This window comes from Manis javanica, chromosome 4 (assembly GCF_040802235.1).
Source record: "Manis javanica isolate MJ-LG chromosome 4, MJ_LKY, whole genome shotgun sequence".
Classification (NCBI taxonomy): Eukaryota; Metazoa; Chordata; class Mammalia; order Pholidota; family Manidae; genus Manis; species Manis javanica.
Window position 1 is genome coordinate 70,398,734 of NC_133159.1, and position 288,358 is coordinate 70,687,091.

The 288,358-nt window shown below is 37.4% G+C and overlaps 1 protein-coding gene and 1 long non-coding RNA gene across 10 annotated transcripts; both read right to left on the reverse strand.

Annotated features, from left to right (window-relative positions):
• Positions 1-90,351: 90,351 nt before the first annotated feature.
• Positions 90,352-237,323, reverse strand: TTLL7 (tubulin tyrosine ligase like 7). Of its 9 annotated transcripts, XM_073234194.1 has the most exons (26): positions 236,629-236,968; positions 236,245-236,381; positions 176,102-176,172; positions 175,763-175,894; positions 171,507-171,628; positions 170,560-170,627; positions 169,009-169,167; positions 165,776-165,992; positions 162,084-162,248; positions 157,328-157,486; positions 152,600-152,694; positions 147,957-148,104; positions 147,800-147,873; positions 146,552-146,687; positions 138,784-138,870; positions 135,084-135,279; positions 131,453-131,658; positions 130,317-130,451; positions 128,440-128,520; positions 123,822-123,867; positions 113,040-113,155; positions 109,545-109,705; positions 103,083-103,256; positions 95,317-95,379; positions 92,856-92,973; positions 90,352-90,644 (listed from the first exon to the last, which is right to left on the reverse strand). In XM_073234194.1, exons 3-26 carry the CDS (start codon positions 176,124-176,126, stop codon positions 90,627-90,629), a joined length of 2,901 nt encoding a protein of 966 aa, XP_073090295.1. In that variant the 5' UTR covers positions 176,127-176,172; positions 236,245-236,381; positions 236,629-236,968; the 3' UTR covers positions 90,352-90,626. The 9 variants fall into 9 exon arrangements, with proteins under 9 accessions (XP_073090295.1, XP_073090296.1, XP_073090294.1 ...); XM_073234195.1 differs by lacking the exons at positions 236,245-236,381; positions 236,629-236,968 and adding an exon at positions 237,053-237,322; XM_073234193.1 differs by lacking the exon at positions 236,245-236,381.
• A 14,929-nt stretch (positions 237,324-252,252) lies between these two features.
• LOC140848703 (uncharacterized) lies at positions 252,253-259,588 on the reverse strand. Its single transcript, XR_012129810.1, has 3 exons — positions 259,461-259,588; positions 255,436-255,529; positions 252,253-252,523 (listed from the first exon to the last, which is right to left on the reverse strand). It is a non-coding gene; the product is annotated as an uncharacterized lncRNA (long non-coding RNA).
• Positions 259,589-288,358: the final 28,770 nt, after the last annotated feature.

Here is a 288,358-nt window from a genome sequence, read left to right on the forward strand (position 1 = left end):
CCTCAGGACAACTGCCATTTTTATCTTAGATTCTGCAGGTCCTCAGTGAACAAAAGGGGGGAAATCAGCTTTGAATAGATTCCTTACGCTCTTGTCAAAAGTAATCCAACTCTGAATATCTATATCCCAAAATATCATCACGCGGGCAGTTTTTATTAACCTGAAGAATTAATAGAGCAGAATATTTAAAATGGGGTTTCAGTTATTGATTCTCCAATTAGATCTTGTGTTCCCTAGGTACTGTGTAGAATACGGTTTGTGCGCCATCTTCCGCGCTCGCCCTTGCTCTCTCTCTTTCTCCTGGTGTCTCTGTTCCTCATGAGCAGGCATGCTTTGAATACACATGTGGTTCATAATGACCAGAGCTGGGAGGCGAGGCTGCATTAGTAGGTTCTGATTAGGCTTTTGAAAAATATCCCCGAGCCCCAAATTCAGTCTTTTCTAAGCTTATCACCCTCACTTTCCTTCCTTCTACACAAAATAATTTTTATTTTGGAGTTGGTTATCATAATACGTGTCAGCTTAGTCAGAGAGCAGGGCCCGCGTGCTTGTTAACAGCACCCTGATGTTAACAATGAACTAATTACTTTTACTACTGATGTGCTCTGGGGCATTACTTTCTTTCTGTATGCTTTCCTACTGAACTACTGTCATTACTCAATCAGAGAACTGAGGAAAGCAAAGCAAAAAAAAAAGTGAATGCCTTTTTCTCCACAGGGCTTCAGCCAGAGTTCCATATCCTTGGTCTGTTTTTCTCCGCTTTCTTTAATTGTGCATTTCTGGGAAAGTGGGAATGCCTTCTGATACATTTTTACTTATTTATGAAAAATAGTATAAAATCATGCAAGGCTCCTGGGATACTCTATCACATTTACAACTGTGATGCCCCAGTGAACTGCTTAAGCACGGATCAGCTGCAGACCGAGAAGTTAACTCTTTCTTCTTTACAGAAGCTGCGTCAAAGTGGCAAAACAGTTTGTGGTGTACTCCCTTTTCGATAAAAGTGCCTCTGGAAAGGAGAAGTATGTGCGTTTCTTCATTTGCACAATAGTATTTCTAGTTTTATTGGAGTTGGGGGCAAGAAAGGGAGTAGAGCAATGAGAAAGGACCACATTAGCCCAGGGAAAGCTATGATCAGAGAGCATTTACAGTGGAATATCATTTGCAGCAAAGTGTTATTTTGCCTGAAGATAGAATTTGCTCACACAACTGATTTTCTGTGATTGTTTTTATATAAAATACCCACCCTAGACCCATTCGCACATCTACCCAAACAACAATATTTCATTTTCATGTCAAAAGAAGTTGGCATAGAAAATTCGGAACAAAACATGGAACCTGAGGCATTGAAACGATAAATAATGACAGGATCTCTCAGCCAGTCTTAATAAAGGAGATTAAAGCAGCATGTAACATAAGATGTATATTAATAAAACAAGTGGTGAAAAATAGTAAATGGATTACCTAATAATAGATTCATATCTTTACATTTCAATTAGTCTTTTGCCGATGCTATTTTTTTCAACACTCACAAATACATTGCAGCCATAGAAAAATGATGATTATCAAGCCACAGTGTTCTTGAAAATATGACTGTTTCAGTTGTTTTAAAAGAAGTTATCTTTCTACTCCATACTTTTCATTCAAAGCTACCTCAATTAGCGCAAGAATCAATCACTGTATGTTCAGATGCTGCTCCGTTTCCCAGAGCTGTCAGAGCCCACGATCTGCCTCGGAGGGTTGGAATTCTGATAAAAAATCAGAACTCTAAAGGCTGGGCTAAGAAATCTTGGAGCAGGAGTCAATAAAAATTAGAATAGTCTTTATTGGTTCACAGACCAGTGTTTAGGATCAGAAAGAAATCATCTTCCTATTAATAATGCAGCTTGAACTTTGTTGCTAAAATATTTCTTTAAGTGTGAGTCAGAGATTCCCATTTTGATTCTTTTGTTCTCCCAATAGTTCTTTTCATCCTAAGATGTTGAACGTTTAGCTGTTTTCCAGTAGAAAAGAAACTGCTAATAGAATAGGTCTTTGTTCCTGCTTCTTTATGGAGTTGAGCAATAGCAATGTGAAAAGAAGCAGTAGAAGTAAGGAAGCCGAAGGATGGCATCATTCGGCTATTATGCTGTATTCCCTTTACCACATAATCTGTAAGTCTGGTTTAGTTTGTATTCTGATGTAAAACTGTAATTTTATGTTGCAATGTCAAAATTGTGGGAAGCTGTTTCTTTTATAAAGGGAAACATCTTGAAGGTAGGATTTATAAAAGAGTACAACAAACAGTAAGCAATAAAAATTGTACCAAAGTAAATGAATCTGAAAGGATTATATTAAGCTATGACACTAGGCATCTTTCAGTACTTTTAAACAGAGTCACAAAACTAAATGTGAGCCAGATCTAGCGAAAGAACAAAACCCGTAAACTATCTGAAAATTTAAAATCAAAGCATTACCAAAAGTATGATGACTTTGTATTTTTAAAGAGGTTAAAAAGACTCTGGTTCAAAAACAGATATTTAAGGATTCTACAGTATATTTCAGTGAGAAAGGGAGAAGGGCAGGGTGTGAAAGCAAGAATATTTGGGAGCAAACTGTGATTTTATTATTTAGCCTCTGTGGATTTATTTCCTGTATTATATAGATGGTAGACTTGATTTAGACATAAATTTTTTTATCTTGGTAAAAGTTAAATAGGGTTTGAGCAATACAAAATTTCAAATGTTTTTTTTTTTAAAGATTTTCTCAGGAGTTTCTTTACAAGTTTATGTCTGAATTATTCAGTCTCAATTTGGACTTCACATGATTAAATACATGTTTTTGCTAGTAATAAAACAATACTACAAAATATTCCCATGTATCATATATAAGAGTTTTTTAAATTGCATATGATTCAGGCAGAATTGGTCTAGAAGCCAAAATGAGAGAAGAGAGAAGCGATTATCTCTATGGGTTTAATTTCTTATGTGGCCAAAAGCAGGGCCACACACTATTTTCTCCTTGACAGGATAACGGTTGTTAATGACTCAGGGAGAGTAAATAAGGAGAGTGTTTTGAAAAGACTGAGATTAGCGTAAGTCCTCACAAACTGAATGATGCAGACATTAATCAGTTCCACACAAGTCGTTCCCACATATTCGTCCATGTTATGAATGGAAAATATAAGATATAATTACAATGTTGGCTGAGCTTAACTGAAACTATACTATTTTGAGTTACCAGCAAATTCCACTCCTTGCTATACAACCCCTCAACCCTCACAAAGAGGGTATCTTTTCCTAGTTCTAATTTTAACTTGAAAAATCACATCTCAGGAAACCCAATATCCTTTTTAAGATTAAGAATAACCAAGGAGATGTATAATATATTCAGCTCATAGCAGAGTGAATCATTGAGGCAACTTCCAAGATATGAAAATGTATCTCTTAAAGCTTAGACTAAGTTTTGTCAGAAAAGCAGTATTAAAAATAGCAAGCTAATTATATAACTGTGGGAGGGAAAACTGAGGCATTAGCAAACAATGAATGAAAGACAAAAATACATCTAAAAGCCATCTTTATGAATATATACAGAAATGAATTGCATCGGTACAAGAATATAAGTTTCCAGCCAATGAGTAATTCACAAAAGATAGGTGCATTCTCTTTGGAATTAGTTTAGCACAATTTACTAATAAATCATTGGAATTGCCTAGCACCTTTTGTTAAAACATCATCCTATTTCTTATCATGACGATGGATTTAGAAGAGTGGGTATCATAAGCATAATTTTGCAGAATGACAAAGCTAAGGCCTATGTTTAATGCTTTAATTTTTTTAACATCAAATCAGACCTTTTATTTTTTTTTAATACCCCAAATCCCCATCTAACACAAAACATAAAGTAGCTGTTTTCTAAGCATCTATTGAATGAGTAACCAGTCTAATAACTGTGCAGGCAAGAATATGTTAAAAAAAGAAAAAGAATTCTCAAAGCCCATTCAAAATTCTGTTTCAATTATTTTAATTATGGATGCTACCAGCAATCAAAAACATCTCAGATTGTCAATGGTATTCATTACTCAGCAAATATTAATTGACCACCACCATGTGACAGGTATGCTGATACAAAGATATATACAATAGTTTCTGCCCTCAAGAAACTCACAGTCCAGTGGGCTACAAGACAATATCCCTGAAATTATGAAATGATGTAAATATAATAATAGAAACAGCCTTATAATATTACAGTAGTTCTAAGGAAGAGTACCAAAAATAGAAGAATGGTGTGGGAGAAATTCAGAGGCAGCTTCCTGGAAAAACTTATCCAGGTAAAGAGAGAAAGGATTCCAGCCAGAGTGGGTTGTATCAGGGTCCCCAAGACTACTCCCATGTTTATGATTCTTTAAGAGGATGTATGGACTCAGCATATACTCACAGCTAGGATTTACTGCAGTGAAAGGCTAAAAAGTAAAATTGGCCAGGGGAAAAGATGCATGGGGTCCAGGCAAAACCACAAATTAGCTTCTAAGAGTCTTCTTTCATGCGAGTCACAGAGGACAGGTTTAATTCTCCCATTAGAGTTCTGACATATGAAATGTTGCCAACAAGAGAAGCTTGGTAGAGATGCAGAGCCCAGTGGATAGTCCTGTGGGCATCCTATATCTAGAACATAACAAAATTCCAGTCTCTCAGAAGGAAAATAAGTGTTCAGCATAAACAATATTACTTGCACAAACAATTTAATCAGTCTTATCAGTTCTAGGAATGGTTGGAACTTTCCCAAAATGCAAGTTTCTAGACTCCTGCCAAAAGAAAACTTTGTAATCAGCCCTTTCAAATAGAAGCAGTTAGGCCTTTTTGCACAAAGGGTTAATATGAATAACTTCAGGCAAGCAAAAAAGAGCTAGTCTTTTAAAAGTGAAAGTAAGTTCAATTAAATATTAGGCTAGCACCAGAATTGTCCTGGGTATGGACATATGAGACAATAGTTCCATTGTTGCTGGAGAGGATGAGAGAAGAAGGAGTTGGTTGAGGCTAGATTATGGAACGTTTTGAATTTCTAAAAAGTTTAAGCTTTATCCAGGAGTGGTAGTGAGCTAATGAAGAGTTTTAAGTGGGAGCAGGACAAGGCCAAAATCCATCTGGAAAAATTTAATTTTTTTTAGTTGATAAGGATCTTGACAGAGAAACTGGTTCTGTCTTGCCCTGTGTATCAAGGCAATATATTATGCGGTACAAATGAATTGCATCAGTACAAGAATATAAGTTTCCAGCCAATGAGTAATCCACAAAAGATAGATGCATTTTCTTTGGAATTAATGTAGCACACTTTACATTAAGCCCCAGATACCCATAACCTAATCCCAGATCTGCCACCTACTCACTGTGTGATCTTGGACAAGTTAACCATCCATGACTCAATTTTCTCATCTCTGGATGATAATAATAAGCAACTACATGGTCATTTATGTGAGCATTAAATGAGCTACCTATATTTCATCAATCAGAGGCATTGTCAAATATAAGATCAATCAGAAAAAAAGAATATATTACAAATTAAACTATGACTTAATCCTTTCTTACCACTTCAAATTTTCATTTTAGCTATGATTTAGGTACAGCTTTTCTCCAATATTACAATTATACATACATAAAAAAGAAAATACAATAGAACGAACTGGTTGTTGCTTTGCAAGAAAATGTTAGATTATCAGCAGTCCTCCTATAACATTTGCTTCACTAATGTTATATTTTACTGTCTTTTCTTGGTTTTCTGACCATACGCTGCTCTTTTGGTTTATGTGCAGAATCATAATATAATAATTTTTCCAATATTTTAACACTGAAACAGAACATAGGTACCAAAAACAAACAGGACTCAACTGAAACAAGGGCAATATGAACAGTTATGACCAAGTTTGTACCTACACAGTTGATGACAACTGGGCCATGATTTCTGCCTGGCTGATGGCAATTATAAGGTGCCATAGTTTATAGGGCATATTCCATTTTCAGAGAGGTCAAAATGGGGGGAAAATGTGTATTTTTAAAAAATGAAGTTCAATAATAGAAGAGGTGAATTATTGTGAACCTGCTAAAGCTTAAGCTCCAGGGCCTTCTCAATTGCCCAGGCCCTTTGCAATGACCTACCAAAGGGCCTGAAGATACATTCACATACTCACATAGTTTTAAAATTTTTGTTTAATTATCAAGCAAAAATAAAAATAGTTTAAAAACAATGATCTAAGTTCTTACTTAAAAAAGCTAGAAAAAGAAGAGCAGTTAAGCTAGAAGTAAATAGAAAAAGCAGGTAAACCACAGAGAAAAATCAACAGTCGAAGTTGGCTCCTTGAAGAGATTTATAGAACTGAAAAATCTCTAGTAAGACTGGTAAAGAACAAAAATGAGAGGAAATGTGAATGTCCTCATGTCAAGATGAATCATTGTTATTAAGAATGAAAAATGGGACAGCGCTCAGCAAGTATTTAAAAAAAATAAGAGAGTATTATGAGTAAGACTATGCCAATAAATTTGACAACTTAGATGAAATGGAAAATTCCTTGAAAATTACAGCTTGACCAAAACTGGCATAGGAGTAAAAAGAAAGTCTAATATAGTCCTATATGTAGTAGACAGACTCTAATAATTATCCAACCATTATCCCCATCCCCTAGTACCCATACACATATGCAATTCCCATCCCTTGAGAATGAGTGGGACCTGTGACATGCTTCTAATAATAACATCAGGCAAAGTTGATGAGATGTCACTTTCATATTATGTTACATAAAATTGTAATTCTTGTCTTTCCAGGGACTCTGTCTATAGACGCTCTCCCTTTGCTGGCTTTGATGAAGTTGCCATATAGAGAGACTCACATGTCAAGGAGCTAAGGAGAACCTCCAACCAATGGGCAGCAAGAAAATGAGACCCATATTCCCTGAAAGGAGCTAAATCCGTTAATAATCACAAACTGAGAAACTACAAACTGAGAAAAAGTATTTGTAACGTATATCTTTGAAAAAGGCAAGTAAATATATAGAAACGTGGAAGCAGATCTTTCCACAGCTGAGCCACAGATGACATCTCGGTCCTGACCACCATTTCAATTACACCCTTGTAAGATACTCTGAAGCAGAGAATTCAGCTAAGCCATGCTCCTTTCACTGTTATATTGGAAGCCCTAACTTGTGCAATAAAGGGAGATAAATACATAAAAGATGTAAACATTGAAGAAAAATAACCAAACTGGAATTATTGACAGCTAATATGATTGTGTACATAGAGAACCCTGCAGAATCTACAAAAAATGAAAAATGAATTTTTTAAGGTTACAGAACACAAAGTCAATATTTAAAGGTCCACATTATTTCTATATACTAGCAATGAAGATTTGGAGCGTGGAATTTAAAAAATACAGTTTACAATATGACCAAAAAATATCAAACGCCTAGGAAAAAATTTAATGAAATGTGCAAGAGCTCTAAAACAAATATTACCAAACACAGCTGAGAAAAGTTAATGAAGATGTAAGTAGATGTAGAGGTGTATAATATTCATGGATTGGGAGACTCAGTCGTGTTTCTATGTCCATTCTTCCCAAATTTGTCTGTATCTTCAATGTGATCCTTATCAAAATTCCAGCAAGCTTTTCTGAAGCAATTTGCAAATTAATCTGAACACATATGTGAAATATAACCTATCTAGGGTAGTATAATAAATCTTGAAAAGAAGAGTAAGTTGGAACACTTATATTGCCTGATTCCAGGACTTAATGTAAACCACAATAATAAAGACAGTGTGGTACTAACATAGGATAACAAATCAGTGGAAAAGTGATTCAAGAAATAGATCCTCATCACATATAAGGTCAGTTAATTTTTCACCATAGTATCAAGTTAATAGGAAAAAGAGATCTTTTTAACACATGATGTTGGAACAACTAGACAGCTATATGAAAATACAGCAATAAACCTGAATCCCTATTTCCTGTCATATGCAATAATTAATTCTAAATGGATCATATATCTAAACAAAAACTCAGAGCCATTAAGTTTCTAAAAGAAAACACAGATGCAAGAAAATGTTTTTGTAACCTTGAGTTAGGCAATGATTTATTGGACAGGACATAAAAAGCAATAACTACAAAAGAAAAAAATTGGTAAATTTTCATCAAAATGAAAATTTTCTGCTTATCAAAAGACATTAAGAAAATGAATAGGCAAACCACAAACTGAGAAAAAGTATTTGTAATGTATATCTTTGAAAAAGGCAAGTAAATATATATAGAGAATATATAAAGAACTCCTACAAATCAAGAATAAAAAGACAACTAAATTTTAAAAGGGCAAAAGACTAGAACACTGCACAAAAGAAGATAAGCCAATGGCCAATAAGCACCCATCCATATTCAACATAAGGGAAAATGTAAATTAAGTCTACCATATGATACCACTTCACACCCTCTATAGTGGATAAAATTTGAAAGATTGAAAATGCTAAATGTTATTGAGGATGTGGAATAATTAGAATCCTCACACTGGTGGGAATGTAAAATGGCACAACCACTTTCAAGAACTGTATTGGCAGCTCCTTACAAAGTTAAATATACATTCAACCTACAGACCTGGAATTCCATCATAGGTATTTACCAAGAAGATATGAAATATTCCACAAAAACACTTGTACTAGACTGTAAATAACCCAAAATCTGGAAACAGCTGAAATGTTCTTAAACGAAATAATGGATAAACAAATTTTATATTCATAAAATGGAATACTACTCAGTAATAAATAACAAGGTACAAATTCAAACAAGAGCAAAAATGAATTTCAAAAACATTAAGATAAGGAAAAGAATCCTCATTTAAAAATGTACTGCATGTTTTCATTCATATGAATTCTAATAACCGGCAAAACCAGTCCATGGCCAGAAGTGACTGAATTGTGAGGGTGGAAATCGAATGAGAGGCATGAGGAAAGTTACAGTGGCAAAAATGTTTTATTTGTTTGCTGTGGGTAGGCTTATAGGCTTGTAAAGAATTGTAAAAACTCATCAAATGAAAAATTATGTGCATTTTATTGTGTTAATTATGTCAATTAAAATTTTTAAATTCCAATTCAATAATCATATGTTGAAAACCTAATATTTAAAAGGTACTGTATTATACTGTGAAAATACCACATTTTTGAAATGGAGAGGAGCATAGATAGGTACACACCCTTAGCCAGGTAACACTATTATTACCAACATTTGTTAGTTACCAAAGTTTTAACAAACCCGTATATTCACAATTAATGCACAATGAGGACATATTTTTGCTTTTAACACTCATAAGAAAAAAACAACTAGATTTATTTCTACAGAATAAATATAAGCACCTGACAAGAAATTAGTTTCCTTGAAATGAAAACTCCAGTGCATTCAAGCAGGTAGAAAATATCAGAAGTAAATAAGAGGTCAACAGAAGAGGGAGGATAAGGTCGATCAGACAGTAGCCCTTTGGCTACAACACTCGGTGTCATACAGTCATAGTCATAAAGCTATTTGCTTTATAATCATTGTCAGTCATTGCTCCCAACAAGTTTTCCATCCCAGAAATCCAACTATCATTCACTCAGCAAGTAAAATGGTGGGAAAGCCTATTGAATATACTTTCAAAACACTGCATTAGGTAATCTCATGATTTTCACATTTAGTTATTGCAGTGAGTAGGAGAGACTTAAGTTATCTTGATCAGTTTTAATGTGTATTTTGTGAATTTTTTGCTGTTGCTTGCTAACCTAAATATTTGGTTTTAAAATGGAATCAGCTTATTTAAATGTTTTCTGAGATCAAGCCAGGAATGATCCTTACCAGACCACCTTTGCATTTGTTTAAACATCTTTGCCACGCACCTCCTCCCCATTCATCTTTTTAAGCCTTTCTGTGGTTGAGGAAATACTGTGCATTATTTTATAACCCACCTTTAAAACCATGGGGACACATCACTTGGTAAACAATATATAGATGCTCATAAACATTTGTTGAATGAATGAACAAATGTTATTATCATAAAAAGCCCATGTTTCATAATGTGCTGGCCCAAATCCAGGACTGAACATCTAGTTCAGCTTGGATCATGGGTTTTGCTGTTCAGTCTCCTAAATCTTGAGTCCTGGGTTCTAATATTATGAGATTAAGAGATTACGGGCATATTTCTTAATTTTTCTAAGTCACGGTTTTATCCTTTGTAAAAATAAAAACTATGGGGATAAAAACTATGCACACTTAATATAGTTGCAGTAAAAAATCATGTGCACAAAGCATTTTTAGCTGACCTATAAAAATCTCTCAACAAATACTTATTGCTATTATTTTTAAGATGTTTTCCATTGCTGTTTTTTATATTATTGTTATAGCATAATAGCTAAGAGCACAAATCTCTGGAGAAAATCCTCTGGACCTCAGAGAGTTTTACACCTGTAAAACTTTACAGTTTGCACATCTGTAAGATGACCAGTGCTGATGATGACAAAACCCACTCCATAGGGTGTAATGAGGATCAAATAAGTTAACAGGTGGCATGCCTAGAAGAGTAAAAACATCAGTGGGGCTAGCTGTTCATGCTGGTGGTGGTAGCATTAAACAATATAACCTAATGGGTAAGTATGCATTCAGTGTTATATGGGTTTCCATCCCAGCTCTGCCCATTACTTACAATGTGTTCCTGAGGAAGTTAATTAACCATTCTGTGCCTCAGTTTCCTCATATGCAAAGAGAAAATAATAATAGTACCCATCACATGAAATTATAGTTAGGATCAAATGAGATAATGCATGGAAAGCACTTAGATTAGGGCCCTGCAGAGAATAAGCAAATGATGAGTGCTGGTGATTACTGTTGTGATGCGGTAGTTATCATCAACATCATCATCCCCGCTGAAGGAACTCATGTTTACAGTCTGAAAATATAAACAAAAGCCCCTTCTAGAAGGAACACATAGGCATGAGCCTCAAATAGCATCTCTTTTGAACCTAGCAGTTCACTGTTTCAAGCTCCTAATTCTCTGAGCTGTTCTCTCATTTTCCTATCCATCTAGAAGTTCAAAGTCTCCCACCATCAAAGGCAGCCCTCCCTCATTAGCTTCAGAGGCCACTTTCTCGCTAATTCAGCTGTGTCTTTAAAACCAAAAATGTAATCACTACAAATCCTGCCCCACAAAGATCAAGAAATGTGAGTTCTGTTCCTAAAATTGCCACGAAATTGAACATCCGTGGCTGACTCATCAGTTCTCTGAGTTTGCACATTGCCCCCCAAAATGTACGTCTACAAACTACCCTGTGAACTTACATACACCCAAGCCTTCAGGTAAAAGCTAAACACAATTAGGGTACCAAGCAAATATTCTACAATAATGTCATTAAAGGGGTAAGATATCTCTCTGGAACCTCTTTGATAAGGCACCAATCCCGTTCGTGAGGGTTGCACCTTTATGACCTAAGCCAAAGCCTCCACCTCCTAATACCATCACCTTGGGGGTTAGGATTTCAAAATATAAATTTTATATGATAATTATTAAAATTCCAAGGAAGTGCATCAGGGATGTAATGTAGTAGACCCTCAACATCACTGGCCAAAGCTGGCCATTGCAAATCCATGTCCCTTAACTGTCCAATGGGCAAGGATTAGTCAATAGTCCTCAGGGAAAAATGTAATTAGAAGTCCCTAAAGCTGAGCTGGAAGAGAGATTAGAGATCATCTGGTTCAAAAGCTCATTTTCTAAGAACAGAAAATGAGAATAAAAGCTGTTAAATAACTTGGCCTAAGCCATAAATTAACTTTGAGTAAATTTAGCAGTTAAATAACAGTGACAGTAGTAAGACAAATATCTTACATCCAGAAAGCCCTTGACAATTTGGAGAGCATGTTTGGACCCACCAGCTTATTGATTCTCATGGTAACTAGATCTAGATGAGTAAGAAGGAGAGGATTATCTACATTTTACAAGTAAGGAAACAGGCTTTGAGTGGTGGGATGATTTAACTGAAGTATTACAATCTGTATGTAGGAAAGCACAGATCAGAGGCCAGTTCCCTCTGGATTCCCATCCCCTGCTTTTTCCACTCTCCTGGACTATATCAAGTCATCTAATAAGAGAAAAGCTATGTCCTATGGTCTGATGTGTCCCCTCAAAATTCATATTCTGAAATCCTAACCCCCCAAGGTGATGTTATTAGAAGGTGAGGGCTTTGGGAGGTGCTTAGGTCACAAAGGTGGAGCCTTCAGGAGTGGCACTGGTGCCTTACAAGGAGGCTCCAGAGAGATGCCATAGTCCCCCCACCACGGGAAACACAGTGAGAAGGGGCTGGCTGTGAGTCAAGAAGGCCCCTACCAGAATACGACCTTGCTGGGGCCTTAATCAGAGACTTCTCAGAACCGTGAGAAATAAATTTCTGTTGTTTATATGCCACTTGGTCTGTAGTATTTTGTTGGAGAAGCCCATTACAACTAAGACATTATGTCTTAAGTGTGTGACTTTACTATTTGTTTTGTGGTAGAAAAAATGTAAAATATTTCTTATGAATTTTCCTAGAATTATAGAGACCGGAGGATCTTTGAGACTTCATTCCATACTCCTGTATCAAAGCAAATGCCGCATAGGTCATAGGTGGCAGACCAGTCATCTATTTGAAGATAAAGTGCCTCTCAAATCTTCAAGGAATATAGTTTCAGCTACCTTCATCTACAATAGTTTTTACAATATAATTTGACCAAATTGGCAAGTCTTTTATGCTTTGCTAGTGTTTCACGGAGTTAATGGAAACCAAGATTTCTTTTGTATTCTAATGCAGAATAAATCAATGATTCTAAAGGCAGTGTTAAGTATGTTAAATATCAATATATTAAATTTAGAAAAAGCAAAAATAATTAGTGGTTTACATACTTACAAAAGGTCCTGGTTACCTTAATCCTATCAGTGAAACTCGTCTTCCAGACTACAGTGATTTGCTCAATGGTGGACATGTGACCCAGATTGGGCCAATCAACAGGAGATGGTTTCTAGGGCTTCCTGTAAAAGTTAGGTGTTTTCCCTTACTGCTGGCTGTAGAGTAAGAAAAGCATATTGCTTCAAGAGCTGTTAATAGCCGCTTTGAGTCTGTCAGCCTTGGGCTAAAGCCAACATTGGAAATTAGGAAAATAACAATGAAACCACTTATTTAGTGAAATGGTTGATGCCTGGTATACAATCTTGCTTAAAACACATACTATTGATTCACTTTTAAGTTACTTGAACCAATAAAGAATAGTAAGAATTAACTTTTATAGCTTAAAACCCTTAACTTTTTAACCACTTGGACACTAAAAATCAGGTTTGAATGCAGTGCATGCAGCACGTGTGTGTGTGTGTGCGTGTGTGTGTGTGTATATGTGTGTGTGAGTGTTTAGCAGGCAGCAGGTGCTGGCCCTTTCATGAGACAGGAGACAGAGGCAGGGATGATGCCTTTCTCTGGCCTCACAGAGCACTGACATGTGCCATTACTAAAATAATAGATCTTGTGGTCTACCTGGAAAGAGATAGTCAATGACACACTGGCAGGACCCAAGGGGAACAGGAATGTTGCTCTCCTTTCTAAGGAGTTCTCTCCTTCACTTACTCAATAGTCCAGTAATATAAAAGATGTAGAAAATCCAAGCTTTTATTACAGGGCCTTCAGGAGTTAGTGGATCAGGTTATTGAACCTGACCTTACCATGATTTTGAGACAAAAAAACCAATACTGGTCACTCACACCCATATCTAATGACTGCTAAGGTTGAAATTACCTCTGAATTCAGTAGTTGTCCTTTTACTGCATTAGGAAGGCCACCATCATGCCCAGATGACCTCTCCAAGGAAGTGCAGAGAGATGCAAGCTCCAGCAACTGCCACACTCCTGTCTTTAACCCCTGAAGGAGGTGTGCCATGCTCAAAGTGACCAGCAGACGGGTCTGCATCAGAGGCAAGTAGTCACGGTCTTAAAGGCTAAAGGCAGGTACAAAGACCAAATTCTAGGTCATTTTATTAGCTTTCTACCCTATCCTAAGCCCCTTGCTCCTTTCCTGAGAGATCAGTAATCCAAGAACCACTGCCAGAGAGCTGGGCATGGCAGGAAACTGGTGTTTCCCATTACCTGCTTCCAGTATTTCCCCTTGTTGCTAGGCTTTATTAGTCAGAGTCCCATGACCCATATCCCGGAAAACCCAGGCTTTCCCTTGATCTGCTGTCAGCATTGTCTGTCTCCCCTGCTGAGTACTGAATTCCCACTGCTCTAACACAAATCCCTGCAAGTTATTGGGTAGGTTTGTTTAGCAATAAACCTAAGGAGATGGCCCCATATTACAAATATGATTGTCATATGTCCTTGTCTCTATCCAAACACAAGGATGAGGCATTCCACAGGTATGTGACCCCAACTTGGAGCCATCAAGCTTTCCATTCACCCTATAGAGGGTCCTAAATATTTTCTAAAGAATGGATAGTTCTCCTTCTACCAGAAAACCCAGTTATCCATGTGTGCACTACCTGTCTGAGAACATTACCAGTTCCAATGACCCAGCAGCTCCAAAAAGATACAGACTTTACAAAATAAGACATCCAGGACACCCGTAATCTCATCGGTATTTGATGATGAATAAAAGAGACTATCAAGTTTTCCACCACCTGGAGTTCACGGAACTACATCTTAAATGGTCACTCAGACTAAGAAGACATGGCCTAGTGATGTGCTGACATGCTAAAGTCTGGCAGGCATCTTGTGAGCCAGAGGTTTTATCAAGTATCTAATGCCACCACCTCTAGAGCCACTCTAACATATGTATATTTGGAAACACTGAGATAGACTTCTGGAATAAAATCTATCCACCAATAGTTCTGGGGAGTTAGTTCTGCCCCAAATGTCATTAGCTGTGTAGTAAGCAACCTCCAGACAACCAAAACACCCAGCCACTCCAGGGTTCACGGCTTTCTGCCTTCCAGCCACTTACTCTCCATTGTTTTATACATTTTTCTCCAGGAATTTTGTGTTTTCTGGCTTGGCCCAAAGGCAACTACTGGATCCTGGGGAAGGAAGATCTTATTTTCTTTATCTCCAAAGTCATACACTGTCCAATATGGTGAGGTAGGCCTAGCAAAGCTCAGGACCAGGGACCTCTGTTTCTAATTGATTTGGTGTCCTTCTGGATATCTAGCTGCTAAAAAATCCCATATTGCCACCTAGTTTATCTCATTGCAGGGTATTGAACTGTAGCAGGTGAGATTGTCCTGGAATCTAAGGGGGTTGGGGTCATCATTTTTTGAGCAATTTTCCTTTTCCATTTCACAAGTATCAGGTACCCCAAAATAGTGAATAAGAGCCCTATTTTGGAAGCAAGAATATGAGAGAGATTTCACTGCCACCAATCTGTTGCTGCAATCCTTGTTTAATGGAGAGATTTTCTACTTCCTTGGACTGTTGTGCCATAAAAAATTTCACTGCAGCTCCTAGAAAGTCTCCAAGCTCATAAGAGAACTGTTTAAAATTTTCCAAGTTTTGATTTATCCATGTGTTACAAACCACCCTCAGACTAACAATCAATTATTATAAATTGGCAGTGAGCAGCTCTACTGCCCAACTCCTGCAGACAGTGAACCTGGCCACATCCTTGGCTTATATAACCCATGGCACTTCTCAAACCACAACACTCCCTTAAATGGCAACTAAAGCTAACAGTCATATGACCCCCCTTCCTTTCCTTTCATATTACATACAGTAGGAAATAACACGTCCTCAGAAATGACCTTTAGAAAATCCTTAAGTAAGCCAAGCAATGGGATCGTCATTTAACAGAAGTTCCTGAATAAGATGTTTCATGAGAGAGGGCCTGGCTTTCCTCTGAACCCATACACACCACTAAGCCCCAGAAAAAAGCTGAGAAGGGATGTGTGTGGTTTTTTGTCAGTGCTCCTGGTTTCCCAAGTACAGTTCCTTTTTTCCCATAGCAGCCTCCTCCTACTCTGCTTACCACATTCTATTTAGAATGGGAGTACTAAGGAAGGAAGCAGTAGTGGCGGTCCATTCAGGCTGCTAAAACAAAGCACTAGGTGGCTTATAAATAATAGAAACTTATTTCTCACAGTACCAGAGGCTGGAAGTATGAGATCAGGATGCCAGCATGGTCAAGTTCTGGTGAGAACCTTCTTCTAGGTTGTGGACCACTGTAACTCCAGGGGTTGGGGATGGGGAATATGTTCCCAGCCTGGGGGCAAATAACCTTTGAAGCCAAAATCAGTCAAAGGAAGAAATAAAATGGGAGAAACCCATTTATTGCCTACAAGCGGTCATCCACTTCTGCTCGTCTGTCTCTCATGATCCAGCTGCAAAAAGGGACCCCACCCAACCTCTCTGGTCCAGATATGCCCTTGCTCCCCTTCCCCTTGTAATCACCTATTGAAATGGAGATGGACTACTTCTTTCCACCCACTGGAAACACCTATTGATATGGAGATGAACTAAGGCCAGGTGAGAGATTCTGAAAATTTTGCAATTTTACCCACAGCCACTGACTTCTCATTATATCCTCACCATTAGAGCTTAAAGCAACAAGAAATAAATTCTCATGACTGTTATACGGGTACTAATCCCAATCATGGATACCTGATTGGGACCTCATGACCTCATCTCATCTGGATTATCTCCCTCCCTCTCAAAGCCCCCACCTCTTAATGTCATCACATTGGGAGGGCATAGAGATTCAACATATGAATTCTGGGGGACATGTTTAGTCCATACCAACAGGATACACAGACATGTCTTGACAAGCTTTAATAATCGGTCCTTTGGAAAGTGTGTAGCTCAGAAAGCTAGACCTAGGGATTTGATTCCTACATTCACATCATTTCCTGTCAGCTCTTAACTCAATGTAAATCAGGGAAACCTCAGCCCATTTATACCTCTGAGTTAGTGCAGTGCTCTCAACAGCTACACTATTTTGTCTCCTATTTGCCCTAAACATATCCTTTTTTTCTTTCTATAATATATAGAAGATAGTATCACCTCTTATTCAATGTGTTCCCTAACATTGAAAAGATAGTTCCAATCTAATTTTTAACTGTAGTTGCTATGGGTATGTATTTCTAACTATTGTGTCTAGTTTAAAGGGTAGATTTATCTTTATAGGGAACATTTTCTTGATTGGGGCCTTCAATCAGGCTGCCTCTTACCAATGAATAAAATCCATGGCTATTTTTCCAGTAGAAAGTAGATGCTAAGAGGGGCATAATGAGTATCAGACATGGATACATTTACATATTTAGTGGATACATTAAGGCCTTGGCAATGAACAATATATAAATAATTGTACTAATATGTGAACGCCAACTTGGAGTGAATCATAAATTCTCTCTGTAACTTAAGCCCAGAGCAGTTTGGCACAATGGAAAAAGAAATCACACTCTTCTTTATCTTCTTCCTATCATTTTCTTGCAAACAGCATATTCACTGATATGTTTGGAGAGCTCAGTTATTAGGATGAAATCTTAGGAGGAGCAGTAAGCTCTAAGATGTAAATATTAATTGGTAGCTGCAACAATATTTCCAGCAAGAAATAATCTTCTTCTCATGTTCCAAAATAAAACTAGAATGTCTTGTTATTGCAGTTAACCAAATTCAAATAGTTACTATACTAGACAGTTATGTACTAGACAGTTATGTGCAACATTTTGTAGGCCATAAAAAAGAAGCAACCTACTGTTTCTGTTCTTAAAAGAACTTCATATCTGATCCAGAAAATAGTAAAGGCATGCAAACATTAGCACATGATCGATTTCTTAAAAGGGGGGATCACAAGTGCTTGAGACCAACAAAAAGTGTTATAGGCTTTATGGAAATGGAAACTTCAAAACAGGACTTGAGAAATTAGGTAAGATACCCAAAAGGAGCACTCTGGGAAGAGCTTAAATAGATGGGTGATGAATAAGTAAATTCATTGATCAATAAAGTTATGTATTAACAACTGGGCTAAGAAATTCCTGAATGAGAGAATAATCAATTGTTGCTGAATATGCAGAATTTTACGGCTGTTTCATTTGGAAGGATGTTGCCCTCTGCAGGAACATTTGATGTTACCATCTGGCAAGATGCGTCTGGAACTCTGAAATCGAGTACAAGTGGTTTAAGTTAAGAAAGAGCTGTGATATTAAAAGTAAGAGACTTTTGAATAGAACAATAAGATATATCACCAATTTTACAGAGATAAAGAACCTTTCACATGTGCAGGAAATACAGGCTCTGCAAATACAGGAGCAAGATTCTACTTATTTATTAATTTGACATGCATTCATTAGGTACCAACTGTCCATTAGGTACCAACTGTCCATCCCTTATTTTACTAATTACTACAAAGATCTGAAAGAAGGTATGGAAGGGGTCCTTGCCCAACAGGTTGCTTAATATCTAAGAAGGGAAATAGGTTGTGTAAAAATAAAGTGGAGAAAATTTCTGGACAGAATATGGGAAATTGAGAAATGCAGATGCTATGTGTAGTTTTTGTCAACAGCATGGAGCAGTGACCATGCCTAAAGACTTGTTCCAACATGGACAGACACCAACAAATGGCCAATTAAATTCCAGATGGTGCCATAAAACTATGTAAGTCCCTAGGAATTTGATGCCAGGAAAAGCGAGAAAATAAAGAATGGCAAATCATGACTGGTTTGGTTTAAATGTGAAATGACTGAGAAAAACATGAAGTGATTGGGGTCATCTAGAACTGACTAGAAAAAATTTCCACCATCAGAAAGTATAGAAAACCTGACATAGATGTTATGTTCTGCATACAAAAATAAAGTTGTATCTTGAGGCTGCCTGATATTATAGACTGAAAATATCAAATCTGCTACAAGAGTTCATTCTGTAGATAATGAAGAGGTATGGAAAAATTTTAAGCAGAAGAGTGACATAAGCAGATTTATGTACCATAAAGAAAGGTGTGTGGAGGATGTAGACAGAGAGGAAATTGATGGTGGAAGCATACTGCATAGTAGGCTGTAGTAGTCTCACTCAGGGATCCTCAAACCCTAATGCACAGACAAATTCTCTAAGGGGATTGTAAAAATGCAAATTCTGATTTTCCTGGAGCTGAGGGAGTCATTGCATTCTGCACTTCTAACAACTTCCCAACTGAGGTTGATGCTGCAGTCCATGGATCATGTTTTGACTATCAAGGATCTAGGTGACAGGTGACCCAAACATGAACTAAGCAGTGACAGGGGAAAAGCAGAAGAGAAGACTTGGTTGAGAAGCATCAGAAAGTAAAAATGACAAGAGTCCATGACTGATTAATCAGAGTAAGAGGAAACGTTCTTGAGGACTGCAAGATTTTTTGGCTTGGGCAATAGGGAGGATGATGGCACCATGGGCTGAGTCCTTGGTAAATAGAGGTTTATGGGGAAACTCCACAAGACCCTTCACATGTATTTCTACCAAGTTATTGAGAAGTGCCCCTATGGTGTGAGGTTGCTTATTGAGGTCTTTGCCCACTGAGGCAGAGTTCTTTGTAAAGCACTGGCTGCCTGCTTAGCACAGTGGGCTTCCGCACTGCAGGAAGCCATTTAAGTTTGGGATCCATTTCTCTTTGCTAAGTGCATTCAGGCTGCTTGTTCTCATCTCACGTTGTTAGTGGTTTGCCCTGAACAAACTGAAAATATGCCATTAGGGAGATTAACAGGCATAGAACTCCAAAAATCCAACAAAGGCACTTTAGTGCAGTGTGAGAATTACAAAGTGAATTCTTCCCTAAGTAAGGCAGAAACCATGGCAAACAGGTGTTTTAAGATTCCCCAAGTAATAGTCCAGCAAGGACCCTGGGACCCAGTAACCATCATCACTTGCTGTGTGAGTTTGGCTCTCCACCTGAAAAAGGGAGTAAGAAAGAGATCAGGGGAGGCCTCTGCTTTCACTGATGCCCAAGAGTCATGACAGGTGAAGTAGAAAGTCAAGAGTGGTCCATTCAGTTGCCAAAAAGCATCCATGGAGGTGAACTATTAAAAATAGCCATGCAATTTCATTTCTCATTTCAGATTCTTATTGAATTGAGACCAGATTAGACTCAAGCCTTCATCTGTGCTCAGTGAGTGCATCTGGAGGAGACGGAGGGATGAAGGAGAGAAGGGAAGGCGGGTGGGAGAGGGCCTGGTATTGTGTTTCTGTGAACTGGTTTCCTTAATGCGTAGGGGTAGCACTTAGCGCAGTTCATGGCTTCCCCAGGAAACCATTCTAAGTGGGCCACGTGCCCAATGGTTTCTATCCCAGTTAAGTAAATAAATGAAATATGCTAATTAGCACCCTATTAGCTCACAGCAGGGAGTAATCCATGGCATTTTGATTGGAAAGAATTCTGTCATCCAAAAGGCTGGTCTGTAACAGAATGCAAACTGGCCCAGTTTACTCCCACCCTTCCTCGTGGCAGTTGTCCATATGTCTGAGAAGCAGACCTCACAACTGTGTGCAATTCTGAGAGTGTCACTCTGCTCCAGGAAAGCTCCTCCAGGCCTCCGCAGAATCTGGCACTCTGCCGCACTCTGAGCATGGATTTATACAATCCAGGAATGTGAACCAGAGCTCCAAAGCACCAAGTGGGTTTGGGAGGATCTTTAGGGGGAAGCTCTTATTTCTTTCAGTATGAATGCATCCCCACTTTTATTCTCTGGCTCTCCCAGACTCCAGTCTAGAATGCATTTCTTTAACTCAGGTATGCAGGCATGCTGCCATTGAGTAGTTCAGCTGAAGGAGGCCTTCTTATTGAAATGGTAGAGCTTCATGCTTTAGCTGGGGAAAGGTAAGCTCATAAATTCCCCTCTATATTTCTATTGTTTCAGCTGTAGGGAAATACTGCCCAACTCCTGTTTCCCTATTACTATTTAAATGCCTAGATTTAAATCTTACCTCCCCACCCCAATACTTTCCAGAAAGAATGGATTTGGGGGGCAGTATGGACACTGAGAGAAAAAGCTTAATACAAGAAGAGCATGTTTTCCAATTTGCTCTTTTAAAACATCCTAGTTTCCAAGAGCTTTGGGTGTTTAAAGGGATTAAACATCATGATACATCTGTCAGGTTGCCTCAGAATTGATCAGAAATCTCCATCAGAGTGGGGCTATACTCACTGAAGCTTAGTTATATCATGGATGGGTTTCTAACACATTTTCTTTTCTTGATACCAAAGGTTACAGGGATCACCTGGTATTTGTTGATGGCTGTTTAATCAAAGGAATGAGGAGAACAAGATGTTTAATCATCTGAATGTTACAGAGGTAAGTTTCAATGGGTTTGTTTTCTCAAGTTTACTTCTCCTTTTGCATGGGGACCTCCAAAAGCAAAATAGACATTGAATGCCCTTGACAATGCCACGTGGAAACACTTTTCTCTGCATGCTCTTCCATTTCCTTTCCAACAATAAAGTGATTATACTTAAAGTTAAAATATATTAACAGAATGTATTGGTAACAAGTATGTTACTTTTTTTTTCCATACTAGTTTTTCTTTTACCAAGGAAGAGAATCTATTTATCTTGATTAGATACAAGTTCAAAACAAATGCTGAACACCAGCTGTTGTATTGGAGCATCATAAAATTCAACTTTAAATAAAATCTTTAAGAAAGCAAGCCCATGGAAAGCCTCGAGTGGAATGTGTGTCTCACTCACTACCATTACTAAACCACATTGATTGACCTGAAAGAAATCATTAGGTACCATGCAACACTGATGTCTATTTAGAATTTGATTTTTTAATCCTGTATGGGAAACTAAAGCACATGATCTAAATGAGTCAAATGGCAAGAAAAAAATCATCCCTAAAAGCCATCTGTGATTTAGCATATGGGCTTCTGGGACCCAACATCTTGGTTCTATACGTGTGTCAGAAGAAAAGGGAAAAAAAGAAAAGAATAAAAGGAAGAAAATGGGGCTCTGTCTTTAAATATATAAAACAGGGGGTGATTTTCTCCAATGAAAGTCATTTCAAGAAGGAAGATATTTATGAGAAGGTAGCAGTCAGCTGGACCTCACAGCAACTCAACCCAGGACTGATCCCAAGAGCAGTCACAAAACTTTAATAAGTCAGCCAAGACCAGACTCTGCTAATGGAAAAATGTGTTCCTGAAACGGTGCTCTGTAAATCCAGGCATATTCTGTATGCAGCACAGGCTCTGCCATTTTGGCAAATCTATCTTGAACTGGAAAACAGCTCAGTGAGGAATTAAGAGAGAAAGAATATGAGTTAAAAGGAAGAAGCCTGGAGGTGGAAACAGTCACTGATATTACTAGGCAAGTGTGAGTGACTGTTGAGACCTTTTTTGGCACCACCTTGCCCCTCACCCAGGCGGCAAACACTTTGCTGCTTGGTAAAAGACAAAATGTCGGTCTTGCATTTATCAGATACTCTGTATTTGCCCTGAATACTTAGATTAATATAACCTGACCAAGTTATGTCACTAGAGGGATAATGCCTAAATGCTTTCACATATTCTGGGTTGCTGGAGGAAATTTTTCCTTGAAATTCACGTGTTCCAAATATCTGTGTTACTTTGAGCTTAGAATCTAAAGGGAAAATTTGTAACTTGGCACTGAGAATAAAAGACAGGAATAAACTATTGATACTTTAAATTAGAAATGGTGGCAAGGCCACTCAAGATGACAATTACCTGCCACTGCAGCCCCTTCTGATGGATTACAAGTAAACACTGCTTGCTGTTGGTAATTCCACCTGCTAATTACTTGGAGATTCAGATACTCAACAACTGACCTGAATGTTTTTCTGAGTTTGAGGACCAATTAGGAAGGGGTGGGGGTCAATTTTAAAAAGCCAGACAGTGAAGTTGACAGTCAGTCAGAAGCTGTTGAAATTCTATTAAAAATATTCTTGCAGCATAATGAAGCTTTTCAGGAAGTCACTCTCCCCAGACTTTTGCCTTTGCCAACAGTTACAACAATAAGGAAAACTTTATTAGTGGTGTGGCAATTCTTTTTTTAGTGCTGACTATAAAAACACCCACTGAGCAGTTTGCAGGCTCTGCCAAATAGCAAGTGCACAGTGAATTTCAGATAAGAGAAGACTTTGGATTCCAGCCCTAAAGTAATACTTGTGAGGTGCATGTACATCTTTCTGGATAGAAGAAAGCACACGTGTATGTGTGTGCAGATGTGTGTGTGTGCGCATGCACGTGCATTAGGGAAGCAAGAAAGATGATAGGAAACAGATGAAGAAATGCTGAGACAACTATTGCTATTCTGTTTGCTTCTTTCTTTCCTACTTCCTCTCAGTCATCCCAGCGGGATAGCATCTAGTGAAGTCCTGGGGCCTCTCCCCTGAAAATGGTAAACATTAGTGCTGCTGCTGCTGATCCTGGCTGTGACAGAACTGACCCCTGAAGGAATTCCCACTGATGGAGGAGCAGTACTAGTGGGAAGTAGAGCTGAAGGACCCAGATGGTGAGTGATTGCCAAAGGTCACACAAGTCACCATTCAGGGTAAGACTAATTAGTTCATAATTAGTTCATTCATTCAACTGACATTTTCTGAGTGCCTATTATGTGCTAGATGGTTAAGAAATATGGCCCATATATATATTTTAAACACAGTCATAGCTGCTATGGAATTCATTCACTAGACAGAGAAAAAAGTACAGTTCCCAAGCTCTAGGAAACTCACAGTTTTAGGAATAATGATTATCTTTATATTTTTACTTTGTACTTTCACAAAAGCTCTTTTATTGTATCCTCCCTACACCCTGTATAAGGTGAGAATTATTATCCCATAAATTTATAATTGAGGAAAATGAACCTTGACCTTGCTTAAGGTGCATAGCTAGTAAGGAATAGTGCCAAAACTTAAACTCAGGTGTCTTGTCTCTCAAGTGTCTGGGACCATCATCCCTGCTGTCTGGATCTTGGCAGACTTGTGAGTTTTGATGCAACAAAATTCAACTGAAATTAATGCCTGAGATTTCTAAGACTGCAGTAGAAGCTGTCCATATTACATGCCAACCTGTACCCCAAAGATTCAAGAAGAGACACAGAAAAGACAAGAAAGATCAAATTAATAACTTAACTTTACAACTTAAGAAACTAGAAAAGGAGAACAAACTAAAGCAATATCTAGTAGAAGGAAGGAAATAATAAAGATAAACTAAAATAAATGTGAAGATGCTCAAATTATTAAAATCAAAAATGAAAGTAAGGACATCACTACTGATTATACTGAAACAAAAAGGATATAAGAGAATACTATGAGCAAAAGTACAACAATGAAATGGATAACCTAGATGAAATAGAAACACAAAACCTACCAAGACTAAACCACAAAGAATTAGAAAATCCCTAAAGACCTATAACTAGTAAAGAGATTTAATCAGTAATCAAAAATCTCTTGACAAGAAAAAAAGCCCTCGGACCAAGGATTTCATTGGTGAAGTCTACACCATTCTAAAAAGAACTAACATCAGTCCTCAAATTTTCCCAAAAAATTGAACAGGAGGGCACAGTCTTTAACTAATTTATGAGGCCAGCATTATCCTGAGGCCACAGCCAGACAAAGACACAAGAAAAGAAAACTACAGATCAATACCCCTTATAAACACTGATGTAAAAATCCTCAACAAAATACTAGCAAATCAAATTCAGCAGCATGGTAAAAGGATTATACACCATGAGCAAGTGGGATTTGTATCTTAGAATGCAAGGATTGTCCAACATAAGAAAATTCATCAATGTCATAAATCACATTAACAGAATAAAGGGAAAAAACGTGATTATCTCAGATGACACAGAAATTCAATGCCCTTTCATGATGCAAACACTAAATAAAACTAAGAGTAGAAGGAAATACCTCAACATAATAAAAGTCATACATGAAAAACCCATAGTGAATATCATACCCAAAGGTGAAAGATGGAAACAGTTTCCTTTAAGATTAGGAACAAGGCAAGATGCCTGCTTTCACCACTTCTGTTCAACATAATACTAGAGGTCTTAGCCAGAGCAATGAGACAAGAAAAAGAAACAAAAGACATCCATATTGCAGAGGAAGACATAAAATGATCTCTTCACTGACGATGTGATCTTATATGTAGATCACACACAGACACACACACACACACACACACACACACACACACACACAACCTGTTAGAACTACTAAATACATTCAGCAAAGGAACAGGATAGTTGACACACAAAAATCAGTTGCATTTCTATACACTAACAATAAACAATCTAAAAAAGTAAGAAAACAGTCCCATTTTACAAAAACAAAATACTTAAGAATTAACCAAGTTAAGGAGGCAAAAGACTTGTACAAAGACAACTGTAAAACATTTCTGAAAGAAATTAAAGAAGACATAAATAAATGGAAAGATATTCCATTTTCTTGAATTGGGAGGCTTAATATTATTAAAACGTCACTACTACTCAAAGCAATCCCAAATTTAACATAATCCCTATCAAGATCCAAATGGTGTTTTTTGTAGAAATAGAAAAATTCACCTTAAAATTCCTATGTAATCTCAAGGGACTGTCCCCAAATAGCCAAAATAATCCTGAATAAAACAAGTGTCAGCTGGAGGACTGACACTTGTGAATTTTAAAACTTACTACAAAGCTACAATAATCAAAATAGTTTGGTACTGGCAAAAAGATGGAAATACAGACCAATGGAATAGAATAGAATAGATTCTATAAATATACCCTCACATATATGGTCAAATGATTTTCAACAAGGGTGCCATGACTCTTGTTCAATGGGGAAAACACAGTGTTTTCAACAAATTGTGCTGGGAAAACTGGCTATCCACAACAAAAGAATGAAGATGGGCCCTTACATAACTCCATATAAAAAAAATTAACTCAAAATGGACTATGACCTAAATATAATATCTAAAATCATAAAACATGTAGGAGAAAATATAGGGCAAAATCTTCATGACATTGGATTTTGTAATGATTTTTTGTATATGACCAAAGGCACAGGAAATGAAAGAAAAAATAGACAAATTGGCCTTTATGAAAATTAAAACTTTTGTGCATCAAAAGACACTAACAAAGTAAAAAAGGCAACACACAGAAAGGGACATAAGGCCACAGTCAAGCCACCAGCTAGTGCTGTAGTCATCTGAAAGCTTGACTGGGGATAAAGGATGTGTTTCCAAGAAGGCTCACTCACATGGCTAGCGGCCTCAGTTCCTGTTGTCTAATGTCAGGAGGCATCAGTTTCCTGCCATGTGGGTCTCTCCATGGGGCTTTCTGAGTCATCTTTACAAATGGCAGCTGTCTTCCTCCAAAACAAGTGATCCAAAAGCAAGCAGGAAGCCACATGCTTTCCATGACTAAGGCTTGGCAGTCCCACATTTTGACTGCTACCACATTCCATTTCTTAGACTCAAGTCACTAAGTCTGGTGCTCACTTAAGGGGAGGGGAAATCAGCTTCCATCTTTTTGAAAGGAGAATTACCAATGATTTATGGGTATCATCATAGCAACCCTATTATGATTACAGTAGTATAATTTGTTTCTTTCTTAACCAATTTTATGTATTATATTTATTGTAGTTTTATAATACAAAATTTGAAAAGATAAATTTCTATTTAAGTAGTTGTAAATATTATCTCAGTATTTCAATCCATACAACTAAGAGGAAAGAATATTTGAAGGAGCAAGCCTAAAGTGCAAGCCTCAAATGCACTTCCCAAGGCATTCTCATGATGTCCATCAGTCCAGGCAGACCTCCACCTCAGTCTAGCTGTCTTTGGAATTGCCTTAAGTTGCACAAAACCCTGTGACTTTAGCTTTTCTCTGTTCTTGCAATAAACATATGAAACCTGTTAGTATAGATTTTATATGTAAGTCTGTTTCAAGGACACTGTATATTGTGTCTCTCGGTTCCTTCTATAGAAGATTACATTGGGCAAATATCTTTTAGAATTCACTGCCATGACAAAATTGCTCCCTTGAAGAATAAGTGTGCTTAGTCATCTCTGAGTTATAAAGCTTGACATGTTTCCTTTCTTTATTCTAGCTACAGGGAAACTCACAGTAGTGTACTGTCTTTTGTAATTAACATAGGTCTTTTCTTTTATGTGATCTTGATTTTACAATATTGTAACTTTATTTTACATCAGCCCTTTATTCAAAACCATGAAAAGCAATTGTTTAGAAAGAGGTAGGCAGGAACAATAGCTACTATTTTAGCATGTGTTGCTTATATGTTAAACACTGGCAAGATCCGTATGTATGTAGTGAGGTCTCAGTGAAAGGGGAATTTTTATTTTCCCTTTAAGCAACATAAGTGCAATTTTGGAGTAGTTGAAAGTTATCAGTTTCTCCAGATAGAGACCTTTGGGACATCTTTCTGGAGGTGGAAGTTTGGAATGATTACCAGGAAAACTTACAATTGCTAATGCAAACCAAGTTCCTATACATAGATTGTGGGAGAAAAAAACCTGTGACATCGCCATAAATCTTAATGATGATGTTACAGACTGAGATATTGTGTTTTATTACTACAATATAAAGTAGATTGAGATTTAACTATCCTTATCTTTGCAGATGTAGAGAAGTGTGTTTCTAAAATATGGATTTAGGCTGGATTTTAGGCCCACTCGCGGTATTACTTAAGTTGAAAAATCCCTACTTTTTGAGCAATATACCCTTAACCTTTATAACTGTCTTGCCAGAACAATGGAGTTCAGACTATATTTCTGGGTGGTAGTAGGAACTTCACCTGAAGGAGAGAGTGTAAGCATTTCTGTTGGCCATACGATATAGCCCACCTCTGCCACGTAGGTAATACATGAGAGCTAGCACAGCAAACCATGCATTCCCTTGGAAACAAGGAGCATGAGAGTTGGATTCTGCAGATATGCTCAAAGAGTTGAGTGCATTCTGTGATCTTTACTCCTTGATAACTTCCCTTCCTGCCATTATTTCTGGCAAATAGTTTTGATGAATAATGTCTGACAAAGGTATGCAGGTGAAGTGTTCAATTTGCCACAAAGATGAGAATTTTACTAACTGTTCGAACATAAGTTTTATGTCTGTTCAAGGATACAACAAAACAAACCAAGGGTAAAGATCACCAAAAAGTTGGGATTGGCAGGTCTTTCAACATTAGGAAGGACTTTATAATATCACTGCAGGTTGGAAGGATAGATCAACATTCTTATAAATGGTATCTACAAGAAACTAGGGCCCAGGGTATGTCATAGCCCATCTGGCTCACATCTTAGAAGGCTAATTTGCAGGAATACACCTACTCTTCACTAATTGGACTACGTGAGTATTATCTCATTTAATATTCATAACAACCATATTATTTTGCAGACTGAGGAACCAGAAGCCCAGAAAAGTTAGGAAAAAAGCTTCCCAAGTTTTCACATCTAAGAAATTATTATCCAGTTGGTGTTTGGACCCAGGCAATCTGACTCTAGAACACATGTGCTTAATAACCTTCAACTCTCTGAGTGTTATTTTCTTATTCTTCTCTGTATTCAATTAAACTTTACTACATAAGGTTCATAGCAATTTTGAGTTTGGTGAGGGTGGTTAGTGGTAAGGGAGTAACTGAGTCCATGTTTAGACCAAAGTAAAACTGGAAGGAAGAAAAGCCTTGGGAGAAATTGCCAGCTGCCTACCTCCAACATCCATTTTCCCCTCCTCCTCAACAATAGAATCACCATATAACCATGTGCCCAGCTAAGAAGATGACATTTCTCAGTTTCCTTTGCAGAGATCTGTGGTTGTATGATCGATTTTTGGTCAATAAGATTTATGCAGATGTATCCTTATGTGCACAGGGGCATGCCCATCTTTATTCCTTCTTCCTTCCTTCTACTTAAAACTTAGAGAAGATAGCATGAGCAATCACAGACCATTAGATGGATGAAAGCTGTAGACTTGGAGAATGGAGCAGAAAAACAGGAACGCAGCAGTCTAATGACACAGTGGAGGAGTCAGATCTACCTTAGAAAGCCTACTTGCTTTAATATGAACATTTACATTTGTTTTATTTAAGCCAGTATTGCTTTGGGATTTACTCTTACATGCAGCCAGGGACTACCCAGAGCTGTTGCTCCTGGTGGTATTGTTTTTTTTATTGCCAAAAGCACCTGGCTGAGTAAGAGGTACAGGGGTTAAAATCTAGCCAGCACTCCCCTCAACAAATCACAAATCCTGATACAAGGCTGAGCTCACTTGGCTAACGATGACACCATTTTCTAATTCTTCCAAAAGCCTAGTCTGCTCATGAAGCCATAGCCCTATTTGGAGGGGACACATTTTGCTAATTCACACAAACACACTATGTGGCTGAGCTGTGACCTCCTTCTAACTAACTCAAGCCCAGGAAAGTGAGTTATGTAAGGGCATAAAGTTATAGGAAATATCTGGAGCAGAAATCTTTCAGAGAAATAGTTAACTACAGGGTTAATTTGTAGAACTTGTATTTCTCTGACATTCCCAGAAAGAACTTAGGGAAAAGGAATCCAACGGAAAATTGGACTTCCTATAATTGATAGGATGAAGATTTAGGGTAACTTATGAAAGGGAATATGATTTTGCTTTCTAATCATGGACCGTTGTGCATTCATTATCTCATTCAATCCTCAGAACTACTTTATAATTATTATTGTCCCTGTTTTACAGAAGACAGAACAGACTGAGAGCAAATAAGCTGTTCAAGGTTGCAGCTCATAAGAGGCAAAGCCAAGATTCTAACCCAGCTATGTCTGACTCCCAAACCTGCGCACTTAACCACCACTCTGAACTTCAGCCTTGCTCTGCTTAAGTTGTTACACGTCCAAATTAGTGAAGTCCTAGATTTGGTCAAGCTTGTGGAAACTTAAATACACATCATAATGGGCCCAGCTGATGTGTCAGAATCCTGCTTTCTTGACGAAAGTGGTTGCTTCACTTCCTCAGTTATGTCTGTTTCTGAAAGAGTGCTCTTCAGATGGGTGAAGCAGCTGGGATTCCCGCCAGCAGGACACGGCCCTCTCTGCTTCGAGTCAGACCCAGAACTCTCTGTGGGAAAGGGCAAGGCTTCTTTGATGAAATCTCTCCTCTGCAAATACAGCTACCTCCCCTCTGGTGCTCCACTGGAGCTCATCTTGGGATCACCCTACCCAAAGTTATTTTAAGGCAGTATTAATGTTTTATGACTCATTTCCTTGTTTCCTGGTGGGGAAAAAAAAAACACAGCCCAGGCATACAGTCTCAGATGCTGCAAACAGCTCAAGTGTAATTTGGAAAAGTATATTTTATTGTGAGTGGGAGGATGTGTGAGAATTAGGAGAATTATTTTGTTGGAGTAATATCTGTTTCTTATCCTCCCCTTTATCCTGGCGCCCGTGCTCCCACCTGCAACCACACATACATACACACCTGGGCTCCTGCAGACCTCTGTGCTGACATTTCCTATACGACTCTAAAATATACCCTAGAGAGATGAAGTTTTGTTATTGAGCAATTTTTGCCTCCAAAAGTTGATTCAGGGTCACTTCAGGGATGTGTCCGTGAGATGATGCCTTTACTTCTCTTTGGTCTCTCCAGATCTTCTTCAGCCTCAGCTGTGTGTGTGTGTGTGTGTGTGTGTGTGTGTGTGTGTGTGTGTGTGTGTGTGTGTGTGTGTGTGTGTCCATTTGAAATAATATGTGTGTGTGTGTGTGTGTGTGTCCATTTGAAATAATATGTATTTCTCCCTCTAAATGAAAGCTGATGATAACTAAAAGGAAAAGGAATGTTAATGAAATTGCCATAACCTAGGTGAGGTCAGAAATGCATGCTTTTGCTTATGGTTTAAGAGAAGGACATGAGCTCTCACATTTCCCTATGAGTGGCACAAAGGACTCAGGTCGGATCCGGGGGCTCTCACATCTGACCCACTTACAGGCAATCCAGTCATTCCTTAGGCTTGTTCCTGAAACTACTCCTCTCACAAGAAGGAGGAGGTGGGGGAGGGAGGCAGGGTGCAGAGGACTGGGGTGAAGAGGAGGAAGAGGAGGAAATCAATGGAAAAGATTTAATAAAATAAATCCTGGACTCACTCCACCTGCTCCACCTGAGGGTTGAAAGCAGGTGACCATAGTGAAAACTGTGAGCACAATTACACTTCAGATTCAAAAGGCATTTTATAGAGCAGAGATCTGCCACCATTTTAAATTTGCATATTGGCAAATTTGTATAAATTTCTACAGACTGGTGCAAGTTTAAACATATATCCTAAAAAAAAGTATTTCCTTATCTCATGTTAGAAAAGAACAGTTTGGGGGCTAAGGGACATGAACTGCCTTTCTGAACCCCCAGTACTTAGTCCCCCTTTTCTAATGTCAACGGTTGTTGAGTGATGACTTTATGGTAATCACATTATCTAGCATTTCGTTTACTCAACAAATAGTACATATCTGTGATGCAGGCACTATTCTTCTCCCATTTAGGGGATGAGGAAACTGAGCACTGAGATGTTCAGTAACTTATCCAAGGCCAGATGGATTTAAACCAGCACTCAATTTCGGAACCAAACCTTATACTCCCAGATGCTTTGACTCGATTTGTGTGGCAGGAGATTAAGGGAAGGAGGGCAGTCAGGGTAGCCCTTGGAGACGTGTCAGGGAAGGGACTAGAATTGTTGGAGGGTCTCTTGTGATACACATTCTGTGTACAATAGATGAGAGTATAATTTTCATGATGTGCTATCTTAGTATAGTTGTTTAAAAAGTTGTGCACTTTCTTTATAATAACCTTATAATAAACAATTGCACATTTTCCCATAGACCAAAGTATAAAATTATAAGCTCATGAATGATCAAAAACAAGTTGTAGATTGCTACCGAACAAGGCATCATAATGTTCAATAAACCGAAGCTATTACATTACTGTTGTTCTTGTTCTTATTATGCAGACATAGCATCGCAATGTCTTTAGAACAAAAGTGGTTTCACAGACCTCTTCTTACCAAACCACAGAACAGGTTCAAGGATATTCCTAAATTAATCTATCTCTTTCTTTAATCACTAAACATTTTCTGAGCGTTTTCTCTGGGCGTGGTACTATTCTAAGCTCTGGAAATACCGAGAGAAGGACGTAAAGTCCCTCCACTCTAGAGATCCTACATTCTAAAGAGGAGACAGGCTTTAAACAAATAACAAATGTTGTTTGTGTGTATGAGAGAAATAAAGAGGACTAAAGGTCAGAGAGCAGTGATGCTAATTAGTTGGCATGCATTTAGACAGGTTATCAGGGAAGACCTCCCCAAAAAAGTGACATTTGAGCAGAGACCAGAATAACATAGCTTTCTGGGGGTATGAGCATCCAGGCATGGATAACAATGGGTGCAAAAGTCTTGAGGTGGAACCTTCACTTCTGTGTGGTGGAGAAACAGAAAAGAGGTCCATGGGATCACAACACAGTGAATAAGGGAGAGAATAAGGAAATGGAGCTGCAGAATGGGCAAGGCCAGGATGCGCAGGCTCCCCTAGGCCACAGGATGCAAGGCCCCAGCAGCCCTGGACAGCACTGAGAGAAGAGTGTCATGAATTATCCAACATGTTTTAAAGAATCACTCCACCCTGGCTGTTGTGTCAAAAATAGACCATAATACCTAATGAGATTAATGAGGAGAAACAGCCTCTCAGTGGTTTGGAGGTAACCATGGAACTGAATGTCAGCTATGGTGACTGCCAGTGTCTCCACCCTCAGCATCCACAGAACCTGAGGCAGGACAATCCACACTTCTCCCTCAGGGAAAAATCATACGGTGGCGCCGTATGAATTGAACAAGAATGTGAACTTAAATCATGAACGTGAATTTAAAATTTAAATGTTTTTATCAAAGCCATCATGGTACAAAGTAACAGACTTCTGTTCTGGCCAAAGGCACGCCTAAGAATCCCAAACTCTCACCCTCCCTATGAGATCAAGGAGACAGCATCACTGGAATGGTCCAACTGTAGGGGGAGCTAGTGATGATTTATTTGCCTTGGGTTAGGGCCAGGAGAGACAGAGGATCAGGGAGGCTGGCAGAAACAAGAAAGCCAAGGTAATAGGAAGCTAAATGGGCCAAAGGAAACTAAGAGGAAATCAATACTGTAGCCCTACTAGGTGCCAGGCACTACACAGGTATGATCTCATTTAATTGGAACAATGTTGGGAGCAAACCTGTGGGCCTTTAGGCAGACTCGGTCACAAAAGCCTTAAAACAACAGCAACATTTGAGTAAAGTCTTTCCTGTAAAGTCAGCAACAATGAATCCATCCACGCATTAGAAACAAGTTTTCCCCTATTACCAAGAAATGCATTTAGTGAACTCCTAGGTTAGAGCTAGTGGTTAGGCTGCCTCGCAACATGTGCTTTTTCTGTCCTTTGTTAATCAAGAAACACCCTCTGCCCCAGGGGAGAGCCCCTCCCTTAAAACCTCCCTCCCAAGGGCCCCACCCCCAAAATGGCGAACTCCCCGCTTCTCTTCCGGGTCCTCCGTTCCCGCCGGCGCCAACCAAGACCCAATCACCCCTCTACACCTCCCCGCCGGCGCCACCTAAGGTCCAATTATCTCCTGGCCCACTCCTTACTTGCTAACCTGTATAAATTGAGCCTGCAAACAATAAACTGTGCCAGCTTGATCAGACATCCTGTCTTGCTGGTCATTCTTTGTGTCCCTTGCTTGTTTCATTTCTGCAGGGTCTCCGGCTACACTCCACGTTCGTCCCGCAGGTCGGGGCAGAACAAGCCTGTGAGGAACTGAGGCTGAGAAAGTTCAATAACCAGTGCAGCCATACAGCTAAAGAGTGACAGTGCAGACACTAAGCTTGGGCTCTTTTTCTTTTTCTCCAAAGTTTGTGCTTTTTTTATGCAACATCTAGTTGTGCTGATGGTATTGGCACAGTGGCAGTGAGAAGATTGTCCTAAATAAATGTGAAAATAAATCTTAGGCTATCATTACCCAAGCTTTATAAGCAGTCCAGCCGTGGCTGGACTGAGCTGTGCTACAGAAATCTCAATGCACACATAGAAAGCAACATCTAGTTTATGGTGCGCTTACCTGCTGGATTGGGGGGTGCAGTGTGGACGGGGCAGTATCCCAAAACTGTTTTACAGGGCTTAAAAAATAAAAAAAATGGAATTTGTGGAGAGAAAAAGTTCTCTCACACTGAGCTCTCTATTTCATTCAGAAAACACATATTATCAGTTTTAACCAATATGCTTATTAAACCTCTATCTGGTTTGGAATCCTACAGAAAACTAAATTGCAAAAATGTTTTAAAAATATAGTTAGCTGTCTGAGTCACCTCCATGAATATCATCATCACAGGTGAATATGTCCTTCTATACCTTTATTTAACAAATGTTTATTGAGCATTAATTATGTGTGAGGCACTATGGTAATTTAGTGAAGAAACTCTGAAATCCTGCTTGTGTTCCTTCTGAAGCAACCAAGTCCACCTGACCCATCACTGATTCTTAACCAAAAATACCTGATGGAAAGATCCCCACGTAAATTATAAATAAAATCAACTGGCCTTGGAATTTGGAAATTTACACTATATGAAAACATATGACATACAGATTATTGCTCTTCATTTTTCAGTAGTCTTGCATCTTGTTCACATTTTCTTAAGTCTGGTTATTGTTAAATAGCATTCTCAGCACATTGTGGCATATTAATTTCCTTTGGCAAAATGTCAACTGGAATAATTGATTTTTATGTGTGGTTGGCATGTATGTGTATAGAGTTTGCTCAAGTTCCCTGGTGTGTTCTGAAACTCAGATGGGCCTGGGTGTGGGGAGATCAGAATCTCTGTGCACTAAGGTCGCCCATCAGGCTTGGCACCTTCTGGCTCCACCACTGACTCCAGAATTAACACTTGGAGGCCCTCCAAGGAATGGTTCTTTATGGCAGGTACCCAGTTGGGCCTCAAGTCAAGCTGCTGATTGTACAAGCCAGAAGAGAGCACGGTTTTATCTCGAAGGCCATCACTATTAGCCCAGGGTGTGCACCCTTCTTGGAGCTCTGCATGTCACAGGCAGTAATCCTGCTGCCTGAGGACAATTAAATCAGGCCGAGGAACCCCAAGTGCCAAACTGGGCCACAGCACATCAGTCAGGGACATCCCTGCACCAGCAAGACACTGAGACCGAGAACTCTGCGACCAGCCCCCAACAAAGCTGACGGTGTGCTGTAGCAGAGTAAAAGATGAAATCACAGGGTTAAGGTTTAGAACTGGAAGGGAGCTACATCAACCTTTCATTTTAGACGAAACAGCCACCCAGAGAAAGTAGGTGCTTCCTCTGAAGACATTCTGCTGTTAAAATTGCAAAGCCAGTCCTGGACCCCACGCCCCGAGCATCCCAGCTCCAACTGTGCCCCTAGAGCCATCATATACAAGTTTCCCCGGCCATGCGTGTTTCCAGAGCATTGGTCTGCACGGACTTTCAGAGAAGTTCCCCTCACATGATAGCTGATAACATTTTAGGCCTCCACATAGGAGTTTCTCTTCCTCCAATTATTTATTTTTTAATAATCTCAAACTTACAGAAAAGTTGTACATACAGGAAAAGAACTGTTTTCCCTAAACTATTTGAGAGTAGGTTGCTACCCCTAAATAGTTTAGTTTATATGTGCTATAAACAAATATAAATCTCCTGTATTATTAAAAACAACATACAGTGTATATCTCCTTCGCTATCAAATAAAATCATCAAAATTAGGAAATTGACATCACTCCATTACTCCCATCTAATCCACAGATTTCACTCAAGTTTCCTCACTTTCCCCAAAGTGTCCTTTATCACAAAAGAGTCTGTTCAGAATCACACAGTATATTGAGTTGTCATAGTCTCACTCAATGCAGAATGATTCCTTGGTGTTTTCTTAACTTTCACAACCCCAACATTTTTGAGGATGGCAGGGTACCTTTTGTAAGGTGTTCCTCACTTTACCTTATTTGCTGTTTCCCCATTATCAGAGTCAGCTTCTTACACTTTTGGCAAGAATACGACAGAAATGATGTTGTGTAGGCGTCTCATTGCATCTTATCAAGCTGCACATGATTTTTATTTTTCCTACTTCTTCCCTACTTCCAGCACTGATTACTTATTAAAGTGGTTTCTGCCAGGCTTCTCCACTGAGCAGTTACTTTCTTCCTTTTGTAATTAGCAAGTATTTTGTGAGGAATGACCCAACGTAGGTTGCTGTCCCACTCCTCATCCAACTTTCAATGTATTTATTCTGTTATTTATAACAGTCTGAGTACATGGGTTCCTATTTTATTCAAAAGGTTATAATCTGTCATTATTGTTATTCATTTTGATGCTCAGATTGCCCCAGGATGGCCAGTAGGAGCCCAGTCAAGTTGGGTCCTGTGTCCTTTTGGCATGTTTGCATCATTGTTTTGGAGCATTTCATGATTTCTACAACACTGGGATTTTGCAAACTCATTTTGTGATTTCCCTGTCCCTATGGAATGAGCCAAGGACTTGGTGTCTGATTTGCTCATTGCTATTAGTTTGTCTCTGCTCTCAGGCCCCTCAGTGTACAGAGCTGGGAAATACATATGCACCAAAAAAAACCCCCAAAAAAACAAAAAAAACACCCACTCCTATATTCACTCCTGTATCTCTCTCTACATATTGTAAATCACTGGTTCACACTGAAACCTCTAGTCCTCATATAACACTACAGCGTTCATTCTTGTTTTCTCATTTCCATATGTGAAATTCCCTACAGCAGTGAAAAATCTGCCTCATGTTTTTCTAATACATTTACTTATTTGATCAATCTCTACCCACTACTGCTGTCTCCTGTGAGCCTGAGCTCTGCCTCCTGCACTGGGACCCTCTGCGGGCAGCCCTGCTCCCCTCACTTAGGCTCCAGCACCCCAGCTGGGGCTGGGATGCACCTGCATGGACGCCTTCCTCCCTCCTGCCACTGACCAAACACCCCTACTGAGCTCAGTCCTTCCAAAAGACGTGGTGGAGAATTATTCAGGGGGGAAACAAAAAAGAAAGATTAAGAAAGGAAAATGAAGCTGTCCTTTTTGTCCACATGACCAGCACCCATAACCTTCTCCAGCCTCATATTACTCCACTTCCTCCATTATCCTCAACACTCTCTTCTTATTAGTAAAGTGACATGAGTCACATTGTATCAGGTGTGCACATTTGCCTTTCTCATGAGTCCTGACTTACTTGGGACAGAGGTTAGAGCCTACTCCTCTTTTATAGCCACAATCCAGCATACTTGCCATAGGGACCATACACACACACACACACACACACACACACACACACACACATAATATGTAAATATTATATGCATATATATTTGTTGAATAAATTAATGAAAGATTACATAAAATAATGGATGAAAACTTAAGTTATAGCCATCTCTTCATCTATACAGGCATTTTAATGTCTCCTAGAGACTAAATGCTTTCGACAGCCAAATGAATAAATAGCTAAATGGTATGGTAGGTATAAATAGATTGTAAGTGTCTAAATCCATTTAGGCTGCTGTAACAGAACTACCATAGACTGGTTGGCTCATAAACATCAGACATTTATTTTTCAATTCTAGAGGCTTGTAAGTCCAAGGTTAAGGGGCCAGCAGATTCGATGCCTGTGAGAACTTCCTCCCTGGCTTGTAGATGGCCACCTTCTTGCTGTCTTCTTGCATGCCAGAAAGAGAAAGGGAGCCCTCTGGGGTTCCTATATAAAGGCACTAATCCCATTCATGAAACCTCCACCCTCATGACTCAATCCCCACCCAAAGGCCCCACCTCCTAATACCATCACACTGGGAGTTAGGATTTCAACATATGAATTTGGGAGAAAACAAACATTCAGTCTATAGTAGTAGGAGTGATATTTTTATAAAGGGATGGGGTATTAGGAGTATCATTGGCATTGGACTTTTCATTTGGTGGGAACTCTCTGCTTTGCCTTCTGGAGGAGCTCATCCCATAATAAACACAGGAAGTGCTTATGCTGCTTGAAGCACACTCAACAACACGGCGCTTTACCTGGTGCTTTACCTTCATTATTTTCTGCCTGTCCATGAGTTACCTGCCTTCTAGGACTAGGCCTGCCCTCACATCATCCATTCCACGAATCTTTTCTCAGTGATTCCAGTCCTTAAGGACTCCATCCCTTTAAATTTCTATTGTGCTAATACCCAGTACCACAAAGCCAGTAGCACATTTTAATTTAAATGATCTCCCCAAATAGGTTGTGAATCTATTGAAATCAGCAACTGTGCCTTTTACTTTCTTGTTATCTTCCACAGTGTCTAGAGAAATATTAAGTGCCTAATAAATATTTAATTGATTGATTAGTTGATTGATTAACATCTGATAAACGATAATAGTGGTTCTAGTAGTCAGTATTTTCCAACCTTTTGTTTTAATAAGTACCACTTCTTTGAATAATTTCAGCCGGCTCTGGGACATACGGGCTGTCCCTGGTTGTCTGGTACCTGGCCCTGAGTATGAAAGCCCAATAAGGGAGGTGACTGGGGTGTGGACTTAATGAGCTGCTCAACAAGGGGAACTGACTTCTCTCTATCATGCCCTCAAAACCAGGTCAAGATGGCATTTTTTAAAAAAATGTATTATGCTCAAAAGAAATGAGCTATCAAGCTGGGAAAAGATATGGAGGAGTCTTAAATACACACTGCTAAGTGAAAGAAACCAATCTGAAAATTCTACTTAATGTATGATTCCAACTATAGGACATTCTGGAAATGACAAAATTATGGAGACAGTACAAAATGATGGAGGTTTCCAAGGGTTAATGGGGAGAGAGGGATGACCAGGTAAAGCACAGAGAATTTTAAGTGCAGGGAAACTATTCTGTATTATATTATAATGATGGGGACATGTCATTATACATTTGTCCAACCCCACAGAATGCCTGACTCCAGGAGTGAACCCTACTGTAAACTACAGACTTTGGGCAATAATGATGTGTCAGAGTAGGTTCACTCATTATAACAGATAAAATCACTCCTTGGAGGATGTTGATAGTAGGGCCTGTGCATGTGTAGGTATATGAGAACTCTGTATTTCCCACTCATTTTTTCTGTGATGTGAAACTGCTCTAAAAGATAAAATTTACTAATTAAAAAAAGAGAAAGAACATACTAACATCATTTAGAAAAAGAAAACTAAAGGAGTGCTTTCCTCTGGAAATCAAGAAAGGAAGATTGGTGACACTTATGAAACTATATTCAATGAAGTAAGAAGATGGATAATGGATCCCCATTATTATTAAAAGACAATCTAGTAAACAAACTTAGACTGACAGAATATTTACTGAAGGCATGCTATGTCAACCACTACAAGAATCAATCAAATAATGAGAACTTTTCTCATATAATCTCATTTAATCTTTATTCTTTAATGAAATGCATCATTAACCCATCTTAAAATGAGGAAACTGAGGCTCAAAATAGTAAGGTGACTTGTCCAGTTTGATTAATTCAAGTGAATAAGTTGTCTCCCACTCCTATGGGCCAAGCAGTGTGCTGAACTCAGAGAAGTTTCCATCATGTGTAAGAACTATCTCCTGTAAAGAAATAACTGACAATTTCAAGAGAAGGCAGCCTTCTAATCCACTAGCCATATGGCATTCAGGGCATAGGAAATGGAAACGTGCAGAGAACAATTAACTTCACTTGGAAGGCCAAGAATGCTCCACAGAGGAGAGAGCATTAGGGCTGGGATTTGAAAGTTGAATACAATTTCTAATAAGCATAAAAATGTGGACAGAGTACTTCTGATGAGAATGATGGCAAAGGCAAAGAGGTGTAAAGAGTAGGAACCATTGTGCATGAAGTAAAAGCCCTAAAGAGGGACATAGCACAGGAGAAGGTTGGAGGAGCACCTAAGGGCCATGACAGTCTTGCCAAGGAGCGTGGACTTAACCTTGAAAACAATAAGAAGCCACTGGATCCTTTGAGGAAGAAGATTGCACAATTCAATCTACAGTTTGGGAATATCATCTCATATCAATGTGGGACTGGCAGTTACAATGACCTGGAGTTGGAGATAAGGAGACTCTAAGGAGGCAAGGATTACCCATGGAAGACAAAGGCAGAGCAGGGCTTGAGGAAAAGTGAGGTAATTAAGTTAGAAGTATTGAAGTTTTATTAAGTTAGAAAGAGTACATTAAAATCTTCAAATTAATTCTTCCCCATACACAAAAGTAAACTCAAAATGGATCAAAGACCTGAATGTAACTCATGAAACCATAAAACTCTTAGAAGAAAACATAGGCAAAAATCTACTGAATATAAACATGAGCAACTTCTTCCTGAATGCACCTCCTCAAGCAAGGGAAACAAAAGCAAAAATGAACGCATAGGACTACATCAAACTAAAAAGCTTCTTTACAGAAAAGGACACCACCAACAGAAAAAAAAAGGCCTCCTACAGTATGGGAAAATATATTTGTAAATGACAAATCTGACAAAGTGTTAACATCCAAAATATATAAAGAACTCACATGCCTCAACACCCAAAAAGCAACTAACCTGATTAAAAAATGGGCAGAGGATATGAAGAGACAATTCTCCAAAGAAGAAATTCAGATGGCCAGCAGACACATGAAAAGATGCTCCACATCACTAATCATCAGGGAAATGCAAATTAAAATCACAATGAGATATCACTTCACACCAGTAAGGATGGCTGGCATCGAAAAGACTAAGAACAACAAATGCTGGCAAGGATGTGTAGAAAGGGGAACGAACCCTCCTACACTGCCGGTGGGAATGTAAGCTAGTTCATTCCATTGTGGAAAGCAGTATGGAGGTTCCTCAAAAAACTAAAAATAGAAATACCACCATTTGACCCAGGTGTAAGATAAATTCTAGCCGAAATAAGCAGGCGAAGAAAGGCCACAAAGGGCCAGGTAGTTTATTTGAATGCAAATACCCGGGTGAGATTTCCCCAGCCTATAGAAATGGAGGCTGGGGAATCCACACATAAATAGACAGGCAGCAAGTTTTTAAGAAGGTAGGGGGAGGCAGAGCTTAGATTTACAGTGGCACGAGGATTGGCTAGCCCAAGGCACATTTTTCAGGTTGGGAGGGGGCAGCAGCCGGGGACTCTAGCACATCATCAGTGTCTGATGTGCTTGCTCCTCCCATCAGTGCCCCCAGCCTTACACCAGGAATCCCACTCCTTGGAATTTACCCAAAGAATACAACTTCTCAGATTCAAAAAGACATATCTACCCTTATGTTTATCACAGTACTATTTACAATAGCCAAGATATGGGAGCAACCTAAGTGTCCATCGGTAGATGAATGGATAAAGAAGATGTGGTCACATACACAATGAAATACTATTCAGTCATAAGAAAGAAACAAATCCTACCATTTGCAACAACATGGATGGAGCTGGAGGATTTTATGCTCAGTGAAATAAGCCAGGTGGAGAAAGACAAGTGCCGAATGATTTCCCTCATTTATGGAGTATAACAACGAAGCAAAACTGAAGGAACAAAACAGCAGCAAACTCACAGACTCCAAGAAAGGACTAGCAGTTACCAAAGGGGAGGGCTGTGGGAGAGTGGGTGGGGAGGTAGGAAGAAGGGGATTGAGGGGTATTATGTTTAGTACACATGGTGTGAGGAGTCATGGGGAAGACAGTGTGGCGCAGAGAAGGCAAGTGGTGAATCTGTGGCATCTTACTACACTGATGGACAGTGACTGCAATGCGGTATGGGTGGGGACTTGATAATATGCGTAAATGTAGTAACCACATTGTTTCTTCATGTGAAACTTTCCTAAGAGTAGAGTATATATCAATAATAACTTAATAAAAATAAATAAGTAAATAAATAAATAAATAACACACCCACCAGCCATTAAAGTTGACAATCACCAGGGCAAACAGAAGACACCATAAGAGGACAAAAACAAGGCAGTAAACCGATGCCAAGAAGTTGTCCGCCCATTCCCAAGAGACATGAATATTCCTCCCCTTCCTTTTGATGCCCAACCTCCTTAAAGATGCCCTAATGGATGACTTCCCAGCTCTCATGAGCTGAGAAGCTGATTCGTGAGCCATGCTCCTGCTTCACCATTCCTTGTCCACTAAATAAAGCTTGCACTGCTTGATGCTAATATATATATATATATATATATATATATATATTACTTCTGTATCTAGAATGTCATCTTTCAGTGAGGTCACTTCCAACCACCCTATTTGAAACTGCAGCTCCACTCCAGACTTTTGGTCCCCATAATCTTCCTTGTTCCTTCTTTTCTCTATAAAACGTATCAGTGTAATTCCTAATGTTTCATATCATTTACAAATATGATTGTTATTGGTTATTGTCTGCTTTTCCCCACTGGACTATAAGTTTCATAAAGAAAGACATGTTTTTTTTTTAGTTTGTTTATTAATCATTTCAAATGCCTAAAGCACTCCCTAAGACACAGTAGGTGTACAACACACAATGTTGAGTGAGTGAATAAATACACGTGTGCACTGGCACCCTCCCAGAGTGCTTCAAGGTAGGCAAACTGGTATAGCATAAACTAGAGACAATTTCAAGGGTACCTAGAGATAAAATATTCTCTATCAAAATATTTACATGTGTATCTAAGAGGAAATAACTTTAAAAGGGTTCTATAATAAGTACATAACATACAACATCAATCAAGAAGACCTTTATTTATATGTACTAAAACTTTCTGTGGTGGTGAATATAATTACAGGTTGGGCAGGAGACTGATTATAAGGAAGGATACCTAAAGGACAGAAATCCATGACAAGGCTTGATAAGCAATATTTGTCACTTTATCATGCCAGGTACCATTGCAGATTTATTTTTTGCATATTTTACCTCAGTCTTTGTAAGAGCAGGTGAGCATTCTAAGGTACTTATATTTCCATTTAACAAATGAGGAAACAAAGACCCAGAAAGGCAACTGGCTTGTCCAACGATAGTCAGAACAAGTCTGCCTGATTTCAATGCCTGTGTGCTTCCCATTATGCCAAGAACATTGTAAGGATAACAAGGAAAAGAAGATTTTATTAAGCAGTTATTCTAGACGAGACACTGGGCTACTCACTTTACAATAACCCTATAAGATGGTTTAACATTAATTTACCCATTTTACAGATGGAAAATACAGCACAGAAAGTTGAAGTAAATGCTAGATAGTCTGAGGACTGAAACTCAAACCCAGACCTGATGGCCTCTGAAAGCCCACGCTCATAACCACTGCGCCATATGGCCAAGTGGAAAACAGCAATGCCGCCAGACGGAACAAGCTGAAGTTTTGCTCATACAGGGGAAAGGGAACTAGTAAAAATCGGCTTCCACAAGGCAAGTGCAAAGAGATAAACATTTAGCAAATTAATGCAGTAGTTTGAAGGGTAGTTTGAGCAGATGCCATGTGGAAGTTACCAGAGAAAACATCAGTTCTTTAAGCCAAATGGTATTTTGAGAGTATGAAGAGAATGTAATTACAAGATTTTTTAACCATAAAAACAAATCCATGTACATAAACATTTAGCTAGAAGGAGAAGAGGACATATTGCTGAGAATATTACATTAAACATGTCTTTTACTAATTAATAAGATATTGGTCATCATGAAATTTCAAGCGCTCAATTCAGTGATTATATTGGGATTTGACACACAATTACTGATGTTAATGTTTATACAGAAAGATGGATCTTCCCACTCACTTCTCCCAGAGGAGGGTCCTGCTAGTCCAAGACAGAAGCAGAGAATGTCTCATACTGACAGTTTAGGGCCCTCCAACGCAGAGAACAGAGCCAAGAACTGTGCAAGAAGTGGAATCTGAAGGCAGCTGAAATCAGTTGCCAAAACAAGGATGCCGCGGCAGAGATCAACAGCCGCTGACAGCAGATGCGGCGGTTTTCATGGGGGCCATCTTGCCTTCGTGCTGTTATCTGCATATTGGGATGTACGAAATCCAAAGGGCAGGTGGCAAAGGGAAAGAACTTTCCTAGAATTTACAAAGAACTCTGACATATATGAATTATTTTAATAGACTATGAATAATTCAGAGACCGTAAGTAAAGCTAATCCATCTCTGTTACCTTGGCTCACAGTGTGGAGCCTGACAAGTTGCTTAGCAAAACTCTGTTGACTAAAGAATGACTGGTCTCATCGCTCAACAGATCGGCGATGATTCTCTTACTAAGGTGTGGCTTGGACGTGCCAAGGGACAAAAGCCAACTATTTAAATCATAGAGCATCCCTAACTACTTCTATATAGTCCATTTCTTTCCTGCCATATTAGGAGATGATTTAAAGAAGCACAATTCACTAGTCTGACAGGGAGATTGGCCTATACTGGGTTTCAGTGTCCCATACACTGTTATGTACAAAAGTGTATGTTTGTACATAACAGTGTAGGGAAGAAAGGACACAGTTACACTGACTGTTATGAAAACTGAAAGCACAGAGAGAGAGAGAGAGAGAGAGAGAGGAAAACCCTTTAATGAAGAGCAAACTTTGTTGTTAGACAGTGAGACACAATCTCATCCCACATGTTCCAGCCTGCTTACTTTGAGGAATGGAAAGAACAAATGCTTTTCTCATTCTACTGCGTTTATTTCACCATCAGTCAACATCTCTGCCATTGCACTCTTGAATACCATGCTCAGAGGGAAGCCTCTGCCTCTCTGAACTGCATACAAAATCTTAAAGTCAGATGTGAAGATAAACCAGAAACAATGATGGGACCAAAACAAACCAGCAGAGAAATACTTGATGGAGTGGAACCCAACAAACCTGTTTTGTGGTTTGCATTTTGCTAGTTGTTTGCAAGTTGATCTTAGGAACGTTGAAAGTGCAAAATAGTATAAACTACCAGTACATGAAACATAATTGGTACTTGGTGAATATCTGTTAAGTTAAGTACTTCTAGCTGAATGTCAGATATGAAGATTCAGCATCATTGTCACAAAAGCTCCACCTCTGCTCACCTGGCTTCCGTCGCGCCACACTTTGCTGACTCTCATTTTTCCTCCCTACCTGGTCTCCTTCATTGGCATTTTCTTCCTCTGTCCACTCACAGAGGCTGTATGCCCCCAAAACACTGAGTTTAGCTTCTCAATCTTCTTACTTCACACATTCCTTGTGAATATGCTGATCAGGTTAATCTGGCCTTAACCATAGCCAACAAGGTGTTGATTCCTACATCTCCATCCCCAGTCTGGACTCTCCTTGAGCTTCAAACTCCAAAACATTTCCTGTATCTGCCGGTCCCTCTGTCCTCTCTCGGGCTGCCACGTCCTCATCACCTCGCTCCTGGACGACTGCCACGTCCCTTGTCCTCTACCTCCAGCCTTGCCTTTTCAAATCCATTTCACCCATGTGGCTAAACCCAAATTAGGTCATACTAGTCACTCACTTCATAACTTTTAATATTCCACCCCCAACCGCTACCTAGAGGATCAAACTTCACATATTCAGGATGGCATACAAGCAACTCCAGGATTTGCCCCTGCCTACTTTTCTACCCTGATCTCTTCCACTCTTTAGCTCTTTAGTCACTAGAAATTCCAGCTTATTGTTCCTCCCTGCTGTTTCATGCTTCCCAGGCTTTGCCTTCATTGTTCCCTTTCAGAGATTCAGTTCCAGTGGCCCCTCATCCAGGAAACCCTTCCTGACCCTCGCTCACCCCTGCAGACTGGGTCAGGTGCCCCTTATCCCAAGCCACCCTGTGTGCTGCACATGGCTGTCACTGAGTTACCACACTGCATTACAATCATCTGTGAACAATTCTTTCTCCTCCAACAGAATTTCCACTGAGAAAGGAATAAGACCATACTTTACTGAGCTTTGGGTACTCAGTGCATAAGATAATATCTGGTACAGAGGGTAAAAACCTAAACAAACATTTGTTGAATTAAACTGAACTGATGGTTGCAGATGTGTGAATTAATTAGCATCTCAACAATCTCTGAGTGCATAACTACTCAGAACACAATCAATTATTCCATTTCCTCAATTCTCCCGAGGAGGAAGCCTATTCCGCTCGGCGTCATTCAGAGGCACAACTGCTTAAATGATATCACCAAACTGGGTCTCAAGTACTGAGAAAAGTTCCGTTTTCCTTCAGCTGTGAAGGTTTTGAGATATGCAAAACAGTGCTAGAATCCTAGTCCCTTGGCCTGCCACATTTAGGATCAGGGCATCTGTTGTTATAAATCTGATGCCTAATTAAAACATACTCTAAGTAATTGTGTCACAGGCCAGAAGAACAAGTCTGCCACCGGTAGGTTTCCCATTAACCTCGCTGGAATTTCCATTTCTCTGTCTTTACACTGTGTGCAGAAATAAATTGCTGATTTTGTTGATGCAAGCACCTTCTCAAACAACTTAAAACTACTTCAAACAACAACAGCTACGTGAGAAGGAAAAAGATGAAATGTAGTTTGTGGGAAGTAAATTCTTGATTATGTTGGAATTAAAGGGTATAGGCTTTGCTGCACTCTCAGGAGTTACAGAGGAGAAGCACAGCAGTGTTTTACTCCCCTGTCAGATGCAGAACCGGCAATTTACTGTGCAAAATAAACAGATGGAGGAAAATAGAAAGGTGGTATCTCTGCTTTTTAACTATATTCCTCAAGGGTCATCATGAAAAGAGAAGAAATAATTATAGCAACAGAGTGGGTGTTCTCTTGCCTCTTAGAAATCTTTATAGGCCAGTTGTTTACTGCTAACTTTTGGTGAACGACTTGTTTAAGTATATCAAAGCTTTATGGCCTGAGTGGGAGCCATTACATATGGAAGCTGACCTGACTATTACTTATAAGGAGGCCAGAGACTAGTATTCAAGAAATAACAATGCTACCACTGCAAAGAGAGACCAAGATTGTCCTAGGAGATCATTTTAAATAATCAAGGCACTAGTTTTCTGCCACTTTAGTATGCAGGGCCAATATACGTGGTGACCTCATTGAAAGAAAGAAAAAAAAGCAAAGAACCTCTATTCCGAGAATTGGAGAGTGGGCACATATTTATGAGGTTCGAAACAAGTTGCAGCCAGTGTCTGTGGCTCACTTTGAGGTCACTGAATGGATATGCAATAAAACACAAAACTGCTGAACCTGTACTTAAAGAGTGGCTGGCATTTGGCTATTTGTTGAGCTGTTAATAGATGAACTAATGGTGGCACAAGCTGTAAGGTCCAGGTTTTCTTAGTTTCTTCATAAGGGTACTCAAAGCTGGTCATTTATTTTTCCCCCCAGTCAAGAACCTCATTCAAGATGTTATCATTTCAGACCAGGGCTATATCTCCTAACTGGACCTCATACCTAAGCACTCTCCCTTTTCTAGTCTCTTAGTTACAATCTTACCATAGTTGTCTCTTTAAATATTATTTATGTAGTGTGAACTTACACCCACTTCCATTCTTTTGAGAAACTGTTGCTTTCCTATTCTAACCATGTGTTTCCAGGTGAGAGGAAGATGCTGCTAATCACACATATCCTCTCCTACCCACAGGGGTAAGTCCCTGACCCACAGAGACAAATCACAGCATTTCCTTCCCTTTGCCACAGTTAGGGCACATGCTCAAACCTTTCACTCATAAGGAATCAGCAGAATTTGGAGACTTCTGCCCAGGTGGATTTACTGTGACACAAAAGAGGTTCTCCTTCCGAGATCTTTGCTAGGACAGGCCCCTGGAAATGTGGCTCAAGCTAGGAGTCATGGTGTGTGGCAGGGCAGAGAGCATGAAACCAGGTTGCATCTGTGGGCATTTCTATGTTGACACTTACGGTAAATTGCCTGAAGAAATCACAGAAGATAGAGACCAGAATCTTTAAGGATCCAGTAATTTTGTGAGATTTTTTTTCTCATTTACATTTTTTTATTTATATACACAATTTTACATTCATAATTTTGTATTCTTTTTCTTAAAATGGTCCTCTCAAATTCCATAAATGGCAGACTACCATTTCAGAGCAGAGAGAGACGTCTATTACTCCTCAGAGCCTCCTCCAGGACCCAGACCACTCCTCACAATGCCCTTTAAGGCGAGCATCCTGGGCTCTGTCCCCCTTGCCTCCTCGTTGCTCCTTCTGCGTCCCGTGCTCTCCAGCCTGGTGGCCTTTGCACACCCTCTCCACCTTGGAATGCCATCTGGATCAGCCAAAGGCCAAACCTTCAGGCCATGCTAAAACCCCACCTACTCCCTGAGGTCAACCCAAACTAATGTACCAGAATTTTGATGTCTTTCCATGCTCTTTGTAGGAACTGGGTAAATATTTGTTTAATGAAATTGAATTGGATTAGAATGCTCATCACAATATGCCTTGCATTAGTTACCTGCATTCCAATTTTTCCTTCTTCTTTATGAACTTCCAGATGTCAGGACTCCATTTGCTCCAGTTTACATCTCTACAGCCCCTATTACCACTTTGTACATACGGAGAGCTCAAACAAATAACTAAACTGAATCGGACAGGTGTGCTATTAAATGGTTATTGATTAACTGAAGGGTGATGATTTCTTTTCTGGAAGATATTTCCTGATATGAGACCCAGTGTCCTGCCATAGTGGCAACTGTTCGCATTTCTCAGATTTCCCCTTTTTAGCTCAAGGAACCACATAGTGGGGTAACAAGCATGACAGCCTTGTACTTCCTAGAGTGGGAACTGAAGTCCTGTTCAAATGATTTCCCTTTCGTGTACGATTCCAGCCAATAATTACAGCTCATTATGCTCCCTGAGAGTCCCTGCTGGGGTTGGCTGTTGGTTCATAATATCCCCCTGGCAATCAATATCTTAACTTACTTACAACTCTCATTAAACAAACCTTGTGGGAAGGTATGCAAAAAAGACATAGCCAGAGAACCAAAGGAGCAGACAGGTAAAGCAAGTCACTTTTACAAATTCTCTTAAGAACTAAAAACTCTCTAAGTAAATGAATAGTAGGGCTACATGATTCATAGTGGTTAATCTATTTCTACTCAAGGTGTATGTGAGAGGAAAATAACGAAGATTGTAAATTGCACACAGGCCTGGATGGCTCAGTTCAGATTCAAGACATACCACTTGGGGTTATCTGGGGGTGATTTGTTAACCATCTTTAGGGCTTTTGCTCAGAGAAAAAAATTGTTCTTCAGGCAATTTTTAAGTGCAGATCTATATGGCAGGGCCTTTCCTGTATTGTATGGACCTGTCACAAGGATGCTGTTTGCACCAGAATACTTCCTTTCTGAGATGGGAATTTGAGAAGGTTTTTTACTTTTGTGAGCTCATGTTGCCAGCATGAGGGAGGCATGCATCCTTCTTTCCTACCCAGCTTCCAGTATCCCACTTACAATGCAGAGAGAGTAGCACAGACAGGCAGGGGAGTAGCTAGAATCCACAGGCAGAAAGAAAAAAAAGAAGCATTCCATTTTGGGCTCGACCTCTGCCTGGTCCAGGAAGATTGAGTTTGCTATCAGTGTCTGAACAAGCTCCCAGGGGTTGCCGAGCTCTCCCGTTCAAGGCTCCCCTTTATCATGGGGTAAAGAATTTATTAGTGAGAAATTTCAATTTCAGACCTTAAAATTGTCTGGCTTGACTGCGACCTCTGTCCATACCATGTATTTGTAACACACGTTGTATCACTGTTTGAACATTTTCTTTCCAGATCCTTTCCATGTTTGTTTATGAAGGGACTTTCTTTTAAAATAAAGGAATCATTACTTCATCTGGGTTTTATATTGAGCATCCCAAAGGATTCTTAACGTGCTCATAGTTCCTAATGGAGTTGGTGGAGAATCACCGCAGAGAGTGTGGAGTGCCCAAGTGCCGGTCAGTCTGTCCAGGGCTGAGTGCATTATAACGTCCTCCTAGGTACAGCACACATGGATCACTGTATGTTTACTAAGCTGCCATAAAAAGGTGCCACAGACTGAATGGCTTAAAACAACAGAAATTTGTTGTCTCACAGTTGTGGAGGGTAGAAGTCTGAGATCAAGGTGCCATCAGGACCATCTCCTTCTGACAGTGGTGAGAGAGAATCTGATCTGGGCCTCTCCTCTAGCTTCTGGTGATGCTGGCAATTTTAGGTGTTCCTTGGCTGCTGGATCCCTGATTTCATCTTTGCATGGCTTTTTTCCTGTGTGGGTGTCTCTACAACCAAATTTCTCCTTTTTATAAGGACACCAATCATATGGAACTAGAGCTCACACTAATGACCTCATCTTAGCTAATTACATCTAAAATGACCCTATTCCAAATAAGGTCACATTCTGAGGTACTTGGGCTTAGGACTTCAACATATGAGTTTGGGAAGGAGATACAATTCAACCCATAACACTCATGAAGGAGACATCAGGAGGCCTTTGGAAAAATCCTGTCCCATGAGTCAAGAGTTCATGGCATTTATCAAATGATAGTCTTGAGTTTCTCAGAAGAGCTGAGGATATGCTTAGATAACAAATTGCTTAACATAATAAAGGTTTATTTCTTACTTATATAAGTCAGATGTGGATCTGGTAGCCTTTTTTCTGTGGTGAGGCTGGAGGAAAATATTTCCTCCATCAGTGACTCGAGGATACAGCCTGCTTTCATTTTGCATCTCCGTCATCTCATCTTCTTTTCCAGCCTTGCAAAAGACAAGAAAGTACATGGACATCTCACCCTTGCTCTTAGCTGCTTTGGATTAGAAGTGACACTTACCACTTCTACTCAGTTAACAGATCAGAATTAGTCTTATGACCTTAACTCAACAGCAAAGAAGGTTGGAGAAGGTAGAAAAATGCATGGGTGTTTGGTGAGCACAAACTTCCCTTGCCCTATCTTCCTTCACCTAGAACATCACAGGTTTAATAAACCGATTATAGGAGAGGTAGGATAGAAAAAGCATCAATTTAAAACCCTGGGCTTTGAGTGAGACTCGATTTGATACTAGCTCCACCACTTACTAGCTCAGTTAACTTGACTAATTCCCTTCATCTCTCTGTCCCTCAATCTCTACCTTATAAAATGGGGATAATAATACTGCCTATTTCATAATCTTGTTCTGAGGATTAAATATGTTGTGAGTTTTTGTGCAGTGTTTCTAGAGTATGGTACCACAAGAATTGAGCCATTTCATTTGTAAAAGATAATTTACAGATAATGAAGCAAAAAAAGGGGGAAGGGTTACTTTGGGGAAAGGTGTTCCTAGCCCTGGGCAAGTCCCCACCACCACCCCTATGAAAACAATGAAACTGAAATAAATCAAGGGAAAGAGTAGGTTGGGAGAAAGGCTTTTATTCCTTACAGTCACTACCCAGGCTCAGCACTGTCCATCTCCTCCCACTGCAGCTTGCTCTATGCCACCCTGGCACGCTCTCTGCTTCCCACCTGCCCCTTCTGGGAGGAACTCCATAGGCTGGTCCTTGGTGACTGGCAGATGTCAGACCGATTACATAACAGAAATGGAGGGAAGGAGAAAATAGCCATTTTCTCTTCACCCCTTGCCCTGGAGGCTATGGGAGGCTACAGCAGTGAATACCTATTGATATGTAAATGGACTAAGGCCAGGTGGAAGATTCTGGAAATTCTGCCATTTTCAAATACTTTGAAAATGTTATTGATCTTAGTCCTGAGTAATTGTATGTCTTGGTGCTTAGTAAAATTTCTAATAAGAATAGAGAAGGCTGGCTTTTTGGTGGCCCAAATGAGAAAGAGAAGTCATAATTGATGTCATCATTGTCAATCATCTCATTTGTAAGAGGGAGTCAGGCCATATAGCTGGGAGCATGGAACTGTTCATGCCTTATACAGATGAGAGGTCTTCCACATTTATGGCAAAATTTCACTGGAAAAGTTATAAGAAAGAATGCAGATAATAATCCAATTCTTATAATACATCATCCCTAGTGGGAAAAAAAAATGAGACTTTGAGTCTTTGTTGGAAAAGTCTCTCATTTTTGTAAATTTTTTAAATTGAGGTAAAATTCACATAACAGAATTTATCACTTTAATATGTACAAGTGAGTGGCATTTGATACATCCAAAATGTTGTACAACCATCACCTCTGCCTACTTCCAAACTTTTCATAGCCCTAAAGGAAACCTTATAACCATTAAGTGGTCCCTTCCCATCCTCTGTTTCCTCTGAGTCCTTCAAAATCAACCACCTGTTTACCATTCCCATGGATTTACCTATTCTAGATATTTCATATAAATGGGATCATACCATATGTGACCTCTTGTGTCTGACTTCTTTCACTTTGGCATAATGTTTTCGAGGTTCATCCATGTTGTAACATGTATGGATCAGTACTTTATTCCTCTTCATGAGTGTATAATGTTCTATTGTATGAAAAACACATTCTGTTTTTCCATTCGTCAGTAGATGGCCTTTTGGGTTGTTTGCATCTTGGTTAGTGTGAATGGTGCTGCTATGAATGTTCACATACAAGATTTTGTTTGAATATCTTTTTTCAATCTTCTAAGTGGGAGTAGAATTACTAAGTCATATGGTAATCTATATTTAACTTTTGAAGGAAATGCCAAGCTGTTTAAAGGAAATGTCAAGTGAGTGAACCATTTTACATGCTTACTAGCACTGTCCAAGTGTTCCAATTTCTCCATATCCTTATCAACAATTGCTATTTTCTGTATTTTTTTTAATTGCAGCCATCCTAGTGGGTGTAAAATGGTGACTCATTATGGTTTTTGATTTGTATTTCTCTAATGTTACTGATGTTGAGTGTACTTATTAGACAATTATATATTGTCTTTAGAGAAATGTCTATTCAACTCCTTTGCCCATTTTTAATTGGATTTTTTGTCTTTTGACTGTGGAGTTATAAGATGTTTTTATATATTCTGGATACAAGGTTGTCATCAGATATATGATTTGCAAATATTTTCTTCCATTCTGCTTGTTGCATTTTCACTTTCTTGACAGTGTCCTCTGATGCACAAGAAGTTTTAATTTTGATGAAGTCTAATTTACCTACTTTTTCTTGTTGCTTATGTTTTTGGTATATCTGAAAAAGCCTCTTGAAAGATATCTACTTTTTAAAGTTTGACACAAACTAATTAAAAAAGAAAGCTAATTTATTAATCAAGACACAGAAAGAATAAAGGAGTATTCTATGATCATCTCCATTCATCTTTGATCAAGACTTGACTAAAATTAGTTTCCAATATAATATATTTTCCCCAAAAATGTATCTACCTTTAGAATGTCTTTATGGTTATGTGTAGAATCAGACAAGTTTGAGAAATATGCAGAATCCAATAAGACATCATTTAGTATCCATAAGTTCTGTGGCCCAGAGAGGTGTAAAGAGTATGAAAAAGATCCAGAAGTTAATCAGGAAATCAAGAAAATAAAGAGGAAAGTATTGCCTGTTAGTTATATCCTGGTTGGGGGTGTTGTAGACTGGCAATATAACCAAATCAGGTGAAGCAATTAGGTAAAAATGTATCTTGAACCCAGGAGATAGGGGTTGCAAAACAAACCTCACCTGAAGGATGTGGCTTGAAGTCCTTGTTTCCGAGCAACTACTCATTGCTTCTAGTATCCATATTTGAGATAAAAAGAATAATTCTGGACATGAGAAGCCTGATTCCACATCTGAGATGAAAAAAACTATTCCCATACTGAGTGTCTTTCCCAATCCAGGATGGTTTAGTATTAATTATAAAGATGATGAAGTATTAATATTTTGTGTCAAATTCAAGAATAGGTTTTAATCATTGGGACAATCTGTGTATATTCAGTATTTAAAGTGTTTGTAATGAGTTAGAATCAGCATATTAGAGATTCTGACAGATTAACCTTGTGTTTCTAATTTAAAACATGTAATTGACTTGTGATTTCAGGGTAAAGGCGTGAGATTTTTATTTCACTAAGTTTGTAAGTAGAATGTTTAAGAGAACTAGATTTACTATATTTATAAGTTAAATAATTTATTAAACTGAAATGACTTATTTAAATTCTTAAGACAGTTTTGTTCATTAGAGACAAACTTGTCTGGTCAAGTACCTAAAGTGCTCAAAAAGAAAACTGAATATGTTACATTTATAGCTGTAGTTGAAAATGCCCAGTTGTAAATGAGACTGATTGTTTAAAGAGAAATTAGTTCAAGCTGATCAAACATTTAATTCCTCCTCAAAGTTATGGTTCTTAATATTAAAAAATTTACATTTTTAACAACTACAACAATAATGATATTTATAAAATGAACTTCAAGATTTAGGAAAATATAGGGGGTTTAAATTAATTTTAATTCAATACTGATATAAATTAGAAGTAACCCTGATTGTGCAATATACTGGATTTTGAAATCCTAAAATTCCACAGGTAATGAGGGTAGTTTCTAATATAGACTCTCTAGCAATAAGACTAATGGATATTATAAAATAACTCCTCATTGACCTGTTTTGATTACATTATTTAGAGAGAGCCAGAACTTTCTGGATAGCAAACCATTGCTAAAGATGGTTCTCACCCTAAGTTACATTTGATGTGAATCATAGGACTTGAGTGCTTTTGATCACACACACAAAAAAAATCAAACAGGAAAAGAAGGGGAAAAATGGTCAAAACCTATCCACAAGTCACTGAACAGATTGGAGTTACACAGGGTGCTCACATGCCATCACTTCAATTCCATTGTTCTATCAAGGAGCAGTCCTTCTGCGATGAGAGAAATGAAATTAATGAGCAAAGGTAAACATAAGATAGACTGGGTGTGGACAATTTCACACAAATTAGGTAAAGGCCTAACATTTTTTTTTATTAAGTGAAAAATCAGTCTCCTTCCAAGTTATTAAAAGGAAAAGCTGCTTAGAGTGAAGTATTGTTCTCTGAGTTCTGCTCATGGAGAAATATAATTGCTGAAACAAACACATGTCTCTGGAATACTGGTGACCAGACTACATCTCCCAGCAGGAACAAGGTCTTGACATTCAGGATGGCTGAGCGCAACATCCTTTTAAACTGCTTGCGTACGACTTTGAGGTTTTGAAATGGAAAACCTTTAAAGACCTCAAGGAGTGAATAACTGATAGGTTTCTCTAGTGAAAAATGAAGGGCCATCAGATGGCTTAAAAGTACAACTTTAGAGTCAGATAGCTTATGTTCAGTCTTAGCTCAACCACTTATTAAGTGAATGACCTTGGACAAATCATGTAAGCAGAGGAGGTAATAATTCTCTTAGGGTTGTGAAATACCATGAAAAGCTTAGCACCATGATCAGCAAGTAAGAACCCCTCAATAAGTTACACCAATGCTTTCACTACATCGTTAGATATAGGAATTTTCAGTAAAATGACCTGAGTCCACCATTTACATGGCTGCAATTTTTTTCTGTCTTCAGCCTCTGGCTGAGAAATACGCATTAGTGTTTTATATTAAGTTCATGTTTTTCATACTGCTTAAAGCAAGTTGTCTTCAAGAATCAAGAATGATACACTGTCATCTGTTAAACATTTGAAGAAAGAGACTTGAACACTGAAGGCTTTTATTAAAACGTCTCTAGATATGAAATAACATTGTTCTCATTGAATGGTCATAAATTGAGAAGTATGAGGAAAAGCAGTTTGCACAGCTGTGAACATCTAGTTATTATAAACCAAAATTTGACTGATAAAAACTTCATTCATACATAAAGCAAATAAGAAGCTATTAAAATATGTTATCATTTGGGAATGTTAGACAGGATTTTATTGCTCTCCTAGTTTGTCTTTCAGTACTTTGCTGTCATTTAAATCAATGCTCACACATTGGGACTGATCAGTTCAAAACAGAGGTAAAATGGCCATAGCCATCCTCGTATGTTGTTAGGTAAATCTGGGCACCTGGGGATGACTGTGTGGATCAGTGTCATCTAGGCTCTCTGAAGCCACTGTGAAAAACAAGACTTCTGGGAAACTGGCACAAGGTTCCTGTCTAACTACTTACATTTCCTTGAAGGCATTCCTCTTGTAGAAAACAGGTCTGCTCAATAAACATTTATCATAAAGAAACCTAAACTTTATTTACTGGCAAACGACATTTTTCAAAACAATGTGTTCCTATGGTTTCAGTAAGTAGCAATTTTTACAGAATTTATAAGGAACTGGGATTTCATTTTTTAATTAATTTAAGGAGTATTTTAATTAAAGAAATTGGGATTTCATTTTTTAATCAGAGTAAGGAAGGGGGAAGACTATTATGAATAAAGGAATTTTATATAGATATGGACCAGTTGTTCACTAGGAGGAAAAAAATTAAATTAGGAGAAGAAACCCTCAGATGCTCAGGACATTTAGATGATGAGAATAACTAAAGAAGGTTTTGGAACCTTTATGCTTGGAGGTCTTCCAAAGGATAATCCATACCTACCTGGGGTGATTAGGTCCTCAGAACCAGATGTCATCACAAAGCCCCAATTAATCGAGATATTCTGTTTTTGACAGATATACTCTTGGGGTTCTGTGACAAAATACTGAAATTTATAGTTGAGGAGTGCATCTTTGATTATTAAGCACAGAAATATCTGCCCAAATTAGCCTGACCCACAATGTGGACTTTGATCTCAAAATGGTTGAACCCTGAAAATACTGTCATCATCTTTAAAAGCCCCAAGAACTGGAGACAGCTTTATAAGGAGTATAATTAGAATGAAAGCATCTTTCACAGGTCTTGTGGCATAGGCTTTCCTGAACGTGAGAAAGAAGACTTCGTCATCCCCAGCAATGAAAGAGTCTTCCCTCACACTCCTATTTACCTAGTTAAAAAAAAACAAAAAATTCTTAAAACTAAGGCACACGTAGGGCTCAAAAATTGGAGCACTTAAGAGGATTTATTTAAATCTCCCAAATAACAGCTTGAAAACAAATCCTCTTAAATGCTCCATTTCCCTATTCTTGTCAAAAATTTTTGTTTGACCCTTTCCCTTTTATTAAACTCCATAACTATTTATTATACTGCCAAATTATGTGCATGGTTGTCAGGAATCACCTGTAGCTATTGGCAGTTAGAAAGCAAAGCCTTGAGATTTGCCACCATGGTAAAGCTGGATTATGAAGATTTCATTCATCAGAGAAATAAACTGAGAGAATGTTTTTGAAATGCCATAAATATACCCACTCTTCTTCATATCTTTTTCCCCATTAGCATCACCTGCAAAAATTATTTACTCTATGAGGGGGGTGTCAAAACCCACTTTTAAACAGAATATATACTGCAAAACCCAGTGGATTTTGCTTGTCCCTGAGGTTGGCAAGGAAGGCCAGCCAGGTCTTATTTGCAAGATCCCAGGAGTCAGAAAAGCTTAGAAATACTGAGATTGATACTTGACTTCCAGGGCTAAAATCCCTAAACTGTCCAGGAACAAGGCTTCCCACAGACACCAAGCAGTGCGCCTGGGTAGGCACTATAAGGGGATGGGGGAGATGATGCTGATGGTCTGATGGGGAAAACAAGCCTTCCTAGGAACAGAAGGTGGATGTGTAACACTTGACCCAGAGATATGGTTGTGGGCATAGGGGGTGGGGTCATAGTGAATGAATGGCTGAGTATCTATCAGTGTGGTGACCTCATATTACCTTTAAAGGAACATACTTAAACTAAATACTAAATCACATGGAAGAGCCAAGCCACCAGAAGCAAAAAGAGAAGAAGATAGTATTTTTCCATTTCTGTGAGGAGACCACCACAGCAGAACTGAACAAGTGGAACTAAGACACTTGAATGTCTCAAATAATAACACAACAGATACCTCGGCATAATGTGGCTGCTGCTGAGAGCATTGGAGCAGAAACAGCAAAGTGCGATATGAAATCAGTGGTATCAAAGGACTTGATAAGAGACCACAGGACAGTTCTTCCACTGATAGGAAGGATTTAGGGGAACGAGGGTTTCAGTGACTTTACTGGTGGTTACTAAACCAGAGATTATTGCTGTGTATCATAATGGTGACCCTTTTGTGCTTGCAGATATGAATCCATAGAAAGCAAGTGTAAGTGGTATCCTGACCAATCTGAGCACTGCAAGGTCAGTCCCTGCCGCCTACTTTCCTGTAGGGTAATGCTCTTCAACATGATTTATGCCCACCTTGTCTCTTTACCTGCCCCTGGTATGATTCTGCACAGCCTCCTTGCTCCTGGTGGTCTCTCATCCGGCACTTGGCCAGCACCCTGGCCAGAGGGGTCAAGCCCAGCTAGCTCCTTCAAGTTCCTAAATGGTCAAGAGAAACTCACAGAAGCCTACTAAGCCAATCAGTAGTATGATGGTAGGCAATATTTCCATTCCTTCCCTTCCTGGCAGTATTTCATTCCTATCTCTCACCAATTCCTTTAATTCAAATCAGCATGTTCACTTCATATGCAGATGTGTGCCTGTAGACAATAAACCAGTCTCCCTTTTCTTCAGTTTCACTTACAAATCTAAAAGGCTCTTGGATATCCTTCCCTTGGTTTGGTGGGTGGGGGAAAGGGGTGTTCCAAGAACGGACTGTGCACTAAACTGACAACTTCTATGGTTATTCTCCTGTCTCCCTTATAAAATGGTAGTGAGTTAATCTGGCTACCTCTTAAGTAGGTTCTTCAAGGTTATTTGGAGGCTGTTGTTAGAATATAAGGCCTACTATTCTCAGTTTAAGGGGTTTAGCTATATATCTGAGGCACAGAAACAGTTCAATTTGACATCATGTTATACCCAGTAAACACCTCAGTAGAGGGTGTCAAATGGGGCAGCAAAAATGCTTCTATTCCAAGGACCAATGTCACAATCTTAAGACCATGTTACTGCCATTCTATTGCTACAAAATATAATAGCAGTATTATTTTTTATCCCCATTTTATGGACAACAGAAATGAAACTTGGAGATGTGAAGCAGCCTGTCCAAGATCACATAACTAATAAATAAGGGACAAAGATAACATTCTAACTCAGCTCTCTCTTGAGCTGAACTTTACAATTTGACCTCTTATTTGACATACTATCAACAGTATCCCATATTTTTCCCACTTTACAGTGAATTTCTTATTGGATTAAACCAGTATCCATGTGTTGACATGTCTGAATATTTTGCGTTGCTAAAAACTAAAATTCATAGTTTTAGCATCTCAAGTAGATGTTATTTGGACACTGACCTAAACATATAGCTAAATCCTCTATATCTAAGAAACTAATCATTCGTAAATTAATTCTTCATATTCTAACTCTTTCATTGTTTTGTTAAAATTGAAAAATCTCTAATTATGTAAGGAGGGCCCAGAGTCAGTAAGTACGATAGTTCTTATGTAAAATTCACACCTCGAGGCTATCTCATGTTGTTCATCATCTAATAAACAGCAGGCCAATTACAGGCCAATTAGGTAATGGGGAAAAGTCATTAGTGAAACTGGGTCTAGCATATCTGGCTTTCCAGGCAAACACCCTGCAAGAGAAAAAACAATCAATCTGCCCCAGTCCAAATTTAAAGAAATTGCAATTCTATTTATTCATTGTATCATGTCCAATCATCCCAAATACTGGTGAATTTAACACTCTGTCTAGGAATATCCCTGAATAAGGACACATAGGTTTGATAAACTTTCTATAGGGTAGACAACTTGGAATTCTTTTTTTCACATTTTCAAATACTTCATTTTTTAGAGAATTTTTAGGATAATAGGAAAACTGAAAGGAAGTTACAAAGATTTCTCATATATCCCTGTTCCCACACACGCATAGCCTCCCCCATTACCAACATAATTCACTGTACATTTGTTACAGCTAATGAACCTCCATCAACATAGCCTAATCCCTCAAACTCTGTAGTTTACATTAAGGTTCACTCTGGGTGTTGTATATCCTATGTATCTAGACAAATGCATAATGATATGTATTCATAATTATAGTGTCACACGGTGTTGTTTCCTGTCCTAAAGATCCTCTGTCCTCCATCTATTATCCTTTCCGCCCACCCCAGTTCCTACAACCACTGATCTTTTTACTGTCTCCATAGTTTTGTCTTTTCCAGGATGTCATAGAGTTTTAATCGTACAGTATGTAGACTTTCACTTGGAATATGCATTTTAGGTTCCTTCAAGTCTTTTAATAGTTTGATAGTTCATTTTTTTCTCATTGAATAATATTCCATATCTGGATATAGTACAGTTTATCCATTCACCTACTGAAGGACATATCGGTTGCTTCCAGTTTGGGATAGTTATGAAAAAGCTGGTATAAACAGCCATGTATATGTTTTTGTGTGGATATAACTTTTCAGGTCCTTTGGGTAAATACCAAGGAGCATGATTTCATGGATCATATGGTAAGAATATATTTAATTTTGTAATTAACTGCCAAATTATTCCAAAGTGGCCGTACCATTTTCCAATCCCACCAGCTATTAGTGAGCGTTGCTGTTGCTCCACAGTCTCTTCAGCATTTGGTGTTACCAGTGTTCCAGATTTTGGCCATTCTAATAGGTACGCAGTGGTATCTCATTGTTAATTTAATTTGCATTTCCCGGATGACATATGATGTGGAACATCTTTTCATATGTTTATTTGTTATCTGAATATGACAGTCATCTGTTAAGGTCTTTGGCCCATTTTTTAATCCAGTTGCTTGTTTTCTAACTGTTGAATTTTAAGAGTTCTTTATATATTTTGGCTAACAGTCCTTTATCAGAGGTGACTTTTGTGAGCATTTTCTCGCAGTCTTTTCCCCTCATTCTTTTGACTAACTTTTAATTTTGTCCCTAGTATACTTCAGTTAAAAGTCAGATGTCAACTGGATGCACCAGAAAAAGTCTTGTCTTCATTATCAAAAATGTCAGGCATGGGCTAGACCTTTGAGGACTATGTGGTAGTCAAGATGCTGAGATTGTTGCCAGTTCATGCCAAAATGAAGACAAAACCCCTGAGCTTAGTTGACATGGGGAAGTTCAGGTATAGATGTGAAATTAATAAATAAAATTAAAATCTCCAGGAATAAATCTCTGTGGATTCTAAAAAATGGAAATAAAGTTACTCTTTTCAAGACCAAGAAACAAGTACAAAGTTTATTTAAATGGATGGGATCTGAGGCCTATATGATATAAGAATTGCCAGTAACCTAAATGAAATAATTGGCACATCCAAAATGGATATATCATTTCAAAGCAAAGAAAAAGAGTTACAGAAGGAATGCATAGGTGGTGCTCATCAAATATTGTTGTGAGACAGAATGCCAGGCCAACACACATACAGTAATTTTGACAGGTTTATCTATATTGAAGAGAATAGTGCAACCATAAGGTCATATAATTAAAGATCTGTGTCATACATAACTTTCCTTGTTCTGATTCTATGCTCATCAAGAAATAGTCTGAAATCCTAACTTCTTATGGAGTTTTCCGATAGGAAGAGACTTCATCTGTCCAGCAAGTGTTCAGTATTTTTGTAAATTTATTAATCAAATTTTTAGTTTATATATCAGTCTAGCTCCATTTAGGGCTCTTTGGATGAAGACAATAAAAATTAACATTGGTAATCTGCTTAAAATATGAATTCCAGAAAAGAACATCTGATCAGCCAACTATAGTCACCTAAGTGCTTCTGGCCATAAGGATGAGATGAAGGATATGACAGAAGGAGCCTCTTCATCTACTGAAGTAGAAGAGCAGGTACCAGAATTCACTGTACCACCAAGACAATTTGCAGTAAGAGAGAGACAATCTCCCCTCCATCTGAAAAATACTTAGGACTGGTAGGAAGGTGAAAGGTAGGAAGGTTTTGGCCTGATAACCAAATTAACCACCACAAGTTCCGTGAGTTTTTGTAACAGGATTCAGGAGGCCCAAGTCTGTTGACATTTGAGACAAAGAGAAATTTAAGTTTTAAATCTGCAAGGGTGAGGGCCAGGGACTGAACCGGGGCAATTTCACAAAGAATGCCACTTTATGAGTTTTTGGGTGAAGAGACTACATAGGTCATCCAGTTTAACTCCAGCTCAACCTTCCCATCCATTACTGGGATTCTATTGTACGTGATGTCTGAAAAAGATTGTCTAACCTGGTGGTTTCCAAACAGCTTTATATCAAAATTTCCTGAGAAGCTTAAAAACAGTACAACTTCTAGACTGTCAATGCTGGAAGGAATTCTGGGATGGGCTTAGGGATCTATATATTTATGCAACCTCTCCAGGTCACTCTAATACAATCCACTCCACCTTCAGACTATACTTAGTTTCAGAAAGCTCTTCCTTCTATTGCCTCAAAATATACTAAATTATGTATTTATACCCACTGGTACAAATTTTAATCCTTGGGAGTACAATGAATGATGACTCTCCCCTCTTCTCCCTAACTGCTTTCAGATATGTAAACACAATGATTATGTCCTATTATGTATTTTTCCACTTCCAAACTAGGCCAGTCATTCCCAGTTTTTCCAATTTTTCCCTTCATAAAAGATATGAGTCCCTTTATTCTCCAGGTTGCCCTTCTCCAATGCTTTTCAAGTTGATTTCATTACTTTTAGATCTTTCAGGTGATCCTTAATCAGTTCAAATACTATAATTTCATTTTTGCAAATAAGATCACATTAGCTTGTGGGTGGCCCTATCTCATCCTGCTCATTGACTAAGCTTTCCAAATCATTTTTTAAAATGAACATTGTTGCCAAGCTAGTTTCCTACCCCTTCCCTAGTTCTGCATCACTGTACTTTGTTTAGTTTTTATTTGGACCCATATGCATGATCTTAGAGTTAACTGATATAAACTTGTCTCTTAGATATGCCTTCTGTGTGTCAATATCTTTATACATACTATTATTTTATCCTCCAAATGTAGGTGGGTGCAGAGTTTCTCACAGGAGAGCCTTTGAGGCACAGCAAGAATCTACTTGGAGATGAGTTCTTACATAAGCATTTGCTGAACATGTTACACCAGACTAAGAAAACTTCCGATGGAGGCCAGTGAAACGTGGAGAATGCATCTTCTAATTCACTTCTTGGTATCTCCATCTCTCAAATATATGATATTCTTCCCGGCCTCATCTTAGAAGCAAATTTGAAAATCATACCTTTTATATTTTTAAGTAAAAGAATGTTATACAGAACAGATTTGAAGACAGGAATATTACAAACTTGCTAGCAGATTAATATTGATTAAGTCATGAGAAATATTTGGATTAAATTGCCTAACTTATTATGATACTACCTAATTTTACTTCCATACAGTCTTTTAAATTCTCAATACAAGTTTATCATAACACAGCTAGTGAAAGTCAAAATAAAATAATACATTTCCAAGATCTTCCCATAAAATTGCTTTGGCAAAGAAAAGATTAGATCAACATGTTTTGTTTTTAGTAAATCTGTCCATCCAGTAAATAGCTGTCTTATAATTTTTCCTGGAATTGACATGAATTTCTAGACTTTATCTTTGGGTTTAATACATTGAAATTTCCATAATAGCAGTAAAAACCATAATTGCTTTGTGTCCTGAGAGCCATACAACAGTGCGTAGGATCCAGTAAGCACTCAATAAAAGTTGGTTGGTTGGTTGGTTTGGTGAATTCACTGTTTTCCCATTTTTGAAAAATAAAAATTGCATTTACTGCTTCTAGTCTTCTGATACCTATACAATTCCTCAAGATGTTCTGTGCTTCAGATGTGCCAGAAATAACATCTAGTTACAGAAAGGATCAACTTTGAATAGACTCTGAAGTGATAATAGCAAATTCCTGTTCCTCACAACCAGTAAATTATGTCTGTAGCTCTCATACTCTGTGATCCTATAATAAATTTTGTGCCATGAATATCTAAAGGAGCTCTGACATTAATTCTAACATTGACAACATATGTAGGACTACGTGCTAGTATATGTCTATTTTTAACTGGAACTGAGACCTGACACTAATCCTTTGGCTTGGGGCACTGAACTTCTCTTTATTGCCATCCAGAGACTGGATCCTGCTCTGATATTCCTGTTACTGACTTTATACAGCAATATGGTGTGCCAGTTACACACTATTGGCATGTCCTGTCTGCCACCCCGCAGGGCCTCCTAACCTCATCAGTCCTAGATAGAATCAGATTTGCTACCCTCTCTTATATCTAGTTACCTTGCTTGCCTGTCTGGCTGTACCATGGATAGGAGTAGCTCTTCTGCAAATTTTTATGTATTCTTAGTTACCTTAACTCCCATTCACCCAGTATCTATACACCTAGCGTGTCCCATGAGCATGGGAACAATGACATTTAGAGTTTCATCACTTGTACTAGGAGACTCAACATCATTTGGAATATCTAGGTTTCCTTATAATCTCTGTCTCCTTGGCTCTGTTTTCCCTGTATAATTTCAGTTCTACCATGTTTAGTTTGAAGGTTAGTTTTTTTGACAGATAACACAGAAGCAAAACAGTTGAGGAGTTCTAAAGGTTTTTTAAGTCTTTCAGTATTTCACTATCAGTCTTTAACAATTAAATTAAACCTCACTATTTTATGTTCTAATCTGGTTGACACTGTTGTTATAAGTCTAGTCCACTCTCTCTTAATACTGTTATTACATGTCTTCTTTCGTACATATCCTTTTAATTCATTTATTCGAAAAATATTTCTGGGAGCCTTCTACTTGCCAGATCCTATTCTAAATGCTGATACATTATGAACAAAACAAGGACAAAGATCTATTCTTTGGAGCCTACATTCTAGTCTGAAGAGAAGGAAAATCAACAAATAATTCTAAACATGCTGTCAAGTGGTGAAAAGTGCTATAATGAAAAATAAGCCAATGTAAGAGGGATAACGAATAAGAGTGGAAGGCCTCTCAAGGTCACATTTCAGTAGCATGAAGTGAAAGAGGAAACAGTATGGATATTTAGGGGGAGAATTTAATAGGCAGAGAGAATAATAAAGGCAAAGCCTTGAGGTGGGACTGCCTGGCTTGTTCGCTTCAGTAGGTGAAGTAGAGTGAGCCAAGTGGGGAAATAACATGGAATACTGAAAAATAGAAAAAAATATTGGAAAAAGAAAAAGAAAAGCAAACAGATGGGAAAAGTAGAAAACAACAAGATGTAAGATGTAATCCAACCATATCAATAATTACATTAATTACATTTGGTCTAAACCAATTAGAAATCAGCGTTTGTTAGTCTGGTTAAAAAAGCTAGACCTGACTATATGCTAACTATAAGAAGCAGCTGTCTATAAGAATCTTTAAACATAAATATCCAGAAAGATGGAAAGTAATTGGAGATGACCCAAGAATGGACTAACAGTTGCCAAAGGGAAAGGGACTTGGGAACGTGGGTGGGGAGGGAGGGATAAGGGGAATAGGGGTAGTACAATTAGCACACATAATGTAGGGGGGGCACACGGGGAAGGCAGTATAGCACAGAGAAGACAAGTAGTAACTCTATAGCATCTTACTACATTGATGGACAGTGACCGTAATGGGGTATGTGGTGGGGACTTGATAATGGGGGGAATCAAGTAACCACCATGTTGCTCATGTAAGTGTATATTAATGATACCCAAATTAAAAAAAATACAGGGGGAAAATTCTCAGAATAAAAGAAACTTGGAGTCTAAAAAAAAAAAAGAGTAATAGGAGATGGCAAAAAAATTTTCATTTAATCTCTAACCATTAGAAATTTGTATGGCTATATTAGTATCAGACAAAGGAAACATCAAAATAAGAAGTATTACCAGGCATAATGAGGGATATTTTATACTATTAAAAAGGTAAATTCATAAGAAAGACATAACAATCACTTTTTTGTTGTGGTAAAATACATATAACATAAAATATTCCGTTTAACCACTTTCACGTGTACAGGTCAGTGGCTCTAAGTATATCTACATTGTTGTGCAAGCATGACCACCATACCACTCCAGAACTATTTCATCTTCCCAAACTAAAACTCTACCTCCATTAAACAGTAATATCCTCCCCACTGCTACCCCTCCATGGCAACCACTATTCTACTTGCTGTTTCTGTGAAACTGACTACTCTGGGTACCTCATATATGTGAAATCATACAATACTTTTCCCTTTGTGTTTGGCTTAGCAAAAAGTCCTCAGATCTCATTCACATTATATAGCATGCATCAGAATCTTATTCCTTTTTAAGGGTGAATACTATTCCATTGTGTATATATAACATATTTTGTTTATCCATTCATCTGTCAATGGACATTTGAGTTGATTCCACTTATGGGGCATTGTAAATAATGCTGCTATAAACATAGCTGTACAAATATCTGTTCAATTCTCTGCTTTCAGGTCTTTTGGGTATATACCCAGAAATGGAAGTGCTGGGTCACATGGTAATTCTATGTTTATTTTTTTGAAAAAAAAGAGACACGCTGTTTTCCACAGTGGTTGAACCATTTTACATTCCAACCAGCAATGCACAAGGGTTCTAATTTCTTCACATTTTTATCAACACTTACTATTTTCCTTTTTTTAAGTAACAACTGTCCTAATGAATGTGAATTAGTATTGCAGTGTGGTTTTGATTAATATTTTTCTAAAAGTAAGTGATGTTCAATATCTTTACATGTGCTTTTTGACCATTTGTAACTTCTTTGAAGAAATACATATTCAATTCTTTAGCCCATTTTTTAATTGTGTTGTTTGTATTTTGTTGTTGAGTTGTAGTTCTTTATTAGTCCTTTTTCAGCTTTTTGATTTGAAACATTTTTCCCACTTTAGTTTCTTTTTCACTCTACTGAACTTGTCTTTCAATACACATATAACAATCTTAATGAACTTCAAAATACATGAAGCAAAAACTGAGTGAACTAAAAGGATAAATGGACAAATTCACAATTGTCATTGGTTCTTTTATCAGCCTCTTTAAGTAATTGATGGAACAATTAGACAAAAATGTCTGTCATGATGATGAATATTTGACAACCAAAGCTAACATAATTCACATTTTAAAAATAGTAAATAACTGCAGACTAAAATTTTATAGACTATGTTATCTAAGCACAACAGAAGTAATTCAGAAATCAGATACAAAAAGAAATCTACAAAATACCAAAATATTTTTAAATTAAGTAAACAGTAATTAAAACAGACTTTAATTGAATATTTAATTAAAACTCAACAAAAATACAACGTATCAAAATTTGTGTGATAACTAAAGCACAACTAAAGCAGTACTACAGGGAAATTCATAGGTTTAAATACATATATTAGGAAGGAAAAAAGGTGTAAAAGTAGTGATCTAAGCTTCTTCCTTAAAAAGCTAGAAAAGATGTGCAAATGAAAACCAAGGTAAGGAGAGAGAAGGTAATAATAAATAAGAAATATCAAAGAAACAGAAAACAAACAGTAGAGAAGTTTAACAAAAACAAAAGATGGTTGTTTGAAAAAATTAAAATAACTGACAAATTCTAGTGGGCTGAACAAGAATCAAGACAGAAAACACAAATTTGTAAGCAGGGCATTACTCCAGATCCTACAGACATTAAAACTATATTAAGGGCCACTCCACTTCTAGTTTAGATATAGAAAGTTGCAAGAGTACACCCCTAGGATTAATGCCACACTGTTTGAAATAGCCAAGATACTGAAGCAACCTAACTGTCCATCAATAGATGACTGAATAAAGAAGATGTGGTACATATACATAATGGAATATTACTCAGCGATAAAAAGAAAAAAATCCTGCCATTTGCAACAACATGGATGGAGCTAGAGGGTATTAAGCTCAGTGAAACAAGCCAGGCAGAGAAAGACAAATACCATATGATTTCACTTACTTGTGGAATATAAAAACAAAGCAAAACAGAAGGAACGAAACAGCATTGGACTCACAGACACTGAGAAGTGACTAGTGGTTACCAAAGGGGACAGGAGTGGGAAGGGGCAGAGGAAGGGGGATGGGTACTGTTGAATCACTGCAATGTATATTTGATAAACTTAAAAAAGAACAGATTGAAAAAATGGGGGCTGAGGATTTGTAAGTTTTGGATTATTGCTATCAAAGTTATTTTTCCTGCAGACATTTTAATAATAGAAAAGAAATTTAAAATATTGCAATAAACATTACTTAACAAATCAAAAAAAAAAAAACCTTTCAAGAGAACATCACTCTGACTGTACCTGTACCAACCAAAACAAGGCAGATCGGACAAACTACAAATCAGTGTTATAAAACCAATCAAAAGAACCACAAATGAACTGAACACCAGAAATTAAGGAGCCATGTTACATCGGAAAGAAAGAATTCCAGGTGCTCTCACCCCAGGCAGAAATGTGAAAGGTGAAGAATGTACCACAAGTGAAATTAGGTTTACAAGGTAATAAACAAAAGCAGCTGTATTTCTGTATTTTAGCAGCAATAAATTGGAAAGTAAAACTTGTCCACTTAAAAAGCACCAAAAAATGTATAATACTTAGCAATAATATATTTAATCAAAAATATGCAAGACATATATTGAAAATTCAGATCATTCTGAGAAATACTAAAGAACTGCTAAATAAATTAAATGGACAAAGGTAAACCATGTTCATAGAGTAGAAGACTCACTAATACTAAGATGTTAATTTTATCCAAATTTGTGTATAGATTCAATGTAATCCCAATCAAAATCTCAAAACATTTTGCAAAAATTGATATATATGTGTGTGATACATACGCACACACACACATATATCCTCAAATTCATATGGTAATATATGGGACTTAAAACAGCCAAGCAAAGCAAAATAAAGCTGAATTGATAACATTACTTGATTTCTAGAGTTGAATATAAAGTTACAATAATTACATGAGATGCATGTAGTATTATGATAAAGGTAGACTAAAAAAAACTATGGAAAAAAATGTGTCAGTATATTTATAATATCAAGAGATTTTTGACCAGAATACCAAGGTGATTCAATGCAGAAGGGAAAATGCTTTCAACAAATGACACTGAAACAATAGGACATCCTTATGGAAAAATTAATGAACTTCAACCCCTATTTCATTCAATACACAAAATTTAATTTGAAATGGATAATAGACCTAAATATAAAAGCTAAATCTCTAAATCACTGGAATAGCTAAAATTAAAACACAGTATCATATATTGGCAAGCATTTGCAGCAACTGGAATTCTCATACCCTACTGGCAGGAGTATAAAAAGCTCCAACCATTTTAAAAAATGAGCATTTTCTTTTACAGTTAAACATACATCTCCCCTGTTACCTAGCAGTTCCTCTCCTACCCAAGAGAAAAATGCATATGCCAACAAAAATACTTGCACAAGAATGTTCATAGTTGTTTTATAATAGCCAAAAAATGAAAACAACACAAATATCCATCAACATGGGAATAGAGTTAAAACAACAACAAAAATCATGGCATATTCATACAATGACTTATCATGCAGCAATAACAAAAGAGTAGATTATTGATATAAACAACAATCAGATGAATCTCAAAAATATGTTGAGCAAAAAAAACTGAACTCATACTGTATTATCCTATATATACAAAATTCAGAAACAGGTAGAATAAGTCTAGGCATGAAAAATCAGAAGAATGACTGCCTAGGGGTTAGGGAATATTCATATAGATAGAGAGTGAGAGAGAGAGATGATAAATAGATGTAGATAGATGATAGGTATACACACACACACACACACACACACACACACACACACACACACACATATACCTCTCAGTGAGAGAAAGAGTTAAAAAAGGAGAGAAGATGAGAGACAGAACAGGGAATGAGAAAGTGCAGATTGAATGTAATAATTATTCTTTTATTCTTTTGGGAAGTTCTGCTATAAAGAGAATTAGAAAAATGGAATATAAAAAAAACCATGGGTTCAAGTTGAGGTTGTGTTTTGAAGTTGAGTGATATTTCGGCATTTTAGTCTGATGATTCCGTAAAGAGTATATGAAGATGCAGAAGAAAAGGACGCAAATGCAGAAGTGACGTTCTTGAGAAGATGAGATGGGGAACAGCCAGCATATAAATGGAGGGGTCTTCAGAAACATCTTTAAACAACCATCTTGGTTTCTTTAAACACCCCAACTTAAAAGGGATAACCTACTTAAATGTTTACTGCAGTACTAGCATATACTCAATCATCAAAAAAAGAAAAAGAAAAAAAATTTTAAACCTACTGTTACTGTTCCTTTTTCTTTGATTACAGATTACACTCCGTGGGTGATTGCACAACAATTTATACTTCCCCCAGCATGCAAAGAAAGCAGACTTTATACTAAGGAAGGATGATGAATTTGGGTTAAGGGATTGTGACAGAAGGTTTTAGAAACTGATAACTTTAATAGCTATTCTCAAAAGGCAAGCACAGCATAAAGGGGAAATGTAAAAATCTTCTTGGATCAATCCAGGTTCAAGAGCTGAATTAAGGGCACAGTAGTGTAACTGCTGATCACCCTTTCCTTATTCTGAACAAATTAAAAGTGCTGCAAATATCCTAAGTTGCCCATGATTTCTGCAAGCCTCACTGCTTCAGAATTAATACCACTAATACTCTGTTCTCACCACATTCAGGGCTATCTCTATCTCTCTCTCTCTCTATCACACACACACACACACACACACACACACACACACACACACACACACACACACAGCCTGTGTTCAACATTGACAGACACCCACAGCTTGAGATTAATAGCCAGGAATTAGAAGGGCAGAAACCTTTGATAAAAGCCACATGTGAAGGCCAATGTGGGTTTTTAATCCTGGGGACAACAAGCATTAACTAATTTTTCCAGCTGGAGTGCGCTGTCCTTTAGTCTCTAGCTTTGCTCCTAATTGTTCCTGCAGGTAGTAGGTTAACATGTAATGTACTTAGAGAAGGAAGCAGTTGAATGTGACATAGATACTGAAAGAAAGGGCTCAATAAAAGAGCAGCGTGTGCTCTAATCTGGCCTTTTACAGCATCCACTATCAAAGAGCTTTGGGGGTTTAAGGGGATTAAATACCATAACCCATCTGTTAGGTCATTATGTAAGGAAACACTCCTGCTGTTTTCAAGGGAGGATGTCCTACTGTATATTATTATTATTAAGCATTTACAGGGTACTATAGGCTTGCAAAGCACTTTCAAGGCATTTTTATTTGTTGTTCCTCACAAAATGCTATCAACTCTAAGAATAATTTACCAATGAAGAAACCGAGGTGCAGGAAGATGATGGCAAACGTCTCAGTCACCCAGAGAGTAACAGGAGCGCTGAGGGGAATGCAGAGTCTGAAGGAACGGGGAATACCTTCTATATCTCTCCACCTGAAAATGTGCCAAAAGTTTTTGTTTGCTTTTAAAAGCCAAGACCAATTCCCTTGTGTTTTTCTACAATCTTTTACATTATTACATAACAAATACTTATGGGTTATTTTCTGTGGACACAGGCTGTATCTTCAAAACAGTTACATCATGATTGACACTGTTCCATACCGGAGGAGAAGGCGGCTGGATTCCAGCACGGGCATGTGTAAAGATGGACTGAGATACAGGAGCTATCACTTCCCAAACTGGAGACCCCAAATCTAAAGCATAATGAGGGAAAAATGAAATATTACATGTCCACTCATCCATGTTGCTTGTAATCTGCTAGAAATAATTAAGAATTCCAATAAACCCTAAATAGGAAACTTAGTATACAGTGAAAAAAAGTAAGATGCTCACTGGAAAATAGCAGAGCTGACTAATACGTGCTCCCTGGCGAGCTCTAATATGGCACAATAACATGGGTACTGTTACCTGGAACAACTGATTTCCTGTGATTTTCCCTCCTATTCAGGGCAGAATTCTGGGAGTCATTTTATGAGCCTTACTATTGAAAGATTACAGTTTTCCTTTGAAGGAACATTAATCCCATTTAAAGTAAAGGAATGAAGAGCATTGACATATTTAGAGCTTAATATTAGAAAATATATTCCTCAGTTGTGTAAAACTGCACAAATATATTGATCAAACCAGAAAATTCAATCAAGAGACTTTGTTTTGTATCTTTTAAAGTTGTATCTTCCCCCATTCTTTAATCTTGAGTTGGTAAAGATTAGCAATATTCACTTATTATCTGCTGAGCACCTATTATATGCCAGAAATAATTTCTTTCCTACAGGAGTCCACAGCCTGATAGAAGAGATAAGGTACATTCACATATAACTATATCACAAGGTAGAAGGTCATAGTTTCATAAGTGTATTGTAGGTAAATTTTTCTGGAGCTTGAGGAAAGTTCCAGTTCTGTAGAGAATGATCATCTAATCTGCTGGGGAAGGCAGGCAGGATCCTGTAAGGAGGAGGAGGGAGGTGGAAATGCTTATGTGATAGATTTCTACTGGGGTGGCCCTCCAGGGACATGTAGGAATTGGGCAAACAGCAAAATAGGAAGCAGAACATTCCAGGAAAAAGTAGTGAGAGACACATGTAAAATGGCAAAGAAGTTATTTGTAGGTGAGCCAAATGGTGGCTGGTAGTAGTTCATAGTTACTACGACAGCCTGAATGGTTAGTCTAGATCATAGCTGTGTGTCAAAGGAAGTAGGAGAGAAGGCAAGAACAGACTAGTTCACGAATTTTCTTAATCATCAGACTTAAGAGATTCTCACTGAGGTGGTCTGGGGTACAGCCTTTGAATCTATGTAACTATGATCATCCACAGGTGATTCAGGCACTCAGCCAGTGGCTAGTGGAACCACTGGCTACTTTAAATCTTCTCCCATTCAGGTTGTTTGTTCATTTCATACCCACTCCCACTGCTCTACTTAGGGTCCTGGGTACCTCTCACCCGGAGGATTGCAACTGCCTCCTGCCTCATTTCATTGCTGCTAGAATCACGTTTCTACAATGTGCATGTGCTCCTCACTGCCCTACTTCAAAACCATTTATGGCTATATTATGGCTACCTATACATTTTAAAAGGACGTGGTGTATACTAGGTTAGTTAAAACCTGCCCTAACCCACTGTTCCTGCTTTACCTGCTTCCAGCACAAATGCTCGCATGAACACACACGTGCATACACACTCCCAACATTTCCTAAAGCCCATCTGGCCTCTGCTGGAATACTCTATGTGCCTCTTCTCCTCCAGCAAAAATACTAATGGCATTTAGCATTTTGTTCCTGGGAATTTATTCTAAAAAAATCATCTGAAATATTAAAATGTGTCTCTTCAGCCCCATCTCTTGTCATTTCCCACCTCACTCCCTAACTTGATGTCAGAAACTGGTGGAGTTTTCACTGTTTCTCGGCCTTTGCAAATAGTCTTCCTCTGCTTGATGGCTTCCTGTGGGCTGATTTTTTCCCTTTGCTTTTCATTTCTCTGTAATCCATCCTTACAGGACCAGTTCAAATGTCTCTCCCCTGACGAGTCGTCTTCATTCCGCTAGGCAGGTAGCTATTCCCTAGAGCAGCCTTCCGCAGCACATGACCATATCCCTATTATCACACTTAACGCATTGCTACAATGGCTTACAAGTCTGTCACTCTAAACCCTTGTCCAGCTGTGTGCTTCATCATTAGCACTGAACCCTCCAACATTTGTGAATAAACTAATGAATATTTGTGCATATGTGTATAAACAAAACAGTACTTGTGAATAAACCAGGGGTGCTTTGAGGGGTGTTGCAGAAGTAGATGTATAGTCATCCCCCTAGTTTGCCGAGGATACGTTCTAAGGCCCCCAGCAGGTGCCTGAACCATGCACAGTACCACACCCTATGTATACTTTAGATGTATATAGTACCAAACCCTATATATGTTTTCCCTTACATATACCCATGATAAAGTTTAATTTATCAACTAGGCACAAAGATTAACAATAGTAATAAAATAGAACAATTATAACATATTCTATAATAAAAGTTATGTGAATGTGGTCTAAGTATCTTATTGTGCTGTACTCACCATTCTTGTGATAATGGGAGATAATAAAATGCCTATGTGATGAGATGAAGTAAGGGGACTGATGTAGGCATTTCAACGTAGTTAGGCTACTATTAACCTTGTAATAATCCTCAAAAGGAGGATCATCTGCTTTCAACCCACACTTGACCACAGCTAACTGAAACAGCAGAAAGTCAAACCATGGATGAGGGAACCTACTGCCTAGGCTTGTTTCCTGTTAAATATTAATGGTAAAGCTACAAGACATGTCCAGGCGAAGGCAAGAATAGGTGATGGTGAAGATGATCTTGCCAAAATAAATCAGAAAACATAGGATGAGAAAGAGGTTAAAGGAGAATGTTGACAAATTCAATGTGTGGCTTGAGAGAAAGAAAAGAAACAGTCAATGCTAGGTTTTTAAATTTTAAAATAGATTTGTGAAACTGATAGCAGAGACAAAAGTATGAAAGCTAAAGTTTCTCCTTGCAAGAAACAGGTTTTTTGCAAAAAAAAGGAATTTTTTTTTTTAATTCAAAAATCATGGTTTGGGGAGTTGGACAAGGGATAAAAAAGCAAAGCACACGGGAAGAGGTCTGGATTCCAGGCCTAGATGCTTTAGACATACAGGTCAGCTCCTTCATCCCTCTCTGTAGGCTGGGAAACTGAACCTTTCCGTGCTCTGCCCAGGATTCTGTGGCTCTCAGCTCTCATGCTATTGAAATGCAGTGTGGGCTACTATTAGTCACTGTATGACTGCATAGGATCAATAGATGTGTAACCAGTTTATTGAAAAGGATGAACGTAATGAGTACAAACAGGAAGCAGCTGTATTTTCCTCCTACTACTGCCTTTCTACATGTCACGTTCCCCTTTCCCATACCTTAATGACATTTTAGGCCATTCTCATAGCTTTCCAGTCATTTTCAACAGCAACAAAAAATCAGTCTCATTTCAGTAATCATGACTCACTTCCAGGTACTAGAATGTTCTGTTGAATTTAAGACTTTAATCTCACATCTCATTCAAAGCTTCTTCTCTACCCAAACATGGGCTCAGGGCCAACATGAGTCCATGCTCCCGGAGAGGAGAATCTGGGCCTGGTCTGTTCTTTACCTCTCTCTCTCTCCCACCACCTACTTTTGGATTTTCTAAAGTCAGAGCCAGGGAAGGAGTCCCTAGAGAAAGGGAGAGAATATTCTCATGCTTATAGCTCTGCATGGGCTATTACTGACTTACATGCCACCTGTATGTTCACGTTAGCTTTTTTGCAGGCTGCATTTGTGGGACTTCAGAGCCCCTATCTCAATAATGTGGGCACTGTGCACCTAACTTCTTATGATTCACACACGTGCACATGCACACACACACACACACACACACACACACACACACACACACACACACAAAAATGGTCCCATCAAAGCAGGTAGAGCCTGGTTACCTCAAGCACTTGCTACAGAAAAATAGTTATGTTTTTCCTGACACCAGGTGATGAGAGCAGAGGATGTCTTAATGCTGCACCTTTTCTCTGCACAGGTGGCTCTGTGGGCCCCATAAAATCTGGATGAACCCATCACTCAATAATTAATAGCCTCCTTTGTCTCCAGGATATCAGCCTTGTTAAACCAGAAATGAAAAGAGAGAAAGAAAAGAAACAGTCAATGCTAGGTTTTTAAATTTTAAAATAGATTTGTGAAACTGATAGCAGAGACAAAAGTATGAAAGCTAAAGTTTCTCCTTGCAAGAAACAGGTTTTTTGCAAAAAACGGAAGTTTTTTTTTTTAATTCAAAAATCATGGTTTGGGGAGTTGGACAAGGGGTAAAAAAGCAAAGCACTAAAGGAGCTCGGCAAATATAGTTTCTGCCATAAACAACTAATTAGAAAGAACAAAAGAAAGCCAGGTTACTGCACCCTGGGGTATACAGCTTCGGAAGACTGGGAGAGGCATGCCAATAATGAAGAACATGGCTAGGAGAGACAGTGAGGCCAGGGCAGGGGCCTGAGCCTAGAGGAAAAGCAGTGCTCACAGAAACTGCCCAGGGTTTGCCAGAGCAAAAGCTGTGTTTTCCCAGCACCAGAAAGACATAGGGAACTACCTACCTCATTGTTTCATGTCTATTCTAAGAGCCTCCAGTGGACCACCACCCATCATGTGTGCTGAGCAATTCCACCAACTGTGTCCTTTCCATCCCCATCCAAGAACTGACTCTCCACTGTAGCTTGCTTAGCACCTAGTAACCACACCTACATGTTCAGCTCCACTTGAATCATCCTTTGTGGATAATCTACCTCCTTCTCCTGACCCTTTAGTGGCTCAGGACACTTGAAAGTCCCCAGCAGAGTGCCCTGGACTCTTAGGGTCAAGAATCACTGTAGGAGAGGTCACCAGCCTCCAGCCTCTATACATGGGTTACACTGAGTGATTACTTTTCCCCAGGGCCCCAAGTACCCTCTATGCCAAAACACCACACTTATACATTGCTTCTCTCAGGATAAGGTCAAACACACCTTAAAACAATATACCAAGGCTTATCCAGTAGACAAGCATAAAAACAACAAAATAACACCTGCCAAATTGGAAAAAGAATAAGGCAAGATAAGTTTTCTTCCTACATCCTGTAAGTTATTTACATCACCTATTGTAACCCCTTTATCAAGTTGAACAGGTAAGAAAATGGGTTCTCCTGGGTGGCTGGGCTTAATACCAGTTTTTTCCTTGGACTTCTATATTAAGAGCAGGATAAAAAGAATGCTTTATTCTTTTCTAGAAACTACAAGTTACATCAGAAAGGTTCCTTGCCTTATCAAACAAAAGAAAACCAAAAATAAGGAGGATATGTAAAAGTGGTCTGGTTATGAGGAATGCCAAAGTCAGAAGAACACACGTATTTAAAGATGCTAAGCACTAAGTTTAGTAATATTCAATTTTCAAAATAAAATACCTACAATTTTCTAGGTCATAGAAAAACATGTCTAGTGCAACCCATATTTATCTATTCACAAACAAGTATTTCATTCAGCCTTAGAGAAATTTTCCAGGACTTATGAAATGTATTTGTATTTGCCATTTCAGAACCTATCAATGCTGACCTCAACAATTCCAAGTCCCAACTCCTTCCTGCCATCGCTTTCCATATCAGTAGGCGAACACATAGGTAAAAAACCTCCAATATTTAGTTTCTTACAGTCCTTAGAGGGATGACTACAGTATATATATATTCTATTCATGCCTATAGTTACAAAGTAACTTTGTAAGCTGCTATTACTCAATAAAAAATTGTTTTCTCTGTTTTGTCAACATTTTAACATTTTCTAAGAACTTTGGTGTGTTAGGAGCTGAAGATACAAAGATAAATGAGAAACAAGCCTTGCCTTTAGGGAGTTCATAATCTCTTTTATTTAGTGTATTTATATGGTGTTCTCCTTTTCTATTCAATTTATCTAGATAAATGGGGTGTGCATGTTAAACTTCACCTTCATATTCTGCCACTGTTTGAGGGAAAACCTGATCCACTTTGCCTCTCTTTGTAGCTCTCCGCATGAATGTCAGAAGCCTATTTTTCTGGTTCTCTCACTTCCTCCACTTCTAACTTCCTTATATATCTTCTCTCTTCCTGAGTGAGTTAAGTGAAAGTATATTTTATTTGTTCAATTTATTAGATTTGTATGTTCCCTGATCTTAAGCCTTAATTTTTATTCTTTAAATTTTTCTTTACTACTAATGTAGTCTTTATGTGCTTTTCTCCCTTTATATGTCAGTAGAACTTGACAGAAAAACAAATTGTCTTCTGAGATGATAATTTCAAGATATTCATAAATATAAATATATCTTTAGATTTTATCCTAGAACAGATTACTATGAAATTCAGTGGTAAGAATAAAAACCCATAAATAATAAAGGGATGATTATATTCATTTCTCATTTCTACTGATTGTCTGATAGCAAAAGTCTCATTCTAAGATTATCATTAGGCTTGACCCAATTTCTTTATGTTCATAATGTGTGGACAAGGATAAAGTGATTAATTTGGGAGCAATAATAAATACCCTTTAAAAAATTAGGAAATGCACAAATTATAAACATAAAGAAAAATTCTGTAATACCTAGAAAATAACATAAATGAATCTCACTCAGTCACCCTTTCACTTTATTTCCTGACCCTATGTAATTAACTCCCCAGTACAAAATGAAATCGGTTTTACAAGTATATTTATTGCATTCTATTTTATGAAACTCCAGCATCCTAAAACCAATCCGACTATTCATCTTATTCATTCTTGTTTGGAATTCTTTATTATTAACCCTTAGCCTTAGTCTTAACTCAAAGTACTGAGCAAATACATTACCAGCTGGTTTCTCCTGAAAACATCGCCTCCCTCCAATCCACTTTATGAACACCCAGCTACAGCCGGCTGTAGATCGCTGCAGCTCCCTGTCTCTCTAATGCTGCACATGTCTGAGTTCTCTCTGTGGGGACCTCTGATCCTTTGTTCTGACAGCTGCCTTCTATGTTGTGTGATAAGAGAAATTTTAAAGCTCTTTTGTCACATGTCTGCATTTGGAGTTTAAACTGAAAATGGATGGCGCTGCTTGCACTGCTACCTAGAGTATCTGTTTGTCTGAAACATTCCTGCCCTCTCCTTCTCACCACAGTAGTCCTTACTGACTTCATGCTCAACTCATGCAGTGAGACTAAAGTAATTCAGTTCAGTGGAAATTTTGGAATGCATATGCTTTATGAACCACTTCATGTGACACACAATCTGATAGGTGTTTGAAAAGACAGGAAACTTGTTTTAATTACTTAGTAACAATTTAATAGGAAGAAAATATGTGAATAATCACAAAACAGTTTTGATGCAACTTCAGAAATTCACATAAACCTTGATATAAGGACTGATGCAGTTATCATTGGGAATGTTAGAGGCAGGTGGAGATTCGGGAAGATTTTAGGCAAAGGCATTTTACAAAAGGAAAAGCAGGGAGATCACAGCAGTGCTTCTCCCAAGAATTGCATGAAGCAAATGCTATTAAACAAGGAGGCTCAGAAAGTTATCTAAAAGGTAGAACAAGTATTAGATTTAGAATTGATACTCAGAACATTCAGACTCGAGTCTACACTCACCACACTACTGCCTCAGAACAGAATGCAATTTACTGTTCATATTACCCATACTTAGCAATGCAAGATACCTCTTAATCCCACGTTGGTACTTGTGCTTCCCATAAAATGTTCACCCTACTTCAAACGGTTCCTTTCCCATTGCTCCATTGAAACTGTGTTCATGATGGTCACAAAAAGCCCCATTTTGACCAATCCACCTTTCTTCTCTGATTCAGCATCTATGCAGCTTTCATCTCCTTGAAATAATCTATCCTCCTTGAAATAATTTATCTGATTCAGCATCTATGTAGCTTTCATCTCCTTGAAATAATTTATCCTCTCAGCTCCTCTGACCCACCATAATCCCAAGTGTTCCTTTGACCCCAGTGGCTGCTCTTTTTCAGTCTTTCTTGCTACCTTCTCCTCTCCCTCACCACCTCTATTGCCAAGAGTACCCAGGTGTAGCTGTGCATCTTTTTACTCTCTAACTCCAAAGTGAATTCATTTCACCTCAGTTCTGAGTATCTCTGACTCTGTATACCAAAATGACAGAGAAGTGATCAACAGTGTGGACTCAGGAGCCAGGCTTCCAGGATTCTAACTCCAGCTCCACTGACTAAGCCAGGCTAGATGATCTTGGGTTAGTTGCTTAACATCCCCATGACTTAATTCTCTCATCCACAAATGGAGATGATAAAAATAGCTGTTTTTATATACAACTGCCTTCCCAATATCTCCACTTGGGTATCAAATTTAACATGACCCAAACAATTCTATACTCCCTTCTTTCCCACACAAACATATTCTTCCCCATGTCAATAAATGGCACCATCATACACACAGACGTTCAAGTAAAAAATTTTTAAAACATCCTTGATTCTTTCCCTTTATTAACCACTAACACCATCAAGTCTCATCTGCTATACCTCCCAAATATATCCTGAATCTCTCTGGTTTTCTTCATCTCCTCTTTCCCACAATAATCAAAGCTATCACCTTCTCTTACGTGGACGCATGAATAGCCTGCCAACTGACCTTGTATTTACCCTTGCCATCCTACAATCTATTTTCCACATTTCCACATAGGAGTAAGAGTTATCTTTCTTAAAAGGTATAATAGCCTCTCCTTAAAACCTTGCAGTGGCTTTGCACTGAATTTAAAATCCAGACTCCACACCATGGCCTAGAAAGGCCCAAGCTAACAGCTCCCTCCTCTCCATCCACATGTGTACCACCTTCCTGACTCATCACAGGCCAGCCACTGGCCTTCCTCTCTTCCTACAGTATTGTACACCGTTCAAGGACCTTTGAGCTTCAGTGGAATGTTCTTCCTCTGGCAGAGATATTTTACCAACTGGGTCTCTAATACTACAAGAATAACAGGAGCATAGCACGTGCTTGGTAAATACCTGTTTGATTGATTGATGGTTCTTTGAATCTGTAAGTCAAGCTTTCATTCATTTAATTTGTATTTTTAATTTTTTTAGAACTTTCTGTGCAAAGAAATCCTGAAGTGAAATTGTTTTAAATGTGTAGAATAATCCTAAATTACAGTTTTAAAATTGGGATTTTTGCATTATAAGGATATATGTATATATTCTATATATAAGGATATATGTGTGCACATGCACACACCCACATATCTGATCTAGGGATGCTTTTTAAAAAAGTAGGTGGCTCACTGAATATAGGAAATGCATTATATTCTGAGTTAACTATGTCAAGTGTAGAATTAGATGCAGGGTCTTAGATATAAATACTTTTTTTCAAAACTAGGAATGAAAGGACAAGGGCACTACCAGACCTCAAGGTTACCATGACACAGGGCAAGGCCTACTTGTGGCATTAACATTCCTAACATATGCCTGTCAACATTCCTCACAGTAAGCTACAGAAACCATGCAAATTTTAATTTTTCTGAATCCACAAGTTCTTCCTTAAAGAATTCTACAAAATAGTCTTTTAAAAATCAATGCTTTAGATGTATTTTAATTTTTTTCTGAATTTAAAATTACATGGAAATAACTTCCCTAAAAGCATGGTACTAATGCATTTATTTGTACCCACACCTTGTTTTTTTTCTTATTTTGCCCTCGCAGTGGTAAACGACCCCCCAGAGGTTGACAGGTATCTCAAGATCCATAAAACATGAATTTAATAAGCATAATAAATCATTTGTCACTGGCACTTTTAAGATTCGGCCTTATCGAATTTTAACTGATATGTTTTGCAGGTATGCCTGCTGTTATATGGAAGCAATATAAGCTCAATATTTAGTTACTGCAACCTAAAGACACTCTTTTACTGAAGTACCAAAACCTTTAGAGGCAATATTGTCCTTAGAATAATTCAGGTAAAGCAAAGCCACAAAACCCAGCAAATACTCTAATTGAAGTTAATCGTAATTAATTCTTTGAAAGTGAAAAACTTATTTGTGAAATCTTCACACCTCCATTTCTATGGTCAGGTTTTAGTTGTTTCTATTCAGAGTTGCCATTACATTTAATAGTACTAAAATCTTCCTAAAGAAATTTCCAGACATAACAGTTCTCTCGAAGTTGAGTAGTATACACCTTAATTATTTCTAAACCATATAAAAATTAAAAATCCACCACTCATACATTTAACATTACTGCAGTTTTACTTAACCTCATTGTACCAGATGGAGAAAATGTATCCATTTGAAGCCCATTTCTGACAGGAAAAACAATGTCAATGTTCAGAAACTCATAAACATGGAAAATAAGTGAAATCCTAATGAACACACTGTGCCCAGGAAATACCTGAAGACAAAAATATGATCTCTATGGAATGCAGCATCAACTGCCAAAACCCTAACTAATCACCACACTTCGTCTATCAAGTTCAGAGGCAGGTAAAGTAATAGGTTCCTAAAAAAAGAATGCCACAGTGCTTCCTCCTACAACATAAAATGGCCTCAGAATTATGTTTTTGCAAAGTGTGCTTATGTCGCTCTCTCTTGGTGAAAAAGTAGTACTGTTCAAATTGATTGCCACTGATTTTGTAAACTTTTTAAGGTTTTCTTGTTAAGAGAAACAGTCTATTTTGATACAGCATTTTCACTGCCATTTGCACAAATTAAAGTGCTAATTGCTAACCTTAGAACAGCTAGAACTACTTTAAATAATTCTGAGTTTCTAAATTGATGTGAATTAAAAGTCAGAGCACACACTCAAATGTTTTCATGTATGGACTCCCAGGAAATTTCACTTTGTAATAAAGTACCAAAGAAAATGAGTAGGAGGGTACTAACTATATAAGAAATTCAGCTTTGAAAACCTGATTCACTGAAAGAAGGTGAAAATATGTGCAGTCTCCTAAGTGGTCTACAATATCTGCAGAAACAAACTATGATCCATTTGAAAAGAAAATTTACTGGATAGACATAAGTATTAGCAGAAATCCAAATGTTAAAAAACAAACTGAGTGATTAGCAATTTTAAAACCAGAACCAGTGGTTTGCTAGAGCCCATTGATGCCAGCTTGCAAGAGCTTATTATGTTCAGTGACATAATTACAAAAGTTGAAACTGGTCATTGTGGAAGTATTTACACTATAGAAATTGGAAACATTATAAATCAGGTTGTGTGTGTGTGTGTGACTGGTTGTTAAACATTTACTAGCACACCATTAGAAATGCCAAAGAGCATATCAAAAAGACCTTTCTGTTTCATCAATGACAACTGATATGTAATTAGCAAGTTATCCTAATTGCAGTGAATTATAACCACTACATAAAGGACTTCTTGAGGGAAATCATTACATACTAAACATTGTATAAGTGATACTGTGAAATTTAGTGTAGTATTTTGAAACAAAAGGGCATCTTTTCCTATCTTGAAACAAAAGAGCATTTTCCCCCCTCTCCTTAATCCACTTATAAATCAAACAATATATAGTATTTTATTGTCAGAATAGATACTGCTCAAGATTAACACTTCCTCATTTTCTCTCCTCCAAATCAAGAGTCATCTAGATATGCGCTTCAGTCATAGTTTTGACCAGTTGTCCATGGTTGTCAAATTGAGCTGAGTAATCTTTGGGAAATGTTTAACTTATCAAAATACCACACTCAACCAAAGTGAAAGAATCTTCTGCATGATTTTGTATTTTAAATATTAGACTGAGTAAAGTGGATGTTCAGTGGTATGACTGAAGACATAAAAGATGTAAGCAAAAGTTTGTTAGACTAACACTGGAAAATGATGTTCCACAGCCAAGCCCCTCATGAGTTCATTGGAAAGCAAGACCCTGGGACTTTCCAGCCTTCCTTTCCCTTGGGAGACTTACAATAAGTTTAGGGAAATAACCTCATGAAACAACTCTTAGGAGTTTAAAATCTTGGAGCAGGACCTCTTACCCGCAAGTCATGAAAACTTAACATCTAAAGGATCACAGTATTCTGCAGCTCCCATGTGTCAAAGGCATGGCAATGAACTACTAATGCCCGGGCCAGCATTAGGTGCCTTCGCTGTGCCAGGGGATTATCAAGTGAATGGCTGGTTGATTATTATTCCAGTTCTGCTATGCCCAGGACCACTTGAAGATGTTATATCTCAAGGTGACTATTATATTGAAAAGAATATAGCATTAATTATTTAATGATTACATATAAATAATGGAAAGAGACTAATTGAGCAATAGTTCAGTAAATAGCTCCAACAATGTCACTAACAGTGACAGCACAGCTGAGTAATTGATAAACACTAACAAACATGAAGGGCAGAAATAGTGCCATTTAAATTAATCTTTCCATGTATTTCTTCATAATGAAAACCAATAAAAATAGCATATTTTAGATGAGAGGATGTTAGAGAAAATACAATCATTGAAGCAGCAAGAGCTGTCTATCGTTAAAACCTCAGAAGGGAGGGATAGCTAGTGATGTAAGATTGTTTCTAATATTATTGACAGACAGGAAGATCATCATATCGCTAACACAGAAAGAAAGAATTATCACACTGCAAAGAACAATCAATGCAAATGCAATTTTCGATGTTACAAGTCATTAAGTTGAAGATATATGAGAATCAGTTTTAAATACAACATATAATCAGAATCTGTGGAGATAGCATATAATAAAAGTAACTTTTTAAGAACTGTACCAAATCAATAAGGTATTTATTTAATAAAAATAAAAACCTGACCTCTGGAATGAAAATAACACTTCATCTCATTGACAACTTCAGAAATACACTAATCAATCTTCATAACCAACCTCTCGGTACTATTATTATTATGCCATGTAGCAGAAAAGGAAAATGAGAAACAGGGTATTAAGAAACTTACTCAAGATCAGACCATTTGCAAGTGGTGATGGTGGGATTCAAATCTTGGCAGTCTAGCTCCTGAGTCCTGTCTCTTAGCAACTACATTACATACCTCTCATCTTTTAGATTAAAGATAAAACTAGAAAATCCAGGAGTCCTTTCTCAAAAGAAAGTTTATCTTGAGCTGTTTTTTGCCTCTATCTACTATATAGTCTACAATATTAAACATGAGTTCTTTCTGTTAAGCAATTATTCATTATATCTGATGCCTATAAGGGTCATTTCATCGGGGACCAAGCTATGCACTCACATTATATAGAGGTATTCTGTGTTAACAGTAATAGAACATTTCACAGAATTTTGTATATACATCTGTTACTTATCCTTATTCCATGTTTAGATGACTTGTTTCTGTACTAAAATGTGAACTTGTGGAAAATAAGGATGTTATTTTATTGATAGTTTATTTCTCTGGTATCTAGCATACTTCCTGACACACAGCTGACACTCAATGCATGTTTTTCTAAATGAAATTACATGCCAGAGCCAAGGAAATCAGGTTCAAAAGGAACTTCAGCCTGTATATTAAGCAACCATTTTTTACATTAAATATACAGTTTTTCTCAACAATGAAAAAATCTTTAGACAATTCCTTGACTTTTCTCCTTTATTCCTCATAAAAAATGTGTCTAAAAGTCTGAAGGTTCTTCCTCAGAAATGTCTTTTAAACCTGGATTATTTTCACCCTGTGTAAATTTAGGCCCTCATCCTAACCTGCCCAAATTCCAGTCAAGTGCTCTAACCACTTTCCTGCTATCAAGCCTAGTCTTCCTCCCCTTACAAAGCTAACACAGCCAAATCCATAAAAGATGCCACTTCCTCACAACCTGATTTTTTAAAAGTCCATTGATTCCACTGTGTAAAGGATAAAAATCCAAACTCCTAAGCATGGCATCTAAGGTTTTTGTGATCTGGCCTCAACCTGCCTCTCTCTGTTCACTCAACCCCCAAAGTCATGTTGAGCCACACTGAGCTTCCCTCTTCCCTGAGTGAGTTAGGCCCTCTCTTCCTCCGACTTTCCCTATATCTGGGACCCTCTTCTTCACTGCTGACATCTTGCTCCCCTGTCAAGACCCAGCTTAGCTCCTCCCTTGTGACCCTGTTCCAGTTCTCACCCAGGATATCCATGATTTCTCCCGTATTCTCCAAGCCCCTCAGATCTCCACTGTACCACTTGTTTGCACCAGTGTAATCTAGTAGTGATTAGGTGTCTCCCCACCCAGAACGTGAGCTCTTTATTTAAGAACTTGGCAGGTAGCAGGCCTGGTGTTGTTTGTGGTGCTAACAACATTCATCAAGTCCTGTTGAGCAAAACCAGAAGCAGCCAATAAAAGCTTTCATTTATTATGATTTTTGTCTATACCTTCTTGTTTCAGAAAAGGCATGTGCCTAATAATTCTGTCATGTTCATACTTTGTATTTCCTAAGAACAAATACTAAAGACTGGACCTTGCACATTGTTCGGTTGCCTCTTCTATTCAATGCCTATTCAGAGATCTCAGTGACTAGAGGAACTGCTGGGGAACTGAACTACCACACTGTCCCTTGTGCAAAACTTCCTCCTTGTTCAAAGACAAAGAACCAGCTAGAGAACAAGGTCAGAAAACGTGTAATGGGAGAACCCAGAGCATGCCCCAGGACTCCATACTGGCTTTGGGAGCTCCCAATCCTAAAATACACCAACAGAATTGTGTTTTATCTGGGGATGGTGGGTGTCATGTGGAAATAAAAATAACAACAAATATCTATTGGGAGGTACATGTCCGGCTCAGAGTCTTACACAGAATATCCCAGTGAATGCTCTGCAACCCCTACACTATGAAGAGGACACTGAGGCTCAGAGTCATTGAAACCCAGGTTATCTGGGATCTGAGGCCACCATTTTAGCCTACATCTTACTTTATACAGAATAACAAAATCTAGGGATTTGGGTTTTGTTTTGTCTAAAATTCCTGACTGTGTAAGTAACTTTTAACTTACTTTGTGATGTTGAGACTGAATTTAGTGGGTACACGAAAGGTTTTTATTGGATGCATGAGCATAATTATCTCCTGGTAACAAACCAAAACTCTCATATGGACAAAGCTGGTATTTATTTTTGGAAGCAAAGACCCTGTCTCTTCCACATAGTTCGTTGCTTCCTATTCCAGCATATTTTTTATTACAGAAGAAAATTAAACAATGAAGTACACAAGTGATAAAAAGCTAAGTAGAGACTCCAATCTTTATAAGAAGCTTCGTTTTATTTTCCTGAAGACTTTGGGTTGCTCAGCAAGATGTTATAGGACTGTGGGATCTTTTAGAAATCTGTAATTCCCCCATCTAATAATTAAGTACCAAGATCAGATCTGCAAACATGGAAATTTCTACCAGGTGTAGGAAGAAGCAAGATCAATACTAGAACACTTCAGGTATAGAAGTGGGCTTCTCATGGCTTACCTGGACTCACATTCTTAAGAGATTCTGAGTAGCCACAGAATTTAGAGAAGTTGGAACTGTTTAAGGATTCTATGACTTATGGGCCAAACGCTAACAAATACTGCAAAAGTGTAAATAAAAATGCAGTAGTGGAATCTGCCTATGCTCTTTCCATACATTTATGATAAGAACTCAATGTTTTGGCTTACATAACCAAAATAGGCAAAGATTATTTAGTATTCTTATTGTGAGAGTAATATGGCAATGCTTCATGTGGGAAAAAGTGGAACTGAACAAGATGAGATGTAGAAACTTGGAAACAAAAAAAATTCAAAAGTAAATTTAAGGAATCTTCCACTGAGGAATTTAAGGTCAGAATGCAAAATCCAGGTAATTTCTAAGGAATCTGGTTATTCTTTATTTGTAGTAAATGTTTCATGACAAGTCTATTACTTCAGTTTGGGAAGTCAAAAACAATGGAACTAGCTAAACATTTTTTTTAATCCCTTTAATTTCTTCTCCAAATTTGAGTTTTCCTTGTACTTTTTACATTATGATGTAGAACATTTACTGAACGAATACCAAGTTGAGCTAAAACAGTATCAGGTTTTGATGATCTACCTATTTTTAGCCTAAGGACTAAGTGATTTTCTGAATTCACATTTTCATCTTTTTAATGAAAATGAGGTAATAAACTGGTATGTATTTTCCTAGATTGTCTGAAGCTTTATATACTCTAGGTTTTTCACATAGACTATGCTCTATATTTCTCCCCTATATCAGATATACTTTAATCATGCAGATATAAGTTGCCTTATTCTAATACCAGCAACAGCATATCTGTAATAGAGAAGAGCTTCATTAAATTTATATAGTTTTCTTATTATCCTTGAATGTCAATTTAGTACTCACAGTATATCTATTTGCACCAGTTCTTAGGACAAGATCTGAAACTTGCTTATTCTCAAAGTAGGTTTCTATTACTGTATCAAATATGATATGGTATTTATACTGTACATAGGCTGTCTTGTTATAAAGTTATAAAAATGGTGTCATTTCTGTACAAATCCAGACACTACTTTCTAAGCCAAAATTTAAGTATTTTTGGTAACTACAATCAGTTTAGGCCATTATAATACCACTTAGTACATAGCTCCCTAAATATACTGAAATGTAGTATATGTTATATAATTTTAAAGAGAGAAATTAATTTGGCAGTATTTCACATTCAACAAAACAGAACTGTTACAAAACTTCTTAAGGCTTTCAAAGTGTCTAACACACTGCTTAAGGAAAACTTAAACATACACACAAAAAACTGGCTCAATGAATTTTGTCACTTACAAATAATACAAAATTTTAATAAATTTCAGCTCTGAAGGAAATTTTTTGGCCACAAACAGACTATTTTGTTTGTGTAAGAAGATACTAATGGCCAACAGGTCCTAGATATATTGTGGTATACAAAGCTTCTGTCTGTTGATGGGTGATCTTAGACTCTCATTAAAGAAAAATTTTATCATGTTAGACCTACTAAACAATAAGATCTTCTCAAAAGGCTTGGACCACATTCTGATAACATTCTTAAGCATGTTCCATTACATTGCATATCACAATTATGTTGCGAATATCCAATATAACTCATGTTTACCATTAAAGCTATCTTATGGCCATCCTTCCTGGACTAAGCCATTCCTGTTGAAACCCTGGTTCAAATATTCCTCTGGAAATGACCAAAGTCTAGGCAACAAGTCCAAGTAAATTATTGCACTAGATTTGCCAGTGTTCATATCACCAGTGCATATTTGATAAATAAAAGATTAAATAAAAACCTGATAAATTGGTGAAAGAATTGGTTTAATTTGGTGTTTTCCAAAGTTGGTCATTAGAAGACTAACCCTGGGAAATGTATTTTGATAAAAGGTACAAGGATGATATTAGTTTAGTAACTGATGCATGTTCTAGTCCCTGGCTGGAGTCTCTCAGTGCATCTTAGGATGCTAAACACTCTGAGAGGTCCTGGAAGTAAACAAACACTTTCCAGTATTTATACCTGTTTTCCAAACGTACCTGACCATGGTGACAGGTATTGTTGTCACCATATTCTACATGTATGTGAAAAATCATTAAGAGATAACTCCAAGATCTATTTTCTTACTCTCTACAAAACAGTTAAATATTAATTTTAAGGCACTATATGACATTTCCCAGCATTTGAAATTATTTCAGGATGATATATTTTATCATTTAAAAAGACTTTTAGCCATTTAATTGAATGAAATTAGATATATATAAATCACAAATACATCTTACAAATTATTGGATAGGGAGATAAGAGACTACCCACAGGGGTCTCATCTTTATGTTTCACTGAAAAAAAAATTAAAAGTTCAACTTTTAAAGGCTTTATAGAATATTTTAACTTTATTAGAATAACTCATTTTTTAAATATACATTTAGAACTTAACATTTATACTATTTGGTAGTCAATTCCAGAAAGTAAAGCATATATGCACTAAGGTTCTTATTACATGATAGGATTTTTATCCAAAGTGCCTCCTTTCTTTGAAGGAAAATTATTCTAATTATTTTATGTGTAATCTTACTAAAGGACATGATATGAATGGCAATAAGATTAGTGTATACTTCTTACTGAGGCTTAGTAGGACGTGTTAACAAAATTAAAATTATAAATTTCTGAAAAAAAACTACTTCATCACAGAGATGCGGACATAATTCTACTCAGGGTAGTAACACTGTTGTTATAATCAATGACGCTAGAAAGAGGTCAGTGTCATTTCTAAATTTTAAAACAGCCTGCCTTCCAGTTTACTAAGGAATTGACAGCAATTTTATTTACTCAACTTGGCTTTAATAGCAGGTAAAGTTATCCCCAAAGTACTACTGGTGTCTATACAGCAAAATTACTGGGAAAATATATTTCATCACCCTGAAAGCTTAACTGAGGGCCAATCTCTTCTACTACTAAAAATCGTGTGTGTGTGTGTGTGTGTGTGTGTGTGCATGCCTGTGTGTAAAAGAGAAATAACCATTTGATGACATATTGTAGTTTTCTTATGTTAAACACTTTTTTTATTATATAACATATCTGAGTAATTGAAGTAACTTCACCAGACAGAAATCACATGCTGAAGCATGACAATGCGATACTAATTGCACACTGTGTTGACATTTCAAGCATAATTTCTGTAACAACATTTGCATTCATATACAGGGAGTCGAGCATGTGGGGATAATTTGGGTCATGATTCACGGTAGAAATGCATTGCTTTCAAGCTGATATTCAAACACAGAATCTTAAGCAAATCTAGTAATATTTGATGTTGTAGCATGTACAGTATTTGTATGAACTGACCAGCTCAGGACCAAGAACTGTCGTTGTTAGCCCTTGAAAGAGAAGTATCAGCATTATCTGATTACTTTTATAAGGTAGGTCTTCTTAGACTTATTAATTGAGAAAATATTTGTCTATTAAATAATGATTTTACTAATAGTTTTCAAGTTAGTAGGTGGGAATAAAATAAAAGTTTTATGTAGCTCTTCTCAGATAATACAGCCCAATTAGTACAGAATGTGTCACCAAAATAATTTTCCTTCAATATAGTATACACTCATTTATGACAAGGCAAAAAAACACCAGAAAAGGACAACGATCTCAAGCAGTAAGTTTTAATACACTACTTTTTGGTGCAGAACTATTATTTGTAGCCATGTATCTCGGTTCATATGGATCCAGGAAATTAATGCTTTTTAGGCATACAGAATTCAACCTGATTCTTAAAAATCTTGGCAGACAAACTGAATTTGATCCAATAACACATTTTAGTTGTTTTATTGTTATTGAGGCAGAAATACACCACCATAACATGCAAGGAAAATTAACATTTAAAAGGCAGGATTTCTCTTTTCTTGACTTTGCCCATGCAAAGGTCAAAATTTCAAAGAGAACTTAAAGTTAAAAAATAGGAAGAAAAAGAAAAGAAAAAGAGGTGTAAGGAATAAAATTTTGATCATTAATATGTTTCCAGATTTTTAATTTATTTATAACATTAGCTGAAAATGTTTACATAGCTAATCCAGTCCTTAAAAACTTAGATTTCTCAATTTAAAAGGAAGTCAAATTTTCAAAACCATCAGGCCACAGCAACACAATTAATTGTAGTTACATGTTTTATTGTTTAATACTGAGAACGAAGTAAACTAACTCAAATGTAAATTAGCATTACAGAACAGAAAAGGCATTTTCTGTCACTTGTCTCCAGGTATTTGCTATTATTTTTTAAAGAATATACATTTAAGGATAAATCAGTGCTGTACAGAAAACAGAAATAAAAGACTTTATGCAACTATTAATTTTTTGGTGCTTTTGAAAAGGTTAAGTAATGGGTTTACAGTTTTTAAACAGAATGACTTTGATATGTTAAAGAAGACAGCATTTGTATTAATTTATATTAAAATATGAAAATTTCAGTTAGGTAACAAAATCCTGTAATCATACACTTTCCAAATGAAAAAGAGAATTAGAATGAAGTTCTTTTCCTTATGTCTAGAAACCACAACTATCTAGCTGAGTATATATATTAAATGAAAAGAAGGTTGAGGTTTTTTTGTTTTTTTCAGTTTGGTTTATTTTAGTTTTAGGAAAGAGGAATTAGTAGAAAATGTTTTGTATTTAGACCTAATTTGGATATATGAAAAAATCTGTATAGATCTTTGCATCTGGCAGAGGTTACCAATGTCACTCATATTTGGTCCTGATATAATTTCATTTTTATTCATGCAAGGTAAGTGAAATGCTAGTAAAATAAAATTTGTTCCTACTAAAAAAATCATAATATGAATCACAGTAGTTCCTTCAACAGATTACATAAAGCAAATAGTAACTACTAACAATGCTGGATTATTAAAGTGAAAACTAATTTACAATCTCCTACCATGTTCTAAGATTAAAAGTTTGCTTTTTATTCAATTCTGGAAAGCATTCCAATTATATACAGTTCTGTAAAGCATTCCAATCTTAGATTTACAGAATGAGCCGGGATATGTTTTTTTATAACAGAATGAAAATATGCTTTCATCGTAAGTAACCAAATTCCCTATTAAAAACTCCTGGTAAGATTGAATAGCTTCTGGAGTTTTTCAGATGAAGTTATTTTCTCTCCTAAAAGAGAGAGTCAGACCCGTACTATTATTTATTCTGATATGTTCTAACCCTATGAATAAAATATTTATAATAAAAACTAAGGAATATTTTATACCTCTAAACCATTTCTATTGCCTCCAGAGACTTCCACAGTTTATTACTGTGTCTTCTCAGCTTCTCATTAGGGAATAAGCACCTCAGCAACCACAGTCCACAGCAGACCAGGTGGTATGTATAAATAATGAGCACATGGCTTTTATTCACAACTTCACCACATCAAACTAGATCAGTAAAAAAGAGGCAAATGTGGGCAATAAAATTCTAGTGCTCAAAAAAAAAAACCAGACTTAAGTAGTTAGAAAAATGAAATTTTTTCTTCAATTAGTTGGGTAGTTTCATACATTTAAATTTACTCTTGGTTTTTAATTTTTTTCTGTGTAAGCAAGTTCATCCTCATGTTCTACATTCTTCTTTTTTGTTTTAAATCAAAATTTCACTCTCGTAAAACTAAGGACAGAAGTTCCAAGGCACCCATTCTAGCAATGTAAATAACCATTTTGGTTTAAACTAATGCAAGTGCGTGGCCAACTAATTGGGTTGATATCATATACCAGACACTTAAAATTGTGTCTCATTAAAACAAATCATGAATTTAAAAGTAAATAACTAAAAATACTCCATGAAAAGGGTGACTTGCTGTTCATTCTTATAATGATTTTATCATATCTCAATTTTTGTATTACTTAATCTAAGAAATCTACAACATATTTAAGAATTCATAAAATGGACTCATAAACAGAGTTTCACTGTAACTTCATTCATCATGACATCCTTATCCTCTTTTCAACAAAGATAGTTACAAATTCTTTAGGATGCATCTAGAAAGGAAAACTATCTATTCAAATATGGACGTTAGGTAGTCATAAAGAATCAAGTAGCTAGCAAAAATTTAGTGAAGGACTTATGTTAGCCTATCACCGGTTCATGGCTTTAAAAGCAAAATGTATCTAACTTACAATTTTGGATTCCCAATTATGCAGCTTGTGAATTAAAACAGGCCAGTTTGCCTCTCTCAGCTCTCTCCTCCTGCTTTGGGGCCAGTTCTTGATTTCCTGGAAATAGCTTTTAAGATAACTGAAAGGAGATAAAACATTCATGAATTTTGCAAAGAATTAGCATCTGGGAGAAAATAAAATTGTTGGGAGGGAGAAGTTTAAACAAACTTCTAAAAGGTGAATATTGTGATTTCTAAGGAATTCCATGTCAGTGATGATGCTGTTTTTATTTTTATGGAAAACTGAAGGTTCACTCATTTTTTTTAACTGTATGCAAGAAAAGGAAGTAAATTGCTATGAAACTTATGCATAATAACTGTGGGCAACAAGAAAACTTCTTACTCTATTTTAATTTCTTTAAATTCTCAAGGGTATATCCATGACTAATAATATCTAGTAATCAGAATCTTCTACTTGCAATAATTTATATTATTGTCTATGGTGCAGTGTGAAACTCTGTATTAGACTTTGCAGTGTAAGTTGATCCTAACATTGAGAGACTTGGAAAATAAGCATCATACATTGTCCTGTAACGGCAGAATGATTTTGAAATGTCAACTCTTATACTTCTGGAGGACAGAAGAAATTGAATTTGACCATGTGTACCCATCAGAGATATATTTTCCAAATAAAAATGAGTGGTATGAGATACAAAAATCATATGCAAAGGTTTTGTCATTACCATCATTTTCTGTTCCTGAAGAAAAGTAAAAATAAAAGCTAGTTTATGTTTTGTTTAGTTTTAACCCACTGGATTGTCTTCCATTTTAAATCATAATACAATCTTTACTAGATCCTTACTGAAAATGTACATTATCATAAGTAACTGTATTTCCACACAGAGAAATAAAAATGTTGGGGAATTAGGTTATTTTCACAGTACTTTACAGTGTGCTACATTAACAATAAATCCGTTTTATACTTAGACCTATCATCAAGCAACCCCAGGCTTCTAAATTTTTTTTATTTTAAATGGCCACTATATCTAAGAGAATTAATAAGGTATCATACTATTACTGTTTTTTCAAGTCAAAAGATGTGTTATCTAGAAAATATTTTAACACTGTAATGGGATCTTCAAGATCAATTGTTTTATATACTCTGCAGCAAAAATAACATTTCTAGTAGGAAGGTATTATAAACCTAGGGAAGTCTAGACATTCACGTATTTGTGTAAACAATTTTAACATGGTTTATTATATTTCCAGAAAGGTTAAGTCTTATACCAGTTTTCTGCTAATTCTTCTTTCATATATTATAATAAACATATATGTTATTTGAGTGAATGTGTTACGTATTTTCACACATATATTATGTCATATATACATAAAATAGCACTTAATGGGCACTTTCTTTGCATGTTTAAAATGGGGGGAAAAAAATGAATTGCTATTATGTATAACCCATGGCAATCTTCCCTTCTGCTTCACAAATGTCCATATCGAGATGTAAACAAAACATTGGAGCGAGTCATTCCAGGTGAACTGTATTTCAAGTTGTATGTTGGTGTTCTCATAAAGAATTGTGTACTTCCTGGTAGTAAATACCTAAAAATAAAAGTTTAAAAATTAGACTTTCACAAACAACTTAGTATTAACATCTCTCACTAAACTGCTATGTGGTTTGTAATTTATGGATGTTATATGAACAGTGATAATATCACAACAGTACAATCCACATTAAAAGATTTCCTCTCTCAGATTGAGGGGTGGACAAGAGGGTCATAAAGCCTCAACCAAAGAATTGAATATAGATGTGATATGTAATCTTAGTATCCCAAGACCTCCCAGAAAGAGCCACTGTACAGTACTCACATGCTAGGAAACTTTATGTGGCTCATGTTAATTTGGAATTCAGATTAATCTCCATAAATATTGTGTGAAGCCAGCCAAATATTTCTTAAAAACATGTAATATGAGAATTTGGCTAGTCATATTACCAATAATTATTTGTTCCAAGGATGTTAGAACCATTGATTATAATTTAATAATATTTCACTGATGTACTATGACTATAGGTAAACTGAAAAAAAGCTAAAGATTAACATTCATGACTAGATTATAAACTTTATATTTGTAGATCATACGGTGTTTATGATGACTGAACACCAAAAATAATCATGATAACTAGTCACATGCAACCCTTGAAGCCAAATGTATTTCAGAATACATGAATTTTCCAGATTTTTGGACAATACAGCATGTATACTATATATAACATCTCCATCAAGGCCTTGGGGTAGTACCCTGTAAACAAACCATTCATATTTCTGTTGTGAAGTTACAAATTCTCACAATAAATTGGATAAAGACTACAAATAACTTCATGTCAGTTCAGTTACTTTTGCCAATAAATTGTTTGTTTGTTTGTTTGTTTAGTGTTATAGATTTGGGAATGAGGAATTGCAAAGAAGAGTATGCACCTGTAAAATCTGTCTTCCTCTGGGAAAACTTTGATTGGCATTAGGCCAGTACAATCCATGTGTCTAGAGAGAAATGATCAAGTAAATCCACATGGGCAAATGCAAATAGACATCACTCTTACATTGTAAGTCCTGGTAATGATGTGGTTATGCTGTTAAACCAGGACAAAGATATCCATGAGGCATTTCCAAGAGAGGAGTAGCAACAGAAGATTTGAAATTAGTAGTTGTCTTGCAAAATAAACAATGGCAGACCATCAAAGCATTTACTTTCTTTACTTGATAATATAATTTTCCAGGAACAGTATCATACTTCTTTGCATATATGAAGGAACTGAGGGGGAAGGGTAGCATTAGCTACCTATTCTATATTAAGTAATGTTGAACCTATCATACCTCTATGTCAATGGAAAATTACATGCATAGTTGCGTTATATGGATTTTGTAGAATATGAATTCATTATGATCAAACTTTATACAGCATTCAGATTAAAATGGAAGAATTCCTCATAATATTCATAAACATCATTTTATCATAATATACTCTAAATCTATTACCTAATATCACAAAGTATAAATAATAGCTCAAATCATTAAGTTAACAGAGCAGTAAAAGAATATACAACAAACCAAATTAAATCAAAATTGCATTGTGGGTGATGAATAACGAAACAATTGATTTCTCACATCACAGATTATATGAATTATTTTCTTAACATCACTTGGGTAATTTATATGGATTATTATTTCAAGGGCTGATGGAGTCATAATGATTAATCTGATATCTTCTGCCATAGAAAGGCTACCCTTCCTATCTAGGGCAAAGGTGCAAAAGAAAATAAGGTATTTGATCAAAACCCACTATTTTGTATTAGTTGAGAGAATTATATTTTCTATTGAATATACATTCTGATTACACTAATAATTATCCTAGTAAACATTAACTGCTACCAACTTTGTTTTGAAGAATTTCAAGGAATAGTTAATTCTGACATTACAGTAGCCTTCACATATCCTTTTGAATTAAAGATCTCTGTTTCACGTATTTAAAAAAATACAGAATTACAGTTAAACTATACTATTTTATTTAACACTATTTAAAACTTGAATAGGGTTTTCTATGTGTAAAGCACTATTCTAATTGCTTTAGAAATATTACCTTGTTAGTTCTCATAACAATTCTATAAGGTAACTATTACCGTAGGCCCCATTTGATGGATGACACATCAAAGCCTAGAGGGGTCAGCTGCCTTGCTCACAGTCGCATGGCTAGTAAATGGTAGAGATAGGATTCAAATCCATGTGGTCTACAGAATCAAGGTTCTTAGCAATGATACTGTATTGTCATTTCTCTGTATGAATACCAATTTGAAAACTAATATATACAGTAATCTTATTCATTTTTTCAGAAACATGAAGTATAAAAATCTAGACAGTAGAAAGATACTCATCAACCTAAAGTTTTTAATAGAAGCAAAAAAAGCTAAATGAAACTTTAAGACTGAAAATAAAGAAAGGTTCTATATGAACTAACAAAAAAATCATATGCAATCACATTGAAAGATACTACATTTGCTTCCTTAAGCAAGTGCTGTGGGATATTTTAAAGCATTACAGGGAAACACAACATATTATTTGCCTTAATATCTCCATAAATATCTCCTGGGAGATTCCACACCAGCTGAACCTCAAAGATTGTTTCTGAAATGTTCTTTGCAATTAAGTTAAATAATGTGATTTCATTTTCTCTTTTTCAGTAGGAAGTGGATTTACAGACTATATCTAAAGAGTTTGTGTTAAAGCACCAAAAAATGTGCGAAGTTTACAGCTTATTTTTGTTTCAGCTTGCTCTTGAGGTACAATAATAGCTAACGTGGAGCCAATTTGTATCAGGGAGAAATACCTCAGAGCACCCTGTTGCTCCATGAACATACCCTCACTCCTCACTTCTGAGACTAGAGGTGCACATCTTCATATATCCATGTATAGACATAAAACGTGCCTTTGTCTAATTCCTACTTGATGTAGAATTAGCCTGTCATGTATCAACTTATCGCTGACCATGGATGTTCTCTAGAACATGAAGAATATCAAGACTGGTAGGGAATTAGCCTTGAAAATGTAAGCTATACCCACCTTCCAAGATCTTCCTGGAGTGAGACCAGGACAGGACCCCTGACACACCAAGAAAAAACTCAGCTTTCTTGTTTGGGGCACACAAGGTAAATAAAGTTCAACACACTCTCTCTCCTGGGTTTTTAAATTTTTTTCTATGGTAAAATATATATAACATGAAACTAGTATTATCATATATTTAGGTGTACGATTCAGTGCATTAAATACATTCACAATGGTTTTGTAACTATCACCACAATCAAGCTCCAGAACTTTCTCATCATCCCAAAAAGAAACTCTGCACCCATTAAACACTAAATCCCCATGTCCTCCTTCCCTCAGCCCCTAGTAACCTCTATTCTACTTCCTGTCTATGAATTTGTCTATTCTGGATACTTCATATAAGTGAAATCATACTGTGCTTGCCCTTTTGAGCTTCACTTAGTTAACTTAGCATGCTTTCAAGGTTCAATCCTGTGGCATAATGTATCAGAGTTTCATTCCTTTTTATCCAGGCTTAATAATATTGCATTGTGTGTATAAGCTACATTGTTTATCCATTCACCCTGTTTCCTCTTTTTTGCTATTGTGAATGATGTTGCTATGAACATTGGTGTGCAAATATCTGTTTGAATCATGTTTTCAGTTCTGTTGGGTATATATACCTAGGAGTGGAATTGTTGGGTCATATGCTGGTTCAATATTTTACTTTTTGAGGGAAGTCCAAACTGCTTTACACCATGACTGCACCACTTCACATTCTAAACCAGAAATGCACAAAGGTTCCAACTTACTGAAATCCTCAGTGACACTTACTATTTTCTCATTTTTAAAATAATAGCCACCCTAGTGGGTTTGCATTTTCCTGTGGCTTTAACATTGATTTTTGGGGGGGTAGGAGCCCTAGTTTCAAGTCCACCTCTGCCACATGCTCGCATTGTGAATCTGGATAAGCCATTTAACCTCTTCAGGCCTCAGTTTTCTCAGCTGTGAAAAGAGTCCAATAGTTCCTCCCACGCTTGATTCAGAGTAGGGAGCTATTAAGAAATATCATATTCAAAATTTCATTTTCCAGGTGTTTATTGTTGATATAGAAAAAAGTAAAACTGATTTTCATGACCTTGATTTCATCAAAATTTTTAAATTTATTTAATTTCTCATAGATTTAGATTTCTATGAATATAATTATACCCATTAGTAATGAGTTTTAGTTCTTTCTCTCAAATCTAGTGCCTTTTATTTCTTTTGCTTGACTCACTGAATAAGCTAGGGCCTCCAGTACAATGCTAATTAGAAGAAGTAGTAACAAGGAATCTTCTTATTCATCAACTCAAAGGGAAAGCCTTCAACATTTCACCATTAGGTATATTTGTTGCAAGTTTTGCAGTTAGTTATTAAATTAAGGAATTTCCCTTCTGTTTCTAGGCATTTTTTAAAAGCATGAAGGTATACTAATTCTACCAAGTGATTTTATCTGTATCTTTTGAAATGATCTTTTATGAAAATTACATTAATCACTTGTTCATGTTATTGCACCCTTAAATTGATGCAATAAACAGAATTGGTCATGATACATCATCCTATTTAAATTTCCTGAGTGCGTTTTACTAATATTTTACTGGAGACTTTTGGGTGTACTTTCAGGAGTGAGATTGAACTCTCATTAACATTTGCCATAATATCCTGGTCAGATTTTAGTATCAAAGGTATGGTAGCCTCATAAAACAAGCTGGAAAATGTACCTCCTTTTCTATTCTCTGAGTGAGTTTAATAGAATTGGATAGGGGTGACCTGTGAATCTAGAGTTATCTTTGGAGAAGGGCTTTTAATTATTCATTCAGTTTCTTCAATAGTTTAGACTATTTAGGGCTTTCTATATCTTCTTGTGACAATTTTGGTAATATGTGCTTTTCAAGGAATGTATTAACATAATCTAAATTAGCAGCATGAAATTGTTCACATTTTCTTATAACATTTTCAATGCGTCTAAGATCTATTTTTATTCTTGATATTAATTTCTATCTTTTATATTCTTGGTAAGTCTTACCAGTTATCAATTTTTTTAGTCTTTTCAAAAACATACTTTTTGCCATCTTGATCTTTATTCTGTTTATTTCATTATATTATTAACTTCTGCTCTCATTTCTATTATTTCACTTTTCTGTATTCTTTGGGTTTGATGATATTTTGTCACTTTTCAAGATGGTTGCTTAGATCATCTAATTTTTGCCTTTCCTCTTTCTTAATATGCTCATTTAAATCTATAAATGTCCCCATAACAATGACTTAACTACATAAAGTTTTTTTGTAATATTTTCTAACATTCAGCTCAAAACATTAACGTCCATTATGATTTCTTCTTTGTTTCATGGTTATTTAAAAGAGTATTTTTTATCTTTCCCAAGTATGGATTTTCTGGTTATATTCTGTTATTTTTTAGCTTAATGGCATGTGGTCAGAAAAACTACTCTGATTTCAATTTTTCTGAAATTTGTTGAAATATGTTTTATATTCCACTATATGGTTGACTTTTGTAAAAGTTCCTGGTGTTCTTGGTGTATTGTATTCTGAGGTACTGGGTTCACGTCTATATATGACAGTTAGGACTGTTAATCATATTAAGTGTTCTGTATCTTTTTTTAGAAATACGTATTAAAATTTCCCTCTGTGATTGCAGATTTTCCTGTTTTCCTTGTAATTCTGTCAACTTTTGTTTTGCAAAACATCTGGAAGATTGTTCTCTTAGGAATGTAGGGTGTTTACCGAGAGCCCCCTCCTTGGCAGGTCTCAAACGCCTACTCTTCCCCTTAGGCCCATGAGTATGTCAAAAGCACTGCTCTGTACTAACAAGTATCTGTTCAATTCTATGAATTTTCAAGCAAATGTTTCCATATTTTGTCCAGCTTTTCTAGTTGTCATCAGAGGGAGGATTTGTCCAAATACCTAGTGCTTTACTACCAAAGGAAGAAGTTCTAATTCTGTGGTTTTTAAACATGTATTTAGCCATGGAACCCCTTGTGAAATGAGCTTATATGGAAGGTAGAAACAAAAGATGTTGAGGTTAAAAAGTATTTGGGGATCCCAAAGCTTCCTAAGCAAGTCTAGGTACAGTGAAATATTCAACTGGCCCAAGAACAACAGCATTTTGGAAAAATATATATATGACCATCTGGGTTTATAAATCAGTTCTATTTGCGTAGTTAGGAGTCCACTGCTGAAAAATCACTTTGCACTTGGTGTGCTTATTAAATTATTATTTTCTAAGACTACAAGATTGAAGTCCACTCTCTTCTATGCAATAGGTGGAATAGGCCATATATACTTTAAAGCCTCTTACAAAATAATCTGCAGATCTTTGGTCAAGATAAACATGGCCCATAAACCTGACAGATGTTAGCTCTATTTTCTTTTTTTTTTAATTTCACAGATAAATCAGACAAGTATATATCTCCTCATAAAGTATTTAGTATACATCATACCTTAATATTTATATTAAGCATATTTATATTTAATTATATATTTATTTATATTGTATCTTTATATTTATACTTTATTAGCTATACTTCATAAACAAAACCTATTAATAACCATCAAATTAAGTGACTTCTACATATGAATTAAAATGCCAAGTTTCCTAATCTACAGGGGAAAGAAGATATGGCCACTTTTTCCAGGTTTTTAAGTTAATGTGACATTGGCTTTGGTTTTAATAGCAAGATATTAGGAGGACAAGTTTATTTCTCTCTCTTCCTTGTATTACTGCGCAGAAAAAATCCCATCAATGTAAACTTTCTGGCCTCTTGCCAGAAGTATGTTATCTGATTTGTGTATTTAAAAGAGGGACACAAGCCTGTTTGCTTGGTTCAGCTCTCTCTCTTTCTGAATCAGCCTATCTGCAGAAAGGACATGTTCTTACTCTGCTGCCAGTATTAATGGAGCTGCATTTCAAGGGCAGTGCTAGTGCAAGTTTTGGGTTGATAGAGCTCTGCTTTTGACTGCATGGGTACATTTAATGCTGGAATTTGATATAAGAAAACTCACTTGGCTCACATCTACACCCTGCCCCTCAATATAGCCTTTTCTCCATAACAAAGCTACATTATGATGATTATCTGTCCTTCTCGTATTTCTTTCTCACATAGTTCTGAACTTGGGCAGGAATGAAGTCATCACCATACTGGGGTCACACTGAGCACTTACTAGGAGTCCAGAACTCCAGATTCAAGAGTCAGGAATCTCTTCTGACTACCAAAAGGGGAAGAAAGTAAAAAGGCCTGAACAACTGTAAAGTATAACACCCTCTTCTAAAGTAACCTGGAAGACTCACCCTACTGTGCCTACCCACAAAAGTTACAGAATCTGTCAACAGAAAATGGGTTACAAAATCTGGAATCTGTAATTATAAAATCAGTAAAGAGTTTGAAACCATCTACCCAAAACTGGAATTTAAGGTTTACTAATCAGGCTCCCAGACTATCACTTCTGAAAGAGAAGTTTCTTCATTTATATGTTGTAATGTTGGCCATCTTTTGAAATCATATGGAGATATTAATGAAAATAATGTTTTATCTCAATAATTTGTTTCAAACCATTAAAACTGCAGAATATAGCTCTGATATTCATATACTTTAATGGCTAACTTTTCCTCTACCATTGCTGTGGTCAATCAGCTTCCGTTTGCAGGGAGAGAGTTCAAATAGGTTAAAAGTACTGCAACAGCATAATGACAGAATCCAAGACAAACAAAGATTAAAAACACATCTCAAACTTTCTGTGAAAAATAGCCTAAGCCATTCTGTTATTGCAGGTCAGGTTTGTAAAATCAGCTTTATTACACTCTGATCTTTTCAATAAACAGACCAATTTCTAGGTGTTTCAAAAAAAAAATACAAGTTATGGTGGTTCCGTTTTCCTCACTGTCTATGCAACTATTAGTTGAATCCTACCATCTTTTGACTATCAAATCGTTTTTCAAAGTCACAGTTTACTCTTCTATTCTGAGAAGTACAACTTATACATACTAAAAATAAAGTCACATGTTCATCTTTAATTCTTATAGGAACTATAATTGTGTTGAGAAGTGCTAAGGAGTATTTCTTGGTTACTCTGTAGTTTTGCAGCTTAAAAATTTATTTTTCATGTTTTAGAAAGCTATCTATTTTAACTAGACAATATTTCTAAAAATTCAAATTTTAAATAAAACTTAAAATTCACCTCCCACAGATTCGTTTGGTGATGAAAGGAATAGTGGAGGCATAATGAACAAGAAAAACTAAACCAAAGACTTCTTCTCAACTATATTAGGGTAAAGGATAAGTGTTGAAATATCCCTATTGGGGAAATAAACATTAAATTATTACCATTTTTGGATGCTCTTACTTGGCTTTTGAAAGAAAAAGCATATACACCAATAAATTTCATTTCCATGTAGGTTATTTCTGTCACCTTCAAATTTGTGATTGCTGTCCTTGTTCAGTCCTTTAAAGGTAAAGACTGTGCACATTAAAAGTATTTTGCCAATAACAGCATGTATGAATTTTCAGTCAACTTTTTCTCTAGCCACAGAAACAAAGAGAGACTTTCAATTTCAAACTGCATTGTGTCATTACTTTATATAAAACTCCCAGGACCTAGGAAATGTAAACAAGTACCTGGAATTACCCCAATCAGTGCCAATGCCTGAGAGTGATCCACTTGTGTCAGCTGCGTATTTGTAAACCACTAGCAGGCACTGTTTACAGAGCTCAACCAGGCGCTGGCAACACTGGAGCTGCAAAGGAGTCACCACCTCCGGGCTTTTACTGAAAATACTCTCCCAAGAGGATCTGTTGGCACAGAAACAGACATGACCTCACATGGATGTTTAAAATGGCAATCAGCTATATCACTTACCCAGCAACAAACCAATAAAGAAAAATAAAAATGGCCTCATATATTTACAGTGACTACAGATGGTTGGGAGGCATAAGTACAAATTCAGAAATTAAACTTTATGTCAAAAAAACTCAACAGTATAGGATTCACATACTATCTGTTTAGAAATTTTACTCACACCAACTGTGGGTAGCTAACAGGATGATTTCCCACCACTTCTTAAAAAACTGAGTTACTCTACATTAAAGTATTTATAAAATGCTGAGCTAATTTCTTAAAGGTTAGGTATCCTAGGAATTAGGGTTTTCTAGGAAGTTATATTTACACCTTTACATTAATAATGATCCCACCAAAGTATTAAGTTGCTGCGACTTAACTTGTGACCTCTCTGTGTTAAGAGAATCTAGTTTAATCCCTTGATTATGACCACCCCTTTCTAAATACTTGCAGATGTAATGATGCTCATATTCCTAGAGCACAGGTTTTGTATTTTAGAAATCATTACTTCGGTAAGTCCTGACCTACTGCAGTCCAAGAGACAGCGTCCTCTTTCCAGTGCACTCAGTGTACTCCAAAGCAAGCAGTAGTGTGTGCTTTCTTGATAAACTTTGTGTGTGTGTGCGCACACACACATGCGCACACATATATTTACAATTCCTAAGTTTACTATCATGGCTCAAACCAGGAAATACCTCACCACCACCAAGACAGAGAGAGAGAGAGAGAGAGAGAGAGAGAGAGAGAGAAAGAGAGAAAGAGAGAAAGAGAGAGAGAGAGAGAGAGAGGGAGACTTATTTCCTTAGTGTAAATGAATCTCTTTTCAAGCCTCAAGAGGAAAGTTTGGTTTGAGACTTTGTAATGGCTCAAGTCTCATTTTACATAAACCAATTCTTTTAACCCTCAGAGAGAAAAAAGAGTAGATTTTCAGGAAGAAAAAAAATAGTAAGGAAAATATCTTTCTGAAGAAATGTACTTCCCAATGGGAAATTCAAAGACTCCATTTCAATCTTGTGTGGATATTTGGTATCTTTGGAATTTTTAAAAAAATGCTTTAGAAACTCAGTAAAAGGTATTTTCCAGTAGAAAGGCTACTGTTTATTTTCAGGAGAAACATGGTCCCAAAAAGAAAGCATGGTAACAGTGAATGGCAGATTTTCTTAAAGAGAATAAGTTTCAAATGAATAGATTTAAAGGAATAAATTTTCTTCTATGTTCTGAGATGTTCAGGACTAAATATAATATTGTTTTTATATTGAAAAAGGAGTAAAAGTCATTTGTATTCAAGAAACAATAATATGCTAGTTAAATTAACTCTATATCTTAACTTATTCCTAAAGATAAGAAAAACTAGTATGATACATAAAGGTTTATATACATCTATATTGAGACAGATAGATAGATATAACCAGTTTACCTAATTTCACCAAGAAAAATACTGGAGAATGTTAATTAGAAAATATGCTTATAATTAATAAGTCTTAATCTCACAGGCCCTACATGTCTGGGCCTAGAGAAATAAAAATTTCATATAGATGTAAATATACACAAAAAAACCCCTGTGTTCTGTCTGCCTAGCACATATCTTTTCTGTCCAATGGGATTCTGAGTATTTCTACAGAAGTCTCCCTCGATCACCACCCCTCCCTCTAAATTTGGATATATTTTTACTTTGATCCTTTGGAGCCATATGAGTAGATCCACTGTTAGGTTTCCCATATCATGGTAATTTTTCTTTTCCTGACTTGGACGTAAGAGAGAACAAACAAAATGGAAGAACAGTAGAAGAGCTTCTCCTATAACACTAACTTGAAGTAACATTCTGGATAACATGCTAGTTATAATATGAGCAGCTTTTACTTCTCATTCTCTCATCCTCCTTAAATATTTAAACATAAAAATGTGAATCAAGGATGTTTACTATTTTTGGTGTGAATGTTCACAACAACCGACCAAAGACCACATTCTACTCTATTAATCCATATTTCACTGTCAGCACCCAGAACCCCTCATAGAGAAGAAAGGAAATGAATAGGACTTACATCTAGGCTAATGGTGCCTCCACACAAAGTAAACCTATCCTTCAAATGGAGTTTTTTAGAACTGTGTCCCCCACCACCTGGCATAGCTGAGTAAATGCCTCTATAACACTACAGTATCTCAATTTTCAATACTAACACAAAAAATTTTTAAGAAGGTGAAAGGATGTAGAAATAATTAAAAATCACTTTTTCACAGAATCCAGGGTCTTATCTGCCTGATTTCTGAACCTAAATTCCAAGGAAATGCGAAGGCCAAAAGCCATGAATTCCTGAAGAAATATTAAATGATTAAAAAGTTCTTTCTGGCATTCCCAAATCCTCAGAGAAATACGAAAGGAAACAACTTTAAATTACATTTTTCAGCATTATAACAATGAGATACAGTAGACTGAATACTTCTTGCAACAAAGTGGAGTTACTAATGAAATCCAGACTTGAGAAGCCTCATATTATCCAGTAATCCAGTAATTTTCACCCCCTTTCTCACTAAAACATTTAATAAAGCAGCTATCTAAAAAGCAAAACTGATTCATTTCTTTCTCCTTCTCTGGTAAAAGTTCTAATGGATGACTGAATGACCCAAAGTTAGATAGCAGAAAGGAGAAAGGAAAGTATAAAGAGAATTTGGACTATACCAACTGGATAATCATTTTCAACTAGGCAAATAATTCAGTCCAGAAGTAGACTGCTGCCTTGGAATAGTCCTTAAAATTTCTTGCCCTAGGATTCTAGAAAAACACCTTTTCTACAACAAACTGCCATGGAAATATATTTGGACTATATTTTTCCAGGATTTTATGCCTAACTGTGAAATACTCTTGGCTAAAGGATCCACACTACATTTTCTTCTTTGGGGTTGACATAGCAGTGGAGAGTTCACACTGAATGGAGAGCGGACTTTTCCAAACAATACCTTCCTTCTTCCGTACGACCCTCAGCCTCTTCCTCTTTTCTTTACCTGGCAAACTCCTATTCTTCTTCTTCCTGCAAATCTCAGCTGAAATGTTACTTTCCTTGTCCACCTTTCCTGAACTATCAGGCCTGAGTTTGAGTTCCACAGTACCTAGACTTGCCCACCCCTGATAGAATTTTAGTCATAGAATTCTAAAGGCTATTCCCTGGAGAGAACATATTCAGAATGCGGGGCATCCTAACACTCCCAGGCACTGCACATGATAAAAAGGGTCACTGAGCATGGGCTACAGCACCCTGGAAGTAAGAAAGAGGGATGAGGGTGTTTCCTATCTGCTGCATCAGTAAAACCCCTGGGCCAATTCTAGGGAAACCTACCACAAAGACATAGCAGTGGAGAGTTTACACTGAATGGAGAGAGGACTTTTCTGGTTTTGGTGTTTCTGGTTATGGACTGTGAATGGTTAATTTGTTTCATTTTTGAGATGCTGACAGGCAGAGGAATGAAACAAAGTGGCCCAGTGTTATTTGGACTATATTTTTCCCAGATTTTATACCTAACTGTGAAAGACAGCTGCATCTTTTATTAAAATCATTCCTTTAGAACTGAGTTAACAGTAGACTTTTACCTTGACTACTAGGTTGCTAGGTCAAAGGCTAAGGGATTATACACTGACTAGACATGAAAGTCATTCAAAGGCTAAGTAGAACTATTCTGGGTCCAAATTGAGAATCAAACACATATAACTATGTGACTTGATTAAATTGAGGAAGCCTAAGAAACCCATTTGTAGGGTTGCAAAGTAAAATTTGGTGTTAAACTCACCTCTACAAACCACCAAGTTTTTACAGAATTGGGTGGAGAATGGAGGCCAAAGTGAACTCCATGCTACAGTCTTGTTCCTCTTGCTCCACCTGCCCAGATACAATGAGCTGATTTGACTAATGCCATGGGACTTGCAGTAAAGCAGGCTTCACAGCCACTGGCAGTACTGCTTTGAGGGGAGTCAGTAAAACAGAGTTAAGAGTCTGGGCACTCAACTCAGACAACTTGGGTTTAGATCCAAGTTCACATGGTCACTATGAGAACTTGGGCAAGTTACATACTCTCTTTATGCTTCAAATTTTCTCACTATACAGTGAAAATAATAATAGCTTACTCAAAATATTGAAGTGGTGATTATAAGAGTATTTTATATGTGAAACAGTAGCAGGCATTTTGTAAGACTTCCATGAATGTTATTTATTCTTGTTATCATTACTAGTAGTAACAGATACCACCAGAGGAATGTGGGGGGTGGGGGGAGGAGCATTGTGTAAGGAAAAGAAAATGGTTTAGAGTCAAGTTTGAGTCTCTTACCAAAATCCTTAAGGGATGAGGAACCCTAGAAGCAAAGAAAAACCACTTTATGGGCCTCTTTGGGGATGGGCATTAGACAGTGTCTTATGGATTCAAAGTCACCAACACCAATTTAGCACATTATCTCACTACCTTTCATGGTGGAAAGCAGCTAGGATTCGTATACAGTGCTCCAACCAATGGAACAACAGGAAAAAACATTCCAATCATGAGTTTGGATTGATAGAACCTCTGTAGAGAGTCATCAACTAAGGGGCTGTGGAGTACAGTTCAATGTTTCACATAAATTCTGTTGAAATAATTCATAGCTAAGATTATTCTCAGATTTTATCACAACCCAGAGCACCTTAAATTCTCCATATTGGTGAAAGGTAGCTGAGGAAAAATATGGTAGAGAGAATAAGTTTGCAAATGACATGAATGAATCAATAATAGATGACTAGACTATTTAAACAGAGGACGTTCAGATCATTTCAGACTAGAATAGTCTGTTAAGGTTTTACAAAAAAGAGAATATAGTCTGGATTTTTACATAGGATATACATCATACAGAGAGGGGAATTGGAGGGGTGAGATTGGAGAAGGCAGCCTAATCAGATACTCAATGACATCAACAGTTCAGAGGAAGAAGGAACAAATTTTTAAGATATTTGAAAAATAGTGATTTTTTTTGGAGTGAGTTCAAGTAGGAGAGAATGATAAAGAAGACTGAAGATATAAGAAATAACCAGCATATCAGAGTCTTGCATCTCTAGGTAAGAAGTCTAAACTTTAAGGATAAATGAAGGAAATAACTACAGATTATAAGAAATGACCCTGACAGTAGGCTGGAAAAGGGACACAAAAAATTGGATGCAAAATGACTAGAAATCTATTAATTTCACCTAGCCCTTCTACCACAAAGGCTTCTCTTATCTGAAACCCTGTAATACCTTATCTGTGACACTTTTGTAATCATTAGTTTTGCATATATGTTGTATTTTGTCTAATAGAGACACAGAGATTATTGGTTGCAAACAGGAACTCTGGGGACAGACTCCCTAAGTTCAAATCTCAGTTGCACTAGGTCCTTAGCACATATCTATGCCTCAGTTTCCTGGTCTATAAAATGGAGATAATTATAGAACCTGCTTCAAATGAGGATTATATCCCTTAATATTTGTAAGGATTAAATCCCTTAATACTTGTAAACTGCTTAGAACAATGTCTGGCACATTATAAGTAGTCTTGTGTTTAGTGATACCATTTTTAAGTTTATCTGTATCAGATTTAACTTTGTATCTCCAGAAGTATCTAGCATAATAGTAAATACTTCAAAATTGTTAAGAACAATGAAAAACAATTTAGAGTAGACACAGTGGGAATGTGACATAAAGGCTAATGGGGACTTAGCAAATGACTGAATAAAGACGTGAAGGAGAAGGAAGATGGAGAAGCCCCTGAGATACGATTGGGGAATAACAGTGGGATTAAGGGAAGTCCAGAGAGGGAGCCATTTCTGAATAAAAGGGAGATATGGAATGTTTGATTTTAGATATCTGGAGGCTAAAGTGACAGTCACAACAGCTTTGGCAGGACTGAAATTCTGGAGAGGGGAAGATGAGCAGCCATTGATTTTGGAAGTCTGCTACATAAAGACAATAGCAGAACCTTAAGGAAATTGATTTGTAATTGAGATTTCTCATTAATTAAGATTACCTTCTCTCTACCAAATTCAAATTAGCTAGGTGTTTGTGTTCATATTCATTATCTCACCTACATCAGATTAACTGCTATAAATTATAGTTGAGTACTAAAAATTATATGTAGTAAAACATCCATATTTTAAGAGGCCATTAAAGAAATTGAACCATTTTATTGGACTACCTCTATAGCTAAATAGCAAAATATTAAAAATTACAATAATAAAAGATAAACTTAGAACTTACCCTGAATAACAGAAACAGTTCCACAGTCCTTGGCCGTGACTCCAGAGTAAATGATTAAAAACCCGGTTGAAAATCCGATATAAATTTACTTCCTCGACATCAGGTACTTTCCAGATATGTGGAAGAACTGTACGAATACTTTTTTTTACTATGTCCAAAACCTGATGGACAAACCAAAGTATTTCAAAATCCAGGTGTATATGGGTGTATCTAAAATTCAAAGATGGATATGCACACACGCACACACACACACTCACTAACTGAACAGCGGCACAGAGTAAGAACTCCATGAATAGATCGACACACTTATGAAACTTTGATATTGGTCATAGGGGGAAAATCAACTTAAAACAAAATTAAAATTAAATCAATAAATGGAGATTTTAAAATACTAATCTTTATGAAAAACAAAAGAAGTTGAATTCTCACTTTCCTCAATAAAATCAACTCAAAGGAACTAAGGTCTTAAGTTTAAGAAAATAAACCATTAAACATCTCCATGGAAAATACCAGTGAGAATCTTTTAGATCTGTAGTTAGAAAAAGATTACCTAAGTCACAAAAAAGTATGGACTATAAAAGATTAATAGACTCGATTATGTTAAAATTAAGAACTTCTGGACATCAAAAGATACCTTAAAAATATAGAAGATCAAGTTACAAACTGGGAAATATAATCAAAACATGTCCAACAAAAAATTAGTATCACGAATGTCTGATGAATGTCTAACAAATTGTTAACGTAAACACCAACTACTTAATTTAAAAATGGGCAAAAATACATAAACAGGAATTTCACAAAAGAGGTAATTATGCCCATAAACACATAGAGAAATTAAGACTATAATACTATATCATTTCATGTCCATTTAAATGACAAATATTAGAAGTCTGACAATACCAATGACTGAAGAGACAGGAGTCTAGAGGGTCTCTTAGACATTGGTGGAGGAGTACAAATTGGTGCAGTAACTCTGGAAAGACAGCCTGACATTATCTCCTTGAATTGAAAATGTGTATGCCCTGTGACCCAGCAATTTTATTCCTAACAGAAACTATCTCATAGGTTAAAAACATATATAAGAATGTTCAAACATTGTTCACAATTATAAACACCTGGAAACAACCTAACTCTCCATCAATGGGAGAATGAATAAAGAAGATAAGCAGTGATACACTTTTTCCTATGGGCTATTACACAGAAGTCAAAATGAGTGAAATTCAAAGACACACACAGCACAGAACATCTTGGTAATATAATGGTAAATTAAAAAATAATTCATATCAGAGATTACATACAGTATGAAACCTTTTAGTAGAACTGAGAGCTACTAAATTTTGAAAACACATTTTAGGAAAAGACATAAATATAGTAAGAATATATAAAGAAAAAAAAGCAAGAGACTGGTACCTTCTGAATTAAAGAAAATAGCAGCCTGAGACATGGGGAGCCAGTGGGTGGATGGGAGTCACTGGGTTAGGTAATAGGTTATTGCCAAAATCCTAGCTTTTATTTTTGTTCTTGAGTTCATAAATAGTATAATAGCCTTCAAAACACTAAAGTATCATGAAAAGAGGACTATAGAGAATCTAATTCTGGACAATTGAAATCCTTGATGTCCTAAAATTTTGTAAACCTCAAAAAGCTACCTTGTTTAATTCACATGTACTTAATACTTATACAAGGCAGGTATTTCCAATGAAGCTGTGCGGAAGAAATAAAAGTAAATACCTACAAATATAGTTACTCTAAGTTCGGTTCACCAAAGATGATTTTTCACTTTTTATTTACCTAATTAAAGGAACTACCTATAAATATGAGAACGAGAGTTGAAAAGAAAGGGACTGGCCAACATAATGCCTGAGTGAAGGTATGAGTTCTCTCAAGAGGCACAAACCTGCAGAGAGCTACAACCAAATAATGGTCATATATCAAGAAATGATATTAGTTATCTCTGACCAAGTCATATTTAAAATATACAGCTGTTTAAAAATCAATTTGATAAGAAAATTTCAAAACAACACATTATTTACAGAAGAATAACAGCCACAGCTTCTCACAATGAATTGTGTGAGCAGTGTCACACCATTCCTTCCTAGTCCATCTTCTTTCACTGTGAAATGCATGGAGTATTGCAAATTCTACAGCAGGTCAGGAGTGTGTCAGATGAAGGAAAGGAGATGGAGAAGAAATAAGGAAATCTGCAGTAAAGTACCTTGTTGAAGAAGTTGTCCCAGAGAAGCTCATTATGACAGACAATAATGCTAAGGAAATTTAAAATCTTGAATGTGAATTATTCACAGTAATACTGATATAATATGTGTATCAGGAATTAATCCATACCATTTGTTTTACAATTTTCACATAAACTATTAGTTTAACTCCGTATTTTTTAGTGTAGAAAGCAGTACTCATGACGGATGTGACTAGAAGTAAGTGATAAATTTAAATCATTTCACCTCTCAATATTCCTTTCTACTTCCTATGTATTAATGAGCAATAACAGGCCAAAAGTCATAATGCAGGAAGAATAAAAAACAGTAACTAAGATAACCCATAAACTGCTCTCAAGAATATGTGAGTTCTGTATAATAAATGAAATTAAACCACATTAACAATACCAGGAATCTTAACATTGCCTTAATTTCATATTCTATTATTAAGTAATTCTCCAACTTCAAAGTGAAAAAGCATTTGATAGTATGAGTTAGTCATTCACTGCTTTCTGAATGCATTTTAGGACAAAATGCACATGATGCATGAGAACCTAAGGGAAGGCGACAGTACGAGCTGCCTGATCTAGACCAGGTGCTGAGCCAGGCACGTTATCTAGAGGAGACTCTCCTGGCCACGGATCTGTAGATGCCGTATTCTTAACTCAGAGGGAATTTTAAAAGCATGATTATATTGTATCTTAGTCCACACAGGACTAAATGCAGCAACTTCATGAAGTGACCAAGGATTAAGAGTGGGGAATGCTTCTGCTCCACTCCTAATATTTCCTCCAACATGGAGATGAATAACTCTTCAGGCCTCTTGTGCCCCACCCAGCATCTAGGCCTGTGGAGTGATTTCCTAGATTGATGAGACTAGCATGCTCTAGGCTACCTGGCAAGGTCCCCCTCCTTTTCCAGAGCACTCCATGGGGCACATGCATTCTCCTCTCCTCTTTGCCTCCATTTCTAAAGGGGCATCCCCAGAGACACAGATCCTGGGGAGAGCAGTGGGTTAGAGAAACCTGAAGTTTGGAGACAAGGGCATGCAAACCAAGGGAACAAAGACCCAAATCCCTCCTCTTTTCTCTGAGCTTTCACATAAGCTCTTTTCTCTGCTTGAAACTATCTTTCCCTATCTGTTCACCTAGTGAACTTCTTCAGGGAGAACTTAACCTGCCACTAAACTACTGTATGATCCTTCAATGCCCAGGTCTTCCCCTATTAATAATTGTCTCACTTTATTTTAATTTCCCATTTAATTAAAGAAACTGTTACCTACATAAAGGGAGGAATTATCCCCATCTTGGTAAAAACTCATCATGTCCTCAAGGCTCAAGTCAGGTCTAGCACTCAGTAGTTGTCTTAGTGAAATTGTTCCTTGCAACAAAGTGAAACCTATGCAGAGAAGGTAAAAATCAGAGCTACACTTTTTGAAGGCTTACTATGGACCAAACACTGTTCTAAGCACTTTCACATACAGTAACTCATTGAATCTTCAAAACAAAAACATAAAGCAGATACAGCTGGTTCATAGTCCCTTTGCAAAAATTGTGAGGCTAGTTCCATAATCATGCACATAACCATTTCTGTAGGAAAACATGTGAATATTCAAACCAAGAGACAGACAAAAATAACACAACTTCCTGTCAGGCCATCATTTGTCATCCAGAGTTCAGTCGGGTGAGGTTTTGCTGCCTAATGGTCATGAAAATGTTTGCTTTTGAAAGCATGTGGGATCTCATTTTATGGATAAGAACTCATGCACAGAGCAGATAAGTAATTTACCTAAGACCCAGGCCCTCCAACACCCCTCAAGGCCAAGGAGTAGGGACTACCATTGCTTAAAATGCTGTGTAGATGGGGAGACAATACCTGCATGTTCAGCAGAAAATTTTAGAAAGGCAGAAAGCAGGCAAGCAAGAAATCAGACTGGGATGAGGTAAATTAGTGCCAGTGCTGTTTGTAATGCTATTTTAGATTTCTGGGTGGTTTGGGAAAATGGATGGAAGATAATTTGTGAAACTCAGAAACAAAATGGTCAGCAAGGTGCCCTTTGTGTTTATCTGTGGACTCAAGTGAGGCTGACTTATGGAATATAGGTGTCCATTTCCTGACACTGTGACTTTTAAAAGCAACCTGATGCAACATTAAGCTCTCCAAGGAAAAAAATTAATAAACGGGAGAGTCAATCAATGAAAACATTAATAAAATGAAAAGATTTGTCTTTTATATATGAAATATAGCACATTGGAAGGCATAAAGCACACAAATTTATATTTTGCAAGAACATACAGATGTTGAATGACAAACTGCTCCATATGGATAAACAGTTGGTCCTAAATTAAAATAATGGCATGAGGTGAGGGAGGTTTAGAAATAACATTAAAATCACTACATGTTGTACTAATGATGCATGCTGCAGCCATGGCTATAGGGTAAAGGCATCTCTGCTGATGCAAAATGAACAGCTCTGTACAGCATCATGTCAGCCCAAATGAAAAAAGAGATGGAAAACAATAACATCAAAACAAAATGCATGCAGAAGCATTTACAGTAGGTATGAAAAAGAAGTTGTGATTTAGAGAAGAAATACTTCCTAATACGGATCTTGGAGAACCCTAAAATAAATGCAAATATAGTACAACCTTAATTTCACTACTTCTTTCTCTTCATCCTCTAGTCTTAGTTTATTCCTGGGTATCACACCAGAGGATAAGCTTTTCAGCAAACTTGGCATTCTTCACAGCCCACCAGCACTGCAATGTTTTCATACTTCATATATATTCCTTACAAACTATATAGGCAGCTGATTCTTGGCAGAAAGATGAATTATGTAACTGGAGTTACCATGACATGATATTAAATAAGATTAGCTGTTTTCATTTTCACCTGGTGAGAATTCTTTTCAGTATTTAATTCCTAAATCCTTGACCTTTAAAGTTTACAGCCATTAAGGAAATTTTGAAATGAGGCATGTGGAAGAGTTTGTGTGTGTGGCATTCTAATCTTCGAGTTTTACAACATTCTAATGAGCAGCCAGTGAATGCTTTGATCCTGGAACAGAAATGACATACGTATTTCAACAATGGTCTCTAAATGGAATTAAGAGATTTAAATGAGATTCTTATGTTATTCCATACCTAGAATAATGTTTGGAACATTGTAGACTCTCAATTAATTTTGAATATTAATTGTTTGAATTAACTGTTGTTTGAATAAGCAAATAAATAAATGAATAAACACCTTTCAAATCCCCATTAGTGCTTAGCATAATTCTTGTACAAAATTGGCAACCAACAAATGTTTGTTAAATTAAACTGCATCACACACAGCCTTTGTGGTAGCCATGGAGACATGTCATTTGAATCAACTTGATTCCAAGAGTGTCATTAGCTGACAGCCTCTCTTCAGGATCCACTGCAAAATTCAAGCGAAGCTTATGCTCTTCCCCAATTGCTCCCAGTCAAGAATTGAGCATAGGTGGGACACCAGAAAAGGGCGACTTCTGCCTGGTACAATCTCTCTAAATGGCAATCTTTGTTCTGGGTTCCCCATCCGCCTGACAGAGCTTTCTCAGAATTTCACTAAAGTCTGAGTTTCTGCCTCCCCAGCCCTCCTGTCTTCCATACACAGTCTGAAGGCTCTTCCTACCTACTCAAACTCCCTCTTCCCCTTTGTCTTTCTTAATTGGATGCTTTATAAAGCATCTGATTTCTAGCTTTATAAAGCAATAGCACAAATTTCAAATAGTCAAATAAATGGTTAGTATGTTATAACCCAACAGACACTATTTTATACCTCATTTCTCCATGTTCTACATAAAATAATTTTACACGTGAAGAAATCCTAGTACAATAGTTCCCACTAATCTGAAGCCTCACTTTCCATGGTCTCAGTTACCCACAGTTTCAGTTAACCCTGGTCTGGAAGCAGATGAGCCTTCTGAGATGTCATCAGAAGGTCAATAGTAGCCTAATGCGGTCACAGTGCCTATGTCATTCACCTCACTTCATCTCATCACATGGGCATTTTATCATCTCACATCACAAGAAGAAGGGTGAGTACAGCACAATCAAATACACAGAACCCATTCACATAATCTTTATTGCAGTATATTGCTATAACTGTTCTATTTTATTATTAGTTACTGTTAATGTCCTACTGTACCTAATTTATAAATTAAACCTCATCATAGGTATATATGTAGAGGAAAAAAACATAGTATTCACAGGGTTTCATACTATCCATAGTTTAAGGCATCCACTGGGGGTCTTGAATCATATCCCCTGTGGATAAGGGGGTGAATGCTGTAAAATAAAGTCCACTGAGGAACAGCCTGACATGAGCCTTAGTAAGAAAAATAATCAGCCTGCATTTTACATGTCCTATGACTAGGACACCGAATTTCATCTCCTCACAAGAACTCTCCCATACTTAATGTTACAAATCACAGAGAAGTTCTGAGAAGCCCCTGCCCCAAATAAAGAGCAGGTGGTATGGAACCCAAGTCCATGTGACCACAAGCCCAGTAGCTCTTTCCTCTACCTAAACTGCCCCTTTAGTTTAATACTAACATATAAAACTTAAAAATAATTTTTCAATGCACTGTTCAACTCATTATTATATTGGCTCTCCTGTCAAGAAAAAAATATTTCACTCATTCTCTTATCCCACTTTACCTCTGATTTCATCCTAAATAAACAAAGGAGGGAAGAGATGAAGAAAAAGAATGTATGTATATATATTTACTTATATATTATAAATATTTATATATAATATGCTGTTGACTCTTTAACAACATGGGGTAGGGGTACTGACAACCACCCAGCACAGTCAAAAATCTATGTATACAGGAGGATCACGAGAAGATGGTGGGGTGAGTAGTTCAGTGCAAATCTCCTCCCAAAAACATATGTATTTATGAAAATACAATAAATACAACTATTCCTAAAAGAGACAACAGTGGATGCAGTACAACAGCCAGGATGCATCTACATCTGCGAGAACTCAACATCACACGAAGGGGGTAAGATACAAGCCACAGCCAGGCAGGACCCAAACGCTCCCCCACCCCAGAACCTGGTGGGAAGAAAAGAGTCAGAACGGGGAGGGAATGAAAGCCCAGGACTGCTAAACAACCAGGTCTAGAAATCCACACCTGGAGCACAGACACAAGGTGCACAGGGTGCTGGATATTAGAGAAAGGGAAAAGCAAAACCTGCAGGCAGGTCCCCGCAACCGGTGCCCCTGAGACAAAAGAAAAGCGAGTGCTTTTTGCAAGTCTTAAAGAGACAGGGACCCCACAACTGGACAAAGTCATCCCGGCACACATAGCCAGCAGCGGGGAGTCCCAGGGAACTTTAAGCACCCTAAACCCCTGGGCAGCAGCGCAGCTCTGAAGACCCTTACAGCACTAAGCAGCCTGCCAGTCATTCCCCCAACTGGCACAGACCCCGACATACCGGCCCAGTAGTGGGAGAGCGCCAGTGCGCACCGGGGGCGGCAGCACCAGAGGGGACCAGGAACAGCCCACGTGCGCCGGTGGGGCCAGAGGAAACCAGGAGCGGCTCATGCAAGCCCGCCACAGCGGAGACCGAACAGCCCGGGAGAGGCCCGCGCACACCGGCGGCAGTGGCACCAGAGGATCCCGGGAGAGTCCGAGTGGGAGAGGCCCACATGCACCTGCAGCGGTGCCAGAGGGAGCAGCCGCAATCCCAGCAGCCGACCAGAATCCCAGCCCGACGCACAGCCACCCAGGCCAGACCGAAAGGCCGCTGCTGGTACACAGCTGCCCAGCAGGGACGCCGCTATTGCGGAGGAGCACACCTGGCATGCCTGCCACTCCCCGCAGGACTCCGCGCTGCTCTGACGGAGACCCCGTCCACAGCAGCTTAGGGAATTAACCCAGTGGCTCCTCCAGGAGTGCGGGTAACCGACACAGGCAGCGGAGAAGGGCAAGGCATCCAGCAAGCAGGAAAGGACTTTCTTCTCCCAGCTGACACACCCGCAACCTGCCTACAGCCACCACTATCAGCATGAAAACACAAAAAAATTTAGTCCAGTCCAAGATAGTTCAGATAACACCTGAGAGAGGATCTTCAGAGACAGACCTAATCAGTCTCCCCGAAAAAGACTTCAAAATAAAAATCGTAAACATGCTGACAGAGATGCAAAGAAATATACAAGAGCTAAGGGATGATGTCCAGAGGGAGATTACAGAAATGAAACAATCTCTGGAAGGATTTATAAGCAGAATGGATAAGATGCAAGAGGCCATTGATGGAATAGAAACCATAGAACAGGAACGAATAGAAGCTGACGCAGAGAGAGAAAAAGGATCTCCAGGAATGAAACAATATTAAGAGAACTGTGTGACCAATCCAAAAGGAACAATATCTGCATTATAGGGGTACCAGAAAAAGAAGAGAGAGAAAAAGGGATAGAAAGTGTCTTTGAAGAAAAAATTGCTGAGAACTTTCCCAAACGGGGGTGGGGGGGGGAGGAAATAGTTGCACAGACCATGGAAGCACACAGGACTCCCAACAGAAGGGACCCAAAGAGGACAACACCAAGACACATAATAATTATAATGGCAAAGATCAAGGGCAAGGACAGAGTATTAAAGGCAGCCAGAGAGAGAAAAAAGGTCACCTACAAAGGAAAACCCATCAGGCTATCATCAGACTTCTCAACAGAAACCTTACAGGCCAGAAGAGAATGGCATGATATATTTAATGCAATGAAACAGAAGGACCTTGAACCAAGGATACTGTATCCAGCACGATTATCATTTAAATATGTAGGAGGGACTAAACAATTCCCAGACAAGCAAAAGTTGAGGGAATTTGCCTCCCACAAACCACTTCTACAGGGTGTTTTAGAGGGACTGCTCTAGATGGGAGCACTCCTAAAAAGAGCACAGAACAAAACACCCAGCATATGAAGAATGGAGGAGGATGAATAAGAAGGGAGAGAAATAATCATCAGATACTGTTTAGAATAGCTCAATAAGGGAGTTAAGTTAGACAGTAAGATAGTAAAGAAGCTAACCTTGAACCTTGAATCTAAAGCCTGCAATGGCAATAAGTACATATCTTTCAATAATCACCCTAAATGTAAATGGACTGAATGCACCAATCAAAAGACACAGACTAATAGAATGGATAAAAAAGCAAGATCCATCTATATGCTGCTTACAAGAGACTCACCTCAAACCCAAAGACATGCACAGATTAAAAGTCAAGGGGTAGGAAAATATATTTCATGCAAACAACAGGGAGAAAAAAGCAGGTGTTGGAATACTAGTATCAGACAAAATAGACTTCAAAACAAAGAAAGTAACAAAAGATAAAGAAGGACATTACATAATGATAAAGGGCTCAGTCCAACAACAGGATATAACCATTATAAACTTATATGCACCCAATACAGGAGCACCAATATATGTGAAACAAATACTAGCAGAATTAAAGGAGGAAATAGAATGCAATGCACTCATTTTGGGAGACTTTAACACACCACTCACTCCAAAGGACAGATCCACCAGACAGAAAATAAGTAAGGACACAGAGGCACTGAAAAACACACTAGAACAGATGGACCTAATAGACATCTATAGAACTCTACATCCAAAAGCAACAGGATACACATTCTTCTCAAGTGCACATGGAACATTCTCCAGAATAGACCACATCCTAGGCCACAAAAAGAGCCTCAGTAAACTCCAAAAGATTGAAATCCTACCAACCAACTTTTCAGACCACAAAGGTATAAAACTAGATATAAATTGTACAAAGAAAGCAAAAAGGCTCACAAACACATGGAGGCTTAACAACATGCTCCTAAATAATCAATGGATCAATGACCAAATTAAAATGGAGATTCAGCAATACATGGAAACAAATGACAATGACAACACAAAGCCCCAACTTTTGTGGGATGCAGCAAAAGCACTCTTAAGAGGAAAGTATATAGCAATCCAGGCATATTTAAAGAAGGAAGAACAATCCCAAATGAATAGTCTAATGTCACAATTATCGAAATTGGAAAAAGAAGAACAAATGAGGCCTAAGGTCAGCAGACGGAGGGACATAATAATGATCAGAGAAGAAATAAATATAATTGAGAAGAATAAAACAATAGAAAAAATCAATGAAACCAAAAGCTGGTCCTTTGAGAAAATTAACAGAATAGATAAGCCTATAGCCAGACTTATTAAGAGAAAAAGAGAGTCAACACACATCAACAGAATCAGAAAAGAGAAAGGAAAAAATCACAACAGACCCCACAGAAATACAAAGAATTAGTAGAGAACACTTAGAAAACCTATATGCTAACAAGCTGGAAAACCTAGGAGAAATGGACAACTTCCTAGAAAAATACAACCTTCAAAGGCTGACCCAGAAAGAAACAGAAAATCTAAACAGACCAATTACCAGCAACAAAATTGAAGTGGTAATCAAAAAACTACCCAAGAAAAAAACCCCCGGGCCACATGGATTTACCTCGGAATTTTATCAGACACACAGAGAAGACATGATACCCATTCTCCTTAAAGTTTTCCAAAAAATAGAAGAGGAGGGAATACTCCCAAACTCATTCTATGAAGCCAACATCACCCTAATACCAAAACCAGGCAATGACCCCACCAAAAAAAAAAAACTACAGACCAATATCCCTGATGAACGTAGATGCAAAAATACTCAACAAAATATTAGCAAACCGAATTCAAAAATACATTAAGAGGATCATACACCATGACCAAGTGGGATTCATCCCAGGAATGCAAGGATGGTACAACATTCAAAAATCCATCAACATCATCCACCACATCAACAAAAAGAAGGACAAAAACCACATGATCATCTCCATAGATGTTGAAAAAGCATTCGACAAAATTCAACATACATTCATGATAAAAACTCTCAACAAAATGGGCACAGAGGGCGAGGACCTCAACATAATAAGGGCCATATATGATAAACCCACAGCTAACATCACACTGAACCACGAGAGGCTGAAAGCTTTTCCTCTGAGATTGAGAACAAGATGGATGCCCACTCTCCCCACTGTTATTCCACATAGAACTGGAGGTCCTAGCCATGGCAATTAGACAAAATGAAGAAATACAAGGAATCCAGATTGGTAAAGAAGAAGTCAAACTGTCACTATTTGCAGATGACATGATATTGTACTTAAAAAACACTAAAGACTCCACTCCAAAACTACTAGAACTAATACCAGAATTCAGTAAAGTTGCCAGATACAAAATTAACACAAAGAAATCTGTGGCCTTCCTATACACTAACAATGAACTAATAGAAGGAGAAATCAGGAAAACAATTCCATTCACAATAGCATCAAAAAGAATAAAATACCTAGGAATAAACCTAACCAAGGAAGTGAAAGACCTATACCCTGAAAGCTACAAGACATTCTTAAGAGAAATTAAAGAGGACACTAACAAATGGAAACTCATCCCATGCTCCTGGCTAGGAAGAATTAATATAATCAAAATGGCCATCTTGCCCAAAGCAATATACAGATTTGATGCAATCCCTATCAAATTACCAACAGCATTGTTCAATGAACTGGAACAAATAGTTCAAAAATTCATATGGAACCACCAAAGGCCCTGAATAGCCAAAGCAATCCTGAGAAGGAAGAATAAAGTGGGAGGGATCTCACTACCCAACTTTAAGCTCTACTACAAAGCCACCGTAATCAAGACAATCTGGTATTGGCACAAGAACAGAGCCACAGACCAGTGGAACAGAATAGAGACTCCAAGCATTAACCCAGACATATATGGCCAATTAACATATGATAAAGGAGCCATGGACATACAATGGGGAAATGACAGTCTCTTCAACAGTTGGTGTTGGCAAAACTGGACAGCTACATGTAAAAGAATGAAACTGGATCACTGTCTAACCCCACACACAAAAGTAAATTCAAAATGGATCAAAGACCTCAATATAAGTCATGAAACCATAAAACTCTTAGAAAAAAACATAGGCAAAAATCTCATGGACATAAACATGAATGACTTCTTCATGAATGTATCTCGCCGGACAAGGGAAACAAAAGCAAAAATGAACAAGTGGGACTGTATCAGGCTAAAAAGCTTCTGTACAGCAAAGGACACCATCAATAGAACAAAATGGTATCCTACAGTATGGGAGAATATATTCATAAATGAAAGATCTGATAAAGGGTTGACATTCAAAATATATAAAGAGCTCATGCATCTCAACAAACAAAAGGTAAATAATACAATTATAAAATGGGCAGAGCATCTGAACAAACACTTCTTCAAAGAAGAAATTCAGATGGCCAACAGACACATGAAAAGATGTTCCACTTCGCTAGTCATCAGAGAAATGCAAATTAAAACTACAATGAGATATCATCTCACACCAGTCAGGATGGCCACCATCCAAAAGACAAACACCACCAAATACTGGTGACGATGTGGAGAAAGGGGAACCCTCCTACACTGCTGGTGGGAATGTAAATTAGTTCAACCATTGTGGAAAACAGCATGGAGGTTCCTCAGAATGCTCAAAATAGAAATACCATTTGACCCAGGATTTCCACTTCTAGGAATTTACCCTAAGAATGCAGCACTCCAGTTTGAAAAAGACAGATGCACCCCTATGTTTATCACTGCACTATTTACAATAGCCAAGATATGGAAGCAACCTAAATGTCCATCAGTAGATGAATGGATAAAGAAGATGTGGTACATATACACAATGGAATATTACTCAGCCATAAGAAAAAAACAGATCCTAACATTTGCAACAACATGGATGGAGCTAGAGGGTATTATGCTCAGTGAAATAAGCCAGGCGGAGAAAGACAAGTACCAAATGATTTCACTCATATGTGGAGTATAAGAACAAAGGAAAACTGAAGGAACAAAACAGCAGCAGAATCACAGAACCCAAGAATGGACTAACAGTTACCAAAGGGAAAGGGATTGGGGAAGATGGGTGGTAAGAGAGGGATAAGGGCGGGGAAAAAGAAAGGGGGCATTACGATTAGCATGTATAGGGTGGGGGGTGGGCACAGGGAGGGCTGTGCAACACAGAGAAGACAAGTAGTGATTTTACAGCATCTTACTATGCTGATGGACAGTCACTGTGAAGGGGTATGTGGGGGGGACTTGGTGAAGGGGGGAGCCTAGTAAACATAATGTTCTTCATGTAATTGTAGATTAATGATACCAAAATAAAATTTAAAAATTGCAAAAAAAAAAAATCTATGTATACATAACTTTGACTCCCCTAAAACTTTACTAATACCCTAGTGTTGACCAGAAGTCTTATTGATAACATGAACAGTCAATTAACACACACTTTGTATGTTATTATGTAGTATACATTTATACATATTATGCAATTTTGTATGTATTATATAGTGTATTCTTACAATAAAGTAAGCTAGAGGAAATGAAGTGCTATTTCCAAATTGTCACAAATCTCCAAAAACATTTTCCAATATACTTAGTGAGAAAAACCTGTGCATGAGAGTGGACCCACACAGTTCAAACCCTTACTGTTCAAGGGTTAACTGTATATAAATAAACTGTATATAAATAATGTATTTAAGCTTACCTCAGTGATTATTTCCACAATATATCCCCATACTTTTCCTATCTGGGGTGAAATTTAAGTATTGCACTTAATTAATTCTGATGCTATTGATTAGGTGGACAAAATGTAAAAAAAAAAAAAAAATCCCAACAAAAAAAGTTTTTGTTTACATGAGAGCTCAAGACCTCCAGGCTGGCTGGCTGGCTGGCTGACTTGTATTCATGCTGCATTTGTTATGCTTCTGTTGGTAAGCATGGGTGAAAGAACCAATACGTTTGGTAGGGTTAATTTTGCCACCACCAAACTGAAAATTTTACAAAAATTTGTTTCCTTATTACTCAAGTAACGACTCATGGGTAAGAGCTCTTATGATGAGGGGCAGGACGTCTTCGCAGAAACAGTGCTGCGGAAAGCTGCCCTCTGCTTCTCTTCCCAGGAGTGCCCCACCCTCCACTGTGTACCTGAGAAATGAGAGTCTGTTCTGGAAAAGTCTCTTGAAGAGCAAAACTGTTGTGAAAAGAAAAGGAAACACAGTGATCATGACAACAGCAAGAAAAAAATGCTACAACTAAGTTGCACGTATGTAAATCCTGGGCTTCCTTCCCCTTCTCATCATAGGGAATATAGGCCTGGCACCCTCAGCCACCTTTCAGGACCTCAATGAAAGCGGGCAACTTTGCAAGACAAACTTTCTCTACTTAAGATAAGCCCTTACTGTTCTCCAAGTCAGACTTCAAGCTATGAATTCTTCTGCCAAAATATAATTGTCTGTTAAATTACCTATATAGAAGTATAATTGTAACTGCTTGGGTAGAGCAAACTACAGGACTTTTAACAAGCTTTGTATTGGAGATGGGATATCTTATTATTTTTACAAGCACAAAGGCAATATAGTATTTTTGATTAACGCCACAATGGAAGAAGCACCAAAGGAACTCAAAGAAAGGGTAACTACATACATAAATTGTAATAAAAATCATGTCTTCTCACATTAGAGCCTCCACACCCTCACATAACCACATGTGGTAAATACAGAGCTGTAATTGCACATCTGAGAACTAGAGGTTTTCAAATGAGTTGACACAAAGTTAACTCACTCCAAACATTCTTCGAGTAAGTCAGTACAGGGAAATAGCGATACTGTCATATATAAGTATTCTATAGTACTTGTTAGCAAATTTATAAGCAAGTACTTATTTTTACTCAAAATTTATAAATCAAACTGAGCACAACTCTAAAACATGAAATAACTCTTTTGTCCCAATTCACAAATATTATTACTATTGACACAAATCATTTGATCACCCTATACACTGTTTATCAGACCTTAAATCACACATTAAAAAAACAGCATTGTTTCAATTTGTTGTTGTTCAAATAAACACAAATCACTAGTAAAGAAAGAAGGGTTCAGAAAGAAGCTAGCTTGCTGTTGACAGAGTTCTTAAATGAGTCTAGAACTGAATCAACTTAATGAATGTTTATAGAACATTCCTACATCACCTACAGGTGATTGCAAATTAAGACATCACCTGTAGGAGATTAACACAGAAGCCTCTCAAGAAAGATCAGCATGACAGAGTACAAAGTGCCCTGACGATTTAGAATATGAAAGATAGTATCTGGTTGTGGGGGATCCAGACCAAGCTTCACAGAAATGCCTGTGTCTCCTATTATTATTCCATTTTTAAATTAAAATACATATATACAAAAACAAAAGTCATCACTTACCTTTTTCTGGCTCAGTAAGTCTACAGAAAGAAATCATCTTAACAATTTGGTACCTAGTTCTTTAAAAATTGTAATGCTAGATACATATGTTTAAACAGTACACACACCATAGGTCATAAGTCATTTAAGATGGGACAATACCAATTATTCTATTACTTATTTGTTTAATTTACTATCTTGATGTCTATTTAGGATGGTATATGGAAGGGAAAAAGTTGGCAGCGGCACTCCCTCTTGGAGATGCCTGAGCCAAAGCTGACCTTACTGGGCATTCCTGCAAACTCCCTAAAGGAATTTCTCAGTGGGAAGATAACAGAGAAAGTTCTTATCTAAGAATATATTTAGAAACCTACCCTGGTCTATTTAAATCCACACTATCAAATGCAATAACTAGACATATTTGGATAGTTAAATTTAAGTTAATTAAAATTACAAGTTCAGGTCTTCAGTTGCAACACCACATTTCAAGCGCTCACTCAGTGGCCATATGTGGCTAGTGACCGCGATATTAGATATCACAGATATGGAACACTTCTGTGACTGTAGAAAGTTCTATGGGACAAGACTCTTGTAAATAAACCTGGCATTTTTATCTCATTTGGCAAGAGAATGGACGTTAATCACAAAGAGTACATGGGTAATTAATGGAGAATAAAAATGAAGGCCACCGAAATTTGGAAAGCAAGCTCCCCCTGTGCTAATGTCAACCACACATAGTGGCACTTGCCACTCAACTCAGAATGCCTCTGAGTGTGTGAAAAAGGATGCCTTAGAGCCAATGGGTTCAGGGCCTCCCAATGACCATGCACTTAGTGACAGTTCATTCATCCTTCACTCATGATTAGTAAAGTTCAGCTAATTTTACTAATGCATGTTTGTTTCATATGTCATGAGTCATAATCTTGTGCTGTATCTCAGGTTGAGATCTATGATTCCAGAATATTATTCAATTTGATGCAACTGAATAGTACAGATGTATTATAATTTATTTAATCATTGACAGACATTTAGGCTGCTTCAAATGTTCTACTTTTACAAATAACACTGCAGAAAATGCTCATATACATAAAATCTCTTATACATTCAGACTGTTATTCTGTAGGATATAATGCTGGAAGTGGTTTTGCTGAGTTATAAGGTTATGAATATTTGCAATTTTGGTAGATACCACAAACTATCTTTGACCAATGTATTTTTTCTCGAATAGGAAAGTAAAATTCCTTTTATCCAAAAATGAAGTAATGGATGTACATCTCTTGACATAGTGCTTACCAAAATGGAGCTCCCAATAAATGGTAATCTATGATGAAAAAAATTAAAAAGCCCTTTTATCTACTCTATTTCCATCACTAGATATTATCTGTCTTACTAATGTTTGCCTATCTGATGATTTTTACTTTCTTGTCCTTCATCATCAGTGAGGCCAAGGATATATTTACATGTTAATTGGCTATTGGGAGATACATAAACTGTCTTCCCATGGCCTTTTTATACACTTTGCCACCTTATTTATAAATAAAAAACAGGGTAGTTTTTTTTGCTGAGTGACTTGCAGGAGGTGTTACTTTCCTGGTCTTTGTGTTTTATGGGCTGGCTGCCTGCAGGTGTCATCCTCAGCCACCCTGCCCACCACTCTTCTCACCACTCTTGTCTCCTCCTGGTTTAAGACATCTATTATCATCAGTTAAGTTTCACGTACTCAAACCTGTCAATCCTTTCCTTTAGGACTTCCGGGTTTTAGGTCTTTCTTAAGAAGTTGTTTTGCCATTCTGAGATTACAAACATACTCTTCTTAAACTTTTAATCTTTTCTTTTTTACATATAAAAATTATAGTATTACTGGAATTTATTTTTATATATGGTGAGAAATAAGGTTCCAACTTAGTTTTCTTACAAATAGGCAATTGTTTCAGTATCATTTAGGGAAAAAAATTATCTTTCCTCCACTGATTTGAAATGTCACATTTATCATGTACCCATATCTTACTAACACTTTATCTGTCCCCATGCAGTCAAAAATACAGGTCCAACTCCTGATTCCCCAACAAACTTTACTACTGTAGTCTGTTTTAATTAGCAACTTAACTATACTCTTCTTTCATCTAGATTATAAAAAGTACATGGACTTGAGGAAATCCAGGGCTCCAATTCTAATAAAAGGTCCATATTTTAATCAGCCAAGGCCACAGTCAGTGACCTGGCAAATATGCATTCAGGTCTTACAGTATGTTTCAATCCACCTCTGTTACCAACTTTGCTATCCCCTCCTCAACAGCAGCCCAGACAGAACACTTAAATAATTATTTGTTAAATGTGTTAATGCATATCAGTGACAGGTAATTTACTCAGATGAAAGTATATATTTTTAAAGTCACAATTTTATCAGTATCAACTTTCAGCTTATTAGCAATAAATCCTAGAGAGAGGAAATGATAGCTTGCATTACTGAAGGAATACAACAACTTCACTAAAGCTACTAAAATAGTTTATCTCCCCCCAACTAGTGTTGCAGCATGTCCAGAACCAAAATCAAAGCAAAACCAAACAACAGTAACAACACATCCCTGCCGTTTCCCCAGCATCCGCCCACTTAGTGTTCACACTAGCCAAGCAGCCATTAGCTCTTGCCTTGATTCATCTGAAACCCTTCTAGCTGGTCTCTACTTCTATTCTGCCACATTCCCTCTCCCCTAATTCTATTCCCCACAAGTAGCTCTCATGATACTTTTAAATTATAAAGCAGACTATGTTTAACTCTTCCAAAAGCTTCCCAATCACTTGAAATAAAACCCCAAGTCTTCCCATGGCCTATGAAGTTGATATGAGCCCTGCCTACCTATCCAACTTCAGCCTACCACATTGCTCCCTCTTGATCACCAGAAACCAACCATCCTATAAATAAGAAAATAAAACAGCACCTTCCACCCTTCATGCACACATCAAGCTAACTTCTACCTCAGGGCCTTGAACCGCTCTTACCTCTGCCTAACACAGTGTACCTGCAGATATCTATATAGTATTATTCTCATTTCATTTAGGTCCTTGCTTATGTTACCTTCTATTTTTTTAATCCTGATTTATTTTTCTTCATAATACTCAAATATTACCTTATATTCTATTATATTTGTTTATCAAACACCTTAAGTAGCTCTATCAGACCATGGGGTTTTTTTTAATTCATTTATTTATCCTCATAACCTAGAAAAATGCCTGAAACATAGAGCATATGCAATAAATATTTGTTGAAAAAATGAGTAAGCAAATAATATACATGTAGGTTGATTATGAATTAATGATCCTAACTTAATACATAATCCAAAGGAAAACTTGTTTCAGGGCATTACTCACTTTTCGTTGTTTTACAGAGTCCAATTTTATGAGCCAATATGAAGCCACTTTTGTTTTATGATACTTCCAGTTATCAATGATCTGTTTTGGGGGAGAAACATTAAGCAATTGAATCTAGAATTTTCCTCAAAAGTAACAAAAAATAAATGGGTTGATGTGAATTTTATTAATTTGTGAAATGAAAACACTACAATACTACTTATAATAAATACTGCCTACTTTCATTAAAAGCCACATGTAAAGATTTCTAACATAAGGTAAAGAAGCCATCTGAGTCCAAACCCTCTTGCTGTAAAAAGCACACAATCTCTTGTGAATGAAACTCGTATGTCTTTGGGCACAAAAGATTTGGAAAGAAGCCCAAGACATGGATTTTCCATGTATTAATCTAAGAGCTGTATTTACCACATGACATATAATAACGCAACAATGAATAACACATTAAAAGATAACATACTTATTTAGTGTTCTATTATCCCTTTGTTTTGTGTGCAAATCTGCAAATTTATGAATATATATTCTAGTAATATACACATAACAAGCAGACTAGGATATTTTCTGCATATAGTGAACAAACAGTAAATGATCTAATGTCATATAATTATGAATTATATTTTATTAATTATGTAACTCTATATATTCTTTATAGAACAATCACACAACCACAAATATTAGCTCCATTCTATAATTTTTCTTATACCTGATTCAAAAAGGTGGTATATAATAACTAGTATCTCTAAGAAATATAAATAAAATAGTATAAAGACATTGGCTTTACTAGAAAAGAACTTGATTGAATAAGATATGTCAATAAAAACACATCTAGCATAATGCTTCACAACTAATGTTTACTTTTCTTCCTTTCCCTCTGATGTAACACATAGCAGCTCATTTGCACACAAGATACAATTTTTACTTTTTAAAAAATATGTTAACAACACCGTGTATAATATTTGGGAATTTGGGTTATAACTATGTCATGATTACAAAATAGAAATGCCATTTTTGATTTTTTTAAATGAAGGAAGTCTTTTGCTATTATTTATTTGCTTTTTCTTTCTAGACAGCTGCTTGAGACAGTTTAAATAATGCTAAAAAGTGAAAACTGTGGTTGTTATCCTACAACTGACCACTAGATGGTGCCTTCTCCTCTGGGAAAAAAAAAAAAACAGAACCCAGAAAACAGTGTTTTATTACTGAGGATTTATCTAGAAATGACAATTTTAAAAGGATGTTTGATTGGAGAAATAGAATTATGAGCTTAGAAATGCTTTTAACCAAAATTATTTTAATAGCTTGAACATTCTTTCCAAATTACACTGTCATTGACTTTAATATAAATTTTAGGACTGTTTGCCATTTTAGAATGTTCCACTGAGTGGCTCAAATGTGTGTATAACAATAAAACACACAACATAAGGCACTTCAAAATTTGACTGAAATCATTCACGGTGTCACATTTAAGTATTTTTGACATCTTATGCCCTGGGCCCCACTTTTTTTTTTCATTATATCTCATACCACAGTAGATCTTTCTAAATATTTATAGAAGCAGTCCTAACTTGATATTTCTCTGATCATTAAGAACAATACTTATTTAATACTAATTACTCTCACTTGAAGCAGCAGCATCACTAAGATAGTATATACACTGAAAGGTTTTTTGTTTTGCTGATTATAAATGTGGTCTCACTGCTCATTGAATCATAACAATTAAAATAACCCCTGTATTTTCTAAAGCTTGTGCAGGTTGAAAAGAACATCAACTAAGTTTGCTATATCATTGGGAATAATGTTATTGGGAAATAAATTTTAATATTTTAATAAGAATAAAAAGATATGAGCTCCTTGGAATTTCCTATACATCAGATACTTACATCTTCTATCAGAAGTAATGACTCTGCATCTGATTTTCCTGGAAACCGGATTTTCATGTCCTTGAGAACAAATAAGGTCTGACTTGTTAGATCATCTTCCTGTTCTTTTGTTCTCAGTTGCCGCAAAGACTCACTCTTAAATTTGAAAGAATACAGATATTTGGAGGGGGTCTTATTTCATTGTGCCACTATAATCTGAAAGATATTTCTAGGTAAAAATGATGCATTTTCAATTTTAAAAAAAATGAAAAAGGAAGAAAAACATGTTGATGTTTATTCTTAGGATTAAGTGGATATGATTTCCCAAGAATGTCTTTTACACTTTTACACAGTTGTATTTTATTTAGCTCAAAATACCAGAATAAAAATACAAGTGTTTAAAAAAGACTTCCTAGTCAGTTTCATGTACTGGATACTACCTGTACCCAGGCAATTCTTGATTAGAAAAAAAATCATGGATTGTACTAAGTGAAATTCATTTACTTTCATTTTCCAGAATTTTCCCTTTGGAAACATCATCCACATTAAATAAACAATTTAAATAAAGTACTGGCCTATGGGTAAGCCTGGTTGTAAAATAAATTCACTGAATTTTTCAATACTGAATCTCTACGACTCATGCTAATGAGGAAATACTGTAAGTTACTCATGCTAATAAGGAAATACTATAAGTTAATATATAGAAAACATTATAAACAATGTTGCATTTCAATGTTCTAAGAATTTATCAATAGTCTAATTTTTCTAACATATTAATCAATAGTCCCATTAAGGAAAATTTTCCATAAAACAAATTTCTCTAAATTTACACATATACTGCACAATACACTGCAAAATCATGTTTACTCAGATGATTTTCAACAAAATTGTAGTATTCCATCAGCAAATGGAAAACAAAATGCTATTCTGTGTCTATCCTCATATATAATTCTGTAATACAGTGAAGTCTGCCTTATGAGAGTCCATACTAAATTATAGGCTAAGATGGATTAATAATTCAAGTGTCGGGAGACTGTGAGTTAAATTATTGAAAGGATCAGAGGTTCTATCTGTCCTCCTCCCGGCTATACCTTTGCTACCTAAATCCTGAGTGTAGCACTTCCTGTAATGTCAGAGGAGCAAAAGAGATGACTTACCATCTGAGAGTTAGTAGAGGTGCCATCATTACTGTGAGGCAAATATCTCATGTAGGAGGAAACACGGTTTAAAGAATGTGACCGAGACCCTGAAGCCGGCCCGGATGCTGATACCATTTGCTGAGCAGAAAAGGGGCGGCTGTCCACAACAGAAGGTGACTGGGAAGAGATGGACCGAGGGCAACTGACAGAACGCCTCATAGAGCCTATCAATGATGAAGAAGAGGGATAGTATTGCAGCAGAGTTAGCAGAAGTCCCCCACGGTATCGGGTCTATATAAACTAACGATTAGACCACAAGGTGGCGGGGTAGCAATAAATATCAAAGCATCGGCAGCATCATGAGAATATGAATCTGGAGTTAATGCTTCAATGTAAACAGTGAGCATGGCACAGGACCCTTACCATGTATAAAGAATGACTACTATGAGAATAAAACTAAAATAGTACTTTAATGTTCTGTGCTTGAAACATGATACAAAAAAAATAAGAAGAAAGGAAAAGTAATGTTTATGGAACACCTTCATAAAGACAGGAATTATGCTGGAAGCTACACTTTTATCTTAATACTCCCAGAAACCTGCTGAAGTAGGAATCTCCATCACCTGGAGGCTCACAGAAAGAACTTCCTCAAGGTGACACAACAAGAAAGTGGCCAAGTTCAGGTTTAAATCCTGATGTTAAATCTAATGCCAGCGTCTTCCTTCTTTCTATAATACCATGATGCCATCTAGTTTCTTTGGAGTAGACTGGTAATTTATTAGAATCTTTGTATAGGTTATAAATAGTGCATTTTACAGCAAGATTCATAGGTAAAGATGGCAAGAAGTCGAAAGAATGGCCAGGATCAAAGGGTATTATATAAGTTAGGGGCTATGGAAAAAAATTAATAATAAAACAGAACATAAAGAGATTATCCTAATGGAGTTTAGACATATAATTGGCTATTATAAGAATTGTCCTAGATGATTTAAATCCAATAGTAAAAGAATTAGGTGAAGAAAAGAATGTCTGGATCTAAAGGGTTTCTATCAGAACAACTAGGGAAAACTATACAATATCTTCCCCAATACACAGAACATTTAAAGGAGAGAACCACCTGTTCCTGACACAGGGAAATTTTGACTCCTGACACAGGGAAATAGAATATTATTCAATATTATCAACATTTATATCACTGTTTAGTTCCTGCATTCTACATATCCTCTGTTCTATACTCTCTCTCTGCTTGGGAAATACATCAATACTCATCAATTTAATAATTTAATGAAAGTCACATGAAGGTGGGTTGAATACCCAAATATTTCTCTTTATTAGCTGTTGAAAAAACTTAAACCTTTATAAAGGCAATGAACATAAACCTTATATTTAGAGATGCATTTCTAAAGAATATTTTGAATAGATAATAAACTTAATCCTCCTCATTTGGCTCTGGAGAGTAAAAAAAAAGTATACTCATTGAAGGTATAAATGATGTTAAAAATAAAAAAAAACTTTCCATTTGTTTCAACAATTAACTCCCTCTGAACCTGGAAGTCACACCACGTTTTGAAAGGACAGTGCTTCTACAGAAGGGCTGTGTGGGGAACATGCTACTGGTCAATCCTCTACTAGAAAACACCCAAAAGTGTGTGCTACTGTGGACCCCCTGGCCCTGCTCTCTTTGAAAGGGTGATGGTTTACACATGTAAGCCTGATTATAGGTGCAGACAGAAAATTTCCTTTCTCTTGAATCCCCACAGATTCCCATTTTCCCCCTGCATACACAGGAAATGCAGACAGAATAAGCAAGTAGCAAGACTGCTGATATTTAGGTAGATTAAGGAAAAAAAGGTTGTAAATCACATACACAAATTACATGAGAAAAATATTTCATGTCGTTTTGTATGTGACTACCTATATCAAGCCAAAATATAACCTTTGGAACTATAACCAATTTGAATTTTCCAAATTAACTGTCCACAACAGGAAGTGTCATACATAATCTGGATTTTGTCCTCAGTCATCAGCACCACTTGGGAGAGAAAACTCAAAGAGGGTTTGTGACTATGATATTCCTTCATGTAACATAATGAGAGAATTGGAAGCAAATAGAAACCTTTGTGTGATTCCTAATAACTGTAAAAATAAAACGTAATAAGGAAAAAGATATGTAATTGAATTAGGCTAGCTTTAAAATGTAAATTCATACTCCAAAACATTTTGAGTACACTATTTGTCTGATCTCAATTTATTGACCTATTGGTCTGAGAACAAGGAACAATCTCAGAGCTGTAGGAACCTTAGAATTTTTTCCCAACCTCACCCTCATCCTCCGTCAGTTCATGCTCTTAAGGATGCACACAGTAGTCAATAGGAGAGGGGCTTAAAAACTGATGAAATTGGGGCAGGACGATGTCAGCTTCCAAAACAGAAACAGGGCCTATTTACACAAGTAAGCACCTAAGATGTCTTTAAGAAAAAATAGAAATAATTGATAAAATAGCTTACAAACTATGGATCAAGTGCTTAATAAATGTATCTTAAATCAGTAAACAAACAAATGAAATGGGGCAAAACACATTATTTCTTCTCCAAACACATAACCCCTCAAAGACAGGAACATTCTTAGCATGTATATTTATGGAATAACCTGGAAGTAAAAGTAAAACCATTAAGAACCTATTCTGCATTTCTCATGTATTTTGCTACAAATGTGGATGGCCAGGTTTAAAATACACACATTACCAGGAACTACCACATTAAACCATTTCTGGAGATCAACAAAGGCTCACAATTGCATTTACTGCATGACTGAACCGGTCCGTTTAGTGGAGTCCTAGAACAAAGGAGGACAAGGTGCAGTTGGGAGAGACAGGAGCCGGAAAAGCCTGCATGGAGGCAGCCTCAGGAAGGGTGTGCAGCTGCACCCAGGCACACAGCAACACCATGCCAGACACTCGGGGACAGAAGAATCAAGGACATAGCAGTGGGCATTTGGGATTGGAGGAGGAATGAAAGACAGGAGAATGGAAGAGAGAGAAAATGTGAAAAGGCAGAAAGAAAAAATGGAGCCAGAAAGGAAGGCAACAGAGAAGCTGGGTGGTAACTCTTCTGAATGATTCTATGCACCAAAGCCTGGACTGAAGTGCTTACTTGTGACGAAAATGGGTGGGAACAAAATTTTAAATATTTCACAATTATGTGTCCCACAGATACATGTTCAAGTCAAATGCCTAGAGAGTACACGCATTTTTTTAAAAAGGCGAGAATATAAAACAAAATGGGTGACAGAGAGGTAGGGAAAGTAGGGGATGGAGTGAGAGTATATTGGCTTAAACAGGAAACCAAACAGTAGATCAGCCATGAGGCACATTTTATAAAACCCAGGCAAAATGTGAGTTAACAAGAAGTATGAAATACAGAAGAATGGACAATTGAGATCTTCAATTCAACTTTTCTCTATTCTACCTTCAGACCTAAAAGGGATTGCAGGACGCATCCAGGTCTGCCTAGGGGAGAAAGGAGGATGGAGTCCAGGTCGCCTCACACACAACAAGTGTTCATGTGGCCCAAGATCTTTTTATTGAGCTCAATAATTTCAGTTCCATAATTCTTCATATAAGAACTAAACTAGAAGAAATTAACTTACAGGATGGTTGAGTTAATTTGCAGTGGCTGGACTGTCTAAGATTACATGTGACTTGTTTTTCTCTTTCCTCACGTTGGTTTTCTTCCTTTTCATCATCTGATTCTGAACTGCTGCTGCTCTCATCACAGCTGCTGTCGCTACTGCACACCTTCCACCTCTTCATTTCCTCGGTGCTCTCAGGCATGGACAACAGAGGCTGAAATGGAAGGAAGTGTGCTATTTTGTTGGATTTCAAAGGAAAGGCTTACTAACATGGTTAGTTACGGTTTTTAGTCTCCCACTTACGCTTGCTGCTTTTCACTAGAACCTGAAAATCTCCTGAATTGCTACAGTACATCCGTGAGCCTCCCATGCTGTTCCCTAACGTTCAGGTTCTGCAAAATAGTCACTCTTAAACGCTATAGCTCAGTCATGATGAGTAAAATGCACTTTCTGCCTGATTCAAATAAAGGACCAAAGCATTCACAAAGAATGAATAATATAATAAAGGAAAAGTATTTGAGATAAAAATATAAAATCAGAAACATGATCAATTTTTCTTCATTCCATACAGAGATACTCTCTACTCATCAAAACTCAGAGATGATCTGTTACGTCATTAATGTTCAGGGTCAGCCCATAAATGCATGTGTGTACACATGCGCATGCACATGAGAGAAACAGAGGAGTGCAAGGAAGAACAAGAGATGAGAAAAGAGTAAGAAAGTAGCAGCCAGATAAATTACTGTAAGATAAAACCTGAAAGTAAGATAAAACACTGTAAGTAAAAGCCACATCTTGAAACAGAGCCTATGAGCCTAACCATTCAGATAATGTGCAAAAAGAAACAAGGTATTCCTGACATGTCTAATTCACTATGGATATTTTTACAAGCAACAATTTTTTAGCTAATTATCCACTCTCCAAATTGGTTATGAACAACTCATGTCTTTTCTGGGAGGGTCCTAACTCTGACATAAGAGTGCAATATTGCCTTCTATCATCTGAGCTACTTAAAAAAGTGACAAAATGTAAAAATCAGCATATCATGAGCTTTTCAGAGGATAGGTGCCATGAAGAAGGGTAAATATGTCAAGGTGCAAAAGGTCACAGTCTTATGTTCCATTATCTCCATTAGAATCACTTGTCTTCAAGCCTCCCAATCGGTAGGTTTCCAATGACACTGGCTGAAAGGATAGAGGATAACGGAAGTGGGACAGCTTCACTTCAGAATGTGCACAATCAACAATGAGCAAGTGTTGTAACTTAGCCATTTTAAGAGACTACTTATTACACACACCATATGTCTCTTACTCCTGCTGGGAAAGGTTCCTCCTACATTTGTATACTAGTTTCCTTTTCTCTGATAAATAAAAAAAAAAAAATGTTTGATGTTAGCACACGCCATAATGAAATCCTTAGTTACCATGGGATTTCACTGAAATAGGGTGTAACAGTGTAGGATGAAAGGTGAAGAAAGAAATAGAATTTCATGATGTGTCTGGAATACATAGTAAGCCAAAGCATGATCTTTTTAAAGTTATCATTTTTGCAAAAGATAAGAAATAACCAAAGCAGGAAAGTAATTTAATACACTCAGGTACCAACTTGTGTTTAAAAGTATGTTCTCCTCTTGAGAGTCTAGGACTTACGGAGCACTAACAATGTCCAAAGAGATATTCATTAAAACATTAACATTCATTAATACATTCTTCAGGAGTCTAGCATGTCCTGAAGAAACTGGCATGACTGGGCTTGCTAGTAGGGCCTTCCTTCATGTAAGCCAATGGTTTCTTAAGGAACTTGCCTACATAATGAGTTATTTGATCCTCTGAAGAATCACTGGATAAATGGATGGCTGAACCTTTGTGTCATACATGCATTTTGGGCTTTTTGATCAATATACTGTTCAGGCATAATTAATAAGAAATCACAGCTGCATAAACTCTAAACAGTGCCATAGATACAAAATGGAATTTGTAAACTGGCATTGAATTATGACACAAACCACATTACTGATTTTTGTGTCAAATTTTATTATGAACTGGGTCATATATAAGAAAATACATAAATGGCAGGAAGAATAACAAAACCAATACCCACGTACCTACCTCTCAGCTGAAGAAGCAGAACAATGCTTTATATGGTATTTATTATTTATGTAGCTAATTAGTATCTCTTAGATTCCAAATAAGTGAAAAGGTATTATTTCTCTTAATTGTGCAGCTTTCAACCACTTTCAAATATTGCTGATGTTAATTAACTACAGAAACAAACCAATTTGTTTCATTATAATATATACATATTAGTACCTGCTACTTGCCTGGAATAAGAGGGCTTGAAAAAAATACACAATGTGAATTCTGCCTTCCAGAAAATTAGTTTTACTTACATGGTAAGCTTTATTTGATGAAGCAAAGGAAAATATAAGACAGTGAAGGCTGTCTCAAGGCTTTGCATTAGCCATTTTGACTTGCAACTGGGGCTCCCCACTTGTCTCATACCTGGTCTGCTGAATTGCAATCATCAATATATAAAGCTGAGAAGCTGCACAATGTTTCCAAAGTGAAGCAACAATGAATGAATGTATTCATTTTTATAGATACTCCAAAATATATTTGTTCAAAAGGAATTATCAACAATAGCTTCCACAATTCTTCAATATAGAGCACATACTTCAGAAGAACAGTGCCTGACATCCAAGGGCTCTGGGCTTCACCCGGTATGTGTCTTTCACCAGGTTCATCTTGTACCACTCACTTTACATGAATCTTCCACTTGAATCATACCAAATTCTTTGTTATTTCTCCAACATCCTATGCAAGGTCACATCTCCATGTCTTTGCCTTTTATGTTTCCTCTACCCCAAATGCCTTTCCACCCCTCTTAACTGTTTAAGGCACTTCTCACTTTTCAAGACCCATTTCAAATGGCACTTCCTTTGTGAAACCATCCATGGTTTACCAATCCCTTTCTTCTCTATGTTGCTGTCGCACTTTCCACTGTTTTTATTGTAGTATTTGCTATAATCTACCTGGGTTTTTGGCTGGCTATCTGCTCTTCCACTAGCCAATGAGGTCCTGGTGGACACATTCATCATATTTAACTACTGGTTTCTGAAAATCTACTAAGTGCAAACTACTGCTGAAAATCTACTAGGTGCTGAAGGTTTCTGTGCTGGGTGCCAGGACTTTGACATAAACAGAGAACATATGGATGTCATCACCACAGAGATGAGAGTAAAGCAAACACCTGCCCATTTTTGCCTGCATGACAGCTTTCTATTTATTTCTAGAAACTGTACCTTTTTCAATGCAATTTCAATCTCACTGTGTCAGCAAAAGACAGACTCACCATTAAGACCTCTAGAGTCATGATTTGCCTTATCTATAAAGCTACATGTCTCTGTACATATAGGGATATGAGGAAAACTTAACACTAAGTTTAGAATAAGGGCACTGGCTCTAGGTTCCTCTTGACTCTGACTCATAGGGCTTCCACTGCATTAAAGAAAGAATCAGAAAATGAGAGAAATAGAACAAAATTAATTTCTCCTGAGTGTAAGATAACATCATCTTCCCAACTCTATCTGCACTGAACCCATAGTCCATATAGTTCCTTGAAAATGATATCAGTCGCTCCAACCATGAGAAATATAAAGGAAAAATCAACTGTACATTGTAGTATCTACTTTAATACTAAGGAGGGAAAGGTACTGCACCTTTGGTCCTCGAGGCTTGGCAGTTTTGCCCATCAACTTTTCATCATCAATTTCACATTGTTCCAGAAGATCCAAAATATCTTCCTCCTTAAAAAAAATATTTAATTAAAATTGTCATTACTAATGGGCTCTAGCATTTTTTCAAGTTTCGTAATCTCCATAAGATAGTGTACATTCCTGAAACTATTTAATGAAGATTCCTCAAATCAAAGAGAAAGGATCATGGCAAGCTCTCCTGAGGAATTTTTCACTAAAATCTCACAGTATAAATAATAAATAGCTGAAATCTATTATGCATTAACTATCATAAACAAATGTATCCTATGTTCTAGTATACTAATCAAATCCTAGAGCACAATACTTCAATAAATTAACCTATTGAACACTTAAACATTTCTAAAAGGTCACTCTAATTTTCCATGCCACAATTTCATCAATCACTTCTATATTGATTAGTGCAAAATACTAAAACATCAGACAGAAAACTGATGATTGGCTTAGTTGTTGCATTTAGAACAATCTAATGTTAATATTTGGTTAATGGATATAATTTAAAGAAACTCTTTCAAAATTTTAACTACTGCACAGAAGTACCTTTAGAACTTTACGAAAGGTTTTCATTCTACGCTTAATACCTTCTCTTACATTCTCCTAGAGTCACTTTGAAAACAAAGGGAAAAGTTATAAAAATATATATCCAAGCAGATGTTCAGCAAACCAGAACAGGATAACCACTATACTTAAGAGGTATAAACAATGGCTTCATTGGGTATTTATTCATCCCATAAAAATAACACATCTTTAAAAAATAATAATAATAATAACATCTTTGTTTACATATTTCTGATTTATATTTCAGTGTCTTTTTAAAAAAAGATTTTTGAAGAAACTAGAAATCTCACTGTGCAATGGAAATTTATGAAATATGTTATTCTTCATCTCAATCTAAGAAAGTTTAGCTAGTAAAGCACTAAAAGATTCTTGTTATAAAGTTCTGGTTAAATAATATTCCACAATAAATTCCAAGGGCAGGAGCACAAGATAGTTAAAAAGAAACTCAAGAAGTTCTGTTTCTGTATAGGAGAAAGAAGGTTATAATAGACAACACTTTCATCATAACAACTAGAAAAAGACATAAACTAAGCAATCATATTTGTTAAGATATCAGAAAGCTGGGGATAAAAAGTAGTATAAATGGAATGAAACACCAGAGAGGAAAAGTTCTTCCTAGGTGAACAGAGATGAGTGGCCACTTCCTACTTTGCGGTCATTTGTCAACTCTGGATAACAGGTGGATAGAGTTTAGGGCTATATAGGCTGAGATATTTTCCTGAAATAGAGAATCCAATGGAGTTCTCTATGATCTTGTGGGCTAGTGTGACATTTAGAGGAACCCCACAGAGCTGGTTCTTTTCACCTGTTGGGTCTCTCCAATAGCATTTTAGTGAATAAGTAGTGGAGTAGGAGGATTGAGGAATGGATGGAAAGTCAGAAAGACTTCTCTGTAGTCTTATAGTTCTTAGATACCAATAGAAAATGAGGCCTGTAATCGATAGATTTCACCTTCAAGGCATTTGGAACCAGAAATAAACTAAAATAAACTACTACAGCCCAACCTGGATCCAGTTCAACCTTTCCTTAATTTTGCTTTTTTTAATTGAAATATCTTTGACATACAGCATTATGTAAACGTAAGATGTACAATATGTTGATTTGATATATTTATATATTTAATATGATTGCCATTATAGCAATAGTAATCTCCTCTATCCTGTCACATAATTATCATTTCTTTGTTGTGATTGGGATAATTAAGATCTAGTCTCTTAGCAAGTTCAATCATTATAATACAATACTGCTGTCTCTAGTCACTACCCTGGTCATTAGATCTCTAGGACTTGTTTACTAGTAGTTGCAGGATTGCGCCCTTAAACATCTCTCCTATCCCCCTAACTCCTAGCCCTGGTAAATCACCATTTTTCTGTTTTTATGAGTTTGGCTTTTTTAGGTTCCACATATACGTGATATCTTACAGTACTTGCCTTTCTCTGTCTGATTTATCTCACTTAACATAATGTCCTCAAGGCCCATCCATGTTGTCACAAATGGTAGGATTTCTTTTTTTCTTGTGGCATAATATTCCAGTGTGTGTGTGTGTGTGTCACTTCCTCTTTACCCATCCATCCATTGACAGGCACGTAGGTGGTTGCCACATCTTGGCTGCTGTGAATAACGCTGCAGTAAACATGAGTGCATTTATCTTTTATATCCTAATTTCCTTTGGGAATATACCCAGAAGTGCAGGTGCTGGACCATATGGTAGATCTATTTTTTATTGTTTGAGGAATCTCCATATTGTTCTACATAGTGGTTGAACCAATTTACATTCCCACCAGCAGTGTACAAGGTTCCCTTTTCTCTGTATCCTTGCCAACATTCTTATCTCTGGTCTTCCTGATGACAGCCAGGTCACTGTGGCTTCGATTTTCATTGAAATTACTGATTAGTGTTGTTGAGCATATTTTTCATGGGCCTGTTGGCCAGTTTGATGTTTTCTTTAGCAAAATGACTATGTAGTTCTCTTGCCCATTTTTAAATCAAATTGTTTCATTTTTGTTATTGAGTTGTATTGTATGAGTTCCTTCTATATCTTGGATATTAACCACTTATCCTATATATGGTTTGCAAAATTTTCCCCCATACTGTAGTTTGCCTTTTAATTTTGTTGATATTTTTTTTCTTTTGCTGTGCAGAAGCTTTTAAATTTGATGTAGTCCCATTTGTTGGTTGTTGTTTTATTAACTTTTGTTTTAGCTCAAAGTAATCAGTCCCTCAACGCTAGCACCCTGAAATAAAAAAGATATGCCTTCTTTTGGAGAAAATATCTGTTAAATTTTTATGATTTTTTTAATAAACAATATCTATTGAACAAATAAAAATTACAGAACAGACAAAATAAATAGAAAATGTAGCCTATAATCAAAAGGAAATAACATTAATAAAAGCAGGCCCATAAATGATCCAGACATTAAAATGAACAGACAAGGATTTTAAAATAACTACTGTATACATGTTAGATGTTAAAGAAAACTGAAAAAACAAACAAATCAGAGGTGCATAATTTCAATGAAGAAACAGAATTTTAAAATCCAAATGGACATTCTTGAGGTGAAAAATATAATCTAAAATTAAAAAGTGATTGGATAGGCTTAATAGCAGACAAAACAGCAAAGACATGTCAGTGTATACTACCTAAATTGAAGCAGAGATGAAATAAAGAAAAACAAAATAGAGATCAAAGATACATGTCATGATGTCCAATGATTTATGTGAAATTAAGAGTCCTACAATGAGGCAATATAATATAGCAGAAATACCTGAAGAAATAACAGAGGAGAATTTTCCAAAACCAATGAAAGACATTAACCCACAATTTTAAGAACTTGAGAAAACCTCAAGCAGGGTAAATACTTAGAAAATCAGGTAGAGACACATCAAAGTCAAAATGCTGAAAACAAAGAAAAAGGCAGTCAGGTCAAAAGACATTACATTCAGAGGGAAAACAAAAATAATGATGGCTGAATTCTGAACAGAAGCAAGAGAAACCAGAAAATACAGAAATGACATCTTTAAAGTGTTGAAATAAAAAAAGGCCTGCCAAAGTAGAATTCTATATCTACTTAACCTACCATTTAAAAATGAAGGCAAAATAAAATTTCAGACAAAAATAATAATAAAACAGAGAATTCATTACTATCACATGCTACAAGGAATATGAAATACTAAAGGGAGTTTTCAAACTGACGGAAGATGACCTTTGTCAGAAACATGAATCTGCATGATGGATGAAGAGCCCAAGAAAAGGTTAATATGTGAATATATGAAAGGCTATTTAGAAGACTATTAGAAACTATTTCTAAAGGCTAGTTAGAAAGCTATTTAAACTATTAAAATTATTAAGCATGTTGACTGCTTAGACAACAATAACGAAAATGTATTTTGAGGTCTGTAGCATATATAAAAGTAAGATATATGATAATAGCACAAAGTCTGGAAGGAGGCACTAAATGAAACTAAACTGTTATGGGCTTTGTATGGTCTGTGAAGTGATTAAATACTAATTCAAGGTAGACTATTATGATTTAAAGATGCATATTGTAATTTATTTAAAAAAAACATGGACAACAAATATAACTAAAAGCCAATAGAGAAGATAAAAAAGTATTTAAAAAATTGACTGTTGTAAAATAATAAAGGAAGGGTGCAAAAAAGGAACAATGGACAGATGGGATAGAGAACAGAGAGCAAGATAGAAGACATAAACCCTACTATATGAGTAATTGGGTGAAATGATTAAAAAGTATCACAGTGAATTTTAAAACAAATATGACCCAACTACATGCTATTTAACAAAGATACTTTAAATATAAGAACATAAAGTTGAAAACATATATTAACATAGGTTAATAACAGAAAACATAACTTAATATAGATTAAGTTAAATGGATGGAAAGGATATGTCATTCAAACAGCAACCATAAGGAAGAAGCTAGCCCAGCAATATTAATGACACAAACTAAATTTTTCAAGACAAGAAATACTACCCAAGAGAAAGATAAAAAATTCATAATGATGAAATCGAAAGGATGAATTCAATTCATTAGAAAGGTATCTTCATAACTTCAAAGTACATGTAACAAAAATTGACAGAACTAAATGCACAAGCACAGTTGGATGTTTCAACAAATCTCTCAGTAATTGCTAGAACAAGTAGGCAAAAAAATCAGAAAGGATATAGAATATTTGAACAACACTAAGAGCCAAATTTACTTAAATCACATGTGTAAAACTCTATAGCCAACATCTGTAGTATACACATTATTTTCAAGTAGACTTGGAACATTCACTAAAATAAGTACTATATCAACTTAAAGCAAATATCACTTCATTTGACAAGATTGAGATCAGAGTATGTTTTCAAACAATGAACAAACTAAAAATCCTTACTACAAAACTAGGAAATTTTAAATGTATGTAAATTAACTAACAAACTTCTAAATAACCAGAATCAATATCAGAAAATAATATGAAATGGCAGTTAATAAAAATGTAGTATATAAAAATTGTTAAAGATATAGCAATATTCACAAATAATCACATTTGCCTCCTTGTAATGTTTAAAAATGGAAAAAAAATTTTAAATACATTATCAGCAACTTGTAGCAAAACCAATAAATACTTAGGAATATATTCAATGAAATGTGCAAGAACTATACCCCCAAAACTACAAACATAGCTGAGTAATCAGAGACTCAAGTAGATGGAAAGATATGCCATATTAATGGATCAGAAGACTCAGTATTATTAATTCCCCAGAAATTGTTGTATAGATTCCTCACAGACCCAATTAAAATCTCAGCAGCTTTCTTTTATGAACAAAAAATTAATCAAAATTTAGAATAAAGTTGAAGTGTAAAAGGACCTAGAAAAGCCAAAAGAATTTGAAAAAGAAGAACAAATTGGAGAGCTTACACACAACCTGATTTCAACAATTACTATAAAGCAACAGTAATGAATATAGTGTGATATTTGTATAAGATTAGGCTCATACAGGTGGAGAAAGACAAGTGCCAAATGGTTTCTCTCATTTGTGGATTATAACAACGAAGCAAAACTGAAGGAACAAAATAGCAGCAGACTCACAGACTCCAAGAAGGGACTAGTGGTTACCAAGGGGAGGGGTGTGGGAGGGCAGTTGGGGAGGGAGGGAGAAGGGGATTGAGGGGTATTATGTTTAGTACACATGGTGTGAGGGGTCACAGGGAAAAGTGTAGCACAGAGAAGGCAAATAGTGAATCTGTGGCATCTTACTACACTGATGGACAGTGACTGCAATGGGGTAAGGGTGGGTACCTGATAATAAGGGTAAATGTAGTAACCACATTGTTTTTTCATGTGAAACCTTCATAAGAGTGTATATCAATAATACCTTAATAAAAAATTTTAAAAAATAATAAGTCATGGGGATGTAATATAAAAATAAAAGAACAGGCTCATAGAACATGGCAGGAATAGGGCAGGAAAAGTAGTGACATTTAAGCTAGAGTTTGAGGATTAGAAGGAAAAAGGGAATTAAAATTTGAAATCTATTTTAAAGTACTATGTGCAAAGTACTTTAGATTATTTTAATTAACCTCAATTTTATGTTCATAACCAGTCTATCAAGTATAGTTTTAAAACTACTATTGTAATGATGAGAAGATTTTGATCAAAGACTTTAAGCTAAGTTTACAATATTAGCAATGGGGGAGCTGGAATTTGAATTTAGGTCTGTCTGGCTTCAAAATCCCTAGTTTTTCTAGCAGAAAAAGTGGGGACGGGGGAGCTGAGTAATGAGAAGATGAGCAGTTGCTATGTCCACAGGAGAGAGAAGTAACTTAAGAACATATGAAGAAAAGGAGCAAAGGTCTCTCACAACTGGGCGAAGAAAAAAAAAAGGGGGGGCCACAATATAATTCTAATGGTGGAAACACTTACACATGTCAGAAAGGGTTATTTGAAGGAAAAGAGCATTGGGGTATACAATATTCCTTCGGCTTCTGTCTCTTAGGCCTAGCCAGCTTGAAAGTGGATTTGTATACTTCTGTTGCAGAATTTGAGTAACAGAACCATAGTAAATTCTATCTACAAAAAAGTTTATTGTGATTTTGAATCACTCAGTATAACAGGGTATCCGAGAAACTGGGGATACCACAGTAATATGTCCAGTAATATGTATTACAAACAGTTTAAAAGGCCCACATAGTTATTTGTCCAATGAGATATTAGTAAGCATGATGCAAACAGAAGCTTCATTAGCATGTACACACTAGGCTTGTCCTCTTGAAATGCTCTATTTTGGAACCACATGCTACCTTATTAAGAGATCTTTTATATATATATATATATATAGCATATATATATATATATATTTGTGTGTGTGCATATATATAATATATACTGTCAACATATAGATAGATAGATAGATAGATAGATAGATAGATAGATAGATAGATAGATAGATATACATCCTGCTGAGAGACGATGTAGAACAAAAGAGGCACCAGCCAGCTCCCCAGATGTTCCAGCTATCTCAACTAAAGCATCAGATATGGGAGCGAATCCAGTTTGGAATTCCAGCCCCAGCTGAACTCTTAGATAAATACAGCTATATGATTCAGCTCAAGCAAGTCCAATAGACGAACCAATCAGCTGAGCCCAGTCAAGACTGCAGCAAAATGAACAAATAAATGAAGTGGTTTATTATGCTGCAATAGATAACTGATAGGCCTTTTAAGTAAACAGATTATTCTGTGTGCATGTTTCAATTACTTTTCAAATGCCAGGTTTATGCAGTACCAGGGCAAAAAAAATACTATGCAATGTTAGTTACAATCCAAATAAAGAGAAAAATCACAAACTATTAAGTTAATTCAGTGGATTTTTTAATTCAGTTGCATATACACATCTCTGTAATAAGATATTTGTTGCAATAGATTGATATTACCACATAAATCAACATTTCCTACTACATAATGTCTGAATATACATAGATAACATCTTATGTATAAAATCATTTGGTTCATTATGAAATATTACCATTGTTAAAATGGAAGGAAAGTGCATCTTAAAAGTAAGATGTTTTTATATGTGAGACTAAGGTGGGTTGTTTTTAAAGACATATTGCTTGGCTTCATTCTTTTTCCTCTTTATAAACATTCATTCTTACCTTCATCCTTTTCAAAGGATTATTCAGCTCTCGCTGGAATAAAGCTGCTCTTCCTGAAAGGAAGGTCTGAAAAGCAACAGCCAATAAATTTTCATACTTTTCAAGTAGTGTTTTATCTTCTGGAGGATAAATTCGCCTACAATAAAATCAGATAAAGCAAATTGTTTAAAAGCTAGATTGCAAAAGAGTTAAGGTCAACTACACAGATAATCCTTAACAATCTACTCAGTGCCAGTTACTTTAGTAGACACTAGAAATAAAGGTAAATACAGTTATGAGAAATTCATAAATTTTTATTTGTTATCCACACAAATTAAAACATATCTAGAGAATTATCACTAACCACCACAGTTACAGAAGGTACAGTAGAAGGGTTTGGTTTGGGGGACATGGTTGGAGAAGAACTGCAACTGAGCACACTGGAAAAATATAGAACTTTATGGGAGATAACTTTATGGAGGGTAATTTGGAAGTTTTGGACTTAGTGCAGTTCCTGAAGTATACAAGAATGTAGGGATTGAGCTCGATGATCTCTTTGTGTGTTGGAATTTGCCTCTTTTGTAGGGAGAACTGGGTACAGGTAGGAGGGAGGAATGTGTTCTCATCACTGCTCTTGATAGTGTTAAGACCAGGAAGGAACACCTTACCAGGAGTGCAAGAAGCTCTATGGGCCCAGATCCTCCCAGTTCTGCTGAGTCAGGGTCAGAGACCAGGACAAGGGCAATCTTCCCAAGAACATGAGCTTGGGGGAAGGGCAAGGGAGGAGGGAAGGGTTCTCCGTCCACCCTGTCAAAGGTTACAACCCTGTGGAGGGTTCTAATTCAGCAGAGTCCACACTCCTCTCTACTGTCCTATAACTGGCTCCTTCACACATTGTCATTCTTTGCCTGGTCCCTGATACATTTGAATTTAAAGCAAAGTGCAGCAACCACTGTGAGTTGGCAGAAAGAATACTAGGAGACCTGAAACCTGACTTTCTCAAAAGGACACATTATATCCAAATAAAGTCAGAGGATAATACCGGCCTTAAAAGTCCTCATACAATCACCCTTGTGGTGGGCTAGCAGGAGCTCCCCCAAGTCTGAACCAGCTACTTGCTATCTTTTCTTTCTGGAAAGATACTAAACAAAGAGCATTTCCTCAGAATGACATAAACAGTGTTTGCAATAAGCCTAAAATATTAAAAATGTAAAGAATTGCTTTGACACTTTATGTGTTCAATCTACACAGAAACAGAAGCACAGTTACCTATAATTCCCCATGTGCCGATTTTCATGTTCTTCTTTCAAGATCTGCTTTCGTACTTGAGCGAGTCTCTCTTTCTAGAAACAAAAAATCTTACAAATAAACCTGATAAACAAATTATGCAATGCAAATTGTGGGTACATTATTAAAATTTTCATACCAACTCTTCTTTCCGCCTTTCCAGCTGATGTCTCTGCTGTTCCCAGTCTGAGGAACCTGGTAAGAGCCTTTTCATTGAATTTTGACCATAAAGCCTCCTTTGAGCCTCAGCTTTTTGTTTGGCTAAGTTTCTTCTTTTATCACTGGTCCTAAAATATAAAACACAAGACTCTATTCTAGAATTCAAATATGCTCTGATCTTATCCTGTAAGGAGAATTAGCAGAAGAGGAGAGACAGTGGGGACAGGAATAAATATTTATTAAGTTTATATATAAACATACATTATATTCATTGCATCATCCACAAGGAGGAGTCACCATATATTAAATAGAAGTTCTGAAGGTAACAAGATAAAATGGAAACTGCAAAGCAACTTACTCGCTATACAATCTTAGGTCACTCAACTGCTGAATGTTTCCCCATCTATTAAATGTTAATAATAATGTTTCCCCTAGAGTTCCTATAAAGATAAACTTGTGGTAATACTAACAGACCCTTAATAAATGTTAGTTCCTTTCTCCTCCTTCAACCACTTCCATTTATATTTAAGCATTCTCTTAAACTGACCGTCTTTTAATTTTCAATTCTGACTGAAATCCCAGCCTAACAATCATTATTTGATTGAAAACATTGGTACAGACCTTCTTGTTTTTACCCAATCATGAAAATTTGGTTCCAGCTGTCTGATTTTTATGTCTTGTTGTGAGATTGTTTTCCTCTGACCTCTATTTTCTCTCTTCCCTCCCATGCGGCTGGTGCAATAAGAGAAGCCTGGGAGACGTCTTTTCTCCCCATGCCCTCCAACTTGCCCTCTGACACACCATCCTTGGAAGTCATAGCAAGAGCAGATGGACTCCAGGAAGAAAAGGGAAGGCAAAGCCAACTCTGTCCTCAGCACTGGGAAAATCAGAGTTCTCATCCTCAAGTTTACATTTGAATCTGTCCATTGTCATCACCCTGGTGGGGCCCAAATGAAGGCGTAAACCAAAAGAAAGTGTCCAAGGAAGACACAAGCCAGCTTCTACTGCAGAGAGGCAGAGGGAGTGCCAGAGTTTACATGCCGTCCCATTCACTTCATCAGGAAATTGCATTGAGAATATGGGGCCAGGTCCTAAGTAACAGAGAGTGCTCTTTTGCTTCAAGCATGTACCATCCTCACAAGTTGAACATGCAGGAGGGTTAAGAAACATATCTATTCTCTTTCAAGATGACACTGAGGTTTGAATGGCAGGAGTTCAACAGGTAGGGTGGAAAGAATCATTTGAGAACAAGAATTAATGCATCCAGAAAATTGCAAGTCATACAGTACAGCACGAGCTTGGGTGACTGCAAGAAACTCAGCTAGTTCTGATAGCTTTAATACTAGGTTATGAGTCTCAAATTGAACTTTAGGCAATGGGGTAGGGGGAGTGTGAACTTTAAAAGGAGAAAGACATAATTATATTTGCATGTTTTAAAGTTTATGCCTTTGGCAATATGTACAGTGGCTTTGAAGTGGATGAAAAAAGCAGCAGGCAGTTAAGATGGTGTTATCGTCTAAATGTGTCGCCCCAAAATTCATATATTGAAATCCTAACCCCCGAAGGTGATGGTATTAGTCGGTGGGGCCCTTGGGAGGTGATTGGGTCATAAGGGTACACCCCTCTTGGAGGGGATTAGTGTCTTTATAACTAAGGCTCCAGAGAGTTCCCTGGGCCCTTCTACCATATGAGGACGCGATGAGAAGTCTGTGGCCCAGAACACGGCAGGGCCCTCAGACAACCATGCTGGCACCCTCATCTTGGACTACCAGTCTCCAGAACTGTGAGAAATAGATTTCTGTTGTTTTTAAGATATTTAGTCTGTGGCATTTTGTTATAGCAGCCCTAACTGACTAAAACAGATGGTCAGCTATTTCATTAGCAAATATGAAATATGAGGCCAGGGAAGCAGCAGTGAGATGAGAAAAGGGAAAGACTTGAAATATTATTTTGGAGGAAAAATGAATGTGTTTCAGTGACTAAGTAGATGTGAGGAGTAAAAAGAGTGATTAACTTGGGATAACAACAAAATTTTGGATTTCAATGACTGGGTGATTGAGAATATCATTTTTTCAGTGATGAATACTGAATTTGGCTGAGTTTCCTCTGTTTAGGAAAGGAGGGAAATACCAAGGTGTAGGTAGGTCTTAATTTCTAATTCTTTTGATGTTCCATTTTATCTAGAATGATCATTTTCACATATCATCCAGTTGAAAGGAAAGAAAGGAGAGAAAAAGGAAATAGAAATGAAACAAATAGAGAGGAAGAAAGACCAAACAATCAATAAGGAAAAAAACTGGAAAAAGAAAGAAGAAACAGACCCAGGATTTGGGACTGTGGTGTCTGACTCAAAAATGATGCCATGAAGTGAATGAGATTGACACAGAAGAAAAGAGGACTGAGGCAAGAACACAGTGAAAAAATGACAAGTTGGGAGAAAAAAGAGGAAGTTCAAAGTTCAGTGAAGTCAGAGAACCGTATCAAAGAAAGCCAGTGAGGATAAATTTTCAACAAAAAATAACATTAAATGCTGCAAATGCCATATACCTGTAACCCATGAACTAGTAAGGGCAGGTCATCTAGTCTAATCTAATCTAACTGACAAGTATTTCATACCCACAGAACTGATAGGACTGTGATGTTCTACACTCTATTTTAATGATCATAATAGAATATTTCAGACGAAAAAAACGTTTTTTAAATATCTTTAATCATAAGCTCCTTCTTATGAACCCAGGAACACTGACCAGGAACATAGATTGGATTTTCCTTCTATTAACAAAATAATACACTTCTTTTACTTATTATTATTTTACTATTTATCATTATTTCTACTTGCTGTGCATAGAGCCCCTTTCATGATCTCTTTGCTCTGAAGATCCTAAGCCTACTGTTAAAGAAAATAATTTGAATTTGAACTCAAACTATACTGTGCCAGCCAGGTACAAAGGGGATCAATTCTGACCCTCCCCATAGGAAGTTCCGTATTCCCAGGGGTTGTGACAGAATACCCTGAGCAACCACATGCTTCTGGATTTTCTTAAGACTAAAAGTATATGTTTACAAAATGAACTTCGGGGTACGGAGCCATACTGTAAGTAAAGTATTGTATCAAGTATTGTGTAGGCTTAAAATACAAGTCTAACACATACATGTCCATGGGGCTCTCCATCTGGTTTAAGAAAAAAGTCCTGTCCATAACATAAGCTTCATTAATATATGCTCCAAATGTTACAGACTGTGTGAAATTCTCATAGTGAAACAACATTAAGAAAAATAAGGAAGTTAAAATTCCAACTCTCCCTTTGTTTTAAGTCTACAAACTTCTCACTGCTTGAATTCTATATACCTCACCATTAAAAAGACCAAAAACACCCATAAATGATGTCCTGAATTGGTACCAACCATCACTGGCAAATTCAAAAGACAAGCAGAAAAAGAAAAGAAAAGTAACACAAGGCCTACTGATACAATAATAGTAAATGCAAAAAAAAAAAAAAGAAGTATAGGCATATTAAATAATCTGAAATACTTGGTGTACTTTGTAAGTTAAACAAAAATTTCCCATTGTACATCTTTTTTTCTTTCCATTTATTCTAGGATAATTGGAATATTAGTAGAATTTAGGTAAATCAAATCTTTGATCAGGCAAAAGAAGGAGCCATATGAAAATTTCTGAACAAGTTTATATGTTGATCTCTGTTTAATGATGTTTTCCATAGTAAGCTGCTTCTCAACGAGGCATCTGAAAATGCTTGGAAAAATTTAAAATAAATTGCTTGGAAGTATGTCACAATCCTTCCAGAGCTTTTGAAATGACAATCAGAATCAACTGATATAAAATCCCTGAGTTTAAATGGTCTCACAAGTCCTTTAATCCAACACCCTAAACACTGTTTGAATACTTACAATGGCAGACAACTTACTACTTCATTGAGCAGTTCAGTTAAACATCTAACAAATTTTTTTCATAATGAGCCAAAAGCTTTCCCACCTAATAGTATCTGACATCCATGATCATGAACAAGCCTAATAATATTCCACTGAGCCAGCAATCCCTGGGCATATATCCAAAGGAATAGAAATCAGGATTTAAAGAGTATCTGCACTCCCATGTCCACTGCACATTATTCACAATAGCCAAGACATGGAAGCAACCTAAATATTCCTCAATGGATGAATGGATAAAGAAAATGTTGCTCAGGCAGCAAACAGAATTATATAGTTGGAAAACATCTCAACAGAAAGGTAGAAATCCACATTTGAGTATTTTTTTACTTCCCGGATGACCTCTCAGCTTTAGTTTCTTCTTGAAGATAAGGAAAATAATCCAGAGGGTTTCCTAAAATATTCTCCAATTCAACCTCATATTCTGTATTAAATAATTATACCAATATTATATTTAACCATACTTACTGTAAACTCTGAGTATTACATGAAGAGAGGGAAAAGCAGTGTGCAGGGGGTGGGGAAAAGATATTTTAAAAGAAGAAAAAAGAAATGGGTTTAAAGAATGGTATCAAAATTTAAAATGCAAAACATTACAAGCCAATCCCTGGTACAAATGATTGCTCTATGCCAAATATGGTGAAAAAATTCCACAAGGTTGAGGGAAAAAGTTACCTGATGTTTAGTAGCTTCAATGCATTTAGCAGCACTCCCCTTTTCACATCATAATCTATTTTCTGATCAGTACCAAAGCTCGGAGCTCGATTGATCTGAAATTTACAAAGAAAACAGTGAGAGTAGCTAAATACTGGCAGGTCATACATAATTAATCTAATATGGGGTCCTAATCAGTAGACAGACTCTACAGTAAAGCACAAAGCTCTACATGACAGATGACCCAGTTACCACTGCCACAGCTCCCTTCCTTTCCCCATCACCCTAAGTCAAGATGTTGCAAAGAACCGGCTGCTGTCCCCGCCCTCTTCCTCCAATGGGTTCGCTCAGGATCTTCAGCCAGTATATCTGTCGTCTCCCTCTTCCACTAACTCCAACTCATCACCCCATGCACTCTAGGTTCTAAGTTTAGGAAAGTTAAAAGAGAATCATCCTGACATAAAGGTTGGAAGACCAGTAATAACAACAAAAATAACCTAAGAAAAAATAATATTCATGTTATTAATATAGTAATAATTACATGCATGCATGTATTTAGCATATAGATATTATCAGTGACCTCTTCTCACTACTTCAGATCTTCTGGATGAATCTGTCTATTGCTACCTAAAAGATAAACATCATTTCTTACTACCTGGATCAAACAAGCACTCATCGATTTTCATTGGCAAAGGCACTGACTGTAATAGTCAGAAGATACCATTAATGAGAGCTGCAGGATGACTTTCAAGAGCTTTGCTAACTGTAGAAGGACTCACGGGAATAAGTGAGTCACTGGTGGTGGTTCTAGTTTCTGACATCATTTCCAGGATTTCGTTAAGATGAAGTAGCAGTAGCTGTATCCACCCTGAAACCCATGACACAGCATACTACCACTTCAGGTATGGCAGTCTTTGTCTTTGCTGCTGTTGGGTTTTATTGTTATTGTTATGAGAATGTAGCTGGGAGGGCAGGTATTTAAGAAAGTGACTTATTCCAGTAACTCAGTAGGTCAGAACACTGTTGAGTTCCAAACTACAGCCTAGCTGCATGACCACCAACTAACTCCACAGGCTGTCTCAAAATTATGTGTGCTACTAGCCATAGAAGAGGGACATCTTACACAAATTCACCACCACTGGGGACAAGGTGACAGATGGCAAGCATTTTACAATGGGCAGCTTAAGGAAATAGCACACTAAGAAGTCATCCAGGAATACAAAGGCCTCTACTAATTATTAAATGTGGCACAGGATCACTGCAGAAAAATTAGCAAATAGAAGCTAAACCAACAACAGAAAAATCACCTATAATCCCACTACCTCGTATATTATTAACCATTTAATAAATGGTATTTCAAATATTTGCTATGCATACTTATTTATAATATTCATTTTCCCTTTCCAAATATATCTATACAAACCATAGTATTTTACTCTTAACAATGTACCACAAATCTTTCATGCCATCATTTTGATGGAACACGGTACTCTATTCAAAGAGATATGCCAAACTGTATTTTTTAGAGAGATATGTCATACTGTATTATGCCTTTGATTTCTGATTTAGAAGATGACATGTGATATGGTGTCATGGGGAAGGGAATAGCTTGGTAATTGTAGGAACATCATTTATTCCATGTAAATTTGAGAAAGGGAGTTTATTAATCTGCTACTTCAAAGCTCTAAGTATTTCCTCTTACAAGTACAGAGAAAGGGTACAGTAATATATTTTACATGGAAAATCTCAACCATTCCATGCTGATTAAAATCTCCAGAATTTGTAATACAATTAATGATAGTATTGTAAGAGGAATCCAAAATAAACCAGACATTAAGTGATTCACTGAAGAGTTACCTGTCTTTACCTTTGGAATTCCTTAGATATTCCATTCCAAAATGGCAGTCTAGAATTCTACCAAGCATATTCACCCTCCAGGACCGTAGAGAGATCTTGGCACAACACAATTTCAGACCCCTCTCTCGTACCTATTTCAGATCCTTCCCTCTACTATCATATAGAAGAAATTAGTCTATGAAGAAATGCACCCACACAAGATAAACTAAAACATGGCAAGGTAGAAAAAGTTTATTTTTGAATTTTTTAAGTTGTATGAGAAAGGTAAAGAAAAAATAAATAAAAGAACCACAAAAGGATGACAAAAGAAACTAAAAATTATGCTACCACAGAATCAAAATTCTACTCTGTAATATTAATGGCTTCCTGGGCTCTCATTTCTACCCCAATTCTACAACCGGCAAAAAACCACAGATGTTAGAGCCTTAAAGTTCAGGAGCTTATAAATATATGAAAAAATTAAAGTTTTAGGAAGCAAATTAAGTTAATGAATACTATTTATTCACTGCCCAAATCATAGTTTTATTATTAAAACAAGTATAATCATTTCATGCACATATCCAAGTATCCATAATAGACTCTGTGCTCCTATATTGGAGCTGTTCCCTCTGCCTGATAATTTCCCCCACCTCACCCCCATTTCTCCTAAGTCCCTAGCCCCTACTCCACCTTCTACAGCTTTAAAACACTGCTTAGGTGCTTCCTCTTCTGCCAAGATTTCTTAAACTCTCAAATACATACATTTACACAGAGAAATTAATCAATGTATTGTCTGAGTTGGGTTCCTGTTTCCTACCTAATACTTAGAACTACCTACCATAAAACATGTATCTGAAGTCCCACAAAGACCAAATAATCCTTCTTATTCTTGTATCTCCACTACTTGACACAATGACTTCTTAAAATTAATTCAAGGATACTTGAAAATATTATCAGTATATTCATATTCCATCGAATTTCCATGCTTATCTCCACTACTTGACACAGTGACTTCTTAAAATTAATTCAAGGATACTTGAAAATATTATCAGTATATTCATATTCCATCGAATTTCCATGCTTTTTCTCTAAAAAATTTTTCTATGCTTGAAAATGCTTGCAATTTTGCCACTAGGAATCATTACCTGCAATTACTCCAGTCAACTAAAAGTCACTACATTCTCGGAAGCACCCTCTACTTTATTCCACTTGGTGGCGCCAAAATTTTAACAATGTAAATTAGAACGACTACACTTGCAAACTGGTAATAAAGAAGTTTTTAACTTTTAATACAGTAAATGTTTGCTATACACAGCTGTTGCTTATTATGGAGCTTTTTAATTGTTCTTATTGATCTGGAAATGACTGAGTAGAGAATAAAGTTTAAAAAAATATTAAAGCAAACAATGGTATTATGAGCCTTTTGAAAAATACATAGAATTCAGCCATTCAGTTAATTCTGATTTACCAAGCTAATGCAAAGGCCCACTAGGTAAATGCTTTTAAAAACAGGTAAGTTAAATATCTTAAAGTCATTATTACCCACTATTCCTTCAGTTCCACCTCATACATGTACCTTTACTTCTTCCCCACAAGGATAAAAGACAACCACCAGGGGCAGAAAAAAAAAATGCAGCTACAAACAGGAAAGGATGACTGTAGACAAAGTAAGAAATCTAAAGAAGAAACTGTCAGGCCACAGGAAGGTCAAGGGCCCATAGTGCAGCCAAGTGCTTTCATAGCCAAGGAATAGAGGAAGAAAACGATAAGCAAAATTCCCTACATTTATCCCTTACTTCTAAGACCTAGACAGGGGCAAAATTTGAACACCTGAAAGAACTGTACTTGACTGGAAATATAATACATATTCTTTACTCATAGTAGATTAAACACACATATGCAAAGCCACTGGCCCTCAAACTAGAAAAGTGTTCCCTCCTAAAAATATATTTTGAATGTTTTGATGTCACCTATCACTCATTCAGTTTGCCTTTGTGAACTGTGATACTACAGATTTAACTTCCAACTTCTAAATCATTAACAAAAAAAGAGATAATCAACTCAAAATGAAAGGTAGTTGTTGATTATATCTTGTGTAGAAACATGTTCCTTAAAGTGTAACTAATTTACCAAGTGCTTAGTGTTAGTGCTATTTTCCTGAAAAAATCTCCTAAACACAGTATTTTTGTGCCCATGTGCCCTGTAACCCCAGATCTGGGAGCTTAAAGAGAAAAATGCTGAATGGGTAGTTCTGGGCCATGTGACTTCTAAGGTTTCCTATGGATTTAATATAAGTATGACTGGATGGAAAGGTACAGGTCCACATTCTCCAATATTTAGTGACGTTTTATAATAAAAGAAAAATAAGCAAACCCAGAGGCACACAGCTGACAGCTGGACATGAGGAGAACCCCAGGCATATAAAATGGCCTTAAGGAAGAATTCATGCTACCAGGGCTGTTAGGTATTGAATACTGATTGCTGAACCAATTGGACTCTCTCTCCTCTTGGAGAGTTTAAAGGAGAGACACACTGAAGACAAGGAAGGCTGTGGTCCTGAAGCCTAGATACCCACTCAGAGGGAAGACAACATCCAGAAGTGGTAGAAGCCTTGAGGTTGAGAAAATAGTGGAGGAAGATAACAAATAAGTAAAAGCAGATCCACACATACACACAAAATTCCTAGCCTAGAAATTTACTCAATACTAATCTGAGGAAAGTAGTATCAAACACTTATTGGTCCATTCTTGGAACTGTTCTATTTTCCGAATTTTAGTTTTCTTCCTCCCCCATACTCCACTCAGACCTCTTTCTGCTCAGTTAATGAAAAAACTGTGCCAAGTACTTTGAAAAAACATCTGTCTTCATACACAAGAACAGTGGTAACTTCTCATTCTTTAAAAAGAGCCTTACCTCCAAGAGCCATGGCTTCAGTTTTCTGTCCAACAAAATATCAAATCCCAGGACTTCAAAGCAAACACTTTCACTTCCCGGAGATTGACCAGGTCTGCACATTCGATATGCATGTAGGACATGAGGTTCTGCTACAATCAGAGTCTTTACAACCAATTCCTACAAGAACAGTGGTTTTTAAAAAGGTTAAAATGTCTAATTAATTTGTATCGCATTTACGTGTATGGAACTAAGGCCTAGACTTACAAACTAGCATCCTGGAGGAGTTCACAAAGCTCTATGGCATGTAGCCCCTGCTGTGGCTCTGACTTCACTGCATCCAACCCCTCCCCTGCCTGCCATGCTACAGCCATGCTTGCATTTTTTGGGCTCCTTCGTGTTCCTCTTCTGGGACGACTCTTCCCCCGATATTCCCATGACTGGCTCCTTGAGACAGAGAGAGGCCTTCCCCAATCCCAGAGCCGAAAGCAGCCATGGTGGTACCTTACACTGCCACACACAGCAGAGAACCAGCTGATCTTGATCTTTTTCGTTAAAGCAGGGTCCTTGTCTGTCTTATGCACAAACCCATTCCCACTGCCTACGATAGTGCCTGGCATTGAGCAGATGCTCAAAACATTTGTGAACAGATGAGTAAAAGAGAAGTTGAAAAATGTGGCTTCTGTTTGTTAAGTAAGGGTAGGACCTTTTGCTAGCCTTCTCAGAAACCATTCAGAAAGGTTTAGGAGTGGCAAGGAGGAAAAATTCCAAGGCGTAAACCAAATTTCACAAACAGCACTGTAGAACCTCCACTTAGACAAAAGCTGGGAGGCCTGGGAGGACAGACGCTAAGAGAGCTGGGCTGTGCGGCAATGATCTTGTAGTTCACAAGGTCTATCTGAGCTAAGAATACTGCCATACCTATCAACGTTTTCATTAAGGACACAGAGTGAGTTACTAACGTTAATAAAACACAAAGTTGGGTCACTAAAGTTTGAGAACAAGCTTTTGGAATGTGGAAAAGCTGTATCACTGGCTTTCTGACTCCCTCTCTACAGGTATAGACAATATAGCCCAGCAGTTAACAAGTCAGACTTTCTGGGATTGTTCCTGGCTTTGCTGTTTGCTAGATGTACAACCTCAGTCATGTTGCGTAAAGCTCTGTGAGTCTAATTTCTCCCAAATGTAAACTGAACACAGTAATAATACCTGCTGCAAAAGGATGTAAGAACAAGGAGACTCCCAGTAAAACTCTGAGCATAGTGCTGAGAAGAGGGTAAATGTCCAGTATTAGCAACTTAACTACTACTATTGTTAGAGTTAATCCTCTAGAGCTCCACCTCATACGCCAGGTCAGATACAAACCCTCTCCTACCTTGTGGGAGCAATGTTTATTACATGGGAGAAAAAATGGGAGGCAGAAATTAACCTGTCACCCAGAATCCCAACCCAGATCATATATGGGGCTAAGTATCAGAGATGCCATGAGAGGCTGTTCCAAGAAAATGTTATTAAAAATAAAGTAATAGTAATACCAAGTATATAATGATAACAGACAAAGAGCCATTTCATACAGTCATTACTGAAACCACTGGAAAGTAAGAGAAAGTGCCTTTAGAGTAATAAGCGTGTGAAGACAGGGAGGATAAGTGAATATTAATTAATAAACCCTGAATTACAAATCTGTGTTTTTCCCTACATAAAAAACAACATACTTTCAGGAATGTAAAGACAAGACTGCAGGTATATGTGAAAATCAGTGTGGAATTTGAAACATATAAATCAAATTCCACTAATGCTTTTGAGAATTTCTAATATAGCATCATTGCTTTGGAATGATTTGTAGATTTGTACCCATATAAAAAGCAGTCACTATTTTAACCTCAATGGCCTGGTTTTCTATTGATTTATTTGTTCTTGACCAGCACTAAAGCATACATCTCAGCTTCAGAGAGGATGTTGAATGTTGGTTTTCATATAGAGACAATTACTTTTTAGACAACTTACCTCCAAAAAAGAGGTCTTTGAAAAAAAAAGTCCTAAGTTAAATTCATGAAATTTGTAAACTATGGCATTAAGATAAAAATTTACTTCATCATTACCTTCTCCACCTCCTGTCATTCTCTTTTTATCTCATTGATTCACCTTAAACAGACATCTTTATAAAGTATTTACAATTCTTAATAAAGGCCAGTTTTTAAGTAACTACATAAGTGTAGTCAGTTTGACAAGATAATTATAAAAAATGTACTTGGGAAAGTTAATACCTTATTAAGTATTAACTGCTTAATTATTACTAAGTATTATTACTAATAAACATTCTAACTAATGTAGGCAAGAATGACACAGAATTTACCCGTTTACAGAAGAGATCATGAATGTGTCAGCTTAATAGGTTTTCACTGGTTGTGTTCAGGTCATACCTGAAAAGTATACTTTAGACTTTAACAGAAAAGTTAATTTCCATACCATTTCATTAGTATTGCACTGACTTGTACACCTTCTCCTAATTCGATTTATGTGAGGAAAGTACCACATAAAACCAATGTATGTAAAGCTAGTGATGCTCACTTTTCTGACTCTCTCTATACATTTCTCAATAAGACAGCCCAACAGGATCCTCCTTTTCACAGACTTCCCCAAAGAACAAAATCCATGTTGAAGTGAAAACTTTGTTAAAAAAAAAAAAAAGAATATCACAGAGTATATAAAGCTTTCTCAGTTGAGTGAGCTATTCATCAATTGACCCATTCCTTCAATCATCCAAGTAGATGTACAAAGATGTATGATCTTTCATCAAAGAACTACTGTCCAGGAATAACAAATTTTACCAGTTTGATGCTCTGGCCCACTATGATAGTAAAATATCATTATTAGAATACTTTTTTGAATTTCCACAAAATTGGCCTTGATGAAATAAATAAATGTGTAAATAAATAAGCATGGCATTAATGTAATCAAATTCCTTGTTTTAATGTATTTAGCCTCTTAGGAAGATTCAACAGAAAGTTAACAAGTTGGTAGGCATCTAACCAAATCCTGATGACAAACATTTGTGGTGGGGTCCCTATATTTTTAAAAATTTTGTATGTGTTGCCAACATTTACAAATCAAATTTATGGCTTCCATTAACAAATCACAAGAATGAACCACACTGGATCCAAAATATCATGTGGCACCAATAGGCTGGTGCTGAGTGGTATCTACTCCCTTGGGACCTCTTTTGCTCTTAAGATTACCACAGTTCCCAGCACACCCTATTTACTTCTACCCAGACTGCTTCTCTCCTCTCCTTCTTACTTGTTTGACAACTAAAGGCTTTGGATTTACATTCTGTGATATAGAAAAGAAGGTGTAAACAAAAACATCCAACAAAATCTACACAAGGGTAAATATTATGATGCTGATTTTTCCTCTGATTTTCTCAAGAGAACCAAGTTCAGTTAACTCTGAATTTTCATGCCCATCTTCCACGATAGATTTATTTAAATAATACATTTGTCCCCAAAAGAAAGATCAAATTGTACAGCCCTAATCATATTAAGTACTTTCAACAGACACACTCTTCTAACTTTGAATACGATCTTAATACTTCTGCTGGGATTAATAAAGGATCTGTTTCACCAAACTTATGTTCTCATATCTATTTCCTTTTCTCACTTTACCCTTACAGTTTGGAATCCCATCCACTGTCATGGTCAACTGTACCCCAAACATACACTTTTAACTTCCTGCTTCATCTTTCTACCAGAAACACCATTTCAAGTTCAACATCTAACATTTAGTTCAAGAGTAAGTGCCTCCACGAAGACGTCCTCCTATCCCCATCCTATACTGTATGTAAGTTCCCCTACATGCCCATAGAGCCAATGCATGCCTCTGTTGCTTTTCACTACATTGCATTTCACCGACAATTTATGTGTAGATTTTTCCTACCAAACTCTAAGGTTTTTGAGGACTAGAGCTATATCTTACAAATCTCCAAATTATCAGCCAGAGACAGGCTTATATTATGGGTTCAATAAATGGTTACTGAATGAATGAATGAATAGAACTCTTTCATTCATCTGAAAAATTAAGCTCTGTACCTTCTCAAAACAAATTCCTTCCTCCACTATTTCAGATAATGCCACACCCATTTTCCCTATAATCCCTCCTTAAAACTGCAGAGGACTCTCTGAATACTCCTTCTCCCCCATTCTGGACATTCAATTAACCCCAATGCTTACCTCATTGTCACCCCTTTTACTGTGGTTCAATTCAGGCCATTCTTTTCATTTACACTACTCCCAAGTGCTCTCCTCTACCTACTCTTGGTTTCATTCTAACCCATCCTACACCCATTTCCAGATTTGTCTTTTAAACTCATAGACTTTGGCCATATTATTCTTCTCCCTGAAAAACTGGAAGGAATGAAACTTTACTGCCTACCAAGTTAGGCCTTAATTTTCAGACCGAAAATTTGGCCTCCACATGTATTCTCAGTGGTTCATCCCCACAAACCCCACAAACAAATACCGTGTGCCAAACTGATGGATCACTATTCTTATACCCCATGCTTTTACTTAGGCTTTTGTCTTCACCTAGAATTTCCACTCTCCTATCCCTAGCAGTAATAATATCACTTGTTTATTAAGGGCCATCACAAATTTCACCACCTGCATGAAAACACACTAGTTCCCCAATCTAATGTAATCAGTTCTCTATTCAAAATGTCGATGATCCTGAAAATAATCTAAGGAAAGAGTTATAATTGTGAAATGGTATATAATCTTACTGAAATATCACTCCAAAACTTAGCAACATCATGTTCATTTGCTTGCAGGAATTCTGTAAACCATCTGATGGAACGTTTGCTGCCTTTGTTTTCAGTTTCATCCCTTTCAAAGCGCTCGTTGTGCTTGTTTACAGAGTAGTTGGTCAGATGCATGTATAACTGGGTCTGTAACAAGGAAGGACCAAGTGTTACCACCTGTAGGATTCTAGAACCAGGGGGTCTCACAGAAAAGAAAGCATCTGAACAGGAAAGACAATTTTAAAGTTTAAAATACACAGACTGACAGTTTCATGATTATTTAAATAATTTTCCAATTAAACAATGCTGCATTCCCTTAAAAGGATTGCAAATGTAGTCATCTGCAGAATCACTTTACGTTGTTCAAAATATATCATAAGAAGTATTAAAATAATAAGAATATACAGTTACTAAATGAAAGTGTGAAACTATATATTGATGAGCAAGAAAAGTGGCTCTATGTTTGTTTTTGTTTATTCATTTGTTTTTAATGTTGTTAGTCACAGTTTTCAACAAAATTTGGGAAAGGAATTTTCTGAGAGAACATTCTGTGTCTTTTCAGAGAAAAGTTTTTGAAATGAAAGCTCAAGTAAGCAGCATAAACCAACAAACAGGACTGCCCAGCACAACCTCTGCCCTCGATCACTGACCAGGTGGCCATGGACTCATCAACTAGACTGAGTGCACCTAGTCAACAGCCAGTACCATACAACACTGGAGTCTAAGTGATGGACAGCAAATTCACAGTGCTCTATATTGGGGCTTTTATGTTAAGTTTCTTTATATTCTCATGTTTGTTTATACTGTGATTCTCAACTAAACTTGAAAAAGAATCCAAAATTTAAAACTTTGTAACTGTCAATTAATACACATCTAATGACTCCTTATCAATCTAGTATAAACATTCAAGTCTGTAATTATACCTTCATGATCCTACTCCCAGAGATTACTTTAGATGACAAAGCTGCATCACAATAAATACATGCTTCATGCACATGATTAATATTTTGGTTTGTTAATAACCAAGTATATTTATATCACATTTTATTTTCACTGCAGTGACTTAGGTCTACAGAATCTTTCAAGCAAATATTCAGAACTAATCACTTGATTGTTGTTTACTAACCTACCTGGTTAATGATGAACAAGGCAGACACAGTTCCTATCCCCATGAAACTATGAAAAAAAATCTTTAAATTAAGTGATATTTAAAAGAAAGAGCATAAACCTATGCTTGTCTTAAAGAAAAGTAAAATTCAAACCATAACATTTCTGAGTTTCCATAATATTTGTCATTTTTAATTTTTATAAAGGCTGGAAAATAATTGTTTGAGCTCTCCAACTGGTAAAAAATGTCTTAAAACAAATAATAAAATTGTAAAAATTCTAGTATTGTAGTGAAAAAATAAACAAGAAATGGAACTTTGCATCTTTCTTAAAACATTATCTTTGTAAGTAGATTTGGAATTTCACAGTCTCACATCTACCTTGATACAAATCCCCTTCTAAACGGTTCAGTGCCAGTTCAGTTGGATGTCTGCCATAATGAGAAGTGAAGGCAGCTATGAACCAAATAGCAACCTGCAAGGGATGAAAAGGGTGTAACCATTCCCTACCCTATTTTTCAGCACATAGGCTCAATATAATGAATTGATATATACAAACTTTTCAAGGATTGACTGACTGCCACATTGGTAGCAAAAATGAATATTTATTATATTTCAGTGTCTGAAATTCTGTCTTATGATCTCCTTACATATAGTTTATCAATCTTTAATTGTTATCCATGTTATCATAAAGATATCTTAAATCTATGTTCTTACTCTTATCTAACCCTACTGCTAATACGTCAAATTAAGTTACCTTTCCCCTCACATGTGGTTAGACTAGAATACAGTTCCTTGCCTTTCTTACTCTAGTCTCTCCCATCTGCACCCAACCTCATTCTGCACACTGTAGATCAGGTGACCTTCTTAAAACACCAATCTCATTCCTTCTTTCCCTTCTTTAAAATATATCAATGTTTCCTTCTTCTTAGGTTAAATTCTAAAATCTAAGACATGGCATACAAAACACTACAAGAGCCGAGGACTCTCCATACATATCTCTGAATTCCTTCGCCTTCTCAGTTTGTACATTAGCCATACTACACATGTCTGCTTTCTCCAGACATACCACACTCCCTCTTACTTCTGGGCCATTTTTCTGCCTGGAGTTCCACCCTACTCCATCCTACCCTCCATCTGGCTAACCCCTCATTATTCATATTCACTTTTCAAAGATCATTTCTAATGTCTATCTCCAACTGGGCTAGATGCCCCTTCTATGCGCTACCATAGCACCCTCAATTTCTTAGATCATTAAAATCACCATCTGGTAGAACACTTGCTTATTTTATTGTCTTCCTCCCCACTAGACCATTGCTTTTGTAAGGTCAAGTGCTGTATCCGTCTTGGTCACTGTTTTTCCAAAATCAGCACAATGCCTAGAATGCAGTAGAGTCCAAACATTAATTGGCAATTGGATATATCCACATCCGGATTATGACCTTCAAAAAGATGACTCTTTATCTTCCTTTCCTGTGAAAATGTGAGTTTCCTTATTCCTCCTTTGCCAGGTTAACTGAACATAGCAACATTTATGATCATTCATTATTTAATTTCTAAAATATGACCACTCTTAATGAAATAAATTATGTGCATAATACTGGAGAACAATAATCAGGCCTATGACAAAAAGGAAAACAATACGTAATTGTAATTCTTCATATAATTAATAGATACAAAAATAAGGTTAAAGGTTAACTAAACTTTGAAGTATGAATAATAAATTACGGATTGACCTTCACAAAACTATAAATTACAGTTTATGACTTTCATGATAAATTATGATAATTAGAGTTTAACCTTCCTAAACTATAAATCGCAGTTATAAGTTTCATCAATATGTATGGCTGCACTAAGGAAATCTTAATTTTAGATAGTTGGAAAAATACCTACAGAAAGCTCTTAATAAACTTAAAAATGCACACTGAAAGTGCCAATGTATGTCTATACTTTGTATTTGGTCAGTGTAAATGTACAATCTTCTGTTTTGTTCAAAAAAATTAAGTAACTCTACTTATTGATAACTTCTAATTTCTCTGTTTCATATACTTTCGCCAACACTCTACATGTTTAAACTGTACCTTTTATATAAATCCTGCTCCAATACCATCTCCTCCATGAGGAGCTGAATACCCAACTATCCCTATACTCAAAACCATGACACTTTATCACTATTTATAAGTCATTTCTGTCCAGGGCCACTTCATACACATTTGTACTTTGAAATCCATTTCTATACAGGGATACTGCATATACATGTGCATGTGTCATTGCTATACAAGGCCACTATCTACACATGGATGCCTTGAAATGCATCCTTGTGCTCACAGCACCCAGAGGGAGTGCCTTTTTAATTAGTCTGCCTTGAGCAGACATCTTTTTTTTCTTAATTTTCACAAAGCTGTCTATAAAAGTTAGAAGCAGCCTTGTTTATGTATACAATTCTCCAGACTATAAAAACCTAAAAGAATGGACTTTGATTCATGTAATCTTTATATACAATAGGTGCTTTAAAAGTCCACATTGAACAAAGGAATAAAATCATAGATTCTGTCTGATAGCACTTACCAAATTGGACTCATTAGGTGGAATGTACTTCTCTGTTCCCATTCGCACAAGTCCATCATGGTAGAGAAATATTTTTAGTGGATCACACGATGTTATGAGAATATAAATTCGCAAATCAAACTTGTAGCCTTCCATTAGGAAAGGCTTTTCAATGTATTCTTGAACAATCAAATGATCCTGAGATGGAAGTTTGTCACCATTTCTTATCAGAGAAATCCTAAATGTAAAGAAAAGAATTAACAGAATCATGTGACATGGAGGCAAGATGTTTATAAAGTTTAAGTATTCAAGAAGAAAATGGTGGAGTAGGGAATTTCAAAGTCTTTACCTCCACAAAAGCAATGAATAACCAAAAATATTAATGGATTCAACTTCTTTGGAACCCTGGAAACTAACCAAAAGCTTGTAACAACTAGAGAACACTTATGCACACACACACACACAAAAAAAACAATGAACAAACAAAAATAGCTGAATCTATGTAAGGGCTATGTAGCATTTTAACTTACTCTAGTCCATTCCCTTAGCTGCCAGATTAGCAATAGCCTTAAATAACAGCCTATGTTCCCACTCCAGGTACTGGCTCTAGAGGAAGCAGTACAGACCTTATTTTGTGGTATACATGTATTTTTTACCTGTCTGGAAGCTCCCTAGAGGACCTCAAAGGGTTTGCTTTTATCTTGCCTAACTGGGAACTCTTCCAGTACTGAAGCAGCTAAATGTAGGGCAATTATTGGAAGTACATAACAGTCCCTGCTGCCCGGAGCAACAAATAATGGTTGGGCAAAAAAAGTAGATTGAAAAGATTGGGGAGATAGACTGAAGAATGAGAATCTTTGGGAATTAAGAGCTTTAAAAAGCTCAGACATATTACTGAGTATCTAGAAAGCCTTGTGCATGCCCAGGACTAGGTGCCCACTCAGAGAAGACCAGAGGAGGTCCTAAACTCTAATGTCTGGCTAACCATTGGGCTCTCTACAAGCAGGAAATGAATCCTAAGTCAACTGTAAACAGCCTACTTAAATTTTGGTTTTTGGGGGTTTTTTTTGTTCCAAGTGTTTAAGGAAATCTCTGCCCCATTACTAGTTAGCCAGTGACTTAAAACAGAAACTTCAGTGGCCACACACAGCAAAGAACACAGACTTTACAGAAAGGTCACTACACAAATAAATAAAAAATACAACAAGCAGCAACTGAAGACCCTAGAGAGAGGTGAGAATCTAATTTCCAGAGTTGCTACATTACCATATTCACAACATCCAATCTGCAATATATGAATCAAGCAAGGAAAAAATATGGCCCCCACACAGGAAAATTATCAATTAATAGAAAATGTCCCTGAAGAAACCCAGACATTGGGACAACCAATTTTTTAAATCGACCATTGTAAATTTGTTCAAAAAGCTAAAGGAAACCATGTGAAAATAACTGGACAAAGCCATGAGAACATTATCTCACCAAAGAGAAAATATCAAGAGATAAGAAATTATTTTTTTAAATGGGGATGAAGAAGAACCTTCTGGAGTTGAAAACTACATAGCTGAAACAAAACAGATTTTGGAAGGCAGAAAAAGAATCATTGAATTTGAAGACAGGTCAGTTGAGATTAACTAGTGTGAGGAACAGAGAGAAAAAAATGAAAAATGAACAGTACCTAAGAGCCCTGTAGGAGACCATCACGATTACCAACATATATATAATGAGAGTCCCAAAACGTGAGAGAAAGGGGCAGAAAGAATATCTATCTGATGAATTAATAGCTGAAAACTTCCCAATATGATAAAAAATATATTAACCTACATATCCAAGAAGCCCAATAAACTCCAAGTAGGATGAACTTGAGATTCCCCAATAAGACATACTATAATAGAACTGTCAAAAGCCAAGACAATGTTCAAAGTAGCAAGACTGAAGCTACTTATCATGCCCAAGAGCTTCTCAACAAGATGAGCAGCTAATTTCTCATCAGAAACAAGTGTTGGTGAGGATTTGGAAAAAGGGAACCCTCATGCACTGTTGGGAGGAATTCACAATGGTACAGACACTATAGAAAACAGCATGGAGGAGCTCCTCAAAAAATCAAAAACAGAAATACCATACAATCCAGTACTTCCACTTCTGAAGATTTACGAGAAGAAAACAAAAACAGAAGTGCAAAAAGGTATATGCACCACTGTATTTATATCTGTGGCAGCCAACATTTGGAAGCAATCTAAGTGTCCATCAATAGATGAATGAATAAAGAAGATTATTACTTATTTATAATGTTCTAACATTAAATATAGTAACATATAAATTTTAACATTAATGTTTAACATTGAGAAAATTCTGAACCTCAAGTATTTACCCTCCAAAATAATTTTCCTTTGATACGAACATATGGTGAACCAACTTTACATTAAACAATTAACATAAAATTCTGACTAATACTACATGTAGTTTATTTTTAAAATTACTATGGGTAAAAATAATGTCTGATTAAATCATTAAATTATGATTAAAACTTAAAAGGAAGTTTGTTGAACTGTAATTTACCTGGCAGCTACATTTCCAAACATCTTTTTTCCCACAGCTTTTTAAATCACAAGATTAAAATGACTGATGTTTTTTATTAACAGCAGCCTCAGCCACACTTTCCTTGAAAAAGTACATTGCAAAAAGCTAACATATGAAAGCAAAAGGAAACAGGAATATTAAGTTGTATAATCCATTCTAAGATAACATGTCTAGTTCTTGGCACTTCAGCTTAAAATATGTTTTATTCATTTTAAATATAATTACCATAGCTACATAATGAAAAAAACTTATCTGTAAAGCAGATACATAATTTGCTTTAAGATTCTAGTTGTGAAGAGTTAATCCCCTTTCCATTTCTTTCTCCCTGTCAGTTTAGCTCTATTTTATCAACTGAATTTTACTCTTCAACCTTAATCTAAAATTATTATAAATGCAAATTTTATGTTTAAGAAAAAATTAGAAAACATCTTTTTTTCTCTTTTTTGTTTTCTCCTATTAAAGTCTCAAAACCTATTGATTTAATTTTTAAATCGAATTAGTGAACCCTGTGAAACAGGTTGAAAGGACTTATTAAATATTTAGTTCCAAAAGAGCAGTAGAAAGGAACCTACTTTTTTATTTTTCATATAAGTACTCAGACATGAGTGAATGCTCACATATATTCTTTTCCTTTTTTTATTTTTTATTTTTATATATTCTGGGTAAAAAATACCTACCCATGACCCATTGCACCATTAGCTGGTTTTACTATAAAAGTTTTCTGCTTTCTTTTCTTCTTCAATTCTTTCATATAGTTCTGGAATTGTGTATATTCAGCAGGAAAGATCCACGTTCGAGGAACAAAGGTATAATCCAGTGGCCGGCACTTGATCATTCTGCAAATTAGAGGTAATGTGAAAAGCAATTTGTATTCAAAATTTTTAAATTTTTTTCTTTCTCTGTGCTACTGACATTTACAAGGATTTATATTCCATTTCTTCATTTATTGGTTCAATCATAGACTCACTCAACAAATGTCTGTTAAGCATCTATTATGTGCTAGGCATTGTTCTAGACAATGGGGATATATCAATGAAAAAAAATAGACAAGAATCTCTGTCTTATGTATTAACTTAGTAGTAGATCAAACATTTATTTGGGTACATACTATGTGATAGGTACTGGGGATAATTAAGATAAATTATTATGATTTCTGCTCTAAGGAATTTACATATAGACTATTAATGAAATACAATGTGCTAAGTACAATAAAGACATATAAGGCAAGGTAACATATGGAAAAAGTCATTATCTCTTCCTCAGGGATGGGGATGGGCAACAGTAAATGATTCACAGTCAGATCTTTAAAGATGATTTTGAGTTCTCTGGGTTACCCATAGGTAGCAGTTTCTGGTCACGTTTTACTCCAGTGTTGTTTGGAGTTTAACTACTTTTCTGAGAAAACCTTGTGAAGCCTCTGAGTAAGTAGAGGTTTTGTTGATATGAACTACATGTGCCTATACATGTGGTTTAATGGCTACAATGTACGTTTAGATTTTATTTTTCTGTTTTATTGTTTTATCTGACATATTTAGTATTTGTTACAAATAAGGCTGCCTATTTGATGCATGATAATACTATGTATAAAATGTCCATTTTTGATTATTCCAAAAGGTTAAACATATATTATATACTGATTCCCAAAAAATATATGAAATTAGGAGAATATTTTTAAATATCTATTAAAGACAATCTATTTCAAAAAAGGTGCTTTTTATAAATGTATACAAGTCTTTTAGAGATGAGCAGATTCTGTCTTCAAATGAGATCAGTAAAACCTTAAAATGGAACTATAGTGTATGCACAGAAGTAGGGCCTAAATTCTGAGACCCAGGTATGGAATACATAAGCCACTTGGCCTTCACAACTGAGATTCATATGGCTATCATAGTTCAATTGCTTTTCCAAGAGAACCCTATAAAAAGTTGTTTCCACCAGGAGAAGGGAAATAATTACCATCTCTATCTGTCAAATCCAGAATAAGCCAACAAGCTAAATAATCTCAATACAAAAATAGGCTAACATTGTCTGGTTTGAAAAGGTTTGGTTTTTTGGGTTTTTTGGTAAAAACAGAACCAGGGAACTTTTAAAACCTTGCTAGTTCTAAAATTCTTTCTCTTCCATTAAAATACAATTTCAATCAATGTAACCTTATGAAAGATAGCATTAAAATACTCCAATCATAAACTTTGAACAGGTCTTCTCCATTATAAGAAAATGAAGATTACTTGGTCATATTTCTTGCTAAGAAATCCTTCCTACAGATCTCCCCCATTCCTGGAAAATGGTTGATCCTCTGGAAAATAAAAAAGATAAATATTCTCATTGACTTATTAAATATATTCATTTATACTACAATATAGTTAAATCCATCCTTTGAGTTTAATGTCTTAATAAATTGACATTAATGTAGAACATTTCAAATTAAATGACCTACAATGAATTCATAGAGTTACAGAATCTATGGTAACCAGAGAATAAAACTGCAAAATTTGAAAGAAATCAGAAAAGGGAGTTTAGATAGATATTGAAGTTACAATTTTCTGTATTGAATAACTGGTATTTTTGTGTCCAATTATTTTTAGTATTCCCAATTTACTATATTCACACAAATAAACATTATAGTAAAATTGGGGAAAACTGACTTATTTCTTCCCTACAGTCAATTTTGTATTACCCTCTATGCTAACAGATGAAAAAGAGCTATACAAAAATGTCGGCAATCTAAAATTCTGTGAATTTGGCTTCTTAGTTTGATGTCTTTTTTAAAATACAAGTTTGCATTACATTCTAAAAATAAAAGAATAAAGCCAGGCTACACATAGCAGACATTACAAGGTATTTCCACATCCTGATCTCTCCATGCAATCTATTCTATATTAACTCAACTTTAAGCATAAAACAAAGCACCAGCCTAAAAACAGTTTTCTTCCATCAGTTCTTCCTTAAAGATGGCAAGAGGTTAAAAGTTAAACTGGAAGGGATGCAGGCTTCATGCAAAGAGTCAGTACAAGTGGACAGCAATAAAACAGGCTATTCAGTTAAATTAGAACTAAATTGTAATGTATTGACATATTAAGAATCCTATCTAAAGAAAATTGTATTGGAATTCACATTTCTTTCCTAATAACTGATCCAATAACTTTCCAGTAAATGGTCATGATTAGGTCCCCACCTGATAATTTTGCAGCTCTGCAATCTTCTCCTGCTGAACAGCAGAATCACACCATATAAGGTTACTTGTTTCATCCTCATCTGGAGTTTTCATAAATCCCATTTCATCTATTACTAAACGAACTGCAAGTAAACAGTTAAGTTAAACCAAAATCAAAACACTTCCGAAACACATTCATTGTGGAAACATTTATATTTATATATAGTTATATAGTTATATATGTAATACATAAAAATTTTAGCTCACAGTATTTCATTTGCAAAATACTAATTGGTATAGCATAACCTTATTTTTAGTTATAACAATTTATCTAAGGCCAAATTGTACTCAACAGTAAGAAGAACCGTTTTTAGGTTGCATCCAAGATCCTTAGTTTCAATCCTTTGAGACTTAACAGATATACAACACTCCTGAAGAGTTTAGTGATTATTCATGGCACAGTGAAAACATACACACAGCCAACATAATGCATCTACTCAGGAAAATGTTCTTTGATGGTCTTTCATGACCTTGGGCTAGGTACAAAATGGAAAAGGTAAAAATAGTCCCTGATCATAAGACCTCTCCTGTATCTTCTACCTCCCTAGTTCAAATTATTTTTAGCAGTTAAAACCAAGTCAGTTATATTGACTCAGGATATGAAATAATGAAGAGAATTCACAGTAAAGATTTGGAAACTGGCCCTCCTATCTGCCCTTAGCCCTCTAATTCTACTGAGAAAATTTATGCTCAGAGGAAAGCTTGTTTTTTAGTACAAACTATTTATATGCTCTGATTTTGGTTATCACAATCAACATATTGACATTATTCTTTCAATGAATTTCAGGCTTAAAATAAGCAAAAGCAAAATACTTAGGATGAATTTGGAGTTCCAACACAATTCCTAGTCTTAATAGAATAGTGTAACAATGTTTCAGTGTTTCACTTTTAAATGTTTTCCTTTCACTGGTATTTTATATATGAGCAAAAATAGCAAGGGGAAAAAAAAGGATCAACTGTCTCATTAAACTTGGCTCAAGTATGAAACCGACAGGCAGACATTTGCTGGCCTCAAGTCCTGGAGACTCTTGATTATTTTCTGGCTGAGGAGAGAGTAAGGACTTTTTAAGCTTTAGTGCCTAGAACACAGGTATAAAAGAAGTGACTGAAGGTGGATGAGGTCGAGAAAGGATTGTTGACCTGAAGCTGCTGTTTTCCCTGACAGGCTTAGTAAACTTGGGGTTCTTCTGAATGTCCAGGTGACAACACACAACACAAGATCTGGGAGGAGCTGTTCCTTCCTCACCCACCACAGACCACCATGCAGCTTTGGCATCCTGAGGGCTCAGGAGCTGCTGTGCTACCAAGCGTTTCTACGGAGAGCCGGGCAATAGCAACCCAGCCTAGGAGGCTCCTTTCGCTGCCTCACAGGCAGAAAACACAGATGAGGCCAGAACAGGAGCTCAGGAGCAGACTTGTCCCTGAGTATATGAGACAACATCTGCACTTCCCAGAGATAACTGGGAAGACCAGAAAAGGAACTGGCGGCAGTTACGGAGGGAGGGAGTGTAATGAGCTACTAAAATACTGGTATTAATATACACATGAGCCAGTGAAGCAGGAAACATTCAGATTATACAACAATATTAGGGAAGATTCATTCATTCTTCATATTTACAAAACCAAGTTTATAAGGTCAGTCATATACAAATCTCTTTAATAATGAAATTCAAAGCTTAGACAGCTGATACATTTAAATTTCAAAGAAAAATATAATACTGAGTTTTAAACTTTCACCTTTTTTCAGTTAAGTTAATCATATTTTGTTTGAACTAAAATTTTATAAATTAAATGGAATCTCTTTAAGGGTATCATCTTCTGCTGCATAGAAAATAAATCACTTTAACGTTTCTTTTCCAAATAGGAGGGATAGGAGGGTGTAGATGACTAAAGCCTAAATTCATGGTTTTAGATGTTGATCTTCTAGGAGCTCTTTTAAAAAAAGAGGTGAACTAATTGCCTCTATCTTGAATCTCTGCCAAAGCAAACTCCCCATTGGTAAAATAAAGATAACCATAGCAATCATTTTTCTCCCATTCCCCTGGCATACTTACATATCCCCTTTTCCAATCTTTCTCATCCTCATTTAATGAAAATCACCAAAAATACATATCTTACAAGTTTGTCTTACTTTTTTTTTTCTTTTTTTGCCTTGACCCATTGAGCTCTCACAGGCTATTTGGGAGTTTTAAAAATAGAATCCATGCAACAAGTCTCTAAATTTTAGATATAAAAGACACCTGTATGTTCATTTTAAATTTCAATCCATAATTTATTTAGGCAGCATGAAATACTAAAAAGAACACTGAATTTAGACCAAATTAATTCAGGGTCAAGTTACACTTCTGCCATCTGTGTGACCTTGGACAAATTGCTAACTCACTGAGCTTCAGTTTCTTCAACTGTTCTGTAAGTGGCATTATAAAAATAATAAAGTGAAATTTCATAAGGTATTAATTAAAGCACTATTGTGAGAATGTATTTCAATATTCCAGAATGTGTCTCCATGAGAAAGTCTGAGAGAAATACTTCTCTAAGACTAGGACTAGAATAAGTCATACTTCCTTTGAATAACTGGAATGATTTTATCTTCTGGGCACTGTGAATTCTATAATTGATTATGTTTCAATATTTGCTTTGGTTGTTAGAAACCCCTGAATCAAATCCAAATCCATCTCTCACTACAGAGGATCTCATGAAATGCATTTTGTAGCTTTACCAGACACAAGATTCATAATATTTTACTGTCTTTATTTTTTTCTTATTTTTTTTCTTATGGCTATTAGCCACTTCAAATTCACTACTAGAGTGAGGAAAGGCTGGAGAAAAGAGAGCAAGGGAGTAATGCAGCCTGTTTCACAGCGTTATTTGGAAGATTAAATAGGTGATGCACGTGAAAATATTTGGGGAAGGGCTGTAAAATAATTAGTATTAAAATTACTAACAATCAAAATATTCTACATGAGGAAACAGGCAGTGCCAGGGCAAAAACATAGGTGTCCTGACTATGGCTTAATTATCTTTCCAAGATACAATTCAACCTGTCAAAGTTGCAGTAAGTTACAAGCAAGCTGCTGTTTATCACAGGTGAAATAAATGAAAAGCAAGGTAGCACATTCTTCTTGACACATGGCCAATTCTCTTTCCCTCCCCTATTCTAGGTATTCTCTAAACAATCCCTGATAAGCTAAACACTACTGAGCAGGCTTAGCAAAGGAATACAGAATCAGTATAAAAAATGTTAAGACAACTTCAGCCACCCAAACACTTCCTGGGAAAGTGAGAGGGAAGTGAGCTTAAACACTGTTTTTTAGATCAAATATGCTTATGAGCCCCATTGGAACCTTAGCAGAAAATGAGAGGGTAAGTTAATGCTACCCGCCAATCACTGTTACAATGGTTACCTTATTCTTGTTTTCTCACTCTAGAAAATATGCTGTAAATAAACCCTAAACTTCTCACATCTCACCTCCCACTCTAACTCACTGTAAGTCTTCTCCTCTCAGGAATAGTTGGGGAAGAGAGTACTGGGGGAGCTCAATTCCAATGAAATACTCCACTGATTGCTGATGTACTTTGGTGAATTACTGTAAATAGGAAGGAGACTCTCAAAGATTAACGAGGGTAAGATTCATATGATTTTCTTCAACTCTTAATGCAAAATGATTAAGAAAAGAGGAAGATTATTTGACTTCTTGCCGTATTCATGAGTTTTGCAATACTCGGCAAAATTATCTTAATTTAAAACAATTCTTATCTATTCTCTGCACTGCAGATACTGCTTACACATAAAAACCAGAATTAGATTAATTTTTTTTAAAGCACATCAAAAAATACGTTTTTACTCTGTTCTTTAAGTCAGGCTCTCAACGTTTAATAAAAACAGATTTTGCACTTTCCATTTTACATTTAATATTTTAATCTAATGTTCTTATTACTTTACACTTGACTTAAAAATTAAGTGAACAAAATTAAATATTAATCAAAATCATATATAGTTAATACTATCCCATTAGTAACTAAAGCTTTTAGTTTCCACTGATACTCTATTTGATTACTGACAAGTTAAATATCTCATAAAAAAAGAAAATTTTATAGAAGGCATTTAAAAATCAATTACACAACAGATAATTATCTCTGAATTTCCACATTGTTTTCAATATCAAACTAGTTTTTCCTACAGTTATAAAAATCTCATTAATTCTAAAGAGACCTACCAATTTCAAACTTTGTCCCAGCAACATTTGCTGTAATGATTCCCTTCTTTTTCTTCTTTCTGACTTTCCTTTTCATTGTGTTTTGATAAGGCAATTCTGTGTTCAGATCCAGGGGAGAGGGTCCCTGAATAACTTTAAAAGAAATGTAAACCAACCAAATATCACTGAAATAACAAAAATTCCATACCATAGAACACAAATCTCCTCCCAACAAAAAAGGGAAAACTATAAGTTCCGGTTATTTAAGAGTTGTCAGTTAATTTTTAATTTTTTAAAAAAATAAGCAGTGATGGCCTATTATATCCATATTGTATGACAGGATTAAATCAATCTGCTTACCTCTTTCTTGAGGCAGAGATGGCATTATTGTCTGTGCCGACTAGCAATCAGTGTGTGCTGCTATACCAACCCTAAGGAAATCAGGAAGACCTGCATTAGTTTAAGCAGGATACGGACCCAAATCACTGAGAGTTCCTATCATAATATCTTGGTGGAATCCTCAGATTTCAGGACACTGAAGTTATGGGATAAGAAGGTACCTGCAGGAATTTTAAAACAAAGTCATTTAGAAAGCAGCTTTCATGAAATTTTTTTTATATATGTCAATGCTAGTCTTAAAAATCAAGAGGGGAGGAGCCAAGATGGCAGCATGAGTAGAGCAGCGGAAATCTCCTCCCAAAACCATATATATTTTTGAAAATACAACAAATACAACTACCCCTAAAAGAGAGACCAGAAGATACGGGACAACAGCCAGGCCTCATCTATACCTGCGAGAACCAAGTACCTCGCGAAGCGGGTAAGAAACAAGCCCCGGCCTTGCGGGACCTGAGCGCCCCCCACCCCAGCTCCTGGTGGGAGGAGAGGAGTCAGAGGGAGGAGGGATAGGGAGCCCAGGACTGCTAAACACCCAGCCCTAGCCATCCGCACCCAGAGTGCAGACACACAGTGTATGGTGTGCTGGATACTAAGGAAATGGGACAGTAAAATCTGAGAGCGGGTCCCTGCGGCTGGCGCCACTGGGACAAAAGCAAACAGAGTGCTCTTTGAAAGACTTAAAGGGACAGGAGCCTCACAGCCGGATGGAAGCATCCTGATGCACTCAGCCCAGCGGCTTCCTGGGGAACTCCGGATGCCCTAACCCCCTGGGTGGCAGCGCAGTTTGGAGGCCCCTCACAGCAATAAAGAGCCTCCCCCGCCCGTTACCCCTCCAGCAGGGCTACACCGTAGCAGAGCAGCAGCCTGAGGCCAGCCATGCCCACAGCAGGCACACGGGCCACACTAAGGAGGCCCCGCCTCCACGCAGCTGCCCAGCATAAGCCGCTAGGGGTCGCTGTTCTCACAGGACATGAAGGCCACAAACTAGCAAGAAGAGACATTCTCCCAGCTGACACATGCGCCAACCCCCCACAACTACCTCTAACGCCATGAAAAGGCAGAAAAATTTGATCCAGGCCAGACTAACAGAGACAACCCCTAAGAAAGAGGTTGGGGAGATAGACCTAACCAATCTTCCTGAAAAAAAATTCAAAATAAAGGTCATAACCACGCTGATGGAGCTGCAGAGAAAAATGCAAGAGCTAACTGACAAAGTACGGAGGGAGACTACAGAAATGACACAAACTCTAGAAGGATTTAAAAGCAGAATGGACGATATGCAAGAGGCCATTAATGGAATAGAAACCAGAGAACAGGAACGCAGAGAAGCTGACGCAGAGAGAGAGAAAAGGATATCCAGAAATGAAAGAATATTAAGAGAACTCTGTGACCAATCCAGAACAATATCCACATTATAGGGGTACCAGAAGAAGAAGAGAGACAAAAAGGGATAGAAAGTGTCTTTGAAGAAATAATTGCTGAAAACTTCCCCAAACTGGGGGAGGAAATAGTCGCTCAGACCATGGAAGCACACAGGACTCCCAAAAGAAGGGACCCAAGGAGGACAACACCAAGACACATAATAATTAAAATGGCAAACATCAAGGACAAGGAAAGAGTTTTAAAGGCAGCCAGAGAGAGGAAAAAGGTCACCTACAAAGGAAAACCCATCAGGCTATCATCAGACTTCTCAACAGAAACCTTACAGGCCAGAAGAGAATGGCATGATATATTTAATGCAATGAAACAAAAGGGCCTTGAACTAAGAATACAGTATCCAGCACAATTATCATTTAAATATGAAGGAGGGATTAAACAATTCCCAGACAAGGAAAAGTTGAGGGAATTTGCCTTCCACAAACCACCTATACAGGGTATTTTAGAGGGACTGCTCTAGATGGGAGCACTTCTAAGGCTAAATAGATGTCACCAGAGAAAATAAAATCACAGCAAAGAAAGCAGACCAACCAAATACTAACTAAAGGCAAAAAATAAAATCAACTACACACAAAAGCAGGCAAAGGAAACACAAAAGAGCACAGAAGAAAACAACCAACATACAAAGAATGGAGGAGGAGGAATAAGAACAGAGAGAAATAAAGAATCAATAGATAATTTTTTAATTTTTTTTATTTTATCATTAATCTACAATTACATGAAGAATATTATGTTTAATAGGCTCTCCCCTGCCCCAAGTCCCTCCCCACAAATCCCAATACAGTCACTGTCCATCAGCATAGTAAGATGTTGTAGAATCACTACTTGTCTTCTCAGTATTACAAAGCCCTCCCCTTTCCCCCACACCCCATATTATACATACTAATCATAATACCCCCCTTCTTCTTCCCCACTCTTATCTCTCCCTACCCTCCCATTCTCCCCAATCTCTTTGCCTTTGGTAACTGTCAGTCCATTCTTGGGTTCTGTTATTCTGCTGCTGTTTTGTTCCTTCAGTTTTTCTTTTGTTCTTATACTCCACAGATGAGTGAAATCATTTGGTATTTGTCTTTCCCCACTTGGCTTATTTCACTGAGCATAATACCCTCTACCTCCATACATGTTGTTGCAAATGGTAGGATTTGTTTTCTTCTAATGGCTGAATAATATTCCATTTTGTATATGTACCACATCTTCTTTATCCATTCATCTACTGATGGACACTTAGGTTGCTTCCAATTCTTGGCTATTGTAAATAGTGCTGTGATAAACATAGGGGTACATCTGTCTTTTTCATACTGGAGTGCTGTGTTCTTAGGGTAAATTCCTAGAAGTGGAAATCCTGGGTCAAATGGTATTTCTATTTTGAGCATTTTGAGGAACCTCCATATTGCTTAAATCAATGGTTGAACTAATTTACATTCCTACCAGCAGTGTAGGAGGGTCCCCTTTCTCCACAACCTCGCCAACATTTGTTGTTGTTTGTCTTTTGGATAGTAGCCATCCTTACTGGTGTGAGGTAATATCTCATTGTGGTTTTAATTTGCATTTCTCTGATAACTAGCGATGTAGAGCATCTTTTCATGTGTCTGTTGGTCATCTGAATTTCTTCCTTGGAGAACTGTCTGTTCAGCTCCTCTGCCCATTTTTTAATTGGATAATTTGCTTTTTTTTTTGTGGAGGTGTGTGAGCTCTTTATATATTTTGGATGTCAACCCTTTATCAGAGCTGTCATTTACAAATATATTCTCCCACACCGTAGGGTACATTTTTGTTCTATTGATGGTGTCCTTTCCTGTACAGAAGCTTTTCAGCTTGATATAGTCCCACTTGTTCACTTTTGCTTTTGTTTTCCTTGCCCAGGGAGATATATTCATGAAGAAGTCACTCATGTTTATGTCCAAGAGATTTTTGCCTATGTTTTCTTCTAAGAGTTTTATGCTTTCATGACTTAACATTCAAGTTTTTGATCCAGTTTGAATTTACTTTTGTGTATGGGGTTAGACAGTGATCCAGTTTCATTCCCTTACATGTAGCTGTCCAGTTTTGCCAGCACCTTCTGTTGAAGAGACTGTCATTTCCCCATTGTATGTCCATGGCCCCTTTATCAAATATTAATTGACCATATATGTTTGGGTTAATGTTTGGCGTCTCTAATCTGTTCCACTGGTCTGTGGCTCTGTTCTAGTGCCAGTGCCAAATTGTCTTGATTACTATGACTTTGTAGTAGAGCTTAAAGATGGGGAGTGAGATCCCTGCCACTTTATTCTTCTTTCTCAGGATTGCTTTGGCTATTCAGGGTCTTTGGTGTTTCCATATGAATTTTTGAACTATTTGTTCCAGGTCGTTGAAGAATGTTGTTGGTAATTTCATAAGGATTGCATCAAATCTGCATATTGCTTTGGGCAGGATGGCCATTTTGACGATATTAATTCTTCCTAGCCAAGAGCATGGGATGAGTCTCCATTTGTTAGTGTCCTCTTTAATTTCTCTTAAGACTGTCTTATAGTTTTCAGGGCATAGGTCTTTCACTTCTTTGGTTAGTTTTATTCGTAGGTATTTGATTCTTTTTGATGCAATTCTGAATGGAATTGTTTTTCCTGATTTCTCTTTCTATTGGCTCATTGTTAGTGTATAGGAAAGGCACAGATTTCTGTGTGTTAATTCTGTATCCTGCAACTTTACTGTATTCCAATATCAGTTCTAGTAGTTTTGGAGTGGAGTCTTTAGGGTTTTTTATGTTCAATATCATGTCATCTGCAAATAGTGACAGTTTAACTTCCTCTTTACCAATCTGGATTCCTTGTATTTCTTTTTTTTTTTTTTTTTTTGTCTAATTACCATGGCTAGGACCTCCAGTTCTATGTGGAATAACAGTGGGGAGAGTGGGCATCCCTGTCTTGTTCCCGATGTCAGAAGAAAAACTTTCAGCCTCTCAATGTTCAGTATGATGTTGCTGTGGGTTTATCGTATATGGCCTATATTATGTTGAGGTACTTGTCCTCTATACCCATTTTCTGAGAGTTTTTATCATGAATGGATGTTGAATTTTGTCGAATGCTTTTTCAGCATCTATGGAGACAGTCATGTGGTTTTTGTCCTTCTTTTTGTTGATGTGGTGGATGATGTTGATGGATTTTCGAATGCTGTACCATCCTTGCATCCCTGGGATGAATCCCACTTGGTCGTGGTGTATGATCCTTTTGATATATTTTTGAATTCGGTTTGCTAATATTTTATTGAGTATTTTTCATCTATGTTCATCAGGGATGTTGGTCTGTAATTTTCTTTTTTGGTGGGGTCTTTGCCTGGTTTTGGTTTTAGGGTGATGTTGGCTTCATAGAATGAGTTTGGGAGTATTCCCTCCTCTTCTATTTTTTGGAAAACTTTAAGGAGAATGGGTATTACATCTTCTCTGTATGTCTGATAAAATTCCGAGATAAATCCATCTGGCCCGGGGTTTTTTTTCTTGGGTAGTTTTTTGATTACCGCTTCAATTTCTTTGCTGATAATTGGTTTGTTTAGATTTTGTGTTTCTTCCTTGGTTAGTCTTGGAAGGTTGTATTTTTCTAGGAAGTTGTCCATTTCTTCTAGGTTTTCCAGCTTCTTAGCATATAGGTTTTCTTTTTTTTTATATTGGTATCATATAATTACATGGGATGAGTTTCCATTTGTTAGTGTCCTCTTTAATTTCTCTTAAGAGTGTCTTATAGTTTTCAGGGTATAGGTCTTTCACTTCCTTGGTTAGGTTTATTCCTAGGTATTTTATTCTTTTTGATGCTATTGTGAATGGAATTGTTTTTCTGATTTCTCTATTAGTTTATTCTTAGTGTATAGGAAAGCCACAGATTTCTGTGTGTTAATTTTGTATCCTGCAACTTTGCTGAATTCCGATATTAGCTCTAGTAGTTTCGGAGTGGAGTCTTTAGGGTTTTTTATGTTCAATATCATGTCATCTGCAAATAGTGACAGTTTGACTTCTTCTTTACCAATCTGGATTCCTTGTATTTCTTTGTTTTGTCTAATTGCCATGGCTAGGACCTCCACTACTATGATGAATAACAGTGCGGAGAGTGGGCATCCCTGTCTTGTTCCTGATCTCAAAGGAAAAGCTTTCAGCTTCTTGATGTTCAGTGTGATGTTGTCTGTGGGTTTTTCATATATGGCCTATATTATGTTGAGGTACTTGTCCTCTATGCCCATTTTCTTGAGAGTTTTTATCATGAATGGATGTTGAATTTTATCAAATGCTTTTTCAGCATCTATGGAGATAATCATGTGGTTTTTGTCTTTCTTTTTGTTGATGGGGTGGATGATGTTGATGGTTTCTTGAATGTTGTACCATCCTTGCATCCCTGGGATGAATCCCACTTGGTTATAGTGTACGATTCTTTTGATGTATTTTTGAATTCGATTTGCTAATATTTTGTTGAGTATTTTTGCATCTACATTCATCAGGGATGTTGGTCTGTAGTTTTCTTTTTTGGTGGGGTCTTTGCCTGGTTTTGGTTTTAGGGTGATGTTGGCTTCATAGAATGAGTTTGGGAGTATTCCCTCCTCTTCTATTTTTTGGAAAACTTTAAGGAGAATGGGTATTATGTCTTCTCTGTATGTCTGATAAAATTCCGAGATAAATCCATCTGGCCTGGGTGTATTGTTCTTGGGTCGTTTTTTGATTACTGATTCAATTTCGTTGCTGGTAATTGGTCTGTTTAGATTTTCTGTTTCTTTCTGGGTCAGTCTTGGAAGGTTGTATTTTTCTAGGAAGTTGTCCATTTCTCCTAGGTGTCCCAGCTTGTTAGCATATAGGTTTTCATAGTACTCTCTAATAATTCTTTGTATTTCTGTGGGGTCTGTTGTGATTTTTCCTTTCTCATTTCTGATTCTGTTGATTTGTGTTGACTCTCTTTTCCTCTTAATAAGTCTGGCTAGGGGCTTATCTATTTTGTTTATTTTCTCGAAGAACCAGCTCTTGGTTTCATTAATTTTTGCTATTGTTATATTCGTCTCAATTTTATTTATTTCTTTTCTGATCTTTATTATGTCCCTCCTTCTGCTGACTTTAGGCCTCTTTTGTTCCTCTTTTTCCAATTTCGATAATTGTGACATTAGACCATTCATTTGGGATTGTTCTTCCTTCTTTAAATATGCCTGGATTGCTATATACTTTACTCTTAAGACTGCTTTTGCTGTATCCCACAGTAGTTGGGACTTTGTGTTGTTGTTGTCATTTGTTTCCATATATTTCTGGATCTCCATTTTGATTTAGACATTGATCCATTGATTATTTAGGAGTGTGCTGTTAAGCCTCCATGTGTCTGTGAGCCTTTCTGCTTTCTTTGTACAGTTTATTTCTAGTTTTATGCCTTTGTGGTCTGAAAAGTTGGTTGGTAGGACTTCAATCTCTTGGAATTCACTGAGGCTCTTTTTGTGGCCTAGTATGTGGTCTATTCTGGAGAAGGTTCCATGTGCACTTGAGAAGAATGTGTATCCTGTTGCTTTTGGATGTAGAGTTCTGTAGATATCTATTAGGTCCATCTGTTCTAGTGTGCTGTTCAGTGCCTGTGTGTCCTTACTTATTTTCTGTCTGGTGGATCTGTCCTTTGGAGTGAATGGTGTGTTGAAGTCTCCTAATATGAATGCATTGCAGTCTATTTCCTCCTTTAGTTCTGTTAGTACTTGTTTCACATATGCTGGTGCTCCTGTGTTGGGTGCATATATATTTATAATGGTTATATCCTCTTGTTGGACTGAGCCCTTTATCATTATGTAATGTCCTTCTTTATCTCTTGTTACTTTCTTTGTTTTGAAGTCTATTTTGCCTGATACTAGTACTGCAACACCTGCTTTTTTCTCCCTATTGTTTGCATGAAATATCTTTTTCCATCCCTTGACTTTTAGTTTGTGCATGTCTTTGGGTTTGAGGTGAGTCTCTTGTAAGCAGCATATAGATGGGTCTTGTTTTTTATCCATTCAGTGACTCTATGTCTTTTGATTGGTGCATTCAGTCCATTTACATTTAGGGTGATTATTGATAGGTATGTACTTATTGCCATTTCAGGCTTTAGATTCCTGGTTACCAAAGGTTCCAGATTACTTTCCTTACTATCTAAGAGTCTAACTTAACTCACTTAGAATGCTGTTACAAACACAATCTAAAGGTTCTTTTCTATTTCTCCTTTTTCTTCCTCCTTCCTTCTTTATATATTAGGTATCAAATTCTGTACTTTTTGACTATTCCTTGATTGACTTTGGGGATAGTCTATTTAATTTTGCATTTGCCTCGCAATCAGCTGCTCTACCCTCCCTACCGTGATTTTACTACCTCTGGTGACAGCTATTCAACCCTAGGAACACTTCCATCTATAGCAGCCCTCCAAAACAGACTGCAGAGATGGTTTGTGGGAGGTAAACTCTCTCACCTTTTGCTTATCTGGAAATTATTTAATCCCTCCTTCAAATTTAAATGATAATCTCACCAGATAAAGTAATCTTGGTTCCAGGCCCTTCTGGTTCATGGCATTTAATACATCATGCCACTCCCTTCTGGCCTGTAAGGTTTCTGCTGAGAAGTCTGATGAGTCTGATGGGCTTTCCTTTGTATATGATCTTATTTCTGCCTCTGGCTGCTTTTAACAGTGTGTCATTATCCTTGATCTTTCCCATTTTAATTACTATGTGTCTGGCTGTTGTCTTCCTTGGGTCCCTTGTGTTGAGGGATCTGTGGATCTCCATGGCCTGACAGACTATGTCCTTCCCCAGATTGAGGAAGTTTTCAGCAACTACCTCTTCAAAGACACTTTCTATCTCTTTTTCTCTCTCTTCTTCTTCTGGTATCCCTATAATGCGAATATTGTTCCGCTTGGATTGGACACACAGATCTCTCTATATTCTTTCATTTTTAGAGATCCTTTTTTCTCTCTGTGCCTCAGCTCCTTTGTATTCCTCTTCTCCAGTTTCTATTTCATTTATTCTCTCCTCCACCGTATCCAACCTGCTTTTAATACCTTCCATCGTGTTGTTTAACGATTGGATCTCTGACCTGAATTCATTCCTGAGTTCCTGGATGTCTTTCTGTACCTCCATTAGGATGTTGATGATTTTTATTTTGAAGTCCCTTTCAGGAAGAGTCACGAGGTCCATATTATTTAAATCTTTCTCAGGAGTTGTATTAACAATTTTACTCTGGACAAGGTTCCTTTGGCATTTCATGTTTGTATATGGCACCCTCTAGTGCCCAGAAGCTCTATTCTGGAGCTGCTGAGCCCCTGAAGCAATGTCAGGGGTCACAGGGGAGTGGTACTGGTGCCTGGGGGTAGGAAAGAGCTGTTCCCTGCCTCCTGGCTCCTCTGCCTGTCTCCACTGCCTGAGCCAGTGGGCCAGGCACACAGGTATAAGTTTTTGTCCCAGAGCAGCCAGATATGGATCCCTGCTTTCCACAAGCAGCCAGAATCCCAGTCTCCCCAGGAACTCTGCCTATATTAGCTTTCCAACCCGGTAGTCATGCGAGTCTCATGAAAGCACCATGAAATGTAGGTTTGTGCTCCTAGCGCAGATCTCTGGAGCTAGTTATTCAGTAGTCCCCAGCCTTCCACTCCCTCCCTGCTGTGTTTCTCTTCCTCCCGCTGGTGAGCTGTGGTGGGGGAGGGGCTCGGGTCCCACGGGGCCACAGCTCTGCTACGTTACCCTGTTCGCTGAGATCTGCTCTTTTCTCCAGGTGTGTGCAGTCTGATGCCATCCTCCTTCCTGTTGCTCTCTCAGGATTAGTTGCACCAATTAAATTTTCTAATTGTATCCAGTTTTAGGAGGAAGCCTCTGTCTCTCCTCTCTCGCCGCCATCTTTAATCCCATTTCCATCAGACACTTTAATAATAGCTCAATAAGCGAATCAAGTTTGACAGTAAGACAGTAAAGAAGCTGACCTTGAACCTTTGGTAACCATGAATGTAAAGTCTGCAATGGCAGTAAGTACATACCTATCAATAATCACCCTAAATGTAAATGGACTGAATGCACCAATCAAAAGACATAGAGTCACTGAATGGATAAAAAACAAGACCCATCTATATGCTGCTTACAAGAGACTCATCTCAAACCCAAAGACATGCACAGACTAAAAGTCAAGGGATGGAAAAACATATTTCATGCAAACAATAGGGAGAAAAAAGCAGGTGTTGCAGTACTAGTATCAGGCAAAATAGACTTCAAAACAAAGAAAGTAACAAGAGATAAAGAAGGACATTACATAATGATAAAGGGCTCAGTCCAACAAGAGGATATAACCATTATAAATATATATGCACCCAACACAGGAGCACCAGCATATGTGAAACAAGTACTAACAGAACTAAAGGAGGAAATAGACTGCAATGCATTCATTTTAGGGGACTTCAACACACCATTCACTCCAAAGGACAGATCCACCAGACAGAAAATAAGTAAGGACACAGAGGCACTGAACAGCACACTAGAACAGATGGACCTAATAGATATCTATAGAACTCTACATCCAAAAGCAACAGGATACACATTCTTCTCAAGTGCACATGGAACCTTCTCCAGAATAGACCACATAGTAGGCCACAAAAAGAACTTCAGTAAATTCCAAAAGATTGAAATCCTACCAGCCAACTTTTCAGACCAAAAAAGTATAAAACTAGAAATAAATTGTACAAAGAAAGCAAGACAGGCTCATAAACACATGGAGGCTTAACAACATGCTCCTAAATAATCAATGGATCAATGACCAAATTAAAATAGAGATCAAGGAATATATGGAAACAAATGACAACAACGACACAAAGCCCCAACCTCTGTGGCATGCAGCGAAAGCAGTCTTAAGAGGAAAGTATATAGCAATCCAGGCATATTTAAAGAAGGAAGAACAATCCCAAATGAATAGCCTAATGTCCCAATTATCAAAATTTGAAAAAGAAGAACAAATGAGGCCTAAAGTCAGCAGAAGGAGGGACATAATAAAGATCAGAAAAGAAATAAATAAAATTGAGAAGAATAAACAATAGAAAAATCAATGAAACCAAGAGCTGGTTCTTTGTGAAAATAAAATGATAAGCCTCTAGCCAGACTTATTAAGAGAAAAAGAGAATCAATACACATCAACAGAATCAAAAATGAGAAAGGAAAAATCACGACGGACCCCACAGAAATAAAAGAATGATTAGAGAATACAATGAAAATCTATATGCTAAGAAGCTGGAAAACCAGAAGAAATGGACAACTTCCTAGAAAAACACAACCTTCAAATACTGACCAAGGAAGAAACAGAAAATCTAAACAGACCAATTACCAGCAACGAAATTGAAGCAGTAATCAAAAAGCTACCCAAGAACAAAACGCCCAAGCCAGACGGATTTACCTCAGAATTTTATCAGACATACAGAGAAGACATAATACCCATTCTCCTTAAACTTTTCCAAAAAATAGAAGGGGAGGGAATACTCTCAAACTCATTCTATGAAGCCAACATCACCCTAAAACCAAAACCAGGCAAAGACCCCACCAAAAAAGAAAATTACAGACCAACATCCCTGATGAACATAGATGAAAAATACTCAACAAAATATTAGCAAACCGAATTCAAAAATACATCAAAAGGATCATACACACCATGACCAAGTGGGATTCATCCCAGGGATGCTAGGATGGTACAACACTCGAAAATCCATGAACATCATCCACCACATAAATAAAAAGAAAGACAAAAACCACATGATTATCTCCATAGATGCTGAAAAAGCATTTGACAAGATTCAACATCCATTCTTGATAAAAACTCTCACCAAAATGGGTATAGAGGGCAGGTATCTCAACATAATAAAGGCTATATATGATAAACCCACAGATAACATCATACTAAACAGTGAGAAGCTGAAAGCTTTTCCTTTGAGACCGGGAACAAGACAGGGATGCCCAATCCCCCAACTGTTATTCAACATAGTACTGGAGGTCCCAGCCACGGCAATTAGACAAAACAAAGAAATACAAGGAATTCAGATGGGTAAAGAAGAAGTCAAACTGTCACTATTTGCAGATGACAGGATATTGTACATAAAAAACCCTAAAGACTCCATTCCAAAACTACTAGAACTAATATCAGAATTCAGCAAAGTTGCCAGATACAAAATTAACACACAGAAATCTGTGGCTTTCCTATACACTAACAATGAACCAATAGAAAGAGAAACCAGGAAAACAATTCCATTCACAGTTGCATCAAAAAGACTAAAATACCTAGGAATAAACCTAACCAAGGAAGTGAAAGACCTATACCTGAAAACTATAAGGCACTCTTAAGAGAAATTAAAGAGGACACTAACAAATGGAAACTCATCCCATGCTCTTGGCTAGGAAGAATTAATATCATCAAAATGGCCATCCTGCCCATAGCAATATGCAGATTCGATGCAATCCCTATCAAATTACCAACAGCATTCTTCAACGAACTGGAACAAATAGTTCAAAAATTCATATGGAAACACCAAAGACCCTGAATAGCCAAAGCAATCCTGAGAAGGAAGAATAAAGTTGGGGGATCTCGCTCCCCAACTTCAAGCTCTACTACAAAGCCACACTTATCAAGACAATTTGGTACTTGCATCAAGAACAGAGCTGCAGGCCAGTGGATCAGAATAGAGACTCCAGACATTAACCCAAACATATATGGTCAATTAATATACAAAAAAGGAGCCATGGACATACAATGGGGAAATGACAGTCTCTTCAACAGTTGGTGCTGGCAAAACTGGACAGCTACATGTAAGAGAATGAAACTGGATCACTGTCTAACCCCATACACAAAAGTAAATTCAAAATGGATCAAAGACCTGAATATAAGTCATGAAACCATAAAACTCTCAGAAAAAAACATAGGCAAACAATCTCTTGGACAAAAACATGAGTGACTTCTTCATTAACATATCTCCCCAGGCAAAGGAAACAAAAGCAAAAATGAACAAATGGGACTCTATCAAGCTGAAAAGCTTCTGCACAGCAAAGGACACCATCAATAGAACAAAAATGCATCCTACAGTATGGGAGAATATATTCATAAATGACAGATCTGATAAAGGGTTGACATCCAAAATATATAAAGAGCTCACACACCTCAACAAAAAAAAGCAAATAATCCAATTAAAAAATGGCAGAGGAATTGGAATGAAGAAGGAGATATCTAAGCTGGCCTGTGCATACAGTAAAACAACAAATTTGACTGGATCTATACTGTCGGAACTCAACCAAGAATTAGGAGAAGTGCAAGTTGCAGCGCTCCAAAATCTTGTGACTACAAAATATGTTAAAAGAACATATGGGATGTGAACAGTTCCCAGGAATGTGTTGTTTTAATTTGTCTGATTTTTCTCAAACTATTCAAATTCAGTTAGACAATATCCGTCATATCATTGATAAGTTTTCACAAATGCCTAGGGTGCCTAACTGGTTTTCTTGGTTTCACTGGAGATGGCTGGTAATTGTAGGTCTGCTTTGGTTATGTAGCTGTATTCCTATTATGTTAATGCATGTGCACAATTTAATTAGTAGTTTAAAACCTATACATGCTTATGCTACTCTACAAGAAGATATGTCAAAGAAATAATCAATCTTCCCATGTTTTCTTCTGTCTGCTACTTCTATAGCTTTTCTTCTTCCTTCCTAATTACAACCCCTAAGTAGAATTCGTGCCTCATAACGAAATTACCGAGTATCATAATTCTTCCAAGTGGTAAAGATACCTCAAGACAAATGCTGGGCATAAAAGCCACAGGGCATAAATCTGCAAAGAAGTAAAAAGCTAACCTTTTCAAACAATATTGCTTCTCTCTCACTTACCAACTTTACATTTCTCTGTATGGCCCCGGAAGATGACTGGTTAGCCAGAGACGGGTAGGATTCCTCAAGGGAGGAACAACCTAAAACAGGCACAGTCGCAGGGGGGCCATCAGGTGAGAAATTGGGGATCAACAGAGGTGAGGCTTAGAACCTCACCCCCCCCTGTTTTGAGAGAAATCTTCTGCATCTGTGGATGTTTTGTTGCCCTTGACTAGCTTGTATTAATACTTAGTCTATAGGCACACACCTGATCATCTACATTTGCCCTCTTACAGCACTAAACTATGTTTTCTACCTTTATCTTGCATCTACCTACCACTTCAGCATTTTATTAAAAATAATAATAATAATAATAATAATAATAATAATAATAAGGGAGAAATGTGGGATTCACATATGAATCAAGTATAAAAATCAAACGAATATTCATATTTGACCTGATTGTTTATAGTTCATAATGTGTGATCAAAACTGAAAGTTTCTGTGATGACTGCACTTGCACTGTTCACCATTTAAAAACTTATTCACTATGTAAGAATTTGTTCACCATGTAAGAACTTGTTCATTATGCTTCAGAAGATTGGAAACTGTTGAGAACTAGGCTTGGGGTTGATTAATGATTGTGCATTGAGTCCCCTATACAGAATTTTATTGTTATTAACAACCATTTGATCAATAAATATGAGAGATGCCCTCTCAAAAAAAAAAATGGGCAGAGGAGCTGAATAGATAGTTCTCCAAAGAAGAAATTCAGATCGCCAACAGGCACATGAAAAGATGCTCCACATCACTAGTCATCAGAGAAATGCAAATTAAAACCACAATGAGATATCACCTCACACCAGTAAGGATGGCCACCATCGAAAAGACAAACAACAACAAATGCTGGTGAGGTTGTGGAGAAAGGGGAACCCTCCTACACTGCTGGTGGGAATGTAAATTAGTTCAACCATTGTGGGAAGCAATATGGAGGTTCCTCAGAAAGCTCAAAATAGAAATACCATTTGACTCAGGAATTCTACTTCCAGGAATTTGCCCCAAGAATACAGCAGCCCAGTCTGAAAAAGACAGATGCACCCCTATGTTTATCACAGCACTATTTACAATAGCCAAGAAATGGAAGCAACCTAAGTGTTCATCAGTAGATGAATGGATAAAGAAGATGTGGTACATATACACAATGGAATATTATTCAGCCATAAGAAGAAAACAAATCCTACCATTTGCAACAACATGGATGGAGCTAAAGTGTATTATGCTCAGTGAAATAAGCCAGGCAGAGAAAGACAAGTACCAAATTATTTCACTCATATGTGGAGTATAAGAACAAAGAAAAACTGAAGGAACAAAACAGCAGCAGAATAACAGAACCCAAGAATGGACTAACAGTTACCAAAGGGAAAGGGACTGGGGAGGATGGGTGGGAAGGGAGGGATAAGAGCCGGGGAAAAAGAAAGAGGGCATTAAGATTAGCATGTATAATGTGGGGCGGAGGCATGGGGAGGGCTCTGCAACACAGAGAAAACAAGTAGTGATCCTACAGCATCTTATTACTCTGATGGACAGTGACTGTAATGGGGTTTGTGGGGGGGACTTGGTGAAGGGGGGAGCCTAGTAAACATAATGTTCTTCATGTTATTGTAGATTAATGATACCAAAATAAAAAATAAAAAAAGGATTGGGGCTTAGAAAAAAAAAATCATGTAAAGGTGAAAGTTAATGTATTCAATCAATAAATATTTGTTAATTTATTAAACTCTATTCAAAATGCCAAGTGAAATTTCTGTCCTAAAAGATGCAGTCTAGAAGAGGAGGTTTTATTTGAGTCACATATCATATTTACATACAATAAATAACATACCATATTCAAACAATAATAACAATTAAAATATTCACTACCATTTATTGAACACTACCTTTGGCAACTTATCATACCTAATCTTTCAATAAAACTATGAGGTAGAAGCTTTTATCCCTGTCTCAGAGATAACTAAATTAAACTCAGGAAGGACAAATCTTTACATATAAGTGACAAAGTGGAGATTAAAATGAACATCTCTCTGATGTCACAGTCAGTGCCCTTAACCAAGACTCCTCACAACCTTAAACCCAATACCTGAAATTTAGCTGCAGCACTGCTTTTAATATGGAATTCTGAAGTAAGTGCCAGGGCAGAAGTCACAAGCTGACAAAATACAGAGAAAAGTGATTCCTTTCTAAGGTGTGTGTTGCGGGGGGGTGGGGGGGGTTGCAGTGCAGTGTGGGGGACAGTGGATGGGGGGATGGTAAAGACTTCATAAAAGAGGCTACATTTGAATTGTGCCTTAAAGAATGAGAACAAGTTTGAATGGCAAAAAACTGAAAAGTACATTACAATGATGACTTCTCTGGGCATACAGAGGAATGCAAAAAGCATTTCTTAATGAATGAACTAATCTGATTTAGCTGCACCCAACATGCCCTTATTAGACTTCATTTATATTTTCATTATGCATGTAAGGAACCTAGGTATTTATACCCTGACTATACTATACTGACAAGTCTATACTATTGACTTTGTAATTTCTCCCTTCATATTGTAAGAATCTTTGAGTTCTTGTAAAATGTCTCTAAATACAATAAAAAATTATAAAACCTATCATGATAAGCAAAGTTGTAATATCAACACATTTATCAGATTATCAGGTCTATCAGAAATTCAACTACATAAAATGTGACTCATATACATCACCCCTAATAGTCATTACTAATAAAATTCATCATTAAATGTATAACTAAATCAGTTCTCAACTTTCATTTTTACTAGAATAATTCTCTAGAATAATTCAATATCAAAACTAGGAAATTATTATTTATTACAGACCAACTGTGAGCAGGCACTGCATTCAGACCTAAAATCTTTTACCTCCTTAACAAACCCGGAACTTAGTATCATTTCTCCCCAATCTTCCAAATACAAAAACTATGGCTAAATAAGTTAAATAAATCAAGGTAGGTCAGCTTACAAATAGAAAACATAGGCTTTAAATCTGGTTTTGTCTGTCTATTCTGTTCACTGAAGCCCACTTCTCTCAGACCCTGTACTAATATGCTTTACAGATGTGAAAGATGTTTGCAACCCGACTGCTGTAGAGACTGCAAGAAATGGGTATATTCTGGGAATTCACAATACTTCCAATCAAACAGTGAAATCACAGTAAACATTCCCAGATTGATCTCAGCTCCCAATTCCAAGCTGGAAATAGACTAGATTACTTTTCTGAATAAAAAAGTAGTAGACCAAAATTCAGTAGTATGATTTCTTTCTGGAAGCTCTCTGATACCTCTGGGAGGTAACTATTTGAGTTTACAAGTCCTCCTCCAACATCTTGTTACTGGAGTAAACAAAGATCCTCTTACTGTAACACAGTACTTACTACACTGAAAGAAGACAAAATAAACAAGAGCTTGAAAACAATGTTTGCCTAACTATGCTAACAAGAAATTAGTAATTGTTATAGATTCTAAAAACAATTTATTTGTTACTTAAATAATGAGCCAAACCACTTTGATTTATATAGAGCTCAAAACAAAACTGTTACTGCTTCCCCCACCACACAATTATTTTATCCATAAATTTGTTTTACTTAATTCCACTTATGGATTGGTGAATAACAATTAAAGTGGTTTAACGGACTAGATAACTTCATTCTACCATCCTAATTCTAATCATTTCACTTTATTCTAGGCAAGAGATCTGAGATGACAGATTGATCTCACTACTCAGATGAGCCATGGTTACCTACTTTCCAAAAGTAGAAAGCAGGTTTCAGTTACCTCTTAAATACTTTAAGCCAATTGTTTATTAAGCTCAGTTGCAATGTGCAATCACCTGACCAGCATTTAAAAATCCTGGTGTGCAGGGCATACCCCCAAACCCAGGTGGAACCCAGGCATTAGCATTTTTTAAACTCTCCAAATGATTTTCTAGTATGCAGCCAAGGTTGACAACCTCTGCTGTAAGCACATAATGGCACTGAAGCAAATACTAGTTAATTATAATGTACATATGAAATTATAAGGAAGAAGTAAACAATGAGGAAAACTTGATAACTGTAAAAAAAAAAAGGTCAAATAGGTAAAAATCATCCATAAAAATCCTCATACCTAGTTCCACTAAATGAATTAGGAAAACAGAATTAGGAGGTCAGCAGAAATTGATCTCTAAGTGTCTTGCCAATGGGTTTCTGCCCCGGACAAGTTCACTATAGATTCAGTGTGACCAAAGAAATGACTGCGTTCTACTCAACTTTATTTCCACGCTGCCACCACTCCAGCCTCTGCTCTGCTCTCCTGCAGCCGCTCCACTATGTTGCGCAGAGCACTGGGCAGGGCTCTTTAATATAGAGTCAATAAAGACATATTGCCCACACGTGTGTAGTGAGCAAGCCAACCAGGGCCAGGTGAGAATCCTGCCACAGGAACCTTCACTTTATCCACAATTTTATTTTGCAAATAAAGAAGCCACTGCCAAAATGAATCAATTTCCCAAAATTTCAAGAAAATGTTAACCTTGAAGGTAGAATTCAGTGCTACCATGCAAAACAATAGATATACAAGGCTGAAACAAAATAGTAATAATTCCAATAATTTGTGGAGTACCCTTTCCTCCCATTTTTTCTGACTTTCTACCCATCACTTAAAATCCAGATAAATTCCCAATTTTTCCTTAAAGCTTCCTCTGTTTATGTCTGAAGAAATTCATCTCTCCCTCTTCTGGTCTACGACAGAGACCATTATTCATACCCCTATCATTTTACCAACCATGAACCAAGAAGGTAAGTTCTGTGAAGACTGGTTTTCTTCTGTCTTCTATTCCCAAGCCTAGTGTGGCTGACACACTGCTCAATACGCACGTTTTCATAAATTTGAAAATCAGTTCATTAACAACAGCTGGGAGCAAGGAGCAGTGGTCATGGAGTTCTAAGAACCAAATACATACATTTGCAATATATTGCTTTTGCAATTTCAAGTGAAAAAGGCAAAGTATGTATACATTTAGGTAAAATAGAAGAATATACAGAATATATGCACAGAGTACTGGTGGACTGTTTCCTCTGGAGGCAGAGCTAAGACAGACTTACTCTTATATGTATACCTTTTAGTAAATTGTACACACATTATCTAGGCAAAAAGGAAAATATATGTGATAAAAGTCTGTGTTGACATTTAGCATGTTGATAACAAAAATTACCAAATCTTGTATTTCATTTAGGTGAAAATAATTTCACTTAGATGAATGTATAATACGGTAGATAGAGCACTGAATAAAAAGTCAGTTTTAACTCTTAACCTTTACTCTGTCACTTACCAGATAGATCACTTAATTTCTTAATATACATAGGGAAAAAATGATTCTTTACAGTCCTTAAATCTAAAATGCTAACCAACAAGCATTGTTGATATTTTTTATGACAAGATGAAGACAAATCACCTTTTGTGTAACATGAATGAAACTCAAACCCTCCCCAACAACCCCAAAAAATCCATGCCCCAGTGAATGCTATATATGAGCTCTTTATACATATTTGTGGCAATTTAGCTTTCCATAGATTATTGAAATAATCTAATAAAAAGTCAGTGGAAACCAAACTTAGGGCTCAATGGAAAATATGTAAAAAAATATTGAATAAAAATACAATGGAAGCTGTTATTATGGTGAGGAGGGAAAAAGAAAGGAAACAAAATAACCAATACCTCATGTGTGTCCTAAGCACTTTCACATTACTTTGTATTTAGTCCACCCAGTATACACTCCAGTACATTATATTTCAATTTTATATATGGGACTCCTGGTTTAGTAACTTGCTCAAAGTCACACCTTGTAGGTGACAATGAAGTGGTTTAAGCATCCTTTCCCACTTTTTGTGCTGCCTTCAAAACACAGTCTTAAAACTTGACATATTGAAGATTTCATAAAGAAACTTAATTCTGCTTGACTGGAACTATTTTAAAATTCTTTGTGATGCTTACATTCTAGCGAAGAGGGAGACAAACAAAAACAGTAAAAATATTGAATAAATAAACTAAGGAAAATGCTAAAAACCATGAGAAGAAAACAGAGCTGGTTGGGAGATCAGCATGTGGGGAAAAGGAAAGGTATTGCCACTGTAAATATTGTATCCAGACAGGCCTCAGTGGGAAGCTGGTAATTCGAGGAGAGTAATGATGTGTTACCACAAGTGCAGTTGATAAAAAGATTATGCATATGTACACATATGGGCATGTAAGCCTTCGTGAAGCTGAACATGTCTGAAGGAGAGGTAATGGGGAAACATCCCACTTCTGTGGTACTGAATAATCTTTAAGCCCTCCACTATGGTTCTTCACCCTAATCTTGTTTTCCCTATGTATTTATTTTCTACATTGATTTTAAAATTATTATTTTCACATTGACAAGGAGAATAGACATGTTTCACAATGTAACTTACTAGTTCTATATGCTTTCGTTAGTGATGGGGAAGGAGTGCAGAGGAGCAGGAAGATCCCCACCCTCCCTGGACCTTGTGTCCCCAGTACTGAAGTCAGATTTTTGCCTACTCCTGATGACTCTTCTTTGGTTCTCCACTCCCCTCATCATAGTTTTGGCATCTAGGTCATTCCCACCCAACTTCCGTACTTGCTATTCTATTCTATGACTTTTTGGTTCTCAAAACCCATCAAGAAGAATCTGTATTTAGGACGGCTATATTTTGCCACAATAATAAACAACCTCTAAATCTCAGGAGCTTAAAACAACAAAGGTCTATTTATTAATCATGCTATATATCAAACTGAAGACTGGCAGAGATTTCTCTGTATTTCACAGTCTCACAGGAACACAAGCTGTCAGAGCAGCCACCAACCCACCAATAATCAGTCACTGCACAGAGGGAGACAGAGTGTTGGAGGATCTCACTCAGGCAACCAATGATACACAGAATTTCTACTCAAATTCAATGGGAAGTAGTCACATGACCCTGGGCCAATAAGAGTTAGGAAATGCAACCATATCAAATGACCAGTAGGAATAAACATCAATAAATAACACTAACAAACACACAAACTCCAACCTTGATTACTTGCCATTTGAACCCAGCTACCCACCCCTAGACACTATTTTCTAGTTCTCTGCAACTCCACCTTATAATATTCTCTTCTGCCTGGAAAAAGAAAACTGAGACTCTGTACTGGGTCCAGTCTACCCCTTGGGTTTACACAATGGGTTATTTAATTTCTTCATCCTGTGCTGCTATAGACTGCAATAATGCTGATGAGAAGAGGAAGAAGACAGGAAGAAGAGAAGAATGGGGTTGACAGTCACTCATGTAAAACACACAGTGTGCCAGATGCTCTTGCAGGTTTTTAACAAATAAAACTCTGATCTTCCCAACCCTAAAAGGTGCCCTGTTAGTATTATCCCCACAGACCGTTGTCTAAAGAAAAGAGGTATAATTAACAATGACATTGAAACACAAATTATAAGATCATTTTTCAATAGCAATTCTGCAAATTCACCTCCAGATAATCCTTTCTGGATTCCTTAACTGTAACTGTGTGATGAAAGATATTTCTACTGCTACTTCAAAAAAATTCAAAAATAATATATATGCAAAAATTATACCCAATTAATCTTTTACTTTGGGGGATAAACACTCCGTACACACATAATGAATTATTTGTCCAGAGATTATTGCAAGTACTACACAGAAATCTATTACTTCATGAAAACTTATTGTGGATAAAATGAGAGTTCTTGTGGCCAGGATTCTCACCTGGCTGTGGTTGACCAGCTCACTGCATACCTGTGGGCACTACATGGCTGTTGACTCTATAAAAAGAGCTCCGCCCAGTGCTCTGGGCACGACACGGTTGCAGGGCTGCAAGGCTGCAGGAGAGCAGAGCAGAGGGCAGAGGCCCAGAGGATAGCTGTGTGGGACGACTGTGCAGAATGGCTGTGCAGGCAGAGAGGCCCAGAGGACAGCTGTGCGAACAGAGGGGCCCAGAGGCAGAGACCGGCTTGCTGCATGCAGACTCGCTCTGAGTGTGTGGGATTTTAGTGACTGACCTGCCACCTGGAAATAAAGTTGGGTATAACCCTTTCACCCCAAGAACGTTTTGCTATCATTTTCTTTGGTCACACTGAATCCATAGCGAACTTGCCCAGGGCTGAAACCCATTGGCAAGACATTATTAAAATAACACCAGATCATTTTTTTAATGCAAAGGGTAGTATATCCAAATATGAAGTCATGACTAAAATTGTGTACATTTTTGTGCTATAAAACAGCATTAAATTTCAGCACTTAGTCCTCAAAGTAAATTTGAAATACTATTTTTACTTTCAAAGAAATGATGTTTTTTCTTCAGAGTAAGAAAATTAAATTAAACATGTGCCACTTTTTTAAACATTAAAACTTATGTTTAGAGGTGTTTCTTATTTGTTTCGAAAGTGTTAGGATTGGATTTAATATACTCTAGACCCGTGGCTTCTTAAATTTAATGTGCATGCTAATCACCTGGGAATATTGTTAAAGTTCAGATTCTGAGTGATTAGGTTGGGCTGGGCTCTGAGAGTCTGTATTTCTAACAGACTCCCAGGTGTGCTGGTCCACAGATCACACTTTGAGTAGAAAGGCTCCAGACGACTACAATGTTTAATCTCATGCTGATGCAAATTTTTTAACTTGAGCTCTTCTTTAAAATACATAAACTTATAAAATTATAAAATGCTTTTATATAATTATATAATGCTTTTATAATTCATTTAAGTGATATGAAATTACATATTAAAGTAAAGGGGTCCATGAATCAACAAAGTAAAATAGAATAAAATAAAGTAAAATAGAATAAAATAAAATAAAGATTGGGAAATATTGGCCTAGACACTGATTCTCAGAACATGGTCCCAGGTAGAGTAGCATCAGCATCGCCTGCAAACTTATTAGAAGTGAATATTCTCAGGCCCAGCCCCAGGACTTCTGAATCAGAATTCTGGGGGGAGGCCCAACAACTGACGAGCCCTCCAGTTGATTCAAAAGTTTGAGAACTACTAGAGTAGAGAGGGTCAGCGGCTAGTGTCATGGGCAAACTCCAGGAAAGCGAGGGGCACCACTACTGGAGTCTATTCTCTCCTCACTGGTCTTCTGAAGCAGAGCTACGTGGATGACTTCAAAATTACTGGCCTAGGAACAAGTAGAGGAGAAAGCATTTGCAAAGCAGGACTCCAAGCAGCTGGAAAGAAGACAAAGGATCTCATTTCCTACTGCAGAGAGCCCTGCTAAGTGAGGTGAAGTTTTGTTAAACTAGAAAGACAGTTTATACCTCTTATTTGAGCCCAAACCAGCCACCAAACCTGATCAACCAAGACATTCATTTAATAAGCAATCTGCCTGATCAACCAAGACATTCATTTAATAAGCAACCTACCAAATATCATTCAGCACATGAGGATTGATGGCAACCACAAAGATTAATAATATACCCTCTACTCCCAAGTATAGGGCCAAACATGGTAACCTGACTGGAAAAGGTCATGGATAGCTGATAAATGAGGGGAGGTGGAGGGATGTAAATGAACAATAATACTGTGGTAATTGCCGGTACATTCATACAGTGGAAGTACTATAAACAAGTGAAAATAAATGAACTAGAACTACATGATGAATCACACAAACAATGCAAATCAAAAAAAGCTGAGAAATACATACAGTAATGTACATTTACATAAAATTTTAAATTACATAAAACAGTAATATATGCTAAACATATAGCTAGATAGATAGACAAACAGTGCTTAGGAATCAATACATGAGCAATAAAAGTGTAAAGAACTACAAGGGAAGGATAAACACCAAGTTTAATATGTCTTGAGAGGAAGGGGTAAGATGCAAGAGCCAGCCCTGTTCTATGGAGAGTGAGCACCTGTGTTCTTACACATACCAAAGATGTATTTCTTAATATAAAGAATGACTGCACCTTTATCATGTTTAAGCCTTTTGAAATAGTAGATAGAAATAAAATAGCCAGAACAGTTTTGCTTGAACCATTGTATGTCTATTGGAAGCACTGCACTCTGGGTCACACTGTTAGAAACGTAGGTCTGATCCTGACTCACAAGCAATGTGGAGTCACCGAACAACTGTAAGAGGAGTAACATAATCCAAATTCCTTTTTGACAGATTACACTGGCAGATACAGTACATTGTGGGGGCTGGATGGGAGAGGGGTGGAAGAGGAGGCAGAGCATCTCAACAGGGTGTTACAAAAGCCCAGGAGAGACATGGTACAAACTCATTGCAGACAGAAGCAACAGACACAGGGAGAAAGACAAGTGCTACTCAGAATAACAGCAGCAGAACCCAGGGACTGAGAAAGAAAAAGTAATCTCGAATGACTCGCAGGTTTCTGGTTTAGGAGAACTAGGTTCAAGATGGCACCACTGATCAAGAGAAGGCTGCAGAAAGAAGAACCACTCTGAAGGGTAAGATATTTCAGGTTTATGTTTGAAGTAAAGGGTAGATAGAAAAATTACAAAATAAGACAACAGAATTGGTGATTGAACTGGAGATGAGGAAAACTTCTACTTTTATAATAATCCCTTTCAAAGCCAAGGCTCCTATTTCTGTATGCTCTGCTAAGAAATGACAATAGATTTTCAAAATGCCCAGCTGCTTGCCTGGTGAACAAATGACATCACCCAAACAACTATCATAACAGTAATACACTGGCACCACTCATTGTGTGTACAAATTAAAAGGGTTTTAGAGAAGCTACTTATTCCCTGAACACAGAAACTTTTGTATCCCTGTCTCAGAATGGGTATATTCTCAAAAGCTAGATCCTTAGTGTTTTAGACCTTAAAAAACCCTTGGTTTAGAAGTGGAAACCTGAAAGACAGCCATGTGTGATGTTATATAAGAATAAACAGAACTATGTGTTCATTCTAGTAACAATGAATACTGATCTTGTACAACAGTAGCCCCCATTAATGTACTGCTTATTTATTTTTCAAACAACCTTAGCCTGCTTAGTATTTCTTCAATGTCTTTAGTTAAATTGCAACACCTGTACAAAATGTCCACTGACTTATGTGGAATGTGCTATCTTTGAAATTTAGCCTAGCATGACATGAAAAAATAGAAACGGATAAACAGGTAATATTAACACAACATAACTTAAAGGCATTTTCTCCTTATTAATAGCAGTTATATTTTCAGTCCTCAGGACAATGAAAAAAGGCAAAAACCTTACTCAATAAATGTTGAACTAAGTAAGTTCAAAGAAGTAACACCTGTAACTCAGTTATTAAAGTGAAGGAAGACAAGGTGATTTTATAATATAGCCATCAAATGCTTAAGTAGAGTCAAAAGCCTCTTTGGTTACATTCTCCTAGAATATAAAAATGCAGTTCTATATAATTCTCCAGTAGCCTAAAAAATTTTCACTTGCTCCCTAGGAATAACATCTGATGCTATCAGTTAACTTTTGCATGTATCAGTCACATTTGTAAATCCATCTGCCTCCTTCATTCCCTCATTCTGCAAAGAACTGTTGGAAATGTAAGACAGTGAAACTCCACATCCTTAAAAAACACAACCTATGCTTGACTACACAAAGACCTCTACTGTTTTAAGCTATGGAGTGGGAACCACAGGCCCTCTGGACCCAACTCTCCCTAGCTTTCAGAAACCTAGATCACAAGGTAAAAGAGAGAGACTGAGGAAATTAGAGAATTTCTAACATATCCAGTTCTCTCTTCTCCAGCCAGAAAATGCACAATAGATATCAAAATGTGCAGCTGCTAAGCTGATGAACAAGTGGCATCACCCAAATGTCATCTGATGCCACCATTTATAGTTCTAAATGTCCAAATCTTAACTCTTTAACCTCCACTGAGAATGTGGCACTCCTCTTTATGTTCCTTATCTTGGTCAAGGGCCAAACATCTATGAGAAAGATAAACCAAAATCACCTTTAACTCTTCCTTCAACCTCCTTGTTTGATACTCTTCTAATACACACATTGTTACCAATTTTAGGGTATGATTAGTTTTATTATTTATATTTTCATCTAATTCTAAAATTGATTTTAAACCTTAAATGTCCGGTTGTTGAATACGCCTCCTATGTGTTCCTGTTAGTAAGTTAACAATGTCAAAAAACTACTAATTACTTACCTAATAGCCATTCACTAGTTCTTCCTTACTAACAAAGCACCTATTGGGTTATGAGAGGTGGCACTGTTTCTATTAAATAAATACATTTTCCAAACTTTCTTATGGGTATATAAGGTCATGTGACCAAGTTTTGGCCAATCAGGTAAAAGTGACTTACCAATAAAACACTTCAGAAAAGAGAGAGACAATTGGAAGACATTTATATGCTTTCCTTCCTCCCAACATGGAATGCCAAAGGAACTGCAGTTGCTGCAGCAATTCAAAGTGGCATTAGTTTTATCAGAGAAATGCTACATCAGTCTTGGACTGCCTACCTCTAAAAAAATAAACCTCAATCTTGCTAAGCCTGTTATTTTAAGATGCTGGTACCACCATCTAAATGCACTGTCTCATGGACATGCTCCTCCAGTAGAAATTACTCTTTTGGTTTCTCAAAAAGATATATCAGCCTGAATATAAAGTCACTGGCACAATGATTCTGGACATTTATGATGCTGACCATAGCCTACACTCACCCATCTTCTGTGAACTGTAATCTGAAACTCCTCTGGTGAAGCACTATTGCCCCTGTGCTCATTCCAGCTCCACGGGTGGGCAAATTACTTGCATCTAAAACGATTGTGGAATCCCATCCCTGTGACCATGGAATTCGTTCAGAGATGAACATAGGATCCAAATCCAACTAAAACCAGCAAGACTAAAGCCCAGAACTTGTTTTCAGACTCTTAAAAAGAGTATGTTTTCTTTTGGGTTGGATTTGAATCTGAGAGGACACATACCTACATTGCTGGCCTCCATCCTGTCTCTATGCAGAGCCTGAGGATGAAGCCAAGATAAAGGAGGCGGAGAGAAAGAGAGAGCTAACAGATTCCAGAACTTTTCATAACATAACATAAGCTGAAAACCTTTATTTACTTAAACCCGGTCCCTAAATAATACAAATAATAATAAACCTAGGTTCCATTTTCAATTTTGTTTTTAAATAAAGAAAATTACTTCAAAATACACTTGCATAAAATGCCACAATCAAGGGAAATAAGAGGAGGCTTCTTTGCAAGTTCCTCCATGAGACAACTGGCTCCCAGACAGCAGCTTTAAAAATGTCTTTTAATTTACATATTCTCAATCACAAATACAGAGCCTGGAAAGTAGGAGCTAAACTGCTGAGCTATCACATCAGAGGGATACAGTTCTTTAGGAGTTTTCAAACTTAAAATAAGAAATTTTCAATTGTATTAATTTCTAGAATTAGATAAATGTGTCACAATTTTCAAATCCCTCTAAATCAAATTAAATCCCAATTAAGATTAAGCCATTGTATGAAAGTAATGCAGTCAAAGTTTAAAGAATCCATACAGAAAAATGAAAATGCCTGTATGCCTCTATCAGCTAAACTGAATGCACAATCATAAGATCTTAAGGAGGGAAAGATTAATAAGGCTATTTTGTTCCTAGATTATTAAACTAGGTGCAAAGTGAATTTACAAGATCAATGTTTGGAAAGAAATAAAATAATAGCAGCCTTTTCTAACAGGTCCACTATTAAGAAAACTAAACTTAACTGTATATTAGTAAATTTAGCTCATTTTAAAATAAGAATTCTTTCCAAAAGTGATTCCAGACTTTTAAAAACACTGCATGTATCTGGCACCACAATCTTTGCTGTGAAACCATTCTTTTAATAGAAACACAAAGGAAAAGAACTATTTTTGTCCTTTATTCTAAAAACAATAATAGAATGCAGAATAGAAGTGGTGCATGAAGTTAACCAGCCCACAGTAATATAATGTCCACAGATAACTGTACTCTCAAATAGTACAAATTTGGTTTTTCAATCATTCTTTCTTCTCTTGACCTCTACCCTCCTTTCTCACACAGAGTAAATAAATACCATATAGATGTATCACCAATCTGTTGAAAACTTTACTATGCCTTCATTATTCCATTACATTTCTAATTAAGGCAATAAATGGCTTTTAAAGCTCATCATTTTATGAGGTGCTCTAGTGGGAATGCATGATGCGTTCAACATATACATTTTTCTTTCAGAGAAGTTAATTAGCAGATCCAAAACTTTCTAAAAGACAAGAATTCACCCAAAACATACTGACACTCTGATTCTATCAACTCTAAATGCACTGAAAGATGAAAACTGTCCCTAAATATCTATAGAATTATACATGTAACCATATATCCACAACATGCATTTCAGTATTATGAATTAAGTATTATACTGAATCAACAAAGCAAATTCTCAGTTGTGCTTCATGGGATTTGGATATATTATTTTTTTAATCTTATCTAGTATCAAAAGTATACATATATACAATTCTGATGAGAAAAAAGTGCATTCTTGAGAAAAATTTATATCAATGTACTGCAAAATTGTCATCTATTTCTGTCTTCAACTGGCTTTGATGATCATACCACATTACTGGAACTTACACTAACATTATTTTTTTTTTTTTTTTTTTTCATGGGGTTGTTTTTTTTTTTTTTTTTTTTTTTTTTGAGAGGGCATCTCTCATATTTATTGATCAAATGGTTGTTAACAACAATAAAATTCAGTATAGGGGGGTCAATGCTCAATGTACAATCATTAATCCATCTCAAGCCTAATTCTCGTCAGTCTCCAATCTTCTGAAGCATAACGAACAAGTTCTTACATGGTGAACGAATTCTTACAGAGTGAATAAATTCTTACATGGTGAACAGTACAAGGGCATTCATCACAGAAACTTTCGGTTTTGATCATGCAATATGACCTATAAACCATCAGGTCAAATATGAATATTCATTTGATTTTTGTACTTGATTTATATGTTGATCCCACATTTCTCCTATTATTATTATTATTTTTATTTTTAATAAAATGCTGAAGTGGTAGGTAGATGCAAGATAAAGGTAGAAAACATAGTTTAGTGCTGTAAGAAGGCAAATGTAGATGATCAGATGATCAGGTGTGTGCCTATGGACTAAGTATTAATCCAGGCTAGACAAGGGCAGCAAGACATCCACGGATGCAGAAGATTTCTCTCAAAGCAGGGGGGGTGAGGTTCTGAGCCTCACCTCTGTTGATCCCCAAATTCTCACCTGATGGCCCCCCTGCGACTGTGCCTGTCTTAGGTTAACATTATTTTTTAAAAGCTTCATTTGTAATCTATTAAAAAGAAAAGATCTTTTACTAAGAATTTAGAAAAGATGAATCTTACAACAACAAAATGTTTCATATGCAATTTTAAATATTGTATCTATATTATTGTTTACAGCTGTTATTTGATTGTTTAATCTGGTGTTCTGTAAACAACCAGAATATAACCTTCTGTACAGTGTATATATTCTGCATGCTCCATAGCACTGTAAGTCGTCAAGATGTGAGTGGACCTCATCCAATCAGTTGAAGGCCTTGAAGAAAGACTGAAGCCCCCAACTCTTCCCTGGATCTCCAGCCTGCCAACCTACCCTGCAGATTTCAGACTTAACAACCTCCACAATCACATAAAACCATTCATATTTATATTTATTCTTTCTCCCTCTCTCTCTCTCTTTCTCTCTCTCTCTCTCTCTCTCTCTCTCTCTCTCTCTCTCTCTCTCTCTCTCTCTCAATCTCTTTCCCCTTCCCTCCCCACGTCCCTCTTTTCATTTATATATTGATAGATGATATATATAATTGGTTCTGTTTCTCTAGAGAACTTTGACTAATACATTCATTATTCCATAGTATCAGCTGCCTTTCATGATACTAAAACTCTGATCTGAAATTCTCTTGAAGGCTATAAGGTTCTGGAGGAAAAGATATACAGACCTAAATATAACCAATGCCCAAACTAAGGGTTCTTAGATTATTATAAAAAGAATAGATGAGGACAGTTGTGTAAAGAATAATACACAAGATTTGTCTCTAGAAGTGAGGAAATGAGTAGATAATATAGATTATTCCATAATCACCATCATATTTCTTTGATTCTAAGCCATACTGTTTTGTTTTGTAACATTTAAAAATGTCTAAAACTGTGATGCATCTTATAATCATTGTCAGCCAGGTGGCACTCATGACACAGTTATCACTGCCTGAAAATAGCACATTAGCTATCAGAATTTCTAGTATATAGAACTAATGGCAACTCCAACCACCTTTTGAGCCTTTATTCCAGTTCTCCAACTTGAATGTGCATCAGAATTGTCTGGAGGGCTTGAATAAGATTTCTAGGCCCCATTCCCAAATTTCTGGTTCAAGGCAGCAGGGTCAGACTTCACTCTTGGGCAGGGCTACAAATAATCCTCATGTACTCTTTGCCTGGGCAGGATTAGCTCAGGAGCTAAGAGCTAGCCTACAGGGGAAGGATGTGGATCCCTGCAGCTGCTCAGGGAAAGGAGAAGAAGTTACTAGGCTCGTGAGTGATGCATTTCCAATCCAATTCTAATACCAACAATCTATCTGCTAACTGCACAAGGCACTGATGCTTCCAATTATTAATCTAAACCAGCAAAAGTGGAACTAAGGCCCCTTTCTACCTCGAAAATTCTAAAATCTTTGGCCCCAGAAAAGAAAGAAAAGTATAATTTAGGGCATTCATCATCTGGATGGGTTTTACACTCAGGCCTCACTCAAAATAGAACTTCCAACATTCCAGCTGAAATTGGGCCAATTAGAGGGCAGAGCTTCCAAAATAGTGGAGTGAGCCATTCAACAATTCTTCTCAAAAAACAAACATAAAACTGCACAAAGTTGTCTACAATAACCATTTCAACACTTTGGAAAATGACCAAAGGCATACAACAAATGGAGCTTTTATTCAAGAAAAACTGAGCTTGGGGCAGGAAGAGTGGAAGAGGCATTTTAGCCTCAGCCATCCCTATACATCACCACTGGCCAGCTCCATCTGTGTAGTCGTTCTGCAAGAGCCGGGCAAGGCATGAAACGCAGCCACTTTGCTGCTAGAGGGAACTGACTTGTTTGCAGCAAATTATGGAAAAGCACCAAGCCCACAGACTTTGTCAAAAAGCACAGCAAACTCAGTGTCAAATAACCAGGGAAAACCAAAATCACAGCTGGCCATGGTTGTGATCCTGGCTATAACATTCCTGGACCAAAAATTACTGGAGTCATGAGGACATACACTCCATCACACCTAATCCCAAAATGAAGTTGCCTACATTTTCTCAGGCCTCTTTACTCATTACCTCCATCCCTCACCAACCCTCTAAGAGGGTAAGAACTTTAACCTGGCTCCAAAGGCAAAGAGATTAATATCTAAACTTATGTTTGCAATGAAGACATTACTCCACTTTAGCTAACCGGAAGTTAGTGATAGCTACTTCCTGACTCTCAGTTGGGTTCTGGTTAGATGAAACTTTAAAATAGCTGAGTTCCAAGAAGAAGAGATTTTCTCAATAAGACTAATTCAAGCCAACAGGATACTGGTCTGGAAAATTACTGGTTCTTTGGCATCTTGTAACACTGAGGTTAAGAACTGAGATAATTTTCCCAATTTATGAGTTCCTAATGATCATCACCAAAGAGTTTTCTCATCTTACGCTCACAAGGAAAAATGGGAATGGTGACTTCATAATCTCAGTCTGTATAACTATCAAATGGAACTTTCCTTCACCCACGGAGGTGGTAAGTTGCGATAAGGATATTCATAATGAACAATAAAGTTGCTTAGAGTAAGTCTGCCTGTCTGTGCTTCATTTAATTTTTTTTTCTTTTTTTAATTAATTAATTTATTTATTTTGTTGTCATTAATCTACAATTACATGAAGAATATTATGTTTACTAGGGTCCCCCCTTCACCAAGTTTCCCCCACAAACCCCATTACAGTACTGTCCATCAGCATAGTAAGATGCTGTAGAATCACTACTTGTCTTCTCTGTGTTGTACAGCCCTCCCCATGCCCCCCCCCGACATTATACATGCTAATCGTAATGTCCCCTTTCTCTTTCCCCACCCTTATCCCTCCTTCCCTCCCTTTCTCCCCAGTCCCTTTCCCTTTAGTAACTGTTAGTCCATTCTTAGGTTCTTTGATTCTGCTGCCGTTTTGTTCCTTCAGTCTTTCTTTGTTCCTATAGTCTTTGGGTTTGAGGTGAGTTTCTTGTAAGCAGCATAAAGATGGGTCTTGCTTTTTTATCCATTCTATTATTCTGTGTCTTTTGATTGGTGCATTCAGTCCATTTACATTTAGTGTGATTATTGAAAGATATGTACTTTTTGCCATTGCAGGCTTTAGATTCATGGTTGCCAAAGGTTCAAGGTTAGCTTCTTTAGTATCTTACTGCCTAACTTAACGCACTTATTGAGCTATTTTAAACACTGGTCATTCTTTATTTTTCTCCCTTCTTATTCCTCCTCTTCCATTCTTTATATGTTGGTTATTTTATTCTGTGCCCTTTGATGCTTCCTTTAACTGCTTTTGTGGGTAGTTGATTTTATTTTTTGCCTTTAGTTAGTATTTGGTTGGTCTGCTTTCTTCACTGTGATTTTATTTTCTCTGGTGACATCTATTTAGTCTTAGGAGTGCTCCCATCTACAACAGTCCATCTAAAATACCCTGTAGAGGTGGTTTGTGGGAGGCAAATTCCCTCAACTTATGCTTGTCTGGGAATTGTTTAATCCCTCCTTCATATTTAAATGATAGTCGTGCTGGATACAGTATTCTTGGTTCAAGGCCCTTCTGTTTCATTGCATTAAATATGTCATGCCATTCTCTTCTGGCCTGTAAGGTTTCTGTTGAGAAGTCTGATGATAGCCTGATGGGTTTTCCTTTGTAAGTGACCTTTTTCCTCTCTCTAGCTGCCTTTAAAATTTTGTCCTTGTCCTTGATCTTTGCCATTTTAATTATTATGTGTCTTGGTGTTGTCCTCCTTGGGTCCTTTCTGTTGGGAGTTCTGTACACTTCCATGGTCTGATCGATTATTTCCTCCCCCAGTTTGGGGAAGTTTTCAGCAATTATTTCTTCAAATACATTTTCTATCCCTTTTTCTCTCTTCTTCTTCTTCTGGTACCCCTATAATGTGGATATTGTTCCTTTTGGATTGGTCACACAGTTCTCTTAATATTGTTTCATTCCTGGAGATCCTTTTATCTCTCTCTGCATCAGCTTCTATGCGTTCCTGTTCTCTGGTTTCTATTCCATCAATGGCCTCTTGCATCTTATCCATTCTGTTTATAAATCCTTCCAGAGATTGTCTCATTTCTGTAATGTCCTTCTGGAAATCATCCCTTAGCTCTTGCATATTTCTCTGCAGCTCCATCAGCATGGTTATGAGCTTTATTTTTAATTCTTTTTCAGGAAGACTGGTTAGGTCTATCTCCTTCTCAGGGTTTACCTCTGTGATCTTGGTCTGTATCAATTTCTTCTGCCTTTTCATGGTGATAGATATATTTTGTGGGGAGCTGGCATGTGTGTTGGGTAAGAGAAAGTCCCTTCTTGCCAGTTTGTGGCCTTCCTCTCCTGAGAGAACTGCGGCCTCTAGCAGCTTGTGCTGGGCAGCTGCATGCAGACAGGGCTTCTGATCTTGCCCGGCTGCTATGGAGTTTATTTAGCTCTGCAGTTGCCTTGGGCATGGCGTGCCTCAGGCTGCTTCTCCAATATGGCAAAGCCGCATCGGAGGGGGAACAGGCAGGAGGCTGTTTATTGCAGTGAGGGGCCTCCAAGCTGCGCTGTGGGGGTTCGGGCACCCAGAGTTCCCTGGGATTCCCAGCTGCTAGGCTAAGTGTCCCAGGGCACTTCCGTCCAGCTGTGGGGTCCCTGTCCCTTTAAGACTTTCAAAAAGCACTCGCTTTTCTTTGTCCCGGGTGCGCCGGTTGTGGGGACCCACTCACAGGTCTTACTGTCCTGTTTCCCTAGTTTCCAGCACCCACGCACGCACTCTGTGTCTGCGGTTCAGTGTGGATAGCTAGGGCTGGGTGTTTAGCAGTCCTGGGCTCCCTCTCCCTCTCCGCTCCGACTCCTCTCCTCCTGCCAGGAGCTGGGGTGAGGGGCGCTCGGGTCCCGCCAGGCTGCGACTTGTATCTTACCCCCTCCACGAGGCGCTGGGTTCTCATGGGTGTGGATGTGGTCCGGATGTTGTCCTGTGTCTTCTGGTCTCTCTTTTAGGAAGAGTTGTATTTGTTGTATTTTCAAAAATATATATGGTTTTGGGAGGAGATTTCTGCTGCTCTACTCACTCTGCCATCTTGGTTTTCTCTGTGTTTCATTTAATTTTATACAACTTATTCTTTTTAATGACAAGAATGAGTTAAAGATAAACAGATGTTTATTTCAACATAAAATATTTAGTCTCAGAATAAGAACATTATTAATTCATCATAATGGGAAGTAAAGAAAACTATACACACAGAGTAATTTTCCCTTGAAGACAGAAACACCTGAGCCTGGTAAGCACTCCATAAATATTTATTGAATTAAATTAATAATTGTAAGTTACTGCTGAAAAAAATTCAATTCAAAGTAATTGTTTACAATTATTTTCTCAAAGTAAACATGGATATTCTTAGAAATGTATCAAGAACTCCCATTTGATGATATTCAATGTTAGTATTTTCCATGTTACATTACTTTTCTCAGGTTACTTTTAGTAAAATGATCATGTAGGTAATAGAGTACTTGGTAAGTGAAATATTTAGGTTTCCAGAGGGAATACAAATACATTTGACCAAGCTAGTTAAGATTGACAATAGTTAAATTTCACAGTTGAGTCTCAAAATTAAACTGACTTCAATAAGGGTTATATTACTAAAATGAAATGTTACTTACAAATAATATCTCATACAATACAAAGTTAAGTATATCACTTTTGTGTACATAAATCACTTTAAGAACAACCCACTGACACTGGTTCTATTAACATTAGAAAACTGAGCACAGTAAATTAAATCCCCAACAACTGAAATCAAACTCAAAACAATTTGTTATTAATCTACTTATTTTAATAAGGTAGCCTATAATTTTATTTTCTCTCACTAAAGAAAATATCCTGGAAAACAGCTAGAAAGTACAGCAAAAGCCTAAAATATGTAATGTTCTTGATTTGATAATTCCACTCCCAGAAAGCCATCCCAATAAAATCATCTAAAATGCTGAGGGTGCATCAAGCCATTATTTATACTTGTAACTGAAAACAACCTAAATGTAGCCAATAGAGAAATTAAGTAAATTATAACATTGCCAAGCAATGGGTTATTGTATAGTCATTGACTATGAAGAACTTTTACTGGTATAGGAAGCACATAATTATTGGAGCAAGTACATGAATGACTCGTAATGAATTAAATAATATCATGCACTTTGCCAGGAATGAATGCATGACAAAACTGTATAAGTCTTGCTTTATTTACTAAATCTAACAAATACACCTCAGTTGGGATGTTATATTCACCTCCTACCTGATTTACATGTCATATTCCATTTGTTTTTTGAAAGTTCAGAATATTTTAAAGCAAAGGTATGAAAATGATCAATTATGAATCATATGCCAGGATGAATTCTGCTACACAGTATTAATAACAACCTCCTAAAATAAATCTGTAAAATTGGCTGCTTCCAAAAGAGGCTGATTCCTAAGTAGTACACAATATGATTGTGAATTATAACATTTTGTGTTTATTTTGATCCTTGGAATATTTGCTAAACCACCTCTGAGGTTAACACTTCTAGAGTAAAATGTAAATTAACCAATCCCAGATTCCAAGAATTGAAGCCAAGACACAGATCATCAAATAAAAATAGCTACCAGTGAAGTTATATTACAGGTTATATTTGTTTGAGGTGCTATTCACACCCCAATCAGAGAAAATTAGGAACACATCGTACCTACTGAATTCATCACAAATTTTTTTCCTTTTTGAGATGAACAGAAAGAAGGCAAAAACCCTAGAAATCTTTTCCTAATCAATGTGGGAGAGTCTGTAGTTCTGATTTCAGTTTAGCCATGTGCGGTTTGAGATTATCAATAGCATGTCTGAGTAGAAATTCCAGGAAGCAGTTGGAAATCAAAATAATTGCTATTTTTTAAAGGTACATTCTCCTTTAGTAGGGAGATTATAATGAAGTGGTCAGATGCCAGGATAAGAACAGGGTACTGAGGGCTTCTACTATCCCTAAATTAGCTATCCCTAAATTACCTTATTTGTGCTCAAGATTTCAATTATCACTTACTTGATGGTGCATCCATTCCCCACAAGGCCTTTAAATTCAACCAACAGACCATCTACCATGATCCAGCTATCTTAGAAGAACAAATTAAAATATCAGCACTGGCTCTTACCAAAGTCTGGGATCCAGTTTCATATGGAGGATTTAGGAACAACATCTGGTTTAGGTGGATGGTGTCAGGAAATATACAACAGGTACACTATAGCTGTTTCCATTGTTTATTTGTCGTATTTGCATAGTATGTATTCCATATTGACTTAGATTGGGTTTTGTGTAAATGTGTAATTCTGACGGAGTTGATGGAGAATAGTCATATGTAATTCACATCCACAGGATAGCCCAATGCTGGAAACTTTCATTCTCTCAATTTCACTGCACTTACTGGAATTTGCTAAACTCTTGGTTCTCCTTGCCATTAAGGTTTTGATGCCTGTTATCTCTAGTTGTAAATACCCTCACTCTAGTTCCGTTGCTCTGTACACACGTATCAACAGACATCCTAAAATTAGAACATAAGAGCACACAAGAAGAGATGGGAAGAAGGGATTTAAACCATTTAGTCCTCTAGCTCTTAACTCTCCAAAAATCTCTAGATCCTCTTACCAAGGCTTTTCCCTCAGACTAAGGCATTTCAAACTTAGTGCATTTTCTATCTCAAAAACTTCAACAATCCCAGTAAGGGCATATGTCTACCAAAAGACTGTGCAAGAATGTACATAGCAGTATTAGTAATAATAGCACAAAACCCAAGTATCAACTCAAAGAATGTGATGAGTAAATAAACTGTGGTATATTCATGCACTAGAAAACTACACAATAGTAAAAAAGAATAATCTACAGCTACTCACAACAACATGGACTACTATCACAACAAGATGAGTGATGGAAGCTGGATACAAGAGAGTATGCCCATATAGTCCATATGATGTCATTTATATGAGGTTCAAAAACAGGAAAAACTAAATCTCAAGTGATAGAACTCAGAATAAAGGCCAACTCTGGGGAGGATAAGGGATAACTGATTGAGAACCATCATGAGGAAACCTGGAATGCTGGAAATGTTCTATATCTTGACCCAGGTGATGCTTACACAGTGTGTAATACTTGAAAATCCATCAAGCTGTACCCTTAAGATTTGTGCAGTTTACTCCAGATATATGTTACACATATCTGTGTGTGTGACTTCAATTTTTATGAAGGTTGTGATACATAACTATCAGAAATAAGACAAGAGTAAGGAGACTTCAGGGTTATAGAAGTCAAAGGGAAAGTTCCAAAATGTCTAGTATAGGCAACCATATTACTACTACAGAAGATCAAAAAGGAAGACCAAGAAGTCATTCCATTTAGAAAAGTAGAGGTGATGATTATTTTTGGGACAGCTACAGGAAAAGCCAGATTACTAACGGTTTACTAGATAGGAGGAAGAAGAGATGGTCTTCAAAAAGTAATAAGAAAAGAAAGATAGTATGTAGTTTAGGGGAAAGAAAGGTTCAAAGAGAAGTTTTTTTATTTGGGGTGGGGGGAGGGAAGCAAGAGGAGAGGTACATGACAGAAAAAACTTTGAATATATTTGAAGATAGTGGGTTAAAAATAACTAAAAAGAGCAAATAAAACTCCTAATGGGCTAGGCATAAGGGTCCAACTATAGACCACCAGCCAAATCCAGTCCACTGACTGTTCTGTAAATGAAAATTTAGGGTAACACAGCCACCCCCAATTGTTTATGTATGGTCTAAGGCTGCTTTTGCCCTAATAAGGCAGGATTGAGTGGTTTTGCAATAGGCACCATCTGACCTCATACAAAAAGTTTACTGATCAAGGGTCTTCTGGGAGCTAAGAGACAGAATTAACAGAAGTAGAGAGGTTAGCCCTGGGAAAAGAGTAGAAAATGTGTGATTAGGCCAACATACATGAAAGAGCAAAGGAGGGAATAAAAAAATTAGTCCTATTCAACCCAGGGAAACAGCGGTGCACTGAGTACCCTTAAATAAATTAGAAATGCTTTCAGGTTCCCAGAAAGTAAGTCAACTATAATGTTAAGAAAAACTACTGATGCTTCTACTACTACAGCAATGACTAATATCAGTATTATGCTACTTACTGAACATTTCCATCTGGATATTCTCAATGCCACTGCAAACTCAAAATATCCAGAACCAAACTCATAATCTTGGCATCTTCTCTCCCTCAGCCTCTAGCAATTCCATCACCAAGTCTATTTTCTTTATCCTCTTAATGTCTCTGGAACACATCTACTTGTTTCCATCCTGTTCACCTAGACATCTAGTCCTAGCCACCATAAATCTCTCACTTGGACCACTGCACTACCGATATAGATCTACCGATATCCACCCTTAGTCCCCTTAGTCCCCTCCAGTCCATCTTCTACAATGCAGATTCCCAAATGCAAATCCAGTCACAAATCCTGTGAGTCACTCTATGAATTCCCTTCCCCCCACCATCCTCACTAAACCCCTTTGGTAACTTTTCAATGCTCTGTCTGATGAAATCTAAAAGCTCACTCATGATCAAAAAAGACCTGTAATACTTGCCAATTTAGCTAAGCTAACAATATTTCCTACAAATCGTTTCTTTGCATAGTTTCAGGTTGGAGTAAGCCACAAGAGAAAACTATATGCAGTTGGAGGCAGAGGTAATGCAGCAGCCATTGCACCCGGAAGGTCAGGACAGCGCCATACACTGTTGCAGTAACTTCTCTGTGTGGACACTGATCTGCTTCTCCCCTTGCTGACAAAGGGCAGCAAGTGAGCCTGCAGCTCTTCCAGCTGCTTACAGGTATTCTTCAGTCTCTGAATCCTAGAACATCTGGCCTTCCTGGGCCAGACGCATGTGCAGTTACATGGCAAAAAACAGACGCTCTTCCTGGAAGACACCCGCACATTGTCAACACTGGAGGGGGCAAGAGTCAGATACAGGTTCTCAGTTTGGGTTCCAACTTGGCCTAGAGGGTTCTAGTTCTTCAGCTCGTTGTTCTTTGTAATTGCCAGCCTTGCTGACCCACCATCAAATGAAGAGCTACAAATCTTCTGTAGACTTCTTCTAATCCCCATAATAAATATCTCATTCTATATCACTCTTCAGGCTTCTCTGATGGAACTTCTAACCAATTCAGATACCAACCACCCTACCTATGTTTCCAGCCTGTTTCTGAGGCACCTTCTTTTCACTCTGTGTCATAACCACTCACTGCATATTCCTACTTTATAAACTTTATATATGCTATTCTTTCTGACTGGAATCTACCCCTATCTGTTCCTGGCCTTTGCCTAGTTAAAACCTACCTTCCCAGACAGCACTGGGTACCTTTCCTTCGCAGCATTTATCATAGTAATTACACATTTGTTTTTTATTAGTTCTTTGTCTCTCATTTGCTTATAAACTTGCAAAGAATATTATGTTTCATTCTGCTCATAGGTGTATGAAAAGCACCTAGAAAAGAAGCTGTGATGTGGCTATTCAAATATTTGTAGAATGAGTGAATTAATTAATTAATGAATATTTGCTCTGTGCCAAGCACTGTGTTAAATGTTTTGCATAGATTACCTCATATAATACTTAAAAATCCCTATGAGACTAGTATTTTACCATCCCCATTTTACAGAGGAATAGATAAAGTTTATTGCCATAAGTGGTAAGACTAGTATCCTATCACTTATGTGCAAAGAACGATTTTATTCCATCATTCACATTATTAATACCTGGCCCTTCCCAACAGTAAAGGGCAAGTTAATAGGATTTTTTTCATTTGACAAATGAAGAAGAAGATATTTAAGAAGTTAGTTAGCTTGTGTAAGGCCATGCTAAGTACCAGCTAAGGCTAGAACCCAGGTCCAATACCAAGTTCAGTGCTTTTTTAAAAACTTGACCTCTCTACCTCCTTGCAGCAAAGCCCAAAATTTACCTATACTGCTGTCCACATTCAGATTCACCAAATCTCTCCTACCATAACTGACCTCCACAGTAAACTCTCTACCAGCACTCTCTTCTCTTCAGAAATCAATAAAGTTGATGGGAAGATTTAGCACAGCACCTTAAATAACAGAATTATATTCTAAGGACCAACAATGCCATGGCTTACTTTTCATTAGCATCATTTTAGCACATATCAAACCTTTTAATAATAGGGAATATAGAATGCAGAATATTCATATGAAAAACTTTTTCAAAAGGATGCAGTTTATTTTTCATAAAAATAAAAAGGAAGGAGGGAAGAAGGAAGAATTAAGAGGAAGAGAGAGAGTGCAAGGAAGAGGTGGGATGGAAGGGCTGACATATTTTTCTTTCTAGCAAAATCAAGCTATTTTTTTCAGTCACATAGGAACATATGATTTCATTAGCCTCCACAATGCTCCCTACAATGCTGTCCTAAAATCTATCCATATGATACAGTCTAGATCTCAATTTTCAATCACAAGAGACTCTTATAGCTCCACAATGTCAAAGAAGATAACCTGAGAATAAGAACATCAGAATGAAACCTCATGGCAGATAATCATACTAATAACACATGTCAGTCTTTGTAAGATTCAACTCAATGGTGTAGATACTTCTCACAAATTCTGGAATCCAGTCCAAGTGGATTATTTCTGGCTTGGGTTTTTTCATATTAGAATGCTCTGGAAACAAACTTCATTCAGAACCTACACTTAGCAAATAGTCCTCTATTCTCTACTAACACTTCACCTAAAAACAGTTCCAACAATCTTAAATTTAATCTGCTATCTACAAATTCTACCACAGTAAAAGATTAAGTACTTCTTTAGGCTTAAAATTCTTCAAATTTCTTGATATCCTGGTAACAGCAAAGCTTTTTATACTGATTTATTTAAAAAACCTCAAAGAGCTAGTTTTCCCTCCTGGAATCAGTCACTTCAATTTTAAATATCTAATTACAACTTCGAATATATGATGCCTGTGTTACATCAAGAATTTCATTTTTATTTCCACTGACAAGCAGAAATCCCAACTGTTATTTCAGTCACAAAACTTACAGTTCTTTAACTTCTTGTGCAAACATCTGACTGCATGATAATAAACCTTTACATTATGAATTTTTGTAAGTCATTGGCAGCGGACAATGACTAACATGCATTAGATGCTTACTAAGCACCAGGTACTATTCCAAGAACTTTACATCTAGTAACTTATTGAAATTTAAGAGTATAGGTATCCTACAAATGTTTTAATAATTGAATAGTTTATAAGAAAATGCACAGAGGAAAAAAGAATGATGAGCATGCATTTCATCTAAACAAAGTTGATGTAGCAATTTATAAGTCCACTTCCCAGACACAGGAAAAATATTTGTTTTGTTATTTGAAAGTGTCTTAAGTGTAAGGAACACATACATCCATGAAAAAAGAATGCTTTCTCAGAAATCATCATAGAAACTGTTTATGAAAACTAAGAAACAAACTAAAGATTACGACGAGAAGTGAGTAATTTTTACTTGAATGCAAAGAAAACTACAGCTGACCCTTGCACAGCATGGGTTTGGACTGTGTGGGGTCACTTACATGCAAATTTTCTTCACTAAATACGTTGGAAAATACTTTGGAGATGTGCAACAATTTGAAGAAACATTTTCTTTTCTCCAGCACACCTAACTGTAAGAGTAGAGTATATGATACATATAAAATATAAAATATATGCTAATCAACTATTGATGTTATTAGTAAGGCTTCCAGTCAAGACTAAGCTATTACTCGTTAAGTTTTGGGTCAGAAGTTAAACAGTTATACATAGTCAAAAGTTATACAAAGTTTTTGACTATGCAGGATGTTGATGTCCTTAACACCCACATTGTTCAAGGATCAACTCTAATAATTATGTATTTGAATAAAATCATTAATTTAGATGTTCTTTTTAAAGCAGTTATTATAGAAAAATCATACTGAAAAATAATTATAATAAACAGGCAAGCTTTCTGAGACCAAAATCAAAACAAACAACAATAGCAGACAGCATGCTAGCAGACTACTAAGTATATCTCCTTAATACAATGGAACATGTAGACCTTGTTAACATGTAAAACATGTTCTTGTCATTGTGACATCAGGCTTAAGAGACTTTGATGTGAAGTGAATAATAATATGGCAGAAGCATTTGTAGGTTAATACTCATGTTTTGTACTATGTAGAAAATACACCACATACAATCTATTACATAATGTATTTCAGCTAAAGTTAGGATTGTTACATGTTTGAGGTATTTACCTGTGTCAAATTGATCTGTTATACTTTCCCTATAAGTCACTGAGTAGGATTTAAACTTTAAAATATTTTTAAATATTTTATATTTTATTTATTTATGTATGTATGTGTTTATATTTTTTATTTATTTTTTGTATTTTGTTATTTACTTATTTATTAGTAAACTTAAAAATATTTTTTAAGTACTCAGTTTATATTCTTGAGGCTGTTCAATGAAAGCAAACTCCATAATTCACTAAAGTAACTGAGCTCCTGATGATAAAAGTAGTCATTTTCCTTTCTCTTAATAGCATTTGCCCTTTTCACCTCAGCTATACGCTATTCTACCATTTGACAAAACAATAACAAAACAAAGCACAGTGTTTTCTACATGAAATGAAAAGTGCTTAGCATAGTGCCTAAAACATAGTAAGCACCACAAAAGGGTTAGCTGTATATTATTATTGATATTATTAATCAAGGGAACTAGACATGTCTCAAATGCCTACCATGTTCCACACATACTACATGCATTACATTCAGGCATTTCAACACAAAGAGGCTTTAAAAAATATTGACGCCTGTAAAATACTTAGGAATAAACAGCAAAGGACATGCAAGATTCATACACTGAAACAGAACATTAATGAAAGAAATTAAAGAGGGCACAAATAAATGGAAAGACAATCCCATGTTCACGAATTGGAAGACTTTGTACTGTTAAAAGTCCATACTATCCAAAACTATCTTAATCTAATCCTAATTGATTAGATTCAATGCTATCCTAATCAAAATCCCAATGGCATATTTTCCAGAAATAGAAAAAAACAATTCCAAAATTCATATGGAACTACAAAGGACCTCAAAAAGCCAAAATGATTTTGAGAAGGAAGAACAAAGCTGAAGGTGTCACACTTCCTGATGTCAAATAAGTTACAAAGTTTTAGTAATTCAAACAATATAATACATGGATAAATATATAAACCAATGGAACAACAGAAAACCCAAAAATAAACCCATGTAAATTCAGTCAACTTATTTCCGACAAGAATCCCAAGAATAATCAATAAAAAAAGGACAGTCTTTTCAACAAATGGTGCTTGGAGAATGGATACCCATGCAAAACAATGAAATCGGTCCCTTACCTTACACCATATGCAAAAAAATAAACTCGAAATGGCTTAAAAACTTAAATATAAGACCTGAAACTACAAGCTCCTAGAGGAAAATGGAGAGGAAATGTTTCATGACAGTGTTCTTGTCAATGACTTCTTGGATATGACATCAAAAGCACAGGCAACAAAAGCAAAGGTGGACAAGTGGGACTACATCAAACTAAAGAACCTCTGCAGAGCAAACAAAACAATAAAAGAGTGAAAGACAAGCTACAGAATGCAGGAAAATACTTAGGAACTATGCATCTGATAAGAGGTTAACATCCAAAGTATATAAGGAACTCCAACTTAATAGTTCAAAAAAATATTTTTAATGGGTAAAGTTGAATAGACATTTCTCCAAAGAAGACATGAAAATGTCCAAAAAGTATACGAAAAGATGTTCAATGTTACTATCAGAGAAATGAAAATCAAAACCAGAATGAGCTGTCACCTTACACCCATTAAAATGGCTATTATCAAAAAAGACAAAAGATAATAAATATTGTTAAGGATGAGGAGCAATTGGAAGCCTTGTACACTGTCAGTGGAAATGTGTGCATGCACTGCAGCCTCTGGGAAAAATAGTATGTAGTTTCCTCAAAAAAATCAGACATAAGAACTACCATACGGTCCAACAATCCCACTCCTGGTATTCATCCAAAACAATTGAAATCATGATTACAAAGAGATATTTGTACTCCCATATTCATTGCAGAATTATTCACAATAGCCAAAATGCAGAAATAACCTAAATGCCCATCAATAGATGAGTAGATAAAGAAAATGTGGTGTATACATGCAGTGGACTATTATTCATCTTTAAAAAAGGAGGAAATCCTGCCATATATCACAATACAGAAGAAGCTCAAGGTTATGTTAAATAATTATGTTAAGTAAAATAATCCAGTCACAGAAGGACATATTTTTTATGGGGTATCTAAATACCATTTTTATGGGGTATCAAAAACAGTCAAACAAGTAGAAACAAAGTGGAATTATAGTTGCCAAGGGCTGGAGGAAGGGGGATATGGAAAGTTGCTATTTAAGGAGTATAAAATTTCAAAAAAGAAAAAAAAATAGTGACACCTGGGTCCCAGTCCTAAACATTCCAATTTAATTGGTCTGGGATGCAATCTGGGCATAGAAATTTGTTAAAGCTCTCCATGTGAACTAAATGTATAGCCAAGTTTGAGAACCACTGTTTAAATAGGTGTATTATTTCATTTAATCCTCACAGACTTTTTTATTAATTCCATTTTACAGATGAGACTTGACTCAGACTTGACAGGTCAAAAACTGGACAGGTCTGTTCAACTCTTAAAATGTTTGTTGCCTTCTGAATTGCAAATATGCTAAAGCCATCAGTCCATTTCTTAGAATCTTGAAACCCTGCTGAGTGAAAGCCAAATAGGTCCTCTGTAAATTTGCATACGAGGTATGAAAGGGCCTCCATATGAATTCTGAGCCCCAATACAGGTTTTTGTTTGGTTTGGTTTGGTTTTAAAAAACAGACCATGAGCCATATCTGGTCACAGAAACAATTTAGTGAGACTCAATGAGCAGTTTTAGATGAAATAATTAAAACAGAATAAATGAAAATATAACAGTGCCACCCTGCATTACATGTAGTAGGAAAAGTGTTAACTTCAACTATTGCATTTTGAAACTTATTTATGTGTGTGTAGATGTGTATGTGTGTATACTATGGCAAGAGTAAATCATATTTCTTTCCATGAGTTGCAGCCAAACATATTTGAAAGATATTCTAGCCAGAGATTAAAAAGCTTGAGACAAAAAGACAATCCTGAAAATGCCACTCATTTTCTAATTTGCATACACTTACTTGTGTTTTTCTCTAATCCTGGAATGTCTTCCTTTGCTACCCAACATTCCAGCACAGTCAGCACAGTTTACTTGCCCCTTCCTTTCCTTCTACAGAGGGCAGAATGAACTGTAGTCTGTGCCTCACACTATTACATTATCTACCACATTATATTCAAGTTTTAAAGTTTTTCATTTAAGGTTCTTTATTGGAAAGGGCAGTGTCTCTCATTCTGAGCATCAGGAATAAAACGCTGAGCGTGATATATAGGAGAGCTTAATTTTCTTTCTAATTAGGTATAGCAGACTCCATATTTTACTCTGAAATTTTGGTGATAGAAAATACAAATTAACTATGAATTACATCTTCTATCTTTCTGAATAACCACAAATTACCATTAGAATTATATAAATCTGATTTATGCACAGCTAGTCTAGATAACACTATTATCTGCCAAAGATTACAGCAAAGACAAACTGAAAGTACTTCTACTGGATGAGGCTACATTGCTCAGCCTATTCTCTTGTCTTTTTCAATATTAAATCCACTTTTCCAATTCCTGTTTCCATAACTGCTTTTAATTAAACAGATTTACTGAACACTTACTAAAGAAAGTACACTAGTGTTTATCTCCATTTTAGAAATGGTAATAGGAAAACAACATATTACTAAAATGTCAACCATTATTCTCTCTTGCTCTTAACTCCTTAACTTGATCACACTCTTTATCATCTATGTTCATCTAAATAAAGGCATTTTATCATGTTTTGCCCATTTTTTAACTTTACTGAGATATTGGGATTATTTAATTACTCAAAAAAGCCTTTTAAAAATATATAGTATATATACCAATATATAAAGATATGTAAAAAAAATATATGGTTTTAATATTTCATATTCCTGGCCAGCCAAAAATCCAATATTATCACAGTGATCTAAATAATTAAATGTTTAATACATACCACTCACTACATCTAGTAAGTACCAATTATGGAAACAATATATACATTTAAATAGAAGTAAAATTTATTTAGCATTAGAAGAAAGCAACTTAAAATTATAATAGTATAGAAATGAGAATTAAAATTGGAAGAATGCCAGAGAGCATGCTCCATAGAAATTTATTTCAGGAACCCATGTCAATAATTTTGCCAGTCTTTCTGCAAAATTAGCCTTCAAAATTTCTAGTTACAAATGTAAACAGTCTTAAAATGTGAAAAAGAAAATCACATACCATTTTTTTTGTTTCAAATTTTTGACCCAAAGCAAATGACTTTATGGACCTCTACTTTCTGCAGTTTCACTTAACACTACGGGCCCAACTATTAGAGTCAACAGCCAGTCGTTGCTGGAGCCAACTGGCAGACGGCATCGCTGATTCATCTCAGGAAGAAACAGGCTGCAGCATCCACAGTTTTGGGGATATCCAAAGAGGGTAAAGAGTCGGTCATGAGCCAAGTATTTCCTCTTGGAGCAGAGACAGAAGGACTGGAAGTAGACAAAACTCAGAGCATGCTACATTTGAATTTCAATTTAAATGTGCTTTTTTGGGGCCAGAAAAGGGGCAAGGGATGGTACAAGTAATGTTTATAAAGCCACACTGTGGTCCCAAGAATTGGACAACTGAGGTATATTTTTTTAGAATACAACAATATTTTCTTTATTCATTTAATTGCACTTACAAGAGTCAGGTGACTATTTTACCTATACTATTCTAAATATTGATTTTGCACTTTGAATACAACCCCTCCAGGTAGCCTATAACAAAACAACAAATTTCCTGTTTTCCTCATACTAATCCACTAGATTTTATACACCTATCTCACCTACCAAATATATACCTAAACATCATAGGGTTAAAATAATAATTATTCATCCATTATGGAATCTGAGACAACTGCTTAAATAGATCATGAGGATAAAAATGATGTACACACCAGTGAGAAAGGGAGATTGAGTTACAAATGTGTCCAGGAGGACTAGATGAACCAGAGAAGCTTTTCTTTCTCAGCTTCCTTGTCCATTTAGCTGTCTCTACAGGCAAGAACCCACCGATTAGAGGACACAGCTGAACAAAGGGACCCTAAACCAGAACCATATTCAAACAGATAAATTATAGTCATTTAAAAGAAGAAAGAAAGAATTTCTGTCTTAAACACCCTCTAGAATGGTATACTGGAGATTTTACATATTATACAGAAGAAATGCTCTTTGTCAAAAATCAAACATTCATCTAGTTTTCCTATGAGAAACTACAAATCTCAATCATGAAAGCAAGACTAATAAATTGGTGGTATAAATATAATATTTTTATAATTGATTTTGTAACCCATTTTGTAACTTACTTTTTAAGGATCAGTTTAAATCAAAATTATACCAGAAGGTATTCTAAGAAAGCAAGAGGTGTTTGATATTTGGAGAAGTAAATGAGAATTATAGTTTGTTATATTACTATAACATTTAATATAATACAATATTAACAGTTAGATATTAACTACTGATAATATAATTAATAATAACATATTATAAATAAATGAGTATTTATTTAAATCCAGAAACTCTAACCTGGAAGTGATGAAAATGTAAATTTCCAATATAAAAGACATTTGGTGGAGCACTTTTGTCCCCTCCTGGCGTGGGCCAGGAGCTCTATTCTCTCACCTTATATCTAAATAAAAGTCTGTACGTTGCTCTCCTACCTTGAGTGCTTGTGAAGCTCATTCTTCGGCTTCCTGAACAAGAACCCCGGCATCATCTTTGGGGGCTCGTCCGGGATAGCTTTGGAGCCTGCTTCTTCAGGCCGCCCTGGCCTCTGAATGAGTCAGGTGGCGTTCCTAACTCTCTCCTAACTTGATCAATTTCACGGAACCCGATGCTCACCACCGCATGGTAGGAGATCCACGCTTACCTCTTATTCCTGACTAAATTCTGTACTATAAAACCCCCTAAACAACGCACCACTACGGGCTCTCTTGTCCCCTACTGGCGTGAGCCAGGAGCTCTATTCTCTCACTTTATTTCTAAATAAAAGCCTGTACCTTGCTCTCCTAAAAAAAAGACATTTGGCTATGTTATTATCAAATAATGGTTGTGGCAGCTAGGATACAAACTTGACTCTAATTCATTCATTAGTTTAACCATATAAAAAGTACTTAATTGACTCCAAGTCTAAGACCATGAACTTCCTACAGAATTAGTTTGAACAATAGGATCTGGGCCCTTCTTTCTCATCAGCCATGGGAAGCAGAGAGAAAAGCATGCTCTAGCTTCAGCAGCTGCAGACACCACAGTCGATCTGAGTTAGTCCTCCATGGATAGTCCCAGAAGGCTTTTAAGTGATGTGGAAAACATAGACAGACTGCAGGGCTTGCCTAAGCCAAATTCTCAAGGGATTACAAATGAAAGAAAATACTACTCTAACAAAGGCTTAAAAGATTTTTTTAAAAATTAAACACCCATTACATTGTTCTGATAGTTGACTTTAAAAGGCTACTACGAAAGCAAACCAATGCTCTGGAATGATTAAGCAATTGCTAAAAACTAATTTTATTCTGTTCAAAAAACTCTAGGACCTAATTCAACTTTTACTAAGTGAGAATTTATCAAAATCCAATAATTTTGTGTTCACCCTCCCTTGATAAAGACTTGAATGATGATTTAAAAAACACTCTTGATGAATGGATCAACCACTCTTGAAAATGTGGTACATATACACAATGGAATATTACTCAGCCATTAAAAAAAAAAGAAATCCTGTCATTTGCCACAACATGAATGGGCCTAGAGGATATAATGCTCAGTGAAATAAGCCAAGCAAAGACAAATACCATATGATTTAACTTATTTGTGGAATATAAAAACAAAGCAAAAGAAAATGAACAAAACAGCAGTAGATTCAAAGATACTGAGAAGTAATTGGTAGTTAGCATGGGGAGGGGTTGGAGTGGGTGTGTGGGGAAGGTGAGGGGGATAAAGGGGCACAAAAATTCTCAATCATAATACAAGGTGGTCATGGGGATAGTAGACCAGCATGGAGAATATAGTCAGTGATTCTGTAACATCTTTCTATGTTGACAGAGAGTAACCTCACTAGCAGGGGTGATGATTTAATTATATGGGTGACTGTTGACCCACTGTGTTGTATATTTGAAACCAATATAAGATTGTATATCAATGATACTTCAATTACAAAAAAATAAAACTCTTGAAAAAATATTTTTTTCTGAAGAAAAAAATTACACTTTTCTGTAAGGAAGGTGAAGTGTAGTTGCATTTAATTATACATAGACAGTGCTAACTCATATGGATGTTTGGAGCCACATTCCATGTCATAAGTTTGACACTTCTAACACCCAGTCATCTGTGTGTTGGAACAAATACAAAATTGACTTTGGAGGAAGTTTTAAAACCTACCTAGGGTCATTCTTAGCCCACTTTAGTTCAGAGATGCTGTGGCATACTTAGTTCCATATATTTGGTAAGCTCCTCCTATCACAGCCCAACAAACTTTCAAATCATGGGATTATTTACTTGACTGGAAAACAAGAAATAGTAGGTAATTTTCAGGGAGAAAAACCACAGATGCACTGCCCCTCAAAATCTTAGATAGGAAAACTACTATGTATGTTAAAATTCCTAAAAGATATGCAAAATTTTCATTCTTTGAGACACTGCAACACTCATTCCTGCATTAAACCAGGTCATCAGAAAGCTGTATAACCTAGACCACGCCACATTGCCGGTCAGAGCCACCCTAACAGTACTGCTTAAAGAATAATAGTTATCATTAATTGAGCACATACTAAGACTTTACCCATCACAATGCTCTTAAGGCAGATATTATTCTTAGATCAGAGAAGAAAATAATCAGTTCTTAAGAGATTATTTCCCCCAAAGACAAAGAGCCACACCATGAATCTAGTTGAAGGATATTATACAAAATAGCCCAATGAATCCAGTTGAATTTCACTTTAAGAACATTGAGGACATTTTGCACTACACTGAACTGAATCCACTTTTTAAAAAACTATAGCAGAAATTTCACTGTAGAGTCCATACAGGAAAAACTTGTTCCTCTTAGACAACTGGTTTGTTTTTAGCATGGATAAGCTTTTCATTTAATCACTAAATTTTTGTGTTTTTCTCTTTCCCTGGAAGTTAGAAAGCTCAGAATTAAATGTACGTCTAGCTCTCATAAACAGGATTTCAGAACACGGGACTTCTGTTCTGAGCTAATGTCTTCTTATTTTTTTCCTCACTGATATTCTCAGATTTTTTTACCTCATCTTGCACGTCCATACTATTACAAACTACTTCAAACACTATTTACCAATACCTTGTAAAAACTCATCAAATTGTACATTTTTCTATATATGTTATTCCTCAAGAAAGTACTGGGAAAAAGTATACAATAAAAGCCATAACCAAAGGGCAGTTATTCAAATATTTCTCGTACTATATTTGAGTCAGTTCCTGATAAAAGTCCATAATCATAACCAAAGGGCAGTTATTCAAATATTTCTTGTACTATATTTGAGTCAGTTCCTGATAAAAGTCCATAAATTACTTCTTCTGTGCATACATCATCACTGAATTTATACCATTGTTCTATTTAATAAAATATATAATTTAAAATACACTTTTATATCTATACATGTTACTTGTTAAAGTTAAGATGGGATAATTCTAAGGGATTTTATTTTGTGAAGATTACATGTGGAGTTTTATTGGTCTATTTACCATATTTATTCTAGAAGTCTGGGGTTCATATCAATGAGTCAGTGTGGAAGAAAAAGCATCTATTGTGAAATGAAAGTATTAGTAGAGAAAGAAGAAATCGAGCACGTGAAACAACTTGGTTAAACCAATGCCAAGTGTGAGATGGACATGCCCATTCTGCTGGCTTCACTTTTCTCCTTGCCTTGGTTGTCTTAGTAGTGATTCTCAGACTTTTTGGTATTGAAACTCTTTACACTCTTTAAATTTTGTTGAATTTTGTTTTTGTGGATGATACCTATCAGTATTCACCCTATTAGAAGCTAAAACTAACAAATGGTTAAAATATTCATTCATTTTTTAAATAACAATAATAAAACCATTACATGGTACATGTTCAGAAAAACATTTTATTAAGAAATAACTAATTTTAAAAAAGGCTGAGTGTCATTGTTTTGTACATTTTCAAATCTATTTCATATCTTGCTTTACAGAAGACAGATTCTCATATCTGTTTCTGCATTCATTCTAATAAGTTGTTCTGGTTGAAGTCTATAAAAAAAGTGTCATTGGAAAAAGGAGTATTTACTAATTAATAGACTTCTCAGGTAATTATGTATATTTGAATTCCATATAACACCCAAACTCAGCAAGTGGTAATTCCTTAGTACCACAAGAGGCCAATAGTATTCAAACAACCAAAACCAAAAAAAAAAAAAAAAAAGCATAACAAAAAGGAAACCACAAACTAATATCTCTCATGAATTTAAAAGCAAAAACCTTTAACAAAATTTTAGCAAATTGAATGTAACAATATATTTGTATGTGTATGTATATATGTCTGTGTATGTGTGATGCATATATATGACCAAATGGAATTTATTCCATGTATGAAAATCTGATCTAACATGCCAAAATTAATCAATGCAATATACCACAACAATAGGCTAAGGAAAATATCACATGTCCATATCCATTGATGCAGAAAAAGCACTTGATGTAATTCAACATCCATTCCTGATAATAAAGTCTCAGTATACAAGGAATAGAGAGGGAACCTCTTCAACCTGATAAAGAACATCTACAAAACACCTACAGCTAACATCAGACTCAATGCTAAAAGACTAAATATTTTTCCTCTAAGATTGGGAACAAGGCAAGGATGTCCACTATGACCATTTTTTCTTGGCACTATACTGAAAGTTTCAGCCATTGCAATAATGCAAGAAAAATAAGTTAAAGGTATTCAGATTAAAAAGAAAGAAAAAATTGTTGCTGTTGCTGTTTGGAAATATTTCTCCAAAGATGAGATACAGCCATAAGATGTTCTTTAGGTTGAAGAGGTTCCCTCTCTATTCCTTATTCTTCTTAATGTAGACATGATTGTCTATATTAAAAAGAAAAAGAAAGAAACCCTCAAAGGATCTACAATTCTACATCCAAAATGTGAGGTTCATATGATTTCAGGATATAATATCAACACACAAAAGATAACTGCATTTCTCTATACTGACACCAAAGAAATACAAACAGAAATTAAAAATACAGCATCATCTATAGTTGCTATGAAAAAATGAAATACTTGGAAATAAACCTAACAAGATGTGCAATATCTGTATAATGAAAAATGTAAAATGCTGATAAAAGAAATCAAGGAGACCTAAATACCTGGAGAGACACACCATGTTCACAGATTAGAAGAATCAATATATTTAATTCTCCTTAAATTAATGCATAGGTTTAACACAATTAATGCTGACATACAATTAAATTATAGCAATAAAATCCTACATCTTCCAAAATAAAATCTTCCAAAAAGAAAAAGTCAAGAAAAATTAGTTAAATAATTATAATAGGCATCATAATTACATAGTCTCAAAAATAATTTTATGGGTTTGAAAAATAAGGAGGGAAAGAACTTATAAATAGCAACTTGAAACAATTCTATCAATAGTGTAAACAGCTAAAAATAATCAATACTACATAGGCAAAGTAGACAAAAGCAAGAACAGACAAATGGGACCACATCAAAATTTTTTTGTGCTCTAAAGGACACAATCAATATAGTGAAAAGGCTACCTATGGAGTGGAACAAAATCATATCTCTTATAAGGGGTTAATATCCAGAGTATATTAAAAAAACTCCAATAACTCAACAACAAAAAAATGAAATAACCAGATAAAAAATTGAGCAGAAGTCTTGAAAAACTATTTCTCCAAAGATGAGATACAGCCAGCAGGCACCTGGAAAGATGCTCAACATCATTAACTATCAGAGAAATGCATATCAAAACCACAGTGAGATATCACCTCACACCTATTAGGATCGCTACTATAAATAAATAAATAACAAGTGTTGGTGAGTGCGTGGAGAAGTTAGAATCCTTGCATACTGCTGGTGCAATAGTAAGATGGTACAACCACTATGGAAAACAGTATGGGGTTTCCCAAAAATTTTTAAATAGAACTACCATATGATCCAACAACCCTACCTCTGGGCATATGTCCAAAAAGAATTGAACACAGGATCTTGGAGAGATACTGGCATACCTATGTTCATAGCAGCACTAGTCTCAATAGCAAAGAAGTGGAAGAAACTCAATGTTCATTGACAGATGGATGGATAAACAAAATGTGTGTGGGGTGGGTCTGTGTGTGTGTGTGTCTGTGTCTGTGTCTGTGTGTGTGTATATATACAGACTATTACTAAGCTTTGGAAAGGAAGAAAGTCCTGTCATATGCTATAACATGGACAAACATTTAGGACGTTATGTGCATCAAGTGAAATAAGCCATAAAAGACAAATGCTGTGTTATTCCATTTATATGAGCTATCTAAAGTAGTATAATTCATAGAAACAGAAAATAGAATGGTGGTTACCAGGATTTTGAGAGGGGAGGACAGTTAGGTTATTGTTTAAAGGGTTTAGAATTTCAGATTTCCAATATGAGAAAGTTCTAGTGATATGTTTCACACCAGTGTAAATATATGCAAAGCTACTGACCTATACACTTAAAATAGTTAGCATATAAATTCAATGGTACTCATTCTTTAGCACAATATGAAATTATAAAAATGCAAAATATTAAACAGAAGAAAAAGTTGCACTTGTGGAAGCCTACAAAATGTCAGAAATCACCAAAATAATTACATGGGAACTAACAGTAGTATTTTTATACTACTCTGAAAAAGCTGTATTTTTCTTCCAGAAAACATGATAATTGTTTTTCATATTACCATAATATGTACAGTGACATTAAAAAAAGAAAAACTCCTGGACTACCATTAGGTAATTTTACTTGGAGATCTAAATATCTATAGTCACAGATATTATTAAGTATATTTGCTTAACTTCATTTTGGCCCTTCCCTTACCCTATATTTATTACTCTGGTTTCTTATGAAGTCTAAAAGCAAAATTCACATATACTCTTACATTAAGGAAGTAAATATGCCATACTATACTTAATAATTAATGAAGAACATATTTAACTTCTAATTACTTAGTCAAGTATAAAAACAGCTCTCAAAACATATTTTACCCAAGGTAAATTTTTAAAAGAAAATGCCTCCTATTCCAAAATGACAACTCCCTAACATATGTAGCAATAAGCCTTTCTGCCAAAAATGCTCACTTAGCACCAATTTTGACAAGTGAAAAAGCCTTTCCACACATATACAGTCCACTTGGTTTTAAGAAGCACTGAGCCCTCTCTTTTAATATTTAAGATATGTGTTTCCCTTTAATTTTTGTGGTAAGTTTCAGAAATAACTTGTTTCAATTTTCTAAAAAAAAAAGTGGGCTGAAATGTGTGTGTTTGTATTGACCAAGGGGAAAGCTAATATGGACTAAAATTTGGTATCTGAGATTATGAAAAGGTATTCAACAAATTTGACAAGTTATTTTTTTTCTTCAATTACCCTAAAAGAAGTAAAACCATAAAAACTACCCAACAAATTAATAAAGATCAACCTCTCATTTACACATAATAAATATTAGCACTATTATCCAATTAGTATATAAAAGGGGCAGCTATAGACCAATCCTACTATAATTTTGCATTCAACTTATGTGTTTTTTCTCTCTCTCTAGCTTGATTTTTCATATTATTAAAATGGAGGGAATGATATCTGCCAATCGCTAGAATTCTAGATTGAGGGATGCTAAATAACTAAATATTATCATCTTGCATGTGCTCAAACCTAGAACTAAACGAAAATGCTGTCACTTGGTTTTAAGTAAATTAAGCTGAATATAGAAAGTGCTCAATTTCTATCTTTCATTTCCATAGAGTAGCTAGCATGTATTTGTTGGGTAACTGCAAACTGACCGATTCTAAATATAAACTGAAATGTGGGCTAAAATTATTGTCCTGACTTCTTAGCAATCACTATGAATGTCACACATGGTTATAGATTTTATATATTAAGTACCCTGAAAAAATAGATTTTAAATAATAGCAATGACAAAATTATACATGAAAATTTTCCCACAAATGCAATGATTCAAATTAAATCCACAATTGCTAACTTTTCCTATCAATACTCCACATGCATGAACATTCATATCACAAACCCAATCAAACCTAGTATTAGGACCATATCAATTCAAGCATATTTTACACAAACAATTTTAAATGATAGGTATACTTAAACCACCCTAAAATTCTAACCCAACAAAGAGCCTTGATATAATCTTGAAGCTGCAGCCTGGATTACGCTGACCCATCTTCCAAGTCTACAAATGCTCAATTTACTCTAAAAAGTCAATTTCACTATTGCAAAGTTTCAACTTCACTAAGCACATTAGCGGAAGAGGAAAGGGAATTTTTATAAAAACACGCTACTTCCATCTTATTAAAAAAAGATTTGGCACCATTTCAGACTTTGCAAAGTAGTGGGTAAAAGAGATAGAAATATTCAAAATAATCCTTTACCAAACAGAATGTTCCATTTTGCATGACCACACAGAGGAACAAAAATAACACAGAGGTGTGGAAGCTCAGGTACTGCAACATAACTTAGAAAAATCGAACATGGATGGTTCAGCACAACCAGTGGACCTAGAATATTTCAAAAGGAAGGAGTTCTCAGAGACCTTTCTTTTCAGTCAGCCCCAGACAAGACCCAGTGACCACTTAACTACCTAACTTTTAAACCTTCAAAGGAGTCAAAGGAACAAAGGGCAACCAATTTCTTTTAAGTAAAAAGTGAAAGAAAAAAGGGAAATTTATTTATTATTCACCTTCTCAGAGCCTAAACAATCCCAACACCTTGGCTTTATCAACTGCTGTGTGTACTGTGGGCAGGAGTGTGTTAGCTTAGCAGATAAATGTCAAATGGGAACTAACAGAAATCAAGGTAGCAAAGAATAAAGAGGCAAGCCAATCTAAATTTAACTTTTTAACTTTAACTTAACAATAGGGAAACTGTTAGCTAAGCCCAGTTCAACTTTGACAGATAATGCCTATAAGGAATGGAAACAGGTTCACCACTTTCTAATAATTTAAGCAAACTTAAAATAATAGGTCCCAACTAAGCACAGGACAAATTCTAGCCCAAAAACTCTGCCTACCTCAGTGTTCACCAACAGAAATCATCTGGAACAGCTGAGGGTGGTGGTGGGATGGGGGGATGGGGTGCGGGTGGGGTGTTTGGGGTTTGTAATGTGATGTTTCTTTTTTCATTGTTTCCTTCCATCTCCCAAGACTGATGGCATATGAGAACCTGGCTCTCTGCTCCCAACCTGCACCCTCCAAGCATGTTCGTATCACCTGACTCCCCTTCCACTGGTCCTCGGACACTTAATGCCTCCCTGCCTCAATGGGGGTGGGACCCAGAAGCAGCTCAGGTGAGAGGCTGAAGAGCAAGTCAAAGACCTGGGCAATGTACCTGTCCAAGTAGGTAGTGTCATGTGACCTTACACGGGTTGGGTCACTGAGGCACAGCTTCTCTCCTCCATCAGAGGAATTTCTTCTGATGGAGAGATACTAGGAAATGAGGAGAAGGGAGCACCTGAATGCCACCCGGGGATGTTAGGAATGCTGTGTTCCTCCCAGTGACCACCGTTCTCAAAGGTCACCTCTGGCAATGTGCAAAGGGTAGGGGTGGGAGTCTTCACTGTCCACCACACACTCTTGTACCTTGTAACCAGGGCTTTTGCTGAAAGCTATTAGGTCTGGAATTCCTCCCTCACCTATATGGATTCTCCAACTAGAGTGCAAGAGTGAGTTCATATTTCTTTCATTGTCAGATACTGAACTGAAGACCTGGGAATCTAACACAGGAGGATGGAAAAAGATTTTAATTTGAAAGAGACAGACATCGTGTGGAGGTGAGGGCGGATGCCTGGTTGGAGGGGGGGGTGTTGACGTCCACAAATACAACACTAGAACCAGAAGGTACGTGTGCCCCTTCTCTAACTACACACTCGTGATCACTCTCACCAAACCTTGTCTCCAACTTGCTTTCCTCAGTGGCCCCAACTACCTGCCTTTCTTCCAGTACCCATAATTTAACTGGTCTTTCCAATCAAAAGAAAATGTTACCCAACGAATGTAATCTGAGAAGCTCTAACAGAAGTGAGTATTCTAAATTATTAATACACAAATATCCTATACTTCATATGTAAATATTCTAAAGAAAACACACAGAATCCAGTAGAGTTTCAAAGTTCACATAAAATCGTTGAACTAAGCATCACAAAAAAATTTTTGACTATGTGAGGTAATGGATATTAATTAGACTTCCTGTGGCGATCATTCCACACGATATGCAAATATGGAGTCATTATGGTGTATACCTAAAACTAATAAAATATTCTATATCAATTATATCTCAATTAAAAAAATCAAACTAAGAACTCATGCCTTTTAACCCAAAATATTTTATTTCTGAAACTTTATGCTAAGGAACTAATTTCTAAAATATTAAGAGCTTATGAACAAAGATGTTTATCACAGTGTTATTTATTATCATCAGTAACAATGAGGAATAATTAGGAAACTCTAACACCTACATCTAGTGGAAAATTATGTATCTTAAATGGTCACTATTCAATTGAAATTAGGTGAAAATATGATTAAAACTATGCACAGAAAAAAGTGAAAGAAAGCATATCAAAATATTAATAATGATTTTCTTTAGTAAGATTATGGCGATTTGTTTTTCCTTTTTAAATTCTTGTAGTTTCTAAATTGTTTATAATTCTATAATGAAGGGAAAAGCTTTTAAAAAGGCAAACTTCTTTGGAAGAGGAAAAATTTTACTTGCACAGAAAACACTTTCTGGATTTAGTTGACAGCTAATCCTTTTAATATCAGTACCTAGAAAATATAACATTTTCTAGAAGAGTACTTTGAACAAGGAATATGAAGAATGTGAATAAGACCAGCCAAAAAGAAACTTGGCCTGCTTAGCATCTTAAACTAGTTCTCCTCGATTACCAGATAAGAAGCAGATTTCACTGCCTGATATGTTCTCATAATTTGTCACTGTGTATCCAAATAGTATATGAGCACTTTTCAGCTGAACCTCTTGGTTTGGCTTTTTACTTATCTGAAATTCTTCCCATCTCTCTGAGAGTGCCTTAATTCACTCCCATCCATGAAGACTTTCCTGATCTTATGACCCCAGCCTCTACTATTTCTCCTTCTTAAGGTGATAGAGCACTTAAGTCTGTATCACCTTTTTCTGGTATTAGGCCAATTCTAATTATTTTGTTAATTACTCATGTATAGTATCTCCCCAGCTAGACTCTTAATAGCTTGAAGTCAAGAATTTAGATGATCTGCAAATATTACCCATTTGACAAATACATACATACAGAAAAGAGAGAAAAAATACGGTTCTGAAGCTACTGATACTATATCCATTGATACTATATTCATACTCAGCGATGTTATCTAAAGAAAATGTGTTGCCTGTTTTAAAATGTTCCTGCTTACCCTCCATCACTAGGACATGTACTTTCTTTCTTTTCTTTCTTAATATAGCAGAGGGGTTGCATTTTTGCATATTTACTCATACCAATTTTGCTGCCCTCTTGGGATTACACAGGTTGGATTGCAAGATGCCTTACTGAGGTTCAGGATATAGTCTGCAAGTATATAAAGAACAAAAATTTCTTGTCTGAACAACAAATGTAAATTTGTGTTTCCATTTATGGCCTTAATTAGGCAGTGGGCTCTAGTCTATCAATACCCCCATTAACTTAAAAAGAATTCTCCAATGCAAACAGTTCAAAATTTTAGAAATGATGGACTAAGATGACTGTGTTCTTATATGCCATCAAATACTATTTGGGACTTAAAGATAATGAGCATTTGTCCTATAGCAACCTGCCTCCTGAGACAGCAACAAGAGTTGTGTATCTTGAGAGAAAACAGATACCTCATAAATGAAAGCACATCAAATGGCCAAGCAATGGATGAAGAAAAACCTAGCACTCATTATTTCTGCAGAAAGAGCACATAAGGTCAATAAAATTGTTGACTCTGAAGGGCAGAAAAAACAAATCAGTGCACTTTCCCACCATAAAGAACTACATTTTGCTACAACACACATACTTTTTGTAAGAGTCAGTGCTTGTCCAGATTTCATCACTTACTACCTGTACTATCTTGAACCTTCTCTGTACTTCAGTTCTTTGGACTGTGAAGTACTACCCACTGTGCCAAATCACAGAGTTGTACTGAATCAGTAATATTATCAATCTGGATTTTATATGTCACCCTATCATGGGTCACATCCCATCAACTAGATAACTGCTATGTTATCTACTTACTGCAAATGTTTCCCTAAAGTTAAAAAAAAAAAAGATTTTCAGATTTTTTTTACTATCCTAAGTGATTTCTCCAACACTTGAGCATCCACCATGCATTACTGCCAAAAATGTGTTGAACCTCTTGTTATGACCTAGCTCTTCTATGCATTGTTGTCCAGATATTATTTTTTGGCAGATGCTTTCTAAGAAAACAGGGGTTTTTTTTCACCTAATTCAATGAATGCTCTTACTTCTTCACTAAATGAACAATAATTCCATATAAAGTAAGTTTACAGGTTGTTGTTTGAGATTACACCTATGAAAATTAATTATATTTCTAATACCTAACAGACCATATATTACACTTAGACACACAATTCCTTAATACAGAGAAGGTCCCTGGGCTTTGGAGTCAGAAGACTTGTATTCAAATTCCCGTTCTATGACCTTGAGCACCTCATTTAACTTCCCTTCTCCTCACTTTCCACATTTGGTTGTGGGTTGTTGTGATGACTTAATGAAAAAATACATATATATAAGTAAGTGCCTAGGCTATGAAACTATTATTCTCTCTTAAATCTTTTCCTTCAATGCCAAGGCAAACAAAAGCCATTCTTAACACAAGACAACTTGGATACAGCATCTTTCTTACACGTTAGCTGGGGAATGCTATGCGATGCACAAATGAGAGGATAATGGCATGAATTAGGCATCCAATGTAGCAAGAAAGAGAGAAACTGACAGGTTTGACAAGAGCCCTAGACTTCACTCACATGTACGAGAAAGGCACTAACCTGACACACTTTGCAGACTGCACCGTACACTCACGGAGGCATGTACCACGATGTGGGAAACGGACGGACTTACAGTGCGAGCCGGCAAGGAGCCTCCCTGTTCACCCCGCCCGCCCCCGGCAGCCAGGGACGTCCACCTGAGCCCAGAAACTGAGGTGAGAGCGCAGCAGCTGACCTCGTCCCTCGACCCTCCCCCATTTTGCCCAAATCTCTCGGGGCACGAAGGGTGCTGAATCATTAGCACTGACAGCACCAGCTCCCCCGTTCGGTGCTCCCGCGGGGATCAGTGACCCTCGCGCAGTGACCGTGCCGGGCATGGGCCAGGCCCTCCGCGGGGTGAGGACGGAGAAAGGGAGTCGGAGGATCGCGGCAGCAGGTACTCACCGGGATGGGAGTGCCCAGCCCCGGTCCTCGCCGCCCCGTCTCAGGCGGTTCCTCTGCGGCTCCCCACGGGCGGAACCCCTGGGCCCAGCAGCCTCCGCTGAGGGTCCCGTGCGCCCTCCGCCTGCCCACCGCCCCAGCAGCCACCTCTCTGGGCTCCAGCGCTCGACCCGGAGCAGCTGGAGCAGCTGTCGCCGCCGAAGGGGGTGGTGGCTACCGACGGGGCAGACCATTCGCGGGCTGCGGCCGGGGGTGCGCGACGTACGGGGCGGAGTGGGCCCGGAGGGCGCCGAGGGCCGGCGACGTTTGGAAGGAACCAAGGCCGCGGGGGATCCCGTCCTCTCTCCCCGCCCTGCGCCAGGAGAGCTTGGGAGCAGGAAGGAACAAGAGGGCAAATACTTGTCCTGGCTCTTTCCTGAAGACAGACCTTTAGCTTTTCCGCGACCCCCTCCCGCTTTGCCTTGGATCGGCTCTTGGCTCCTTCGGAACGCGGCAAACAGAGGACCTAGCAACCCGAGCGCAGGGCGGTGTCCCCTCCTAAGGAGATGCGAAAGGGCGCTGGCCTGAGCGCTGCCTCCGTGCCACCTCCTGCTCCACCAGGGGGCCCTCCGGCGCCAAGTCCCGGTGCGTATCCTAACAGACGTCTTAAACCAGAGGGGCGTCTAGAGCCCTTGAAGAGCCAGTCTCCTCAGATCTTTTACCCAAGCATCTACGCGAAGCAAAGAATAAAAGATTATCCAAGGCCAGCTAGAACGTTAGAAAATGTAAGCAAGTGGGGCCCCATCCTACAGGTGCTCTGTAGATACAAGGAAGTGAGGGACAGTTTTGAATCAGAGTTATTGCTCCACAAATGATAAACCACAGCAGTTGGAAAATGTAGAATGTGGAAAACGTTTCAACATACAGATATTATTTTTTTAAAGAAATTCAAAAATACTTAAGGTTCATTGTTCACCATTTTAGAGATTAGTGTCTTGGGAATGGGCAAGGAATCATGTCATATGAAATGAACTTTATAGAACTGGAAAGAGAAGTCCCCACCTTGATAACCCTTAGAATTTTGTGAAAGCACTTTTGTGGCCCCTGCCCCTGTCACAACTAGGCTTAAATAGATTCATTTCAGACCATTTCAGACTTGAAACAAGTGAATCACTTTCCTGATGGAAAGATTTTTTTTTTTTTTTAAGAAAGAAAGGAGTTGGCAACTACCTATCAAATATAATTTAAGGGAGCCAGAAAAAAAAAAGGCCCTTCAAATGCCCCTTCAAACAGTATGAAATTCCACTCTTAAAAGCTATTTTCTCTGAATTAAGGTTTTTGTCCTCTTCTGAGTAAATTAACATAATTTTTAAACATAAATTGAACACCTACTACAAACCAAACACTACACTGAGAGTCTATTTCCAGTTTTATTCACTTGCTCTTCTAAAACTCATGAAATTGGGAATACTGTTGCTATTTTTAACTAGCAAAACTGGGCTCAGAGAGTTTTGCTGGGTTGACATGAGTGGCAGAGCAGGCATTGCAATCTCGGGGTTTTAACTAGTGTTTCCGCTAGAATACCTGTGGGAAATACGCACTAAGCCTTATAACATCCTTGATTGGCCTTGAATGCGTTTGTTTATCCTTCCTTGGTGAAAACTAGGTTTCATTGGTGGAGAAAGGGATACTTAAGTATCTAAGGTGGTTGACATGCTGAGGTTAGGAATAGGAATCAGAAAGAAGAGGCTAGACTTCACCCAGAACTATCCTGGAAACATCAGTTTCAAAGAATACATGGCTAGGGTCCCAGGAGAGTGAGGGGGAATTCTCCACTACCTTTTTGTTACTCATTCTTACACTATCATTTACACTACATCGTGTTTTACCCTGCACTTAAACTATTATTATCATATTACATTTTACACTTTTATTCTTCCAATCCCAGGAAAGAGCAAGCCCTATTGGCCCTAATGCCATGGTTCCTCACAAACTTTACCAGAATTTAAAGAAGTAACAGGGCATTAACAACTGTTGTGTCACCTTAAGGAAGCTTCTTTAGAAATAAGGAATAAAGTTACCCTATGTTGTGCCATTGTTGCTCTGTTAACTGTTATTATAAATGTTGGCTCTTCAGTAGCAGCACGACAGAAATCCACAGAGCTCCATGTTGCTGAGGAGCTGGGCACTAGATCCCAGTGCGGCCCAGCAGCTATGATTCAGGACCAAGATGGTCCCAGCCTCAGAATGGGTGATTCTCCTCCCCATTCATAGCTGTTTCACTTTCACAGAAGACAAGAAGGAACAGAATCCGAGTAGATTAAGATGTCTTTTGAATTAGTGTTCTCTGTCTGGTTGACAGGGATATTAGAATATTAGAAAGAAGAATAAAGTCTCGTGGTCCACCTCATACCAAACTGGAGTTTAGAATCCTATCAGTTATAAATCTTTTGGACTGGTGGCACCTCTGACCATCTGTTTATATAAGCTCATGTTCTTGAAGTGTATATTTCTGAATGAAGAAGGAAGGGGAAATACTGTGCTGGTGGCCTTGAGAAACTGTCAAAAGGTATGATGGGAATGGGGTGGTGCCTGCATTTCCCACTCTCCCACAAAGACTTCAAGTGGTTTTGAGCCCCTTAGGGAAAGAATTTAGGGCCAGAAACTGAGGAATCATTTTCACAAGTGACTGTGGGATTTGGGGTCTAAGGAATACTATTGGGACCCTTGTGACAAAGTACCTCACAGAGTTGGAGAGAGGGCCCCTCTCTCACCCAGTGTCCCATAGACATCTGTGCAGCAGAAGGAAGGGCTCTGCCTAGCAAAGGCATATATATATATATCCTTAGAAAGAACATTGCTAGCCAATACTGGGTCAGGATAATTTGACTACAATCCCAGAGCAGGAGAACATGAGTGGAATTGTTTCTGAGCACTTGGGACACACAGATGAGGATTTCCTGGCATAGTGACAGAGCCTGGGTGGGCATAGATGATTGTTAAACTTAAGATGATTGTTAAACCTTATTTAGGCTAAGTTCACAAACCCCAGGATGACCTGGGGACATTCAAATGGTATTACTTTACAATGATATTAATAAGAACAGAGGTAAGAGAAGGAAAATACTGAATGCCTTTGATAAAACCACAGTGTGAGCCACACTATGTTGAGCACTGGTTCAAGAATATTAAGAACCTACTATATGTTGGCCACATTCTAAGGCATGTGGTGACATTAACATCCCAATATTTAATGGTATTATTTCCATTTGCTTGCTTTTAACTAACACTTTTGAAATCATTAGTATTTCTGAGGTATTATTATCGTATGAGATTAAGTACTATTTTCATCATTTTATAGATGAAGAAACTAAGAATTACAAAATTAATTTGTCAAAGGTAACACAGCTAGAAAGAGGCAAATCCAAGTTTCAAAGTCAAACCAATATATGACATTACTGTCAACATATTTTTACTGACTTCTGCTACACAGAAAACAAATTGCACATTACATGTTTAATAGAAAATCTATTTTCTACTTGTTTTTTTTAAAATATATTTTCAACTCTCATTCTTAAAAGAAAATGAGTCATTTTCCACAAAGAGGATTGAAAGGAGGGTCATCCCAATGGAAACAATGAGTACCCTTTTCTAGGTTTCTGTGCTCACAAAAGACACCGTGAAACAAGAAGTGATCATTATAGCATTGACTTGGCCAGTGTCTAAATTCTTGCTACAGATTATGATTGCAGGAACTTTTGCGTGAGACCCTACTGTGTATTTTCACATTTATTATACAGAAATATATTTATAAAAGTGTCCAGAGCTTTTCCAATATTATTTTGATAATTCTTAAAATTCTTTAAAAAGCCTCAAATTAAAGATTATGTTCATTCACAATTACTATTATATGTACATACTTGGAACTTAAGGCTCTTTTCAACCATTAGATGGTATTTATGTAAGAGAGAAAAAACATCCAATTAGAACAGCATGAAATTTATGTATTGTTGGAGAGTTGACATTTTTACATTGTCTTCAAGATGATAATAAACTTTTCCATTTGTTTATATTTTGTCTTGCACACCCCAGTAATATTTTTAGAGTTTTGTTCATATATGTTCTGAACCATTTTTACTATATATATGTATACCAAATTAGTTTCCAGCATCTGTGTTGTGAATAAAATGTTCTTCCCATTTCCTTTTCTAGGTGCTTTTGCCTGAACAAAGAGAGACTGATTATTTCTGTACTTTGTTTAATATTTGTACAACACATCAAATTATATTTTTTTCACAGAAGTTTTGGGTTTTCTAAAAAGACAGGTATGTCATCAGTATCAGGAGCTCTATCTCTTTTTCCATTATTTATATCATTTATTTTATTTACATTTGCTAGAATCAGCAATAGTGATTATAGTAATGTCTGATTCCTGGTTTTAGATGGAAGATTTACTTTTTGCCATTTAAGATCATGTTTATTAGTGGACTTTTCTTTATCATGTAAATAATTTCTTTTTGTTCTTATTTTACATCAAGCTTCCCTTGGCATTGGTTGCTTGACATTTATCTGCTGTCTTTTCACTACCCATCAATAACGGTCAAGTTTTTTCCCCTTTAATTTTTTATATAACCGATATAAAGATAGACTTCCCAGAATTGAACTGCCTTTACATTCCTCTAATAAAGCCTTTTTTGTCATGGTGTATTACTCCTTTGATTCAGTCTTCTATTTTATTCTCTAGTGTAGTATTTAAACATTTGGCATTTATAGTCACATATGAAATCAGTCCGCACTTTTAATTGCTGTTGCTGCATTCCTTCTTTGGCTTTGGTATTTGAGGTAATTTGACTTCATAAAATTAACTGCAGAAACTTCAGTCTTTTTCTAAGAGCCACAATAGTTTACATAATATTGGAATTATCTATTCTTTAACGGTTAGATTAAAAATTTATCTGTGAATCCATCTGCCTGCTGCCTTTTCAACAGGGGATCATTAATCACTTCGCCAATCTTTTCTATTGTAATTGGTCTATTAAACTTTTCACTTCTTCTGTGTCATTTCCGATAATGTATATTTTCCTTGAAAAGTATTCATTTCTTCTAGGTTTTACTTATCAGGATACACAGTACTTACCTATTTTATTGGTCTTTTTAAAGATTCAGTCTTTAAATATATTATTATTCTGTTTTATCTACTTTAATAATTTCAGCTTCCATCAATATTAATTCCTTCTTCAAAGTTTCTTTTGTTTTGTTTTGTTCTTACATGGATTCATTAAGATAAGTACTTAATTGCTTTGTTTTCACCTTTCTGCTTCCATAATTAAGGGCAACATGTTTTTCTCTGAGTTCAGTTTTGTGGTTGCCATTATTTAGGTATGCAGTGTTTCCTTCTCCAGTGTTTCTGGACATTTCCATATTTCTCCTTGCTATGGTTTGAATGTTTATGTCCTCCACAAATTCATATATTAAAATTTTAACCCCAAAGATGATGGTATTAGGAGGTGAGGCTTTAGGGAGTTGCTCACATTATAAGGGTGCAGCCCTCATGAATGGGATTAGTGTCTATAAAAAAGGCTCCAGAAAGGTATCTGCCTCTCCCCTTCACCGTGTGAGGACACAGTGAGAAGGGCCAGCTCTGAACCAGGAGAATGACTCTCACAAGATGACATACGGGCACCTTTGATCTTGGACTTCCAGGCTCCAGTTTAAGAAATAAATTTATGTTGTTTAATTTCCAATTAACTTTATTAGACTGACGAGAGAATATAACCTGTAAGCTCTCTACTTCTTTTAACTTAAGGTTTTCTTTTTGGCTAACTACATAATTCATTTTTGTGAAGATTCTATGGGAAAAAAATATGTATATCCTTTTCAAGGAACAAAATGTTCTACATCAATATGTTAAATCAAGTTTATTAATTTATTATTCATGTCTTCTGCGTCATTCTATAGCTTTTTAGTCTATTAAACTATTACAATTCTAAGAGATACACTGAAAAATCCTGGACAATTGTAATTTAAGTTTTCTTTTTTTTAAATTTTTATCTTTTTAATTGAAATTAAATTTCCCCTTCTAGTCCTAAAATGTTTGTTTTTGTATTTAGTTTCTTATTTTGCCTACTAAAAACAGTGCATTTAATCAATTCATAATATCTGCCCATATCCTACTGAGGGCATTCAACCTTCTATTCCTCATTATCTGCTATTAATATTGCCTTTCTTTACGTCTTTCTAGGCATTTCCATAGTTTGGTTTGGTTTGGTTTGGTTTGGCTTTGGGTTTGTTTCTTCTTTTATTTTCAAATCTCTTATTACTGGATTTTAAATATGTATTTTGCAAAAAGCAAAAATTTGCTCTTTTATTTTTAATAAGAGAATTTGAATCCAGTCATATTTTGTGCAATTTCTGATATGTTTGACTTTGTCCTTTCCATCTTATTTTTTACTTACTTATCATACCACATTACTACTCCTTTACCTCTTCCTTATGCTTGTACATCTGATCAAATTTCATTCATTCCCCATTCTCCTTCTTTATTTGCAAGTTCTACTGGGTGAAAGGAAAGGAGCGACACACAGCAGCAATTCACCGGATAATTCCGCTTTATTAGGGAAAGGTGCTGGGTTATATAGGAAGGGGCATGAATTGATTGAGGTGTCACTTCTACGGGGCTGGTGGCTGTTGGCTAGGTGCTGGGATTGGGAGGGGGGCGAGAGGTGATTGGGCTTCAGGTGGCGCCGGCGGGAACTGAGGACCCCCGAAGAGAACCGGAAGTTTGCCATCTTACTGGTGGGGGCCCTTCATTCCCCCCTTTCTCCTCTATGGGGTTGTGGACGTTGCTTTCTCTCTGGCTGCTTCCTGCTGAATGGGGCGGAGAACGGAGAAGGGAGTGAGGGCTTGAGGACTGGGAGGAAAGGGGTGATAGGACTCCCTACAGTAAGGATGAGTAGATGTGGACTTCTTCAGGTTTGGAAATCAATGAAGGTTCCCTGTAACCATAGGTCGAGGACCTGTTGATTCCAATGGTACCAAGACGATATGGGTGCCAGGGGCCAGGTGTCTGCGGCCATTGTTTCTAGGAACAGTTTCCAGTGGAGAGAGGGGTTCATCTCAGCGTGTGGTGAGGAGGTCACATGAGGGTGAGGGATCTTCTGTGGCCAGAAGCTGGTAGTTCCTGAGTAAAAGCTGGTTGAAAGCTTGATTAGAGATTTTTCTGACTTGGCATTTGATGAACCTTATTATCCAGGGTAAGAAGGGACAGACGAGAAGAATGATTATTATGGGGCCTGCAATGGGCCAGAGCCAGGTGAGGAGGGGGTTTGTTAGTATTGACGAGAATGGGTTGGAATTGGAAGCAGAGTGGAGACTGGAGGCAAGGTCGGTGAGTTTGGTAATGTCAGTTTCTACAATGCCGGATTCATTGATGTAATAGCAGCAAGTTTTGAAGGGTGACTTTAGCTAGCGAAGTGACCTGTCTTTGGAGAGAGGCTAGGGAATCGGCAGTGGATGTCAGGGCTCCCTCAAGTTTGGCTTTGAGATCTCTAACTGCCCATAGAGAGTGACCCAAGGCTTCTCCCGAAAACCCTGCCCCAATGGCTGAGGTGATCAAAGAGATACCGACCATGATGGGAAGGAAATCAGGTCATTTTGTGCGCGAGGGCAAGGGAGGATGGAGCTCAAGAAATTCTGCCATGCTGTCAAGTGTAAGCTGTGGGATTAGGGTGACGAGAATGCAGGGTGTATCAGAGTTGAGAGGCAGTGAGTTGAAAAGACTGCCATTACACCAAAAGAAGTGTGCCAGTTGCGTAAAAGTCTTAGAGCCGGAGGTAGGGGTGTAGATAGAGAGGCAGTGAAGTGCGCTGGAGGGGGGTGGAGTTGGGCCTACACAGTGGTGGATGGTGAGATTATCTGTGTATTCTGGTTCCCATAGGGGTATGTCTGCCAGGGGGCAGAGGGGTTGTCTTTCTGCATGGAAGGAGTAGTTGGAAATATTAAGGGGCACGGTGGCCAGCAGTGGGCGCTGTAGTGATGCACACAAGAAACAATTGGCTGTGTTAAGGGTGTGGTTGAGAAAGATGGTGGTGTCCTGAATGAGCTGTAATGAAGAGTAGGAGAAATGGGAAGAGGGGCGGGGATAAGAAGATGAAGAGGCACTGTCAAGAGTTTGGATAATGACTTTTTCGGAATGTCTGCTATCTGATGCAACTTGAGAGATCTGGGAATGAGAGGGAACATACTTTTGAGAGATATGAAGGGTACCGTGAGGGGTCGAGGACCCCCCTGTAGTAAACTGAGGCTGTGACTCCGGCGGCCCATCGAGAGTCCCAGGGATCTGGGATTGATAAGGAGAATAAGCCATTGGGATATTTCATGAAACAGTTGGAGGAGTAATACTGTGGGTACTGGAAGTTACTCATGTACTGAATGGCGCAAGACCAGTAGGGACATCTCCTGTAGGTGTCTGGCCATCGCCTGCAATAGGCTTGTTTTTGGTCATACAGGAAGCAGAGGTAGGGAAAATAAAGGTAGCTGTTAGTGAACTCTTTGGTGGAGGGAGGAAAGTGGAGGTACAAAGGCTCAGAGCAGCTTTTCAGAGGGCAGTCTGATGTGGCAATGAGGGCAGTAACTTTTGTTTGATGCTGTGTGTAAGTCTGTCTGACTTTGAATCGCCATACAAAGGAGGCTGGGGTGGTGGGGAAGACAATAGGAATGAGGAAAAAAAGCGAGAGAGCAGTAAAGGAGGAAAAAGTCATGATTCGGGTATGGATGGCAAAGGGGGTGAACGGGATTTTGGAGGAAAGAGGACAGTAAGGTCAGGAGTCTGGAGGGAGGGAGAGTCTGTAAACTTTTGTAGGTTAAGAGATCTTTTAGGTGATGTGCAGACAGAATGGTAAGGGGCGCCCTGAATGTCAGTTTATGAGCTTCTTTCTGCAAGAGCCGTCTAGCGGCTAATGCTCATAGGCAGGGGGCCCATCTCTGAACCGTGGGGTCTAATTGCTTGGAGAGATAAGCTACTGGGGCAAAGGATGGGCTATAATATTGGCCTAGGACTCCTAGAGCTTGACTGGACCTCTCATGAATGTATAATGAGAAGGGCTTTGACAAATCAGGAAGATGGAGAGCTGGGGCTTCCACAAGGGCTTGACGGAGCTTAATGAAGGAGTGTCGGGGTGAGGAGGATAATGGTTCTTTAGGGGGGGCCCTTGCTGAGGTCGTATAGGGGTCTTGCCAACAGGGAGAAGTTAGGGATCCACGCTCTAAAATACCCAGCCAGGCCTAGAAAGGAAAGGATTTCTGTCTTGGTTTTGGGAACGGGCAGGTCAGAGAGGAGTCATTTTCTGTCTAAGGTAATGGACTTTCTTTGTTGAGACAGAAGGAATCCGAGGTAAGTGACAGAAGGGGAAGAGATTTGAGCTTTGATGGGGGATACCCGGTAACTTCTGGAAGCTAGAAGGTTAAGTAGAGAGGCAGTGTCAAGTTGAGACTGTTCTCACGAGGGACTGCAGAGTAGAAGATTGTCCATGTATTGTAATAAGGTGGACTTGGAGTGATCATGATGAAACTGTTTGAGGTCCTGAGCTAGGACTTGTCTAAAAATATGGGGACTGTCTCGGAAGCCTTGTGGCAAAACTGTCCAAGTGAGTTGTTCAGAATGTCTTGTGCATGGGTCTGTCCAGGTGAAGGCGAAAAAATCTTGGGAGGAGGGGTCCAGAGGGATAGAAAAAAATGCGTCCTTGAGATCTAGGACTGAGAAGTGGGATGCTGTGGCAGGAATCTGCGATAAAAGGGTGTATGGATTTGGAACTAAGGGATGGATAGGGACAACGGCCATGTTGATAAGGCAAAAGTCTTGGACAAGGTGGAAAGATCCATTGGTTTTTTTAACAGCTAATATGGGGGTATTAAATGGGGAGTGAGTGGGTCTGAGGTAATTTTTGTTCAAGAGATCTTGAATGATGGGTTGGAGGCCTATGAGGGCTGAAGTGGTTAGGGGGTATTGGGCCTGACAGATATACTGAGAGGGGTCACGTAATTTGATAGAGGCAGGGGGACATAGGGCCACGGAGGGGCTTGTAATGTCCCAAACTTTGGGATTTACAGGGTGCATGAGGGTGGAACCGGAGCTTTCATTGGGTAGTAGGGGGTCGTCGGCTATGAGAGCCATCAGAAAGGGAGTACTGGGGGCTGTGGGAGTGGATATAGTTATGGAAACGTGGAGGAGGGAAAGGATGTCCTGTCCTAGTAAAGGGATGGGACACTGGGGCATAACCAGGAAGGAGTGGGAGAAAGGTATGGGATTGTCTTGGATTGTGCATAAAAGGGGGGGGTTTAATGGGATAATCTGTTTACCTCTTACCCCGACTATAGGAGTAATGGCTGGCGTGGTAGGGCCCTGGTATTCTCGCAAGACTGAGAAGGTGGCTCCTGTATCTAGGAGGAAGGAGATGGGGCGACCGTCTACTGTTAAAGTAACCCTGGGCTCCTGTTTGGTGATGGAAATGGTTGGGCGAGAAGCCCCGGGGCCCCGTCAATCTTCTTCTGCCAGCCCCACTACAGCAGGCTTAGGATGGGGGTTGTTCGTCCAGCCTCCCCTTCGGGTGGTTGGGCAATCAGACCCCCACTGGCTCTTTTTGTGGCATCTGGGGCATGGGGTGGTAGGAGAACTGGGGGAGGGGCATGCCCTTGACCAATGTCCCTCTTTTCCGCACTTGAAACAAGCTCTTGGGGGGGCTTGTTTGTAGAGGGGCCCCCAGGTTGTGGTTTTATCAGCTGGGCCAACATCTGGAAATTGGCCTGATCAGTCTTTTGTTTACGGCGTTCTTTCTCCTCCTCCCGGTTATGGAAGACTTTAAAAACCACTGTTAGGATCTCAGTCTGTGGGGTAGTGGGGCCCTGTTCTAACTTTTTGAGTTTAGCTTTAATGTTGGGGTAGCTTTGAGCTAGGAAGTATATCATAAGGACATGTCTTCCTTCAGGTGTTTCTGGGTCTAGGCTGGTATACTGTAATAGGGCTTGAGTGAGTCTGTCTAAGAACTCGGAGGGGGTTTCATCTCTCTTTTGAATTATGTCTTGGAGCTTTTGAAAATTGACTACTTTACGAGCTGCCTTTTTCAGACCTGCTATTAAGCAGGAGGCAAAAATATCTCGAGAGCGGAGACCCATGGCGGTGTTATAATCTCAGTGTGGGTCTTGTTTGGGGACAGCAGTGGGGCCAGGGCGGATAGGTGGGGTCAGTCTTGTGGGTTTCAGTAGCGTGCATTTGGGCGAAGTCCCAAACTCATCTATGCTCTTCAGGGAGGAGAGTATTGGCCAGGAGCATGAAAATGTCATGATGTGTGAGGCTGTAAGACTGGAGGGTCCATTGAAACTCCCTGATGTATGTCGTGGGATCAGTGGAAAAGGAACTTAGGCATTTCTCTAGTTGGGCTAAATCTCCTAAGGAGAAAGGGATGTGAATGCGCACGATGCCTTCAGATCCTGCTACTTCCCGGAGGGGGGCGATAATTTTGGGAGGCTCTCGGGACCAAGTCTGAGGGAGACTGAAGGGTTCTGGCTCAGTCTGTGGGGGAGTGACGCGGTCTAGCTGCGCCCAGTCGAGCAGGTCCTGAAGTGCAGAAGGGGGGCAAAGAAAATAAAGAAAGATAGAATCAGACCCACGTGTCGCCAGCTAGCAGCCCAGCTGCTTGCCTCTGCAGCTCTAGTTGGGCTTGAACTCATGACTCTGAGGTTAAGAGTCCCATGCTCTACTAACTGAGCTACAGCAGGGCTCCAGTTAATTGCTTATGGAATGCGTAAACAGAATGTTCTTTGTTCTCCATTCTTGCCACATCGGCAAGTGGGCGAAGGGCATATCTAGAAGCAGGGGCAGTGTTTCTACACATCTTCAAGGTCTCCCTATTTTCAGAGTGAGGAATCTTGGCTCATCTTCAAGGACAAGATATGTTTTTGTGGACAGATAACTTCTAAGGACTGCACCAGTTGTTCCCTAGCTTGTGCTTTCCCATGCTGCATTCAGACATGGGGGAAGGTGCTTTCCCATTATCCCTACAAACATGCACAGAGGTGGTCCTTAACAGGGGAGAAACAGGTGATGAGGGCAAAGACAGAGGAGGCCCCTGGGACCTAGTTAGAGGGGGGCTGAAAGGCTCAGGCTTAATCTGCAGGGAATGAAGGTGGAGGAGGTGAGATGGGGGAGGAGATGGTGGGGGAGGAAGGGAGAAGGGCTGTTGTAGGAGAAGAAGGGGAAGGGAGTGAACAGGAGGCTTCTGCGGGGGAGATGGTTTGCAGGCTAGGAGAACTTGGAAGGGGGCGGAGGGAGGAGGAGGCGGAAAGCTTCGATATAGGGAATCTCCTTCCATTTTTTCAGGTGCTGGCAGTAGTTAAAAAGATCGTGAGTTATGTTAGGATCAAGAGTTCCCCCTGTGGGCCATTGGTTGTTATTGTCTAGGGGGTATGTCAGCCAATCTTGGGAGCAATATTTATGGAGAAGTTTTGGTTTTATATCAGGCGTCAGGGAGAGGGTAGCCAGATGCTTAAGCAGGCATTCAAGAGGTGAACTTTCAGGGAGGGATGAGGAGGCTCCCATGGCTAAAGGACAGAGAAGGAGACAAACAGGGGAAGACGAATGGAGATCCTCGGACCGGAGGCAGATGGCAAGGAGACAAAGGGCGTCCCCGATGATCCTTGGTGGTCTGCGGAAACTCGTATATGAGTTGGAATTTCTTAGGAAGTGTGGGGTTGTCACCCAGACTTCCCTAAGAAGGCAGTTTGCCAGAGTCACGTGGTACCTAGCGCTAGGAGTTTTCGGCGGACGGAGCAGAAGGAGGAGAGGGGGGGGAAGGGAGCGTTCTCATCCGCAAAGGAGTCACCTCATTTATGGCTGTTGGAGGGGGGTGCCTGAGAGTCTGCCACAGCCGTGAAGGCATGAGGCGGGGATTTATGGCTGTCAGAGGAGGGACCTGAGGGTCCGCCGCAGCCGTGAAGGCCTCAGGTGGGGATTTATGGCTGTCGGAGGAGGGGCCTGAGGGTCCGCCGCAGCTGTGAAGGCCTGAGGCGGGGATTTATGGCTGATGGAGGAGGAGCCTGAGGGTCCACCACAGTCGTGAAGGCCTGAGGCGGGGAGAGTTCCCTCCTTGTCCCCGAGCGTCAGGGCCTTGCCGGATGATCACGGTCAATGGCACTGCGATAGCTCGGAGAAGAGTGGCCCACTCTGGGGGGAAAACTTACCTAAAGGCCAGAGAGGAGTGGTGAGTGTGATGAGCCAGCGCCGGAAAAAGAGGACAAGGGCAAGCTGCTGCTGGTGTCGGGGGGAAGATGGGCCCAGTTGGGGTGTCCCGTCTCCCGGGTTTCGGCACCAATGAAAGAAAAGGAGCAACACACAGCAGCAATTCACCAGAGAATTTCGCTTTATTAGGGAAAGGTGCTGGGTTGTATAGGAAGGGGCATGAATTGATTGAGGTGTCACTTCTATGGAGCTGGTGTCTGTTGGCTAGGTGCTGGGATTGGGAGGGGGGCGAGAGGTGATTGGGCTTCAGGTGGCGCCAGCGGGAACTGAGGACCCCTGAAGAGAAGCCGGAAGTTTGCCATCTTACTGGTGGGGGCCCTTCACTGGGGTTTTTTTTCCTTTTCATAAATGGTTATATTCCTTTCCCTTCTTCTCATAATCTGATAGCATTACTAGACTACTATATATGAAAGGAAGATATTTTTCTTACCAAGATCCTATGGGTCCCCCTCTCCTCTTCCATTTGAATAAGATAGGTGTTTTAGACTACTTTCACTTTCTTGCTCTTTAAACATTCTTTCTCTCCTACCCTCCGGTTCTATGTCTCTCTTCATTTATGTCCATTTTGAGATTTCTCTTCTTATCTATGTCCTGTTTGGGCAAAGCCTTTTCTTATGGATTTTCCTCTGATGAAGTATATAAGTAATAAATTCTCTTCTGTATACCTTCAAATATCTTTCATACTGAGAGGTAAATATTATCTTGTCCAGGGATTGAATTCTTTACTTGTGGTCCTATTCTGAGAATAATCTATGGATACTAGTTTGTTCTTATTTCTAGCTTCCGTTGTTCGAAAGAAGTCTAATGCGAGTCTGATACTTTTTCCTTTGTAGATAATTTGTTCAAAGCTGCTCAGAAACTTGTGAGATTTTTTCCCTAAATCCTTAGCACTCAGGAATTTTATCAGACTTAGGTCTTAAACTAAGAAAATTCTTTTTCTGGTTATTTTTCATTTATTGCCTTATCTCCATTTGTTCTTTGGTCTCCCTTTGAAATTCCATACATGTTATGTCCCTTGAACCTGATGACTTCCATTTCCTTTTTAGATGTAACTTTTGTTTTGCATTATGCTTTGAAATATTTCTTAGCACTTATTTTTCAGGCCACTGATTCAGATTTCAATAGAGGCCATCCTCTCCTTCAATTCTTCTCCAGATTTTTTTGTTTTTGGAAGACACATTTCCAATTCCAAAAAGATTTTTTCATGCTGTTATTGAATCTTAATTCAAGATGTCACTATCTCCCCCAGCAACCCACTATCAGTGGGATGATTGTTCTGAGGACTGCTCTCCTCTCATACTGATTGGGTTATTTTTCCTATCTCAACTCACTAGAGCTCAGATACTAAATGACAGAAATTTCACAACCCTTGAAATATGAAGCTGTCTCTACCCACAGGGGCCTGTAACTTAAAGCACAAGCTGCAGACCCTTGAAGGCTCATTTTGAAACCCTCCTGCTTTCAGGCCTCCTGGTCCAGCCTGAAGAACAGGGAGATCCAGTCTTCCTGCCCAGCTCTTTCTTGGCCCCAAGAAAGACAATATCCTTATCAGAATACATAGCATTTACCTACTTTATTGGTCTTTTTAAAGAATCAGTCTTTGAATTTATTATTATTTTAAGTTAAATTGTGTTCATGTCAACGTATGATCAGAATCTCCCTTAAGGCTTAACTGTGTTTTTCTACAATTCAAATAAGCTTTTATTTAGTTATCTCACTCCATCAGGTGTAAAGATTTAATCACAGTCTGTTTAAGATCTTCCCTCATTTTCCTTGAAATAGTATTGTGATTCTGGAGTTATGACATGGTGCTGAGATAATGGCACAGAAGTGGGCATCTCATCTGAGTCATCTACCCCTTTTGCAGACTCCACCTATGCAGAGCCAGACTGTCTGTGTTAGTTACTATTACATGTTCTAACACCTATTTTCATGTTATAAAAAGGATATATAAAGGATAATGAAGCTAGGGTTCCTGGCTGAGCCCAGGCAGTCCGTGCTTTGAAGCTCAGTTAGGGCTTGTCTGGAAGACTAACATCTGCCAAGAATAGACCTGAATGAGGGACTGAGGAGGTTCCTGGCATAAAAGGATTCATTCCAAGGCAAAAAAAAAAAAGGAACACAGGCATTTTTTAATAACCATGCTTCTGTGCCAGCATTTGAGTACAGGGTAATACCTTTTGCCCATGTTGTCCTCCAGTTTTCAGTTTCAAGTCCTGGAGAGGTGAAGGCTCAAAAAAAACAAAAACCTGTTTTACTGGAAACTCAGTAAGATACTGAAAGCACAAAGCAGTAGTCCTGGGGAGTTTCATGACAAAGATGGGCGGGAATCTTACTGTAGTGTTGGGGTTGTTGATGTTTATTTGTTTCCCTCATTTCAGCTGGGCCCATTTAGTAGCTTATCCAAGACACCAGCAATCCAGCAAACTGGAGAGAAGTAGCATGAAGGTAGCATCAGGCTGGTTTCTTGGAAGTGTAAGCAGAAGCAAAGGACATATCCAGCCCTCTGTGATAACAGGCCCCTGATGCTCTCAAGCTACTCTCCACCAGCCTCATTACCTCTTTGAAATAACTGAGGAACATGCTGAGTCAGATCCACATTATCTCATGAGAAGGTGGAGAGAGAACCTGGAAAGATAGGGAAAGAAAACAGGAATACTAATTGTTGTAGTTATTATGTCTCCATTTTTACCCACAGCTGCTGAGGCTTAAGGAAACATAATTTTGCAATCAAAGTTTGACAGAAAAGGAAACGGAGTCACTTGATCATTTGCCAGAGTCACATTAAGAAATCTAAGACTGGTCCAAGGACTAAAGTCCAGTTCATCTAACTTATAACCCATATGTCATCCCTCTTTCATTTAGAGAAGGGATGATTCAAAGTAAGTAGCCAATAAAACAGAAAAAAATAAGAACTCTTAAATATTTGTCCTACTGATTACGGCTCCATGATTTTATATTTGGATTTGAAGGACTACAAACTTGTCAGGTACACAATCAAAGGGAATGATCTTTGGTCTTCAAGGTTCCCATACAAAAGTGACACACTTTGAAGAAGGAATATGGCCCTTCCCAGCAATGCAGCCCCACATGTTCACTCTGCCAAGGATATGGCTTGAAGTTTTCTGTTTGCTGCTTCTGATGTCAGGCATCTTTTTTCCTATCATTGTAATTTTCACATTTGGTTATTTTAAGAGTGAGACTACAACATTTCTGGATGACAGTTATAATTAACCAATGTGTTAGTAACGGGATTTCAGTGTATCAACTTCATCTCCAGAAAAAATTGTAAACAACTCAAACTCAGTTATCCAGAGAGAATAACGACCTGCTAGATTATTATGGTAAAAGACCTTAATAATAAGTTCAATTTTTTATTGACCTTTCAGTAAGTAGAATGTACTATACTAAGTACTTCAATTACTTCATTTAATCCTCATTTAAACCCTATGAAGAAACTATCTTATAGATGAAGAAACTGAAATTATAAAGGTATTAAATAAGTTCACCACTGTTACAAAGCTAGAAATTGCCAAAATGGGACTTAGATCCAAGCTTGTTTAATCTAGCTCTTTCTGATGTCTGAGCTCCTGTCCTTACTGTTCCACACTACTGTCTTATTAAAGAAAAGAAGCTAGTATATTCCCTCTCATGTGTGGACCCAAATATCCCATAGAACATTTTATCACCAGGCCATTCTTTAGGAAAACCCATTCCATTTGCCATTTGCAATTAATATAAAATTAAATTTGCAAACCTTTTGGCTCACTCTCAGATGTCAAGAAGAGTGATTTCCTTAGAAGTACAAGAAATGAAAAGCTGATTCACAAATTCTTTCAAAGTACTTTTGTTCTGACCCTGATCTTGCCCATTTTTGCCTCAAGTCACTTCCAATATGGATATCATAATTGTCAGGATATAGAGAATAAATATTGAAAGTCATCTAATTATACACAGATAAAAAATAATTTTCAATACTAGACAGAGAATTTATCTTTCAAAGGCTATTTTATCTCCTTTGCTTAAAGTATCACATAATAACCCAAATGACTATTTTGCATTTTCAGTTAGCAAAAATAGATTACCTAGTATTGTCGACTCTGCTCTTATAGTTCACAGCCAAGACAAAAATAGATCAGCATTTTGCATGCTAATTATTAACAAATATCCAATAATAAAACTGAGAACACAAAAGCAAGCAAAAACAGAATCTAATATATCACAAAAATTAATTTAATTCACAAAACATTCCTTATTTTGTGGTCATTTGCCCATAATTCCAACAAGAATAATACCCAGTACTATACTGGGTATAAATACCCAGTAGACATTTGTTGAACAAACAAATGAAATCTTGATTATAACAGATCAAAATCAGTAAATTGGATTCATCTATAGTATAATGGAAAATTGGTTTTCTTGCCTGTCCAGAATCTATTCATCTTATTTCAGTGATAGACATTTATTTTGGTGCAGTCCTATCATCCATTTGTATTACCTTAGTGGCTTCCTAAAACCAAGAGATAAACATGAGGAGTAAACTGCCCAATCAGAAATTCTCCCAAGACTATGAATCTTGAGAACATAGGACTATTGGAATTCATCCCTTCCTATACAGGTACCCTGACAAGATAGTTAGTAGTCCTAGCTTCCTGGACTGTTGCACTTACCCCTTACTCTAGTTCTTGTCTAATTTGAGCTTGGTTCTTTACCTGAAGGTTTAACATCGGTTGATGTTATTTCCCCAGTATCAATATGATAAAATGTCTTTCTGTTTAAATTAGCCAGAATTTCTTTACTTAAAACTGAAGAACAAGATACTTCAGCTTCTACTTAAGATGTACTCAGTTGTAAAGATTACCACATATGCCTAAAAATAAGAAAAAAGGCAGTTAATCTACAAAAGCAAAGCTTTCCTTCAGAATCTGAGAAAGCTGAGATTACAAGGCAACTGAGGAAACTGAATTCCAGTGAGGGATAAACTCCTTCAAGGAGAGATGGAACACATGAACCTTTGACTTGAGGCAGAGTAGAGGAAAATAAGGTGGTCACCTGTAACTCTGAGTGGAAAATATTTTCCCAGCCCAGGGCAAAATGCCTTTGAAACTGAAATGAATCAAAGGGAGAAATAAAGTGGGAGAAACTCCTTTAATACATACAAGCAGCCAGCTGCAGGAAAAGGGACCCCACCAACCTCTCCAGTCCAGATATGCCCTTGCTCCCATTTGTAATCACTTATTGATGTGGAGATGTACTACTTCTCTTCACCCCTTGGAAACACCTGTTGATATGGAGATTCACTAAGGCCAGGCAAGAGATTCAGGAAATACTGCAATTTTACACACAACCCACCCCTCCAGAAATCTTGCCTCGCAATCTGCTCACTTCCCATCTTCTGCAATGACCCCTGTGCAAGAAAACTGGAGCACTGTAACTAGACTAATAATATACAGTAACAACAGCAATAAAATCATGATCATCCTCAAGCCAGAGGATTCAGTTAAGTTTAAAGTCCTGTGGAAATTAAGTCCATAGCTCACCCATTCCACAGGCAGTCAGTAGCTGAACCAGTAGGTAGTTCAGAGCAATCATCATGTGACAGCTGAAGTGAGGGGGCGGGTCCTGGATAATAACCTTAAGGGTGATAAGATACATGTTTAAATAACACCAACATAGGCAAGTCTTGTCCATCAGGTAGGATGCATAACAGAGAGTGGTCCTGTGATAATAGTTCAGTGGCAGGAATGGGATCTCATCCTGTTCTAGTATACCAGACTCTCACCCACCTCCCTGTGGCAGTTACAGATGGGTCAATATATAGGAGGTGCATGCACTGGCCATAAAGATAAACAAAACTTTCCCATAAGATGCTCTTACCTCCCTGACGCTTTGTGTACACTATCATGATCTTTGGGGGCCACTCTGCTGTTACTCCAGGAACACACTGGAGGCCAGCTCCCAAGCCTTTTACCCAAGGTGCCAGAAGAATCAGCCATTGCTGGTCCATGTGTCAAAATGTCCAGGGCCATGTCTGCTAAAGAGTCTCCAGGGTTTAATGCAGTAGGGGCTGGCAGCAGGATGTTGTTCTGCTGGCCATATCCTGGCTTCAATAACTCGTCTTTGGTTTGCACATACAGTTGTATAGGAGAAGCAGCAATGTGTGTTAGCATGTCCACAGGGCTCAAAGCTCCTTTTCGGGGCTTCTCATTCAGATGCCATAACACCGTCCATAAGTGAACTGACCAGCCCCGTAGATTACTGATGTCCAATTTCAGGCCAGACTTCAACAAACCATTGTACCTCTCTATCATTCCTGCCCCAGTAGGGCTATATAGTACATGAAACTTCCACTTTATTCCTAATTGCTGCACCCATTCCTGTAACTCATGTCCAGTAAAATGGGTGCCTCAATCGTTCTCAATCACCTGCAGCCGTCCATAGGCTGCAAAGAGACGCTCTAGGCCCCTTTTGGTCATTTGATGATCTGTATGACATGCAGGAAAAGCAACCAACAGTCCAGTAGCTGTGTCCATATACATCATGGCATACTGATATCCTTTTGATATGGGCAGAGGCCCAATATAGTCTATCTGCCACCTGACAAGGGGTGTCGACCTCTTTACTATTGTCTTATGTAGCTGCAGAACTTGGTGTACATCCCTCTTAGAGCACACAAGGCACTCCTTCCGGGCTCTGCTGACTTCTTCAAAGGTCAGCGGCAAGCCCCACCGACAGGCTGTAGCCCACACTATCTTTTGCCCCATGTGCAACAAACACTGAAGTAACCATTGGGCTACATCAGAGGCAGGCTTCCCTTCTTGTATGGAAATGCACCTGGGCCAGTATGTCTGCTTCATCATTTTGCCAAAGGCAAATAGCCAGTCAAATAATATATGGTAATAGTCTTAGTCTGACCAGAGGCCCATAGGTCTTGCCACAACTCTTGACCCCAAAAGGGCTGGTGACCAACCATCTAGTTGGCATGGTACCATGTTGGTAGCTGTTGGTAGCCACAGGGTCAAGCCCCAATAGATGGCCTGGCAGTCAGTGTACACAACTATTAGTGGGGGCTCCTGGGTAATCATGAGCCATACTGCCTACAACTCAGCCCATTGACTGTTCTTCTCTTCTCCATCCTCCAACCATATTATCTCAGTCTTAGGATGGAAAGCCATAGCTCTCCACTTTGGAAGCTACCCACAACTGGAGCCATCTGTATACCAAGCATCTTCAGGTATAGGGGCTTTCCCTCCTGTTAAGGACTCTTGGCTACCAATGGCTCAAAAGCAAGTTCGTCCTGCTTTCCACTGGAATATGTCACTGGCCCTAATAAGCTTTGGAGTTCTCCATTTAAGGGGCTATTGGAGAGGGTGCTACACTGATGTAAGTATGCACCCCATTTGGTCAGTGTAGGCATCTGTGCCACGTCACTCCATGGCCTTTGTCAAATCAACCCACATCTGGATCCTCAAGACCTTCACAGGGCCCTCTGCACCTCTCCTTCCAGTCATAGCCCATACTTCCTTCCATGCTCTGATTATTTCAACCTCTCCCAGATATGCTAAAGTATGAGTAGCCTCACTTCAGGTTGCCCTATGTGGGGAACAAGACTATTTTCTAGGGACCCAAAGAGAGATGGGGGGACTGTATGGAGCACCAGATTTCTCATTCCTATGGTGAACAGCTCCTCATTGGGGCCCTGGGGGTCCATATTATAGATGATATTTTTCATGCACATCTCCCATAACACCTACTGGAGCTTTGCATATGTTTTCCAGCTAGTGAGTAAGTATGGTAAATCACCCTGATTAGGCCAAACTGCCCTAATGGCTGCTTTCAGCCAATCCAGAAGTTCCCAATTTCCTGAGGTGTGATGGGCACTTTGCAACTGCTGATGGAGGGAAGGGTGAGTCATGAGGGAAGGCAGTCTACCCATTTCAGAACCCAACATAACACTGTTTTCCACCTCCATATCTCAGAGACGAAAAGCCATGCAGGCAGAGGTTCTGACAGCTTCTGCCAAAAACCGGTGCTCATGTCCACCAGCTCATCCTGGATATAGGGAAGGAGCATGGAGTACTCCACAACCTGGGGTGGGGGAGGCTCCTCCCCCTGAGGAGCCTGCTGTTGTTGCATTTTTATTTTCTTAATTACAACCTGTTGGGCCTTTAATATGGGAGAGGCTGGTGCCTCCAGTGTTAGCCTTGGCAACAAGTCAGCCCTCAGCCCTACCCCCTCATCCTCTCCTGACATCTCCTCTACCATCTCCAGGCTGAAGGCACTGCTCCTTACTCCCCCTTCCCCTCATCTTCTTGCAATGCAGATTCTCCTGCTGCCTCCTCTCCCACTGCTAATGTATCTTCCTGGAGCATGACCTGTCTTCTCAATAGCTGTCTCTCTTTCTTAAGGGCATTCCATAGGTCATTGCCCAGCTCCTCCAAGTGATGCTGAAGTATGTCTCTCTCCTGCCAAAGTCTCTCTTTCTCCTCAATAACCCTTTCCACTATCTCGAGGAAAAGACATCCCACAATCCTGGATGCTACATGGCCACTCAGGGCCTCTAAGCAGTCTTCTATCTCACAGAGGGCTAATTCCACAGCTTTCAGTTCTCTACCCTTCCCCAGTTTTGGATATGTTTTCCAGCTAGTGAGTAAGTATGGTAAATCACCCTGATTAGGCCGAACTGCCCTAATGGCTGCTTTCAGCCAATCCAGAAGTGCCCAATTTCCTGAGGTGTGATGGGCACTTTGCAACCGCTGATGGAGGGAAGGGTGAGTCATGAGGGAAGGCAGTCTACCCATTTCAGAACCCAACATAACACTGTTTTCCACCTCCATATCTCAGAGACGAAAAGCCATGCAGGCAGAGGTTTGGGACCAATTCCCCTCTACGAGGTGCTTTATCCTAGACCAATTCCCCACTAGGGACTCCCCAGTTGGAAGCCCCACAGATAGGGGGCTCCCAGGTAAAGCTTCACCATCCCTTGCTGCAGCCACTGGGGCCTCCCCACCATCCACGGGGGTGGGGGGTGTCCACATATCTCTTCACTATTCCTAAGGGCAGCCCACCCAAGGGTCACAACCATAAAGACAGATTTCAGGTTCAGACGTCCTGCCAACTACCGCCAGATATAACTCGGCGGGGGGAAACTATTTCCCCAGCCCAGGGCAAAATACCTTTGAAACCGAAATCAGTCAAAGGGAGAAATAAAGTGGGAGAAACCCATTTGTTGCATACAAGTGTTGTCCACTTCTGCTAGTCTGTGTCTCTTGTAACCTGGATGTGAAAAGGGGCCCCACCCAACCTCTCTGGTCCAGATATGCCCTCGCTCCCCCTTGTAATTACCTATTGATATGAAGATGAGCTACTTCTCTCCACCCCTTAGAAACACCTATTGATACGGGGATGTACTAAGGCCAGGCAAGAGATTCTGGAAATATTGCAATTTTACCCACACCAACATACAAATGGGTAAGAAAAAATAGCTAAAATTAAAGAACAAATGGGCTGATATGTCAGTTTGAGAGCTCTGAACATCCCAGAAATAAGGGGTGATTGTACTCACCATCAAGCTTTTTCCCACAGGCCTCCACATGGTGCTCACAGGAAGACTGGAGGCAAGATAGGAGATTTGAAAGAGCCACTTCACCAATGCAGGTATGAAGAGGTAATGGACAGCTGTTAGGGATTCAGTACAAGGCCTTACTTCCCTGCTTTCTTCTCTCCTATGGAAACAAAAGCGTTAAATCACCATGGGGAAGGACAGTAAACCCTCTTGCCTACAGAGTACAGGCCAAGATCTATTGCATCTAAGGATGAAGTAGAAGCAAAATACACCTGCTTCTGGAGGAAAGGCCAGAAACCATCTTAGAGTTTTTCAGCCAGAGTTGCACTATCACTGAGAAAGAGGCAAAAAACTCCTGCACAAGACCTATCCTAGATACAAAACAGAGTTTGGTAGTCACTGACAAGAATAAGGACATATTGCGGAATCTCCAAGGTCCAGTGTAGAGTGCTAGCCAAAGAATGAGGTTGGAACAGAGAATCCCCCTGCAACAGCATTCTACCACTGGGGGAGGGGCAAGAGTATTGGCAGAGACTGAAAGCTGACAGAAAAGCAGAAACAAGAAAGCCCCCAGCACTCTGTCTCCCATCCTAAGCACACAGGAAGAGTAGCCCACCTGCTAAAATAATTTTAAGGCTGTGATGCACTGAGGACAACAAAATCAAAAACAATACCCAAACCCAGTTCAACTCTGACTATACTGACTCAATCCCACACTAAGTGTCTGAAACGAGAAAAGGTATACCCATATCAAGGAGTAAATGTTATTTATCTTAGTCTCTACTGTCCTACACATAATGTCCAACAGTCAATAAAAAATTACAAAACTACAAAACAAGAACAAACTACTAAAGTGAAACAAGACAATTAATAGAAATAAGAATCAGAGATGACCCAGATGTTGCAACTATCATATGGAATCTTTCAAATAATTATGATTAATATAGTAAAGGATCAAATGTAAAAGTTGTAAAACATGCAAAAAACAATGAGGAGTTTCAGCAGAGAAGTAGATCAAGAGCCTTTTAACTTTTTGAGTAAATCATTATTACCAAAGAGACTGTGAGCTCTAATTAAAATAACACTGAAGTATTTGAGATTTATAACCTTTAGGCTCTTAAACTTGCACCATAAAAAAAATGAGCTGTCTAAAAGGATCTACTTATGGACTGGATGTGGAATATGAAAGAGAAAAGTCAGAAGGTCCTATTCATCCTAATTGAAAATATGGAAAGAAGATGCATTAACCTACCTGTAGAAGCATTGAAGTAGAGGGTTTGGTGGTGGTGTGAGGCTCAGGTTGCAGGGAAGTAATAAGGAGTTGCATTTTAGACATGTTAAGCTTGAAATGTTTATCAGACATCCAAGTGGAGCAGTTGAGTAGAAAATTGGATATATGATTTTGGAATTTGGGAGAGATGTCTGGACTTGAGAAATAAAATTGGGAGTTAAAAACCTATAGATGAGATTTAAAGCCATGAGTCTTGCTGAGAATACTAGGAGAATTGATATTCATAGAAACAGAAAAGGCTCAGGGACTGAGGCCTAAGACATCACAAACTTAAGAGGTTGAGAACAGGAGGACTCAAGAGGAGAGGCAACAAAAGAGACTGGTTCATTATCACTAGGCACACTTGATTGTATGAGTTGTTTTATCATCCTAACAGTTATCATTGATGCATTTTTGAGCTGGTTTTTTTTTTTGGCAATTCTAAATAATTTGGTATAAAAAAATGGCATATAGTGTGAGCCTCCTGACTCACATTTCCATGTGGCCCTAGGGAGTGTGCTGTGCCTTCTCTCTCTAGGGATCTGTGAGTATAAAATTCCTTCATAAAAACCACCTCTGTGTCTGCATCTTACCATTTGTAGCTCCAGGCTGGAGGGGGTTCCCTGCTTAGGGCAAGTTCACAATGGATTCAACAAGACTGAGTAACAGCAAAGCAATGTTGTGGGTTAAAAGGGGCTCATACCAACCTTTATTCTCACCGCAGGAGGTTGCATGCCGGATCCGCCTCAGTCCCTGCCCCGGCTCATCCTCTTCTCCACTCTATCCTACTTTCTCTTGCTCTCTTCTCTAGGCTTGACTATCCTGATTTCCTCTGTTCTTGGCACCACGCAGAACTCTTTTTAAAGCAATACTGCCTGTAAATAGCTTATTTCCAAAGGGTATGCAAGCTTGCGCCTGTGCAATAGGCTAAGTATTACATCATTGCATGTATACAATGGATATCAGATGAGGATCCTGGCCATGGAACTCCCATTTTTCCTACACTGTACATGATTAAACAAATCTTAAACATTCTGATTAAAACATTCCAAATTTCACCTTACAGTAGGGGCTTTACATAACAATATCAAAAAAAAAAGAACAAAAACAAAAAATTAGCTCAGAAAAGGCAAAATTCTCCCAATTCTAATTTTCCTTAATGTCACGCTGGCTTCTTACCTTGGGAAACAAACAATACATTGATACATTGTTATCCTTGGTTTGCTGCAGAGTGCTAACTAGGAGAATAAAGCTTTCCATCTGCATCATGTAGCAAAACTGAAGACCTCATGATAGGAGGTTTCCAGCAGATGGATTTTTTTGTCATTTTTTCCTTCTACTTAGAGCAATTTTTTTATACATCTTTGAATTGATTCAGATCTTACTTCAGTTCCACCATATTTTCCAGTTCTCTTTTCTGATAATTCTGTGCAGCCTCTTCATTTTTACCCTCATATGTATATCTCAAATTAATGCAAGCTGAGTCTTTTTGAATTGCTCCTTTGGCATCCTTTTATTAAAGTCATTAATTTTGTTTTTCTACAGGGAGGGACAGGGAATACTTTTGTTTTTAGCTCATCTCTTGTAAAATGAGATTACAGGTAGTTTGAATGTTTATCTTTTGTAAGTAGGTTTTTTTAATCATAACAAGGCTTACAGCCAGTTCTTTCTTTCATATGTTTACATTCTAGCCTCATTTGCTGGAGCACTTTACCCCAAATTTGTAAGATAAGATGCCCTCAGTCCCCAGAAGATTTAACTTCCATGTCCAAGGATCACTCTGGTGTCTCCTTCCAAGGCCGTGTCTGTCTCTCCCACTTTAGAGTTGCCGAAGCTATGTGGCACATCTCCGTAGATGGAGGATCCCCTGAGTGTTGTCGCCATGCCATGCTCTGACTTATGCTTAATGAAATGCCAGGAGTCAGAATTATCACACTGAGTCGGTTTTCAGGATGGTTTTGGTTGAAAGATTTATAAAGTGATAGATCAGAAATAGCAATATTAATAATGATATCAATGCCAATATTACTTAGAAGTCCAGAAAGAAATTGACTGAAAGTAACAAAGGAGGGGTTGCTACTATTCATACTGGGCTGAATACATAAATTCATAACCACATTAGTTTTTATTTTATCAGTTTTTATAATATATTCAAATTTATTATTGTTTTAATTTAGAGAGTTCTCTGCAGGTGATTAGAATCTTCTGTGGGGAGGATGCTACCAAAGGGATCCTTAAAACATTGAGAAAATTTAGAATACTTCTTTTTCCAAAGAAGAGATTAATGTATATGAATGATAATTATTGTTGATTTTGAATCAGTATAGATTCTGGACTAGGTGCTGGGGTGGTGTCAACTAGCTTGTAAATTTGAATGTCTAAGACTAATTCTGGAGTGAATTATAGATCTTCCCAAACTTAATCATATTCTGATGTATGAGTATTATCATATTGTTACAGGAGATAGGTTCTTGGTCTCACTGCAAGAAAGAAATCAAGAATGGACACAGAAAGCAGTTGAGCATTAAGAGCTTATTTGGAAAAAGAGTTCAGAGGAAGACAAAAGTACATGTCTTAGGAGTTGTGTGGAGCAGACCCAGAAGGAGTCTCACAGCTAAAACCACAGGGAGTCTTTTTTATATAAAGAGAGATGAATATTCACTAAATGGGGTTAGGTTTCAAAGAGAACAGATGGAGTTTTTTCAGAGTTTGGGCTTGCACCAACCTCATTTTGGGTGGAGAGATTTTTTACTATATTTGGTTCCCATTAGAACTGTCACGGCATGAGGAGGTGTGATTTTTACTATGCCAATGACGGAGGAGCATGATTCCTACTATGTTAATGAGTGTATAAAGTATTTTGGAGTGAAGTTTGGATCAGCTTTTCCTCTCTGTTAGAACAAGCCAGTTTTGGCCAGTCTATACCCTCACTCCACATCCTGCCAGAGCAGCTGGCATGCAATATGTAGAATGTAAGCAAGCACCCCACCGAAAGCCACCTCCCTCTCCCTGCTTGTGTCTACCTATCTTCCTACTCTAACAATATCATATAATTTTGTATGAGTATTATCACATCGTATCATCATATCATATAATATTTATCATTCTGCATCAGCCAAGGCTAATAGAAAGACAGAAGTTTCAGGCAACTGAGCCTGCATCAGAGTAATGAAGACGAGACTGACAAAGAGGCTAGGAGCATCATGGAGAAGGGATGGAAATGGAGCTGCAGATACCTCGTTGCCTTACAAATTGGTATGTCTATCTGCAGAATCATGGGAGAAGCTGGGAGAGAGTGCTACTGGCTGACTTGGGTGGAATGCAACCTTTTCTTATCTAGTTGTGACTAATAAAAAAGGTTTCATGAAGGAAAGTTTTATGAAGTCTCATCTTGGATGTCTCAGATAAACTAAAGATTGCTTGCTGGTTTGCAAATTTAAAAATATCTGGTGTAACTCAGGATACATTATTGATTACAGGATTCCTGGGGACATCTGGGAGACTGATATTAATGTTTGACCAGATCCAAAGACACACAGTAATATTCATTAACTGCAAGTATGACAGTTGGCATAATTGTTGTACTAGGCATGGCACTATCTCATTCAATCATCTTAATAACCTTATGAAGAAGGCACTAGTATTATCCCCATTTTTCAGTTAAGAAAATGGTTTCAAAAAGTTATCCAAGATGACACAATGTATGGTAGAGTTGTGATTCAAACCCAGATCAATTCAGATACTTCTGCACAAAGGAAATGGTCATTTATCCCCTAAAAGTCATCCTCAAAATTTACCTTCTCTCTTTATGCCAACAATGTCTCCTACACAGACAGTCTGCTTATAGTACACTATACTATATCCACCAGCTCTACACTGTCAAAGCCTCAACTTCTTTCTCAGAATATTCATCATGCATGTTATTACTTTTTTTTTGATATCTGCTTTCCTGGAGCTCTGTAAAGGAGACAGGACCAAATCTGCCTTATTCCCCATTCTATCTCCCAAGTTGGGCACTTAGCAGTCACTCAATAAAAGTTTTTAAAGTATTTTTAAAGTCTCATAATTTTGGAATTTTCATTTGAAAATAAAAAATGGTATTCACCTTAAAATATGAAACATTCTATGCACACTCTGCAACAAATTCTGCTTTTATGTGTGTTCCTCATGAAATTCTTTGGCTCCCTATTGATAGATTCCTCTTATAACACACGTATTTGTAGAATCACAGGATATGGCCATTAGAAAGCCATTCAGTTCAATTCTCTCACTTGAAGATTAGGACCCAAATTGATTATGTGATCAGACTGCAGTCACAAGTCTGCATAGCACAGCTAAAAACAAAAGTCTGATATCTAGGTTAGTGATCTTTTGAAGTCCATCTGTCATTTAATTAGTTGGCAACCTTTCTTTTATGGAAATATAAATTCAGGAGTTTTGTGATTGTAAGTGGGAAAAATCTGATCAGTGAAGTTTCAAGAGACCTACTATTGTGTGTACATGTAGAGAACTTGGGAGATGAAAAAGTAGCAGAATAATACTGGTGAAATATATAGCTGTATTCAACATATTCATTGCTAAAGCATAGTGCAGAAAAGACCAGGCACTTGTGTAGGAGTGTTAGTAATAAGCCAAGTAAAGAAACAAGGTGTCTTTGTGAGTAGAAAAGTGCTTTTCCTCTTTTTAGTTTTGCATTTATCTTTCCTCTTTCTGTAGCATTGTGACCACCCTTGCATTATTTATACAGCTTAAAACCTTTCATACATATCCAACATACATGAGGTTTATGGCTCTCTGCCTTATCTAACAAATAAATAGGAGCTCTGTTAGTGCTGGTACCAAGAAAAATACTCTGTTATCTGATTTATGATGATCAAGAGAGCCATAACATTCTAAAGAATGTACCATTTTAGAAACATACCTGAGAATTCTCTTTCAAACACAATGTATTCCTCACAATGTGAAATAAGTTTGATGTGCGAAATTTAAACAATAGAAATGCATGTCAATTAAGTGTGATGGTTTCTGTACTCAGAGAATTAAAACTTACTTGTAACTGTGTTTTTAGACACCATCTTTAATGACACATTTTTATCATTAGTACATTTTTTTAAATGTGGTCTCTTCTAGAAGGGAATATTTCCAAACTCATTCCGTAACACCAGAATCACTCTAATACCAAAACCAGACAAAAGAAAATTACCTCACCCATGGTAACCACCAGTCACTTCTCAGTATCTGTGAGCCTACTGCTGTTTTGCTCATTTTGTTTTGTTTTTAGATTCCACATGTAAGTGAAATCATATGGTATTTCTCTGCCTGATTTATTTCACTTAACATAATACCCTCTGGGTCCAAATGGCAGGATTTCTTTCTTTTTTATGGCCAAATAATATTTCATTATATATATGTACCACATTTTCTTTATCTTTTCATGTATTGATGGACAGTTTGGTTGCTTCCATATCTTGGCTATTGTAAATAATGCAGCAATAAACACAGGAGTGCATATATCTTTTCAAATCAGGGATTTTGTTTTCTTCAGGGAAATTCTTAGGAGTGAAGTTACTGGGTCATACAGTGTTTCTGTTTTTAGTTTTTTGACGAACCTCCATACTGCTTTCCATAGTGGCTGCACCAATACCTGCCAACACTGTAGGAGGGCACCCTTTTCTCCATTCTTGCCAACACTTGTCATTTCTTGTCTTTTGGATAGTAGTCATTCTAACTGGTGTGAAGTGATATCTCATTGCAGTTTTGATTTACAGTCAGAATATTTCCTCCCTTTCAGTGGTCTTCCTGCCCTTTTGGTGGCAGGCTGAGATGTATGTCTTGCTGTGACTAATGAAATGGAGTGGAAATGGATTCTAACTCTATAAGCAAAAGTTCTAAGAACCTTCATGTGATTCTGTGACTCCAGAAGTGTCTATCACAGGCTTTCTTTTTAGCCTGGACTCCAAGACTAGGGAATGTAGTCCAGATTTTTGTCAATCTTCAGCTAACATATAATGAGATTAAGAAAGAAACTTTGTGTAGCAACCTACCAACATTTTGGGATTGTTTGTAACTCCAACATATCTAGCAAAAGTGGACTGATATTCTCCTGTTCCATACTCTACCATGTGGATTATTTACACATTATCATCCATAATCATTTAAGTATCTTTGGCTTCCATATATGCCACAGTGGGCTCTTAGCACATGTTTTCAAAATTCAAAGAGGGAATATTCACTATCAAAAGTCTCAGGTTTGGGAGAAACCCTAATGTCACTGGGCCGAATTCCCTATATAGCACTTGGATAGTCTATATGACATTCCTGACAAACTTCTTTTTAAATAATTCTAGTCATGAGAAACTCAGTCATTCCCAAAGCAGCCCGCATCATTTGAGACAGCTTTACCTGTTAGAAAATTCTTTCTTATATTTAGTGGAATTTAGTATGGCCTCAATTTCATATAACCAGTGGATCTAATTCTCCTCTCTATGGCCATACACTTCTCTTTCCTTTCTCTTTGTCTGTTCTCCTCTAAGCTAATCATTTCTGGATCATTCCAGTGTTTGTCACAGGTCATAATTTAAACTCTTCATCATTGTAGTGGTTGCTGTCACCTGAAAGCACTATGGTTTGCATTGTCCCTCTTAATGTGTGTACTCATAACTGATTACACTAATAAAAGTAGGTTTTGGTACCTTGTGCAGAGTAGAGAGAGCCTATCATCTCCTTTTCTTTGGATTCTGCATTCGTGCTAATTAAAAAATAACCATATTAATTTTTGGACAGCTTCATCACACTAGGGAAACATTTTTTTTTTTTTAGTGAAGTTTAAGTTTAGGAAAAGGAAATGTATGTATATGAGTGTCTTTCTAGATGAGATTAACATGCAAATTGATAGACTGAGTAAAGCACAATGTCCTCCATGATATGGGTGCTCCTCATCCAGTCAGTTGAAGGGCTGACTGGAACAAAGGGAGGTATGGAAGAATTTGCTCTCTATACCTGACTGTATGAGCTAGGACACTGTCCTTCACTTATCTTTGCACTGGGACTTATACCATGGCTTTCTTAGTTTTCAGGCCTTGGACTCAGACTGAAACTATACCACTAGCTTTCCTGTGTTTCCAGCTTGTGGACAGCAGATTATGAGACTCCTCAACCTGCATAATTGTGTAGGCCATCTCTTATAATGAATCTTTATATATATATATATGAAGTGTGTGTGTGTGTGTGTGTGTGTGTGTGTGTGTGTGTGCATGTGCACGTGCATACATGTTCTGTTTCCCCTAAGAACCTTGACTGTTTGGGGCAATTTTCTTCAAGATACAAACCAAGTCATTTTCAAATTTAAACCCCCATCTGGGTTTTCATCCCTCTCAATGATTTTTCTCCTTACTTTTTTCCCTTCATTAGAATCTGGATATAAAGGAAATAAAACCCTGAATTTATCAAATTCCAGCATGTGACTTTAAATTTTCTGTATTTCATTTCCTCATCTTTACAATAGGGATACTAATGAACCAGTCCCATTGATTATTATTAGAATTTAGTTAGACAAAGCATGCAAGTGCTTAGAACAGAATCTACTGCATAGTGAATGCTCAGTAAATGTTAGCCATTATCATTATAGTAGAAGGGAGAATTGTGGTTCTCTGGATGCCTTCTGGTCCTGATTTGTCCTTACTGGTCCTTGTTGCATGATATAGCTTGTTGCATGTCTGAGAATTAGTAAAAAACTGGACAATTGCTCCAAACATCACTTTGGATCTCAACAGGCTTGTGTATTCTTTGAGACTCAGCTGAACCCTCCATCTGGTCTTCTGTTTTTAGGTGGTCTACCTGAGCCCATGCTACAGGGTTCCATTGCCTCCTGTTTAGTGACTCCCTTGTAGATATGCTGATTCTTGACTGCAAATTATTTTCTAAGACTCTAATGTCATATTTCATATTTTGCTGTACTCTCCATTTATTTTTTCTTTCTATACTCTAGTCCTTTAGGTTCTGATTTTGATGATCCAAGTCAAATCATTTTAGAAATCAAAACAAACAGCTTTCATCTGGAAGTCTTAGCCTTGTGAATCAAGCTTTTTGTTTCAGACTGTGATGCCTGATGAGTGTTTTAAAAATTCCACTTAACATTTCTACAAACTATGTTGTTGAGCTTTATCTGCTCTGTCCCTGAGGCAATGAATATTAGGCCAGTGGTAGAAAATTTAAGAGCAAAGGAAATTTCAGGGAAAGAAAAACTCCCAAATAATAAAATGTGGTAAATATGATGAACTGAACTGACACAGAAAATACATGATATATCTGCTTTGAACACATAGAAACACTGCATAAAATACAAAATTTTTTTTATTTATCAATGAATTCAAAATTAAAAAAAGGAAAGTCCAAAATTCAAAGTTAGAATGGTGAGCAATAGCTTATATTATCAGGACTGAATACAGGCCTTTAAAGGAAAGAGCCAGAATGTTAATGTTTGTGTAAAGAGGCAAATACGTGTCATGGGTACCTTGCATGGGTAGCATTGGAGTTGAGGTAGATGCATAAAGTGGGGATAACTAAATGCTGCCTTTCTGCGGACTTCCTAATAGCTCAGGGAACAACAAAACATACATACACGTGGAACAGACATATAGAACCAAATGAAACACAAATATATGGAATCTTGGTACATGACTAAGGTAGAATGAGGAATCACTGGTGAAGTAATGGAATATTCAATAAATGCTGCCAGAAAAAAATGCTGCTCAGAAGAAGTATATATTTACCTACCATATATGCAAAAATATATTCAAAATAGAGGAAGTTTACTAAATAAGGCAGGGAAAGCCTTAAAATTGTTGAAAGAAAACATGAGAAAAGAACATGAGGTATTTCTTGTATGTGAAGCTAAAGATTTTAGATTTTCTCCCATAGGCTGAGAAGACACCAGAGTGTTCCCAGCATAGGAATGATATGACCTATGCAGAAGATAGGTGTACTTTGGAGAACAACAGAAGAGTATTGTAAATTTAATCAGATGTTAACTTCAATTGCAACTGCTGTCACAAATGAACTTTTGTTGATAGTGCAAATCAACATATCCCTGATGCCATGTATGTAAGCTGTTGATCTACCATATGCTTTCATTCCCTAAACCTATTAGAAAACTACCAAAAACTTTCTTTTCAGCTACTAGAGACAGCAGTATACCTCCATGCTGCTTCCACAAGATTATAGCAACTTTTCAGCCCCTGCCAACATCTATTCCTCAGTGAGTATGATTGACTTTGCAGTCTATAAGACATTACTGTGGTCTATTTCAATGATGATATCATGATGATTGGTCTGGTATATAGGGAGTAGAAATTCTTTAAACATTTTGAAAAGATGTATGAATGTCAGGTGACAGGAAATAAATTCACAAAAATTCAGAAGCTTGACAAAGGGCGCACAAGATGGCAGTGTGAGTAGGATGACAGAAATCTCCTCCCAAAACCATATATATATTGAAAATACAGCAAATACAACTATTCCTGAAAGAGAGACCAGAAGATACAGTACAACAGCCAGGTTATATCTACATCTGTGAGAACTCAGCATCTCACGAAAAGGATAAGATACCAAGCTGTGACCCAGCAGGACCTGAGCACTCCCCCAACCTCAACTCACAGGCAGGAGGAAAAGAATCAGAGTGGGGAGGAAGTGGAAGCACAGGACTGCTAAATAACCAGCCCCAGTAATCTGCACTGGGAGCACAGACACACATTGCATGGTACACTGGATATTAGAGAAATGCAAAAGTAAAATCCGAGATAGAGTTTGCAAGCGGGTCCCCACAGCTGGCTCCCCTGGGACAAAAGAAAAGCAGGAGCTTTAAAAGTATTACAGGGACAAGGGTTTAACAGGTGGACAAAATTGTCCTGGCACACTCAGCCCAGCAGGTTGGAATTTTAAGGAACTTCAGGCGCTCTAACCCCCTGGGTGGCAACACAGCTTCGAAGCCCCTCATGGCTATAAGCAGCCTGCTGTTCATTCCCCCCAGCTGGCACTGCAAGCAAACTGGGTAACCTGCCACTACTGCAGACCAGCTGGCTAGCTACCCTGCCCACAGCAACCATACAGAGTCTTCACCCAGCACACAGCTAACCAGGCTGGACCCAGAGGCTACACTTACACACAGCTTCCTGGCACAGGCAGAGGAAGCCAGAAGGCATGAAGGGGCGCCATTCTCACAGGAGAACACACCCGGCACATCTGCAACCCCCCTCAGTGCCCTAAGCTATCCTGAGGTCTGCCCGCCCATCGCAGCTCAGGGGATTAACCCACAGACTGCTCCCTGTGTGTGGGTAACTGGCACAGGCAGTGGAGAAGGGCAAGCTGACCAGCAAGCAGGAAGGGACTTTGTTCTCCCAGCTGACACATGCACCACTTGCTGGTGATCACTTCTATCACCATGAAAAGGCAGAAGAACCTGTTCCAGTCCAAAATCACTTAAACAACACCAGAGAGAGGGCCTGGTGAAATAGATATAACCAATCTTCCTGAAAAAGAATTCAAAATAAAAGTCATAACTACATTGATGGAGCTGCAGAGAAATATGCAAGAGTTAAGAAATGAAGTCCGGAGGGAGACAACAGAAATGAAACAATCAATAGAAGGACTTAAGAGCAAACTGGATGAGGTGTAAGAGACTGTTAATGGAATAGAAATCAGAGAACAGGAATACAGAGAAGCTGAAACAGAGAGAGATAAAAGGATCTCCAGGAATGAAAGAATATTAAGAGAACTGTGTGACCAATCCAAATGGAACAATATTTGTATTATAGGGGTACCAGAAGAAGAAGAAGAGAGAAAAAGAGATAGAAAGTGTCTTTGAAGAAATAATTGCTGAAAAATTCCCCAAGCTGGGGAAGGAAATAGTCTCTCAGACCATGGAAGCCCACAGATCTCCCAACACAAGGGACCCAAGGAGGACAACACCAAGACATATAATAATTAAAATGGCAAAGATCAAAGACAAGGACAGGGTATTAAAGGCAGCCAGAGAGAGAAAAAAGATCACCTACAAAGGAAAACCCATCAGGCTACCATCAGACTTCTCAAAAGAAATCTTACAGGCCAGAAGAAAATGGCATGATATATTTAATGCAATGAAACAGAAGGGCCTTGAACCAAGAATACTGTATCCAGCACCATTATCATTTAAATTTGAAGGAGGGATTAAACAATTTCAAGATAAGTAAAAGTTGAGGGAATTTGCCTCCCACAAACCACCTCTACAGGGTATTTTAAAGGGACTGCTCTAGATGGAAGTACTCCCAAGGCCAAATAGATGTCACGAGAGAAAATAAAACCACAGCAAAAAAAGCAGACCAACCAAATACTAACTAAAGGAAAAAAATAAAATCAGCTATTCACAAAAGCAATCAAGGGAAACACTGAACACATAAAGAGTGGAAGAGGAAGAATAAGAAGGGAGAGAAATAAAGAATCATCAGACTGTGTTTATAATAGTGTAATTACTGAGTTAAAGTTTGATGGTTACATAGTAAAGAACCTACCCTTGAACCTTTGCTAACCACTAATCCAAAGCCTGCAATGTCTATAAGTAAATATATATCGATAATTACCCTAAATGTAAATGGAATGAATGCACCAAACAAAAGACACAGAGTAATAGAATGGATAAAAAGCAAGACCCATCTATATGCTGCTTACAAGAGACTCACCTCAAACCCAAAGACGTACACAGACTAAAAGTCAAGGGATGGAAAAAGATATTTCATGCAACCAATAGGGAGACAAAAGCAGATGTTGCAGTACTTGTATCAGACAAAATAGACTTCAAAACAAAGAAAGTAACATAAGATAAAGAACATTACATAATGATAAACGTGTCAGTCCAACAGGAAGATATAACCATTATAAATATCTATGCACCCAACACAGGAGCACCAACATATGTGAAACAAATACTAATAGAATTAAAGAGGAAGTAGAATGCAATGCATTCATTTTAGGAGACTTCAAAACACCACTCACTCCAAAGGTCAGATCCACCAGACATAAAAGATGGACCTAACAGATATCTACAGAACTCTACACTCAAAAGCAGCAGGATACACATTCTTCTCAAGTGCACATGGAACATTCTCCAGAATAGACTACATACTAGGCCACAAAAAGACCCTCAGTAAATTCAAAAAGATTGAAATTCTACCAATGATCTTCTCAGATCACAAAGGTATAAAACTATAAATAAATTGTACAAAGAAAACCAAAAGGCTCACAAACACATGGAGGCTTAACAACATGGTCCTAAATAATCAATGGATCAATGACCAAATTAAAATAGAGACCAAGCAATATATGGAGACAAATGACAACAACAGCAAAATGCCCCAACTTCTGTGGGATGCAGTGAAAGCAGTTTTAAGAGGAAAGTATATAGCAATCTAGGCCAATTTAAAGAAGGAAGAACAATCCCAAATGAATAGTCTAAATTCACAATTATTGAAGCTGGATAAAGAAGAACAAATGAGGCCTAAAGTCAGCAGAAGGAGAGACATAATAAAGATCAGAGAAGAAATAAATGAAATTGAGAAGAATAAAATAGAAAAAATCAGTGAAACCAACAGCTGATTCTTTGAGAAAGTAAACAAAATAGATAAAGCCCTAGCCAGACTTATTAAGAGAAAAAGAGAATCTACACATACCAACAGAATCAGAAATGAGAAAGGGAAAAATCACAATGGACACCATAGAAATACAAAAAATTATTAGAGAATACTATGAAAATCTATATGCAAACAATCTGGATAACCTAGAAGAAATGGACAACTTTCTAGAAAAATACAACCTTTCAAGACTGACCAAGGAAGAAGCAGAAAGTCTAAACAGACCAATTACCAGCAATGAAATTGAATCAGTAATCAAAAAACTACCCCAGAACAAAACTCCCGGCCCAGATGAATTCACTGCTGAATTTTATCAGACATTTAGAGAAGATGTAATACCCATTCTCCTTTAAGTTTTTCAAAAAACAGAAGAGGAGGGAATACTTCCAAACTCATTCTATAAAGCCAGCAACACTATAATACCAAAACCAGGCAAATACACCACCAAAAAAAAGAAAATTATAGACCAATACCCCTGGTGAACATAGATGCAAAAATACTCAACAAAATATTAGCAAACTGAATTCAAAAATACATCAAGAGGATCATATACCATGATCAAGTGGGATTCATCTCAGTGATGCAAGGATGGTATAACATTCGAAAATCCATCAACATCATCCACCACATCAACAAAAAGAAGGACAAAAACCACATGACCATCTCCATAGATGCTGAGAAACCATTTGACAAAATTCAGTATCCATTCGTGATAAAAACTCTCAACAAAATGGGTATAGATGGCAAGTACCTCAACATAATAAAGGCCAAATATGACATACCCACAGCCAACATCATACTTAATGGCAAGAAGCTGAAAGCTTTTCACTTAGATCAGGAATAAGACCGGGATGCCCACTCTCCCCACTTTAATTCAACATAGTACTGAAGGTCCTAGCCACAGCAATCAGACAAAACAAAGAAATAATGGGCATCAAGATTGGTAAGGAGAAGTTAAACTGTCACTATTTGCAGATGACATGCTATTGTACATAAAAAACCCTAAAGACTCCACTCCAAAACTACTAGAACTAATATCTGAATTCAGTAAAGTAGCAGGATACAAAATTAATACACAGAAATCTGTTGCTTTCTTATACACTAATGATGAACTAGCAGAAAGAGAAATCAGAAAAACAATTCCATTCACAATTGCATCAAAAAGAATAAAATGCCTAGGAATAAACTTAACCAAGGAAGTGAAATACCTTTACCCTGAAAACTACAAGACACTCTTAAGAGAAATTAAAGAGGACACTAACAAATGGATACTCATCCCATGCTCCTGGCTAGGATGAATTAATATCATCAAAATGGCCATCCTGCCCAAAGCAATATACAGATTCAATGGAATCAATATCAAAATACCAACAGCATTCTTCAATGAACTGGAACAAATAGTTCTAAAATTAGTATGGAACCACAAAAGACCCCAAATAGCTAAAGCAATACTGAGAAGGAAGAACAAAGCAGGGAAGATAATGCTCCCCAACTTCAAGCTCTACTACAAAGCCACAGTAATCAAGACAATTTGGTACTAGCACAAAAACAGACCCACAGACCAGTGGAACAAAATAGAGAGTCCAGATATTAACCCAAACATATATGGTCCATTAATATATGATAAACAAGCCATGGATATACAATGAGGAAATGACAGCCTCTTCCACAGCTGGTGTTGGCAAAAGTGGACAGTTACATATAAGAGAATGAAACTGGATCATTGTCTAACCTCATACACAAAAGTAAATTTAAAATGGATCAAACATGTGAATGTAAGTCATGAAACCATAAAACTCTTAGAAAAAAATATAGGCAAAAATCTCATGGACATAAACACGAGCAACTTCTTCATGAACATATCTCCCCAGGCAAGGGAAACAAAAGCAAAAATGAACAAGTGGTACTATATCAACCTGAAAAGCTTCTGTACAGCAAAGGACACCACCAATAGAACAAAAAGGCATCCTACAGTATGAGAGAACATATTCATAAATGACAGGTCTGATAAGGGGTTGACATCCAAAATATATAAAGAGCTCAAGCACCTCAACAAACAAAAAGCAAATAATCCAATTATAAAATGGGTAGAGGATCTGAACAGACACTTCTTCAAAGAAAAAATTCAGATGGCCAACAGGCACATGAAAAGATGCTCCACATCGCTATTCATCAGAGAAATGCAAATTAAAACCACAATGAGGTATCACCTCACACCAGTCAGGATGGCCACCATCCAAAAGACAGACAACAACAAATACTAGCGATGATGTGGAGAAAAGGAACCCTCCTACACTGCTGGTGGGAATGTAAATTAGTTCAGCCATTCTGGGAAGCAGTATGGAGGTTCCTCAAAAACTCATAATAGAAATATCATTTGACTCAGGAATTCCACTCCTAGGAGTTTACCCTAGGAATGTAGCAGCCCAGTTTGAAAAAGATATATGCACCCCTATGTTTATCGCAGCACTATTTACAATAGCCAAGAAAGGGAAGCAACCGAAGTATCCATCAGTAGATGAATGGATAAAGATGATGTGTGTTGGGAGCCGGGGCTATGTCCCTTCCCCCACGTCTGAACGCAGCATGGGAAAGCACAAGCTTGAGAGCAACCGGTGCAGTCCTTGGAAGTTATCTGCTCACAAAAACATATCTTGTCCTTGAAGATGAGCCAAGACTCCTCACTCTGAAAATAGGGAGACCTTGAGGATGTGTGAAAACACCTCCCCGCCAGCGCCACCTAAGGTCCAATTATCTCCTGACCCACCCCTTACTTGCTACTTGTATAAATTGAGCCTGTAAACAATAAACTTCGCCAGCTTGATCAGACATCCTGTCTTGCTGGTCATTCTTTGTGTCTCTTGCTTGTCTCATTTCTGCAGGCGTCTCCGGCACACTCCACATTTGTCCCGCGGGCCAGGACAACTGGCGCCCAACGTGGGGCCCTGGGAGTCCTGCTGAAACGTCTGCTCGGAAGCCCTGGCCAGGCATTCATTTGAGTCATCACACAGGTATTGACCTGATGTGGACTCTGCGTTGAGGATCACTGCGGATCACCCATCCGTAATACAGATCCCGGAGAGGTGAGTAGACGCATCACCCAAGCAAGCATCTTAAATACCTCTTGTGAGTTCTCACTGATCCCCTCCCTCTAGTTTGCTGCCGCGATTTATTCCTTATTTTGTCCTCTGGTTGTTCCTCTCTGAAAACCTTGTGCTTACTTTGGGCTAATGGTCGTTCACCTCTAGGGCCTGCACAAGGGACTCTGACTACAGAGTCCCTGCCCTAGAGGGTCCGAGCAAGCGGATTATACTTGCCGACTGTCCTACGTAAGCAAGGGCTCGCCTGAGCTGATGAGAGTGCCTCCAGTAGTTCAGAACATTGGCGTTGTTGCGGCTGCATTAGTATAATTCCAAGTTACATAGAGTTGAAATCCCAGCCGTCCGAATGGGCAACTCACTGAACTCCCACGAGGTATTTCTTAGCGGACTCAGGGAGTCCCTCAGGACATGAGGAGTAAGGGTTAAAAGAAAAGATCTTAGACAATTTTTTCCTTTATTCATGAGACTTGCCCCTGGTTTCCCCTCGAAGGCACTATCAATCATAAATGTTAGAAAAGAGTTGGTGATGCCCTCCAAGACTTTTATCAGACCTTTGGCCCTGAAAAAGTCCCTGTTTCAGCATTTTCTTACTAGAACCTTATTCACGACATGCTTGAGGTTCATTCTCAAGATCCTGACATTAAAGATATAATTAAAACAGGAGAAATAGCCCTTAAGGAAAACTCCCGACCACCCTCTGTCTGTCCTTCAGTATCCGTAGATATCCCTGAAGACCCCACCGCTCCTATTAAAGAATCTCCTAAACCTCAACCTAATATAAAATCTCCAGACACTCACGATAAACCTGATCCTCCTAAAATCCCAAATATCTATCCTTCACTCACGTCTTTAAGACACCAAACAAATCATTTAAACATAAACAATGAAGAGTCCTTAGAAGAACAAGTCGTCCATTATCATGCAAATGAAGACCCCTGGCGCCTTACAGCGCCAGCCCTTTATAGTGCCTCTAATAAAAGCTTCAGACCCCCTCCATATAAACCTATTTCCCCTCAATGTGCCCCTATATTTCAAATCCCTGATCTAGAGTCATCTCACAAATTCCCCCTTTCAATTGACCCCATCCGACTCCCTCACTCCCCAAAAAAAAAACCCATAAAGAAAGTGAAACCTAAAAGCCCAATCCTAGCCTTCCCAATCACTCGTGGTCACCCGCTCACCCGGGTTGCCGCCCAGAAACACCCCCCCCCCCCGAAGTCAGAGAGAAGAGTGAGGACGAGAACGCTCCAGACTCCCAAGACCCAGATATTCCAAACCAAGAACAGAGTTCTGAGGGAGAGCCCTCAGACAATGAAGAGTCTGGTGATCATATAGAAAAACCAGCTAAAGCCCAGAAATACCGCCGCCTTAACCTTAAACACTTAAAAGACTTAAAAACAGCTGTTCAATCAGGACACTTTGCCCGCCAGTGTCCGACAGGGATCCAGTCTCACCTACCTAGCACCCCCCCCCCCCCCCGCCACAAAACTGTTTGCCTTTGATGCCGGCGCGGTTTACATTGGGCTAAAGAATGCCATTCTAAGACAACTATTGAAGGCACACCCCTCCTCAGCAGCCCCTGGGAAGCCAAACAAGCCTATGACTCAGATCAGGGCTCTGGTGGGGAAAAGTCACACAGTCCCTGCATTTATCAGACAGGCAGGGGGCTCTTGAGGAATGACAATAGCTCAGGCAGAAAAAACTAGGAAAACTAACTGAGAGCAATTAGATCCCTAAACTCTAAAAAGAAGTATCTTATCTTCTGCACACAAACCTGGCCCCAGTACAAACTCTGATTAGAGAGGCTTGGCCCCTGAAAGAAGTATGCAATATAATGTTATGCAGCTAAATATATTTTGCCACAAGGGAAGAGGATAGTCAAGAGTTCCATGAACTGCTACAATATAGAGCTAGTTTTCTGAATTCTTTTAGTGAACATCTATTCTATTTATTAAGTTCATCACTGTCTTTGAGAATTGAGAAGTCTTAAACTAAACTCCCTGAGATAGAAGAAATTTATCTTCTGCAATACAGCCTGGCTTTAAATGACTGGAGCTAGAATTGTACTTGCATTTCATTTCCAGCCCCCTGGACACACATAGTCCCTATCAGTTCAGAGCCTTCATCGGCCCTGTTAGTCTGGGGTTGTCTAAACCTTAACCCAGTTATGTAAACTGCTTGCCTTTAGAGTGTATTCTTGAAAACTGAAGTACTTTCCATCAAATAAACTAAGAAGAAAGAAGACCATTGAGTATTAGAAACTCAAATATTTATGTCAGTTTGTCTGTGTATATGTATTTGTATGAAGAGTGTTACTAACTGTAGTCATTATGTCTCAGTCTGTATGTTCGTGTGTCTAAATATATTTTCTACCTCCGGAGGGTATTAATAAAATTGATTTAAAAACATGCACTTGTGAAAATTGGGCATTCTAAAACTTCCAGAAAATCTAATTTAAAAATATTATGCATTAATGCTAATTTAAGCTTAACTGAAATGGACATGTCTTTATAGTTATTAGCTGCCAAAGTTTACTTAAAGTCATTTAAGTTGATGTTACCTGTTAAATATTCCAAGAAAATACTTAAAGAAAGGCTTGACTTTGATGTGTGGTGAAAGTTTTATAAGTAATTTAGCATGGTTGCTAAAAATAAGTTAACAAGTATAGCAAATAAACTTTTTAATAATAATACTATATTAATCTATAACAATGTATATATCTGCAAACAGCCTGAGAATTTTTGTGGTAACCAAAATTCTTAAAGTTTGCCAAGTTATTTAAGAAAATAAGATCTTAATATTAAAAGGACTGTAAGCTAAGTGTTGTTAACAACTATGTAACCTTCTGCATTCGCTTTTAAACTTTCTTATTATCATTCCAGTTAAATAATAAGTGTTATTTAATAACTATAATTCTATTTGGGCAAGTGCCTTAAAAACTTTTAACAACTTCCCAAAACCAAAATTTAGAAAGGTATTTTTACCTTTCGATTAACTCTGATATTTTCCAGAGGGCCCCTGGAATATATCAGTAGAATTTCTTCTCTTCATCAAGAAAATATTTGACTAATTTGGCTTATTTACCCGATATATATTTACCTGGAAAGCACTGTCAAAAGGAATAATACTAAACTTTATTATTGAATCTTTCATGTTACATAAACATCACTCTTCCCCCTAAAGTGCTTAGTCTTGATTCCCAATTAAATTTACCTGTTACTGTAAATGTGTATGTATTAATTGTACTCATGTGCCCTCTTATTATAATTCTTCAATCAATGTAAATGGTCTTCTGGATATAGACTTCCAAATAGTTGGGTATTTTTGCGTAATAACAAAAGATATCAAGCCCTTTCTCCACACTATCGAGGTGTTTGTGGTGTGGGATGCATTCTTCCTGCTCTAATAGACCACCTGGATATAAGCACAAGAGACTTCTCCGAGTTCTGCCATCTGACTGTGATGAAAACTTGAAACTTTGAGGTCCTGTCGCTGTTGCAGTTGCAGCTGCATTCCTCCTGCCAGTTCCTAGACTTGTCATTAGAATGCAGAAAGAGATATCTAAGCTGGCCTGTGCATATAGCAAAACAACAAACTTGACTGCTTCTGTATTATCTGAACTCAACCAAGAATTAAGACAAGTGCGAGCTGCAGTGCTTCAAAATCGTGCTACTAGAGTATCTGCTGTTAAAAGAGCATGTAAGATGTGATCAGTTTCCAAGAATGTGCTGTTTCAATTTCTCAAACTACTCAAAATCAATTAGATGATATCCATCATATTGTCAATAAGTTTTTACAAATGCCTAAGCTATTTAACTAGATTTTTAGTTTCATTAGATATAACTAGTAATTGTAAGTCTGCCTTTGTTATGTATCTGTATTCCTATTGTTAATGTGTATATGCAATTTAACTAGCAGTTTGTTAAAACCTATATATATATTCAAGTTATGTCTGTCTCTCGACATGTTCAAAGAACCCCTGAATAGTGTCTGGCATGCTGTCACACCTCTCTTAACCCTAAGCATTTTATGTCTTCTATTGCTGTTACTAGGGCCTTGTGTCCTTTGCAGCATGTGGAAACTCATCCAACAAGCCTTAAGAGACCTGCATCATTTGAAATTGCAGACAGCCCCCTACCTGTAAATCATAAGATCTAAAGTCAAGTATGGTAGCCAGTGACGGGTAAGATATGGTTGAATGGTAAATACCAACCTAAGACAGGGAGTGGTCGACAGAGGACTATGCCCCCATGACGGGTAAGGATTTACTTCAACCATACAACCTAAGACAGGCACATACCTTGACCCAGTCTGAGTTAGGCTGGTTATTTTATTAAAGAAAAAAGGGGGAGATGTTGGGAGCTGGGGCTATGTCCCTTCCTCCACGTCTGAATGCAGCATGGGAAAGCACAAGCTTGAGAGCAACCAGTGCAGTCCTTGGAAGTTATCTGCTCACAAAAACATATCTTGTCCTTGAAGATGAGCCAAGACTCCTCACTCTGAAAATAGGGAGACCTTGAGGATGTGTGAAAACACCTCCCCGCCAGCGCCACCTAAGGTCCAATTATCTCCTGACCCACCCCTTACTTGCTACTTGTATAAATTGAGCCTGTAAACAATAAACTTCGCCAGCTTGATCAGACATCCTGTCTTGCTGGTCATTCTTTGTGTCTCTTGCTTGTCTCATTTCTGCAGGCGTCTCCAGCACACTCCACGTTTGTCCCGCGGGCTGGGACAGATGTGGTACATATACACAATGGAATATTATTCAGCCATAAGAAGGAAACAGATCCTACCATTTGCAACAACATGGATGGAGCTAGAGGGTATTATGCTCAGTGAAATAAGCCAGGTGGAGAAAGACAAGTATCGAATGATTTCACTCATCTGTGGAGTATAAGAACAAAGAAAAAACTGAAGAAACAAAACATCAGCAGGCTCACATAACCCAAGAATGGACACCGTTACTAAAGGGAAAGGGACTGGGGAGGATGGGTGGGAAGGGAGGGGTAAGGGGGAAAAAGGTGCATTATGATCAGTACACATAATATAGGGGCATGGGCATGGGGAAGGCAGTAAACAGAGAAGATAAGTAGTGATTCTATAGCATCTTATTACATTGATGAACAGGGACTGTAATGGGATATGTGGTGGGGACTTGATAATGGAGGGAGTCTAGTAACCATAATGTTGCTCATGTAATTGTATATCAATGATATCAAAATAAATAAATAAATAAATAAATAAATAATTCAAAGGCTTGACACCTCAGTGGATTTCTAGGATTTTCCTGTTCTGGGGCATGTTAAGCTACCACTTCTAAGGTAAATGAAAAGCTGTTGTATCTGGTCCCTTCTGTACTAAGAAAGAAGTGTAACACTCAGTAGCCCTCTTTGGATTTTGTAGGTAATACATATACTTATTTGTGTGTGCAATTCTGACTATTTACTGTGTGACTGGAAAAGTTGCCAAATTTGAGTTGGGTGCAGAAGAAATAAAGACTCTGGAACAGGCAGGTCTGCCATGCAAGCTGCTCTACCGCTTGGGTATATAACCAAGAAGATGTGATGGTGCTTAAAGTGTATGAAGTGTATGTGGCAGACAGGGAGGCTGTGTAGAGCCTTTGACAGGTGCCTATAAATGAATTATAGTGAAGACATTCAAGATTTCAGAGCAAAGTGATGCCACTCTCAGCATATAACTATACTCCTTCCAAGAAACAGAATCTAGTTTGTTACTGACTCTTAGTAGAGTTGGGGTACTGACTTACCATTGGCCACAAAGTAATATGCAACCGAGCTGCCCCTAATGGATTGAGTGTTATACAACAGTACTTTGTCATAAAATAGAAGTGATACTATATGAGACTATAATGAGAAGTTCCTAAGGGTATAAGTTGCATGAGCAAAATATCAGATACTCCTGCCTCCTGTTATTGCTGTGGTTCTTTCTTCCTCTCATGGACTGTCTGCCATAACTAGTTGACTTAGGACAGAAGAGTTTGATTTTACATATGCTTCTGCATGACATCCTGACACTACACAAAAGTGGATTTGGGCCTACTGCAACAATATAACCTCACTCTGGAGTGGTCTTGAAGGGAAATTCCTCCAGTGGGCAGAACTTTAACCTGTGTATCTGGTTGTTCATTTTTCCTGGAATACCAGAGGAAGATATCTACTCTAAGTCATGGACAGTGGCTAAGGATTTGATTGGATGGTGACACAATTGGGAAACTGGTGACCAGGAGCTCTGGAGAAGAGGTATGTGAATAAATGTCCTTGAAAATGAAGATATTTATGTTCCAGGTAAATGATTATCAAAGAACAAGCTCAAAGACCAATTTTTGTCAGCGCCATCAGTCAATGTTCTTCTCTAGCCATCTCATCCTTGCAATTATGAGATGGAATTATGACAAACTGTTCAAGGCAGCAGGAATGGAGGTTAAGTATATGCTTAACAACACATACTCACAATCACCAAGGCTAACCTGGCTAAGTAATCTATAAACCATATGGGGCTATTTCCTAGGGAGATCAGAGATTTTCTTGATTGATTATATTGCTCATTTTACATTATGGAAGATAGAACACTTTGTTCTCATTGTGGCAGACACTTACTCTGGATGTGAATTTGCCTTCCCTATCTACAATGCTTCTGCCAAAGCTACTACCTATGAACTTAAAGAATGCCTTATTCACCATCATTACATTCCACAGAATATTGCTTCTCACCAAGGAGCTCACTTTATATAAATCAAGTGTGGCGATAGGCCACATGGAATTCACTGGTCTTACAATGTACTCTATCACCAGAAAGTAATTGGCCTGGTAGAATGGTGGAATAGTCTTTTGAATACTCAGTTAAAAGCATCATCTAGATGACAACACCTTGCAAGGCTGGGATAATGTCCTGTAGGTTGCAGTATATTTTCTAGATCAGTGACTGATATATAATGCACTCTCTCTCATTTTTGTAGATCTGGGAATCAACTGTTTGAAATCGGAGTGTTTCTTTTCCTAGTACCTCTAATCAGGACCAGGATTAGGATGAGATGAGTGAGGCATTCATCTAGCAGGCAAAATTTAAGTGGGTGCCAAAAAACTTAGTAATGAAGATCAATAATATTTTAATGCAATATTTTAAAAATCAAAATTAATGCAAATATGGTAATACACAAACTTTTTTTAAATTATTCATTTGGTTTTTATACTTGATTTATATGTGAATCCCACATTTCTCCCTTATTATTATTATTATTTATTTTTTTTAAATAAAATGCTGAAGTGGTAGGTAGATGCAAGATAAAGGTAGAAAACATAATTTAGTGCTGTAAGAGGGCAAATGTAGATGATCAGGTCTGTGCCTATAGACTAAATATTAATACAAGCTAGTCAAGGGCAACAAAACATCCACAGATGCAGAAGATTTCTCTCAAAACAGGGGGGGTGAGGTTCTAAGCCTCCCCTCTGTTGATCCCCAATTTCTCTCCTGATGGCCCCCGTGCAACTGTGCCTGTCTTAGGATGTTCCTCGCTTGAGGAATCTTACCTGTCTCTGACTAACCAGTCATCTTCCGGGGCCATACAGGGAAATGTAAAGTTGGTAAGTGAGAGAGAAGCAGTATTGTTTGAAAAGGTTAGCTTTTTACTTCTTTGCAGATTTATGCCCTGTGGCTTCTATGCCCAGCATTTGTCTTGAGGTATCTTTACCACTCGGAAGAATTATGATACTTGGTAATTTCATTATGAGGCACGAATTCTACTTAAGGGTTGTAATTAGGAAGGAAGAAGAAAAGCTATAGAAGTAGCAGACAGAAGAAAACATGGGAAGACTGATTATTTCTTTGACATATCTTTTTGTAGAGTAACATAAGCATGTATAGGTTTTAAACTACTAATTAAATTGTGCACACACATTAACATAATAGGAAAACAGCTACATAACAAAAGCAGACCTACAATTACCAGCCATATCCAGTGAAACCAAGGAAACCAGTTAGGTACCCTAGGCATTTGTGAAAACTTATCAATGATATGATGGATATTATGTAACTGAATTTGAATAGCTTAAGAAAAATCAGACAAATTAAAACAACACATTCCTGGGAACTTTTCACATCCCATATGTTCTTTTAACAGTAGATAGTCTATAGTTGCACGATTTTGGAGCACTGCAACTTACACTTCTCCTAATTCTTGGTTGAGTTCCAACAGTATAGATCCAGTCAAATTTGTTGTTTTACTGTATGCACAGGCCAGCTTAGATATCTCCTTCTTCATTCCAATGGCAAGTCCAGGAACCAGTGGGATGAATGCAGCTACAACTGCAACAGGGCCAGGATCTTTGTTGAAGTTTTTTGATGATCATCTTCTGGAATGACTCTTCCAGAGGATGTTGATGTTGGAAGTTCTTCTTCATATCATATCTTAATTCGTTTTCTGTGTAGCCAAATTAGGCTTTGATCCTCTGTATAAACACAAACAAACCCTTTGCCCACACTTTGATATGACCTTTATACCATTGTGAAGAACCTATTGGAGATAACCACACAGGAACTGTTCTTTTTTTAAGAGAAAGGAATATTATCATAAAAATGTACTTCCATAGCTGATCATCTGACACCCTTTAAAAGATCAAAATTAATGATATGTAAAGCATGCATTACTCGATGATTTGCAGTTAGTTTTATCCTATCAGGGATTAATCCCCCTTTTCTCTCTCTTTTTTTTTGTTATCATTAATCTACAATTACATAAAGGATATTATGTTTACTAGGCTCTCCCCTATACCAAGTCCCCCCCACAAACCCCATTACAGTCACTGTCCATCAGCATAGCAAAATGTTGTAGAATCACTACTTGTCTTCTCTACACAAACATTTTAAATAACATCTTTGTCAAGGGAGCAGTCATTTGCAGTCAGCTCAGAGTTCCTGGACCCATATGGCAATCATGCTCACACCAGACAAATTTATGCATGTTGACAATGGCATCAAACTAATTAGGCAACCTGGGACTACATATATAATCATGTTTTTTAATTGTTGTCAGTTGTTGAATATTTTCCCTTTTTTACCCAGACACTTTCCTTTGTGACCTTCTGTGAGAATTTTTGCTTCCTGTGCCCATGACTTTGGGCTCTGCAGAGTTCTTAATTCCCAATGGTAGCATCAGGTGATATTTACATCAGGAACCACAACAATAGTTTCCTTAAACTAGAAATTGAGTTGCTACCTGCTTGCTTGGGGTTTTTCATGCCTGTGAATCAACAAAGAAGAAAGTTAAGTGTATCACTGGGGTGATTGATTCTTACTATCAAGGGGACATTGTGTTGCTGTTATTCAATAAGGTAAGGAAGAGCATTTCTGCAATGCAGGGGATCATCTGGAGCAATCCCTACTTTCATGTACTGTGATATCAGTTAAAGGGAAAAACTACTGATATATACTACAGCATGGATGACCCTTGAAAACATTATTCTACTTAAAAGAAGCCAAATGTAAAAGATCACATATTGTATGATATATTTATATGAAATGTCCAGAAAAGACAAATCTGTGGAGTCAGAAAGTAGATTAGTTGTTACCTGACTCTGAGGGTTGGAATAGGGATTGTTTCCAAAGAGACATGAGGGATTTCTTTGAGATGATGGAATGTTCTAAAACTGAATTGTGCTGATGGTTAAACAACTCTGTAAATTTACTAAAAGTCATTGAATTATGCATGTAACATGAGTAAATTAATGTCATGTAAATTATATCTCAACAAAACTGTTTGAAATAAGTCAATGGAAAACTACAACAACCCAATATAGGCAAAGCTTCTAATGATTCAGACCCTTCAAGAATGAAAGTTGGAGTTACTCACCAAACAAGAAAACACGACCCAAGGTACTTGCTGAGGGCAAATAGGTAGCAAAAGATGTGAGTATAGATACCAGCTACAACTATGTGACCAGTAGAAACAAATAGTATAATAGTTATAAGTATTTCTTCACTATGGCGATGTGATCATGTTTGTGTACATACTAACCAATCTTTCCCTCTCTTCCACTCCCTCATTACTTAGTGTAAGATATTTTAATAGTTAGTCTGATATCTCAGAATTTAAGTTATAGGCTATTAAGATGTATATAATTCATCTAGAAGAGGAATGTATACAACCCAAAATGTATAAGGGAAATTTGCATCCTCTTTGGAGAGGGTATGCATGATTTGGGTTATATAAGAGATATTTGCATCATGTTAGATGGAAGCTTGATTTTGCTGTCATCTTTACTTGAGCATTCAGTATAAAGAACATTGACATGAGGTGAACTGTAGTAGCTTTTTACTGTTTTAGCTTAGCCAAGCTAGATTTATGTTTCCTATAGTTCCCTTTCTAAGTTAGAGCTGGCCACAAGAGAAATTTGCTCAAAATTTGTATGGCAGAAAAAATTTAAAGCTGTCATTTTTGTGTTCTAACATTTGGTTTAGGGTGCCAGGCAGCTCACCCTTACTGTGATATTCCAGTTGACTTTGTTGGTATGGGGTACCACCAGGGCTTACAGCTTCTCCAGTTCTCCCCAGATTGCTTAGTGTCCTGGGCCGGGTGTATGTGAAACTCCATGGCAAGGAATGTCAACTTCTTTGGTAGGTCCCGGATCTGGTTGAGGTTCCAGTTGTCCTCAGGGGATCACTTTGTTCTCCTGGGTTCTGTTTGTCATTGTTTAGGTATGGTTTGTCCTCACTCTCCTCTTGTTCTCAGCTCTTCAACTGCCAGCCCAGCTAACCTATAGTGACTTGAGGCCCAGCATTAGGTGCAAAAGTCACACAGTCTAGCATTGACTTCTTGACTAGCTTCTACATTTGTGTAAGATCTAATCCATATAATAAATCCCTTATTCTATATGACTCATAGTGGTGTTTCTTCTCTAAATGAACCATGCTGATACAGAAGCTGTGGCAACAATAGTGTCAAGAGGTAACCGACATTTTAATTTAGCATTTACTATACATCATATGCTATGCTAGGTATTTTGCATGATTTATTCCATTTTAATCTTTACAGCAATACCATAAATTAGTCACTGATTTCTCCCATTTTACTAATGAGGGAAATAAGGGTTAGAAAATTTATGGAATAGAAATGCACAGCATCTGATCTAGTGCAAGGACAGACATTGAAAGCAGTGTCTATCTTTGTCTCCAGAGCTCCAGCTCTGTACCTATCTGCACATTTCTCTCCTCAGTTTCTCCTTTTGGTAGAGTTGAATTCTGTATTGAGGAAATTATATACAATGCCCTTTATAAAGATGCCTTTCTAAAGACAAAATGCTTTTCTTTAATTGAATAATAGCATTCCAGATATGTTGGTATATTCACACTTTTCCTTTCCTTGATATGTCTAGAGAAAAATTATGAATTTTACATTCATTCAGATCATCTTATTTGAAGCCCAAGACAATGTTACTTTTCTATTTTTTCCCAATTATTTGGGCCACTTTTATTCTCTAAAGAAAAAAGTGGAATCTTTAGGTATTTTTAGAAGAACAAGATAAACTAAATAAGTCACTTACTTTCTCTGTCAATTTATGTCTCTTAAACTAGAAAAAAAATTAGCTTGGAATTCAGAAATTAGCCCTAGCACCTCAAAGGAATCACAAAACTCCTCCAGTGATCTACTTTCTTATAAATACTTGTAATTGAAGAGAACTCTTGACCTTCATAAGCCCAAGGAATATAGAAATTTTATTCCCATTCAGAAACTATTTTTCATTATTATATCAAAAACTTTGAGAATATTATGAAAATGCCAGTTGTCAGAAATTAGCTAATGTAATATTGCAATGAGAACCTAAAATGCATTTTTGCCTAGTCAACTTT

What these genes read in the sequence shown, in the direction of transcription:
- TTLL7 (XM_073234195.1), bottom strand. Translation starts at nt 176,126, where the DNA reads ATGCCATCTCTGCCTCAAGAAAGAG. An exon ending in ATCTCTGCCTCAAGAAAGAG is followed by an intron (nt 175,895 to 176,101) that starts GTAAGCAGATTG and finishes TTTCTTTTAAAG; the next exon opens with TTATTCAGGGACCCTCTCCC. An exon ending in AATGGTGCAATGGGTCATGG is followed by an intron (nt 165,993 to 169,008) that starts GTAGGTATTTTT and finishes CTTTACATTTAG; the next exon opens with GATTTCTCTGATAAGAAATG.